The 288,358-nt window shown below is 41.8% G+C and overlaps 3 protein-coding genes and 1 long non-coding RNA gene across 9 annotated transcripts in view; 3 read left to right on the forward strand and 1 right to left on the reverse strand.

The window, feature by feature from the left end:
• The first annotated feature begins 30,193 nt into the window (after positions 1-30,193).
• Positions 30,194-194,275, forward strand: FAM135A (family with sequence similarity 135 member A). Of its 5 annotated transcripts, none has more exons than XM_089681334.1 (23): positions 30,194-30,317; positions 80,292-80,359; positions 87,154-87,295; positions 103,684-103,797; positions 120,321-120,400; positions 126,453-126,592; positions 126,675-126,745; positions 129,941-130,114; positions 132,360-132,486; positions 136,551-136,704; positions 138,098-138,175; positions 151,225-151,274; positions 151,785-151,940; positions 152,423-152,496; positions 160,068-160,222; positions 161,383-163,720; positions 167,015-167,175; positions 168,157-168,248; positions 170,220-170,317; positions 172,613-172,764; positions 173,426-173,536; positions 177,344-177,457; positions 188,785-194,275. In XM_089681334.1, the coding sequence occupies exons 4-23, from the start codon at positions 103,721-103,723 to the stop codon at positions 188,988-188,990; spliced, it is 4,608 nt and encodes a 1,535-aa protein (XP_089537460.1). In that variant the 5' UTR covers positions 30,194-30,317; positions 80,292-80,359; positions 87,154-87,295; positions 103,684-103,720; the 3' UTR covers positions 188,991-194,275. The 5 variants fall into 5 exon arrangements, with proteins under 5 accessions (XP_089537460.1, XP_089537459.1, XP_089537458.1 ...); XM_089681332.1 differs by having other exon boundaries at positions 30,196-30,317; positions 80,286-80,359; XM_089681333.1 differs by lacking the exon at positions 87,154-87,295.
• A 25,904-nt stretch (positions 194,276-220,179) lies between these two features.
• On the forward strand, positions 220,180-244,786 carry SDHAF4 (succinate dehydrogenase complex assembly factor 4). The gene is made up of 3 exons (XM_089681339.1): positions 220,180-220,334; positions 227,624-227,776; positions 243,678-244,786. The coding sequence occupies exons 1-3, from the start codon at positions 220,256-220,258 to the stop codon at positions 243,785-243,787; spliced, it is 342 nt and encodes a 113-aa protein (XP_089537465.1). The 5' UTR covers positions 220,180-220,255; the 3' UTR covers positions 243,788-244,786.
• Positions 222,492-250,020, reverse strand: LOC149459284 (uncharacterized). The gene is made up of 2 exons (XR_016313306.1): positions 249,595-250,020; positions 222,492-222,928 (listed from the first exon to the last, which is right to left on the reverse strand). It is a non-coding gene; the product is annotated as an uncharacterized LOC149459284 (long non-coding RNA).
• The window catches only part of SMAP1 (small ArfGAP 1), a 369,562-nt gene continuing 330,856 nt past the window's right edge, over positions 249,653-288,358 (forward strand). The window contains exon 1 of one of the 2 annotated variants that reach the window (XM_089681336.1): positions 249,653-250,024. In XM_089681336.1, the coding sequence (XP_089537462.1) occupies positions 249,907-250,024 (118 nt within the window). In that variant the 5' untranslated portion in view covers positions 249,653-249,906. The remainder of the gene's footprint in view (positions 250,025-288,358) is intronic. The other variant, XM_089681337.1, reaches the window with a different exon arrangement.

Consider the following 288,358-nt stretch of genomic DNA (forward strand, 5'->3'; position numbering starts at 1 on the left):
AGGCGTCGGGCCCCCAGGCGGGGCGACAGGCGTCGGGCCCCCAGGAGGGGCGACAGGCATTGGGCCCCCAGGCGGAGCGACAGGTCTCGGGCCCTCAGGCGGAGCGACAGGTCTCGGGCCCTCAGGCGGAGCGGCGGGCGCTGGACCCCCAGATGGAGCGACAGGTCTCGGGCCCCCAGGCGGAGCGGCGGGCGCCGGACCCCCAAGTGGAGCGACAGGTCTCGGGCCCTCAGGCGGAGCGGCGGGCGCCGGACCCCCAGGCGGAGCGGCGGGCGCCGGACCCCCAGATGGAGCGACAGGTCTCGGGCCCTCAGGCGGAGCGACGGGCACCGGACCCCCAGGTGGAGCGACAGGTCTCGGGCCCTCAGGCGGAGCGGCGGGCGCCGGACCCCCAGGTGGAGCGACAGGTCTCGGGCCCCCAGGCGGAGCGACAGGTCTCGGGCCCCCAGGCGGAGCGACAGGTCTCGGGCCCCCAGGCGGAGCGACAGGTCTCGGGCCCTCAGGCGGAGCGGTGGGCGCCGGACCCCCAGGTGGAGCGACAGGTCTCGGGCCCCCAGACGAAGCGGCGGGCACCGAGTCGTCTGGCAAGACTGCGGGCACCGAGTCGTCTGGCAAGACTGCGGGCACCGAGTCGTCTGGCAAGACTGCGGGCACCGAGTCGTCTGGCAAGACTGCGGGCACCGAGTCGTCTGGCAAGACTGCGGGCATCGAGTCGTCTGGCAAGACTGCGGGCACCGAGTCGTCTGGCAAGACTGCGGGCACCGAGTCGTCTGGCAAGACTGCGGGCACCGAGTCGTCTGGCAAGACAGTGGGCACCGAGTCGTCTGGCAAGACTGCGGGCACCGAGTCAACTGGCGGAACAGCGGGCATCGAGTCAACTGGCGGAACAGCGGGCATCGAGTCGTCTGGCAAGACTGCGGGCACCGAGTCGTCTGGCAAGACTGCGGGCACCGAGTCAACTGGCGGAACAGCGGGCATCGAGTCAACTGGCGGAACAGCGGGCATCGAGTCAACTGGCGGGACTGCGGGCACCGAGTCGTCTGGCAAGACTGCGGGCACCGAGTCGTCTGGCAAGACTGCGGGCACCGAGTCGTCTGGCAAGACTGCGGGCACCGAGTCGTCTGGCAAGACTGCGGGCACCGAGTCAACTGGCGGAACAGCGGGCATCGAGTCAACTGGCGGAACAGCGGGCATCGAGTCAACTGGCGGGACTGCGGGCACCGAGTCGTCTGGCAAGACTGCGGGCACCGAGTCGTCTGGCAAGACTGCGGGCACCGAGTCGTCTGGCAAGACTGCGGGCACCGAGTCGTCTGGCAAGACTGCGGGCACCGAGTCGTCTGGCAAGACAGTGGGCTCCGAGTCAACAGGCACGACAGTGGGCACCGGGTCATCAGGTATCGGATTGTCTGGCTCGACAGCGGGCATCGGGTCACCAGGTATGACAGCGGGCACTGGGTCACCAGGCATCAGGTCATTTGGCTTGCCAGCGGGCACCGCGTCATCTGGCAAGGCAGTGGGCACCGGGTCACCAGGTATGACAGCGGGCTCTGAGTCAATTGGCACGACAGCGGGCACTGGATCAGGTACCGGATCATCTGGATCAACAGCGGGCATCGAGTCAACTGGCCTAATAGGATCGTCGGGCTGGATCAGTTCATCATGCTGAGTAGCGGCATCAGGCTGAATGCAGGCATCAGGCCGAGTAGAGGCTTCAGGCTGAGGAGAGGCTTCAGGCCGAGGAGAGGCTTCAGGCCGAGGAGAGGCTTCAGGCCGAGTAGAGGCTTCAGGCCGAGGAGAGGCTTCCGGCCGAGGAGAGGCTTCCGGCCGAAGAGAGGCATCCGGCCGAAGAGAGGCATCCGGCCGAAGAGAGGCATCCGGCTGAGTAGAGGCTTCAGGCTGAGTCACGGAAGGCAGGTTCACCGGTTTGGATACTGGCAGGATGGTATTGGTTGGAAAGAATTTTCGCTTTTTTCTGGTTTTAACTACTGGAGCACTGCAAGTAAACGCAGGTCTGCAAACGAATGGAGCAGCTGGAGACAGAGAAGAGCTGGAGGATGGAACAGGAGAGGGAGCAGTTGCTACAGAGGGCTTTTTTACAGGGTTAAAGGCAGGATAGGTGCAGCGAGTGGGAACAGGGTACTGACATGCGGTAGATAGCCAAGTATACTGGGCTGTAACTGGAGGAGCTGGTGGGAATACAGGAGTAGAGTTAGAAGCAGGACTGGGTCTTTGTAAGCTGACTGAGGCTGGGTGCAACAAGTCTGTCCATGTCTGCAGTATGGGTTGAACAAAGCTGAGCTTACACAAAGCCTGTCTGGTCAATGACTGCACTGCGTTTATACAATCTCTTAGTGTCTGTGGTGAACATGTGGAATAACGCTCCAGAAAGTAACCCACATCATCCTCTAATAACCACACCAGGGACTCTACCTGGTCGGCACTAAATGGTGGCAAAAATTCATCCCTGCATTCGGGGGAACCAGATGAAACCAACTCCGCACAAATCTGAATCAATGGCTGCACCTCAGAGAATTCTGTGCCCTGATCTACTAGAACATGAGCGAGCCGTATACATTCTAGTAGTTGATCCCTGGGATACTCCTTCAGAGTTTGATAAGCATACTCCCTGTCATCAAACACTAGCAGATATAAATACACAACCTCATCCAGATCCATCCTTCCCAGCAACAAGCCAAGATGGCTTCCCTGTGCAGCCACTTCTGGTCAGGATTGGCCTTGGTGTAATGTCAGGGCTCCCAGGTGTGACCAGAGGTGTGTGACTGACGCAGGGAAACGCAGACTTCAGATATGTGATAAACAATATAGTTTATTAACACTAACAATACAAACATAAACGCAGTGCAATACTAAACATAACACAGTGCAAACAAACCAAACCAACCACCCACAGATAACAGTACATACAAGCAAGCGTCGTCAGGCAGGCCGGGTCAATATCAATTGGGCAGGTAGGTACAGGGGGAGCAAGCGGAGATTGGTAGGGGTCACAGGCCAGGTTCAGCAGGTAGCTAGCAGCGTAGTACAGAGGGTCAGGCAGAGGGATGGTCAGGGTCACAAGCCAGGGATCAGAACAGGTAGCAGGCAGCGTAGTACAGAGGGTCAGGCAGAGGGATGGTCAGACAAGCCAGGGATCAGAACAGGTAGCAGAGAATCAGACAGGAACAGAGAGCAGGAACAGGATACAGGGCCCAAGAGAAACACAACACCAAGGCAGAGTCTGCAAGTCTGGCCATCCCTTAAATACCCCAGCATAATCAGTTCCAGGTGTTAGCTGGCTGCAAAGTTGAGTCTCTGATTGCTGGGAGCATCCGCTGGCCAGCCCTGGTACTGCAGATCAAAAGGCAGGTGAGTCCCACCATTGCTGGCTAGTCCATTCCTGACAATACCTGTCAGGAATGGACTGGCCAGCAATGGTGGGACTCGCCTGCCTTATGGGCTGCAGTACCAGGGCTGGCCAGCGGGTGCTCCCAGCAATCAGAGACTCAACCTAGCAGTCAGCTAAACACCTGAAACTGCTTATGCTGGTGTATTTAAGGGATGGCCAGACCTGCAGACTCTGCCTTGGTGTGTGTTTTCCTGGGCCCTGCATCCTGTTCCTGCATCCTGTTCCTGTTCCTGTCTTGTTGCTGACCCTGCCTGATCTGACCTCTGCTGACTTCTCCTGCTCTGACCCCGGCTCGTTCCTGACCATCCCTCTGCCTGACCCTCTGTACCACGCTGCCCGCTACCTGCTGAACCTGGCTTGTGACCCCGACCATTCTCCGCTTGCTCCCCCTGTACCTACCTGCCCGATTGATATTGACCCGGCCTGCCTGACGACGCTTGCATTGTATGTACGGTTATCTGTGGGTGGTTTGGTTTGTTTGCACTGTTATGTTTTAGTATTGCACTGCGTTTATGTTTGTATTGTTAGTGTTAATAAATTATATTGTTTATAATATATCTGAAGTCTGCGTTTCCCTGCATCAGTCACACATCACTGGTCATACCCGGGAGCCCTGACAATACCACCATTTGTAAACTCTAGAACTTTCACGTAAACCAATTAAGTTACATGTATTGGGATTTTTGTTAGCAAAGACATATAGCAGAATACATTTTCCCTAACTTTATGACAAAATTAGATTTTTTAAATTTTTTTATTGGACATGTTTAATAGCAAAAGGTCAAAAGTATTGTTTTTTTTCTCAAAATTGTTGGTCTTTTTTTGTTTATAACGCAAAAAATAAATACACAGGCGATTAAATACCACCGAAAGAAAGCTCTATTTGTGGGAAAAAAGGAATGTCAATTTAAGTTGGGTGCAGTGTTGCGCTGCAACGTAAAAAATGGCCTGGTGTCACGTACCTGATTGCAGACTGAAATGACGAGGTCGGCCTCACTTGTCACTAACCCTGACCCCACTGGAGGTGGAACAGATGGTGTCTAGGGTCCAGGGGGACAAGAGTGCCAGCAGATTTTTGCAGCACTTGCAGCTGGAGTCTTTAAAAGACAGATGAACCTCCGATTCAGGAACAGTAGTGATATGCAGAGCTGGTATCATAGATCGCCAGGTGTGCACCAGAGCAAGGCAGGAAACTGGGATGAAAGACAGGAGCAATGTCATAGGAATAGCGGGGGTCGTTAACGGGGGGACAGCAAGGTACCAAATCATTAGCAAGCCAAAGTCAGGAGCAGAGCCGAAGTCAGGAACAAGTATCAAGCAGGAGAGTAATCAGAGTCAGGTCAGGAACAAGCCGGGTCAGCAACAAGGAAATCACACAGGAACGAGCAGGAAATGGGGAACAGCTGAAGACCAGTCAGCACTTAGCATAAGCCGAGGCACCCTTTAAATATTCCGTCTGGCACCAATCTTTGCCATTCGTGTGCACTTGCGTGTGTGCGATCGCGCATGCATTTGCGCATGCGCACGACCGATCACTCTGGTCTGGACATTTCTATGCGCATGCGCATTTCTCGTGACTTCGTGACTTCATCAGGAGTCCTGATGAAGTCACAAAGGTCACGTGACGCAACGCGTCGACGGCTCAGCGTGGTGACGTACCTCCTGCGTGACGCCATCTTGGAACACCTTGTTCCTATGCCTACACCCAGCATATGGGGGAATGCTTTGATTACAGCTGCATATATGTGAATTTGCATTTCACTTACTTCCCTTAAACAACAAAGTGGATTACACTATGGAGGATGTTCTCTTCTCTTGTTTTATGGGGATTTGAGTTATGATTCATCCTGCTCACTGGTCCCCAAGGAGAATTTGGAAAGGTGGATACTGATTACTGGAGAGCCTTTTTCAAGTTACCAGTTCCTGAGGAGTGCTGCTTGCTGAGAGGCCCAGTGGTGATAATAGTATAGCTCTGTGGCCCTGCAGGGTCACAGGGTGGAGGTGAGAGGCCATTACAGCCATTATTGGATCACATCCAGGGTGTGTTGGTTCATATACATTCCTTTCTATTTGCATGATCAGAAGGAATGCTACACAGATCACTGGACTGTTTTTTGATTGATTTGCAGTGCTGTTTTTCACTCACACTGAAGCATTTGATCCCGGTATAGGGACTCACTTAACACCTGTTTATGTCCCTGATTGTGGATTAAGGGGTCACGTATTTATTATCCCCATGTGGATTGGGGGACACCCCCCTTATCTAAATCATCTACCATCTGTGACGTGTGTATTTTTCACTGTGTGGTCATCATTATTTAATATTTGTATTTACATGAGCGCTACATCATTTATTGCTTCTATACTGTATATGCTTATCATACCAAATAGTATACATTAGAATGAAGTGTGACAAACAAGACAGGGTGTCTCATTGCGTAGATAATTATTCCCCATTGTAGTAATCCTTTCCTTTGAGATTAGAAAGACAAATGACTGTAAATGATTCTACGATCTCATTACTTTGTTTACATGTTTTTCTCTGATTATGTCAAGTGATTATCTTGTACTCTTTTCAGATACTGACTCTCCTTCGGTTGCAGGTACTGTAAGATTATTAAACTTGATTAACCTGCTTCACAATAAAACATTAAGTGGCTAAGAAAAATGACAGCTCAAAACCACATTCATATAATAAGGCAAAGCAAAGAGCAGTGATTTTCTTCAAAGTCAGTAGCCTATCAGAAATCATATGTTGCTGATTTGACTGCAGTTAAATTAGATCTAATGAGTTTCTATGTGCTAAGTCCTCCTTGTATGTCTCTAATGTACTTTGTATGGCCTTGATGAGTAATCCCAACATAGCACATCTGTATTTTACAATTACCCATGCTGCATGAAGACTGCTGACAGGAGCTCCCAACACCCGGAGTATAACCAACAACTGCCAAAGTGACAGCAGGCCTCCTCTGATTATAGAAGGAGAGCTGTTCCCTCTTTGTAACCTGCAAGGCCGAGCTGTCAGGAGTATAGCCCAGTACAGATCTTCATCAATTTGCAAATGAGGGCTACAGACGTAGCCTTCATTCATACATAAGTGATTTGTATGAATTGGAACAGCAAAACAGTTCCTTTTTTGTACATAAATATTAGTTTGACTTGAGTACCTTGGTAGTTTTAGTTTTTTAGGTAAAACACTATTAAAGTGGTAGAAAAGTAATTTTTCATGTTTTATTGCAGCCCTGGGAACCAGGAAAGAAGACCGGGTGAAGATGGAAACCCTGGGGAGCTGTGACAGCGCACCGATGGAGGGCTTCGTTTTCAGGTAAGTCTTTCATAAAGTGCTAGTATGGAATGCATACTAGCACATTATGCTCTTAACTTGCAGAGAGAAGTTTTTTTTAGATGTATTTTTTTGCAGTTTACTACCGCTTTAACCACTTTAGCGTCTGAGGGTTTTAGCCCCAACATGACCAGGTCATTTTTTGCTATTCGGCACTGCATTATTTTAACCCCTTTGTGCCAGCGCCTCCTGGCCCTTTAAGCGTTTCAGAAGCCGGGAGGCAGATGGGGTGTTAGAGTCATGTGACCGCCGTGATTCGCCTTCACGGCGGTCACATGATCGGAAAAGGTCCCGATCGCAAGGGACCTTTCTGTGAGTCACAGATATATGTGCTGAGAGTGCATGCCCTGTGAGTATTTTCTAATGGCATGCAAATATGCGGCCGCTAGGCGTCAAGGCCCAGATGCCGAGAGGCAGCATATTTGTGTGCGCTCTGCGTCTAGGGGTTAACTGGTAATTGCGCTGTCATGCAATTCTGTACCAAAATGAGATTTATATATTTGTTTTTCACACAAACAGAGCTTTCTTTTGGTGGTATTTGATCACCACTGAGTTTTTATTAACTTTTATTATATAAATGAAAAAAGACCAAAACTTTTTAAATAAAAACAGTATTTCTTACTTTCTCCTATAAAACATATCACAACACAATAAAAACAATTTTAAAATCAGTTTTTTTCATAAATATAGGCCAAAATGTATTCTGCCATTTTGTGGATCACCAGATGAAAATATAGGGAAAATGCTTAAAAAAAGAAAACTAATGTAGATATCCCATCTAAGTATTGGTAAACTGCAATTGAGTACATTTGTGTGTTTTGGTTTATTCCTGCTTTAAAAGTTACTTTTCATATGCTAACATTCAACTTGCATTGGTCTGTTTCTATACAGCCACAATAGAGAATGCTTTGTAAAAGAAATATAATTTTAGAGCTTTTAAAGGGACAAATTGCAGAAGAGAATTGGTATTTTGGTTGCGTTATAAGCTTTCGCAGTTACCAGACAGAAGAAAAGATTTTGGTTACCATAATGTTAACGAAAACCTGGTTTTATTTCACTGTGCACATTATGAATATTATCCCAGCTGTTTCTGCATTGACCAAAAGGAGGTAATCCTAGGGCCAGTGGACAGTGGCTGTCTCTTCTGCATTTTGCACATAGCTGACCAGTGTTTGTACAAGCTACTTGATCTCAGCTTAGGCAGGGGAAAGGATCTGTTTTGTCATCTTTTCTTTGGGTGTTAAATGCTATGTTCAGACACTGTGCACAGGAACTTAAAGCAATAACCCCAAACCAAAAATGTAATATACTGCAGCTTATCAATCATTAAATGTGGTAGCTGCATTAGTTTTATTTTTGTAGGCTTTTTTCCCTAGTTTTTTTTTTTCACTTGGTGAGCTGGCAAGTAACACGCCTCTTGTATCAGAGTGTCCCCACTCTGGATGAAGGAGCAAAGGAGACACCTTTGCACAGAAGCATTGTTAATCTGGGGGGAGGGGAGTGTGAGATGTACTAGCAGATTTAAATACACTAACAAATTGAAGCCAAACCATTTTTTTCCTTGTGGGATGAAAGTCTTCCATAAATAAATAAAAGCTGACCAATGTAAGCACCCCTGTCAGTGTTAAATGCTTTGCCTCAACTTATTAACTGCTACATCTGCAGGACAGCGTTGTTCTGTTAAAAAAAACAATGGACTTTCTGGCAGGATCACCACATGAAAATAACAAAAAGCCTAAAAAAACAAATGCAGCCATCACATCTAAGAATTGGTAAGCTGCATATAGGTCGTGGGGCAGCGAGGGTAGAAGATAAAAATAAATAAATACAATCTCCTGTGCTTGAATGGAAAAACCCTACCACTAAGCTGCTAACACCCCCCTTCAACCATAAAGTGTAAATAAACAATAAATAATGGTGCAGCGCTGAATAAATACTAAATAAATACAAAAATCTAAATAATTATAAATAAACATACTTAAGTGAAAAAAAAGAGGTGTACCAATAATTAGTGCACACACATATAATCAATATAAAAGAATAACCCCAACACTAGGATCATTTTAAGTGAATGACATAATTTGTGCATGTGTATAAAACACTCTGTGAAGTAATTCAATCTATATATATATATATATATATATATATATACACTACAAACAAAGTCCACACACTGTCCCAGTAATATAAATATAAATATAAATCCGTACTCCACAGCAATGACTCGCATGTACATATTGTGAATCCAGTGCCCACAACTCGTGAATCCAAAACCATCCAAAGTGGCCCCTCACCTCCCAACAGTGACCACAAGGGCCAGCTCGCTTTAGGGTAAGAAACTCTTTCCCAGGAATAATCTCGTCACCACCAGATGGACCCTCCTGGATATTCCACAGGCCTTTATCCTCCTGAGTACTCCAATCCCCTGCTACTTGTATCAGTAGTTCACCCACACAGGATCATGATAAAAACAGATAGAGATCCTCCATAGTGTAAATCAGTATTTATTAGATAGATAAATCAAAGAAATCCTACTCACATGTCCCACAGCAACATCAAGCATTTCCCCATATTATGGGTGCATGTGCATGGTTCCGGGTGTATAAAGGTTGCCCCCACGCCGGAAATGACGTCACCACATACCGGAAGTCCTGTCACCACGTACCGACGCGTTGCGTTACGATAAACACGTGACTTCTTCAGGGTATCCATGTTTATTTATGGATTATAATGAGGGTAGAAGATAGCGGATGGGTAGCAACATCTGTCTTAAAATGCAGAAAAAACACTCACATTGAAAGTGAAGAGACTGCAGATGATGGTGTACAGGTGTATGTTTATAAAGCAGTGGTAAATGACCGCTGCTATGTTCTCTGGCATTCTTAGAGGAGACAGCTCTCTTCTTTTTGCCTGTTTATTAAGCGATGTAGATCGCTTCTCCTGATGAGGAAAGAAGCGATCTGCAAACGCTTTGAAATCTGGAAAATGGCTGTTGTTGCTGTAATCCCACGAGATATAGCGAGATTACAGTAACAAGAGATCAGCTATCAGTTTATTAAGCAGTGATAAATTACAGTATCTCTGCTGAGGTGTCGGCTCTCCGCTGTACACACATACACAATAATAAAAAAAGAAAGAAAGATATACACACACACACACACACGTATATATTTATGTTCTCTGCTTATCTTCTCTGTTTCATAAACCCCTAATGTACTGAAATCAGCAACGATCCCCAGGATCGCTGTGATCTCAGTTTCATAAAGGACACAACAGTGGTGTAAAACTGAGCAGCAGGAAGATAATTGTAATGAGGGAAAATGGGTAGAAATGTAGTAAAGAGTACAGGCAGGGATTTTACTACAAGAATAAAGAGACTTAGAAGGCTACAACAGTGTAAAACCGTTCAGAAGCAGGACAGTTTTATTTAGGCTTCACCTGTGTATGTTTAACTTTAATTTTATCTAGAAGGAAACTTTATGAAAAGGCACTATTGACATAAAATAAAAATCAAGAAACCCAAAAGTCCACTTTTATTTAGAAAGACAAGCTTTGCCAAAAAATAACTAAAAAAAACCTTTACAACAAAAAACAATATAGCCTCAAATAAAATGAAAACCCCAAAATAATACCACCTGAAACAAAAGTCCATTTGTTTTTTTCTAAAGGGAATTTTGATATGGATGAGAAAGCAGCTAAAAATGACTACTGATCTAAAATCAATCACAAAAATAAATTACAGATAAAAAAGCCATCTATAGTAGGAACAGAAAAGGAAGACAAATCGGCAAAGGGGTTGATTGCCAAAGAGATAGTAATCAGAATTAAAGTACAGTTTTCAAACTTACTATAATCTCTCTCTATACAGTTTGTCATCTTTATACTATAGCTACTCTGTGGCCCCCTTTTTAGAATATGGGGAATGATTTATCCAAAAGCCCCCTTATTGGTCCTTCCAAACCTGCAGGTTATAGTTTGAAGGTCATATAGTGTAAAAAACAGTGTTTAAAAAACATTTTTGAGTTCGAATCTGTACATGAATTCACCAGGACTATCAATTTCGAACCTGCTGGATCTGGAACCCATGTTAGTGGCATACTGGAACCTTATCCCCAGTTAGCACTAAGCAAATATACATCTTTGTGAAGGCATTAATGAATTCCGACTCAGGTTAGCAACTCTTTTCAGAATCCCAGTGACAAAATCATTACTGCTGCCAGTAGCCCTTTTTTCCAATAAAAAAAGTTTAATTAGATAAAACAATACTATAAGCACAAAAAAAGAAGTTACAGGTACAAATGTCAAACACTGTAAACTATGTTGTTTTGTTAAAAAAATGTACAGGTCTTGTGTGTTGTGATTAGCAGTTACCTGTAAACAGGGCTTTTTCCTAAAGAAAAGGTGAAAGAACTCCCCCTTTCAAGTCACCCCTTGTCTCTGCTCCACCTCTGAGCACTGTCCCTTGGTACCCCCTACCCACCTCCCAGTACCGCTCCTTTTAGTGAATACAGAACCAAGTATTGTTTTGTGGTGCTAAGTAATTTGCATGGAATTTGTTAAAAAATTAAATATATCCCTTGCAGCCAACAACAATACACCCCCCTTTCAACAACAGGTCCCCCCAGCAACAATAAATCCTCCAGCAACAATAGACCTCCCCTCAACAAAATGCCCTACAACAACAATAGATCCACCTAAGCAACAATAGACACCCACCAGCATCACTCTACCCTCCAGCACCCCTTGCCATTACATACACTCAGTGCTGGAGGTTCCAGAACTGCGTTCCTGCTGAAAAAAAACCCTTTCTGTAAAAATAGAATACAACATTTAACACTCCATTCACATACAGATGTATTGAATCGTGGTCGGAATTGCCATGATTCTTCCAGTGATATCAAAACGTGGTATTAAAATTTCAAACTGAACATCTAAATAACTTTTAGGCCCAAAATCGCACATCGCACATCAGCGTGTTCAAGTGCCTTTCATGTCAAATCGCACATCAGTGTGTTCAGGTGCCATTCATTTTAATGGCACCTAAAAATGCGGGGCGAATCTGCTGTGATTGTTGCGCAACAAATCCTGCTGCAATCGCGCACGCCAAACTGATGCGTGTCGCCCCAGAGAAGTTTCTTTTTTTGGCCAACATGCATCATGCGATTTGGTTTGTGTGATTGCAGCATGATTTGTCTTTTTTAGGTGCCATTGAAATGAACGGCACTTGAACACGCTGATGTGCAATTTGACATCAATGGCACCTGAACATGCTGATGTGCGATGTGCGATTTTTAGAGCCTAAAAGTTATTAAGGTAAGAAAGATGGGGTAATGGTTAGGTGCAATTAAAAAAAAGACAGGCGGTCATAAGAAGAAGAGGATTGAAACTTTAAGCCCTGGTTCACACTGACGCGGTGCGGAATTCACAGCGTTTTCAGTGTGAATTCCACAATGCATCAGAATCGCACCCCGTTCATGCAAACCACTGCAGGTGTGTATGTTAAGCTAACAACACCCCAAAAGCTGTCCGTAAAACGTAGTGCCTTGTGCAGAATCGGATCGCATAGGTGTGAATAACTATGCGATTCGATTCTAGTGTGGATCCAAAAAAAGGTCCTGCACATTTTTGGTTCAGGTGCTGTGCGAATAGAGCCATACAAAATATATGGCTCCAATCGCACTGCACACAAATCGCATGTGATTTGCACAGGAATGCGGTCCCCTCCCTCCTAGATTGTAAGCTCAAAAGAGCAGGGCCCTCGAACCCCTCGTGTATTGTATTGTTACTGTCTTGTCTCTTGTTCTGTCCCCCTGCTATTGTACAGCACTGAGCAAACCCTTTGGCGCTATATAAATACTGTATAATATAATAATATAATAATATGTTAAACAGGGCACAGCCTCTACTTTATCTCTAGGAGATGAAAACCCCATGTTGGGAGAAGGTCCCAATCAAATATGGGATTTCTATTGTTTTGGAATATTTATTTAAAATAAATAAAGGTTACTATTGCTGAAAAAGCCAGTTGCAGGTACCAACCATCAGGCTACAATATTTTGAGTTAGTGAGGTTAGTAAAGGCAAATAGAATGTTGATTTTGCGAGGAAAATTTCTCTTTGCAAGGAATTTTCCCTAGAGTGTAGTGAACGAGGTGAAGCTCTGTTAACGTTCACCATCCAATCGCATGGAAGAAAAAAAGCTTTATTTTTTAAATTGTCCCTGCATGTATTCTTTGCAAAGTTAAATTGTACCGCATTCACTAAGACTCGGGGGAAATTGCCCTTACAAAATACCCTATTGCACTAAATGATAGCACAAGTAATAACAAAATCATGACAACACGTGCAGCACTAGCAGAGCTGCCTAACAGTGATGACTGGCTAGTCTAAAAACTAGCCGAACAGAATTACTATTTTTTTTTCTGGTAAGAAAGTTCACACATATTTCATTTGTGAATTTAGTTGCCTTCATATCCACCTTAAACTTCCCCTTCATTAGTTTTTTATTTGTTAGGAGCTCTTTGTTAAAAATACAATTATATATGCATTAAAAGTTTTCCTTTAGGAAGTTTGAATTACCTTATAAAATATGTTGAAAATTCAAGGTGTACTTTCTAATTTTTTCCTGAACCTGTTAGCAAATAGAAGTGCAAAAGTACATCTTTCAAGATACACATAGCCTAGAGACAGTTCAGGACTGGAATAAATCATACAGAGAAAACAGTACTCATTTGAATACATTCTGCATAACAATCAGACTAACTACAAGAAAAACAGCATCTTCTGATAGCTTTCAAATAAAATTGGAGGTGAATAACATTCTGGGAACATGACATTAATTTCTAGACATAGTCGTATTTGACCTGCAGCTACTAAAGGCTCAGACGTTTGATAAATTGATGGCAAAATACCCTTGTGTATGTCCAATGCTATGCTTTTTGCAAAGGCTAAAACAGATACAAGCTTGAATTGCCATTAGCCGAACACTCAAGCAATAAGCAGCATCAATTACCTAAAATCATTGCAGTCTGTTGTACGGTTTCTATTAAAATAAAAATTGTCAGTTGTCTGAGCCAATAATGCATTCAGAACATAAAGATTTTAGAATCTCTGGATTGATGCTGTTGGTGCTTAGTAAATGTTGTAAAAAATATGCAGTTGCTGGATCATGTTTTTATCAGATGGAACATCACTTCATCGTCAATCAACCTACTGAGATATTTATGGACAGTAGACATAAGAACTAAGATAAGGATCAGTTATACAGTTTTCACTAGTGAACCCATCAATCTCAGTACTGTTAACAGTGACAAGTGTGTGGGTTAAAAAGCAAGCAATAAGTAGTGTTTTTGCACAATAAAAGCAAATCAATGGAGTTGAATAAGAATGTTTGGCTCTGGAGAATATAGATTACATTTATTTGTAGATCTTCCATTGTATGATTGAGCCTAAAGCTGTCATATGATAACTGAGAACTCCAGCCAACATCTTTCTAGTTTTGGATAGAGTGGGGAAGCCTTCTTGATTTTATTGCTGCCCCCATTGATGAGATCTGTCAATTTTTTAAAGCAGTGCCAGATTAAACTCCGTGGAGGCCCCTAGAAAGTCAAAACCTCAGGTTTCTGGAGGTTTCTCATACACATGCTCTAAAACAGGGGTAGGCAACCTTAAAGAGGTGGAAATCTACCTGAACGACATGGAAGAAGTCAAATATTATTAGGCACAGTGTCGTCCAATGTCACCTCCTCACACGTGATTTAAACTTCTAATTACTACGGCAACCATGGGTTTAAATCAGGTGGTGAGGAGGCAACTTATCACCTCTTCACCACCTGTCAAACGCACTCAGATTGCTTTGCAGAGGAGCAGCATTGCCTGCTGCACTTGTGAATGAGCCCTTAGTTGCATCCGCTAGCAGCACTCTTAGAGCTTGTTCACTTATAAAGTGGAGGGGTGGTTGAGTCACGGTTTTACCACCCCCAGTCCCTGCCCCCTTTAGCTGCTGAGGCATCAACTAAAGGTGTACACATGATGCAGCCAGAATTACACCCCCTGTTGCTTTTGGTGGGTGCTATTGCCTGTCAACCGAGACCCATTCATGTAAATGGGGCCTCTCTGCAAGTGCCCCGCAACTGCATGCTTTTGTGGGGTCCAAGGGGTTAAAGCAGGTGGTGAGAAAGCAACACACCGATGCCTGTTTAACCCCTTGTTTGCTGTACTGCACAAGGTTGCAGGGCACTTGCAGAGCCACGTGCTACACCCACCAACCATGACAGGGTGCAGGAGCCAGCACTACAAGGGAGCAGTGGCGGACTGACCATTTGGAAACTCAGGCACTGCCCGAGGGCCCAGGGTCAGTAGGGGGCCCCATGAGATGCCCCTGGTACCTTTTTCATAGGCTTTTTTGAGTTTGGGCAAGGACACAGGGGCCTTATGATCCCCTATTGCCCCATGAGTTGTCAGTCCGCCCCTGCAAGGGAGGCATAAGCTTATGCAGTTCTTGCACCCTACTACAACTCCAACTTTACAAGTAGTCCTTCAGCATTGCAATCTGATACTCTGGGATAGTCAGTCAGCAAGCCCTGACTGTGATCTACCAGCCACCTGGCCGAGATCTGCTGGTAGATCACAATCTGCTGGTTGCTGACCCCTGATCTAGTGAAATAACATTGAACTAAGTAGTGTGCACATTAGCTGCTAGATGGAGATGGCCATCACTATTGTACATTACACATAAGAAGGTTGCATCACATTTTTTACAAACTGACTGCTGAAAGAAGATGAGCTTTTAAGAGACAAACTGTAATGTGAACCTGATGTCTATGGTTTATGGACTTTAAGTCAGCGGTCCCCAACCTCTTTGGTACCAGGGACTGGCTGCGCAGAACTCAACCCTTCCACAGACTGGGGGGGGGGGTGTTTATGGAGGTCAAAGCCTGTAAATATATTAGTAGTAGATATATGAAGTATATCTCTATCTTTAAAAGTTTACCTTTAGATAGTCCCAGTACAGCAGCTGATCTGTCCAGAAACAATCAGCAGAATCCAGCAGGAAACTGTTGTAATCAAATGCAAAGAACAGAATTAACAGAGTATAAAATGAACACAAAAAAGAGTGATAATCAGCAGAATCCAGCAGAAAACTGTTGTACTCAAACGCATAGATCAAAATTAACAGAGTATAAAAAGATACACAAAAAAGAGTGATATCAAAGTACCTAGAGGTGTGAAATAAACAGTTAAAAATATACTCACAAGAGCTCTGTGAACAAAATCATGTCACTTTAGAGAAGATGTGCAGGATCCATACCCTGGAATGCAGGATAGATGGGAGTCTTGGTGAACCGCTGCAACTGGGATTCCTACACTGGAACTGATGTAAAGACTGCTGGAGCTGCCGCAGATTTCCCTTTGTGGCACTGCCAAGAAGAACTGTCAGGTGCATGGAGGTCAGAGGGTGGCAGTGTAGGTTGTACTGGCATGCTCTGCCTGCCGTTAACCACCCCCACCCTGCCCCAGCAGGCCACGGACCAACACTGGTCTGTGGCCTGAAGGTTGGGAACCCTTGTTTTAAGTTGTTATTGGTTGCATTACATTAATACAGTCTTTAATGCAAAGTTTTAATTTCTTTGAACTGATTCCTTTTTTCTATCTTGTAAAATATTTTAGAAAGCTTCATTGTAATTTTCTTTCAAGATCAAATAAATATGTATTATGATCCGTTGTTGCAGGGCCCTTAAACAACATGGGGCCCAAAAGCCATTGCCTACTTTGCCTATCTGGTCATCCAACACTGTTTTAAAGTATTATACTGAGAGGAGATGCTAAACACTATGGTTGATACCAAAACAGGAGCAGAAGGCAATATCATCCAATAGGCTCACCTAGTAAACTGAAAACTGTTAATGCTTGGACTTCCCCTTATTTTTGGAGAGATTTCCAGTCATTTCTTGTAACATCTCTGGGACAGAAGGCAAAGAGAAATCTCCCTGTTGGGGACACAAAAAGTGACTAAAACCCTATAAATAGTTTCTAACCCTCCCACACTGTATCCAAAATAAAAAAATAAAGCTTTTTAACTTTTAGGCAACCTACATATATTCTTAGTCTATTTAGTTACCAGATGTTCAAAATTAAATCCAGGGACACCCCACCGATCATGCTCAAGAAATCACTCCCTCATTTGCAGACATACCCATAAATTCAGGCTCCCAATTTTTTAACACTCTTTTAAACAATCTGTCACAGATTTTAGAACAATAGGCCGGATCTGTAGGTATAAAGACAAAATACCATAGGATGTCATCAGAATGACCAACTGTGGGTGTGACCAGGGGCACACTGACCATTTGGAAACTCGGGCACTGCCCTAGGGCCCTAGGTCAGTAGGGGGCCCCATGAGATGCCACTGGTACCTTTTTCATAGGCTTTTTTGAGTTTGGGCAAGGACACAGGGGCCCCATGATCCCCTATTGCCCGGGGGCCCCATGAGTTGTCAGTCTGCCCCTGGGTGTGATCATATTGCAGTAACAGTGGACGGGGCTTGAAAAGGTATGGATAAAAAAAAAATATGAACCGGAGTATCGTTTCAGTAGACTGTAAACTTTGCAGTGCCCAGGCTCCAAATCATCACACTGTGTAAGTATCAGTCCAAAACTGCATGTCTGGAGCAGTGTGCAGCATGAATGGCCACACCATTTTTGAACTGATGCTTGTGCAGTTTGATCAGCACTGTGCAGTTTACAGTTTCAGCTTCTGGACACAAATCCTGGGTGCCTGTTTTCCTTTTTAATATATTTATAAATGATATAGTCTTTGCCGACCTCAATGCTCTGTTTAATTGGGCAACTATGTGGCAAATGAGGTTTAATGTTGATAAATGTAAGGTTATGCACTTGGGGGCTAAAGAATATGCATGCATCATACATACTAGGGGGGCACAACTGGGGGGAATCAATGGTGGAGAAGGATCTTGGAGTTCTGGTAGATCACAAGCTTAATAATGGCATGCAATGCCAAGGTGCGGTTTCTAAAGAGAGCAAAATCCTTTCTTGTATTAAAAGAGGTATAGACTCCAGAGAGAGCGATATCACTTTACCCCTGTACAAATCATTAGTAACACCTCATCTGGAATATGCAGTTCAGTTTTGGGCACCAATTCACAAAAAGAACATTGGGAAACTGGAGAAAGTACAGAGATGGGCAACCAAACTGATAAGAGGCATGGAGGAGATCAGCTATGAGAAAGATTAAAGGAATTTAATTTAGTCTCTCTTGGGAAGAGGAGATTAAGGGGGGATATGATCAACATGTATAATACATCAGTGGTTCATATAGTGAATTCGGTGTAGAGTTATTCACCCTGAGGTCATCACAGAGGACAAGGGGGCACTCTTTACGTCTGGAGGAAAAGAGATTTAATCTCCAAATATGGAAAGGTTTCTTCACAGTAAGAGCTGTGAAAATGTGGAATAGACTCCCTCAAGAGTTGGTTCCGACCAGCTCAGTGGATTGCTTTAAAAAAGGCCTGGATTCCTTCTTGGATGCACACAACTAGACACTAACATTTATAGGTAAAGTTGATCCAGGGAATATCCGATTGCCTCTCGGGGGATCAGGAAGGATTTTTTTCCCCTGCAGGACCAAATTGGATCATGCTTTGCTGGCGTTTTTTTGCCTTCCTCTGGATCAATGGTGGGTATAGGATTATAACTTTTTTTTTTGTTGAACTGGATGGTCTTTTGTCTTTTTTCAGCCAGACTAACTATGTAACTATATGTAACTATGACAGACCCCTCACGAAAGGTACTGCCCCTGGGAAGTGGGATGGATGGTAACTTTATCATAATCCTGCTGCCAAACATCAATCTCTCTAATAAAAAAAATTGGGGGTATTTACTAAAACTGGAGCACAAAGAATCTGTGAAAAGTAACCAATCAGCTTTTAGGTTTTATTGTAAAAGCTTAATTGAAAAAGCTGAAGTTAGAAGCTGATTTGGTTACTATGCAGAGCTAGTTTTAGTAAATCTTCCACCCAAATTGTCTTTGCACTCTTTGGCAACTGTGTGTGCTTGCACCTATTTAGACCTCATGCATATGTGCATAAAAAATACCGCTTAGAGACTATTTACAGGTGTACAGAATATGTTTTTATGCCTCTAAACTCAGTTCTGTGTTAGCCTATGGGGCCATGTTCATCAGGCGTTTAGATCAGCAGCATTTAGAGCCATAAAAATCTCAAAACACCAAAGCTGTGTTCAGAAAGAAGCTTACGATCAAAATTTACTCATTTATGTGCATAAACACGTACATATGAACATAAATTTATTCCAATGGCCAATATAAATTAATATTCTAACCAACAAAATGCATTCACACTCAACTCCATACATGCATAACCGTGTACATAAGTGATATCAGAAGCATTTTTTTCTGCCAAGTTCTGACAGAAAAAAATCAAGCATATTTGGAACAAAATTTGATATGTCCATGTGCATGAGGCATTATTGCATAGATATCCCTAATATCAGCCTTGTATTTCCTTATTATCTTACTCTAGGCAAAACAACTTAAAGCAGAACTATACTCACCTAAACTCCAGCATAGTTGCATCCCGGATCTCCCTGCGTGGCTACTGACATATTCAGGCGGCCGGCTTCCAGATTCCAAGCACCGGCTGCTATCATTGGCCAGACAGGCATGATGTCACTCCCATGCATGCATGGGACTTCAGTCAGATTTGGCATTGCTGAATTTGTACAGTGAGCTGCGCATGTGAGGCTCACTGTACAGGGGCAGACAGGCAGGTAAATAGCTTTAATGCAGAAGAGACAAAGTATGTCTCTTCTGCATTCACAATTCTGCCTGTCTGCCCAATTTTGTTATATATCCTAAAGTTCCACTTTAAGGTGACGCAAGAGAGCAATAAAGTGGATGCTCAGTGATACCTCAATACCAGACCCGACATACACATATGTATACAAAACAATATTTTTTATATTCCTAAGACCACAAAATAATTCAAAATGATGAAACAAAAGGAGCAATTCAATCTAAGGAAATATCTGCCTGATAAAGTACAATAGCCTTTTTTTACCTGGTCTGTTTTTATGTACATATATCTTTATCTAGGCAGTGATCCAGAACACCTGCACATTCTCCTGAAACTCTCCCCATATTTTAAATGTCCAACCAGAGTAAAAGTGGAATTCCCTGCCTATCTGATGTAACTGATATGAGTGTATCAAGCGGATCTCCCATAATACATGGCCACTTACGTTTAGTAGATGCTACTTTGTTATTAGAAAAAGCCATTCAGTAGTGGTGTATTTATTTATAAGAAAGGTCCCCTTTAAATAGTTCAATAGTAGGTTGCTATGTGCCATTATTTAATTTTATATTTAGGTGCTCCATGAAAATTTTTCTCTTCAGAGAAGCCTATCCTGCCTCCACCAAAAAAACTGTACGTGTATTTTCTCCATCGGCTCATCCCCCACAGTTATTACCTTTTGTATAGCTTGACCCTCCCCTTAGATTGTAAGCAGGGCCCTTTGATTTCTCCTGTATTCAATTGTATTGTAACTGTACTGTTTGCCCTCATGTTGTAAAGTGCTATGCAAACTGTTGGCGCTATGTAAAAAATCCATAATAATAATGATAATAATAAAATAATCAGTTTTCATACATACATTATAACTATGGCATGCTTAGGGAACATTCAATAATTCACTAAGTCAAAGCATATGATATTTAGCTATGTGTGAGTATTTAACTGATTATTTTTTTCTAGCAAGTGCAGTGCAAAGTTTACCTATGGTAGGAGTTTAATTTAATGAAAGGTACAATATTTATGTAGTACCCTCCTACTTAGGTGCTAATAGGTAGGTAGGATTTAGGTACATTTAGTTATTTTGGGCTCTGCTGTATTTAGCGGAGTTGGGTTTGATTAGTGTAGGCTGTTCTTGGTTCCGCAGCTGCAAGCTTGCCTGTCTCCCCCCGTCTTTCCAGAAAGTGATGAAACATAGTGGGTGAAGAAGGTAGAACCTGAGCTATTCATGTATACAGCCTTAGCCAATCCCTAGTCAGAAGAATGACCAGCAGGGGCTGAGATGTGTATATAAGGTCTGGAGCATGGAACATCAGGGTCCTTTGCCTGCTGCAGAGTGACCCAATCTGGAAGTGCTGTTAAACTTTACAAAGTCTTTCAGAAGCTGTAGGCAAAATCTGAGGGGTTCTGGCTCTGAGAAGAACTGAAGAACATACTACAAGCTGCAAGAACAGCTGGAGCAGTCAAGGAAGGATTTGGCCTGGAGGCTCACGGTACAGTGTTGCCTGACACTGGAAAGAGGCATCCATGTATGCAATGACACAGTACATAGAGGCTTGAGAGAAATCCTGGAGAGAGACTGTTGCTGTTGTGCTCTTTTGCTGGAGTGACTGTTCCTGATCTGCCAGTCAGGGTTGTTTCCACAGTGGGATTCCCCTGTGCAGATGCAGAATCATTCACATTTTCTAAATTGAAAGCCTTTTCTGCATAAATTAACTGTTTGCAAGGTAGTATCCTCAACCAAGTTAGCCTATCTTAGTTTTGGGTATCCCGAGGCTCACCCCTGTCTACGAACCCCATCCCTAGTCTACAAATAATTAAAAAAAAAACACAAAAAGACACTATTTGCCTTCTCACTGTGTGAAAGACTTAGAGGAATACTGTGTACCTGGCTGAAAAAACATGTGACTGGCTACTCTGCATAATTTGGGATTAGGATATGGGTTAATCAGCATGACCAATTACAGCGTTTGCACTACATGTAAGATTTAAAGCAGTAGTATGGTATATTGTATTAGTATTTAAAAAAAAAAAAGAAAAAGGGTCCCTGCAGGATAATGTCATAAGGTGCTAGTATGCCCTATATACAGTATTATCATATTATGATAGACTTAGCTTAAAACTAAACCCTCCAGCAGTGCATTGTCACTGCTGACAGGGCTTCCATCTTCACCAGGTCTTCCTTCCGGGTTCATGGGCTTCAGCCATTTAAATGGTCGAGCTGCAATGATGTCACTCCTACATATGTGCTTGGGACTCATGGCCACAGAACAAGTCTCTCAATGGACAGCATGGCGTCCACTGAGAGTGCAGTACACATGGGCTGGTGATGTGGCACTAAAGTAAATATCTCCTAAACGGAGATATTTACTGAACCTACAGGTAAGCCTTCTTATAGGCTTACCTGTAGGTATAAATAAAAAATGGACTTTACTACCTCTTTAACAAATTGCAAATGGATAAAACAAGATCCCTCAGTCAGTAAGGGTACAAATCTCACTTGAGTCACATCTTGGACTTTTCTTCAGCTTCAGTCACCAGTAGAACCCCCTTCAGATGCTTCTGGTAATCTTCCCAGTGGCCCTGGTCTGATCTTGTTTGGTGGTACAAGCAAATGGCCCTCATTGGCTTGGCTGGGTAACAACATCTGCTGTTTCTAGAGGATTATATCCATTTCTTTTTCCAATCAGCTGGTGATTTTTGCCCAATTGTTCTTAGTCATGGTTTCTTCTGCAAGGCTTCTTAAATCGGGTGGCAAATTTGGGGTAACTCAACTCAAGAAGTCTCCACTTTATTGATAAACCCCAAATCCACTGGTAAATTTGGAGTACAGTACCCAGGGACTCTCTGCATCATATATTTCTGACTGCCACTTGTGAAACCTTTTATCTAATTTTATAAGCCTTTGATGAGGCAAACACTTCTCACAACTAATATGAACAGAGAAGAAACATAAACACTTAGCAGAATCAAGAGTTGCACACTTTTCAGAAAGGTTGTAATAAATTTCATGGAACAAGGAGTTGGGCATTAATGCGCATCTGCTGAATAGAATGAATTATGCTAATAAGAGCCTTCGTTTCTCAGGGCTTTCACTTTGGGTTTTTAAGTTTAGCTTCTCATCAGTGCTTTGTTTTGGCACAGAGAATGGTTGACCTCAGGGAAGAAATGTCCCATACTATCAGTGGGGAAAAAAAAGTATGGATTAGACATTGAATCAGTGTTAAAGGTTGTTATCAAAATACGCAGGCGAGCGCTAATGAGCAGAAATATAAGAGCAGCTAGCACTTATGGTATAGGTACCCGGATGATACAGCAGGATTAACTCCTTGACTGCCGCTGCACCCCCAGATGTGACATGATATGATACATGCCTTATATTATATACCTTCTGGTGAGTGTACATCCATTCCAGGTGGTGGATTCCATATGTGAATATTACACATTCACGCTCTGCACTTTGCGATTTTTCACATTACCATCATAAGGACGTTTTTATGAATGATGTATGTTGGGTGAATAATATTTATCATTTTGATATATACAGTCACAAACATTGTTTATTCACTATTTTGCACTTTATTGCACTGATCAGCACTTTCTACTTGCGGACGTTATTTATTGTTGCTATTTGTTTTTTTATATATGCATAGCTATATATCCATATATTTATATATGCTGCACTTTATTGCTCCACCTCATATGTATTTTGTGTGATTTTAGCGCTGCACTTCTATATACATATATTCATATTTTTGTTGGGAGTGTTAAAGGTTGAGCTGCAGTTTTACAGTCAGGTTTAAGGTTAGGTTTTGCGACAATGGGGTCAATTCACTAAGAGATAAATACCCTATGAATTTATGAGTTAAAATAACTAATTCAATATTAATCTCAAATGTAGTCAATTCACTAAAAACATGCATTATTTCCTGAATATGTTAAATATTTTTGTTTTGCAATATTTATGACAAGGCCTCATGCACACTGGACATGATAAGTAGAGTTAGCTGTAGAATGCTGCAATAAAAATGTGAGTTTTTTGCTTTTTTCTTAGCTTTTTTAGATTAGCTTTTTTTCAGCATTTTTTAGTCCTCATGCACACTGGCTGATTTGATAATTCTGGTAACATTAGCTGTGTAAAGTCACGTTAAAACCTAAGTTTTTCAGCATTTTTTTAGCGTTTTTGCATTAGTGTTTAGTGGCATTTTGCTGTGATTAGCGGCATTTTCCCGCTTTTTTCTGCTTGTGTTTCTTAGCGTTTTTTACCGAACTTTGTTTTGGTCATAAAAAGTCCAAAAACACTGGTTTGCAGCAGTTTACCACGTTTTGCCGCATTTTCAGCATTAGAGCGTGTTTACAGCTAAAAAACTCCTCTAGAAACCCATTAGTCCTGGGTTTTTTTTCCACCCAAAAAAACATCCCTGCCAAAAAACGCTGATTACAGTTTATGTGTGCATGGATACATAGGATAACATGCTGGGGAGTTTACTGGCTGTAGAAAAAAACACCAGAAGCCAAAAACAGCAGCTGTAAAATTTATGGTGTTTTTTCACAATTTTTTTAATATGCTAACACTGCAGCAGAGGAAGAAATAAATGCACATAGAAATGTTATGAAACTATGAAAACATTCTAGTGTGGTTTAATTCACAGAAGGATCTCCCTCTGATGAAATGTTACAATGTATTTTCATTCCCGAGCTCAGGGCACATCATTTCTACACTGATACATTGTATACTTTAAACTTACTGGCCAATGCAGAGTTCCCCTCATTGTTATTTTGTACATTGCTAAAATACCGACTGCCTGCTGCCAGGTGGTAAATGATGTATGTGTTCTTCAGTGAATTGACTTTAGTTCAGGGGTGGACTGACAACTCATGGGGCCCCCGGGCAATAGGGGATCATGGGGCCCCTGTGTCCTTGCCCAAACTCAAAAAAGCCTATGAAAAAGGTACCAGGGGCATCTCATGGGGCCCCCTACTGACCCAGGGCCCTCGTGCAGTGCCCGAGTTTCCAAATGGTCAGTCTGCCCCTGCTTTAGTTTATAGATTTTTTTTTCTCTGTGGTATTTGCCTCACTTTTTTAACAAATGTGTGGTATTTGCCATTCGATATTTTAATTTGATAAATTGACTCTTTTATTATCTCATGCAATAGTTTCTGAAAAATGGGTCACATGACCTCCATATCACATAAGAAATCCTTCAGTGAAGCGACCATGTGTGACTTCAAAGCGACTTTAAAGCAATTTCCGGTTGGGGGAGGGATAAGGCCTACTCAATATACTTAATCAGTAATTAGGGGAAAAGTTAGGCTGTGCCTAACTTTTCTGGCTGTGCCTCTCCCAGGAATGAAGAGACAGAAATATAAATTCTCTAACAGGTAAAACATCTATAATACCTGTATTTAATTTGTGTATTTAGCTGCTTTCCTGAAATTCACATTTAATGATCCCCTGCCAAGCTATACATCTTTATCTTTCCTTTGCTGTACCTGGTCCATTCATCCACTAGAAGCAAAGAAAGACAACACTGTATAACCTCTGAGTTGGTTTCACAAGAACTTACAAAGGACTTATGACTCTTCCAGCACCCATGTGACACCAGTCGATCACCATCAAATGCAGTAAGTACCAAGTTAATACTTAGAAGTACATGGCATTTTATTCACTCCTGGCAACTGAAAAGTAGGGTGAGAATGCAGAAAGGATATGCTGCTAGAGAAGGCAGAACTACCATAAGGGGCTGTCCTGGCCCCAGCATAATAGGTGGCCCCAGCCCCATCATATATCATGGTGGCCCACTTCACTCTGTGTTTCCCACCCCTGCACACTGTGCTTCCCACCCCTGACCCCTTCACTCTGTGTTATTCACCCCTGACCCCTTCACTCTAATTTACCCACCCCTGAGCCCTTCACTCTGTGTTATCCACCCCTAACCCCATCACTCTGTTTCCCACCCTTGCACTCTGTGTTACTCAGCCCTGACCCCTTCACTCTGTGTTTCCCACCCCTGCAAACTGTGTTTTCCACATCTGTCCTCTGCACTCTGTGTTACCCCACCCTGACCCCTTTACTTTGTGTTACTCACCCCTGACTCTTTTACTCTGTGTTACCCCTCCCTGCCCCTTTACTCTGTGTTACTCAACCCTGACCCCTTCACTCTGTGTTACCCACCCCTGATCCCTTCACTCTATGTTACACGCCCCTGATCCCTTCACTCTGTGTTTCTCACCCTGGCACACTGTGCTTCCCACACCTGACTCCTTCACTCTGTGTTATCCACCCCTGATCCCTTCACTCTGTGTTACCCACCCCTGATACCTTCACTCTGTGTTACTCACCCCTGACCCCTTCACTTTGTGTTACCCACCCCTGATCCCTTCACTCTGTGTTACTCACCCCTGACCCCTTCACTTTGTGTTACCCACCTCTGATCCCTTCACTCTGTGTTACCCACCCCTGATCCCTTCACTTTGTGTTACACACCCCTGACCCCTTCACTTTGTGTTACCCACCCCTGATCCCTTCACTCTGTGTTACACATCCCTGATCCCTTCACTTTGTGTTTCTCACCCTGGCACACTGTGCTTCCCACCCCTAATCCCTTCACTCTGTGTTATCCACCCCTGATCCCTTCACTCTGTGTTACCCACCCCTGCACTCTGTGTTACCCACCCGTGACCTCTATACTTTACACACTCCTGACCCCTCCTGTGCAATACCCACTCCTGACACCTGTACATTGCATATGCTTTACCCCTGCACTCGCACATAGACTGAAGTTTTCAGCACCTCCCATTTTTACCACAGTTTTGCCATAACCACAATTTGCTGCAGTGCCCTGCATGCGCTGCCTTCGTTTTCTTCTCTGCTTGCCCAGGGTTGCCTCCAAATGTTTATGCCCCTGTGAGGGAGGGGGATGGGCAGAGCCCCTGTCATCTAATCTGTATTTTTATTGGCACCACAGACAGAGGGGGGGACACAAAATCTGTAGGCCCCTTTCACACGGGCAGTTAGATTTCAGCTTTTAGCTGTGATTAGAGGAACTCAGTTACCGCAGCTAAATGCAGACAGTGCATCCCTATGGCTCCATTCACACACTGTGTTTAGCAACGTTTTCATAACATAAGGTTTTATGTGTTAGAGGAAAAATAAAGTTGACAGCGTCCAGAAGCGATGTACCGCAGCTATCTGTACATAAACACAGTTAATCGCAGTACAAAGAAAAAATAAGTAAACAGTTGCTATAGAAGAGGCAAGAATTTAATACTTGAATATCAAAATCGGTAAAGCCACAAAATTTCTAACAAAGTGAAATATAATACAGTAAATGAGATGAATCCCCTAGACCAGTGATGGCGAACCCGTGGCACGCCGAGCCTTATCTGTGGGCACGCCAGGAGAATCCAGCGGCGCGCTGTCTTCCCGGCTGTAGTGTGCGTGACAGCCGGGTCCCAAGTGCGCATGCACAAGAAGCAGTGCTCTTTGTGAATGGTAAGGCGGTACCTGGGACACATGACAGATCCCAGAAGCCGCCGGACCAATCACAAAGCGCAGCGCTTCTCGCGCATGCGCACTGGGCATCCGGCTGTCCGACGAGCGCCCACACTACAGAAGCCAGGAAGACAGCGCGCGGCTGGATAAAGGAACAGGTAAGATAAAAAAAAACTCTGCGGAAGTAAGAGCGGGTACCTGTCAAATTCAGGTACCCGCTCCCCCTCCCTCCCCAAAGGTCAGCAGTCATCTCTGTACTGTCCGCAGTCTCTGGTCATCCCTGTGCTGTCCGCAGTCTCTGGTCATCCCTGTGCTGTCCGCAGTCTCTGGTCATCCCTGTGCTGTCCGCAGTCTCTGGTCATCCCTGTGCTGTCCGCAGTCTCTGGTCATCCCTGTGCTGTCCGCAGTCTCTGGTCATCCCCTGTGCTGTCCGCAGTCTCTGGTCATCTCCTGTGCTGTCCGCAGTCTCTGGTCATCCCTGTGCTGTCCGCAGTCTCTGGTCATCCCTGTACTGTGTCCGCAGTCTCTGGTCATCTCCTGTACTGTGTCCGCAGTCTCTGGTCATCCCTGTGCTGTCCGCAGTCTCTGGTCATCTCCTGTACTGTGTCCGCAGTCTCTGGTCATCCCTGTACTGTGTCCGCAGTCTCTGGTCATCTCCTGTACTGTGTCCGCAGTCTCTGGTCATCCCTGTACTGTGTCCGCAGTCTCTGGTCATCCCTGTACTGTGTCCGCAGTCTCTGGTCATCCCTGTACTGTCCGCAGTCTCTGGTCATCCCTGTACTGTGTCCGCAGTCTCTGGTCATCCCTGTACTGTCCGCAGTCTCTGGTCATCCCTGTACTGTCCGCAGTCTCTGGTCATCTCCTGTACTGTTCGCAGTCTCTGGTCATCTCCTGTACTGTGTCCGCAGTCTCTGGTCATCTCCTGTACTGTGTCCGCAGTCTCTGGTCATCTCCTGTACTGTGTCCGCAGTCTCTGGTCATCTCCTGTACTGTGTCCGCAGTCTCTGGTCATCCCTGTACTGTGTCCGCAGTCTCTGGTCATCCCTGTACTGTGTCCGCAGTCTCTGGTCATCCCTGTACTGTCCGCAGTCTCTGGTCATCCCTGTACTGTCCGCAGTCTCTGGTCATCCCTGTACTGTGTCCGCAGTCTCTGGTCATCCCTGTACTGTGTCCGCAGTCTCTGGTCATCCCTGTACTGTGTCCGCAGTCTCTGGTCATCCCTGTACTGTTAATTAGTTTGCACTACTGTACGAGTTGTTTTTTCTAAACCAAAAGCTCGATATTCAGGTTTCATTGCAGTGTTGGCACTTTGAAAGAAATAAGTTGGTTTTGGGTTGCAGTTTGGGCACTCGGGCTCAAAAAGGTTCGCCATCACTGCCCTAGACGCACAAAAAGTCACACATTCTCCCCAGAAAGTCCAAAGTCAAAAACCTCCTCAGCGTCTGGGAGTCTTCAAAATATCATACATAAACTTGATCCATCTCCAAAAAACAATTCTTTTGTGTCCACATGTACCTCAAAAAGATCAAATGGCTACATATAGTGCATTATCCGCAAAAATATAGCAAAATCAATCAGCAATGTGCACTTGTGTTCAAAATGTATTTATAAGAGATAACCCAGTGTCCACTGAATATAGCTGAATTGAATACTTTTACCCTAAAAAACACTTTATATAGCTTTACATCTCATTCCCCATAAGGATCCACTCACGGCTGATACTGCGGACGCATCATCATCCTTATAAGGGATACCTCTGAAAAAAACGCATCGTAATGTATCATCCTTTACCACTTGCCTACAGTTTATGTATGATATTGTGAAGACTCACAGATGCTGAGGAGGTTTTTGACGAAGAATTTACTACCGCAGCTAAACGCAGCCGCATGTAAATGCACGTAATCGCAGATAAATGCATTGTACAAACACAAGTGATCTCTGTGCCAAGAGTGTTGGAATGTCAAAATAGAAAACATGCAATTACAAGCAGCAGAACAACCGCCTGTGTGAAAGAGGCCTTAAAGTGGCATTTAGGCCTGGTTCACACAGTGCATCTGGTTCTACAAGCCACATTTTGTGTGGGCACAGCAGCCTATCCATTTGAATGGGTTACTGTGGCTTGTGAAACACAGGGAAATGGTGCCTGCTCCATTTGTGGAATCGCAGCCCATACAGGAACCACAAAGTTCATCTCCTAGTGTGGGAGCCACGTTTAGGTGTTCCATGGGGATTAATAGCACCCGCACACATCTCCTGTGTTTTTCTGTGAGAGTGCTTGTGACTGCGGGAACAGGTTTGGTCCCGCAGCAACAGTCGCCCACACCTATGTGAATCTAGCTTAATGTTTGAATACGTCCCACTGCTCCCTAGCCAATATCTCCTCCTTAGTGTCCTCCAGTTGGTGGTCTTTGGCCATCTTGTTTGGCCTGTGTGGGATGACAACACCCCTGCACATGTGCAGCACTTCAGTCCTCCTCATATAGGCATGGTGTTAGGAGGTAAACCAAGCCAGGGGCGGACTGACCATTTGGAAACTCGGGCACTGCCCGAGGGCCAGGGTCAGTAGGGGGCCCCGTAAGATGCCCCTGGTACCTTTTTCATAGACTTTTTTGAGTTTGGGCAAGGACACAGGGGCCCCATGATCCCCTATTGCCCGGGGCCCCATGAGTTGTCAGTCCGCCCCTGAACCAAGCCATACATGTGTAGCTCAGTGTACACAGGAGGCTGTAGGTTTCTTTTATTCCAGAAAGGTTCTTCTTCATTAGAGATTTAAAATGTCACCCTCTATTTTTACTTTGAATGAGAGTGACGGTGCCTTTTCCGCAATGCTTTCCCTCCCCAACACACTTCTTGAATATACTGCCTCATACAGCGTTACCCTGTGGCTAGTTCTGGGAAGGCTGATGTATACAATTCTCCATAGCCACAGGTCAGCTCCTGTGTGGAAGAGACGTAGTGCGTGTCTATGGAGGACAGGACACTATTCATATATAGTACGAAGGGATGACATACACCCTACTACACACTGTAGTAAGGTGACACCACCATGTGACACCACCCTTCCCAGTACGGCGGTGTGTCTCCTTGGCTGGGAGTCCCCTCCTTCCCAGGCTGTCATTCGGGGGGCGGGGCTCCAGGCGGCTTTCCTCATCGCTGTGTGTCCGAGGCCGGCCGGATGGCTGTCTTACTAAAGGCCGGGGCTTTGGCCGCCTCTCCGTGCCTCGTCTCCTTCCTCTGCCCGGCCGCCGGTAAGAGGGGGGAAATGTAAGGGGGCGGGGGTGCATACAGATGGGAGGACGGGGGTTGTGTGCAGGGTGTGACAGTGAGACGTGTGTGTGTCTGCACAGGCTGGAGCTGGGATATGGAGGGGGACTTACCGCTCAGGTCTATGGAGAATGGACCTATGGACCAGGTGTATGGAGGGAGAGAGAGAGAGGCACTTACAGCTCAGGTATATGGAGGGACCTATGGCTCAGGTGTGCAGACGGGGGACTAAGACTTACAGCTCAGGTGTATGGAGAAACCCATGTCTCAGGTGTATGGTGAGGGGGCACTTACAGCTCAGGTATATGAGGAGTGGGGACCTATGATTAGGTGTATAAAGAGACTTATGGTTCAGGTGTATGGAAGGACCTATAGAATCAGCGACCCATGGCTCAGGCGTATGGAGAGGCGACCCGTGGCTGGGTGCGTATGGAGAGGAGACCCGTGGCTGGGTGTGTATGGAGAGGCGACCCGTGGCTGGGTGCGTATGGAGAGGCGACCCGTGGCTGGGTGCGTATGGAGAGGCGACCCGTGGCTGGGTGCGTATGGAGAGGCGACCCGTGGCTGGGTGCGTATGGAGAGGCGACCCGTGGCTGGGTGCGTATGGAGAGGCGACCCGTGGCTGGGTGCGTATGGAGAGGCGACCCGTGGCTGGGTGCGTATGGAGAGGCGACCCGTGGCTGGGTGCGTATGGAGAGGCGACCCGTGGCTGGGTGCGTATGGAGAGGCGACCCGTGGCTGGGTGCGTATGGAGAGGCGACCCGTGGCTGGGTGCGTATGGAGAGGCGACCCGTGGCTGGGTGCATATGGAGAGGAGACCCGTGGCTCAGGTGGATGAAGAGGGACACTTACGGCTCAGGTGTATGGAGATCAGTGTACATTACAGGAATTTTAACAAACTTGGTTGCAGATTTCAACCTGTTTCTGCTCTGCAGAAAAAGCTGTTGATTCTTCTATGTGTTTTGCATACTGAATCTGAATAGGAGTGACCTGTTTATTATTGATCAGCTGCTGAATTTGCAGTGTTCTAAAGAGGAAAGCTGCAAGGTCTGCAACCCTTTAGACATGATTTCCCTTTAGGAGTATCTCCTCACAAATGTCACAGAGGATGTCCAAAATCTGACTTGTATCTTAATGCAGACTTCTGAGAAAATCAGTCAGCCAGTCTCAAGTGGGAAATGACATTTCTGTAGTTGTTCTGTACACAAAACTGTGTACAGAACGCCTCCAGGCAGCCATATTGCATTTCATTTTACAGAAAACTACAGCCTTGCAGATTGAGAAGGAAAGGTAATTGTTAATAGCCAATTACAATGTGGCTTGTGTCACAATTTTATATGTTTTATATTTAAATTTGTGTATTTTTTCCCAGAAAGTGGAGTTACCCTTTAATAGTATAAAGTGCAATGGCTTGTGTGGGAAGTACATTATCATTGTACAGATACAACTACAGGAAATGTTGATCTTCAGATGGTTTACAGTATTTTGCACTGTTGTGCTGAATGTGGCACGTGGCTATCGGGTAAACCAATCCCATTATTTAGTGTCCTTTTAAAGCAGGCACTTGTGTAAACTGATCAGTTCATCCTGGTTTCTATGTATCTTCAACACATGGAAACCTCATTGTGTTAGTTCACTCTATAGCATATGGTGCCACTCACCTCTGCAATGATCTTTGACAACATAATGACACTAAGCTTTTTTTAAATTGGCTTTGACTGTCGCAACCTAGAAAATTTGTGCTCTCATTTCAGAATTTGAATGGACCTGTTGGTACTCACAATACAAATCTTTCTAAACCTTAGTAGCTCAAGAAAAATGGAGTAGAGGCCTTTGCTTTTGTGATGGAATATATATACACATATTTGTGCTAACTTCCTAACTTTGTCACATTAAAATCTGTAATACATTTTGCTGAAGAAAGACGGTGATTTATTGTAAGCTCTTCATATGACCAGACACAGAATCATTAGTTGCAGACACTGCAGTCCAGTCCAGTTTAGATCAGTGTGTGTGTGTCTGTATGCAGAATGTACATAATGAACATGTGCTGAACTATTATTTGTTGGTAGTTGAATTAACTATATAGCATGTTTCTACTGTTAATATGTACCTTACATTATATCAGTAGTAAACAGCCCGAACCCCCCCCCCCCAAAAAAAATAAAATAATGGACACCCTGCAGGTTTAGGTCATAATGTAGTAGTATGCAATGCATGCTAGTACATCATGACAGACTTACCTGTACATGAAGCCCTCCATGGCCGCTCTGTCAAGGGTCCTCCTTCTTGGTTCGTGGGCTCTGGCAGTATGAATGGTTGGAATCGTGATGACATCACTCCCATGCATGCGTGCGGGAGCCAACGGCTGCAGCACAGAGCTCTGAAGGTCCAGCCGTCCCCTCAGAACACATGCACCAGCTGCATGCTTTGTGAATATTTTCTAAAAGGTGCAACTTACAAAGTGGACTTTACTTACACTTAAAAGAGGTAGTAAACTTAACCCCCCCCCCACAAAACAATAACATAAATAAAATTGGGCCCTTGCATGATAATGTCATAATGTGATCGTATGCATTGCATGCTAGCACATTATGACAGACTTGCCTTCAGCGGTATGCTGTCACCACTACTGGGGCTTCCATTTCATCCAGTCTTCCTTGTGGGTTCTGGCTGTTTGAATGGCCGAGCCGCAGTGACATCACGGTCACCCCATCACACAGAGTTCTTAATGGATGTCGCTGTCTATTCAGTGCACATGCTACTAAAGTAAATATCTCCTAAAAAGTGCACATTTAGGAAATGTTTACTGTGCCTACAGGTACGCCTTAATAAAAGGCTTATCTGTAGGTATAAATCCAACAGGTGACTTTACTACCACTTTAAACTAATAATTATAAAGTGGGATTAAAGGAAAAGCTTTTTTTCATTTTGTATATTTGAGATTTTCTTTTATTTTCACCTTTGATGGTACCGGTAAACAGAACAGAGAGGGTGAATCTTCCTAATGGGGACACAGAAGCAATAAAAACTGACAGGTGTTCTAATCCATCTCCACTCTATTCAAAACTGGAAAAATGGCTTTAGTTATACATTAAAGCTTTTTTTCACTCTATTTGAAAAAAAAAAAAAAAAGTCGGTAGCTACCAATACTGTAACTGCTGACTTTTAATAAAAGGACACTTACCTGTCCAGGGATCCAGTGCTGTCTTCACCTGTGCTGGTTCTTTGCTGGTGTTTGGGTCCCCGATGCAGGGATGTCTACTGTGGGCAGCTGGCTGTGAATCCTTGCAGCTTCACAACCCGCTTCCCACTGTGCATGCATGAGCAGCTCTGTGTGAATGGTCTCAGACTTCTGGGACCTGTGATGTGTCCCAGAAGGTTAAGGGCAGAGATGGAAGAGGAGAACTTCGGTGGATCCTCCATAGTCATCCAACCGGAAGTGGGAGCAGGTACCTGTCAAAACCAGCTACCCCCCCCAAAAAAAAAGTGCTAAATGGTGAAGTTAGGGTTTAGGGAGAAGTTCTGCTGTAAATGAGGTTCTTGCTTAGAGTTGAAAAAGCTACTATGAATGAAGGACTTCAGGCAAAACACAAATGCACAAAGCAAATAGTTCTATACAGTAGCTGTGTTTGCTTTGTCCACTGCATAGACCTCCTTCTAAGAGGAAAATGTTCCATACACATTCGAGTCTTAGGCAGGAAATGAACAAAAAAAAATACTCTATTCAATATGTATTCGTAACTCAAGAAAGTCCCTTATATTGCTCTCAGACTCCTCAGAATCTCCAAATTCCTTTTTTTTTTTTTTTTTTTTTTTTTGCTGCTGTGACTTGATTTCCTTGGGTGGCTACTTTCATTCTCCATGGACCCACTGTAAGTAAGAGCATAGCCACACTCTTGCTCGCTTCTGAGATGGAGAACGGACTATGGGATTTGTAGCATACACAGAGCAGTGCATATGCCTGACTAATGTGCATTGCTTGTTTCAAACCGACAGAAGTGAGAAGGAAAAGGAAAGGTTTGGGAGCTCTCAGAGGATGTCACAAGGAGGCAGAAAAACAAAGTAAGAAACCATTTAATGAAAAATACATTACAGTGCCAGTAAGGAGTGGATGTGTATGAATTATTTTTGAAAAAAAAAAGGATATTGTTTAGTGTCACTTTAAGAGAAGGGCTTGCTTCTGTTGGTTCTGGATAACAAACTAGCCACTGGACAAAATATAACTCAATGCAGAATAAATAGCCTCACCTTCACATTATTTAGTTGGTAAGATCATTCATAATGGCACATTCATAAGGGCAATTGAGCCCATCTTGCATGCATAGCCACTGGCAGATGTATGCGCATTCACCTCAGAGCACAGTGCAGACAACCCATTGAAGTGGATGCATAAGCAGCGGCATTTGACAAACTGGCAGGAGGGGTGCACAAATCCAATTGCAGAGCCCCAGTTGCATAGACACAGTCACATTGCAAAGTTTGACAAGCGGGCAGAAGGGGGTGCACAGATCCAGATGCCGAGCCCCAACTGCATAGACACAGTTGCATTGCAAAGTTTGACAAGCAGGAAGGAGGGGGTGCACAGATCCAGATGCTGAGCCCCAGCTGCATAGACACAGTCGCTTTGCAAAGTTTGACAAGCGGGCAGAAGGGGGTGCACAGATCCAGATGCCGAGCCCCAACTGCATAGACACAGTCGCATTGCAAAGTTTGACAAGCGGGAAGGAGGGTGTGCACAGATCCAGATGCTGAGCCCCAGCTGCATAGACACAGTTGCATTGCAAAGTTTGACAAGCGGGCAGAAGGGGGTGCACAGATCCAGATGCCGAGCCCCAGCTGCATAGACACAGTCGCATTGCAAAGTTTGACAAGCAGGAAGGAGGGGTGCACAGATCCAGATGCCGAGCCCCAGCTGCATAGACACAGTCACTTTGCAAAGTTTGACAAGCGGGCAGAAGGGGGTGCACAGATCCAGATGCTGAGCCCCAGCTGCATAGACACAGTCGCTTTGCAAAGTTTGACAAGCGGGCAGAAGGGGGTGCACAGATCCAGATGCCGAGCCCCAACTGCATAGACACAGTCGCATTGCAAAGTTTGACAAGCGGGCAGAAGGGGGTGCACAGATCCAGATGCCGAGCCCCAACTGCATAGACACAGTCGCATTGCAAAGTTTGACAAGCGGGAAGGAGGATGTGCACAGATCCAGATACTGAGCCCCAGCTGCATAGACACAGTCGCATTGCAAAGTTTGACAAGCGGGGGCAGAAGGGGGTGCACAGATCCAGATGCCAAGCCCCAGCTGCATAGACACAGTCGCATTGCAAAGTTTGACAAGCGGGCAGACGGGGGTGCACAGATCCAGATGCTGAGCCCCAGCTGCATAGACAGTCACATTGCAAAGTTTGACAAGCGGGCAGAAGGGGGTGCACAGATCCAGATGCCGAGCCCCAACTGCATAGACACAGTTGCATTGCAAAGTTTGACAAGCAGGAAGGAGGGTGTGCACAGATCCAGATGCTGAGCCCCAGCTGCATAGACAGTCACATTGCAAAATTTGACAAGCGGGCAGAAGGGGGTGCACAGATCCAGATGCTGAGCCCCAGCTGCATAGACACAGTCGCATTGCAAAGTTTGACAAGCGGGAAGGAGGGTGTGCACAGATCCAGATGCTGAGCCCCAGCTGCATAGACACAGTCGCATTGCAAAGTTTGACAAGCGGGCAGAAGGGGGTGCACAGATCCAGATGCCGAGCCCCAACTGCATAGACACAGTCGCATTGCAAAGTTTGACAAGCGGGAAGGAGGGTGTGCACAGATCCAGATGCCAAGCCCCAGCTGCATAGACACAGTCGCATTGCAAAGTTTGACAAGCGGGCAGAAGGGGGTGCACAGATCCAGATGCCGAGCCCCAACTGCATAGACACAGTCGCATTGCAAAGTTTGACAAGCAGGAAGGAGGGGGTGCACAGATCCAGATGCTGAGCCCCAGCTGCATAGACACAGTCGCTTTGCAAAGTTTGACAAGCGGACAGAAGGGGGTGCACAGATCCAGATGCCAAGCCCCAACTGCATAGACACAGTCGCATTGCAAAGTTTGACAAGCGGGAAGGAGGGTGTGCACAGATCCAGATGCTGAGCCCCAGCTGCATAGACACAGTTGCATTGCAAAGTTTGACAAGCGGGCAGAAGGGGGTGCACAGATCCAGATGCCGAGCCCCAACTGCATAGACACAGTCGCATTGCAAAGTTTGACAAGCGGGCAGAAGGGGGTGCACAGATCCAGATGCCGAGCCCCAACTGCATAGACAGTCGCATTGCAAAGTTTGACAAGCGGGAAGGAGGGTGTGCACAGATCCAGATACTGAGCCCCAGCTGCATAGACAGTCACATTGCAAAGTTTGACAAGCGGGGGCAGAAGGGGGTGCACAGATCCAGATGCCAAGCCCCAGCTGCATAGACACAGTCGCATTGCAAAGTTTGACAAGCGGGCAGACGGGGGTGCACAGATCCAGATGCTGAGCCCCAGCTGCATAGACAGTCACATTGCAAAGTTTGACAAGCGGGCAGAAGGGGGTGCACAGATCCAGATGCCGAGCCCCAACTGCATAGACACAGTTGCATTGCAAAGTTTGACAAGCAGGAAGGAGGGGGTGCACAGATCCAGATGCTGAGCCCCAGCTGCATAGACACAGTCACTTTGCAAAGTTTGACAAGCGGGCAGAAGGGGGTGCACAGATCTAGATGCTGAGCCCCAGCTGCATAGACACAGTCGCATTGCAAAGTTTGACAAGCGGGCAGAAGGGGGTGCACAGATCCAGATGCTGAGCCCCAACTGCATAGACACAGTCGCATTGCAAAGTTTGACAAGCGGGCAGAAGGGGGTGCACAGATCCAGATGCTGAGCCCCAGCTGCATAGACACAGTCGCATTGCAAAGTTTGACAAGCGGGCAGAAGGGGGTGCACAGATCCAGATGCCGAGCCCCAACTGCATAGACACAGTCGCATTGCAAAGTTTGACAAGCGGGCAGAAGGGGGTGCACAGATCCAGATGCCGAGCCCCAACTGCATAGACACAGTCGCATTGCAAAGTTTGACAAGCGGGAAGGAGGGTGTGCACAGATCCAGATGCTGAGCCCCAGCTGCATAGACACAGTCGCATTGCAAAGTTTGACAAGTGGGCAGAAGGGGGTGAACAGATCCAGATGCCGAGCCCCAGCTATGACGTGGATGCACACACATCTGCCAGTGGCTCTGCATGGAAGATAGGCTTAATTGCCTCTGTGATCTAAATGTTAACTTTCTGTGTGTGGCTGCTGTTGCAACTTGCAAAAAAAAAAAAAGACTTGTCCATGACATTATGACATAATATTTTTCCTGCTAATTATCCAGACTAAAGGTCAGTTGCGATAGTGTATATTCCATGTCTACAAGGAAATGCACGCAGCAAAATTCAATGTTTTCCAGTGTAACAAGTGCCATTTAAATATTGCACCCTTCAATATCCTCAGTGGTGGGAAATTGTCACAAGCACAGTGTTGCACACATATGAACTGTTCACATATCTTTGTGCATTCTTGAATTTCAGCATTTGCTTGCATGATTAAGCTAGCCATACATATTTGCTGGTTCAGCACAGACCGGACGAATTTCAACCCATGTATGGGTAGGGAGGTTGTACAGAAGTCAATCTACTGATCAACTTCGGTATAACCACCCTGTCATATTTTCCCCTCTCAATTAGCACTGCAGGCTATAGCCAGCAGTGCTGATCAGTGTATTCTGACTGTGTATTTTGCTATCAATACAATAGCTCAGTGAGCAGCATTCCCTCATCCACGTAAGTGTGTGGATGGGGAAATCAAGTTTTTTATTTTGTATTTTTTTTTCCCAGCCCACTAATTGAATTAAAAAGACTCATATATGGGCTGTCTTAGGCAAAATTGGTCATCTTTTGGCACAAAATTGACAACTTACTGTACATCTTAAGATGAACAGAGCACGTGATGCAGCTGTGTGTTCTGCTTTAGAGCTCATTCACACGGGCAGTAAAAACGCTGTTGGATGTGTGCAGTAGATATGTATGCATCTAAAGGCAGCACTATAGTAATCAATGAGCCCAGCTGTGTCTACATATGAAGATGCGCACTGCGTTTAGCCACACGCACAAAATAAAGTAGGACACAGCTGCAGAGTTTTTGTTTATAAACGTGAGTACTTTAGGTGCATTCTTTACAGGATCTTCTCTGCCAGTAAACACTTTTCTTTCATGCAGAAAATGTGCATGCCCATGTGAATAAGCCCTTAGGTTTTATGTATAGTTTTGACTGAATGCAGTCATCAAAATGAGTGTTTTAGGGGATACAAGCTGTACCTGCTGGGGTGTGCTATATGGATCACATTTACTTGTAAACACCATGTAGGTCAGTGCACTCACACAGTATAAAAGCACACACTTGTCTGCAGTTTACACCATGGAATTACATTGGAGCACTGATCTGCATTGTGTGAACATATCCATGTTCATTGAAGAGTCCATTGGAGGTTGTTCCCCATGTGCATCAGTGCACTGCTTATTTAGCTATAGAGGTTTGATTTACTAAAGGGATATAGGCTGTTCACTTTGCAAGGGAGTTTTCCTATTAGCTTAGCGAATAAGGTGAAGTTCTGCTGACGTCATCATCTCATCCAATCTTGTGCAATCAACCTTTATTTATTTATTTTTATTTTCCTTGCATGGATGTGGGTGTTCTTTTGCAAATAAGTTTTTCACTACAGTAAGCTAGGGGAAAATTCTCCTAAAAAGTAAACCGCATATTTACCTTTATTAAATCAACCCTAATGTGTGATGGGGTGAGTTAGCTCCTCTATTGGAAAAGTAAATATATACACTAAAGAATGATTGAATAGCTAGCCTGAAGAAATGTTTATATTGTATCTTAAAAATGCAATACCGGTAATTTGTATTTTTTGTTTACAGTGTTACTAAACCCAGGACCCTGCATTTACTATATCGGGTCTCCCACAGTACACACTACATGGAAATACAATTGTAGTAAATATAAACTGTTAAATACCTTTTCTCATCAGCAGTTAGACCAGTCTTGCTCCTTCTATCAGTGTCCAGCAAAGTAGTGACTTGTAGGAGGAGTTTTCATTCTCCCCTGACTGTCCTATGAGGCTACATAACCCTTGATCCTCTGTCTGGAAAGTGCTGATCACATGCATCCTCCCAAAGAAATAAAAAACTCTCTAGGAATACACACTAAACTGAGCATATGCAGAGTGCCTCATAGGGCTCTGTACAATGACCAGATGGATTGGGGACAGTAGAAGGGGAGGAGCAAAGAAGACAGGATCAAACAGCGTTCTTACACAATGTGGAGAATTAATTCCTTAGGTTCCATAGTGAGTATAGCAAGCATTTTTACTGCATATATAGACTGATTTTACTGTTGTGGGTTTAGTAACACTTTCATTTTTCTTTTTCTCCAAATTTGCTGCTGGGAAATTCCTGCCAGTTGACCTGCTTATTTATTGCAGCTTTAGAAAGTGTGTTGCTGCTTGTTTTAGCTATCTACCTTTCTGTATAAAGGTGCCAGTTTTCAAAGTGTGGGTGTTTAGATTATGGGGACTTACTGTTACAGCATCTGAATGAAGAGTTGCACAAAAATTCACTGATGAACTTTGCACAAGATTTCACCACTCCCCAGCCTAGTTGTAATAGAAGCCTTCTGCCCTAGGGACAAGCCACGTGGTTTGTCAGGCCCACCAGAGTCTCATAGTGGAAAGAAAATGTTCTGTGTCACTAGGAGCAAAAAAAAAAATTATCAGTATTGTATTAGTAAGGGACAAAACAAACACACTTTCTTCAGGCTAGCAATGCAACCATGTTGTAGTACATATTTACTTTTCCAATAGATGACCTGTTGTGTATTGATGACCTCCACACTAAAGGGAGATGCCACTTTGGGGCTGGCTCGCTTGCCATAGGTAAGGACTTCTGGTTTGTGGATGACATTTTTTCCTATCCTAGTGGGTTGTTGACCTTGGTCACAGTAATATTACTTCTCAATGGCACACAAGGAATGCTGTATTTAGTGATTGTTTTTTTACTATGTTTTACCAGCGATGTCAGCCCATTTGGTAATGGTTAGTGCAGAAGGTGCTATTTTATAACATACTTTTGGATCAGGTTAGGCCAGGGGTTCTCAAACTTTCTAAACAAAGCGCCAGTTCACTGTACTCCAGACCATAGAGGGGGGTAGACTGTGGCCAGTGGGATTACAACATACCCCAGACTCTGTGGTTAGTGGGAATAAAATATGTGCTAGTATTGGTGGGAAGCAGGAGAAGGCATAATGCCTGTTAGTATTAGTGAGCGGATAATAATGCCCCATCGTTAGGGTCAGGGGGCAGAAAAGTGCTTGAAGAGCCGATTGAAGGCAAACAAGGGGCTGCAGTTTGGGGACCACTTGGCTGGACCTTCTTGTTCTTCCTGTAAAGATAAAGAATATCTGTTAGAGTATGCCAAAGTGTAACTTAACTAGACCGGTTTACACTTTTGCTGTAACCCTAGCAGTTTGTAGCTAGATAGAGCTTAATTATAGCAAGCTATGGACGTGTTTTAATTGCTAAATAAACATCACATTGACATACAGGAATATAATTTTTTTTTAGTTTAGGTTTTAGAAGTAGGGCATCATCAGTATGTCATTTGTGCTGTATGCTGACAATAGTACATATGATAGAAAAACTAATCATGACATTATCTTCAAAAAGTTATCTACCATAGTCATAGTGGCTTTATGTTAATTGGGTTGTACATTCTAGTTTTATATCATCTGATTGTAAATAAAACTGAAATTGCGTTTTGCTTGTGGTTTTGAAATGATAGCCTAATACTACAAATGCAAATATTGTTGGAAGTCAGCCAGATATGTTGTGTTTGCTTGTAACCACTAAAGTAATAATTATACAGTTCTTACATTGTAAATAACGGAAAGCAATATTAATTTCCAAACTAAAAATGGAATATATCGCAGCTTAGAATTCTTAGATGTGGTGGCTGCATAAATGTTCCTGTTTTTATTTATTTTTGTTTTTTTATCCTCTGTTTTGCCAGTATTACACCTCCTGTATTAGAGTGCCCCCACTCTGGATGAAGGAAAAACAGACACCTTTGGGCAGCAGCATTATCAGTCTGAGGAGGGAGGAGAGTGTTAGATCTAGAAAATTTAGATACAGTTAACACTTTATAAGCAGTTGAAGAAACAGTTTTTTTTTTCCTTTTGGGATAAAGGTTTTACATAAATAAAGGCTAATCATTGTTGGCACCCCTGACAGTAATAAATGGTTTGTTTCAACTTTCCAATTGCTGCATCTGTAAGATAGCATGTCCTGTTTCACCAGGTGAAAATGCAAGAGCCTTAAAAAGAAAGCTAATGCAGCTGTAACATCTAAGAAATGGTAAGCTGCAATATAATAAATGTTTGCTTTTTGATTTAAAACTGCTTTAACATTGGGCAGGCTTAAGCTGGCCATACTCCAGTGTAAAATATTCCTCTCAGGAACAGTCATCTGCTTTTTTGTTTTTAATGGATAATGGGGTTAAACCGACATTTGTTTTTGACCGTAGTGACGAGAAAATTTGAAGGAGTAGAATGGAACAAAATTCTAACTGTGCATGTGATTTTTATTTTAGTTTATTATGAACATGTAAAAATAAAAAAACATAAAAAATGTAAGAAGTAATAATACAGTAGTATACAGTCAGAAAACAACTAGTTACAAGAGAAGATGAACAGCTAAAGAACATTTTTTATTTTACATATCCTAAAAGGAGTGGATAGAAGTACAAACCTATTTAATCCCACCTCTTCTCCATAATGAATAATAAATTATTCAGAGTCACATCACTATAAAGTTGTTTTCTTTTGGTAAAAATTTTGCATATTGTAATGTACATGTTTTAGGCCCAAAAGAAACCTGAAGTTTTAGGGGCTTTTAACCACTTGCCGACCAGCCACTGTAGAAATACGGTGGCAGGTTGGCACGGCTGGGCAAAAGCATGATTTAAAACATGTGTTTGCAAAACAGGTAGGAGGCGTGCCGCTGCCCTACCTGCACCGCTTATCCTGGCCATGGGTGTCAGTCGCCGGCCCACGGCTGGTCATTACCGGCCGTGTCCCGCCGATTAGCGGCAATCACTGACAGAGAGCAGGGCTGCAGTAGCTCTGCTTTCTGTCAGTTCCCTGACAGCTCCTGACACGCTGATCAGGAGAGAAGAGTTTATCTCTCCCGATCAGCGTGTCCCCATGCAGTACACACCCCCGCCCCCTAGTAAAACACTCCCCTCACACAGTTAACCCTTTCAGTGAATAAAAAAGTTAACCCCTTCCTCCCAGTGCCATTAGTACAGTGTCAGTGTTTTTTTTTTTTTTTTGCACTGATCACTGTATTGCTGTCACTGGGGATGCCAGTGACCCCAAGTCCGTTCCCCCCAGTGTCAGAATGTCCGCCGCAGTCCTGCCATAAGTCGCTGATCGCCGCCATAAGTCACGGATTGCCGTCATAAGTCGCGGATCGCCGCCATTATTAGTATAAAAAAAAATTAAAAATCCCAGTATCTTTCCCGCCATTTGTAAACACTATAACTTTCACGTAAACCAATTAATTTACACATATTGGTTTTTTTTTAGCAAAGAAAGAATGCATTTTGGCCGAAATTTGATTTTTAAATTTTTTTTTACTGGACATATTTTATAGCAAAAAGTCCAAAATATCGTTTTTTTTCCCGCAAACTTGTCAGCTTTTTTTTTTTTTATAGCGCAAAAAATAAAAAACGCACAGGCGATCAAATACCACCGAAAGAAAGCTCTATTTGTGTGAAAAAAAGGATATAAATTTCATTTATGTACCATCTTGCATGACCGCGCTGTATAGCAAAAAAAGGCGTAAATTGCAGTATCTATACCATAGTTTGTAGACGCTATAACTTTCACACAAAGCAATCAATATACACTTATTGGGATTTTTTTACCAAAAACATGTAGCAGAGTACATTTTTTCCTACATTTATAACTAACTTTGAGTTTACTATATATTTTTTTCAATTCAAAGCCACACTCCTGGATTTACGACAGCGTATTAAAGCTCATTTAAAAACGTGCAAAAATATTTGCGTTTGTAAAATGCAGAAATATGAATGGTCGCTGAGACGAAACCTTTTTGTTATATATAAAGAAAAAAAAATACTTAAAGTATAGAGGTAAAGCACATTGCTTAACTATTAGCTATGTTGTTAATGAAACCTTGACTGCAGAATTTTGTGCTGTAAGTATCTTTGTCAATGTTTTGTTTAAAACACATCAAGGCTAAAATGCAATGTATCTTAAGCAGATACTTAATGGAATATTTTGATCAGATCAAGCTGTTTGCACAAGTTGAAAGGAAAATGTATTTGTGTGTTTCTGTTGGTTTCTTTGCACTTATTAGATTTGACTTTTTGGGTTGTGGTTTGCTGCCACTTTTGAACCTGAGGAAAACTAGTTGTAAACCTTGATTTACAGCCTTTTACCAACTCTTGACATACCTTACTGAAACTCCACATTTCTTTTTTATATAAAGATATATCGGTGCTAAGTGATCCATCACTGGTAAAGTGTACTGTAGACTGTGTCAAACTTGCAGAACCTATGCGATATTATTGTTAACATTGGAAAGCCTTCTGCCTTCATTATGCTTATTAGTGAAAACTTTATCCAGTTTAATTAATTTAGTCTTTTATATGGTCCTGACATTCTGCAGCAGTTTGCAGAATGTTTTTTTTTCAGCCCACCCCCCTCCTTTTAGAGGAATGTACACTATAATGGGGAAGATTTACTAAAACTGGAGAGTGCAAAATCTGGTGAAACTCTGCATAGAAGCCAATCAGCTTTCAGGTCTTCTTGTCAAGGCTTAATTGAACAAGCTGATGTTAGAAGCCAATGGGCTACCATGCACAGCTGCACCAGATTCTGAGTGCACCAGTTTTCATAAATCGCTCCCCAATGTCTCTACTACAGGCATACAGGTGTATGCCCATTAACGTAGCAGTATAGTTTGGGGACCTCCTAGAAACAGACTTGTGAAGAACATGCACACTTATTGAGAATAATATCAATGGTGGTAATTGAACCTTGGACTCCTGTGCTGTGTTGTAAATACATAATTGCCAGATTGTCCATTATGCACACCCAATCATTAAATAATTTTCATATCAATGGCCGTAGTATCTCTGTGCCTGGATGATAATATTCCTCAAAGCCTTAATCAACATGCTCAGATCAGCACCACACTGAATAGCAAGTAAGTTCTGAGTTAGAAGTTGTAGCTAGGTTTTTAGCTCAAGGTTCTAAGTTGTTTCATTGGTAATTTTACAGAGCTGTCAGGATCTCTAAATTTTGGCAATTTTTTAACTTTCATCCAAAAGTGTTTACGTCCACTCAGCATTCATGTCTTTCAGAATATTCATAAACTGATCATTTGTTTTATGCTTGTAGAAATAAATCACAGGTTTCCTGTTCTGCCCTGGAATGATATCTACACGTGCAGGAAGTCTGGTAATTTCATGAATATCAAGAGAAAATATGTATGGGTCAGGACAACCTATAAGTGAATAAAATTAAGTACACTCACATCCCTGAATTACATTTATACACTGCTCAAAAAAATTAAACAAACACATCAGATCTCAACTGGGGAAAAATATCATGCTGGGTATTTATATTGATATGGACTGGGTAATATATTAGTAATGTATGGATGCCCCATCGTTTGATGGAAATGAAAATTAGCAACTTACAGAGGACTGAATTCAAAGACCCCGAAAAGCAAAGTGCAGCAGGCTAGTCCATTTGCTGAAATTGCATTGCAGCAACTCGAATGGTACTCAGTAATTTGTATGGCCCCTACGTGCTTGTATGTACAGTTGTGTCCAAAATTATTCAACCCCCACTGAAATTGAGTGTTTTGGCCAGTTTGACATTGCTTTTGATCATTCAGTCATCTTGCTTACATTTACATTAAAGAGGCACTTGTAGGTCAGACAAATATAACATAACAGTTATAATGAAATAACCACAAATGTCTTTTCTGTGCTCACAGCATTATCAGTTTTATTCAACCCCCAAGTGACATTCAATCTTAGTACTTAGTACAGCATCCTTTTACAGTTATAACAGCTTTTAAACGTGAAGCATAGCTTGACACAAGTGTCTTGCAGCGATCTACGGGTATCTTCGCCCATTCTTCATGGGCAAAGGCCTCCAGTTCAGTCACATTCTTAGGCTTGCGCACTGCAACTGCTTTCTTTAAGTCCCACCAGAGGTTCTCAATCGGATTTAAGTCTGGTGACTGCGATGGCCACTCCAAAATGTTCCAGCCTTTCCTCTGCAACCATGCTCTAGTGGACTTGGAGGTATGCTTGGGATCATTGTCCTGTTGAAAGGTCCAACGTCTCCCAAGCCTCAGGTGTGTGACGGACTGCATCACGTTTCCATCCAATATCTCCTGGTACTGAAGAGAATTCATGGTACCTTGCACACGCTGAAGCTTCCCTGTACCTGCAGAAGCAAAACAGCCCCAAAGCATGATTGACCCTCCACCATGCTTCACAGTAGGCAAGGTGTTCTTTTCATCATAGGCCTTGTTCTTCCTCCTCCAAACATAGCGTTGATCCATGGGCCCAAACAGTTCTAATTTTGTTTCATCAGTCCACAGAACACTATCCCACAACTTTTGTGGTTTGTCCACATGGCTTTTGGCATACTGCAGTCGACTCTTCTTATTCTTTGGAGACAGCAAGGGGGTACGCCTGGGAGTTCTGGCACGGAGGCCTTCATTACGCAGTGTGCGTCTTATTGTCTGGGCTGAAACTTCTGTACCCACATCTGACAAATCTTTTCTCAGTTCCTCAGCAGTCACACGGGGACTTCTCTCCACTCTACGCTTCAGGTAGCGCACAGCAGTCGAAGTCAGCATCTTCTTTCTGCCACGACCAGGTAGCGTTTCAACAGTGCCCTTTGCCTTGAATTTGCGAATGATGCTTCCTAAGGTGTCTCTTGGTATGTTTAACATCTTTGCAATCTTCTTATAGCCATTGCCCTTCCTGTGAAGAGAAATCACCTCTTCTCTTGTCTTCCTGGACCATTCTCTTGCCTTCACCATGTTTGTAACCACACCAGTAAATGTCTAGAAGGAGCTGAGTATCACAGTCATTTTAAAGCTGCCTAATTGGTGCTTATTATGCTTGATTGCTGCTCGGTGACATCCACAGGTGTTTTCAATACCTGATGGAAAGCACCTGTATGAACCTCTGTTCTTCAGAGTGGTAGTCTTTAAGGGGTTGAATAATTGTGGCAATGAAGAAACCACATAAGAACCATTTACTACTGTATTACATAAACAATTGATGTCATTTTAGTTGCATTTGGGTAGTTACAACGTCCTTGTAGGATTTGATTCTGAATACAATTCCAAATGTACACTATAGTCCCTAAACCCCTTTACAGCATTGGGGGTTGAATAATTTTGGACACAACTGTATGCCTGACAATGTCGGGGCATGCTCCTAATGAGACAACAGATGGTGTCCTGGGGTATTTCTTCCTAGATCTGGACTAGGGCATCACTGTGCTCCTGGGTAGTCTGAGGTGCAACTTGGCAGCATCAGATGAACTGAAACATGATATCCCATGATATGATAGGTCAGGCGAGCATGGGGGTCATTCAGTGGTATCAATTCCTTCATCCTCCAGGAACTGCATGCTCTCGCCATATGAGGCCAGGCATTGTTGTGCACCAGGAGGAACCCTGGACCCACTGCACCAGCGCAGGGTCTGACAATGGGTCCAAGGATTTCATCCTGATACCAAATGGCAGTAAGTGTGCCATTGTCTAGCCTGTAGAGGTCTGTGCGTCTCTCCATGGATATGCCTCCCTAGACCATCACTGACCCACCACCAAAACGGTAATGCTGAATGATGTTACAGGAAGCATAATGCTCTCCACGGCTTATCCAGACCCTTTAAAATCTGTCACATGTGCTTAGGGTGAACCTGCTCTCATCTGAAAAGCACAGGGTGTCAGTGGCGGAGCTGCCAATTCTGGTGTTCAATAGCAAATGCCAATCGAGCTCTATGGTGCTGGGCAGTGAGCACAGGCCCACTAGAGGACGTCTGGCCCTCAGGCCACCCTCATGAAGTCTGTTTCTGATTGTTTGGTCAGAGACATTCGCACCAGTGGCCTGCTGGAGGTAATTTTGTAGGGCTCTGGCAGACTCATCTTGTGCCTCCTTGCACAAAGGACCAGGTACCGGTCCTACTGATGGGCTAAGGACCTTCTACGGCCCTGTCCAGCTCTCCTAGAGTAACTGCGTATCTCCTGGAATCTCTTCTATGCTCTTGAGACTGTGCTGGGAGACACAGCAAACCTTCTGGCAATGGCACATATTGATGTACCATCCTGGAGGAGTTGGACTGCCTCTGCAACCTCTGTAGGGTCCAGGTATCGCCTCATGCTACCAGTAGTGACACTGACCCTTGCCAAATGCAAAACTAGTGAAAAACAGTCAGTAAACATGAGTAGGGAAAAAAATGTCAGTGGCCTCCACTTGTAAACCATTTCTGTTTTGGGGGTCGTTTCATTGTTGCCTATCTAGTGCACCTCTTATTTCATTAACACCAAAGCAGCTGAAACTGATTAACAACCCTCTGCTACTTAACTGACCAGATCAATATCCCAAGAATTAACTTGACTTGATGCTATACTCTGATTAGAAAGTATTCCTTTAATTTTTTTGAGTAGTGTAATTATGGAGACCACAACATTTGTTGCTCTAATTGAAGCACTAGCAAATGTTAATAGGAACACCTTTAATTATTTATTGGTCTCAAATCATTAAAGTATGATACCTAAATCTTGCATTTTTTGTTATCCTTCTGTAATACCGAGTATAGTAATAGTTCTACCTAGGAGGGGGGCAGCACTTTGAGCTTAGCAAGGACCTATGCTGGCCATAGATGGATAGAATTTTTTTTTTGTTTACAAACGATTTTATTGAATATAAGTAGACTGTAAAACAACAGCACACTTTCAAGTGTTATTTTCAACGAAAACAAGGCACTTTTGAAATGTACAATACAGAAAAGTATATTAACATAAGAAAGAGAGAAAAAAAAAAAAAAGGAAAAGAGTAAATTACGAGTGCATGAAATACGTGAACAATAAGATAAGCTAAGAGATACATCCGTCAACAGTACATGTCAGGCAACTTTTACTGAGAATATTGTTAAACATGCAATAAGTGTCTACAATCTCTCCATGACTCCCATTTTTTATCATATAAGTGCATCTTATCCAGTAGGGTATAACGAATGCAGTCCATAAGCATTACAGTATCAATTCTGTGTAAAACGGAGTCCAAGGGTACAGCATTGGACCTCCAATGTAAGGCAATAGACCATAAAGTGGCAATACATAATGTATGTATCAATCTCAGATTGGCATCAGAGACCCCTGGGATATTGGCCCCCAATAAACAGGTCTGTATAGACAATCGTATCGGGGTACCCGACAGTGAGGTAGCCACCTCAGATATCTTACACCAAATCAAAGATATGGTCGGGCAATCCCAGAATATATGATCCAAAGTACCTGTGAGGCCACAGCCCCGGAAACATAAAGGGGACGTTTGTGGAAACAATACATGTAGTCTTGATGGGGTATAATACCATCTGGTTAAAACCTTAAGGGCCGTCTCACGAACCGAAAGAGATCTAGAACTCTTGCATATATTATCCACCATGGAATCCCAATCCTCATCTGAAAAAGTGATACCACTATCCTCCTCCCATTTTTGTCGATAAGAGGGGGGTGTATGAAAAAGGCAGATCAAAAATTGGTGATAAAGATCTGAGATAAGACCCCTACCCCTAGGAGAGTCACGGCTGATACGTTCAAAAAAAGAAATCGGGGAAGATGGCATAAGGCCAAAGTGTGAATTAAAAAAATGTCTAATCTGTCGGTAGCAAAGGTACTCGCGAAGAGGAACATCAAACAACACACGTAGCATATCAAATGTAATATAAGATCCTCCTCTTTGAAAATCCGATAATCTGATAAAGGATCGATCATACCACCAACGAAACTGTTGAGGGGAAGAAAAAGCTACAACAAAAGTGGGGTCACCAAAAAATGAAACACCTGGGGGGGTAAGAGAGACTAGATTCAATTTAGATTTGTATTTGGACCAGAGAGTCAGCGAATGAGTCACTATGGAGTTATGAAAAGTAAGCAATCGGGGGGAAATTTTAGACCATAGAATTCCCGGTAAATAAAATGGGCGTATCGATTGAGACTCAAACTTGATCCATGGGATTTGAGAGTTAATAGTAGCCCATTGTGATAATTGCGCAAAACGAGCAGAGAGGTAATATAGCCAAAAGTTGGGGAGGCCAAGATCTCCCGTCCGTTGTGAGCGGTACAAAATGGATGAAGCAAAACGTGGATGCTTATTTCCCCAAATAAAATGATTAACAGTCCGCTGAAAGTGATCCAAAAACGTTTTTGAAACTGGAACTGGCAGTGATCTAAAAAGATAAAGCAGTTTGGGCAAAATATTCATTTTAACCGCCGTGACTCTACCCAGAAAGGAAATATGATAACCATGCCAAATCTTCAATAGAGTAGAGAGACGTGATACACATGATGGATAATTAGCAGTAAACATATCCGAGTATCTGGGGGTGAGATTAATCCCCAGATAGGAGATCCTGTCCTTGACCCAACGAAATGGGAAAGAGCTACGGAGAGATGCACTTAGGGAGTCAGGAACATTAACCGGCATAATCACCGATTTGGTAAAATTAACGGTGAGACCTGACACTAAGGCAAAATCGTTCAATACAGCACATAAATTAGGCAATGAAGTCAATGGGTTAGTAAGAAAAAGCATAACATCATCGGCATACATGCTCATTTTAAAATGTGAAACTAATAATGAGTAACCAGAAATATCCGAATGTGATCTGATCGCCAATGTTAAAGGTTCCAACACCAGCGCAAATAGAAGGGGTGAAAGAGGACAACCCTGGCGGGTGCCTCTACCCAATGTAAAAAAGTCAGAGTTACAACCAGGAAGCCTTATTCTTGTTTTAGGAGAGTTGTATAGGGCGTGCACGCCTGCCAAAAACCCGTCACTAAAGCCCATTTTCCCTAGCAGGGAGAATAAATATGGCCAAAGAACACTGTCAAAGGCCTTGTTTATATCTAAACTCATCAACAGAACCTCTTTGGAATGTAAATTAGCATCTTGAATAACATTTAGAGTGAGACGAATGTTATCAGTAATAAATCTGTCGGGAATAAAACCCGACTGGTCTGGAGAAACCAAAGAGGAGATGATAGGGGCCAACCTGTTCGCCAAAATACGGCTAAATATCTTCAGATCGTTATTCATTACTGAGATTGGTCTATAGTTTTGTGGCAAACAGTGGTCTTTCTGTGGTTTAGGTATTAGGGACATGTTAGCCAATAGCATCTCCTCAGGGAACCTACCCCCCTGCAAAACATCATTGAATAAAGTTATCAAATAGGGAGCCAGCGTGGGGGCAAAATGCTTATAATAACTAGCGGTAAATCCATCTGGACCCGGTGCAGTAGAGCGTTTTAGCGCACTAATCGCACAAGTTATTTCCTCCAAAGTGCAAGGGGCATTAAGGGAGGCAATCTGAGAAGGTGTAAGAGCAGGGAGGGATATAGAATCCAGCCATGAGTCTGATGGAGGAACAGAATTTGACTGCGGAGAAGCTAGTAGATTAGAATAAAAGTTTTCAAAAATACCTAAGATTTCCTGAGGTAGAGATGAGATAGTGCCCGAATTAGTGCGTAGTTTATACACGTGTGGGGGGCGCAGAGAGTGGTTCAATTTCCTTGCAAACATGGTAGATGCTGAGTTGCTATGTAATAGGAACGAGGCCTTCGACCAGCGGAGGGCCTTTTCAGTCTTTTGGGAAAGCAGGGTATTCAGTTCTAAGCGTTTTTGGGACAATAACTGTTTATTGAGGAGAGATGGATTAGCAACATGACTTCTATAGTGTGCTTCTAATTCTCGGGTAAGAAGTAGTATTTGCTGCCAATGTTTTCTATTTCTGGATGAAGCCATGGAGATAAGTCGGCCTCGTAGGACCGCCTTATGGGCTACCCATAGTGTGGCCGAGGATATATCAGGGGTTGAATTAGATTGAAAATATTCCTGGATAGATGTAACCACCTCTTGACGAGAGTCAATATCAGTTAGCATAGAGTCATTAAGTCTCCAAGAGAAGGGAGTAGGTGCCAATCCTATAAATGTGATAGATAAAGCCAAGATATCGTGATCCGACCAGGGGCTCAAGTGAATACAAGCTGTCCTGGAATTAGCTAGTAAAATCGGGGTACAATAGATATAGTCTAATCTGGCATAAGAATCATGTGGGTGAGAATAAAATGTGTAATCCCTGGCTCCCATGTTGTGCGCTCTCCAGGCATCCACCAACTGGAGGGCATCTAGTTTCTTGGTAAGGGATTTTGGGAAAGCTTGGGAAGAGTGTGAGGAGGAGCTACGATCCAAAAGAGGGTTTGCCACTAGATTAAAATCACCACCCACCAATAGATGAGGGGACAAAAACCTATCCAGAGCGCCAAAAAATTTAGAAAAGAAGGAAGATTGTGCCGAGTTCGGTGCATAGAGATTAGCAATCGTAAGTTCTCGACCGGAAAGGGTGCCTTTAAGAATGATAAACCTACTGTCCGGATCACGATACACATGTTGAACCTCAAAGGGGAATGAGTTATGTAGAAAGATGGCTACTCCCCTACTCTTGGAGGAATGTAGGGTATAATACCCCTGCCTATAGGATTTATGAAAATATGTCGGGTGTTTTGCGGCTGCAAAATGTGTTTCCTGTAATAATATAATTTTAGCTCCCAGACGCTTATATTGAAGAAAGGCTGTTTTGCGCTTATTTGGCGAATTGAAACCCTGGACATTATGCGAGATACATTGAATCACCATAGTAAACAAAGTTTGACACTATCAGCGTAAAAATACACACTGGAGAGATATCTCCTAAAATTATTTGGCTAGACATGATGACCCGCAGGTCCACATCAGACAGATCTACCTGCAGCAGTACCAGCCTAGGGGACCCCCAGACCCCAACATGGGGGTCGTGACGTCCACAGACCGGCACAATACCAACGTCATACACTAAAGTTTTGTGAAGAGAATGAGCAAAAAACAATAGAAACGAAGCTTTAATAGCTCCTACAGTTGAGAGGGTAACTAAAGAACATGGATCAGGCAGGAAATTTACCATACCTGATAAAACAAAAAATTCAGACATTAACGGGCCAAATGGGCCCAGACCCTGTCTCCGTAAAACATGGAAAACGGAGCTGTCACCCCTCAATCGGGCGGCAACACCTCCGGCCATGTCAGGAGGCAGGGTGGGGAGACATGTCGAAGAGTTGTGAGACCATGGTTTAATGGGCGTAATTAAGAGGGCCCGCAGACCCTTGTAAAACTTAACTCGTCCAGCTATTAATACAAGGCACACATAGTTCTCAGAACCACAAAGATATCAGAGCAGCGACCACAAAAATGCATATCCTGACAGTGTAAGAGATAAAGAGCAAAATCCCTGTGTCCCAGTTCCTGTTAAAGTCATAATATACAATAGGCAGGACTAAGGACCGTCAAAACAATGGGTATCAGGCATGTGAAAATGGTCCTGTCAGCCCGGTGCTTGTCTGACTCTCCTTCTATCCCTTCGTGGAGATGGAGTATGCCAAATGGGAGAAATACGAGGGGTGGAGGGTGGACGTTGAGGTGATGGGGCATCCGCCAGGCCTAATTTTGCCAAAATTTCCCTACCTTCAAGAAGGGATGTGGCTATATATGTGCTCCCATTATGTGGAACTATCAGCTTAAAAGGGAAGCCCCATTTGTAGTGGATACGAGCTGAGAACAGGGCAGTTGTAACTTCTTTCATTTTTCTACGCTTCTCCAACGTGGCCGGGGAAACATCTGGAAAGATTTGTAGAACTGAGCCATCAAAGGAGATCGTTGGGGTATTACGAGCAGCTCTAAGTATGTCTTCTTTGGTCAGGAAATCCTTCATACACAGGACAATATCCCTAGGCGGCTTGTCATTAGGAGGTTTAGGGCGCAGGGCTCTATGGATGCGGTCACAGGCAAGAGACCCAGGGTCGCGATCCGGAAGGAGTGACTTGAATAACCTGGTTGTGGTTAATGAGAGGTCAGACATAGACTCCGGAATTCCCCTGATTCGCAGATTATTCCTGCGGTTGCGATTATCTAGGTCCTCGACCTGCGCCTGCAATTGTAAAAAAGCCGTTTGTAGATGGTCATGTTCTCTGGAAAGTTCACCATAGGCTAAGCTAAGTTCATCGTGTTTGGTTTCTAAGCGGTCGGTCCTGGAGCCCAATGTGGCTATTTCCTGAGAGAGAACATTAGTGCTTTTATACAATTCTGATTGGAATTTGGTGGCCAACTTGGTGTACATAGATTCCAGACAAGACTCCAGATCCCCCTTTGTGAGTTGCTGTGTATTTTCACTGACGAGGGCTAAGGAAGGAGCTATGGTATCCTGCGTGGGATCGGACAGGGATGCTCGTTCTGTAGTGACTGGAGACATGCTGCAAAGCTCTTGTGCCTTAAGTAGGTATGTCGTGAGGGACTTTTGAGCTTGTCCCCTTTTTTTCTTGGTAGACGGCATACAGGGAGTCTCCTGGGGGTGATCAGCTGAAAATTGGATAAGAAATGGAGAAAATAACCCCAGGAGACCTATAACTCCCAAAATAGATTAAAGGTTGTAGTTACATGAATGCTGTCAGGGTCATCCGCGAAGACGTTATATTGTAAAAATATTTAGCAGGCCGTGAAAAGGCAGAGAGGACACAGGCCGCAGTAACCACTTTATATCTTGCAGGAGCAGGGTCACAGCACCAGGTCCCACCCCAGGGCCTGAGAGGGATGCAGAGCGTGGAGCAGAGGGCCTCCAATATCAAGCACAGGGCCCTCCTCGGCAAATCCAAGAAGACACCCCTCGGAGCAGTATCAGGGCTCCAGTAGGCCACAGAGCCCGACAGGGGCCGCTGCAACGGAGGTAGATGGCGTCTGGGGCCGCAGCCGCGAAACCCAGTCCCCAAATCACAATGGGGGGACCTGAGGACTGTCAGCCCGTCCCCCCTTACTCACTGTGACCGGATGAGAGGAAGGCCCCGTCAGATGGTGCAGGCCACAGCTGCCCGCAGCAGTGGGGAGTGGCAACACTTAGCGGCGACCCTCTCACAGATCCAGCTGATGCAAAGGGCGCCTCGGATGTCCAGATGGATAGAATTTTGAACAAAAATTCTTTGGAAAATTTGTACAAAAATTCTCAGAACATTCAAATGTTGTTTGAAAGATTTCATTTACTTTGAAAATCTGATTTTGAAATGAATGATCTTTACTGAACAAAAACCACATACAGTTGCAAGAAAAAGTATGTGAACCCCTTGGGATTACGTGGAGTTTTGCATGAATTGGGCATAAAATGTGCTCTGAACGTCATCTAAGTCACAACAATAGAAGAACACAGTCTGCTGAACATAATACTACACAAACATTAGATGTTGCCATGGTTTAATTGCACATAACATGTAAACATTCACAGTGCAGGGAGGAAAAAGTATGTGAACCTTTGGACTTAATAACTGGTTGACCCTCCTTTGGCAGCAATAACCTCAACCAAACGTTTCCTGTAGTTGCAGATCAGACCTGCACAATGATCTGGAGTAATTTTGGACCACTCCTCTTCACAAAACTGTTTCAGTGTAGCAATATTCTTGGGATGTCTGGTGTGAATCGCTCTCTTAAGGTCATGCCAAAGCATTTCAAGGTTGAGGTCAGGACTCTGACTGGGCCACTCCAGAAAGCGTATTCTGTGCTGTTGCAGCCATTGTTTTGTTGAATTACCTGTATGCTTTGGGTCATTGTCCTGTTGCATCACCCATCCTCTGCGGAGCTTCAGTTGGCAGACAGATGGTCGTACGTTTTCCTGCAAAATGTCTTGATAAACTCTGGAATTCATTTTCCCATCAATGACAACAATCTGTCCAGGCCCTGAGGCAGCAAAGCAGTCCCAAACCATGATGCTCCCTCCGCCATGTTTTACAGCGGGGATGAGGTTTTGATGTTGGTGTGCTGTGCCTTTTTTTCTCCACACATAGTGTTGTGTGTTCTTCCCAAACAACTCAATCTTGGTTTCATCTGTCCACAGTATATTTTGCCAGTAGTGCTGTGGAACATCCAGGTGCTCTTTTGCAAACTTCAAACGTGCTGCAATATTCTTTTTGGACAGCAATGGCTTCCTTCGTGGTGTCCTCCCATGTACCCCATTCTTGTTTAATGTTTTCCTTATTGTAGATGTGTCAACAAAAATATTAGCATGTGCCAGAGATTTCTGTAGGTCTTTAGCTGACACTCTGGGATTCTTCTTTACCTCATGCAGCATTCTGCGCTGTGCTCTTGCAGTCATTTTTACAGGACGACCACGCTTAGGGAGAGTATCAACAGTGCTAAACTTTCTCGATTTGTAGACAGTCTGTCTTACCGTGGACACATGAACATCAAGGCTTTTGGAGATACTTTTGTAACCCTTTCCAGCTTCATGCAAGTCAACAATTCTTGATCGTAGGTCTTCTGAGAGCTCTTTTCTGAGAGGCATGGTTCACATCAGACAGTGCTTCTTGAAACCAGTAAACCCAAAACAGGTGTGTGTTTTTTAAGGGCAAGACAGCTATCAGCAACACATCCAATATCATCACACTGATTGGAGTCAAGGTTGGCTCACTCCTGGCTCCAATTAGCTCTGGGAGAAGTCATTAAGCTAGGGCCTCACATACTTTTTCCTCCCTGCACTGTGAATGTTTACATGTTATGTGCAATTAAACCATGGCAACATCTAATGTTTGTGTAGTATTATGTTCAGCAGACTGTGTTCTTCTATTGTTGTGACTTAGATGACGTTCAGAGCACATTTTATGCCCAATTCATGCAAAACTCCACGTAATCCCAAGGGGTTCACATACTTTTTCTTGCAACTGTACACTGTTAAAAACTTGTTAGTTACAGAAAAATTCCCCATCCTGCTCCGTTTTGATTTACTGCGGTCAAAAAGAATGTCGATTTGACTCACTAATGTTTATAAAACTGAACAACCTTTCTTAGAACATTATTTTCCTAAGAATTTTCTTTAGAAATGTTACTCATCTATGGCCAGCTTTATTTTTTTGATACTGTCAGTTTAACAACGTGAACATGCTTACAAGTAGGGAACGTGCTCAGTGTGCTCATCAGTGTGCTGCTGCCTCATAATTTTTCATTCAGCAGGCTGATAGGGGAGAATTGGCTAAAGAAGCAAAACTTTTATGGACTAGTCCATTCATACCTATTAATGATAGAAAAGTTATTTCCCTTCCCTATACTTTTTCTTATTGGCAAGTTTGCTTGCATAGAACAGGATAACGGAGATACTTGGCATCCTGGAATCTGGGTTTTTTTTTCCCACTTTTATTTCCTCCATTTATAGCAGCTTAGGGCCAAAGAGAGATGTTAGCTTTTTAGTTATCTATTTATTTTTTATTCATAGTCATAAGAAAGGTCTTCCTTGTGCAAATGTTGTGACGTTAAAGGCTGGGATAGAAACACTGTGTACAATATAGTAGTGCAGTTCGCTTTTATTTAACTTGTACTGCATGACTTGCCCACCACCCCTTAATTTAGTCTACTGATTAAACAACTGCCTTGCTTCCTGTTCCAGGGAACTTCACTGCGCCGCCCTGTCCTGCGCATCCTTTATTTTAAAAAGTTTCCCGCCAGCCTGTTTTCGCAGCTGTCCAGAAAAAGGTATCATAGGCTTTAAACAAACCATGTATCTTTACAGGAATGCTTAAAATAGTTGGCTAAGTTTTATTTACGTAGAATCTTTATCCCAAAAGAAAAAAGGTTGCTGTCTCTGCATAAAGTGTTACTAGGAGATAGCCTTAATTTATTAGTCAAGTTCAACTAAATCTTCTAGTGCATCAAAAATGATCCTCTCCCCAGATCAACAGTGCTGCTGTCCCTAAGACGAGAAGTGTATCACTGGCCAGATCACCAGGTTAAAGTACTAAAGACAAAACTTTTTTCTGGTGTTGGGTAGAGTGGAGAGGTATTAGAACACCTGACAGTTTTTATTACTGTCTGTACCTGTTAGGGAGATTCACTTCCTGTTTACCATTATCTTTGAAAGTAAAAGAAAATCCCAAATTTTGAGTTGTCCCCAGAAAAATGGTAGAGAAGAAATCTTCCAATAAGGACATCCATGGGTCCCCAAAGGAATTTTCTTAATATGCAGGGATTTACTCTCACTTCCTGTTTGGCACAGGAAGTGAAGGGAAATCTCCACAATCTCCAGCGGGTTATAACTTTCCCTTATCAAATCCAAAATGGAAAAAAAAAGTTTTGCCTATAGTTCTACTGTAAAAGAAAACTAATGCAGCCACCACATTAAGGACCCATTCCAACACGTGGTGACCTGTATTTTTCTGCACTGGATTAACACAGGTCACCACTAGAGCACATAGAAAACAACTGTTTTCTATGTTTCCTGTTCACTGCAACTCAGGTGGGAGGTGCCATGAGCTACAGTAAAATGTAGACACATAGCATTTTAAAGCAGTGCACTTAAAGACACTGCATGTCACTGCAGCAAACCACCCTGCTGCGTGAAGACATGAATAAAATAAAGTTTAAGAAACAAAGAAAAAGTAAACTGTTGTGCACTGAAGTTCCCCAGAACTGATAATAGCCTGCAAGTTTAAATGGAGAAGTTCAGCATGTAGTGCTATGTGAACATGCCATTAAAGAACTATCAGCAGAAGAAAATAGTACTTAAAAAATCTACCTGCTAAACATTTTCAAATAAGCTATACTATGATCAGAGAATAGTTGACAAGTCTACTGATAAAAGCTCCGACACTAAAATCACAAACCAAATGAAATCTATTATCCACCTTACGGGCCGGTTCACACCATAGACACGCAGTCCGGATGAGCTCCAGATGCATTTCTGTATGCGTGTTTTTGATGTGTTGCAGTTCATTTTTTCCTTTTTTTCTTCAACTGAGAAAAGGACATGTGCATTCCAATGCGTTTTTGGTGTGTTTGGGTGTGTTTTTGACGCGTCTCTGTACAGTTCAGTGCAGGAAAAAATGTAGCATGTTCTACTTTTTTTTTTTTCTGGAACTGGATTACACTGGCACTGACCGCACTGATATCAACTATGCCATTAGAAACCATATAACCTACTATCAATGCGTTTTTAATGCAGAAAAAAAAAACTCACTGGACTGCATGTGCTGTGATCTGGCTCGAAGTGTCTGTTTTCTGAGGCACATGATGGATTCCATATTTCAAAAAATCTTCCTTCTAGAAGACAAAATAGGGAAGCTGCAGTCTGCAATGTTCTCTTTACTGTCTGGTCAAGAGACAACATTCGGGTTAGTCATGAGAACTTTGGATGTAATTACATCTTTAATCCTGAGTTTAGTGGGTACAACCTCGCTCCAGGCCACTTTAGTTTTTTTCTCCTACATATTGGAATGGATCTAAAGCAATGCTGGATAATTCAGTGTTTTTACTGCAACTAGTCAGAACAAAAATGCAATGGTGGAAAGACAACCCCATCTTGTTGCATGGTCAGGTATGATTCTCAATCAACCAAATGCTTATCACAACAAATGTAAGTGTGTGAGGACAAGGAGCAGAGTCCAACCAGTTAGCTACCCAAGGAAAATGGTGCCTGAACTGGACAAAGATCTTCCAATCACAGAGAATCGAAAGCGATGGGGAAAGCACTTGAAGCATTTCTCCTCGAATCTTTCAGAAGCATGTTCAGATATTCCCAGAAAATGCCACAACGGTGGAGTATAAAATTGGACCAACCACCCAACCTATGGCACTAGCAGAGAATATTTCTTTCTATGTAGGGAGCAGACTCCTCCCACATTCAGCAGTACACCTGAAGGAGAAACTCAACTTACCTGCTGATTTCTTTAGCAGAAAAGAACTGAAACAATTTGAGCAGCAGTTGAATGGAGAGGTTTTCCAGACAATAACTGCCAAATGGTGAGTACTAAACATCTACTTATTTGAAACCAAGTAAAAAAAATAGCCAAATTCTGTTTACTGGGGGAGGTAGATGGTAGTTAGAAACTTTGGACATTCCAGTTAGGATTTTCTTTTCTTCTCTTCCTTTGATTTCCAAGGCAATTAAAAAAAATGTGGGTTCTTACTTGCACATCAAATGTAATTCCTTGAACGTGATCACTACTCTGTGGCACTTTCTGAAAACATTTTAAAACCTACAACCTATCTAAAAACTGAGAGAGCTTCTGTTCATAGGTTGCTTCAGTATTAGATATTTTTCAAGTTGGAGCAGATAAAAATCTTGGTTACTACATGAAGTATAAGTATCCACTTTCTATTTTATGGGTGAAAAACTTAGCCAACCAGCAGCATCAAGAGATTCTTTACATTCTTGGCCAGGAGGAGACCTCTGATGGCTAAACTGTTTAGCAGTGGTACTGGAAATGCACCAAGAAACTCTGAATCTTTGAACAATAGCATATAGAACAATATTCACCCAGTTTGAATATCTTAAAAGCGGTTCTATTAGTAACACTTGCTACCACTAGAAGAGTAAGTGATGTACAGACTTTCTATATTGTGGACACATTTTGTACCATATTTGTAGGCAGGATTATTCTCAGAGGATTCAGGCATTCTTCTTATGATTTCTTGTGTTCAATGAAACGCCATAGAAACTTTAATTCCATCTTCCTTTGACAAGCCATATAATAGAAAAAAAAAGCAGCTTTGCACTGTCTAGATGTGAAGACCACCATCCTTACCTATGTGGCAATTACCAAAAAGTAAAAATCCAACAGTCACTTCTGTATGGGGAAAAAGGGAACAAGGACATCCTGAAGTACTATACAAAGTGGTTGAGGCATAGATGAGACTTTTCATCATCAAGGTCTTAATACACCAGGGGATTTCTAGCCTATCCTATCATGTGTTGTCCTAGTAGATGATTGGGGAAAACCGTCAGTTACCTGGTTGCTTCATTTCCTAGAATCTTTCAGGACAGCGTATTTCTGCCCTATGTGTATATTTTAGTGTATATGACCTCTTTCAGATGTGTGTTCTAGTTAGTAAATAATAAAATATAAATACATTTGTCCTTCAGTACTTTATTACTGAAGCTGACAGGGCAGTGACACTTTGTGTGCACCTTTTTGTTTCCTGTTTTAGGTAGGTGGAACTGCTCTCTCAAGTGCTGTCCTGGAAGATTTATGGATATGAAGTTACTAGGTAACTAGTGTGCTTTTTTGCAATAGTGTAAGCCACTGAATTTGGCTTGGTATCAGCCTTTTGCAGGTCTCAGACTAGGAGATGGAGAAGCAGCACAGAAGGAGCTAATTGGTTGTACTGTACAATGATCATGCTGATAGGAGGAAGCAGAGTGACTGGAAGATGAGGTCAGTGTGCTGCTTTTCCTTTCATCGTCCAGTTACAGGGTGGTGTTTGGGGAGGAGACCTGTTTGTGTTACAGAACTTAAGAAGGGAGATATTGTGTTTCCTTCTCTGTCAGGCAGAACTGTGTAAATCTCTGAACTGGATGGACAGAAATACAAATCCTTTGGCAAGTAAAACCTTTCCCTTATATGTATTTCTACTGTGCATTTTGCGGTTTGCCTGAGATTTAGCTTTAAGCATTTTAAATTGGTTATAACATTTATGTCAATAAGGAAGAAGTTGATGGGTGTCCAAATTCTTTTTCTATAGTGTTGGCTTTGTGAGGCAACTGTGTACAGGATATGCATTCCCTTTCATAGTCAGGCTACTCATATGCTTCCATCCTCTTCCTTCCAGTTCTTATTCTGTATGTGTGTCAGCTGACATGGGCATGGATATTACATTTACAGATGTTTTCAAATCTTACTATACATGTGTTTTTCTTATCCTGTTATTTTCTGATTTGAACTGGATTCAATTTCTGAAACAAAATGCAATATCCTGGTTAAAAGAGCAATCTGTATGTATCTGTCTTGTGTTATTGTATGTATATTTTTTTTTTATGAAGCGGTTTTTACTTATAGGCCAGCGTTTTCAGCATCCATAAAGATGTGCAGAACCAGCTGTGAGTTAATCAAGGGAGCATGTACTAGAAGAGATGCTAAGACTTGTGCATATAATGCTATATACAGGGAACCTTGTTTGCTGGTGCATTTATCAGGATAGTAAAAGAAATTTGAAAAAATTGTACCTTTTCAGCAACATAATACAACTCCTAAAAGATAAGTTCACCTTTTAGACAAAAATAATAAATGCACATTTTTTTTGCAGGTAAAAAAAAAAAAGTGCATTTATTATTTATGTCTGCAGGAGCCTGGAAAGCATTCACCAGCAATCAGTAGATCACTGATGCCATGCAGGTCTCCTGTAGACTTGTCAGAATATCTGCTTGCCATACGGGATGTTTGAGCAAGCAGATATTCTGACAGGAAGCTTCAATGAGCTACCACAGTGCTCCATTGAAAACTACAAGCCCACAGCCGCTAAGGCTGCTCGGACTTGAAGTTCATTCATTCATGGGAGTCTGTGCATGAATGATGTGGCTGTGTGGGCAAAACCCCGCACTACCGCGCTGGTTTCAAATTTGACAGATCATACGGGTAGACTTCTGGCTCCCCGTACTAGCTTTTGGCTGCAGCTATGGGAACATGCTACATGTTCCACCCTAAAAATGGGCAGAACATGTAACATGTTCCCAAAGGTGAAGTTATCCTTTAAAGGACAACAAGAAAAAGCATAATAAGTTATGTTTTCAGGCTTGATTTGCCCAAATTCTGTCAGGTAATGTATTTTAAAGTGCACTAGACTTCTGTTGAGCAAAAGAGCCCACACACCGATCAAAATTTGTTCAAGTGTATGGTTCGGATAGATGCCTGAAATCTGTATAGCTAGCATTTTTAGGAAGAGTTTAGGAATGGCAGTTATGTTTTTATCTTTGAAGTAGATCTCCAGCTCTCAAGTCCGCAGTCCTCTTCCCCTGAACGTCCCTCCCTCTGCACCTATTTTTAAAAATTCTTTACACATCTTAACCACTTGAAGACCGCCCTATAGCAGTTTTACTGCTACAGGGTGGCCTTCCGTGCAAAATCACATGTGTGTATGTGTAATAAATATATACACACACAGTATACACCCGTCACATTTTTGTAATTCTTTTATATCTTTTCATGTGACAACACTGAAGAAATGACACTTTGCTACAATGTAAAGTAGTGAGTGTACAGCTTGCATAACAGTGTAAATGTGCTGTCCCCTCAAAATAACTCAACACAGCCATTAATGTCTAAACTGCTGGCAACAAAAGTGAGTACACCCCTAAGTGAAAATGTCCAAATTGAGCCCAAAGTGTCAATATTTTTTATGGCCACCATTACTTTCCAGAACTGCCTTAACCCTCTTGGGCATGGAGTTCACCAGAACTTCAGAGGTTGCCACTGGAGTCCTCTTCCACTCCTCCATGATGACATCACGGAGTTGGTGGATGTTAGAGACCTTGTGCTCCTCCACCTTCTGTTTGAGGATGCCCCACAGATGCCTAATAGGGTTTAGGTCTGGAGACATGCTTGGCCAGTCCATCACCTTTACCCTCAGCTCCTTTAGCAAGGCAGTGGTCATCTTGGAGGTGTGTTTGGGGTCGTTATCATGTTGGAATACTGCCTTGCGGCCCAGTCTCCGAAGGGAGGGGTTCATGCACTGCTTCAGTGTGTCACAGTACATGTTGGCATTCATGGTTCCCTCAATGAACTGTAGTCCCCAGTGCCGGCAGCACTCATGCAGCCCCAGACCATGACACTCCCACCACCATGCTTGACTGTAGGCAAGACACACTTGTCTTTGTACTCCCTCACCTGGTTGCCGCCACACACGCTTGACACCATCTGAACCAAATAAGTTTATCTTGGTCTCATCAGACCACAGGACATGGTTCCAGTAATCCATGTCCTTAGTCTGCTTGTCTTCAGCAAACTGTTTGCAGGATTTCTTGTGCATCATCTTTTAGAAGAGGCTTCTTTTTGGGACGATAGCCATGCAGACCAATTTGATGCAGTGTGCGGCGTATGGTCTGAGCACTGACAGGCTGACCCCCCACCCCTTCAACCTCTGCAGCAATGCTGGCAGCACTCAAAAGTCTATTTCCCAAAGACAACCTCTGGATATGACGCTAAGCACGTGCACTCAACTCCTTTGGTCGACCATGGGGAGGCCTGTTCTGAGTGGAACCTGTCCTGTTAAACTGCCGTATGGTCTTGGCCACCATGCTGCAGCTCACTTTAAGGGTCTTCGCAATCTTCTAGGTTATCTTTATGTACAGCAACAATTCTTTTTTTCAGATCCTCAGAGTTCTTTGCCATGAGGTGCCATGTAGAAATTCCAGTGACCAGTATGAGAGAGTGATAACACCAAATTTAACACACCTTCTCCCCATTCACAACTGAGACCTTGTGACACCGAGTCACATGACATCAGGGAGGGAAAATGGCTATTTGGACCCAATTTGGACATTTTCACTTAGGGGTGTACTCACTTTTGTTGCCAGCGGTTTAGACATTAATGGCTGTGTGTTGACTTATTTGGAGGGGACAGCAAATTTGCACTGTTATACAAGCTGTACACTTACTACTTTACATTGTAGCAAAGTGTCATTTCTTCAGTGTTGTCACATGAAGAGATGTAATAAAATATTTACAAAAATGTGAGGGGTGTACTCACTTCTGTGAGAAACTGTATGTATGTGTGTGATTTTGCACTTCTGCCATAGGGGGTGTGCACGCTTCTGGCAGCTCGTTTCTGCTGTGAACACTCACAACAGAAGCCAATCTGCGAGTACCGTTGGACGGATGTTCGCTGGCACCTGCTGATCGTTGGGCAGGAGATAAAACAGAGCTCTGTCTATGTAAACCAGCAGAGCTCTGTTCTGACAGGTGGGGAAGTGAAGGACCATGTGTCCCTGCAAAGCTGGGAACAGGATCCTTCACTTCTCCTAGTACAATCACCACCTAGTGTATACCAAACAAATAGCTAGGCATACATTTAACCATTTGATTGCCCTAGATTAGGGGTGTCAAACTGGTAGCCCTCCAGCTACCTCCAAACTACAATTCCCATGAGGCATTGCAAGGCTGACAGATACAAGCATGACTCCCAAAGGTAGAGGCATGATGGGACTTGTAGTTTTGCAACAACTGGAGGGGCACCAGTTTGACACCCTTGCCCTAGATGTTAACCCCTTCCCTAACCAGTGTTATTAGTACAGTGATCAGTTCATATACTGATCACTGTATTTATGTCACTGGTTCCCACAAACTGTCAGTGTAAAAATGTCCACCGCAATATCACAGTCCCGCTATAGGGTGCTGATTGCTGCCATTACTAGTATGAAAAAAAAAAAATTCCAGTATATGTTCCATAGTTGTTAGACGCTATAAACTAATCAATATACACTTAATGGGATTTTTTTTTTACCAAAAATATGTAGCAGAATACATTTTGGCCTAAATTTATGAATAAATTTGATCTTTAACATTTTTTTTTTATTGGATATGTTTTATAGTAGAAAATAATATATATTTTTTTTTCAAAATTGTCGGTCTTTTTTTGTTTATAACGCAAAAAGTAAAAAACGCAGAGGTGATCAAATACCACAAGGTCTATTTATGGGGAAAAAAGGACATAAACCATTTTTGTACAACGTTGCATGACTGTGCAATTGTAAAAGTATGCAGCACCATATCGCAAAAAAATGGCCTGGACAGGAAGGGGGTACATTTTCCCAGAGGGAAAGTGGTTGAAGCAGAATTTTATCCTTAACAACTGGATAGCAAAAGTGTTTTCGCAAGGAATGCAAATTCCATATTAATAATTCTGTCAGCAAAATGAGTGTGCTGTAAATTGCCTCCAGCATTGTTCTTGTTTCTTCTTGCTGGAGGCTGCCATTTTGTACCATTGTTTATGAAGCAGCAGTAAATCTTTAGGCTGTCAGCAGATCACCACTACATTATAGGCACAGTGCTGAATAATGAGCTTGTGACTGAACATGTGCAGAGCAGGGTGAGACAGTGTATTATTAGATTTTAAACTGTATAGGCACTTATTTTTATTTTACATAGCTATACCTGCAAAAGGGGCCAGCCTGAAGTGATCAGCCTAGACTCACAGGGAAGTGTTGAGTTATCCTGGCCATCACTGAGTGAACAGGGACCTGTCAGCATTGCAAGGCAAAACTAATTTCAAATGGTTGAATCCTCCAGTGGTAAAATGAGAAATTGACAATTTCTCTTTATAACATTGGGAGAAACTCCCCTGTCCTGTAAGTAGGATGACCAGGACCGTGAATCCTGTTAAAAGTAGCTGGTTAGGTCTGATTACTGAGATCTAGGCTCTGCACTCACAAGAACTGTGGCAGCTTTTGAACTAAATCCCTTTGAAATGCAGACATGCTGCATTTTATCGCAGCACATTGTGCTGAATAACATGGCACTGTACAGAACCACAGTGCATTGCACTGCTGTACTTTTCCATGAAGGAAGTCTACATTTTGTTTACTTTACATAAAGTTTGTACAAAACAAAATAAAAAGAAGGAAATTGTGTGATGGGCTGAATCACACAGCCAGGAATGGAGAGGTGCAAGAGAGGTAAAGCAGCTCTCTGTTCCAGTGTGATTTTACGATTACAGAAACATTCCAGTATTTTTGAGGTCAGCACACATGTGCAGGAGCACATCTGATTAGTCCCTAGTGCTGCCTCACCCTCTGTGTTTTTTTTCTTTCTTTTTTTTTTGTGTGTGTGTGTGCAAGGCCAGCCATATGTTGTACAATTTTCTTTGACAATTTTCCTTTAGATTTACCAAAATCATATAATATGATGTCAAAACCAAACACTTTCAATTTGTATGCAATCAGGTAGGCCCTTACACTACATAGCTGAAGTTAAATCTAAAGTAAATTGAACAAGAAAGTTGTACAATGTATGGCCAGCTTTAATTGGTTGTACTTTTATATCTGCCTGCAGCTTAGCTTTTAAGGCACATTCACACGGGTGATTAGCATGAAGAACTGCGGTCACTCGGTCCATGCAATGCAATGACAGGCTGACATTGACTTCAGCTATCAGTGACTACTTGCACAGCCATCAATTACCTGTATTTAAGGACAAGATCATGGCTGGATGTAGTCTGCTTGCATACACACCTGTCATTCTACCTGTAGGAATCAACAGATTCTTGCCGCTGTAAATAGCTTATGTGAATGCCCAATAAGTCATATTCAATATTAACTACTTTAGCTCTCACACCTGTATGCTTCTTATGGACCAGAGCGATTTTTGCTATGATCCTGTTTGTTTAGCAGTAATTTTGCAGTAATTTTGTTATTGCTTAGAATAACAAAGTAATACATATATTTTTTTGCAAACAAGGCTTTATTTTGATGGAATTGTCTTACATTTATTTTATTTTTCTGTGTAACCTTTAGACAAAAAGACAAAGAATCTTTATAATTTGTGTCTGCTATAATGAACTTTAAAATTACAATTCTACAATAAAGTAATTTTTTCAATTTTGTACAATGCAACGCTAAAAAAAAAATAATGAAAAAAGAATAAAATTGAAAGTTTTTCTCTATGGTTGAAAAAAACTAAATACATAAAGAAAAAATTTCTAAGGGGGAAAGTGGGAGGGGATTTAATTAGGACTGGTTAAGGCTATATAAACGTTTAAACGTGCTTAAATAGGAACAGATTTTATTTTAAATGTTTTCTACTTGTTAGGTTGCTTTAACTGGTGTCATATGTAGATCAAAGGTCTTTAACTGGTGACCTATGCAGAATTTCTTATGAATTTAACAAATTAAATGCAATATAACATTATTAATTCTATACTGTTTAGAAGCCCTTGTATTTAACAGCAGCTCCTGTAGCGCCTGCTGTAACACTTCAAAAAGTCCCAGCTGTCATTTTGACAGTTTGGCATAGCCAGTAAGAGGCCGGGGGATCAGTAATAGGAGGATGATGGTGTACTTTGATAAAGTGTTTTAGTTTTTTTTTCATACATAGCATGCCTGGTACAAGACTGGTTAAAGTGTTACATTGTGTTATTAGCACTTCTGTTTCCTTGACAGATTTTCCACTTGTTTGTTTTTGCGAGATTCTCTCATTTTTGAGAGTTTTGTCAGAAATATAAAGTATTAAGTTGTTTGACTAGACCAGGGGTCACCAAACTTACAAAACAAAGGGCTAGTTTACTGCCCTACAAACTTTAGTGGGGCCAGACTGTAGCCAGTCAGAGTAGAAAATGACCTGTCATCAGTGGGAGTAAACAATGCAATAGGCCTGGGGGTCAGTGGGAGGAATAGTGCCCCATCACCGATGTCAATGGGAAAAATAATTCCCCATCTCTGGTGTCAGTGGAAGAAATAGTGTCCAATCATTGGTGTTAGTTGGAGGTATAGTACCCCCTATTGATGGAAGGAAAAGTGGCCCAAGGGCCACATGCAGATTGTGGGCTGCAGTTGGGAGACTTCTGGTCTAGATGTTAGAACATTAGATGCAAATTCCAGCAAGCAGCGGCTGGTGAATCCTCTGCACCTGTCCTGGGTGATGTTTTAATGATGTCTTTTAGACTCCATGCACACTATCTTTTTTTTTTTTTTTTTTTTTTAGCTTCTAGAAGCTGTCATTAGCATTTCTTTCTTCTGGAAGCTAAATAGTGTTATCCATGTGTCTATGCATACTACTTTAGGCTATTTTGTGTTTTTTTTTTTTTCAGCTTGTAGGAGCTGGAATAAATTGTCCCATACTGTGCATTATGCTTTCCAGCAATAACAACCTGCTTGCCTTCGTCTCATTCTCTTTTGTTTTTGTTTTGTGTTCTACTAGTAGCTGATGACTAATACAAGTCCGTTTTAGTGGTTGCCTATTTGTAAGCTGTAGTGAATTTGTTGGTCACGTTGTGTAATCTGGTCGCTGTGCAGAAGATTGTATTTGGTGGCATTGGTAAGCGGTAAGATTAGACCATTAGCAATTTAGTGTATTTAAAGTGTAATTTATTCCAAAATTTAACAAAAGAATATAATGTTGCTTACCTTTTTCAATGTTCATATACCTCAATGATGAACCTCACTCTTCAGTATTCCTAAGCATGGAGTAATATCCTAAAGTGCAGCCTCTCACTTCTGTATTGAGGGCGGCTGTATTCAGGAGTGCTCAACCTTTGACGAGCGAGAGCCACTTAAGTGATTTGGTGACCTGTCATGGGCCACAATGAAATGAAATGGTTCAGAATGTGAAATTTTTAACTTTGAATAGCAAAATGAAAATTTTCCTTCTAAATGCTGGTGGAAGGGAGAGGAAGAGAAGCCAGCTTTCAGCAGTTCCAGGAGGAAAGTGGAGAGGATTAGGTCCTGCATATGCCACTCCTCATGTCCAAATGTAAAACAGAATGTGACAGGGAGTCCGAAAGGGCCCCCTGAAGCATGGGACGGGGTCACCATTGTGAACCCTGACACTATACCAACGTAAACAAGCCCTTACTGTAAAACAAAAATCAATATTTACTGCTTATATACTTTAAAGTGATTCTAAAGGTTTAAATTTAAACCCCGCCGGCACTCTTGGCCCCTCCCTTCGGCCAGCTGCCCCCATAGCAAGCTGTTTCGCACTCCCTAGCCACTGCTCCGTGTGTTCATTCACGCACTGAGCCACAGCTTGGCTCCACTCCCTCTCTCTTCTCATTGTCTCACTGGCTGTGATTGACAGCAGCTGGAGCCAATGGCTCCCACTGCTGTCTCAGCCAATGAGGAGAGGGACTCCCGGGATAGCTGAGACACCAGTGCATATCTTTGGATTGAGAGGGGGCTTAATTGAGTATTAGGGGGGCTGGGGGGGATGCTGCTCACAGAAGGTTTTTTTTTTTTTTTACCTTCATGCATAGAATGCATGAAAGTAAATAACCTTCAGCCTTTACAACCACTTTAAAATTGTTCTATCATATTATGAGATCCATAAATGTGCCCATCAATCATATGACTGCATCATACAAGATTATGCTCCTATCTTAATCTGAGACAAACTTTCTGTGTTATTTTGAAACTGTAAATAAATATATAATTAAAGTCCAAATTAACAAACCGAGTAACATGATTCTTCTTTTAATATCTTGTGTCATTAGCACCAATACGTGCTCCTTTGCTTCAAATCACTATGATCACCCTTCACCGGATGTGCTCTCACCTGGATTAATTTGACCTTACTATAATAGTAGGATCAGTAAGTGCTTGTGCCCCTCTGGGACCACATTTATTACTTCAGATGGATAAATGACTCCATTACCTCTCCAATTACTCCTCTACTCCATTAGTTATTTCAATCCTTTTCTCCACTCCATGTATAGGCCAGCCACACACAAGAAAAACGGGAAAACAAAAATTGCCAAGAATAGTGCTTATATCATATACATTTACTCACATTAAAAAGATTGATACGCACCACACATATCTAGCAAATAGACATATAAAATAACATGAAAGTGCACCACACCCACAAGTTATAATAGAAGTCTATGGCTCACTGCAGCTAACGTGCAGGAAACTCGCAGATGCACTGCGCTGCATCTGCAGATCAGTGTGAAAGCAACCTAATGGTTGTTAACCCTTGTATAGGTGCTAATATGCCCATTGCAAAACCATGTATGTGTTTAATACACTGACCTTCTCTCCTTCTTCCAGCCTTGGCTGGCATCTCTTTTCCTTCTCCAGGCTGCTAGAATGTTCCCGGCATGAAGCGCATTTGGTATTACTTCATCTCAGTTGGCCAGCACTACAGAGGAAGCATTGGCTTATGCGGCTCCTGCTTCCTCCGCTGCCGACTGTGGTTCCCGCTTCCTCTGCTGCAAGCACTGGCTCAATGCTCTGGGATGGCGAGTCGGCAAGCTTACATTATGATCAACAGGTTGCCGACCCTGGGCATGCATTTCCCTGGTTTTAGATTGAGGGCCACAGGTTACGCACTCCTGCTGTAGATGGTGTCAAGCCATGAGTAATGTACTCACCCACCACCCCGCATTCACTATTATAACTATAAAGTTACTTGCCAAACACATTTGTCACTGGCACCTACAAACTATTACAGTATTTAAAACTGCCTAAATCCATAAAGCCCCACTTCCCCTAAGGACCAGGTAACTGACAGCGGCACTCATGTGCAGTACTTCAAGTTGGATTACAAAATGTAGTCTGAATGGAGCTGTACATGTGGCAGTGATTATATGTGCACTGCTCACTGCCACAACTGGAAGTTTAGAAGCAATGCAAATAAGATTGACTGGTGTGGGATAAACTCGCACATAAAGAAAAATAAAAAATATTGCTTGTTTATTCATTTATTTATTTTATAACGACAAAACAGGTGAATTTTTTATTTTTAATTATTTAATTTTTTTAGGCATTGTGTACAACTGAAATGTTAGGTTCTATAAGGAGGGCTAAGTGACACTTTATATTTAGTGTCAGGAGCATGCAGCACAGCAAGAGCTTCTGCTGGAGGCACCCTAATTCATAGGCAGGGATGGTGTCCACCAGCAGGTGCCTCCCAGAGGCTAGCTGAGTTTCCACCACCTGAGGCTGACTGCTGGGAGAGGATTTAATCTCACATGCTGTATGTTCTTGGCCTGTGTATTGTACCTGTGGCCTGCAAAACCTGGACTTGTGATTTCCTGATACTTCTACCTGTTCCTGTGTGTCCTGAAACCTGCCTGGCATCGTAATGCCTTTACCTTCCCAGACATGCACGTTTTCCATCCTTATGCCTAACCCTGCTTGCACTTCCCACCTTTTGCCTGCTCCCCTGCTAATATTGCTATAAAGTATTTGAGTTGCTTGTTTTCCACTTTGCAAGTTTGTTACACAGGTTTAGTTTTTGGTTTTGCTTTAGAGATTTTGTTTTCCATATGTTCACAATAATTGGTCTTGTATTCACTTCAGTGGTGGTTTGGGTTCTTTTTTGAAGTTATATAAATGTGGTAATGCTAAACAGATTACCAATGTTGGTCTCCTGACATACTATATACTGTAGCTTATAAAAGATCGGTTGCCATTGTCTATGGCAGTCTGCTGCATTACATCATTCACTGTTTTCATTGTTTTTCATCCTGGTGTATTTTTTCCTTTTCCCAGTGCCCATGCTACATGATTTGGAAGATTTGAGTGGATTGGCCGCACAACCTGGACCCTATAACTATTAACTGTAATAACCTAATCTAACAGTGCAGCTTCCTAAATGATCCATGCAGCCCTTGCCATAGAATTTGGGAAGCTTATAAAACCGCTATTAAAATCAGTCAGTGGTAATTAACAGCAATAATTAATAGGGAACTCTTACAATTTTATATGTCTTTGCAAAAGTGACACAAAATGTAAACAATGTTATTAATCCTATTAAGATTAAGGGTTTATTCATACCACATGTTGCATTGCTATGCCACCCCAGTTCACCTCCAATACAATGTAATGCACCACAGCACAAAGCAAGGTGGCCTGTGCATGGTACTGAGAAAAATTGCACACAGCACCTATTGTTTCATTCTGTTCATTTTGAATGGGCTGCTTAGGGCAGTGCATCATATTGCGTGACATCTGTGGTGTGAATGGGTTCTAAAGCTAAGTATTGCTTTTCACATGGAGGGCTCTGCTTCCAGTACATTGAAATTTCATCCCCAGAACACCCTCTATTTTTTCCTCCAGCACACACCTCACTCTCCAGATCCTTTCAGAGTTAGACATTTCCTCCAATACAGGGAGTTATTCTTCTCTGTATAAAAAGAGAATTGCAATGGAGGCTTCCTTCACCCATTTAGTTTTACACCCTCAATAAGTATACTTCTGTCTCAGTATCTGTTCTTCTGCTAGGTGTTCATGCCCCATCCCAAGAGCACATTGGTGTCATACAGCTCCTTCCTGAATGCTCTCTTGCACATAATGTCTAGCGTCATGCTGTGCATCTCTTCTGGTACACTTTTGCTGGTATAAAAAATATCATATAGTTAAGCTCATTGTTCACATGTTGGATGTATCACACACTCTTGTGTCAGCATTCTATTCGTTACTGGGGCGTTTTTTGGGATGCTGCTCCCTTCTTTCCCTTTACAGGCAGGGTGACTCCTCCTGACATCCAGCTTCAGAGCGGTGCCATAAGTCTTCTACTGTCCAGCATTCCACCTTTGCAGCAATGCGAAGCAAAACGGGCACCCATAGGCACACATCACATATATAGTTTTCAGGCTCTACTTCATGCTCCAATCATTACATTACAGACCCGTCATTTGGGGACACATGGAATGCGTAAAAAAATCTTCCTACCCAGTGCATTTTGCTGAGGTCTGAGAAAATATTGCTTCTTTGTATAGTATGCAGTTTATTTTTGAACACGAGGAAGCCTTATAATCCTTCTGGCTTTTCTGCAATTGTTATTTATTGCTAGAGACCATGTAGTCTTGGCTGGGTATTGGAGGGAAAAGCTTTTGCTTATCCATGGTAAGAAGGCGGTTCTTTTTGTAGTCAAAATAATGTAATTTGGTAATTATTATACAGGATTTATTATTATGCTTACATGTTCTCTATTGATTCGTGTGATTTTTAATGTTGGCTCAATTTTAAATTGTATCTGTTGCTTTTACTAATTGGTTGTGGTATATGCTAGCATAGAATGAATGTGTTGAAGCAAAATCTGACAGCAGGCTTTACAGGGATCCTATACTTGCCTTCCCAGTGCTGTCCTGCTGCCCAGTCTGTCACTGCAGCAAAAATGTGCAGTTTTCTTCTTTCATTTCAAAATGACAACACTTGGACCTGGTGTTTTGGTCACATAAGCTTTGAGAATTGCACCATTGGAAGCACAGGAAATTTTATGTAGCTGCTTATGCCTAAGGGACCATTAACACCAGAAACTGCAAATGAAGGCTCGTTCACACTTGACTGTTTTACCAACGCTTTCCAAACGCCCCTATAGCGTTTGGCAAGCATTGGTCTGGGTTTTTTAACGCTTGCCAAACCCTCCGCAAACGCCGCATGCGCGGTTTAGCGGCCGTTGCTAGGCATTTGCTGAGTGTTAAAAACGCCCCACAAACACCTATAATGAAGTTTAAATGGTGTTACCGCTCCGCAAACACCCCGCAACTGCGTTGCAACCATAGACTAGAATAGAAGGCTTCAACTCCTCCCAACTCAACCAGAGGCATCCGTTTTGCCGCAACACGACGCTAACGCTCCCGTTAGAACAGCACCATGTGCTGCAATGTGCAGAATTGTCCGAGGCGTTTGGGAAGCGGTAAAAACGCTTCCCAAATGCCTCTCTGCCACCTGCACACAACGCTAGTGTGAACGTAGCCTAACTGTGCATTTTTTCCTTGTACTTATGCATGCAGTTGACGCATATTTGACATTCAGTTGATGCTCGTTTTTCTAAGTGCATTTGTCCTGTTAGGTCACTTCCTTCTTCTTTCTTTCCTTGGGCTTCTATGTGCACTGTGATGCATTGCAGTGCATTTGAATGCATTTTTGTGTGTTTGCGTGTGGAAATAAGCAGCATGCTGTACTGCAATGGTATGAACTGTGCCCATAAGATAGCCTGGATTTTGGAATGCAGTCCAAAATGCGTCCAACTGCATTCCACTGCGTTCAGTGTGAAAGGGCCCTAAAAGTTCAAGATTTTGGTGAGCTCTGGCAGTGGATCAGGGTGTCGTGGGGAACAACAGATAAATGTCTTGGTGGACTGTTCCTTTACACAGTCCATGTGAAATGCAGGTTTTCTTTAAAACATGTCTTCTGAAGAATCTTAAATGTACCTTTTGCTATATCCTTTAAAATTGAATGTAATTAATTTGTACTTTAGCAATGCTTTTATGTTCATATAAATAGTGCTTATCCAGCTCATAAAAATAAAGCTGCGTTTTTCAGATTGCCCTAATTAGCAGTCATTTTATAGTTACACGAAAGCCAGACTTCAGTTAAACAGCTAAATGCACAGTTAAAATACATATACAAAAAAATTTTTATCTGCCACCATATCTTTTAATCTGTTCAGTCATTTTTATGATTCTTACACCCTAGCATTGCTGCACAGCCAGGAGGGTAATGCCAATTTCTCTGTTTCCATGAAATTAAATTTATGGTGGTTTTAAATATAGTGCCTCTATTGTATTGAGGATAAAAATATCTATTATATTTTAGTCCGGTAATATGAAATCCACATTTTCATGGACTTACCAGGCAGACTTAAAGTGTCACTAAACCCACAACATAAAAAAAACTATCAAATGCTGTATTACATGCTGTTCATACTCACGCAGTACAGTATGGGATTTGTGTTCTGTATACTGCAAAAAACCTGGTTGATCCTTCTGTTCTCTGTCTCCCCCTCTTGTCCATGTCCCCTATGCAGTTTGGGATTCTGCAGAGCAGAGGTGACAGCTACTGCACATGCTCAGTTTTCAGTTTCTATGCTGAGCATTTCCTCCCTATCACATCTGAGCAGCCCATGCAACTATCCATATCCCAAGGCACACCTGGCTGCTTTGCCTGAAAAATTGCAGCTTCTGCCTCCATTTTTACCCTCTTTTTAGCTTCCAACAGTATTCCAAATATATTCTCTGTCCCTCTTTTCTTCTGTTTCCTCTTTTTCATCCAATTTAATGACCTGATGCATGGACTTCTACAATATAATGTACTGTTTAAACCTCAAAAGTATTGTGTTGCATTTATTTTTAACACAATACATGAAAAGTAGTGTTAAATAAAGCATCTAGCAGATTAATATAATTTCAGCAATTCTATAGCTAGTTCCTTGTATACTCTGTATCTGAGGGTAGGTCTGTAGCCTTTGCTACATTTCTGAGTTTTCAGGTATGTTTCTATTCATGTCAGGATGTTTTAGGTGGGATTAGGGGATGCCGTGGAAAGGAAGTATCAGCCTCCCAAGATGCATCTGGCAAGGCTGGAGGTTGCCTAGGCTGCTTGTGACCTGGAAGTGCCTGGGAATTTGTCTTTGTTTTTCTTCACAATGTAAGATTTAGGGCTTGTTTACACCTGACTAAATTTCTAACTCTTCATAAACGCCCATATAGTGTTGGTATAGGCATTAATGAGCTTTAGTATGGGCATTTTACAAGCATTAAAAATGCTCCCCAAATGCCCTATGCGTGGTTTTGAGGCGTTTTACAAGCGTTAAAACTGCACCACAAACTCTAATGGTATTAATGCCCCGCAAACACTTGCAATGGCATTTGAGGAGCATCATCATAGACTTGAATGAGAGGCGTTGAAAGGCTTCAACTCTTCCTGACTCGACATGAGGCTTCAATTTTGAAGCAACGCAGCGCTAACGCTTCATGTTTGGATAATGTGACCAGCACTGTGTTCTGCTCATAGTATCACTTCCATGGGCATTTGAGGAGCATTAAAAACGCCCCACAAATGCCTACTTTCAAAGCTAGTGTGAACTAGGACTTATTGTCTACATGGTCTTTTATCTTTGGCTATGTTTCAGACCCCACATGGAGCTGTGCATTATTTTTAGATTATAGGTCTGCTTTGAGGAAACCCTTTCACCAACATACTTGTACATACAATTGCAGGTAAAAGCAAAGACATATCAAGTATTTTAAATGAATAATTGCAGTATCTGTTTTTTCCATGATTTACTATTCTTTAACAAATGTGCCTCACTAGCAAATTGCTAGCTCTCAGAGGAGTCAGAGATTTAGGATGCCTACACAAAGGAGTAAATCCCATGCTTAAAATATGTTATGTGCACATATAAACAGTCTGGTGAAAGGGTCTCTTAAGTTATCCTCACCCAACGTTACAGTGGTGCAGAAGGACAGGTACCATGTGGTGTTTGCACACACGTTTTCATCTGAGAATTGATACCTGTATCCCTATGGATCTGCTTGGATCCTAGGCCTAAGGTCTACGCAGGGCAATTTCTTCTCTTTGTGTTCAGCTCAGTTGCTGTAGAGGCTCTGGCATTTGGCAGCGAAATAACAGATGGTGGAGTTTTGGTGCCAGGAGTGGGTAGGGCTTAATTTGGACATGTAGGGTGTTGTTCACTTGTAAGTTACTAATGAATGCAGCTGTGCCCATATCTGGTAACCCAGAAAAGATTCTCTGCTAGAGGCAGTTGACAATCCTAGAGGAAACTCTGGCTCAGTAATGATATTTTTTTTTTTTATGTCTGTAAAGCATTGGTGCAAATATAATTATAATTAGTGGTGTTAAATCAACTGCAATTTTAGCAGAAAACTGCACTGTCTTTATTTGTCAATTATTTACTCCATAAATTTGATACTTGTTGAAGTGTAGTTGCATAGCAAAATGTTTGTTTCATCTGTTTGGTCAGTGTGATCTTTATTTTACAACTCTTCTAGTTTACATTATAATGAACTCATGCACTGGGGCATACCACAGATCATAAAGGAAGGAAAAATAAAATGAGGAAACTACCACTAAATGCTGTTAGTCAGTTTTGAACCAAGATTCAGTGTGTGGATTTTCCTGCTTTAAAAACCATGCTTTTAGCATGTGCAGCAAATGAGATAATATAGCTTACATAATTAGCCCGTTAAAGGTGTCTGCTTTTTAATTTTGCATCGCTACCTCACATTTATCAGTATCATCTGTTAACACTAGCTTTTTTCTGATGATTAGCACAAGGCCTCATTTACACGGATGTTTTGAGGGCACGTGCAGGGTTCAGTGTAAAAGTCCTGGCATTTTTCCTGCACATACGTGAGTACAAGTGCATACAGCTATTCATGTCTGAGCAGCTACACATGTCACATGTGGATCCCTGGCTGTGAAAGTGCTGGGATCTTTATGCTAGATCTTCCTTGCCTCCAAACATCCATGTGAATGATGCCCAAAAACAATTCTGTTTATAAGTTCTTGAACACCTGACATTAACACAGACCTCATCACTTTGTTGGACAAAGTAAAATCATTCAAGCAACTTAGTTTAACAGATTCTCGGCTGTTGTGATATGCATACATTGTTTGTTTTTTTTTTGAACAGCATTGTTTAGCCAAATTGCAAGCATAGCCTTAAAGTTTTAAAAGTGGCGTTCTTTCAAAACTTGTTATGTAACTATACAGAGTCTGTGGTACATGTGACAGTATGTATATGTAGAACATCTACAATACACGCATGTGAGCATAACTACTAATGGATTTTGGAAGGGGCCATCTCCAAACTGTTCCCAAAAAGATGGGAGCATGAAATTGTCCAAAATGTCTTGGTATGCTGACACCTTAAGAGTTCCCTTCACTGGAAATAAGGGACCAAGCCCAACCCCTGAAAAATAGCCCCGCACCATAATCCCCCCTCCACCAAACTTTGCACTTGGCACAATGCAATCAGGCAAGTACCGTTCTCCTGGCAACTGCCAAACCCAGGCACAGCCATCAGATTGCTAAACAGAAAAGTGCCATTCGTCACTCCAGAGAACACATCTCCACTGCTCTAGAGTCCAGTGGCGGCGTGCTTTACACCACTGCATCCAATGCTTTGCATTGCACTTGGTGATGTAAGGCTTAGATGCAGCTGCTTGGTCATGGACATCCATTCCATGAAGCTCTGTATGCACTGTTGTGCTAATCTGAAGGCCACATGAAGTTTGTAGGTCTTTAGCTATTGACTCTGCAGTTGGCGACTTCTATGGACTGTGCGCTTCAGCATGTGCTGACCCCGCTCTGTCATTTTACATGACCTACCACTTTGTGTCTGAGTTGCTGTTGTTCCCAGTTGCTTCCACTTTGTTACAATATCACTAACAGTTGACCGTGGAATATTTAGTAGCAAGGAAAGTTCATGGATGGACTTATTGGACAGGTGGCAACCTATCACGGTACCACGCTTGAATTCATTGAGCTCCTGAGAGCGACCCATTCTTTCACAAATGTCTGTAGAAGCAGTCTGCATGCCTAGGTACTTGATTTTATACACCTGTGGCCATGGAGGTGATTGGAACACCTGGATCCAATGACTTGGAGGGGTATCTGAATACTTTTCGCAATATAGTGTATGTCCAGAAAAGCTGATGCTCAAACATCAGTACCATGTGCAAGAGGGCTTAGGACTTGGACACTTGGCAGATTCCGCGTGCTGAGATGGTGCTTTCTGTACCCGGGAAGCTGCATGTGTCACGGCAGCCAATACAAGTGATTTGCTGTATGCAGCTTCCGCATCAGTTTTTGCCTAGGCATGCGTGTATGGCGCTTCCCTCTGAACGTGAGAGTGCTGCCGTGTATTTTTGTAGGTTGCTATATTACCATTGATCCCAAAATCTGTAGAAAGAGGAGACGACCTAATGAAATCACAACATTTTTTTAATAAAAATTAACAATTTTTATTAAACTTTTTTGCATTACAAAGTGTGATAACGCAAAAATATTATAAAGAAAAAAGCTCAGCAGAAGCAAACGCATAAGAACAGCATCGTAATCAGTGTATAGGAGAACATGAGGCTTCCGTACTAGAGTTTGATGGCATCCACAACATTTTTATTTACGGTTTCACTCTTGATGGAAAATACAAGCATAGTTCTGCTTGTGTCCATTGTTGTTTCAAGTGAATGTCTTAAATCACTCCTTTCAAAACTTTATTGTAGAGAGGTGATAGCACGGCTAGACAAAAGCATGTTCAAATAATATTGAATGGGAGATTCATTTAATAGCCCCTGTTAAGAGAGATTTTGATGAGACTAGCGTCTCCTGTATTTGTGGGTGGGGGAGATTGAATCAATATTGATCAGTATAATGGCCTGTTAATTGAATTTCTGAGTACACAATTGAAGTGTGGTTGGACTTAATTTGGAAATTGGCCAAAATCTGGTTTTAAATGGGCTTATTAATTGCAAGCCCTCTCTGAATCAATAAGCCAGTATGAGGGTTTTCTTTGTGTAATGAAAGAGAGCTTGCATTACATGTAAGCTTATTAACTATATTTTAGACTAATATATAGAACTCCGTGTTTTGTTCAAATCACAGACAGGGTAATGGAGGGGGAATATATTTAAAAAATTGAATGCATTTGCCTAGTGTATAGAAGTATATTGACTATCTGACTTCTTTAACAGTGTGAGGTGTATTACCCATAGCGACCGTTCTGATTTTTCCTCAGCTTTTTCATGGTTGTAGGATGAACTGTAAGCTGGTTGTTTTGTGATACAATAATGTGCACATAGGTATTACAGTGTACATAGCCTCATTAAATAAGACCATAGTGGTTACGGTATTGCTCATTGTGTATATTTTTCCTGCAAAGATCCACATTGTACATCTAAAACTGCATTAAGGTATATATTAAAAATTCAACATTGCATACTCAAAAGTCATGTTAGACAGTGACATCATGAATGTAACCATGCATCTGAGCCAGAGAATGAGTGAGTAGATTTTTAATGACCTGAGATTAAGTTGACTGTCACATGGGTAAACATGTCACAGGATGCTGTTTGAAGCAGAGAAAATAGAGGCATCCTTTAATGTAGCCTAATACTAAAGAGCTGCAGGCAACCGGGAGGGAAAGACAGGAAGCAAATGCTTTTAGTGTTCATTGATCAGTGTGTGTGCATGCGTTCTCAGAAGAATGGAAAGGGAATGAAATATTAATAGTAAGGAATTCCTGTTTTGCTTTCTGAGGTTCAGACAATGTGCTTATGGCAGCAAGCATGGATAACTGGAAATGAGCTGCAATGGAAACTCCTTCGTCAGAGGTAAGAACTGCATTTTTTTCCTTTTTCTGATTTGAATAATTTAGTGTATATGTTTTGAATCAACAAACATTCAAAGATGTTAATCTGGTAATGCCATTGGTGATGTTTAGAACACACACTTGCTAGTGTAGTTTTATGCAGCTGCACATACCAGTGAAATCAATTGTGATTAAATTGCTGTTAAACTCAAAACTAAAAATGTAATATATTGCCAGCTACCAATCCTTAGATGTGGTGGCTGCTTTAGTTTTTCTTTTTAGGCTTTTTCCCTTCTGTTTTCTCCTGTATTAGTGTGCCCCCACTCTGGATGAAGGGGCACCTTTGGACAGCACTGTCAGAATGGGGGAAGGGGAGTGTTCGATGTACTAGCAAATACACTAACAAATCGAAGCCAAACTTCAGTTAACATTGCAGTTCTTTTGGGATAAAGGTTTTACATAAATAACTTCTGATCATTGTAAGCACCACTGTCCATGGTGAATGGTTTGCCTCAGTACTATAAACTGCTACATTTACAGGAGAGCTTGTTCTGTTGAAAAATAACAGACTTACTGACCAGATCATGAGCTGAAAATAAAATAAAGAAAGCCTAAAGAAAAAAATAATATAGCCATCACATTTAGGAATTGGTAAGCAATACATCATAAATGTTTGCTTTTGGGCTTAATGCCATTTTGATGCAAGAGCAATTCAGTGTTGAATTAAAAAGGAATCTATCAGAACCCATACCTGATTGGAGAGCCTCGGAATGCTGTGGCATGTTAGACATCTGGAACACTCAGTTTTTAAGGTAGTCATGTTGGTTGCTGTTAATGTGATCAGAAATTTACCTGACCTGGAAATAGAAAGAGGCAAGGCTGGGAGGAAGTCTGTTTACAGGAGAGACTTCTTAAGCAGCCCATAGATTGTGGTTTTCTTTCCTTCCACCACAGGTGGAAGGAAAGAAATTTTTTTTTTTCCATCAATACAGTGAGTGCTGATGGGGGAATCCCTCCTGCAGCTTGAATGTGTTCTGACAGTGGGGAAACTTGCCTGTCAGCAGAATACAATGATCACTGCTGGTGGGTATAGATACTGGCAGTGATTGCATGAGAAAAATCCGACAGGCTGGCTGTACTAAAGTCGATAGACCGATTTTCAGTACAACCAGCCTATCCATAGATGGATTAAATCTTGGCCAGTCCCTGCTGAACCAGCCAAGATTAAATCCCTCTATGGCTGGCTTTAGTCAGGTATATGTCAGTGAGGGAGGTTATCCTAACGGGTATATTTAAAGTTAATGGGAATCTAACATTTTTCAGTTGTTACTGGCATAGGTGAATAGAGGAATTTCTTTGCTGCTGTTCTCTGCAACAGGAAGTGAAGGAAAATCTCCACAGGGGCATTAGACAGTGCATGTTTTATCCAAAATTAATCCAAAATGGCTTGAGATATAAAATCTGATTGTTCATTGTCTTACTAATTTTCCCCATCACCTTTCAAGTCAGTACATGGAGAGAGCACAGCTCCACCCACAATCACAGGAAACTGCAGCTTTTAAAAGTCCTCCTCTTTCACCATGCCCTCAGTTATAGTGTTTCCTCTGCCATGGTGGAAGCGCTGCAGGAAACCTTTGATAGAGGGGGGCTGCCCTCTCTCCAGGTGGGGAGGGGTGGTAGCCTTACCGGTGGTGTGGCTTTCTCATGGACCACCCCAGCACCTTTCTCCAGCAGACAAGGGGGGAGTTCCGTTGCCTTCTTTCCCCCTCCAGCTCAGGGGAGTTGTGGACAGCCATGAAGTCTTTGCTCGGGTGTCCTGTAAGTGGGGAGTGGGTCTCCTTCATTCGGGCTGGCTTGCAGGAGGCTGTCAGTGAGGGCGGTTTCCCACTGGTGTGTTGTGGGTCTGGGTCAGCGGACCTCCTGCGAGGGTGTGGCGGCAGTGGTTCTGGCCGCTGGAACGCAGGGGTTAGAGGTGGGTTGGCTGGCGCCAGCGGAGATTTAGAAGGACTGCAAGTCCCAGCATAGCTGTGCGCTCTGCAGGATGGAAGAGGCAGAGGGTGTGGCAGTGGCGGCAGAAGCAGGTGCCTCTTGCACCAACCTAGCCCAGGTATGATGGGTTCATTGGTGTCTTTTTATCCTTGCTGTGGGGCATTTTGTAGTGTTTGTGTTTCTTTGCCCATCGCCGGTGGGTCTTTAAAAGGGAAGCCTGCTGCTATGGCACAGAGGTGGCATCGCTCTGTTCCATGGCTTGGCATGGGGTTGCTCTGCGGTACTGGGGGCTGAAACTCCCTTCTCCTGTTGTTCTCTCTTTCTTTCTCGCACTTACAAGATAGTGGCTTGTTAGTAGCACAGGGGGGTAAGGTCAGGGTCCTGGTGGACAGGAGCCTGATGCGGCTATATTGCTGTTCCCTTTCTGTATTGCAGGCCAAAGCAGCAGTCAAGTTGAAGGGAGTTGCCCCAGTTAAAAGGAAGTGTCCTTCCTGCAAGAATCCCCTCAGGAATTTGTGGCCAAAGCCGCTATGTAGAGCTTGTGTGGCAGACTTTGTCAAGGAATAATATTCGCAGCAGTGCAAGTACATGTTTGCTTTGCTCAAGAAGGAGTTAACAGAGACTCTGGGATTGTTTCGTTCCTTGCTGGATAAAATTCCGGAGCTACAGCCAGGTCTTCAGCAGAGTACCCTATCCAGTCCTCTGCCATCCGCCTCCAGTCAGATTGGGTTAGTGATTCAAAGGAAGAGAGAGAGAACGTCTTACTCTTAAGGATTCAGAGGAGGATGAGGGAGAAGAGGAGGTTGCAAGATCGTCCAGATATAACCTATCCATGTAAGAAGTGGATGATTTGCTAAAGGTGATTTTACACGACTCTGGAAATTCAGGAGGAAAAGGTCCAGCTGTCCATTCACGACAAGATGTACCAAGACCTGGGACAGGCAGAACACAGGGTCTTTCTGGTCCATCAAGTTTTGTTGGATGCTGTAAAAAAAGAATGGAAGGATCCAGAGAGAGGCCCTTTCTTCAAATCCCTCAGAAGGAGGTTCCCCTTTGAGGAAGATCAGTCTTTGGTCTGAAACAACAGACTGAAATTGGAGGCTGCCTTCTTGCAGGTTTCCAGGAGCAAATATTTGGCTTTTGAGGACGTGGACATCCTAAAGGAACATGTGGAAGCAGGGACCTCTAAAGGAGAGCTTTTGGAGTCTTTCCCTATCCACTTAAAAGCAGTAAGATATATGGGAGATGCATCAGCAGAGTCCATCAGGATATCGGCCAGGTCCTCTGCTGTGGTTAACATCTGGCTCAAAACCTGGTCGGGAGATTCAGCATCTAAGATCAGATTATGCAAGATCCCTTTTTCGGGAGACTTGTTGTTTGGGCCACATCTGGAGACTGTTTTGAATAAGAAGAAGTGGATAAGAAGAAAGTCTTCCCATCCAAAAAGAAGAAACAGCCAGTCAGGAAGAGTTTTCGTTCTTTTTTGCAGACCCAGAGAGGTAAAGCATAAGACCTGAAAAGAAGTTGGCGTTTTCAGAAAAACAGGGGGAAAAGGTGAGTGTTCTTTTGACCCCCAGAGTGGCCTGCCAAGAGCCAATCACAATTCTCTTCCTGGGGAAGAAAGACTTTGAGATTTCTTTACACAGTGGAAAAAGGCAACAACAAGTGCCTTTTATCCAGAACATCATTGTCCAAGGGTACGGCTTAGAGTTTGCCAGGACCCCAGCGACCAGGTTTTTTGTAACCAATCTCCCAAGGGATGAAGAGATGGCTTTAGCGATGATGTTCCTCTTGAAGGAACTGATACAGCTGAAAGTCATTACCCAGGTTCTAAAGAAACAAGAAGGTTGGGTGTTCTACATTTTTCTAATCAATAAACCCTCAGAAGTTTTGGTTTTAATTTGGAATCTGAAGACACTAAACAAGTCCATTCGGTACAAGCACTTCAGGATGGACGCTATTTTTTTCAATGAGGAAGCTACTATATCCAAAGAACAAAAGGTATACCGCTCAGGCAAACAATCCAGATCAATCCACAACAGGTGCAGGCTCTGGCTCACCACCACACACGATGCAATAGGAAGAAGGGCCAGCTGCACACCGGAGGATAGATGAATCTAGTGTGTATTTATTGATCCATAGAACACACAAAACACCAGGACATGAATACAGGACTTGTTAACGCGTTTCACACGATCTCGTGCTTAATCGAAGCTACTGTGGGGTGCTTCATGGCAATCATTGATCTTCACGATGCGTATCTTTCGATATCTCAATCTTCTCAAAAATTCCTCCGCCTGGCTGTCAATCTGAGAACGTCTATCTGGCACCTGCAATTCAAAGCACTACCATTTGGCCTGTCATCTTCCCTAAGGGTGTTTACCAAGCTGATGGCAGAAGCTCTGGAGCTACTGAGGCTAAGGGGGATTTCAGTTGTGCCATATTTAGATGACCTGCTCCTATTCGCAGAGTCCAGGGCTCAAGCGCTGGCAAAATCTGCAGGTAACTCAGACTCTGGGATAGCTTTTGAACCTAGGGAATTCCAACTTGATCCCAGCCCAGAGTATAAGATTTTTTTGGGGGTATACTGTAGACGCCATGCAGCAAAAGATCTTCCTCCCAGAGGAGAAGATAGAAAAAATTCAGGCGGCTCCAAATCGGATTCAATCCAATATGTCAGTGTCACTCTGGATGGCCATGTTGGTGCTTGGATTGCATACCACTTCCATTCTTCAAAAATGGGCATATCAGGATCCTCTAAAGATTGCTTCAAAAGTGAAAAGAGCACTGTGATGGTGGCAGGATCTTACCAACCTGTCAGGGGGTCTGCCATGGTCTTTTCCTCTGTCCAAATGCCTAACGACGAATGCAAGTGCGTTGGCGTGGGGATCTCACATCGAAGATCAGACAACACAGGGTTCTTAGTCCAAAGCAGAAGCCAGAATATCTTCAAACTGGAGGGAGTTAAAGGCCATCCAACTGGGCCTTCTCGTTTTTCAGCAGTCAGTAAGAGGGGGCACCATGTTCAGGTCCTATGGACAATATAATGGTGGTGACCTACATTTCAAGACTGGGGCAGAAAGAGCAGGGGGCTGCTGAAGTTGGCACTAGAGATCCTGTCTTTGGTGGAACAGAATGTAGCCTCCCTTTTGGCCATGCACCTAAAGGACTCGCAGAATCAGCTGGCAGACTTTCTGAGCAGGAAAAAGGTAGTAGAGTCCGAGTGGAGCCTGAATCAGGAAGTGTTCCAGTTAATCACAGAAGCTTGGGGAGTTCCTCAGGTCGACTTGTTTGCTAGTCACCTAAATGCAAGGTCACCAGTATTCTTTTCCCTACACAGGGAAGATCAGGCACTAGGCTTGGACGCACCAGCCAGCCCTTAAAATTACTGCTTGTCCTACGCATTCCCTCTCTTTCAGCTCATTCCTCTGGTGCTTCAAAAATTCAAGCAGGAGGCAACATACTAATAGCTCCCTACTGGTCAAAAATGCCATGGTTCTCGACTCTACTGAATCTTTCCTCCAGGCCCCCCTGGAGACTGCTGGACAAGAAGCATCTGCTAGTTCAGGGACCGGTATGGCATCCAGAGGTGTAAAGTTTCCAATTAACAGCATGGTTCTTGAAAAAGATCTTCTAAGAAGAAAGGGTCTGCCATATAAGCTTATTTGTACCCTACTTTCAAGTAGAAAGAGGTAACCAGAGCAATATATCTGAAGGTGTGGAAACAGTATAATTCCTGGTGTTCGGACAAGGATTACAGGTGAAGAAGATTGTGTTAGTCTTAAAGTTTCTCCATGAAGGAATGGAGAAAGGGTTAGCGACAAGTACCCTTAAATTGCCAGTGGCAGCATTATTGGTGTTCCTGGAGAGAATGTTATCCCAGGAACTACTAATTGTTAGATTATTTTAAGGCCTTGGCCAGGGCCAGGCCGGCTTTGCTTAAAATTGTTTCCAAGTGGAACTAATCTTTACTTTTACATGGCCTTACGAAGAAACTGTTTGAGCCCTGGTAGAGGCATTGATACAGGATTAAGTTTTAAAAACCATTTTCTTGTGGCAATCACTACAACTCAAAGGATAAGTGAAATGCAGGCGCTGTCGATGTCTGAACCTTTTTTAGTTATTTTTCCGGACCTGGTGATCCTTAGGACGGACCCCGGGTTTCTTCCAAAGATTTTTTTCTACTTTTCATCATACTCAGGAAATAGTATTACCTACCTTTTGTACAGCTCCAGCCAATCCAGGAGAAGAAGTGTTCCATATTTTGGATGTGAAAAGATGTCTCTTGCAACTTTTGAAGGCCTCGAAGGGGTTCGGGAAGTCAAGGTTTGTACTCTATTCGGGAAGTCGCAAAGGGGAGAGAGTCTCCAAAAGTACTCTGGGTAGATGGCTCAGGCAAGCAATCAAGGAAGTCTATGTAGCAATAGGCAAAGACCTGCAGTAGGGATTGCAGCACACTCTACAAGGTCAGTGGTGGCCTCCTGGTCTGAAAGGGCTGGTGCATTTCCAGAACAGATTTGCAAGGCAGCTATGTGGTCCAGCTTTTCCACGTTTATACGCCATTATAGGGTGGAATTGGTGGTGGCTGCTGACCAGTCTTTCATCAGGAAGGTCATGTAAGCGGTAGTCCCTCCCTGGGGTAAGTTACTCAGTTATCTCCAGGTCCTGTCCTGAAAGGCGATGGGGGAAAACCTTAGTTAGACACACCGGTGATGGTACTTCTAAGAACCTTTCAGGACAGCAGCAGCTACCGCCCCTATTTTTTATGAGCAATATATCACTGATTCTGTTGTTGGCATGGTGTTTGTTTATGCTTACTTTTTCCAGCATGTCGTGGGCTACTCAGCAATAACTGAAGGCATGGTGGAAGAGGCTGACTTTTAAAAGCTTCAGTGTTTCCTGTGATTGTGTGTAGAGCTGCACTCTCTCCAGGTGCTGTCCTGAAAGGCTCTTAGAAATACCAGCAGTGGTAAGTCTGAGTTTTTTTTTTCCCTAACCTATTTTAACAGTCTTGCCATTTTGCATTAAGTCCTCCTCCCCCCTCCTCTGCCACATTTGGCATGTCATTTTTTTCTAGAGGGAGGAGAGTGGGTTCCTAATTTTGACAGGTGCACCCCCCCATATCCTCTTGGATTTCCTACTTAATCCGAGTGGAAGTTTTGCCCCCCCCTCTCTTCACCTGCAGCTTTCTGGGACATGTTGCTGGCTACGGGACCATTCACAATGTGCAGTGTGGCTTGCGTATGCTCAGTAGGAAGCCAGCTCAAGATGCCAGCACTGGGAACCCAGAAACTAGTGAAAAACTAGTCCGGGTGAAGACAGTAAGTGTCCTTTTATTATCAGTCAACAGCTACAAGATTTGTAATTTTTTGTGTGAGTGAAGAACCTCTTTAATGCTAAATAGGGTTTTGAATCGCTTAAACTATCCTCAAGAAAAAAGGACTCTGGGTTTAGCTGTCAGGTTTGAGGGTGGTCAGGTCTAAGGTGGTCATGTTAAAGGGAGATGGTCATTGTTCAGGCAGAGCCACTGATTGGCCGGCTTTGTCTGAATGCTGGTCCCTCTGCCCCTTCAGCATCAGCCAATTTTTCTGCCTAGGGGAATACAGAGTTCCTGTTTATTTCATGAATAGAGAAGTACTTAAAGTTGATGTTTAATTTTCATTTTGCTGTGCAGCACCAGGGACATAAATTTTTTCTCTAATAAATTTTGTCCCATGTTCTGTTCGCTCCTGCTTAGTGAAGAAATCTTCCTTGAAGTAACTTCACAGTGGTAATCTTCTAGCACTATGGAGGTTAAGATCAGAAGATGTGAGTGAAAAACATTGGCGCCATTTATCCACACCCCTTCATCCTCTGCCCATTTTCAAATCTCATACTAGTGTAAAAAGCCTGAAAAAAAGACTAACGCAACTACTAAATCTAAGAACTAGTAAATAAATAAAATATTGCAGCTTTTTTTTTTTTTGAGAGGGTGTAGATATGCTATAATCATTTTGCTTCTTCTGGCCTAAGGGTGGCAGCGCCAGCATGTAAATAAACTCTTGGCCACTACATGTAAACAAACTGGGAGTTTGTTTACATGTAGCGCTTGCAGAAGCATATACCTCAAGTGCTTGTTGTAGAAGTTTCAAGTCAGAAAAATCACTTCAGCAAGAGAGCTCTTGCATAGATTCCTTTCAATAGCACAACAGGGGAGGGGCCTATCAAGTGGTCAGGGACTCTGGTAGTATCGTTTGATGTTGTAAAAGCTCTAATCAGCCTGTTTCCTTCTTTCAAGGTGCTCAAAGTGATGATTCTGATGACATATTCATTTGCCTCTTTGGGTTGTCAAATGAGGCTTTTATTAAAAGCCCAGGACAGGGTAGGGGGTGCTCCATTCGCGGCCTCGGCTGTCAATCACCGGCTCCCGGCTGGTGATTACTCTTGGGCACCCAGAGATTGGCGAGTATCTCTGACGAGGGAGAGACCTGTGTATACACAACACAGATCTCTCCCCTGTCAACTCCTGCACACTGCTTTGTATGGCTTTGCATAGCAGAGCCATGCAAAGCAGTGTAGTTACAGTGAAGCACACACACAAAGCCCCGATAGTGAAACCGCACACAGTTAACCCTTTGATCACTGTGAGGAAGAACAACAAAAAGAAGCTCTGAGGAAGAAGGCTTGTCCTTCGAAACGCGTCAGCTGTACTGAGTGGCTTCCTCCATGATGGGATTCGCATTTGCATCTTGCCTTTAAAGTCCCTTTGAGGACTTACATGCCTGTTTTTATTCGCTGTTTGTGAGTACCATTCTTTTATTCAATAAATTTTGGTTACTGAGGTAATGCGCAAGGTTGGTGCGCTTCTTTTTGTTGTTCTTCCTCACAGTTTCGTTTGGGCTTCCCCAGCCTTGGTGTGGAGCTGCACGACCTTGTCTATTTCGGTGGTTCCTTCCTTTTTTGGAGTTTGTTCCATCTACTCACCACCGGTCTGGGTCCTGGAGCACAGGAGATATCGCATTTTGTTCATTAACCCTTTGATCACCCCAGATGTTAACCCTTTTTTTCCCAGTGTCATTAGTACAGTGTCAGTCCCTTTTTATTACCACTGATCATTGTATTGGTGTCACTGGGGATGTCAGTGACACAAAGTCAGTTCCCCCCGTGTCAGAATGCCCACCGCAGTCCCACTATAAGTCGCTGATCGCCACCATTACTAGTACAAAAAAAAAAGTCCAGTATATATACTGCCACTTGTAAATGCTATAATTTTCAAGTAAACCAATTAATTTACACGTATTTGGATTTGTTTTAGCAAAGACGTAGCAGAATACATATTTTTGCCTAAATTTATGAATTTTGTTTTTACATTTTTTTTACTGGGCATGTTTAATAGCAAAAAGTCAAAAATATTGTTTTTTTTTTCTCTAAATTGTCTTTTTTTTTTTGTTGTTTATAGCACAAAAAATAAAAACCGCACAGGCAATCTAATACCACCGAAACAAAGCTATTTGTGGGAAAAAAGGATATAAATTACATTTGGGTGCAGTGTTGCATGACTGCGCAATTGTCAGTAATGCAGTGCCGTATTGAAAAAAATGGCCTGGTCAAGAACGGGGGTAAATCAACTGGAGAGCAAGTGGATAAACAAAGGAGAACCAACTTTTAAAAAAAAAATTCTTTTTTTTCTTTGTTCAAATGGTAATTGCCTAATCTGTTGGTGATTTGTATTGGATAGATTGAGAATCACATTTATCATTCACTTAAAGCAGGGTTTATCTAACTGGCATAGTTCGCTGTGGTTTGCTTGGCCTTTTCCACTTTTTACTTTTGTTATTTCTGTGGTAACCTCCACTGCACTAGCCACCCTGACTCTGGCTGTCAATCTTGTCTTCAGGCTGACCATGACTCTTGGCTTCAAATATGGCTTTCTCACTACCTTACTGAGTTCAGTTTTCAGCTTGATCAAGACCTGGTCACAATGTAAGGCACCTCTTACCTTTTACATGGCAAGGTAATTGTAATACAAGTCTTCTGAATGAATTTCAGATTTCTGATGTCTCTTCTGAGCTTTCGGCACATCCAATTATTCCAAAGCCTGCATGGCCTCTTCTATCCAGGTTTCATACTCTTCTTCCCCAGCAGACATCGGATGTGTCCCATAGAAGATTTGTAGCTTTTTGTAGCTTGCTCCTGAATGGATAGCACTGACTTGATTACACTTGGTCATGAAGTCTCCAAGAGCGGTGAAGAATTTGGCCCCTCTGGTGACTGAGGTTGCTGATGCAGAAGCCCCTTCTGTTGCTGTTACTCAACTTGAGCTCTCTGGGTTAGTGTTTGGCTGAACTGAATGAGCCTTGACATTAGTCAGCTGTAGACTAGCCCCTTGAAAAACATCTGGTATTCCTTTCCTTCACTTTATCGGTGTGGGGGCTTGCATGGTCCACTTCAAATTCCAACACATTCACCTTTTGTTCTGGAACTGAGGCCATTATTGCCTGAGGAATCTGTCCTTCCTAGGTGACTCCAGGGACATCAAGAAATATGCTGAAACCTGGTTGGTCATTTTTCTTTCTGCTCCATTGGGTAGCTGTGGTGAGGTCCACAGTAGCTTCTGAGCGTATGGTAGCAGTCGAGTTCCACTCACAGAACAGGAAATCCCGGACAAGCCCCCACATATATCTTACTGCCAAATGAGCCGCTGCTGTTTGGGCCCCCCGATTACAGTTGTCAATGACCTTCCACACCCTCTGACACACCAAGGTTGGAGGGAATAGTTATTGTACACAATACACAATAATTCAAAGACCAAAAGAATAGAAAGCAGCAATAACTATCTTAACAAGTATATGGAAGCAGTTACCATGACCTTGGTAATTAACAAGCAGACCAATGACTGACCTCTAATCCCTATACTTATGGGGTCCTGGCTATGATGGCAAGGCAAAATTAGGGGTCTGATAGTCTCTGGCAAACTCATTCCCACTGGCCAGTACATTGGGCCCAAATCCAATATTGCACAGATGAAAGTCCATCTGAACTAGGATGTAAGTGCCTAAGTGGTGTCACAGGTGAGCAGTATTGTTCATTTAATTAGGGTGTAGAAGAGTATGGCCGGTGGCCTATCACTGACACACAGGATGAGGGGTTGTCTCCTCTGGCTCTCAGTCCAGGGCTCAACACTGCCAGCTGCTCTGATGTCCTCCCCATAACTAGGTGGCGACATCAGACTTGACAGTGGCGTTCACACAGACCAGATCATGGCAGTGACTCTCTGCATCAAATTATTCTGTTAGCCTGCTGTATGGCTTGAGCTGTACATTTTGTTTTCTTCTCCTTCTCTACAGAGCTCTGGTAATGCTGGGATCTGCATTTCAAGAGCAAGAACTGCAGCACAGTGTCGGGCTCTTTGGTGACCACATTTCCCACAAGCCTTTGCTCTTCCCAGGCTTTCCTCTTCCAGGATGCACAGCATTTTTAAATAACAAGCATGTCATACCTTCCTGCTGTGTATAATGGTTTTGCACAGAGCAGCCCCGATCCTCCTTTTCTGGGGCCCTCTGCCAGCGCTCCTGGTCCCTCCCCCCCAGCTGTGTTCCCAGAGCAAGCTGCTTGCTCTGAAGGTACTCGTGTTTGCTCACTCCTGAGCCCCACTCTGTGTGTCTCTCCATGATGGTAAAAAGCCTTTTCATGTTTAGCTTCCCCTACCACCTTATTTACCTAAGCCCGACTCAATCCAGCACTGTGCTTGAGAGCAGCAGCAGTCTCAGCATGCCTTGTCTTTCAGGCCCTCAATGACCGGCTTGAAACTTCCTGATTTGTTCATTTCTAGGCCGAGGTATGTGTAGCTGTGGGATTCATCAAGAGTGCATTTGTTGAATGTAAAATACGGGCTCTTAGTTTGTTTTGTGTTCTTCCTTTGGAACACCATGATTTTTTTTTTTTTTTTTTTTTTATTAATAGGTAGTGCCCATGTAACATTGTATTTCTCCAGCACTTCTAGGCTGTCTTGTAGGCCTTTCTCTGTTGGTGAGAGTAGTAGGAGGTCATCCACATACAGCCGGAATTTCACCTTGGTGTCATGTAGAGTCAGTCTAGGTGCTGGGGAGGATTCTAGAGCTGCAGCCAGTTCATTGATGTAGATGTTGAAGAGGGTTGGACTTAGGCTGCAGCCCTGCCTGACCCCACGGGCCTTCCGGAAGTGCTATGTTCTTTTCCCATTCACCTTTACGCTGAAGCTGTTTTCGGTATATGAACTCATATGTTTTTCCTCCTATTACACTCTACAATAGTTTTAGGAACAGGCCTGGGTGCCACACTAAGTCAAAGGTCTTCTTAAAGTCCACAAAACAGATGAATATCTTTCCATGTTTTGTATTGTGGACATGGTTCTTGATGAGACTGTGCAGGGTGTAGATGTTGTATGTAGTGTGGTGGTTTGGCATGAACCCCGTCTGACTTCTACTGAGGATGTTGTGTTGCGTCAGGAAGCTGAGGATCCTTTTGAATAGTTTCCCCAGTGTGCTACTGACACATATCCCTCTGTAGTTGGCTGGATCATACTGGTATCCACTCTTATGGATGGGTGTTATGAGGCCTTGGTTCTAAATTTGAGGGTAGTAACCAGCACTCAGATCCAGATTGAACACTTTACATATTGCAGCCTTTATATCTGTGGAGCTGTGTTTAATCATCTCTGGCAGGATTTCTTCCATTCCCGTTCCGCTGGCTTTTTTAGTTCACAGGTGTTGAATTCTGTCCATTATTTCATGTAGTGTAATTGACACATCCAGGGGGTTTTGAAAGTCCTTGATCTTTTCCTCCATATCCTTTAGTCTTTTGATGATGTCTTTTTGTTCCACAGTTAGTGCCTCTTCTGGAATATCTTTGTAGAGGTTCTTAAAGTGGCTGAGCCAGATGTTGCCATTTTGGATGTGGAGGTTATGTTTCCTGGATGCCAATATTCTTCCATCTCTCTCAAAAAAGTGTTTATCTGAAGTGCCTCTTCTAACTGTTGGAGTTTGTTGGAGATGAAGTTTTGTTTTTTCTTTTTAAGGGTTTGTTTGTATTTTTCCTGTTGGGTGCCATGGGCTATCCTTAGGTCAGCATTGTCGGGGGTCTCTGTGTTTGTTATTTGAGTGTCCGTAAGGTGTTCCTGCACTCTTTGCATTCTTTGTCAAACCATTTATTGGATTGTTTGTTGGATGGTTTCTTGTGATTGACTCTTCTCAGCTGGACTTCCTCTGCAATGGTGTGTAATATTTTTTGGAAGTCCTTTGCTGCCTGGTTCACACCTAGTGGGCTTACCTCATAGGCATTGTCTTGGAAGGTTTCAAGCTGTTTTTTGATGTCAGGTCTGTCAGTTACCTCTCTGTATTTTGTGGTAGACTCTTTGGACTGAAAATAAATACACATATTTTTTAAAATAATCTACTGATTGCTGGTGCAATGTCAATGCTGGTGCAGACCCTGCCTCCAGCTTTCTTGCCCATGCATCTGTACTGGCTGTCAGTTTGAAAGCTGAAGGAAATGTCAATGAACTATGAGGGCACTCATCAGCACCCTTGAGAACTACAAACCATCTGCCATGGTGGCAGACGGGACTCGTAGTTTATTCATTCACAGATTCCTGTAAATGAATGACATGGCAGTGTGAGGTTTTAAAATGTGACAGCAAATGCGGGAGGAGAACCCCTGCCCGCTGTCACGGGGGGAGTGGAATCAGGGGATTAGGAGGTGCAGGGGGCAGGAGCTGGAGCATGTTATATCCTAAATATGAATGTAACATTTAATATGCTCCAAAAGGTGAACTTAGCCTTTAATATCTATCTCTTGATATGACTATACATCTCTGCCATGCATGGTGGAGTGGGTCATCTGAGGGGCTAGATGAGCAAATTGGGCCCTCATTTTAAAAAGGTCAACATTTTAGTGTAAAGTAGATGTTTTGCCATTGGCCACTGCTCTTACAAATACAGTATGTGGTTATTTTACCAAATTATTGTCTTCTTAATGATTAAGTATTTTTAAATAAATAGTACTTGGTTGTATTTTCCTCAAATGAAAAATATATTTTAGATATAGGCTTTTCATTATTATTATTTTTTTTTTCATTTGCAACACATATGCCCATCTGTTCTATTGTTTTTCCCAGGGATTGTAGCTTGATGGGTATTCCTGTTGATTAATGTTTAGGACACTATTGTTAGCTTGACAGAGAGATCAAGTCCTGATTTATTCTATTGTGTGTGTACGTGTGGTTGCAGAACATCTTGAGCTTCAGAGAAGCTGGTCACTTGTTTCATTGTATATGATCAACATTATTCATATATTACAAAACTCCTGGCCAGTTTAAGTGTTTTCCATCTGTGAAATGATATGCTATTATACAGCCTGAAAACAGATGGTATGTTTTCTGTTGTTTTAATGTTTTGTATAAAAATTGATTTGCATTGCCTGGATGCTAAAAATAATGCAGTAGGGCAGTGTAATTGTAACATAACAACATAGTATTACCATGTAGTGAGACTTTCCTGAAAGCATTCACACCATGTGATACTGACAGACTGTTTAATGCTTCGCTACAGTAGGTAAGGAAAGATCCTTCTTTCTGATGTTGCCTTCATACTTCCAACTTGGCAGTGTGACAGGTTCAGGTATATTTAATTCTAAACAGATCAAAAGCTGACCACTAGCATTTGCAAGAAATTGATCTTGTAATCTTTACCAAAATACCACCAAATAAATTCAGTAGAGAAAATGGTCACACATCAGATTTCACAGATGCTTTGATAGATGAAGATAGGCTTGTTTGCATGCTTTTTTTTTTTTTTTTTTTTTGGGGGGGGGTGAAATCTCTTAAATTGTAAGTTCTAACAAATGGCCCTCTGATTCCTCTTGTATTAAAATTGTACTGTAACTGTACTGTCTGCCTTTAATTTTGTTAAGCGCTGTGAAAAATGTTGGCACTATGTAAATCTTGTATAATAATAATCCTTCAGATGTGCTTGTACAGGTGAAACTCGAAAAATTAGAATATCGTGCAAAAGTTCATTTATTTCAGTAATGCAACTTAAAAGGTGAAACCAATATATGAGACTTTATTACATGCAAAGCAAGATAGTTCAAGCCGTGATTTGTCATAAGTGTGATTATTATGGCTTACAGCTCATGAAAACCCCAAATCCACAATCTCAGAAAATTAGAATATTACATGCAATCAATAAAAAAAGGATTGCACATAGAACAATATCGGACCTCTGAAAAGTATAAGCATGCATATGTACTCAGTACTTGGTTTGGGCCCCTTTTGCAGCAATTACTGCCTCAATGTGGCGTGGCATGGAAGCTATCAGCCTGTGGCACTGCTGAGGTGTTATGGAAGACCAGGATGCTTCAATAGCGGCCTTCAGCTCTTCTGCATTGTTCGGTCTCATGTCTCTCATCTTTCTCTTGGCAATGCTCCATAGATTCTCTATGGGGTGCAGGTCAGGCGAGTTTGCTGGCCAATCAAGCACAGTAATCCCATGGTCATTGAACCAGGTTTTGGTGCTTTTGGCAGTGTGGGCAGGTGCCAAGTCCTGCTGGCAAATGAAGTCCGCATCCCCATAAAGCCCGTCTGCGGAAGGAAGCATGAAGTGCTCCAAAATCTTCTGGTAGATGGCTGCGTAGACCCTGGACTTAATGAAGCACAGTGGACCAACACCAGCAGATGACATGGCTTCCCAAATCAACACAGACTGTAGAAACTTCGCACTGGACTTCAAGCATCTTGCAGTGTGTGCCTCTCCATTCTTCCTCCATACTCTGGGTCCTTGGTTTCCAAATGACATGCAAAAGTTGCTCTCATCAGAAAAGAGGACTTTGGACCACTGAGCAACAGACCAGGTCTGTTTTTCTTTAGCCCAGGTAAGACGCTTCTGACGTTGTTTGTTGTTCAGGAGCAGCTTGACAAGAGGAATACGACATTTGAAGCCCATGTTCAGGATCCGCCTGTGTGTGGTGGCTCTTGATGCACTGACTCCAGCCTCAGTCCACTCCTTGTGAAAGTCCCCAACACCTTTGAATGTTTTTTTCCTGACAATCCTCTCCAGGCTGCGGTCCCCCCTGCTGTTTGTGCACCTTTTTCTTCCACACTGTTCCCTGCCACATACCTTTCTATTAATGTGCTTTGATACAGCACTTTGGGAACATCCAACTTCTTTTGCAAGTACCTTTTTGAGGCTTTCCCTCCTTATGGAGGGTGTCAATGATGGTTTTCTGCACAACTGTCAGGTCAGCAGTCTTTCCCATGATTGTGATTCCTACTGAACCAGACTGAGAGACCATTTAAAGGCTCAGGAACCCTTTGCAGGTGTTATGGCTTAATTAGCTGATTAGAGTGGGACACTTTGAGCCTAGAATATTGCACCTTTTCACAATATTCTCATTTTCTGAGATTGTGGATTTGGGGTTTTCATGAGCTGTAAACCATAATCATCACAATTATGACAAATCACGGCTTGAACTATCTTGCTTTGCATGTAATGAGTTTATCTCATATATTCGTTTCACATATTACTGAAATAAATGAACTTTTGCGCGATATTCTAATTTTTCGAGTTTCACCTGTATGTGTGTTTGACTAAAAGTGGCAAAGGTGGTGTTTTATATTTTGCTATTTAAACCAGTGTGAACAAAAACACCAGTACTCAGTATAATTTGTTAAAGTATGTCTAAATCCATACTTTTTTTTTTTTTTTGGCCTAGAGTGTGAATATGTTGGAAGCCTTATCAGGGCTTTGATCCTGTCTCTGTCTAGGCTGGGGAGATTTATCCTCTTTCTTTCTCCCAGCACCATTGTCACATGGACAGAAAGTGAGGAGAAACCTAAAATTGTGATGTAACCAAAACAGGAAGTGAGGGGAAATCTTCCAATGGTGACACCTGTTCTATGACAGCTGCCTTAGAAGGGATTTCCCCTCAGTAAGTTCAAGCCGGCTACTCTGTGAAATGCACTGTACTACTTGTGGGGGTGATGAAGATTTTTTTTTTTTTTTTACACTGATTGCTTTTACACCCATATAGGATGTAAAAGCAATCATTTCTCTTTCTCTCTGTCTGCATTCTTGCAGTCATTGAGAAGTACTGAGTGAGCTGTGATTGGTCACAGCTTGTCACATGGTACAAGGCTGTTGTGAATAGCCTTGTACCATGTGACCTCTGTGATCATTCACAGATTTCACACGTAGTAAGCGATGATGTCACAAGTGATATCTTGCTTACTACTTTGCATGTGATCACTGATTGGCCAATCAGTGATCACATGATCGGGACCTCGTACAGAGGTCCCGTCCGACGATCGGTGTTTCACTGTGTCCGGAGGACGCAGCGGGCACCGGATCGTGGTGGTGCACGCACAGCTAGAAAAGGCGGGTGCCGTTTAGGAACGGCAACCCGCCCCTGGACTGCCACCGCCCTGCCGTTTATAAACAGCAGGCGGACGGCAAGAGGTTAACAAACTGTATGACAAAATGACATATACGATGCAATCTGTCACTAGCCCGGTTGTGCCTGCAAGTACAAGCAGCAGCCTCCCAAACCTTCCTGCCACTTTTCAGACAGATGCATCAGGCTGATATGATCCTGATGCTACCTGTTAAGCAAAAGATGAGTAAAAATTAGAATGTTACTGGTTGGAATATCTTTGATTCACATTCTAACTTGCTGGGACAAGCTAACTTGGACATTATCCAAAAGCAGCTTTGCACACCTGGGGAATAAAACAAATGTCATCTACTCTGTGGGGTTGGTTTACTAAAATTGTAGAGTGCAAAATTTGGTGCAGTTGTACATGGTAGCCAATCGGCTTCTTACTTCAGCTTGTTCAGTTAAGCTTTGACACTAAAACCTGGAAGCTGATTGGTTTCTATGCAAAGCTGCACCAGATTTTGCATTCTCCAGCTTTAATAAATCAACCCCTGTGTATTGTAAGGGAAGTAGGTTTAAAGTGACATTAAAGGCTTGGGTTAAAAAAAAAAAAAGTCACTTACCTGCCCCATGTAATGGTTTTGCACAGAGCAACCCCAATCTTCCTCTTCTCGGGTCCCCCATTGATGCTTCTGGTCCCTCTACCCTGCTGAGTGTCCTTGTGCACTCATGCATGCTCATTCCCGAACAACTCTGTGTGTGCCTATAAGACATAGAGCATGGCTCAGCCCCATCCCCTGCTAGCTCCTCACTGCCTGTGGTTGACAGCAGTGGGACCCAATGGCTCCTGCTGCTGTGTCTCAGCCAATGAAGAGAGAGAGAGAGACCCGGGAGAGCCACTGTTCCTGTACACTGCTGGATTCAGATCAGGCTCAGGTACGTGCTAGGGGGAGCTATGGTGGGAGCAGCACACAGAAGATTGTTTTGCCTTCATTTATTGAATGCATGAAGGTTAAATAAAAATCCTTCAACTTTTTGAACAATTTTATCTGGTATTGGCAGCTATAAAGCATGCACTAACGAGACTCCCAGGAACAGTCCAAGCAGCGCCAAACGGCGTGCTCTGAAGCCGAGCACCACACACCTCCAGCAACACCGAGTCCTGTATCGTTGGGGGTTTCCCTTCAAGCTGGTTGTCTCTAAGGATAATACCCAAGTTGTTCTCCGGGATCTTCATGAGGCGGACTTTTTTCTAAAACAGCTGGGTCTTCCTCCTCTGTCGGATGATGTGTCCTCATTACCTCCTACTCCTTCTCGTCCCTCCATCACTCCCAACAAGATCTGGACACCGGTCCGCAGAGATCGGAAGAGACTCTTGCGCACCCCGCAACGTCCACGTTCCTCTCGACCAGGAGATCCGCCTGCCTGATGATTCTCTGGGGTGATCATCTGTGGTGAATATGGTGTTGATCCCTCTCCCCTGCTCTATACATGGGTTCTATACCAGTTTTGTTCTCCTGACTGGCCAAACCCTTGCTGGGTGCTCTTTTTGCTTTTGTTTCTTCTGGCCGGGTTGGGTGACCCCCCTGTTGAGTCGGATGTCGTGCTGCCCCCGATTTTGTCTAGCCACTGGCCTAGACGACTTGGGCTTAGTTGACGTTCCCAAGTTTATATCCTTGTGGATATCTGTTTTTTATTATGTTTTTCTTTTTTTTGTGTTATTTGATTGTTTTATGATTTTTGTGTTTTATTCTTCTACATCGATGGTATTTCAATCATTTTTCATTCTACTACAAGTACTTCAATCGTTGTTATTTTATAATGGCTTTGAGGTTTTTGTCATACAATGTCAAGGGCCTTAACTCCATTCAAAAACGGTGGATGGCTTTGAGGGAATTTCGATCCTCAGGAGCAGACATTATTTTTGTACAAGAGACCCATTTCAAATTAACTGGCTCTTTTCGTTTTGCCTCGAGATTTTTTTCCCAAGCTTATTCAGCCTTTAATCCCTCCGGGAAGGCCGGGGTGGCAATTTTGATTGGGTCACACTGCTCCCTTCGGGTTGTTTCCTCCAAGGTTGACCACCAGGGTCGCTTCATTATTTTGAACTGTATGCTTGGTGACACTCCCCTTGTTTTGTTGAATTTATACGCCCCAAATACGGGTCAATTGCAATTCCTTTCCCAAACACTCGCTAACCTAGATTCCATCTCCACTTCGCAGGTGATTGTTGGAGGGGATTTCAATTTGATTTTTTTCCCCCCATAAAGACAGGAAGTCCTTTTTTGAGTCCACCCCCTCGAAGCGGCAATGCTCCTCTTCAAAATCTTTTCGTAGATTGATAAGGGAACATCGTCTCTTTGACGCTTGGCGGATTAAACATCCCCTCCATAAACAATTCACTTTCTACTCCACCCCTCACCGTAGTTTCTCCCGCCTAGATCACTTTTTTATCTCTGCCCCACTGCTTCCGCTCCTGGTTTCTTCCGAAATCAATCCCATCACTTGGTCTGACCATGCCTCTCTGACTTTAAACCTTTTATTTCCTCCTGTCATACTCAAACCATGTCATTGGCGCCTTAATGAGACTTTTCTTTCCACAGATCATCTTAGAGATGAGTTGTCCCAGGGACTTGACACCTATTTTGCCCACAATGTTGGCTCCGTAGGCTCTTCCTCAACTCTGTGGGAGGCCCACAAGGCAGTCTTTCGAGGATTCTGTATTTCTATGGGTTCTCGTTTAAAAAAGTCTTCGGCGAGTGCTAGAGCCTCTCTCGTACATCAACTGGTTTTGGCGGAGCGACGGTTGTTGGCCAGGCCGTCCATTTCTGGACTCCGGAGGGTAACATCTCTACGGGACCAAATTAAAGTTCTCGACTCCAATAAGACTGCACAATCCCTCTTGTGGATTAAGCAGAAATTTTACGAATTTTCTAACAAGCCCCATCGTATGTTGGTCAATCGACTCAAAGCTCAGTCGTGTTCTGCGTTACCTGATCTTTTAATGCAACCAAATGGAAACCCTACCTATGACCCCGGGTCATGGCAACCCTTTTTGGCTCATTTTATGAGAAACTGTATAATTGTCTGTCCCCAGATCTTCATCCACCCCTCACACAGTCATCGTTTGATCGTTTTTTTGACCCCCTGTCACTTCCGAGACTATCATCCTCAGACATTGCTACCCTTAATGCTGATATTACGCTAGAGGAATTATTGGACACAATTAAACATCTCCCCTCTCGTAAAGCCCCGGGTCCGGACGGACTGCCTTACTCCTACTATAAATCCTTTATTGGTATCCTGGCCCCTCATCTCCTCTCTTTTTATCGAGATCTTTTCAAGGGGATCACACCCCAGACTGATTTCTCCCGGGCATATATCTCGGTTATCCCTAAACCCGATAAAGATCATTCTATTGTGGACAACTACCGCCCCATTGCCCTACTCAATTCCGACTACAAGATTTTCACTAAAATTTTGGCCAATCGATTGTCCGGAATTATTTCCAAACTCATACATAGGGACCAAGTGGGCTTTGTACCTGCCAGACATGCTGCAGATAACACCAGGAGATCCATTGATCTGATTGAGTTGGTTAATCGATCCTCCACCCCTACTGTGTTATTGAGCTTGGATGCTCAAAATGCTTTCGACCGTTTAAGTTGGCCTTACATGTTCAGGGTCTTGGAGAAATTTGGTTTTAGGGGCCCATTTGTAGCAGCCTTGAAGGCCCTTTATTCGTCCCCCTTTTCGCAGGTCAGATTAGCTTCTTTTCTTTCACTCCCCTTTCGGATGTCAAATGGCACACGTCCGGGTTGCCCACTCTCTCCTTTGCTGTTCATTCTTTGTCTGGAACCACTAGCTATCGCCATCAGGTCGAATCCAGATATTCGCGGGATACAATCCCATTCCCATGAGTACAAATTATCGCTGTTTGCTGATGACATCCTCCTTACACTTACGTGTCCCCATACCTCCTTACCAATTTTGCATAAGACCCTGCAACAATTTGGGGCTATATCAGGCTACAAAGTCAACAGGTCCAAAACTGAGGCACTCCCAATACATGTCCCACCTGCCATTTTATCTTCACTTCAGGAAGCCTTTCCCTACCGGTGGTGCACCCATTCTTTAAAATATTTAAGTACTAATCTTACTTCCTCTTACCAATCCATATATGAAGCCAATTTCCCTCCACTATTTATAGCAATTTCTCGCTCTCTGAAACACTGGGATGCCCTGCCCATCTCTTTTCTCGGACGCATTAACGTATTAAAAATGACCGTGTTACCAAAACTATTTATATTTATTTATATTTGTTTGCAACCCTCCCCATCCCAGTTCCTATGTCCAAACTGCACTCCCTTCAAAAATCTTTCTTGCATTTCATTTGGCATAACAAGCGGCACAGGATTGCACGTTCTGTTTTGCTCTGTCCGCGCACTAGGGGGGGGATTGGGGGTGCCGGATATAATAACATACTATTATGCAACTCGCCTTCGTTTTCTCTTGTCATGGTCTACCCATCATCCTCCCAACACTTGGACTGAGATCGAATCTTTGCAACTGTCCCCAACTCATCCATGCTCCCTCCTTTGGTCGACCTCCTCAGCAGTGGATGTCTCATCCTTCCGCCACCTATTCCTTGGTCCCATGCACTTTTCTATGACTGTTTGGCAGAAATGTAAGGCTAAATTTTCACTGGCCTCTGACTGCTCCCCACTGACAAATATCCTCTATAATCCTAACCTTCCAGACAATATGGCCATATCCCGGATGTCCCTCTGGGTAGTAGCTGACCTTTTTCAACTGCGTCACTTGATTCACCCGGTGACTCGTAAGTTATACTCATTCCCGGATCTTCAGAAAAAAGCTCTTTTACCTCCCCAACATTTTTATATTTACCTTCAAATACGCCACTTTTTTTTCTACCTTATCACCCTTATTGATTCTGGGGAAGCCTACTCCCTTCGAACGTTTATGTATGCAGGGTCCCCATCAAAGGGGTATTATCTCTAATACTCATAAGCTTCTTATGGATGCCCCCCCTTTAGCCAATGACACTCACCTCTACATGCGTAGGTGGTCTCAATTTGTACAATGTGATATTGATTTATTAACGTGGAAGAAAATTTGGGAAAATGCATCTAGATCTTCTGTCTGTGTGGTTTTTAAGGAAAATATATACAAGATCATGATGTTATGGTACAAAACACCTGAAGTTCTCCATGCTTATAATCCGAGTGCTTCTCCTGCCTGCTGGCGCTGTAGTAGAGACCTGGGTTCTCTCTATCATATTTTTTGGACATGCAGCTCCATTATTCCTTTTTGGGAAGAGGTCCGCTCCTTGTTGCAATCGTTGTTACATATCTCTCTCCCACTTGACCCATTACATTTTTTGCTGGGTTTACCATTCCCGGGTCTACCTAAACCATCCAGAAAACTTGCTGTACATGTTCTGACCGCAGCCAGGAGAAGCATTCCTATGTGTTGGTTATCTTCTACTCCCCCTTCATTGCAGACTTTGTACAAAATTATTGCTGATGTAAGACAGATGGAATATTTGACTGCATTACATGGTTGTTCGTTTGCTGTGTTTGAGATGATTTGGTGCCCGTGGGATACCTTCACTTCCTCTATGCCGACCTAAAATAAAAGGCCCTGATAATTTCCACACTGTTATTATATGATTCAACTGATCCTGACCCTTTGTAGTTTTGCCATCGATGTATATCTCTGTTATGTTTATTTTCTTTCCATATACTCTTTTACTGTACTGTTTGTACTTGCATGAAAACCAATAAAAATTGTTATTAGTAAAAAAAAAAGACAAAAAAAGGCTTCTGATTTGATTCCTGTAGGTATAGACCACTGCTGTGTGCGCTAATTCATAAAGTCCTTAAAGTTCCTTGTTTGATGTCTTTGAGCCTTTAGGTAGTTGGTTAATCTGATGTTTTTCTTTTTTAGTAACTAGTGTATTTTGGTGTCTGAATCTGCAATCAAAATGAGTGATATTCAGGCCACGGTGGAATTTTCAGTGGAGCTGCAGAAATTTTACAATGTGGATTTATTTCAAAGAGGGTGAGTTTTCTTATGTTCTTGTTTGAAAATACCACCTGTGCCTCCATTTCACATTGTACATTCCAATCCAAGGAACACTGCTGCTTCTCAATATGTATTCAAGTATTAACAGATTCTCACAATTAGTCATCTTTTCACAAACCTCCAGTACTGCACACTGCTGCATTTTAGGTGTGATTCTATTAAAGGAAACCTTTCCTGAGAGAGAAATGGAGTCAGCAATTGTTGGATTCTTAAGGCTAGTACACACAGATTCAACAGAAACAGGCTGACATTTGTACACTGTGTACAGCAGCCTTTTTATTAAACAGGCATGCTGGAAAACCAGCATCTGATCAGTGCTGGCAGCAACCTCTCAGTTTTTTTTCCATTCAGCCCACTGGGTTGAACGAAAAAAAAAAAACTCCCTGTGTATACCTAGGATTGGTCTGCAAATGCTGCTTGGCTTGTTATGCTGGCCTCAGTGGCCCACTAACCCAGAGCAATTATGTAGATAAGGACTTCTGACTTTATTATGCATGCTTATTTAGGTAAGTATTTTTATTTTATTTATTTCAGGTACTTATATAGTGCCTCAATTTACGCAGTGCTTTACATATATATTGTACATTCACATCAGTCCCTAACCCTCAAGGGGCATACAATCTATGGTCCCTTCTTACATTCATTTAGACAGGATCCAATTAACCTACCAGCATGTCTTTGGTGTGTGGAGGGAAACCGGAGTAACCAGAGGAAACCCATGCAGGTATAGGTAGAACATGCAAACTCCAGGCAGGTGGTGTTGTGGTTGGGATTCGAACCAACGACCTTAGTACTGCCAGGTAAAGTGCCAACCATTTAGCCACTGGGCTGCCCAAGTATCTTAGTGTTGAAACCAGAAGGTCAACATAAAAGCCAGAAAACTAGAATTTTCATAATGTGACAGAAACGGCAGCCCCACTTCTCTTGGGTTAGGATTACTGTAAGGGCCATTGTTTCAGAATGTGCCATACTTGAGGCCACCATTACACTTCGCGATTTTGAATTGTGGGTGATTCCCCCTTAATCTTGGCAAGTCCCACTGCAATCATGGCAAGATGCACCACGTGAGTTTGGGTTCCAATCGTTTTTAACAGCACCTCACCTGTGATACAGTTTTGCCATGTGATAGAATTGTGCTGCAATTGTGGCAAAATGCAAGCGAAGCTTGTTGACCAAAAAGGAGCAGAAGACAATTGCGGCAAAATCGCACCGGGTTTGAGGTGCCATTAAGAATGAATGGCACCCAAGCCCAAGTGGTGTGTTTTACCACGATTGCAGTGCAGTTTGGAATTGCGGGCAGAATCACAGTGATCTGAAACTTTACTGGCCTGATGAAGGAGTTATTAAACTGCAGCTCCAATTTTAGCCTGAGACAAAATTGGGAAATCGACTCCCTTGCCTTTGTTGAGCTTTGGCAACTGGAACTACTACATTGGCATCTAATAGCTCTTGTACATATTCCTTCAGAGCAAGCCTTCTTTCCCTTGAATACGATACATGAGTCTGGATGAAATGGGGTAAGGGGGGCATCTAACAACTTCAACTGGTATCCTCTCTTCACTACTGAAATCACCCAAGAATCATGAATGTGCTCCACCCAGACCCCGGAAAAGAGGGATTGCCTTGCTTCCGCCTGCAGTCTGGGCAGGCAGACCTTCAGAAAGATCTGACTGTTGGCTTGGACCCCTAGCTGGGCTTAGATTTTTTATCCTTAATAGAAATCTGAGCCCCCTTCCAGGGCTGCCAAAGGTATTCTCTTCCAGGTCTGTAGGTTTGAGACTCCCATATACGATCTGTAGACCTTGCTGTTGGACGAAAGTGCTGTTGTTTTCTCTTCCTTTCCTATGCAATGAGGTCCGACTTGCCACCAGTAGCGTGATAAATAGTCTCATCCAGGGTCTTGCCAAAAAAAAAAAAAATCTTTCCCAAATAGGTTACCGAGCAGAGACCCTGTTTAGAAATAGAATCCGCCATCCAATGTTTCATCCACAAGGCCCTTTTGAGTTCCACCAACTGCGCCATTATCCAAGCAGACAACCGGACCAGAACCACCGCTGCCTTGGCCACAAAATCAGCTGCCTACTTCAGCTCCTCCAGTGACAAGTCTGCTCCCTGACCAGCTGACGAACCGCTGGAGACTACCCAAGCTCTCATGGCTCTGGCTACCAAGGTCAAGGCTACTGCTGGTCTACATGCTCCAGATAGATCCTCTTTAACTCCATATCTAGCCTATCTACAACATCCCTAAAGGCTATGAAGCCATCTAGGGGCAAGGCTACGTGACAAGCAAGTCTCTGCAATGTGGCATCAACTCTGGACGCATTATCCCATGCAGCTGATTAGTCCGGGAAAAGGACAAAGTTTAGCTAGCCGATTCTGCAGACTAACCTTGTATGGTTTCACCCATTCCTCTTCAATCAACTCCTTTGATCTCAAACATAATTGGAAAAATTGGTACAACTTTTTTCGGATTGGGAAAATACTTCCTAACCTTTTGAGGAGGCCATTATGGCTTCTCCTCCCAATCAATCCCCTGTTTGACAGCAGTGACAAATTGTGACATAGCAGTGAATTCAAAAGATCCCCAGAATTGAAAGAGGAATTTGCTTGCTCTAACTCGGAAAAGGGCGCAGGGTCCTGGACTGCTCGTGAAGTGCTGGGTCTTGCATTTGAAATCTCTTGAACACTCTCTTCCACAGCAGGCAGATATATTCCTTGACCCTCAGCGACTCTGCCTGCCTGTCTCTAACAGCCTCTATAAACTGTCTTCACAGACAAGTTTAGAAGGCATGGTGGGAAAACCACAAGCCCAACAATTACACTCGTAGAAGAATGCCTTGAAGCCCTGTGAGTATAAAGAGAAGGTGTAGGAGATTTCTCCCTGCTAGGTTGAGTTGACTTGCGGCTTCTGTGATGGGATGAGAAGCCATAGGCTGGAAAGCCTTGCAAGGTCTTTGTGGACCTTGCGCTATCCTCCATTCGGGTCAATCCCCTTGCAAGCAAAGTCCAATAGCACTCTTTTAAATTCCTCCATAGCCTTGAAGCGAAACCTTCCACAGTTCCATACCTGGATCCACTTGCTCTTCCTGCCTCAGGTTCCGGTGTGGGCACACTTGTAGTACCTATAAGGAGCTCAGGGTAGGATGAGCCTGCCTGCCACAATGTCCTAAGCATCCCCAGATTTGCCCTCACCTTATAGTAGAACACTAGGTCTGTCCCAAACTGCAAAAACAGTATTTCTACCTGCTTCTGACTGTCTCTTTAAGGCCCTGAAGGCAGGACTAACAGGAGGATGACTTCCAGTTTTCAGCTATGTTCCCTCCAGTTCCATAAGACAGGGAAAGTAATGTCAGATACCCATACACATACAACCACCGCCTTTACAGTTCTGGGCAGAGCCAGGGTTGCCATTTAGGCTGCAATAATATCACACCCAGGCACCAAGGGCCCTTCCAAATGCAGGATTTACCTCTGGCTGGGGAATATACTGAATATGGTGGAGTAGAACCAGGATGGGCACAGGAGCTATTTCTGATAGATGAATCTGCTAGGCACTGTCCTGGAGTGAGGACAAAACAGTAGTGCTATGTTTTATCTCTTTGCAGGGGGTTGTCCTGTGAGGTTGTGTGGCAGAGTTGACCCATGAGTAGGTTGACATGATGTTCTCCAGGAAAGAAGGTTTTAAATTTGCTTGAAAACCATGACATATTGCTAAATGGTTTCAACGGCATTGGATCCTCAGCCTTCATTCTTCAACTGTTGCACATTTATCAGATGAGTGGTCTCTAGCTCCAACTAGTGGAAGTAAACCTTAACACAGAAATGAGAGATTTTAAATTCGAATTAATTTGCTTACATGGAAAAAGAATGGAGAAAAGTTAGAACCTCTGGTAGGTTTCCCTATGCTTCTTATATTGGGGACAACCTTTTTACAAGACAGAAAGTGAAGGAATCCCCATTCACGTTATTGCATTGTAGGAATGCACATTCCCGTGCACATTACCAGAACGGGTGCACTGCACACTGCTTGCAATGGTGCAGTGCGGGGCTTTTCATTCTAAAAGGCACCGCAACACACCTTGCCATCAGAGGAGCCTGGTAACTGTAATGCTGTTAGGGGTTAGTTACATTACTTGCTGGAGTAAGACAATACAATATCTTGCATGATTTAAATGGCAACTCTGTCTTTTTAGACACGAGGAGAAGATTACTACAGTAGTACACAATGTAACACTTTACAATTATATAAGCTATGAAGCTGGCCATAGAGGTGTAGGATTTTGAACAAAAATTCTTAGGAAAATGTTTACGAAAATTTTCAGAACATTTAAATGTCATTTGAAAGGTTTTGTTTGCTTTTAACATTTAATATTAGAATTAATGGACATTACCAGATGAAAGCCAACAACAATGTTAGAAATTCGACTATTTGTGAAACCTCTTCTATCCTGCTCCTTCATATTGTCACCGAAGTTGAAAATGAACATCAATTTGATCCACTAGGGGTTAGAAAATTAACAATTTTTCCTAGAACATTTTTTTCCTAAGATTTTTGTTAGACATTCTACCCATCCATGGCCAGCTTCAGCATGCTGCTGCACTCTGTGTGGGAATGTCTGAGTTTACCAAGCCTGAGCCATTGTATGTTGTAATAGGGGCATGCACATTCCTCACTGCCAGGAATTGTTCTGAAAATGCTACTTTCCTGACAGTGTTTAGTAGCAGTGCTTCTGAGTCACAGGCCCATGGTATGCCATATAAAAAACACTGACATTCTTTTCAGGGAGAGCCATACATTTAACCCCACATTTAAGTATGCTCTCTTAAAGCTGAGCTTCAGGCAGATAAAAAGGCACAATGTACCTCTGTAATCATTCCTTCATAAATGTACTTTTCTAAATGCAAGCATTGTAAGCACTTGAATTTGGCTTAGTGGCAGTCTCTTGCAGATTACTGCACAGCAGAGCTAACTAGAAAAGCTACAATTTTTGGGGAAATTGTGTGAAGTGTTCTTGCCTCCACTAGTAGTCTACAACTGGAGTGGGCAGAGTAACTGGGTGGAGTGGCTTAGCCGTGGACATTTTTAGTGGCAGCAGGGATAGCTGAACGTTATGATATAAGATTTGTGTAGGTGGGCTTGAAAATGAGGGAATGATGGCAGTTTAGAAATCATGTCCTGATTTTTCAGCTCACACTCTAGCTTTTGTCAGATCCCACTCTAGTTTTGAACATTCCGCCATTCATTCCTATGGGACCAATTTCACCACAAAAATGCCGATATTTCGTGAACCATTTGGCGAAACGTTCCACAAAATAATAGCACACCAATCGGAAACAATCCGCACGTTTCGGTATATTACTGTCTATGTAGTATAAAAACTGTGGGAGGAGTTAGGGTGGTAAATTTGGCTATAATAATAAGACTATATATGTGAGATAACAGTAAGTGGTCTTGCCATGTTGCACAAGGAGTCAATCAGGTGTGCTGCAAAGAGGGACCTGTAATTGAAAGTGTAAAAAAAGTAGAATCTGGTCCCCTCCCCTACCAGACATAGCTCTTCCACAAAGCAAAGCAATGTAAAATTTCTTTGGCAGGTAAAATGGCTTTACTATTTTTATTTTATCTGTATGATTTCCCCTATAAAAGATACAAAAATAGACAACAGTACTGCAGATTGCAGTACTAGAGTATGTGTATTTATCTGACTTGCTTAATTATTCATATACAGAATGTTTCCTCATCTGCTACTACAGACTGTCTTTTTAAATTATAGAACAACTGTTAAATGTCACTAAAGGTGTTAAGTTGCAAAAACAAACACAAGACTGTACAGTCTATTAAGTAAAATCATGTTTATGTTGAGGTTAGACTAGAAGTGGTAGATATTACAAATTCCCATTCCCTAATCAGACTGGATGTGACTTGTCTGGATCCAAACAATCTCTATCATGGTACACCCTAACCTACTCTAACTTGCCTTTCCTGTCATGTAGCTTTTTGATGTCAGCAATAGAGGAGATTGCTTGTGTGTGTTTTGGAGGGGTGTTAAACTGCCAGTACAGAAAATATTCATTGCATGTAATAGATTTTAGAGCCAATTTATATTGCTACTGAGAGATTTAACCACTGGTTGGTAGTCATCTGATTGTAGCACACTAACATCTATGTCCTGTTAATGAGTAAGTTAAATTGCTTAGCAAGACCTTAAAATCACCCACTTCCACCTTAGAACCTTAACTGTATCTGAGTACCACAAACTGAAAACACTTTTAATTCACCCATCCATTCGTGTCTCTATGCTTTATTGTGTTGAGAATCACTTTGAAAAAAAAACACCCCCTAGCATTTCTAGCCGTGGCTATCTTGTGTAAGGGCTGATGACTCATGTAGTATTTAATTCCTGGAATCCATCTGCCCTTAGCTTAAACATGCCAGCAGGAGGTAAGAAAGCTTAGAAAGCATCCTGCTCCCCTCCTGATGAAAGAAAAAAAATGCCATGAAGACTCCTGCGATGGAAACCATCATTTTGGCCAAGGCTAGAAATCAGAAAGCAATTGAAGGAAAGCGAAAAAAAAAAAAAAGATTAAAACAACTAAATATAATATACCTTCTAATCTAATGTTGGCAGCATAAGGATTAAAATAGTTACTGTTAATTGAGAGAGTTTACTTCCACCTTTGAAACCTCCTCAAGTCCCAGTCAGAACTGTGCGGATTTGTGCCTTGTACTGTATAGTTAGTAACAGGTCAAGTTCAAATTCTCATACCTCCTGCAGAGAAAAGCAAAACAAAACCCATGTTCCAATGTTTCTACACAGGAAGACAAGAAAAACAGAACTCCAATTTTAATATTTTTGATTAGAATTTTTTTCTACCTACCTGCATTAGTGGAATACATCTAGTCCTTAAAGTGGTGGTAAACTCCAAAATGATAAATTTACTGCCTTAAAATCCTTAATCTATGTTTTTTCTGTTCCCTTGCTGGAGCAGTTTCTTGAAGTCACAGACGCATACGCTTATCTGTGGCTTTTTACGGCATGTTCTGTGTGTCGTCAGTCTGTTCCGTGTCTCCATTGTCTACTCTGATTGTGACATTGAAATCCTGCAAAAGTACAGCCCATGCACAGCAAATCATAGACATGCCGGGCTTCATTGCCATAGTAATCCCGAAACGAAAATGAGGCTTGCATAGCACTCAGCGCACATGCAATCGTTTCTTGCCATTACTGCAGGAAAGGGCGGATGTATTAGACTGAGAAGATGCAGGAGAGAACAGTAGCAATGACAGGGAAACTTGTAAATAGAAATAGGCAATAAAACAGTAAGAAGGAAATGAGGGGGTTTATTTAAATGGCAGAATGAAATAAATAGGTATTGTGCAATGGATATATTCTTTTTCACTATCGGTTTGCCTAAGTTTACAATGGCTTTACCTTTCCAGCAGTATGCCTTCCTGTCCTTGTAAAGTCTGCCTCCGTACTAGTGTTACGCAGTTGTCTCCTATTGGTCCCCCACACCCTCTAGTCCTCTGAAATATATTGCTGATAACACAATGGCATCAGTGCTGCCAGTGGACATTACTTGTTGTGCAGTTCTGGTCTGCACACCTTTCCTACTAATGCCCACATCTGTCACTCACTTCAGTGAGTATTGGGATATGTGGCCCACGGGTGAGACTTTTTGGATTGTTAAATAGAAGATAAGAATGCCCCAAGGTCAAAATTTTAGATGGAACATGGTTCTGCATAAATAATTTAAAGTAGAAAGAAAGTCTACACGATACCCCACACATTTAAATGTTCCTTCCAACATTTCCTAATAAATTGCTTTGTAAATACCTGTTAAGTTTTTTGTGCAGTTACATGATTGCAAAGCTGTGGCTATTCAGTCTCTTATGAAGAGTCCTACTAATGCTAAATTCCATAGAACAGGGATGTCCTCTTGCCGCTGACCATAGCTCCAAGGTGTTGTTGGCATCTAGAGTTCAAGTTCACCAGCCACAAAGAAAGACGAATAAGTTGGAGTTTGGGGTCACGTGACTACACTAGAACAACTTTTAAAGCAGAACTCCAGGAATGAAAGTACTCTTAAAAATATTCTGCTTTATAAGGGGTTAAGTCCAGTAAGGTGTATGCCACCTTATGAACCTCTCTCTTATTTACAACTGACAGTTTTACTGAGCAACTGGATTACAGTTATTGCTATACCCCTTATAAGCCAGAATGTTTGTTTTAAAAGTGCTGTAATTCCTAGAGTTCTTTAATAAAAAGGTATTCAGAAAGTGATTTATTAGAAACTGTATGCAGGGAGAATCAGAGAAATGGAGAAGCAACATTAAACCAGTCGGTTATTGTGCAGCCTTTCCTTCTACTTTTTTAAACATGAATGGAGCTCTCAGGTTTAAGCAGTTTTCATTTGGTGATTTTAGTGTGTTTTTTTTTTTTTTTATGCAATACCACACAAGGGTGTATTTGCCTGATCCATCACAGATTTTTAAGATTGACTTACCTGTGGTAGAAGGGTAAAAAGGAAAGGGGTTTGCAGAAGATTTCAGCTATAATTAAGAGCAGGTGTATCCATAAGCAGTTACCATGTTTTATCACATGCTGATTAACACAAAATTGAATAAAAGCAGAAACTCAAATCCTATTTTGTCTTTTTGGCGTTCTGAATATGTAGTTGCATAAAGACAACCCATAAAATATAGCAGTTTATTAGTTATTGAGCTTATTTCTTTTACCTAAATGAGATAAATGCCATGTGAACCACCTTGGTTAGCTTAATTTTTTTTTTTTTTTTAGGATAGTAAAATTACATTGGGAGCATTGGCCATTTCTGGGTTTACAAAATGAAGCATAGTGAAGGGACTAAAACCTGATGTCAGAGTTTGAAAGTGTTTTGTTAGGAGAATTTCACCTGTATACATGCAGGGAGGAAAGGATCTGTCTGAATTTATAGTGTAATATTAATGGTCACGTGTGCTTTTACTACAAAATAACCCACCCCCTTAACTAAACTATATGAGAAACCCCCTACCCTAGCTGCTTATCTCAGTAAGACAACCAAGGCCCCCTCTCTCTACGTCATGGCTTTGTTTTAATCCTCCCTGATCACAAAACGAAATCAGAACTGAGCTGCATGCTTGTTACGCGTTAGCGACTCAGAAAGTATTAAAGCCAGAGGATCAGCATAACAAGTAGGCAACATTTACAGAAGGAGGTCAGCAATGGGAGTGTAGATTTTCTTTGATGAAAGATTTCCTATTAGGAGGGGAAGCCAGATTTGTTTCCTACGTATAATGTATGTGAAAGTGCTAGAAATGGAAAATAGCTTTGTATCAAATGTAGGTGAAATGGGGTCAACATGTATCTTTTAGCGATTCATATTTTACATTTCATGGTAAAATGAAAACACAAGGATACTGGGGTGCTTTGTCAAACATGTAGCTTGTAAATCTAAAAAGGCTGGAATCTATGTGTGATGAGAAGTGCCCGTCTTAGTTTCAGATATGTTTTTTACAAGGTAACAAATCCCTATATACAAACCCCATTTTGAAGACATTTAATTGTTTTTGTAAAGCCCTAGTATGAATACATTATTTTTCCCATGAAATTTCAATTTTATTTTCCTCTTTGCTGCTCGCAGTCTTTGTTTCCTGCAGAGAGACTGTGAATCTACTAATTACATGTTCTATACATGAGTGCCTCTTTAGTGCTTGGTTTCTGTCAGATTATGTAGCTGGCAGAAGGCGCAATATCAATAGAAGGTAAAGCTAGTAATGCTTGATAGAGCCAGTAGTGCCTTCTCTGATGCGAATGCTGACTTTCAACCAGACAAGCAGTAATTAAAGAGAACCTGTAATGAAATATTGCTAAAAATGTGCTGGTAATATTGTGTAGCTACCGTAGTAGTTAAATTGCAGTTTCTAGCCAATACTAGAGGGCTTTATATCTCTGTTATCTCTGCCATTAAGTCAGATCGATCTGCTCTCGCCTCTGAGTTGCAGACCAATGTGATAGATGCTAATACTCAATACTCTTCCTCTCCCACTACCAATAATTTTGATTCCCTCTCCTGGGCTCACCGAAATTTGCATTTACACGTCTGAAATTATTAGGCTGGAAGTGCATGATTGCAAGCAGGAAATTTTAAATACGGGGATAAAACTAGTAGGTTATTGGCAATGCTGGTTCATCATGACAAACTTATAACTACCATCCCCAAATTTTGTACTGTAGATGGGGTGGAGATGTCTTCTCAGGAAGCTATCCTAGGTGAATTTAAAAGTTACTATACCTTCCTTTTATACTTGCTTTTTTCCATTTGACTTTGGTCCCTCTGGTATGTCCGCTTTGTTAGATCCCTTAGCCCTAGGCTGGCCCTCTGACTCTGAGTGTGCTCTGTTAGTTTCAGAAATTACTCCAGAGGAAGTTACCATGGCTATCGTCTCCTTTCCTAATGGCAAGGCTCTGGGACTTGACTGCCTACCGATAGAATTCTATAAGTCTCATGTGGAGCTTCTGGCTCCTATATTGTCATCCATATACAAGGAGTACCTGCACTCAGGCTCCTTACCCCCTTCTATGCAGGAGGCCAATATCATATTGTTACAAAAATCAGGCACAGACCCCAAACTCTGTGCTTCATACAGGCCCATAATTCTTCTAAACTGTGACCTCAAAATACTCATTAAACTTCTGGGCACCAGACTCAACAAGGTGATCAGGTCTCTCATAGTTTCAGACCAGACAGGCTTTATGCCTAGCAGATCCATGGATATCAACATCTGCCATCTGTTCTCTAATATACAAACATCACACCTAAACGAGGGCTCCAGAACCATAGCCACAGTGGACATAGAAAAAGCTTTTGATACGGTGGAGTGATCTCATCTATGGGAGGTGTTATGAAGCATGGGTTTCCCGTTCTGTTTCTTAGAATGTTTCATAGACTGACTGCGGACCTTCTACTTGAGTCCTCTGGCTGGATATGGGTGGATGGCCTTCTTTCTACCCCTTTTCAACTGCAGTGGGGTACCAAACGGGGTTGCCCACTCTCTCCAGCCCTCTTTACTATTGCAATGGAGCCTATAGCTGACGTTCTTTGAGTTTCTTCAGAGATCGGTGGCCTTGGGTGAGATGGATGGAAGACAGGGTGGCTCTCTATGCAGATGATTTACTATTGTTTCTAAATGATGCTGGGCTTTCCCTCCAGGGAGCCTTTTATATTATGAATTCCTTCTCCAGATTCATAGGTCTAAGGGTTAACTAAGTCATTTTTATTTCCAGTGGATGAGGAGGTGCAGGCTTCCTCCTCCACTACCCTCCCCTTGCAATAGGTTGATAAATTTACTTATCTTGGTATTGTGGTTTCCAACAAGGCTTCTGCTAATATGGAACTGAATCTTCACCCAGTATTATCTGAGGTTAAGGCCAAACTAAATGCATGTAGCAACCTGCCAGTTTCTCTAATTGGCCACATCAACCTTCTAAAAATTAAAATCCTCCTTAAATTTACATACTGTTTCTGAAACTCCCCACAGTGGCGCCTCAAATCAGTCTCTTAAACTAAACAGATTATTCCTCTTTTCTTTGGGGGACTACCCCGCCCCCCCCCCAGGTACAAGCCCACTACCCTCACTAGAGCAAAAGATAGAGGTGGACTGGCCTTGCCAGATTGTTTCAAATATTTCCTTGCTGCCCAACTAGTGACAGCGCACTGACTTGACTAATACTTCTGTGATTCTGGAGGCAGCAATTTTGCAATCCCTAGGGGCTCTTTAGTCCCTAGTGTTCACAGGATTCAAATCACCCCATAATCTCACTTCATCTATGTGTACCACACTTCCGACCTGGAAAGGTTGTCTTCGTTTGGAGTCTCTCCCCTCCAATACCTTATCCCCAAATACTCTTCTCTGGTTGAACTCTTCCTTCTCCTACTTTGCTACAATTCCCAACCCCTAGGCCTGGACTAAATATAAAATAAAATTATTAGAGCACATCATTGGGCATAATTGCTTACTCCCTTTCCCAATTCTCCAATCTAAATTTAATTTGCCCCCACATTATTACTATAGATACCTTCAGGTTTCCAATGCTTTCAGAAGTCAATTTCCAGGTCAACCCGTATCCCTTTCTTATTCAGAATTAGAGACTATCCTTCATGTGCCAGATCTGGAGAAACCTACAGCGGCACTGTACCGATACCTCTTAGTCGCGGCGAACTCAGTTATCCTCCCTCTACAACAGAAATGGTGGGTGGATATCCCTAGTCTGGATGATGAAGACTGGTCCAAGATTTGGGATTCTCCCTTTTCTCCACTAGTCTCTGCCAGAGATAAATTAATACAAATTAAAATTTTGCATGAGGCTTACCGCCTTCACAAGATTAACCCCTCACTCCCTTCAGCCTGCTGGCGCTGATCATATAACACTGGAGAATTCTTTCATATGTCTTGTTCTGCCCTGCTATTGTGCCATATTGGTGGGGGGTGCTACAAATTATTGGAAATAAGCGAATTATAGTACACCTTGACCGAAAATATTGTCTGTTGGGGCTGGTGGCTCACACAGTGGCTTAAGCGTACCCTCCTGAATCGACTTATTTTATGCCCGTAAAGCAATTACAATGTGCTCTGGAAGCAAGCCTCTCCTCCCACAACACTTTTCTGGAAGTAAGTAAATTCCAACCTGTCTCTATACCAAACCACCTATGCTAATAGAGAGTGCCCCGTAAATTTCAAAAAGTATGGTCTTGCTGGTTAGACAACACCTCTACTTCCACAGTGGTGGACGATAGAGTGGCTTAGAAGTGTATGTATTCAGTTGCTGTGTCTTCTATCACTTATAAATGGTCCCTTCATTTTCTCTGAATCTAATTGTGACTGCATAGGCCTTGCATGGTAAGTGATCCTCCCCTCTCCTGGGGTTTAGTTTTAGTTTGTATTTACATTGTTCTGTTGGGCCAAGGCCTTGCTCCTGTGGGGGCATTATTTGCACCTTTTTTGTGTGTATTATTTGTCATTACAAAAAACACATTTTTCAAAAAAAAAAAAAAAGTTTCTAAAGTCAACTCACTTTTTCTCCATATCCTTCTCTGTGTACCTACAGCCTAAGCTTGTGTTCTATAACACTAAATGCAAAAAATATTTGTAGATTTCCAGTGCTAGCATACAACTTGTTGGTCCTGCAAGGCAGGCTGGTAGCCACATTAAAGTGATTGTAAACCTTACTGTTTTTTAAATAACTACCTGCTCTGTAATGGTTTTGCACCCAATTCTCCTCTTCTTGGATTCCCTGCCAGAGCTCCTAGCTCCTATTCTTCTTGGTGTGCCACCATAGGAAGTTGCTTCCTTTTAGTGGCACACCTGCATGCTCACTTCTGAGTTGGATTTGGGTATTTATAAGACACACAGAGTCCAGCTTAGCACCACCTCTACTTCCTCCTCACTGGCTGTGATTGATAGCAGCGGGAGCCAATGGCTGCTGTGTCTGAGCCAAGGAGGAGCGAGAGACACAGGAGAGCCTCTGCTCTCATGCAAATTACCAGATTGAGATCGGGCTCAGGTAAGTATAAGGGGGGGCGGGGGTGAACTGCATGCAGATAGTTTTTTACCTTAATGCATAGGCTGCATGAAGGTTAAAAAACAAAAAACGTCTGCCTTTACAATCACTTAAGTGCACTGCAAAGCTATATTTGGTAAAAACTAAAACTGGACTAAAATACAGGCTAATAAATTATTTAACAAACATATGCAAGCTTTTGTGTCTGTTGAGACCCACGCTGTCTGTACACCCATACTGGAGAGTTATATCACTTAATAGCTTTAAGGACTTTGGTGGTCATATTTCTGTCCCTGACTTCCCGTTTTGACCCTTAAAAGAGCTTCTGCTCTTCCATTTTTTTTCCCTCTAAACATTGGCAGAGCTACTGACACCTTTTGATCTCATATGTATGGAAAGATTTGTTCTTTTTTTCTTCTTCTTCTTTTAATATGAGGAAAACGGAACGATTGGTGCACATATTTTCCAGTGTTCTAAAAGAGTTTTATATCATTTACACTGAAGTCTTCTGCTTCCAAAATGTTAATTTGTACCAGCAATTCTTAGATTAGTCATATTGGCACACAATCATTGGACCCAGAGTTGCTGTTTTGATATGCTGGTAAATATTGAGAGTTGGTGGCATTGCTATGTGGACATTTTAAAACGCTAATGTCTAACCTAAAATAAGGCATGGGGAGGATCTCATCACAGTTGTTATAAATGCAAGTGAGAGGAATCGGGTTCCAGATTAATATGGGTGCATTAGATATAATTGCAATGATATTGTGCACTAATCAACCTCCATGTAAGCAATTTTCGGAGAAATGTCATCATAGCTCTGCATGTCTACATCATTGTAAATTAGACCTTTACTCTTTAAAGTGTTACTAAACCCATGACCCTGAATTCACTATATCTGGTCTCCCACATTACACAGAACATGGAAGTGCAATTATTTTAGTAAATATAAACTGCTCAATACCTTTTCTCAGCAGCAGTATATAGCAGTCTTGTGACTTCTATCAGTGTTTAGCATACCACATGTTAAAGCTTGTAGGAGGAGTTTTCTTTCTGCTCTAGGAGGATGCAAAACCCCTGACCTCTGTCTGAACAGTTCTGATTGGCCCTGTGCTGATCGCATGCACTCTCCCAAGAATAAAAAAAACAAAACAAAAACCCCTCTAGCAATATACACTAAACTGAGCATGTGCAGAATGGCTACGGTTCAGTCTGTCTTATCAGGAGATAAGGTATGGACATTTGAACAAGAGGAGGAGCAGAGAAGACAGGATCATTTGGCCTTTTTACACAATGCAGAGGATTAACAAACATGCTTTACTGCATATACAGAGTGATTTTACTGTTGTTTTTAACACTTTAACTGCAGCAGGATCACATTAATTCCTTCTCCTGGGAATTCTTCTATAGGGAGAGCAGTCACTTGATGGCGTCACCGGGTGGCTCCGCCCCCTGTGGCTACACATTCCGCCCCATGACATCATAGGGGACGAGGGTCACCTGGCCGCTCAAATAAGGGTCTGGAATGGATTTTGTGGGGAAGAGGCCCTTATCCCCCCCTGGCAAAGTACCCTCACATGTTGAGGGCATGTGGCCTGGTATAATTCGGGGAGAGGAGACGAGTGAGTGGCCTGCAGGGGCTGCATGCTTGGATAAGGGTCTGGCAATGGGGTTCCCCTTAAAATCCATATCAGACTGAAGGCCCTGGTATGAATAAGAGAACCCCCATGCTCTGTTTTTTTTGTGGAGGGGGTCATATGCTGGCTGTTATGTTTACATTGTAACATCAGTGGGGATGACTCTTCGCTGCTGACCGAGACCCAGGAAAGTTTCACAAAAAAAATATAAACACAAGGGGGGAAAATGCATTAGAACGCATCAAAAATGCATCAGAACAGTGCCTGCAGAAGCACATATGGATTGCAAAAGTGTGGTGTGAACAACCCTAAAAACAAACCAAAAAAAATCATCTCTCATAACACATCATACACATACATCTCTGGGTACAGGCAAATTCAGTTCAGATTACATACACAGCGAACCAAAAGATCTGCAAAATCTAGCTAATCTGCATTTCTTAATGCGATTTTGAATTTAGAAGAAAGTAGTGGACAAAGTACAGTTTTTCAGAATTACAAGTACTGTTTTACCTTTTAAAATAGTTGAAAAGGCTGAAGGTTTTTTTTCCTTCATCTGTTTTATGCATGAAGGTTAAAAAAAAATACACCTTCTTTGTGTTGCTCCCCCAGCCCTCCTAATACTCACATGAGCCCCCTCTCAATCCAGAAATGTGCACGGGAGCCTCGGCTGTGCCAGATCTCTCCCTCATTGGCTGAGACACAGCAGCGGGAGCCATTTGCTCCCACTGTTGCCAATCACTGCCAGTGAGGAGAGAGCGGGGTGAGCCCCAGTCCTTTGTCTTATAGACAGTTGTGCTCTGGGGCAAGCACGCACCAGTGCCCCCATTGCAACTTGCTTGCTTGTTATTGGAGGCACTGGTCAAGGGGGAGGAGCCAGGAGCGGCGGTGGGGGACCCGAGAAGATTAGGATTGTGGCTGCTCTGTGCAAAACCATTACAGAGAGCTGGTACATAGGACATGTTTGTTATTAAAAAAAAAAACTTTAAAAGCAGAATGTGCTGTGTTTTATATTGTTAGTTGCTTAGTTACAGCGCTGAGCAAACCTTTTAGCGCTATATAAATACTGTGTAATAATAATAGTTGGTGTGTATTTTAATACTTTGCATGTATTGAAATAATCTATTTACCGTAACTACACAGCTTCATAGCTCTTTGTAGAAATTCATAGTACTTCACTAGCCATAGAGCTGTGCCGTGCACTGATGCTGACCAGAAGAACATCAGACCATGTGCTTCCCTATTAGGGAAATGAGAATTCTGTTGATTTTTACAGTTTCCTTTTTTTGTCCCTGTTTAGATTTTATCAGCTTCGAGCTTCCATGAAAATTCCTCCCCGTATTCCACACAAAATTGAAGCAAGCCTTTTGCGTGTCACAGGTACGTGATTCACAAGGTCAGCATTATTAAATGGTGTGTTAATGTTAGATGCAGTTTTTATCCTGGCAGTAATTCAGAAGGGGGAAGTATTAAAACATATGACATTACTTCTTTAAAGGCTACTTTCACCTATTTTGTTCACTTTTTTTTTTTTTCTAAATTCCAGTTCCCCTATGTACCAATATAGCATTAATGTACTTCTTTTGCAGGAATACAAAAGCTTTCCATTTATTCTACACACCCTTACCTCCAGTGTCCACATGGCTGTATAAAAACTTCTCCATTACTTGTCTGCTGCTTCCTGGACAGATTTTAGGTCATGACACAGGAAGGAGTTGACCAGCTGACCTCATTAGCACACCCCCTGCATCATCTACCCTACCTACCACCCACTTTCAGGTGCTATCAATCAGTGATCACTGTTCTCACTAAATACACAGGCATCACTTTTTTTTTTCTACCTTAACTTTCATCTTGCATAGATCATTCATTTGACAGAGTGTGTTGTCGATCAGATAACAGCTTCTGTGGATAACTGTAGTATTGAAAACAGGAGAAGTGGGTTCTGTAAGGTTCACCATACACTATATAATCTGATTGTACAATTTTCTTTAGATCTACCATCAACTATGTAGTGCAAGGGTCTCCCTGATTGGATACAGAGTGAATGGGTAGATCATATTGCATAGTCTGTTGCCATCTTCATACAAGTACATAGGAGGGAGATGGAGCCACTCAGCTGTCAAGCCCCGTTCACATCTCTGCATAGCGGGAACTCACGTTCCTGCATGCGCTTTTTTTTTTTTTTTTTTTTGGATGGGCTGCCCTACATGCAACAATCACTTCCCTTTGATTACAATGGGCTGCAGTACATATGGCACATGGGACATTTTGGCATGTTGTGGATTTGTGCATTTTGTACTGTGCTACATTTGCCATTCCTTTTTTCACATGGCAAAATGTTTGTTTGCTTCTGTGTTTAGTGTGCCATTTACTGTTAATAGCACCAAAAGCTTAACTAGTTAATTTTAGGTGGCCATACATATACGGGCAGGCCCTTGACCTACATAGTTGATGGTAGATCTAAAGGAGATTGTACAATCAGATTGTACATTGTATGGTGACCGTTACAGAACACACTTCTCCTGTTTTCAGTACTACAGCTTCATCCACATACTCTGCCAAATGAATGTTCTATGTAAGATGAAAGTTGAGGTAGAAAAAAAAAAAAAATCAATGCCTGAGTATTTAGCGAAAACAGTGATCACTGATTGATGGCATTTCATTTAAAAACAGAAGTGGGTGGTAGGTAGGAGTGTAGATGATGCAGAGTGTGTGCTAATGAGGTCAGCTGGTCAACTCTTACTGTGTCATAACCTAAAATCTCTGCAGGAAATAAGGCAGAAGTAATGGAGAAGTTTTTTTATACAGCCATGTAGACCCTGGAGGTATGAGTGTGTAGAATAAATGGAAAGCTAATTTATTTATGCAAAAGAAGTACATTAATGCTATATTGGTACACAGGGGAGCTGGAATTCGGAAAAAAAATGGAGAACAAAGCCTTTAAGTATCTGTCAGACCACTTAATGTACCAGCAAATTGTGAATGATCTTCTAAAATATTTTTTTTTTTAGTCCGTGAAAGTAATTTCCCATGGTAGCTGTGCTCCTTGTCAAGCTTTTGATCTGTTTTGATCTTGTAAGGATTATGCAAACAAAACAAAAAAAAAGCATAATGGAAAAACAAATATGCCAGATGATCAGTTCAGTTTAATTATTTTTTTTAAGTGCCTATAGTATTTAGGGGAAATATACTATATTATCGTGTGTGCGATGTGATTTGCTGTCCATCTGTACTGAAAACTCGATGCTTTCTTTGCATACAGTCAGGGGAATTCAAAACGCTAACATGTTGGTAACATAACTGAATCGTGTGGCAAATTCAAGTCATTCCAAAGAACTTGTAGCTGTGGAAAACCGCTATCGGACTAAATAGAGGCTACGTATCTGCCCCCTGCCATACGCTGTCAATCAAAAGTAAATGGACCTCATGAGGGACTAGTCTCTCAGGTTCTCTATTAGGGTGTGCCCACCCCTGTTCAAAACTCCTCAGCCTTGAATTTGTCAATGTGACAGGAGTGAGTGCACTGAGTAAGGAGTCCAGTCCAGTGTCCAGTGTGAACACTCTGACCTCCGTGCAGATGCGGACAGTCTCATGTACCTGTCTGTGACAATTACATGAATCAGGAGTAAACACCAACACTTTCAATGCTGTACACTTACAGAATTCTAAAGGGTATCTATGAATTTCCTTGTCTCCTCCTAAGCCTGGTGGAAAGCGTAACAGCATCCGCAACTGCAAGCTGAGTGCTGAGATCATCCTAACAAATAAGTCATCACGATCTGCAGTGAGGATACAATATGTCAGTAGTAGTATTGCCTTGTAAAAGTAAGGTGTGGAAGGCGTAGCTCAGCTCATTTGTCAAAAAGACAGTAAAACAGGGATCTTGATCAATTAATTTTAGCTGTCTGACCTGTTGCTTCTGCTGCAATGCTATTTTCTCTCTGGCATATAATCTGTTTGTTGTTAACAAAAAGTCTTCTCCTGTTTTCATGCCAGTGGCCCTAAGGGTAGGCCTCAATCAGTAATAGCACAGCTGTCACTGCATGGGATAACCGAGAGAGTTGTACACACAGAGACCCCACCACTATCCATACAGAAAGTAATATAAGCCTCTGGCAACTGCCTTTTCTATGTTTCGACAAGTAGCAATGCTTTTATATTTAATTGAAGAGAGGTCGACCAGTACATGATCCTACACACAATACTCTAATTTTAGAACTTGCACTTGCTGTAAAAGAGTAGGCATGTGAAGCAGTAAATCCCAGAAATAGTATGGACATCAGTAACATATGGCAGACATTCATGGTTTGGCCATTGTTGAGGGTGAATGATGCTGGCCTTGTTCAGGATTTCTCAGAGCCTGAGGCACATATCTTGTAAAAGTATGAATGCTAAACATCCAGCTAACCCTAGGCAGCTGCATTCTTTGGACTTCCAACTCAATGAAGCATGAAAATGATATTCAAGATGATGTCTGCATTCTGTTCTTTAATGAAAACACAACCTATCGTTTGTCTGTTGAATTCTGCACTTTGCATATGCTGATTTAATCTATCCTAACAGTTTCTACTTGGACTATGGAAGATGATATAAAGATTAGGTTTTAATTACAGAACATTTTATAGGCATTGTGAACATCAGCTTCCCATCTATCCATCAATTGTCTTTATCCAATCATCTTTTGAGCATCTTTATGTTTATAGGAAATATGTTTGTTTTTTGTTTTTTTTAAATATAAGTAAAAGAGATCAGTTTGCTCTTTTACAAGCATACATTGTATGTTTGTTTTTTTTAATGCTTTATGTGTGTGTTTGTTTATATAGTACATATACATTTTTATTTTTTTTTATAGCTGTGTATTTTCAAGATTTTGCATTGTGCGGTGCTACACTATCTTTGTACCTTACTGCATCAGCTGACTCCAATTCACACCAATTGACACCAACTCCTCCCTTTTTTAAAGGACTATTTTATCTCAAATTTGTGCTGTTGCTCTTATCGATCTTCCTTTGGAAATGCTGGTTACCTGGCTGTTTGTGGTTAATCCCATGGCTTCTATAATTTTTTCCTGGCTGTTTCTGGCCTCAATACTTTGTCACTAACCTGGAATAAGTATGCACATCAGGAGTTCTGGCTTTAGTAGTTCCAGGTCAATAACTCCTCATAAACTATTTGGGTCAAAGACAGCCAGATACAGTATTTTCAGAAGAAGACCTGTAAAGCATTCTTCATATTTTCTTAGTACAGATAACAAAATACCGAAACAGTAAGCATTTAAAAAGTGATAGTTATCAAAAATTGGCATAGGATAAATGCTGCAATGACAACTCAAAATATGTACATTCTACAATATACATTATACTTTCTCTAAAATATGAGATTGATTTCATACAGTTGCCCAGTGTTTCAAATTCTCTAATATGCAGAATGATTAGGGCTACATGTATTTGTCCAGTGAACACTGTAAAAGTCAGATTGTTTGGTTTTTTTTGTTTTTGTTTTTTTGATCATTTCTAACTAGCAAATTAAAAAAAAATCACCACCTAAACATTTGTAGTGTTTAGATCTAAACGCTCTGATTATAAATTGTGTATATTTTACATACCGTATATGCTGAATGTGAGCTCAGTTCATTCTGGGATCGTTGTAGAGAACTAATGTCATTTGCATAATATGAATTTGTCCTCTTTTTACAGGTACATAATGCTTCTGTTTCCTCCCTATTTAACTTGTCACAGACTGCCTTTAATGTACATTAAAACTGTATTCAAAATAAATGTCTTGCTTTAGTATAAGTGGAATATTTTCCTGAACAAAATCTGTAATATGGCTCTTAGCAACCAATCTGATTTTTGATCCAACATTTACACTGGCAAAATTAGTGTGTGTGTTTATGGGAGAAGGTACATTGACAGACATCCATATTTACACATATAGACTTGCTTAGTAGTGCCGTACAATAACTGTTACTTTGTGAGATTATCAACATTAATAAGTGGCCAACCATGATTGCAAGAAAAATGTAAAGAACGTGTGCAGCTTACTTTAGGCTACGTGATGGTATAAAACCCTGAGTCTTTTAGGAATTGTCACCTCTACCTTTTCACTATAAAGGTGTTCATAGGAAGAATCAGGCAATGTAGAAAATTGTGCCTAAAGCGCTGAGAAAGCATTAAAGAGCAGGTGGTGTGTCTGCATGTGATATGTAACGAGCATATATGGCAATAAAACCACTCAAATACAAATATCTAATATAATAATCTGTGCTAATACATCATGAACAAAATGAGAATAAAGTGACCTAATTAGTGCATATAAATTAATTCATGTAAACACATACTCAGTGAGAGTGCAAATATTGGTGCTAAAAAAAAACAAATACATTAAGTGATATTTATTGTGGCATTTATATATAGGGATTGCCAAGAAATTCCCTAAACATCTCTGTGGTGCTTGAAAGGTGCATCAAATCCAAATGGAGATGAATAACAACTGCACACATGCCACTCCCCTGTGATTATAAATCTGCTTACTGGAGGATTATGACCCCCTGCAAACAGTGATCTTAAAAGCTGTTAGCTTTTAAGAGCTCCAGAAATGTCATAGATGGCATGGAAACTCCTCCAGGTATTTCCGATTAGTAGCTGTGCCCTGGAGGGGAGCTCTTCCCTTCTTTTGCTTTGTATGTGCTACTGTTGTTGCATCTGAGTGAGAAGTCTTTGGAGGCTGGTGGAGGAGCTTGTGTAACTGCTCTGGATTTGGAGAGCAGGACTCTCTACGGAGAAGCTGGCTTTACTAATCTGGAGTACCTGTATATATTGTGTGTATTGATCATAAACTTGTTTTACAGTTTAGAATTAACCCTCTTCTGCACTCACCCTTTGACCCTCTGATGAAATTGATGTCTTCACTTCATTTAAAGCAGTTCTTCAGTCACCTTTTGAAAAATTAAGTCAGCAGCTGCAAAAACTATAGCTGCTGATGCTTAGACACTCGCCTGTCTCAGGATCCAGTGCTGTCATCACCTAGCAGGTTTCTTCACCGGGCTTTGGTCCCCGGTGCAAGCATATTAAGTGTGGTCAGCCGGCTGTGACTGCTTGCAGCTTCACAGCTGGCTGCTCACTGCACTTGCACAAGCCACACTGCACTATTTGGGTGGCCTGGAGGTGAAGGAGGGGGGAAGAATTTTTGTTTGGAATGACGTGGTAATCCAACCTGTCAAAACCAGGTACCCACTCCTCCCCCATAAAAAAAATATGTGCCAAATGTGAAGGAGAAGGGGAGGGGATGAGGAGGGGGGTTATGAGGAAGAAATGAACTGCTCCTTTTGGGTGAAGTTCAGCTTTAAGTCTCCTCTATTCGCAGTGATTTTTTTTTTTTTTAAGTGAAATTTTTGTCTTGTGATTTTTTTTTTTTTTCCCCCTTTTAGGTGATGATCTAGCCTTTCCAGCTTCGGTGCAAGATACTGTAGTCTGCAGTAAAATATTTCAAATATTATACAAAAATGAGGAGGTTGCAGTTAATGATGTAATGAATTTTAAAATCAAGATGCTCCTGGATGAAAGGAAGGTAATGGTATTACACATTAACAATTCCATTAGTCATTCAATGTAACTACCAATATTTATGTCATTATTTTCTTTATTTACAGATTGAGGAAACATTAAATGAGATGGTGTTTCAACTTTCCATTGACCTGCATTTTACAGACACTGATTATTCGTAAGTAAAAGAAAATGCCAAATTTGCATGCAATATATTTACCAGACCACACTGTAGGATAATCTACATGCATGTACATGTAAATTGCCCATTTTTCCTTATGTTTTCAGCAGGAACAAATTTCTGTCTTTGAGATGTTAATAACTAAACTTGACACCACAGGTCCACTTACATTGGTTACCTATCCTCATCTTTCCTTAATTATTTTAAGGCTTTTGTTCCACTGTCCCTTTTTAATTTGTCACTGAGGGTTTATGCCTCCAGTCTTAAATGTAGCTGAACAGGGCATCCTCTAGCAGTGAGACTCCACCAGGAGTACCCACATTGTTTTTTCCCATAGAGATTCCACCCTGAGCACACATTGGTCCTCCGGTAGTCATCTCATGGCACAGTCTCCAGTTTCTCTCCAGAGACTCTTCACTGTGTATTACCTATACCCCTATTACACAAATTACATAACCACTTCACCTCTGACACCTGTTTACCCCTATGGACCAGAGCCATTTTTAAATTTCTGATTTGGACCTGTTTGTTCTTTGATAAATTTGTTATTACTTAAGATAGCAAGGTAATACATACATACACAGCTCAAAAAAATTAAAGGGACACTTTTTAATCAGAGTATAGCATAAAGTCAATGAAACTCCTGGGATATAGATCTGGTCAGTTAAATAGCAGAGGGGGTTGTTAATCAATTTCGGCTGGTTTGGCGTTAATGAAATTAACAATAGCTGCACTAGATGGGCAACAATGAGACGGCCCCCAAAACCGGAATGGTTTTACAGGTGGAGGCCACTGACATTTTTTCCCTACTCACCTTTTCTAACTGTTTTTCACTAGTTTTGCATTTGGCTAGGGCCAGTGTCACTACTGATAGCATGAGGCGATACCTGGACCCTTCAGAGGTTGCAGAGGCAGTCCAACTCCTCCAGAATGGCACATCAATACATGCCATTGCCAGAAGTTTTGCTGTGTCTCCCAGCATAGTCTCAAGAGCATGGAGGAGATTCCAGGAGACAGGAAGCTACACTAGGAGAGCTGGACAGAGCCATAGAAGGTCCTTAACTTATCAGCAGGACCGGTATCTGCTCCATTGTGCAGGGAGGAACAGGATGAGCACTGCCAGAGCCCCACAAAATGACATTCAGCAGGCCACTGGTGTGAATGTCTCTGACCAGACAATCAGAAACAGACTTCATGAGGGTGGCCTGAGGGCCCGACATCCTCTAGTGGGCCCTGTGCTCACTGCCCGGCAGCATAGAGCTCCATTGGCATTTGCCATTGAACACCAGAATTGACAGGTCCGCCACTGCTGCCCTGTGCTTTTCACAGATGAGAGCAGGTTCACCTTGAGCACATGTGACAGATATGAAAGAGTCTGGAGAAGCCATGGAGAACATTATGCTGCCTGTAACATTGTTCAGCATGACCGTGTTAGTGGTGCGTCAGTGATGGTCTGGGGAGGCATTTCCATGGAGGGATGAACAGACCTCTACAGACTAGACAATGACACCCTGACTGCCATTAGGTATTGGGATAAAATCCTTGGACCCACTGTCAGACCCTACACTGGTGCAGTAGGTCCTGGGTTCCTCCTGGTGCCGACAATGCCCGACCTCATGTGGCAAGGGTATGCAGGCACTCCTGAAGGATGAATGGCCCCCAAGTTCGCCTGACCTAAATCCAATAAAACACCTCTGGGATATCCTGTTTTGATCCATCTGACGCCTCAAGGTTGCACCTCAGACTGTCCAGGAGCTCAGTGATGCCCTGGTCCAGATCTGGGAGGAAATACCCAAGGACACCACCCGTCATCTCAGCAGCATGCCCCAACATTGTCAGGCATGCATACAAGCACGTGGGGGCCCTGCAAATTACTGAGTACCATTTTGAGTTGCTGCAATGAAGTTTCAGCAAAATGGACTAGCCTGCTGCATCATTTTTTTCACTTTGATTTTCAAGGTGTCTTTGAATTCAGTCCTCTATAGGTTGATCATTTTCATTTCCATCAAACGATGGGGCATCCTTAGGTTCCTAACACATTACCCAGTCCATATCAGTAGAGATATCCAGCATGATATTTTTCCTCATTGAGATGTGATGTGTTTTCAAAGTATTCCTTTAATTTTTGGGAGACAAACAAAGTTTTCATTTTGTGATATTGTCTTGCAACAATGATTTTTTTTCAAGCACTGTTAGTTTAGTGGTACTGCAGATAAGTGCACATTTTATTTTGTAATTTTGTCCTGTTTTAAATTACACAAAAATGATTATTCTGGTACATATTACAAAGTTATTTACAAATGAAAGTTTTTTTTTTTTTATTTTGTGCTTTTTAAAATGTGAAATGTATAAATATATATGTGAAAGGTGTAAAAATATTAACAAACAAACAAAATTTAAATATTAAAGGTTAATAAAATAGAAAATAACGATGATTAGGGTAAACTAAGTTTTAATAAAGGGTTAAACAGTTTTTATTTATCTTTTAAACTTTTTTTTTTTTAAAACTTGTCAGGTTGCTTTACTGACAGCTGCAGATTGAAGTTTATCCCTATGATCTGCAGATGAATAAACAGAATAACTTACAAATAACAATATGTTACATTGTATTTTTCTGTAGCATCTGAGCAAGTGTTCTTTATAAATACTGTTGGGCTGCTTTTTTTTCTTGACAGCTGATGCTAGCGATCTTTTCTGTGTACAGTCATGCTGACTTTGATTAATTAAAGCTTACATAGTTGTTTATTGGGGGAAGGGGGGTCCTGGGGTCCTGTCAAACAGGCAGAGAGACTGGATGTGCTACACACATCCTATGTACAATGATGACCTACACATACCAAAAGTCTGCAAGCACGGTCTGTGTCCTCCCAACAAACCCAGACACAATTTGGGGACTTATCACTCAGGAAACAGTCTTAGCCGCACCCCTCTTCAGAATGAATGTTTCTCTAATTGTGATAGAGGGCAGGATGATTGACTGCATGTAAAAGTCTGTGGTGCAGTTGTACAGTGGATATAAAAAGGTTTTACAGCCCAGCAAGCCAACTTGTTGGTTTATGTGGTCATCTAAGTTTGAAGTTTTTTCCTTTCTCTATTGCCTTCAAGTCATGGAATTACATTTCTCCTACAGTACCCTTTACAATGTATTCATTCGATTTGTGACTTTTTTTTAATTCCCCTTCTCTTTTTCAGACCAAATGACCTGAACGCCTTGCAACTAATTAGTAGTCGAAATTTAAAGTTGCACTTTAACCTACATAGAGGCCTTCATCACCACATTAATTTAATGTTTGATTACTTTCACCTCTCAGTCATATCTGTTGTAGTTCATGGTTCTTTGGTTGCTTTGCATCAACCGCTCATCAGGTAATTTTTTTTTCTTGTTAATCGGAGAAATACATTTGTTGGAATTTTTAGCTTGTCGTGTTCCTATGATCTAAAGCCCTGAAACAAAGATGGTTAGGGCTTGCACTAGAGAAAATGAATGATTTTCAGTTGTGTTTACATACTCCCAAAGAATAAATCACTTCTAAAGGGATGCAGACCCTGTCACTCTCATTAGAACCCTGCAGCAGCCAATCGATAAGGAAAAAAAATTGCTCACATTCACTTTGCACATGGACACAAACAAACAACTATTTGTTCAGAATAACAAAAGGTAAGAATCTGCAACAAAGTTATAGTCCCTTCAATGTACATAGATCACTCAGGGGGATTGTTTTTTTCTTAAAGTGGAGTTACTCATTAAGTTATTAAAAATTACCTTTCCTTTTCAATCTGAAGCGTAGTCGTTTTCTGTAAAACTCAATGCAGTATGGCAACCTGGAGGCCTTCTCTATACAGTTGGTGTACAGATGCTTTCAAATATCATTTCCTTCTTGTGTGATTTGCTCACCGATAAAAGTCAGATTTTAGGACTCCCAACAATAAAAATGTAAGTTTTGGTAAGATACTCCCCAAGGGTTAATCACTTCTAAAGGGATGCCAACACTGCAGCTTTCCTCATTAGAACACAAAGAGCATCAACTGAATAATATTAAATCAGTCACTCCTAGGTCAGGCATGATATGTGCAAGATATGAGTGCCAGAGGGTATGGTGGGTGTACATTATATAAAGAAGAGTGTGAAGAAAGCAGCAGTATGTTAGAATGTTCCTGTTGAAATTTCAAACACAATTATATAACAATATCAGAAAGTTCTATCTAAAGTTCTACACCGTTCTATCTGTTGTAAATGTGACTCTGTTTAAAATAAATGTTTCCAAATATATATTTGGAGTCAGGTTATCATCTAGCCCTTTTTCTCCTTGAAAAATGTTGTTCTTTCAAAGTTGAGCACAGTATGATAAATATTCTACAGCGGGGGTCAGCAACCTGTAGATCACGATCAGGTAACTGGTGGATCACGGTCAGGGCCTGCTGTTCCACCATCCCTGAGCATCAGACAGAGTGCAATGCAGAGGGACTACTTGTAAAGTCAGAACTGTAATAGGGAGCAAGAACCACATAAGCTGATGCCTCCTCGATATTGCTGGCTCCTGTCCCTTTCGAAGTGATACCAACTGCACTCTTTTATCCCAGCTAGTGGTCTCCAGAGTGGTGCCAGCAGCAGGAAAGAAGAGGCCTTCAGTTTAGTGTGAAGCAATACACTGGGTATAATAACATAGGGCTGTTTCCACACTGATGCGCTGAGGTTTACTCACACCACAGGTGCAGTGCAATGTACCTGCAGCATTCCTGCGAGTTTACTGTGCTTAGCCATAGACGTCTATTATATCCTGAGGGTTTGGTGCACTTTCTGAAGGTACACGAAAACTCCTAAATGAAGGGGATAAAACAGGCAGTGTTGCTTTCTCATCACCTGCTTTATCCCCTTGGACTCTGCATAAGCATGCAGTTGCAGGGCTCTTACAGAGTGTCTCCTTTTACTTGTGCAAGTTGCAATTTGCAGGTGGTAGCGCCCACCAAAAACAGGGGGTTTAATTCCAGCCATGTGTACACCTTTGGCTGCTGCCTTAGCAGCTAAAGGGGATATGGATTTGGGGCAGTAAAACTGCGACTCAACTGCAGGGTTTTAACACCCCCAACTTTACTTGTGAACGAGCCCTAAGGGTGCCGCTGCCGAATTCAGCTCATTCACAAGTACAGCAGGCACTGCTGCTCCTCTAAAAAGAGATCTGAGCCTGACAGGTGGTGAGGAGGCAATATGTTGCCTACTCTCCACCTGATGTAACCCATGGTTGCCGCACTATGCACGCAATTGCGACATGGTAGTTGGCAATTAGAGGTTTAAATCAGGTGTGAAGAGGCGACACAGCACTACACTGTACTCGGTGATCTTTGACTTCTGCCATATTGTTCACGTAGATCTCCACCTCTTTAAGGTTGCCTACCCCTGTTCCTACAGGTTGTGAGTTGGTCATTGGTTCTGGCCATCTAAATATTATCAACTTAATAATCTTGTTGTTAGGATAGGCAGTTGCATTGTTAAAGATGTTCATGGATTGCTTCAGCTTACTTTAGCAGGTAATTAGTTTCTCTAAGTTCTTTCATGTTGTGACCTTACTGTTCTAAACATGATATTAAATTCTTACTGTTTTGCTTCTATCAGCTTTCACCGTGCAATGAAGAATACCTGGTTGAACAGAAATGCTCCCACCCAGAATAAAGAATCTTCAATCCCCACCCTGGAAAGTGTAGTGTTTGGCAGTAACTACACTAAGCAGCTGTCTGCAGATGTAAGAACCAGATAAAACTTATTACTTTGTGCAACTGATCACAGCATTTGTAAAGCAGCTCATAGACGAGTCATTTTTTTTTTCATTTAACCAGTAGGTTTGAATGAAAAAAAAAAAGACTGCCCTCCCAAAAAGACTAAATTCCCCCCATCCCCACACTCAATGTCTTTCTACCCTAGAGTGACAACACTAACCATATTTTATCTATGGCGGAGTAGTGTTGTCACCTTAGGTTGCGCTCCCTATTTAAACAAACACCTTTTCGTTTCCTTATTTCTATAACACAGGAGCAGGTTTCTGTAGTTCACAGAAAAGAACTGAGAAGGCTGAAAATATTGTTTAATATTTCCGTTCAGTACACAGGACTGTATTTCTGTATTTGACAAAACTATATTTGTCCTGAAAAAAAGTAAATTCATGCAGCCACCAAGATCTAAGGACTAGTAAGCTGCAATATACTATATTTTTGTTCATGGGTTTAGATATACTTTAACAACTTCAATACCAGGCACTTTTACCCCCTTCCTGCCCAGGTCAATTTTCAGCTTTCAGCACTGTCACACTTTGACAATTGCGCGGTCATATAACATTGTATCCATAAAAACATTTTATAATTTTTTTTAGCACATAGAGCTTTCTTTTGGTGGTATTTAATCACCTCTGGGTTTTTTATTTTTTGCTAAATAAACAAAAAGAAAAACCTGCATTTTTCTTTGTTTCTATTTTAAAATTTTGCAAAAAAAATAACCTTTCTTCATAAATTTAGGTCAAAATGTATTCTACTACATTTCTGATGCACTGACGGCCAATCTCATTTCTTGAAGCCTGAAAATGCCAAGATAGTACAAATATCCCCCAAATGACCCATTTTTTGGAAAATAGACAGTCCAAAGTATTTAGTGCATGGTGAGTTTTTTGAAGTTGTAATTTTTTGCAAAATGAAGAAATTTATAAAAAAAATTATTCACAATTTTGTTACATATTTTTTTTTTTTCAACACACTGTGACTAGAGCAATACAATGCTACCATAGTAACATTGTACTACTCTGGGCAAGTGATCAGGATTTTTCTTTTACACATTATGATTGCTAATACCAGTGTTATTTCATTGATATTAGCAACCACCATTGATATTAGCAACCGCTTCCCGACCACCCTATAGCAGATATACTGCTACAGGGCGGCACGAGTGCGCAGAATCGTATGTGTTTATATACGTGATTTTGCATTTCTGGGTAGGGAAGCGTGCACCCTACCCACGCCATCATTCACGGCCATTGTTGTCAGTCACCCGCTCTTGGTTGTTGATTACTCGCCGGCGCCCAGTGATTGCAGAGCGGGAGGAGAACTGTATGTAAATAATACAGTTCTTCTCGCTGTCAGCTCCTGTACACTGCTTTGAATGAGAAGTGTGATTACAGTGAAGCACACACACACAGAGCTTACAGTGAAATGGCACACAGTTAACCCTTTGATTGCCCCACATGTTAACCCCTTCCTGCCCAGTGGCTTAGTACAGTGTCAGTGCTTCTTTTTTTTTCAGCACTAATCACTATTGGTGTCACTGGGGATGTCAGAATGCCTGTCGCAGTCCCGATATTAGTTGCTGATCGCCACCATTACTAGTAAAAATAAAAATTGCAGCATCTATACCGCCATTTGCAAACACTATAACTTTCACATAAACCAATTAATTTATATGGATTTGGATTTTTTTAGCAAAAACATGTAGCAGAATACATTTTGGCCTAACTTTATTAAAGTTTTTTCACTGGACAGGTTTAGAAGCAAAACGTCAAAAATATTGTTTTTTTCTCAAAATTGTCTGTCTTTATTTTTTTTATAGCACAAACAATAAAAAACGCACAGGCGATCAAATACCACCGAAAGAGAGCTCAATTTGTGTGGAAAAAAGGACATAAACGTCATTTGGGTGCAGCATTCCATGACCGCGCAATTGTCAGATAAAGTAATGCAGCGCCGTAACGCAAAAATGGCCTGGCCAGGAAGGGGGGGTAAATCCTCAGGAGGGCAAGTGGTTAATGAAACTGATTAATTCTGTCTTTTGTTGTGATTAGCTGTGATTGAGCAAAGCTCATCACATGGTACAGATGAGCTGTGATTGGCTCTGTCTGTACCATGTGACCGGAGTAACTAATCACAGCTAACAACACAATTGTATACAATGGACGGCATGAAAGGAAGCCATCCATTGTATGCAATTGTCATGTGATCTGCTGTGATTGGTCACAGCGGTCACATGACACTGGTAGCGAGCCAGTGTAGTGATCTGTCATCAGCTGTGTCCCGTGGACACAGCCGGTGACAGATTGCACGGCCACATGAGCGGCACTTTCTGACAGGATGTCTTAAGACGTCCACTCAGAAGGAAGTGTGTCCCGCCCGGCTTTCAATCTGCTGTAGCCACCCACTGCTATCTGCTTCCCATTGTCTACATTACATTCTTTGGCAGCTTTTCCCAGCTTTCCTCATAACTTTCTCTGGAAGCTCTCACCACAATGTCTACAGTAGGTTGGCACCAGAACCCATCAAATCTGAGCGTGTTCACATAAATCTCCCCCCCCTCTCAGTATTTGAGCACTAAACTCTCTTCAATGCCTTGTGTTTTCACTTTCTTAAATCTGAGCCCTCTGGCTGGGGCATGGGCATCGCTTTTGTGTTTCAGTATGGCATCCCCCATTCTCCACAATATTTTCCTGCATATGGTTTTCTCTGAACACTGCACCACTGTCTCCTGGTTGTCATAGTAAAGACAAACTGTCATATAGATATTGCTCCTTTCTTCCCTCCACACTTAACATAATCAGCTAACTCTCCTGGAATAAGCAAGTATCCAGTGAAGTATCAAGACACCTGTGCTGTGTGCATGGTCCAAATGATTGTCTAACAAGATAGTGAAGCAATGTTAAAAAGACACTGTTAACTGTGTCCAATCAGGTTAGAGTGAAAGTGTCTGTTCAAAGGTGCCCCCCCCCCCCCTTTCCTTCCCAACCTACTGATACTTGCCTTGTCAGAGCGCCTCTCCCACCCCTTCCTATGTCGCAGCCAGCACTAAATTCCCCAATGTCAGCTGGTGTTAAACACCAGAGGGAGCGGTGACATCCCACCTTTGGGTCTTGTGACAGTGCTTAGGCTTAGGATTTGGCTGCTAGATCTGAACACTGTCACATCAGAGGTCGTCACATGCTGCCTCATACAGGGAGCATCAGATATTTTCACCAGCTGAAGCAGTGCAAAGAGAAGCAGGGCAGGAGTGATGGAAAGGTGAGTATCAGGAGGGTTGCAGACACTGTCACTTTGTCCTGGATAGAGTGATGGTATGTTTTTAAGGATAACAGCTCAGTGAGGAAGGCAGTGCAAGAGCTTGCACTTATGAAAATAAGTATGTAATGGCACCATGCGTATTTCTCGACAACAGATTTTGTTTAACATTAAAATGCCCCATCTTCCATGCCTTTGATAGGATGCTTCAGTGTTTCAGTTTATTTTTCATGGATAAGCATGCATCATTGGTGTAACCAAAGTTGGCTTTGCTAGAGAACCATGTACTGCTATGGAGATATTGGGTAATGCCCTGAGAAAACAACCCCCAGGTAATTGAGGAGCCCTCTGCTGTACCAGAACATCAACATGTTGAGAGTACTTAGATGTTTCACATGATGCTCCAGGCAAGATCAGGCTCTACAGTCACATCTGTGCTGGCTCAGATCATTTCCACTGAAGCAATCAATTGTATCAATAACAGCAAGGCCGCACACTGAGATGCAAAATATTCTTCCTTTACTAAAATTGCCAGCAGGAACAAATTACATTCTGACATGATTCGTGCTAGGCACAGCCATTTTCATCATCCTGGACATCATTGGAACAGGACTGGTGTTTCTAGTCAGAATGTGAAGTACCACAGGTGTGATTTCACTGGAGTATGAATTACTGTTTGGTAAATTTTAGTTGATAAATACATATATAAAGCCTCTAAATTTTACCAGGTTTGTATCATTTGCATTTGCTGCAAGCTGCTGATGTCTGCCTTTCTTTTTAGGGTAACAGCTTTGTGGTTCAAGAATGTTTCCTACAACATGCCTACAACTTTCATTATACACTGTGTGCCTGTTTGCTGGTATCATTTAAGGGATTATACAGCTATTTCATGACTGTAACAAAAGAGTTACCTTCCTCCCTTAAATTGGAGCTGGGTAAGTATGAAATGGCCAAACACATCTACACTACACTTTTGCGATCAACTTTTTTTATTACTTTCCTTTTCTTCTGGTTTCTTGGACCAATAAGTATCTCTATCATAAACCTAGAACACTTTCCCTTTTTTATCTTTCCAGTCTGTAAAATGTAGAATCTTATTTAACGGATTTAAAGTGGAACTAGACCCTCTTATGCTTTTCTCTCAAGGAAGCTGCCATCTTAGCCTCTGTTTGATTTGCACTGCCATGGTGCTGCACATGTGATCAGTTATGACACCAGCCGTTTGATAGTTTGGTTGACAGCACAAGCAAATGTGACAGTTGGCATGCTGGGAATGTAACTGTTTTTTAAAACCGTTAAATTAATGGTTTTAGTTCCACTTTAAAGCGGAACTAAACCCATTAATTTAATGGTTTCCCAAAACGTTTACATTCAAGACATGCTGTGGATGATGACCGTAACAGTTCTCAAGCCATCAGGTGGTTGATGTCATAAACTGTTCACATGTGCAGCTTTATGGCAGCTGCAGATCAAACAGGCTAAGATTGCAGCTTTCTTGGCTGTAAAGAATAGGAGGGTGTAGTTCTGCTTTATGTTACTTGCACCAGAGCTAAGTAATTAATATTATAGGTGTTTTGCATACCACACCAAGGGTTATAGTCAGTAATTTTTTTTCAGTGTGTGTATGAAGCTACGCTTGCTATATGTATATATGTGATGTTGTAGTAGTTACTTTCTTATAATGTTACTTGAATATTTTTTAGGCTAGAGCTGAAAATAATCAGTGGTTTTGGAACATTGGTGCTGATCATTTATACTAATTACTAACAATGTGCTATAGTTGCTGAGCATTTTTTCAAGATAACTGTCTACAGTGTCCCTGTATGCTTTTAACAAGCACTACTGATCAATTTTTTTTACACATCATGGAATGTTAGTATAGTGCATATAAGTACTTTCTTCTTTTTTTCTGTAGTTACTAGTTTATCAGTATCTTTTTTTTTATCCTTCTTTTCCCTTGCTTTGTTATATGATGTACATTTGTCTTGCTGTGTCTAATAACCATAACTTCACAATACTGCATAAAAAGAAATAACTGATCTTCATCTGATGAGTTTCATAATTTTGGCATGTTAACCTTCTAGAAAGGTCTTGTGTTGATTGACAATGTAATATCCTGTCTAGTCTGACTGGAGTGCACTAAATCCAAAAGTCTCAATGTACATCATAGAAAAATCTTCTGTCTACTAGCTCTACTAGCTGTCTGTGCTTTACTTGACTGATCTCCTCTTACTTGCTGTCTGACTTTTCACTAACACAAGTTAAGTCGTAAAGCACAGATATAAAAGGTGTGTAATTAGTACATATGTGTGCCATCCTTACAATCAGCCAAGCCCCGCATGCAGGTCCTTTATGAACGTCTGCTCAGAAGAAAGCATCCGTGGCCTGAGAAAGAAGTCCCTTCGGGTATGTTTCAGAAAGTGATGTTTTACGATTGTACTTGATCAGAATGTTTCTCATTATTGCATGTTTGTTTTTTGAGCCTTATACAATTAGGAATTATTTAGTCATAACTTGTTAATGCTAGCCTAAAGAGCATCAGCTTCATGAAGCATTTAACAAGTTTCAGGCAGCTTTCTTTAAGCCCTTTTTCATTCTTCAGCTCCAGTTTGAGAGTGTGGATTACAAATCCTAAAGGAAACCTGTACTGAGAAAAATATTGAGGCTGCCATTATGCAATTCCTTCTGAAAATACTAATTTCCTGTCTCATCCTGAATTCAATTTTGACCCACTAACCTGGTACAAGCTTGCTGTTTAGGGAAAATCGAGTCAATTAAACAATGGCAGCTCTCATAATGTACTTAAAAAGGATTATCGCCTTCCTGCACTCCCAATCTGGAGTTAAAAAAATGTTTTAAAAAGAACAGCCATAGGAAACTGGATAAAGGGTATTTATAGTTTGTAAATTCTTTTATACTCTAGTCAACAATAAAATTGAATATATATAGCACTACCCCCCTAGGAGCTGCTGCAGATGTGCACAGGTTTTTTCTCTAATCAGTGCAGGGCAGCCAGGCACACAGCAGCATTTCATTCACTCAGGCTCAATAAAAAATCCAGGTGTGTCTTTTTGAATTTTATTTGCTAAGTAACCAGTAACTTGGGAGGACAGTGTGGTATGCGATACTCCAACGCTTGATGCACAAACTGCATTGGAGCCTTCCCTATCTATAGGCAGCACCAATACAGTCATTCACTCCCAGCTGAGGACCAGGATATTTGCTGAGCTCATGTAGCAGAAATAGAGTAAAGTAGTCTAGATTCCTGCAGCTGGGGAGCATAAGATGCGGCAACACCAGGTTTGACACAGATTCTGGAAATGATCAGTCCAGTGATGCAACCGCCAGCAGAGTAGTCCAGCTTCCAGTCGAAGAAGGGGGAGGGTGGGGTCTAGGAACAGCACCCCCTACCCTACAGCATGTAGATCTATTGGAAAAAAAGAGACAAAAATCCTTCTGCCATAAACTCTAGAACAGGGGAATCCAGCTTGCTGCTCAGGACTGCATGAATGCAGCAAACTACATAATCATAAACTTTAAAATGTTTTTTGTTTAGGGATTTTTTTGTAAAAATGCATTTACAATTAGTAGACACTTGTGGCTGAAGAAAATTTGACTGTCTCTTTTCTGGACTTTTGAAAGGTTTATCTTCCCAAAGAAAAATCTCCCACCCTTCACAATCACGCCTTATTCATGTCATCAGTTTTCATCAGCACCTATATTTGTGAACAACTATTTTCAATGATGAAGCACACAAAGGGCAAAATTAGAACCAAAATATCTGCTGAGTACCTTGAGAATTATTTGTTCTACTACATCTATTGAACCAGATATTGATGCATTAGTTTATCAAAAACAATGTCCAATATCACACTAGTTTTATGTTGCCTTCTTTTTCTTTTATAATTTAAAAAAAAAAAAACGTTTTCTTACTCAGTGATCATTAACTTGTGATCTGCTCGACTTATTCTGCTCATCAGCTATGCCTATTGTTAGTGCATTTTATGTGTGGCCCAAGACAATTCCTCTTCTTCCAATGTGGCCCAGCCAAAGTCAAAAGGTTGGACACCACTGATCTACACATTCAGGCCATTGGCTCTGCAGGTCCGAAGTCCAATGAGCCTAATGTACTTTTGAAAGCAAACAATAAATATGCAATGGCACGTGAAAAACAGAATGTCACTCACAATCTCTTCTTGGAAAATCCAGCAAACTAAGAAAAGGGCAGAGGATGTCCCTTCATATGCTTCGACAAAGCAGCAGCAATTTCCAGAGGTGGGTTGCCCCCTACTTTAGGCAACAGTTCAGTTGAACTAATGGCAAGAGAAACAACTGAACAATTCTGGCAGACCAGGAACAAGGGCAAATGACTCCTTCCCCCTGCTAGATGCAACAGAAAGCTGTCAAAAGGATTTTAAGATGGCGCATTGTCCCCTGTTTCGGGCAGCAGTTCATTTCGGCTTGGAGGTGTTAAAGCCAGCAGTCTCAGGAGCAATGGCAGAGAAGAATCTCTACAAGAACAAACAGACCTTTTTCCTTTAGCAGATCCAAAAGCAGTGCGGCAAGTCAAGTTCCACTTCAGTGAATCTGTGGGCCGCACAAAAACCATTTATAGGTTGCAACAACATATAGGCAGAGTAGTAGAGCACATGAATGATCATGGCAATACAACTCTGGGTCTGGGACCTGTATCATCTTTCCATCAGGGCTCCAGAGATTGATGGACCATTCTTGGTCCTTCCATTCTGGCCATTACTTTGTACCTGAAGCAGTGCCCCTTCCCTTGAGCATGCAGATCCAACTACCAGAGGAAAAGACAAGAACTCCCAGGGTTCCAGACTATTTAACAGTGGCTCAGCCACCATCTAGGCACACCTTCCCAGGAATTGGCTAGGCCCTACTAAATATTCAGGCTGGGCATTTGAATCTTCCCTAAGCTCTAGAAGTTTCTTCTAGAGGCAGGGGGACGTAAAGAAACTCCCAGCCTGTAAAAAATTGGACAGACTATACTGAACAATTGCTGCTCTTTGACTAAAGCAGAAGCTAAAACACTACATTTGCCTAACAGCATCATGACTAACATACCTATTGTGCATTAATATTATGTAGTCTTTTGTGCAGCCAACATATGGAGCTTTAGTATCCTTTTTAAATAATAATGATCTTGATATAGTGCCTTTGACATGTTTTAGTAAAACTACATATCTTTGCAAGTACTTTTTCCAGGTGGATTATACCTCGTTTCTTTTTCCAAGACCGATTGGGTTTTCATTTGGTGGTTATTGTAATGGATATCTCCTGATTGTGTTTTATTATCAATGGAAAACTGTCTTGAGATGGTAAAAATTACTTTTTTTCTATCTGTAGCAGGGCCATGAAACAATAATAAGCAACTTTTTTTTGTCCTACCTAAACACACTAGTATGATTTCAGTCTTGTCACAGTTTAGTTGAAGGAAATTTTGGGTAATCCTATGTTTTTATGTTACGGATATGTTTGGTTGGATAGGATACCATCAGCAAAGAAGTGATAACTGAGGCCATGTGACCTTAACAGCTGACCGAGTGGAAACGTGTAAATGCTAAAAAGTAAGGCACTCAAGATAGAGCCTCAAGGGACACCAGACCTAAAGTGGTTGTAAAGGCTGAACGTTATTTACCTTAATGCATTCTCTTGTATTTTCAGCTCCCCTACTCCACACCCCCCAGGCTCCTCAAATAATTACCAGAGTCTTATCTCGATCCAGCACTGTGCATGAGAGCAGCGGCGTTGCTCTCTCTCTTCTTCTTCACTGGACTCAGTGAGAGCAGCGTGGTTATTGGCTGCTGCTGCTGTCAATCAAATCCTGTGGTGGGGAGCAGGACTGAGCCTCACTGTGTTGCTCATGGACACACACACAACATGGCTTTGGGATCAGGCCTGCACATGTTCAAACATAGGAAGAAGCTTCCTATGGTGACACACAGATAAGAGGAGGATCCCAGAGTGTTGGCGGGGGGCTCGAGTAAAGGAGGATTGGGTCTGTTTTGTGCAAAACAATTGCACAGAGCAGGCAAGTATGATATGTTTGTTAAAAAAACCCAAAACTTTACAGTCATGTTAACTGGACCAATTTCAGACTGGAATCCACCAAGAGAGACAAAGTGATAGTAATCAGTAAGATAAGACTGGAACCATTTCAAGGCAATTTCTGAAACTCCAAATATGGTTTCATGGCTCGAGAGTTATGCTGACAATAGATGGATTGAAATTAAGTAGTACCATTATGATTATTACTGTTATTGTATGACCACAGAGTGCCAAGATAAGAAAAAACAATCATTCTCCGTGCACAGAAAATTAACTAAATATACATAAACTGGCTGATAAGGTAGATGCTGTCGAGACTGGCAACAATTGTGCACTTATTCTCAAGTAGGTACAGCGGCCTTCACCTTATAAGCTAGATGTCATTTAGTAAAGATTAGGCCCAGTGGGGGAACTCGACAGAAGACACACCTGAATCAATCACTTTAACAGTATGGATGCACACCTGGTTTTCAAAAAAAATTTTTTTTTTTTTGTTTAGGGGGGAGGGAAAGAATAAAGAGACTACAGGAGAGGGAAAGGGACAGGGAAAAAAAATGAAAAAGGGGGGAGGGAGGAAAGATCCAGGGGGATGTAAGAGTCCCAGGGGGAGGAATCAGGGAAGGGTTCCGTCCTGTCATCCAACAGGAAAAAAAACAATATAAGTTTAGACATGAATATAAAAATGTTTTTACTTGTGAGCCAATAAGGTGTATAATAAACGGCTTCTATCAATAAGATCACAGGCTATCTTGCTCACCCTCATCAATGTGAGTTATCAGTGCATACAAATGAAGAAAATATAGATGCCGCACTCTATTAAGACCTATTACCTGTATATAGTATAAAAACTGTCTTTGCATTAAATCTCTAATAGCTGCATAATCTCTTATGTGTAACCATACATGATTGTGATGCCAATCAATACCCAAACATGTGTTGGTAATAATGAATAAATGAATTTGAAAAATATATAACAAAGTTGGTGATTAAAAAAAAAAATTAAAGTCTGTGCAAAATTATTCAAATTTGTGTCCTTCGATGATTAAATAAATAATCCAATTAATAAATAAATACATAAATTAAATAGAAAATTGAGAAATATGGAAAATAAATAAAAGGTAAAAATTCAATGAATTTTGTGCAAAAACGCAAAACAAACTTGGTGCAGAGTTCAGCAGGGATGAAATATCTGTGTGCTCTCCTTCCAATCAGCCTGAGGTGATGCAGGTGAAGGTTGGAGATAGAGGGCTACTGTGTAAGCCTGAATGGTCATATGGATCTCTCCCTCCTCAGATCTTTCCTTGATCCAGCCCTTTAAGTATTCCTCATACGGATCATGTAAATAGAGAAAAGTGCATAGTGCTTTATCGTTGATAAATATAAACACTTTAATATGCGCTCAATATGCACTCGCATTGATTAAAAACAATCTGCACTTTGTATAATAGCCGCTTAAATCGGTGAAGACCAGCCTCTCGGGTGTGCTAGCATACACTACCAGTACTCGCCGTGTAAGGATGTGTGGTGATGTCACTGCCCCTCCCCAACGTGTATCTCCACAAGGATTCGTGGCTTCGTCCGGGGTATGTAGTATTCATTATTACTAACACATGTTTGGGTATTGATTGGCATCACAATCATGTATGGTTACACATAAGAGATTATGCAGCTATTAGAGATTTAATGCAAATACAGTTTTTATACTATATACAGGTAATAGGTCTTGATAGAGCACGGCATCTATATTTTCTTCATAAGTTTAGACATACTGAAGGTATTTGTCAAAGAAGTGAAATAGATTCCAATAAAACCATCAGGATTGATGTTCCTTGGACTTGTCTTGAAGGGCAGAGGTCATGTATAACATGCTTTGTATGCTGCTTACAAGCAAATGTTTGCTTTGGGATTTATGATCTCTTTTTCAATAAAGGTGTTGCATTTATAAGAGCTGCCATGGGGTTATCAGAAAGCTCATTGAATTTGTGAATAAGTCTGAGAACTTGTTGCCAGAAAGGGCATAGGCCAGGACATTCACAAAAGTCATATAAAAGTATGCCTTCATGGGATTTGCAGCACCAGCACAGGTTGCTTTGGTGTGGAAAAGTTTTGTCCTATACCAACGAGTCAAGATCTTGTGACCGTTTACCCCCGCCTACCTCCAAACCTATCCCCTAAAAAGAAAAAAAAAGGGGGAATTCTGTTTCCCTCCATCTAGGCAGATTTCATCAGAGGGCAGTTGGGTGTAAACAGACAGCTGATCTGTTTATGCCTGACCGCCCATAGAGCAGAGCGGGCTGTGTCTGTGTCCTCTCTGCATGAACTTAGCAGACATGGACCTCTCATTCCCCTGCTTGCTCAGCAGGGAATCTCAGCGGATAGATCACCTGCTGAGTAAAGTGGATTCCACCCCCTGTGAAAGGGGCCTTACATTCAGCACCTTCCAACCTTATAGTGCTTGTGTAACTTTTTTTTGTGCTTTCCAATTTCCAGAGGAGAGACCCAATATAAACATTGCTGTTAAGACAGTAGGGGAAGTTCTTTTGCACCACAATATTGAATAACATCAGACAGATGGTATTTATGTTTAGTCTAAGAAAAGACTTGTAAGTTGTACACAAAAAGGGTACTCTAAATACCCTCCTCCATTATAAAAATTGCTTCACTAAATTCTAAAAACCATTAGAATATTTAATTTATAGAGTACACGAGTCGGCCACAGGCAAGGATTTTGGATCAGTATAGACAATTGAGATGTCATAGGTTAAAGTGTGTATTTACACCAATTAAGGCCTGGTTGTCTGTAAAATATTTGTAATTCTCTTCAGGCTGTCAGTTGAGGTGATAGAATCTTCCTTCCTGCAGCCTTCTCCACTGGCTTATGAATGAGCATTGCCACCCAGGTTTAGTCTACCTTGTGCTCTCCCCTCCTGTAAGTTGCGTATATACCCATATACAAATGACAGCTCAGAAAAATGCAGTATACAGGGTGTTCCTAAAGTCTGGACACATAGGCAGAATGCATATTTTCAATACATTTCCATACTTTTTTCAACAACATTTTATTTAATTGGAATATTAATCTGTAACACCTTCAATGTGATTTCCACCATTTGTGATGCAAAGTTCCATGCGCTTTGCAAGATTCACATGAACCCGTTGCAGTAACTCCACATCTCCATCAATTTGAGCACATTTGTTCATGATGTACTAATTCACGTGATTCATATCTGTGACTTTCATTGAGTAAATCTTCTTCTTTAGCATACCCCCCCCAAAAAAATCAAGGGGGGTAAGGTCTGGTGAGCTTATATAGTGATATATTATAAACACACATATACACACACACACACACACACACACACACACACACACTGATATTTCCTATGTGTCCAGACTTTAGGGACGACACCCTGTACACATAAAAGAGAAGTTCACCTTTGGAAACATGTTACACCTGTTTTTAGGGTAAAACATGTAACATGTTCCCGCTCCTGCAGCAGCTCTCCTATCCCCACACTTCCTGTGTCAGCAGGTAGGGAATCTTCTCCCCATACCTGCTGTCACTATTTGAAAAAAGAATGGCCAAGGGGGGGGGGGCTACCCACATGGTCACGTCATTCACTCAGAGTTCCGTGAATTAATGAACTACAAGTACAGACTGCCTGTATGGCTGTTGGCTTGTAGTTCTCAATAAACTACCAGGGTGCTTCCTGTCGGTGTGTAACTGCGTACTCATAAGCGATACGAGCAGACAGCTTACAGTTGACTGTCTGCAAGAGCCCTGTGTTGCACCCGCGATCTGCTGATTGTGAGTGCATTGCTTTACAGACTCCTAATAAAATAAATAAATGCACTTTTTTTTTACCTGCATAATATTTTTTTTAAAGTTGGATTTATCCTTTAACTCTTATCTGAAACTTCACTTTGCAGTATTTAACAGTTACACGGTCACTTACTGCAGTTCTAGGTGACTGGTGGAAAGGTATTTTAATTATTAGCAATTTTGGGGTAAACCGATATCGGTAAATTATGCTGTTATTGTTTTTCATTTTTTTTTTTTTTTAAACGTTACTAGATTAGAGGTATTTTCATATGCTTTCAGTTTTTCTTTAAAGTGGAATTCCAGTCTAACATTTAAATATTCTTAAAACGTCCCCTTCTCTCTCTCCTGTTACCCTGCCTAAGCTGTGTAAAAAAACAAAAAAAAACAAAAAGATGTGTATACTCACCTAAACTATATTGCAAATAGTATTGGGACACCCCTCCAAATCATTGGATTCAGGTGTTCCAATCACCTCCATGGCCACAGGTGTAAAAAATCAAGCACCTAGGCATGCAGGCTGCTTCTAGAAAACATTTGTGAAAGAATGGGTCACTCTTAGGAGCTCAGTGAATTCAAGCATGGTACAATGATAGGTTGCCACCTGTGCAATAAATCCATCTGTGAACTTTCCTTGCTACTAAATATTCTACGGTCAACTGTTAGTGGTATTATAACAAAATGGAAGCAACTGGGAACAACAGCAACTCAGCCACCAAGTGGTAGGCCATGTAAAATGACAGAGCAGGGTCAGCGCATGCTGGAGCGCATAGTGCAAAGAAGTCACCAACTGTCTGCAGAGTCAATAGCTAAAGACCTCCAAACTTTGTGTGGCCTTCAGATTAGCACAACAACAGTGCGTAGAGAGCTTCATGGAATGGGTTTCCATGACCGAGCAGCTGCATCCAAGCCTTACATCACCAAGTGCAATGCAGAGCGTTGAATGCAGTGGTGTAAAGCAGGCCACCACTGGATTCTAAAGCAGTGGAGACGTGTTCTCTGGAGTGATGAATGGACGTGTCTGGGTTTGGTGGTTGCCAGGAGGAACGGTACTTGCCTGACTGCATTGTGCCAAGTGTAAATTTTGGTGAAGGGGGGGTTATGTTGTGGGGTTGTTTTTCCGGGCTTGGGCATAGCCCCTTAGTTCCAGTGAAGGGAACTCTTAAGGTGTTTGCATACCAAGACATTTTGGACAATTTCATGTTCCCAACTTTGTATAAACAATTTGGGGATGGCCCCTTCTTGTTCCAACATGACTGCGCATCAGTGCACAAAGCGAGGTCTGTAAAGACATGGATGACGAAGGTGAGGTGGAGGAACTTGACTCACCTGCACAAAGTCCTGACGATAAACCGAGAGGACACTTTTGGGATAAATACGGCAGAGACTGCGTACCAGGCTTTCTTGTCCAACATCAGTGCTTGACCTCACAAATGCGCTCCTGGAAGAATGGTCAAACATTCCCATAGACACACTCCTAAACCTTGTGGATAGCCTTCCCAGAAGAGTTGAAGCTCTTATATCTGTAAACGGTGGGCCAACTCAATATTGAACCCCACGGACTAAGACTGGGATAACATTAAAGTTCATGTGCGTATAAAGGCAGGCATCCCAATATTTTGGCAATATAGTGTATTTTTAGTCCACTACGCTCTGGTTACATGATCCTCTGTGAATGAGTGGTGGTGCAGGGGAGAGAGCCACAAAAGCTGGGGATTTCGGGAGCCGTGACGTCACTCATAGTCTCCTATGTCCCTGCCATTGTCAGCACTCCCACCTGTCCCCTGCAACTGCCGCTCACTTTAGCTGTGGGATCACGTGACCAGAGAAGAGAGAGGACTGAACATTGGTAGGTGTACAGATCTTTTGTTTACACAGGGTAGGCAGGATTGGTAGCAGGAGGGGGATAGGGGACATTTTTAAGCATAGCTAGTGTTAGGCTGGGACCTTTAATTTGTGGTAATCAGTCAATTCATGGAAGAATAAGTTGGGATAGGACCTTGTTGGACACTTTCCTACTGTCCTTGCCTTCATTGAGGAGATTTCACCTCAATTTCTGTTGCAGATAAAACAGAGGAAGTGCAAGTAAAGCTTGCCCAACAGGTGAAATCCCTTCTCTGATACCTCTCATCACTGTTTGGGTGTCCCCATTTGGAAATTTCCCTTTACTTCTTGCTCCCTTCATAAAGGCCAAATTTAACTTTTTCTTTCATGTTTTCTCTCATTAACCATCATTACCACTTCCAGTCCAGAGGCTGTTCATATATGGCCTTAGGAGCAAGTAGTTATATAAGGATTATAGCTGCAGCCATAATCCAGGTATCATTTTTTTAGCCAGTGGTCAGCTTTACTGTAAAATTGATCCAAGTGGCTTTACAGCACTTGGAAGGGGCCCTCCCACCTGCCACTTTTCCTGGGTTCTCCATGTAAGCGGTCTGGTCTGATACCCATAGAGGAGAAGGAGGAACATCCTTTTACCATTCTCCTCTGTGACTAATGAAGCTGGAAGTGATGAGGATTTTGTCACTTCTAGTTTTAGTGCTGTGTTTCCCTGGCCAGTACAGCCAGGGAAGCATTTGATCAAACCGATCTGTGTTTGATCAAATGCTTTGAAGAGCAGAGGAGGGATCATGGATCTACTAGATCACTGATCTCTTCATAAAGAGTACCTGTTACCACCCAAAGCTGTTACAAGGGGTGTGTTCACCTCTTGTGATAACAATAAATTTAAAGTAAAAAAAAAAAATTCAACCCCAATGTTCATATAGGTCTGGCACAGTGATTGCAGCACACATTGGAGGCATAGCTGTAAATGTCCAAGTGAGAGCAATAATTCTAGCACCAGAGCCTACATTTAACTCTAAACTGCTAATCTGTAAAAGCTTTTAAAGTGTCACCTATGGACCATTTAAGGTATCGTAGTTGCCAGTTTACCGGTGTTTGCAATTTTAAATCTTCACAGGTTTGGTATCTGTTTACTATTCACAACGTCATCATTTTATATTTGACCACAAATTGGATATTATATTGTGTTTGCGTGCTCTAAAATTCATTTAGTTGTATTTTTTACTGAAATGTTGTGCTTGATAGATGGCTACATAGGTATTGCTTGAGAAAAAAGTGCAACAGCCACATATTACCCAGGGCCTCTGCTTCAGAAAATATGTTTAGGGGTTCTAAGTAATTATCTAGCAAAAAAAAAAAAAATACAGTTTTTTTTACATATATGTGAAAATTTTCAAAATTTCCCAGTAGGCAAGCAGTTAATTTGGAAGTATGCATACTTCTTTAGCATATATTATTATAGTGAACTCCAGAAAAAGTGTAAAATGCCCTTTTAATTTAATATAGGCAACAAGTCAGTTTATGTCCAGTTACTGTAGCTGTATAGTTTTGCAAGATGTCAAACTGTCATGTTTTTTTGCAGATAAGAAAATACAATATGTAAAATACATTTTTGTAAATAAAAGATTTTAGACAAGTGATTAAAAAAAAATTGGTATGTAAACCTAAAAGAAACATTAAAACAAAAATTGATGAGAAACCATTATAGCTGCCCTTCCGAACTATCCATTGGCAAAAATCACTGTTTGGTATCTCCAGAAAAATAAGAATCATCCATTGCATGCTCATGACTAGTTGACTTTACCTTCTCAATATTGATTCATCAGCACTTGTCTTGCAAAGTTGCATTGTATCCATACAGTGCACTCTTGACTGTTGCCTTTAGTCCAACTTGATTACACTAGATGGCACATGGCAGTCACCTCCTGCCTGAGCACTTTTATGGCTTCCTCTCCAATACTGCTAAGAGGGTTTTTTTGGTCATTTGGCATTTAGTGTTCAAAGCTTTCTGGACCCTAATGTAAAACATTTTTGTTGTGCATCCACATAAACAAGAAAAACACTGCATGAAATTGGCAGAAACCTCTTGCAGTTGTCAATAAGCCACTATTCATGCCCTCTTTTAAACATTTGAATTAAACTCTTTCATGCATTGAATTAAAAAACTAACCTGTTTTTGACGGTTGCAAGTTGCTTTTGTAGCAGATTTTGTTTTGTTGGTGTACCCAAAAGTAGCAAGTCTGGTAAACCACTGCACAGGACTTTGTGCATAGCGGGTGTGTAACTATCTATTTAAATGATCCCACATTAAAATAGTAGCACAAATTCTAATAATGCTTAACTAAGGATGAAAAACAAAGCCATTGTTTTTCCCAACATAGTCTACCATGTTTCCATTAGTATATCTATAGTTCCTTCCTGTCATTTTCTCTAGAAAATGATTGATCCTTGCATGTTTTCTGCTTCCCTGTTCCCCAGGAACTTGTCTTATGCAGGCCATAGACGGGTCGAAAACCGGCCGTTTTTTTTATATATATAAAAAACCCCAAAAATCGGTTGTTCGATCGGCTGACGTTACCACCAACGGTAAAAAAATCGGCCGATTTTCGTCCCGTCTACAGCCGGCATTTAATTACTTCTGCCCCTTGCAGAGAGCTCCGCTATTATCTTTGACATGAAAAAGAATTGCGGTTGCAACAATGTATCCATTTGTATCCATTTCGGATACAGATGTTTTTATTTGGATACAAATAGATAAATTGTTGCAACCGCAATACTTTTTCATGTCAAATATAATAACAGACTGGAATTCTTTTTCTTCCTCCTGCAGGTCACGGCTCATGCGCAGATTTTTTATCTTTAAAACGATCGGCCGATCTTTCCCATCACTGCCGTTAAAAAAAAAAAAAAAAAAAAAAAAAAAAAAGTGCCAAAACCCCAAAAAACGGCCAACCAATTAACCCACTAACAGTGCAAAAATCTGCCGATTTTTTTTTTTTTTTTTTTTTTTTTTTTCTTTTCGGACGATTTTCGACCTGTCTATGGCCTGCATTAGTTCTGAAATGAAAACTGTACTGAGAAAGTGGGTAGTTTGTCTTTGGCATAACCCCCCCCCCCCCTTCCTTACTGAACACCCCTGTTGTGTTTTCTTTAAGTATAAGACAATTATTTTAATAATTTTGTTTATTTGCTACCTACAGTGTGGGAGCACATTTGTTACATGTGGCCTACAGTTGCCTATAATTGGTTAGATGTCTCATTGAGGATTGTTGGCATGTGTGTGAGCTTGTACTAAACACAAGGCTCTTTCAAGACTTTTTAGCCAGGTTGAGGGGCTAGATTAGAGTGCACGTGCTGCTTTCAGCAAACAGTAAAAAACACCTTCAGGACCTGTGAATCTTAGTAATTGATTGCAAGAGTGTATTAGACCATCTACATTTTTAGCAGCTTGATATTGCAGGCAAACAGATAAATTACATAGTGTTGCATTCAGTTTTCCCATCTTATTTTTTCTGCTCATTTTACTAAACAAAGTTTAAAGCATTTATTGTACAATATTCTGCAAATTTCTTTCTGTTGGAATTATAAAATATTCACACTGGTTCATGAAATGTTACATTGTAGGGCTGTTTAACAAATGTTTAGCATTTTTGAGCAATTTCTAATACATCTTATGTGACCTAATTCATGTTCAATTCACAAATCTTGGTGTTTTTCTTAGAAAAAATTGATGTTGATGCCCGTCTATCAGAACTATGTGAAGATGTTAAGGTATGTGTATAAAAAGTATTTTTCCTTCGTGTATAGGGAGGATGTTTTTTTATTAGGGATAAATGTTTTATTGGGGATTTATGATTTATTTGATTAAAAGTGGATAAAAATCCTAACACTAAAATTCTTAAAAAGTACCCTCCTCCTTCCTTTCCTGCATACACTTTATTAAGAAAAAAAAAATTTCTTGCCTATTTTTAATCCACTTTGGTCCAGTCACATGATTCTGCAGCTCCGGCTTCTCTGCGTCACTGAGCAGCTGCTGCAGGGAAGAGGAGGGAGTGCTGACAACGGTTGGAAAGCATTGGAACTGGAGCTGCAGGATCACATGACTGGACCAGACTATATTAAAAAAGAACAGTTAGTACTATAGTTAGCACACACTTTAAGTGTGAATTTGGAATGTTCATATAAAACAAGGTTTACTTGATTTGTCCTGATAAACTACCTTTCTGCTAAACATTTAATTGTATTTGTAGCTTCACAAATATTTTTTTTTTGTTTCACTAGAAAATGGATAATCCTGATGAACTGGCTGAGCTGATTAACATGAACCTTGCTCAGCTTTGTTCCCTGCTAATGGCTCTTTGGGGACAGTTTCTTGAAGTTATTGTCCTGCAAGATGAAATTACAGCAATTGTAGCTCAAGAACATCATATACTAAGAGTAAGTAAAAGATAGTCTTTCGATTAAAAGAACTGAATATCAGTGGCCAGTACTGATTTTACTGAACACTACAGGTTGTTTAGTCCAGCTTTTAATGTACAGAGCAGGTTATTTGTCTCAGCTTTAAATGAACACCGCAGGTTATGCGGCCCAGCATTTGAGTGCCCGGCTCTCTAATAGTCCTGGCCTTTCATGATTTTTCAGTTTCACTGACTAACCTGGGGTTGTTACTTGATCAATGGCTTGCCTGACCATCTTGATGATGAATTGTGGAGCAACCTTTTAGATGTAATATTGTTTTTTTTTTTTTTATTTCTCTGGGAAAAACAAGAATGTCATTTTTACTAAAGGCTCAGGATCTTACTGTTCATTATACAGTACTGATAATTTAAGTTTATTAATGGGAGGAATAGTGATACTAGTGTTAACAATCTATATTTATGCTGTGCAGAGTTTTAGTTCTTTCCTGCTGTATTTTTTAGGTGCGCAGATTTGCAGAAGCGTTCTTTTGCCTTGAGCATCCCAGACAAGCAGCCCTGGCATACCAAGAATTGCAGTAAGCATGAAAACCTGCGTGTGATAACTTGAAAAACATTGTTAAGCATGCCAACCTTAAATCAGGTTTATAAATGTTCAAAAGGTGTACAGCAATTTTCACAGGAATGCTATGTTTAACATACATTCATGAAATTGCATCTCTGCATTGCAGTATTTTAATCCATTCTCTTTTAAAAAACAAAACAAAAAAAAAACAAGTGGTTGTTTATACTCTACCTTCATTCACTAATGATATCTCCCTCCTGGCCTCATCAGCAAAACCATTACAAGTCCTCATACGTACTTTTGATTCTATTTAGCTGCACAGACTGGCAGAGCCTTTTCAGCCTGTTTTTTTGAAATTCCAGAAAGATATATGTGGAGTGAGATTAGGACCTGTCAAAAATATTTTGCCTGTCCCTGCCTGCAGTTTGGTACATGTACCAAAGGACTGTTTTTAACGTATGCATATTTTTTGTATAGCAGGACCTCCTGTCCTCTTTGATTGAAATTCAAACTGAATGGTTTATGGGCTGTAGTGGGCATACTATGCAGCTTCAAGCTGAGCAGTATCAGCAGTGATATTTTTTTTTTCAGATTTGAATAGAGCTGGGAAAAGGTTGAATATTATGTTAAGTTTTTATTGCTTTCTTTGTCCCTGCTTATGAGGTTCACCCCTATTTCTTTATCGTACATCAAAGGACACAGAGCAGGCCATAAAATTGACTATGTGGGTTATATGCAACCTATAGGTGAATGGACATTGGCCGACCAATCAGAGAGGAAGTCCTCCCCTATATAACCCCTCCTCCACAGGAAGTACTTCAGTTTTTTTGCGCCAGTGTCTGTAAGGTGGTTGGTCACTGAAGTGTTTTATGTGCTTTTGTAATGCTCTTCCAATGTAGAATCAAGGACTTTAATTGGATCCATTCGAAAAGTTGTTAGCCAAAATGGATGGTACCCGAGCTTGGCTGGATAAGGCAAAGAGTCCTTGGGGTTTTGCCTGTAATGCCGCCTTACGGCACTGTACCCTGCATAACTGAACCCTGAGCAGTATAATACTGACCAAGGCAGTTTCCGATGGGGTACTGTACAGGTCTGAGGCAGTGGCCCCAAATTATGTGGATAGAGTCCTTAAAGGTCTGCATGACAAAGCCCCCCGTGATGGGTGAAGTTTGGACTCCTGTTATGATTCAGGGTCCTGCGTTGGGAATGGTAAGTTTACATTTGCAGTATTTCTTTGAAAAATCTGACCGTTCGGTCATTCCCCTGGTGGCCACTGGGTGCAGTGTGCTGTTCTGGCCAGGCCATGCTGTGTGCATCTCTGAAGGAGTATTGGGCTGCAGTCTCTCCTCCAGCCACTAGAGATCTCTATAGCCTGCACTGGCGCAGTGAGGCAGGAAGTAGATGGGTGGCCATTTTAGCTTATATTTGTTATCTCATGTGGTTTGTGAGGCACCTGAGAGGTAGCAGAGCAGTCTATGGCTGGATGATGGTGTGTGTGTGTGTCTTTCCTTTGGGGGAGTTGCATGACCAGAAAGGACATGATTATACACTGCATTAACCTGCATAATCCCAGGGGGGCTTGTACAACTATTTTTTGATACCCCCCCCCCCCCCCGAAGGGTATTAGTGCACTTAAAGGAGTTGAGTCTCCAGATTTTATCTGCAGGAGCATATATTTTAGCTGCACTTAAGCAGCATGTAGGCTGCATTCAGGCTGTGTTCACACATTCATGTGTTTGCCTAGCATGGAACCAAGTGCATTTAATTTTGATGCAATTCTTTGAAACCATATGCTTCTAGAAAGTGGGACAGTTGCAGCATTGTATTACATTATTGCATGCATACCTGATGCCTTGGCCGCATCCGTACATGCGTACCTGATGCCTGGGTTGCATCCTTACATGTGTATCTGATGCTTGGGTGACATCCGTACATGCATACCTGATGCCGGTGTGGCATCCGTACATGCGTAACTGATGCCTGGGCTGCATCTGTACATGGGTGCCTGGGCTGCATCTGTACATGCGTACCTGATGCCTGGGCCGCATCTGTACATGCGTACCTGATGCCTGGGCCGCATCTGTACATGCGTACCTGATGCCTGGGCCGCATCTGTACATGCGTACCTGATGCCTGGGCCGCATCTGTACATGCGTACCTGATGCCTGGGCCGCATCTGTACATGCGTACCTGATGCCTGTACATGCGTACCTGATGCCTATACATGCGTACCTGATGCCTGGGCCGCGTTCGGACATGCGTACCTGATGCCTGGGCCGCGTTCGGACATGCGTACCTGATGCCTGGGCCGCTATCGGACAAGCGTACTTAAATGCATACTAACATAGACTGCTTACCTACACTTGCATGAACTGCATAAATTGCATACTTACATGCCTAAGTACCTAGCTGCATAGCTGCATGTTTGCTTGCCTGTGCGATCACATAACTGTAGACCAAGATGGACATATATCCCTGTGGAACTGCAAAGTTAAGTGACAATATAGTTGCTGCCTTTTTTTTTACTTAAAGGATCCCAAAAGAGGTAGCCAGCAGAAAGGCAGATGTACCGCCCTTGGGATTTGTGGGGGGGGGAGTAAATCAAGCGGTGTCCGCATTTCATGATAAACCAGTGGTGTCAGGGGTATCTGGGCCACTGTGGTTGTTTGATATTGCAGCTATTCCTGGTGGCGGAGCTGCAGTGGACTACAGCAGCATTACCCTGTATGCTCCTGATCACGTCGGAACTCGGAATTTAATCAGGGTCAAACCCTGGTTACTACTTGGAGGGGAGACTGCCTGTGGTATACCAGTTGTTGTAAGCTTTTCCCCTACAGAGTCTGTGATGGCTGTGTTTTGAGAATTATCTCAGGAAGAGGATGCTAGGGCAGTCTGAGGTGATTTGAGACACTCAACAGATTTGCAGGCCCTAAACCAAACGGGTGTGAGGTCTATCCTAGATCTTAAGGCACTAGACATAAGTCTAGGCCTCCTTCTGTTTTGGATGGGATCGGTCTGATCAATGGTGGCTGCTCTGCAAGAGATAGATTTCGGGTGTTGATAGTTCTTAATGACGCATATCTTCCTGTGCCAATATTTTAGGCTTATCAGGGGTTCTGTGGTTGCTATAGAGAATCACCATTTTGTTGTTGTGGGTCACTGCTCTTTTGGACTGGCCATAGCTCTCCGAGTGTTTGCAATGCTCCTAGCCCTGGTGATGGGCTTTCTGAGGACAATGAGTGGTATCAGTCTCATAATACCTTTAATATTCCTTTGCTTGGGGAGTAGTCTGTTTCAAGTTCAAAGCAAAATATAAGAAGCAATAAGTATCCATTGGTACATCTCTGCATCAGGAAATATCTACGGTGTCGCCCTCCCCTCAGATTTCAATATTGCTTTGGGAAATCCCACATAGTCATGAATAATAGCCTGTTCTGTGTCCCGTGATGTACAATAAATAAAAGTAGATTTTTTTTCTACATACTTACCTGTAAAATCCATTTCTTGGAGTACATCAGAGGTCCCACCCCTCTTTCTGGAATATCATTGCTTGCTACAAAAACTGAAGTACTTCCTGTGTAGGAGGGGTTATGTAGAGGAGGACTTCCTCTCTGATTGGTCGGCCAGTGTCCATTCACCTATAGCTGACATATAACCCACATACAGTCAGGTCCATAAATATTGGGACATCGACACAATTCTAACATTTTTGGCTCTATACACCACCACAATGGATTTGAAATGAAACGAACAAGATGTGCTTTAACTGCAGACTGTCAGCTTTAATTTGAGGGTATTTACATCCAAATCAGGTGAACGGTGTAGGAATTACAACAGTTTGCATATGTGCCTCCCACTTGTTAAGGGACCAAAAGTAATGGGACAGAATAATAATCATAAATCAAACTTTCACTTTTTAATACTTGGTTGCAAATCCTTTGCAGTCAATTTCAGCCTGAAGTCTGGAACGCATAGACATCACCAGACACTGGGTTTCATCCCTGGTGATGCTCTGCCAGGCCTCTACTGCAACTGTCTTCAGTTCCTGCTTGTTCTTGGGGCATTTTCCCTTCAGTTTTGTATTCAGCAAGTGAAATGCATGCTCAATCGGATTCAGGTCAGGTGATTGACTTGGCCATTGCATAACATTCCACTTCTTTCCCTTAAAAAAAAATCATTGGTTGCTTTTGCAGTATGCTTTGGGTCATTGTCCATCTGCACTGTGAAGCGGCGTCCAATGAGTTCTGAAGCATTTGGCTGAATATGAGCAGATAATATTGCCCGAAACACTTCAGAATTAATCCTGCTGCTTTTGTCAGCAGTCACATCATCAATAAATACAAGAGAACCAGTTCCATTGGCAGCCATACATGCCCACGCCATGACACTACCACCACCATGCTTCACTGATGAGGTGGTATGCTTAGGATCATGAGCAGTTCCTTTCCTTCTCCATACTCTTCTCTTCCCATCACTCTGGTACAAGTTGATCTTGGTCTCATCTGTCCATAGGATGTTGTTTCAGAACTGTGAAGGCTTTTTTAGATGTCATTTGGCAAACTCTAATCTGGCCTTCCTGTTTTTGAGGCTCACCAATAGTTTACATCTTGTGGTGAACCCTCTGTATTCACTCTGGTGAAGTCTTCTCTTGATTGTTGTCTTTGACACACATACACCTACCTCCTGGAGAGTGTTCTTGATCTGGCCAACTGTTGTGAAGGGTGTTTTCTTCACCAGGGAAAGAATTCTTCGGTCATCCACCACAGTTGTTTTCCGTGGTCCTCCGGGTCTTTTGGTATTGCTGAGCTCACCGGTGCGTTCCTTCTTTTTAAGAATGTTCCAAATAGTTGTTTTGGCCACGCCTAATGTTTTTTCTATCTCTCTGATGGGTTTGTTTTGTTTTTTTCAGCCTAATGATGGCATGCTTCACTAATAGTGACAGCTCTTTGGATCTCATTTTGAGAGTTGACAGCAACAGATTCCAAATGCAAATAGCACACTTGAAATTAACTCTGGACCTTTTATCTGCTCATTGTAATTGGGATAATGAGGGAATACACACACCTGGCCATGGAACAGCTGAGAAGCCAATTGTCCCATTACTTTTGGTCCCTTAACAAGTGGGAGGCACATATGCAAACTGTTGTAATTCCTACACCGTTCACCTGATTTGGATGTAAATACCCTCAAATTAAAGCTGACAGTCTGCAGTTAAAGCACATCTTGTTCTTTTCATTTCAAATCCATTGTGGTGGTGTATAGAGCCAAAAATGTTAGAATTGTGTCGATGTCCCAATATTTATGGACCTGACTGTAGTCATGAATAGCCTGCTCTGTGTCTTATGATGTACTCCAAGAAATGGATTTTACAGGTAAGTATGTAGAAAAAAAAAAATCCCGTTTTTGTCCTGGCGACCACTGTAATTGAGGCAGGAAGTGAAGGAAGTCTAGATATTTAGAGTTAATACCAGAACAAACATCAAAATATAACCTTCTAACAGGGCATACGTTCTGATGACAACTGTCTAAGATGGAATACATATTATTTTTGAGAGATTTTCTGTCTAGGAAAGGAAGCGAATGGAAATAAGGAAAATCAACCCAGCAACACACACACTAACACACACACACTAACACACACACACACACACACTAACACAATCGGGATTTAAAGGATAAGTACACCTTTGTACATTTTTAAAAGCAGTAAGCTGCAGCACATATATATGAGCTAGTCACATAGGGAATGCATGGGACTGCTAGTTGAAATTGATTTTACTGTAGAAAAAACAGACAAGTGAATATGGCTCTAATTTGTTTCAGAGCTGCTCCTTCATGAGAACTAAACCAGGCTGCACACTACATGCTGCTTTGCTAGTAAAGGCTACTTTGCGGTAAAGCAAGGTGTTGGAGAACCTTGTAGTAATGCACGTGTAATAAATAAATGTTACATATACAAACTACTTAACAGTTGTATGAAAATAGTACAGGGTATAGAGTGTCACAAACATGCATACAACACATGTGCACACGCTATCTAGCCTTCCTAGAAAAAAAAAATCACTTGGCTTAGGTTATAGCTGGTCCACCATTTCTGTAGCAAACAGGACTCAAGGCATTATTATTATTATACAGTATTTATAAAGTGCCAATGCTTCGCTCAGCACTGTACATTACAAAGGGGGACAGAACAATAACAATACAATACAATGCAAAACATGAGGGGATCGAGGGCCCTGCTCTTTCGAGCTTACAATCTAGGAGGGAGGGGATGGTGGCACAGGAGGAGATAGCTGTGGGGGATGGAGTGGTAGGAAGAGTGGAGGAGGTCGGCAAGTTAGCAGGGGGTGGGGTAGGCTTCCCTGAAGAGATGGGTTTTCAGGGTGCGCCTAAAGGAGAGGAGAGTAGGTGATAATCTGATGGGTTGGGGCAGGGAGTTCCAGAGGATGGGTGACACCCTGGAGAAGTCCTGGAGGCGGGCATGGGAGGAGGAGACCAGGGAACTAGAGAGAAGGAGGTTTAGTGAGGAGCGGAGTGTGCGTGCTGGGTGGTACTTGGATATTAGGTCAGTGATGTAGTACGGGGCAGTATGGTGGACAGCTTTGTACGTCAGTGTTAGGGTTTTGAATTTGATCCGTTGCGCAATCGGAAGCCAGTGGAGGGATTGGCAGAGGGGGGTGGTGGAAATAGAGCGGTTGGAAAGGTGAATGAGTCTGGCAGCCGTATTCAGGATCGACTGAAGCGGGGATAGCCAGCGGCAAGGCAGGCCAGTAAGGAGGGAGTTGCAGTAGTCGACTCGTGAGATTTGCAGGAAAATGGATTCTTGATTTTTATCTCTTGTAATGTGGCTTCTGGTGTTATCCCCTCTGGCAGAGTCTTCCTTGGTCTTGTGCAGTCCCCTCTGGAAGAGCCCTTTTTTTCTCTTTTTTTATTTAGAATGGTTTGGTAGCCAATTCCACATGGGTTTATCACTTTGTACCTTTTCATTTCTAATTCATTTTCTATGAGAGAAGCATTTTCCAACACCAAATTCCAGATGTACATACCATGGGTCCAATATGTTAAAATATCAAGCAATTGTTAATACTTATTGACATGGCTTTGGGTCCAGAAAAAGCTCCTCTAGAACAGTATCTAAAACCATGTGCATTGCCCAGATGTACAACAAAAGTATCTACTGTATTTCCCCCATTGTATTTGAAAACAACAAAACTAGTCATGTGCAAACCTTGTTTATGTAAGTCTGAAACATAAAATCACATAACCTATAACGCACATGCTAATATTAGTTGAAGTCAAATTATGACCCTGACTTGCGCATTGCTGCATGCGTTGCATTGTGGTGTGTAAGGGGTGCTGTACCTCTCGTCTTGCTATTGGGTTTATCAGTGTTTATCACCCAGGTTTGAAGGTCTGTGGGGCATTTTTTTTTCTCTGAATCCCTGTTGTTCCATGACTCACCCAAGGTTGTTGCATGATACATGATGTTCAAGATTGAATGTTTATTCCCACATCGGTACTGGTGTAGGTGCCCAGATTTTGTTTCTTATTGTTAATTGGTCCTATTGTTTTTGCTCCCCACAGTGCCCAAAGCCACCTTCAGATGTCAACAGCGATAAAGAATTCCTCCTACTTCAGTTCTCTTCCTCCTCTCCCTCTAGAGTGCAGTGAGCTGGATGGGGACTTTAACTCATTACCTATTATTTTTGAAGATAGGTATTTAGATTACATTACGGAAGGTAAGTACAGATTAAAACCGTTTAGTCAGTTTTTCTTTATATATATATATATATATATATATATATATATATATATAAATATTTTTGGGTTGGTTAAACAAAATATTATAACTAAAATGGTGCATTTACTATAAAAGGGATTTCAGTTTTTGCTAGACACTGGAGACTAAAACCGCTTATAAACTTCAGAAGGCAGTCTAATACACAGGAACAATTTTCTGCCCTTAGACACATTTGTCTTAAAGCAGCTTTGTTTATGCCTGTGGATGCAGGTGTATGGGGCTTCCATATGCATTTTATAGGCGGTTCAAGTGCAAGGCTAGATTATCTCAGGGATAACTGTAGCAATTGTACAAGGTTTTCTATCAGTCCCAGTCTGTCTGCAGCTGTTTATTGATATATAAATTTGCTGGACATGAACAGTATACAGATGCCTATTGAGCACCTAACTACTAGTTATAGCTTTCTTGGATTTACTGCACTAGGGTGTTTTTCTAGACTACTGATCAATTTATTTCAGTCATAAACTAGAGTGACTGGCGATACCAGACAAATGACATACAGTATATCCTTTAGTTATACAAAATAGAGCTACTTGTTTTCTCCATTTTAGAGGGAGACGATAAATGAAAATTGAAATAAATTGAAAATCGTGATTGCCATATATTTCTTTTTTTTTTTATCATAGGTATGCATAGATTATGTGGGTTAATTTATGCCAGGGTTCCATGGAACCCTATGGTTCTGCGAGAGGTTACCAGTGGTTCCTTGAGCAATGAGCAATTTCTGCCTCTCAGATAAGTTCCCACTGACACCATTGATCTTTTTGGCTATTAAGGGGGTAATTCTTCCGAATGACCACAAGTGTAATGAGCATTCTTCCCACTGACCATCACACTAATGGATCATGAGTTGTAGATATAGTAATTTTTTAGGAGGGGTTGTCTGAGACTGGAAAGTTATTTCTAGGGTTCCTCCGTGTTGAAGAGGTTGGAAGTGGCTGATTTTTGCAGTAAATATAATAGTATTACCAATTGTAATACTTTATTTCTCCTTAGTGTGTTTTGTACTTTTATGCCAAAAGGACTGGACTATGTTGTTTTTTTTTTTGTTTTTTTTTTGTGCTATTAAAAGCCTTTCTTTTGCATTTGACATTGCAGATTTGGATGGACCTTGGTTGGGAATTCAGAACTTGCAAAGATCAGAATCTAGCAAACCTGAGAAACTTGACAATGAGGAGGGATACGTTTGTGCACCTGGTAGCCCAGAACTAAAAGTCAGAGCAGAAAGTGTATCTGCTTCATCTTGGTGTACTGAAAGTGAAAAGCCTCTTACAAAGACCAAAAAAAATGACGATGATAATAAATCTAAAACAAAAGTAAATAAACTTATGCGGACAATGAAAACTGATAACCCAAAAAAGATAGTAAAGCAAAATTCTAAGGACTCTGTGGTTTTAGTAAGCTACAAATGTTTAAAAGCTGCTACAGCAGAGGCTATGTCTAAATCATTTGAAGGCAGGCCTTCACATAGCCACAAAGATGGACATAACCTTCATCCAGGGTTTCTAGCAAGTGAGACAAAGTCATCTGGATTGCAAGCTTGGCAGAAGCGACATAACTCTCTCCCATCTACTACAGTGACAACAAAGCCACCATCTACAAGTAGTGACAGTACTGACAGAAGCCATGGCAGTACTTGGGATTCTGGCAATTTAGCATCTTTTTCTGCTTCCACCAATTCAGGTACACTTGGCACACAACAAGCGGGTACTGGATGTACATATGTGGAAAATGTGTTACCAGGAGTAGAGAAGTGCCGCTCTGGTCACTCCACAGTACCCTCAGGTCTGAGGACAATAGAGGTTAAGCCAAGTAACAAAAACTCATATGAAGGGGAAAAAGTAACTGTTATTTTTAGCTCTAAGTCAGAGGGTGCTAAAAATATGGCTTTTAAGGACAGCATACAGGGGCAGGACTTATCTGCTTTAACTGGGCCTCCAACCCCATCACAAGAGACAGATTCTGTATTTGATAAAGAGGTTGCTCTGGAAAGTAATCTAAAACTGCCTGGAAATGAGGATCCTCTGACCAGACCCAAAAACAACCAGCTACATAGTGGCAGTAAAGAGGTCCACATTATAGTAAGTGGAGACACAATAAAGCTGCCTGATCTCAGCATCACCTGTGCATCTTCAAGATTTTCCGACTCTGGTGTGGAAAGTGAACCCAGTTCTTTCGCAACCCATCCAAATCCAGAACTCTGCTTGGAAAATGTGACTGAGCATGATCCTGTGTCAAATGACAAGGTATTTTCTCCTCTTTTGCTGAAACCAGAATCTAACTTAAAAGCCACCATTGAAAGCCACTGCACAGAAAGCACAAGTGCACTCAGTGAAATCCAGTCATCTTTGACATCCATAAATTCTTTACCATCTGATGATGATGAACTTTCCCCAGATGAAAGTTCCAAGATTTCTGTTGTCCCCGAGGGCCAGATGAAAGACAGTAAAACTGTCCTGGACTTGGGTGCGGTTGAATTGCCAAAGTTTGATTCCGCAAAATCTAACATTCTCTTACAGCCTCAAAGTGTTGTGTTTTCTGATAAAGAAAATATTCCTGTCCATTCCTCCCTTTCAAATATCAGAGACCTTTTTCAGTTTGCTATTTCTGATGAGGAAACTCCAAATGAATTTAAGAGTATTCCTTTACCCCCTACTGGCTCCATAACCACTTTTAGAGAACCCCTAATTCCAGAAACATTTCATCATGCCTCACAAATTGCACTTGATCCTGAAGTTATTGTTGTGGGAGAACAGTCAGTGGTATCTGGCTCAGTTGTTATGGATGAGAAAGGTATGTTGCAAAAGGTCGACGAGAAATGCAGTGATGAGGAACCAAAACTATCAAATCAAGACATGTCTAAAGCTGAAAGTAAAAGTCCTTCTGCTGCTATACCTTCTTCCACTAACAGCACTGACATTGTCAAGCAAGGTTTAGTAGAAAATTATTTTGGCTCTCAAAGTAGCACTGATATTTCTGACATTAGCCCTGCAGAGGATTGCAAGTATGCCAGTTCTGCCAAGGAGACTGTAAAGTTGCAGCCAGTTGGCCCATTGCTTCAGGAGGATGAGGAGGATGATGATGAGGAACAAGATGAAGAGATGATTGAGAATGGCTACTATGAAGAGACAGATGGCCCATTATACAAATCTGATGATCCTGAATGTGAAGTTATCCATGATTCTGCACATGACAAGTATTTGAGGTCTGAGAGGATTGGTTCTGAATATTTAAAAGATTCACTGAACATGCCTGGTGTTTGTTCAACCAGTTGTCTATCCTTTTCATATACATTGAAAGACTCCCCTCATGGAACTGTTTTTACTGCGAGGCACACACTTGACACTATAACAAAGCAACCAGGGGGTGCAATGTTTGGATCATACTCATCGTCTCTTGCTTGGTATGAAAGCTGTCCAAAGCCTTTAATGCTAGCGTGAGTAACATTTTATTTATCAAAATATTTTTTTTAATTTTTACAATGCAGTTTAAGGGCTAAAAACCGAAATGCTACATTTCAAAAAGAAATACAAGACTGCCAAAATATATGCTTGAAATGGGCACAAACTGATTCTTTTAGGTAAACCTGTAGTGATAAAAATATAGTAAACCTGACACCCCTTTAATCCCTGGTCTACCTCAAACTTCCTATCCAAAAAGTCAAAGCATGGCACACCTCTACTACATGGTGCCAAGGTCTCAGTTGACTTATGAGTTTCTGTTATTGCTGCATGGGATGTGATGAGAATGTGACTATGCTCTAGTTCTGGGGTGTTCCTGCGAGCTGATCAAAAAGAAGAGAGGCATGTAATGGTACTTTATAGTTCCTACATTTTAACTGAAGTCCTGATTCATACTATATTTTTTTAACAATACAGGTTCACCTAAAACATCAGTTCTGGGTAAAAAACTGGTAAGTTGAATTTCTATCTGGATTCTTTTAACTCTCTCAAACTCCTGCAGTCGGATATCTGAACCTTAGCTGTACTCACTGGTCTTGTTGCATTAACTTTATTTTACTGAATGTTGTTGCCCTGAATTATTGTCATTGAAATATTGCAGCAGGTTTGGTTGGCCACAAGACATGGCTTAGTTATGGTCAGGATATATAATCTTTTCTGCAATCAAAGTGGAATTTAACTGCATCTGAGCACCACAAACTAAAAACACGAATTTACTTTTTAATACTCAAAACAAACTTGGCCATCCATGTCTCCATGCTTTATTTTGTTGAGAAATCACTTTCAATCCCCCCCCCAGCATTTCTAGTTGTGGCCATCTTGAGTAAAGGCAGGTGATTCATGTAGCATTTACCGTATTTTCTGGCGTATAAGACAACCCCCTACTTTTCCTGCTAAAATATAGTGTTTGGGCTATACTCGCCATATAAGACTACCCCTCTTCCAATGTACACCAGTGGGAAGAATCGTGCCCCATCATTGGTGTCAGTGGGAGGAATAGTGTCCCATCATTGGTATTAGTGGGAGGAATAGTGTCCCATCATTGGTATTAGTGGGAGGAATAGTGCCCCATCATTGGTATTAGTGGGAGGAATAGTGCCCCATCATTGGTATTAGTGGGAGGAATAGTGCCCCATCATTGGTATTAGTGGGAGGAATAGTGTCCCATCATTGGTATTAGTGGGAGGAATAGTGCCCCATCATTGGTATTAGTGGGAGGAATAGTGCCCCATCATTGGTATTAGTGGGAGGAATAGTGCCCCATCGTTGGTGTCAGCGGGAGGAATAGTGCCCCATAATTGGTATTAGTGGGAGGAATAGTGCCCCATCATTGGTATTAGTGGGAGGAATAGTGCCCCATCATTGGTGTCAGTGGGAGGAATAGTGTCCCATCATTGGTGTCAGAGCGACGAATCGTGCCCCATCATTGGTATTAGTGGGAGGAATAGTGCCCCATCATTGGTGTCAGAGCGACGAATCGTGCCCCATCATTGGTGTCAGTGGGAGGAATAGCACCCCATCATTGGTGTCAGTGGGAGGAATCGTGCCCCATCATTGGTATCAGTGGGAGGAATAGTGCCCCATCATTCGTATCAGTGGGGGGAATAGTGCCCCATCTTTGGTGTCAGTGGGAGGAATCGTGCCCTGTCATTGGTGTCAGTGGGAGGAATCGTGCCCTGTCATTGGTGTCAGTGGGAGGAATCGTGCCCTGTCATTGGTGTCAGTGGGAGGAATAGTGCCCCATCATTGGTGTCAGTGGGAGGAATAGTGCCCCATCATTGGTGTCAGTGGGAGGAATAGTGCCCCATCATTGGTGTCAGTGGGAGGAATAGTGCCCCATCATTGGTGTCAGTGGGAGGAATAGTGCCCCATCATTGGTATTAGTGGGAGGAATAGTGCCCCATCATTGGTGTCAGTGGGAGGAATAGTGCCCCATCATTAGTATCATTGGGAATAGTGCCCCATCATTGGTGTCAGAGCGACGAATCGTGCCCCATCATTGGTGTCAGTGGGAGGAATAGCACCCCATCATTGGTGTCAGTGGGAGGAATAGCACCCCATCATTGGTGTCAGTGGGAGGAATAGCGCCCCATCATTGGTGTCAGTGGGAGGAATCGTGCCCCATCATTGGTATCAGTGGCAGGAATAGTGCCCCATCATTAGTATCAGTGGGGGGAATAGTGCCCCATCTTTGGTGTCAGTGGGAGGAATCGTGCCCCGTCATTGGTGTCAGTGGGAGGAATAGTGTCCCAACATTGGTGTCAGTGGGAGGAATAGTGTCCCATCATTGGTGTCAGTGGGGGAAGGAATAGTGTTCCATCATTGGTGTCAGTGGGGGGTGGAATAGTGCCCCATCGTTGTTGTCAGTGGGGGGGAGGGGGCAGGAATAGTGCCCCATCGTTGGTGTCAGTGAGAGGAATAATGCCCCATCATTGGTATCAGTGACACCAATGATGGGGCACTATTCCTCCCACTGACACCAATGACACTTGCTGACCCCTGTTCCAGTATGGTACTGCTGCAGCCAGCATATGTGGTTGCAGCAGCACCTCTGCATGGCACACTTACCGGCAGCTCCTTCACTCGATTTTTGCAGGGCCGCTCGGCTCCGCCTCCTCGCCGGTGATTGGCCGCCTGTGTGCCTTACCTGAGCTACAGTTCTGGTGGCCAATCACCGGAGAGGACTCGAGCAGCCGCGCGAACATCCAGTGGCCGAACTGAATGAAGGAGCAGCCGCGCTTCCTGGACTGGATCGTCGTGGGACCGGAGCCAGGTAAGAAACAGCAGCCCCTGCCCACCCCGGTACTTAGTGTCCCTTCCGTTGGAAGGGGGGGGGCGGCGGCGGCACCGCACCGCCCCCCTAAAAAGTGTCAGCATGCCGTATACCGGCGTATAAGACGACCCCCGATTTTTTGAGAAGATTTTCAAGGGGTAAAAAGTCGTCTTATACGCCGGAAAATACGGTACTTCTGGAATCCATCTGCTCTTAGGTCAGGCATGCGGGCAGGAGGGTGTACTTATCTGAGAAAGCCCCTCCTCCAGATAAAAGGGGAAAAAATGCCCATGAAGACTTTTGGGATTTATGAAATCATTTCAGCCAGAAACCTGAAAGCAACTGCAAAAATGTAAAAAGTTTAAAACAAGTAAATATAATATACCTTTCTATCTACAGTATTTACTAAATGTTTATTCCAGTTTCTTAGTTTGGAGAAATTGCATCTTTCCTTTATATTTTTTCCATATTTCTAATATATATTTTTTTTGTGTAGGTTCCTTCAGGCCAAAGAAGAATTAAAGCAATTAAAACTCCCTGGGTTTTTGTATAGTGATGTACCTCAGTTGGCTTCCACAGTTCCATACTTCAGTGTGGAGGAAGACGACTGTTCTGATGAGGGAATCCATTTGATTGTGTGTGTTCATGGGCTAGATGGTAAATATTGCATATTGTGAGAAGGATGTGTTAAAGTGGAATTAAATCTCTGCCACAAATGTTTCTTTGTTGGGCCCCAGGAGCTTTTTGTCATATTGTGCTAGTGACCCCCCAGTGCTGCACTGTGTTCTCGTCAGTCTTAGGCGCTGCCTCCTTCTCCTCTTTTTTTTTTTTCTTTTTTTTTTTTTTTTTTTTTTTCTTTTACTTTATGTGAAAAGATGGATAAATTGATACTTGAATATCAGTCACTGGTATCTAAAGAAAAATGTTTCATGATTTTTAAGGATGATCATGAAGTAAGTATGAGGAATGTTAAGTTTATTTTTAACTTGTATAGCACCATAATCATTGTGCAGAATTAGGATGCCACTACCCAGTCTGGTTCCACATGATTTGATGGCCAGAAGAAACTATTTGGAGAAGATCAAGTAATATAGGAATAACAAGCACTTTTGACTGTCTCATAAAATGAACATTACACTTTTAGTACAGTTATTCTTAAACTTTTGTCCACGATCCACATAGATCTTGGATGTGGGTTTGCTGGGTGCTGCACAGCCAGTTCAAGAACAGGACAAAAGGTTACATTAGATGAATTACATTTAAATGTCAATTACATTTCTTTCCTATATGACTTTTTGGTATGTATGTTTAACTTGCATATTCCTAGTAACTGACACACATTCTGTAGTAGTTATGCAAAAGGTACCTAGCCTGTGAAAAACCTTGAGGTCTCAGTTGCATGTAATTGGAGGTTTCCCTATTACTCGCAAAAAAGTATTGGACCTCATAGGAGGACTATAACCAGGCCTCTGAAAGTTTAATATCAAAGTCTACAGAGAGAAAAAGTGTAAGGCAGCTCATCAAATTATAAAAAGCAAAAGGCACCCAGTTTTACACTATTGCTGTGCAAGCATTGTCACAACACAGCAAACACTTATTTTTTAAAACTTCTTTTTTTAATGTCTTTTCTCTGTGTAGGCAATAGTGCTGACCTCCGCTTGGTAAGAACATACATAGAACTTGGACTACCTGGAGGGCGAAAGGATTTCCTTATGTCGGAGAGGAATCAGGTATGAAAGAAGCATACATTTAACATATCAGTAAATACTACCACTACCCCTTTTAAAGGGACTATTTTCTCTACAGGTTGCAATTTTTTAGGTTTGCGGTATAACATAAAGTGCATGCTAGTATAAGGCACGCAAGCCATAATGTAGGGCATTCATTGTTTTCTTGCTGCTGTTCTTATAAATTACAGAGTTGTATTTTAGCACAAAGTATTCATCAAAATGATATTTCATCAACCAAGAATTGCTGTTCTCAACCAGCCCTTAGATATTGTTTATTGCTCTTACAATGTATGTTGTGTGGCAATTCTGTGTAACCTTTTAATTGTGGTATACCTGAAATATGTGAGCAGATTTTAATAAGCAATTAAAGGTACTGATAATACAATAATATAGTAAATGTAGTTATATTACATGTGCCAGTAGCATACAATATGAATCTGCAATAAAGAAACAAAATATATGTTTTGTTTTTTTTTTCAGAAAAACCGTTAGTGTTACTAAACCCATAACCCTGCATTCACTATATTGGGTCTTCCACAGTACACAGAACATGGAAATGCAATTATTTTAGTAAATATAAACTGCTAAATACCTTTTCTCATCAGCATTTGGAGCAGTCATGTGACTTCTATCAGTGTCCAGCAGAGCACTGGTTCAAGCTTGTAGGAGGAGTTTTCATTCTCCCCTGATTGTCCTATGTGGCTTCAGGACCCCTGACGCTCTGTCTGAACAGTGCTGATTGGCCTTGTGCTGATCACATGCACTCTCCTAAGAAGAAAAAAACTCTGTAGCAATACATACCAAACTGAGCATGTGCAGCTTGCCCCCAAGGCTCTGCTCCATCAGGAGATGGATTGGAGCCATCAGAAGCACACTGGGTGTTTTAATAACGCTGGTAATGTTAGCTGTGTAAAGTCACGTTAAAAACGTGAGTTTTTTAGCCGTTTTGTATTAGCATTTTGCCAGGTTTTTTTCGCGTTTTTGTGGTTTTTAGAGTTTTTTTGTGGGTCAAAAAAACATCCAAAATGCTGGTTTACTGCGTTGTTCAGCGTTAGAGCGTTTTTACAGCTGATAAACTCCTCTAGAAACCCACTAGTTCTGGGGGGGTTTCCAGCCTAAAAACACCCCTCCAAAAAACATTGATTACAGTCTATGTGTGCATGGACACATAGGATAACATGCTGGGGAGTTTACTGGCTGTAGAAAAAAACATCAAAAGCCAAAAACAGCAGCTGTAAAAACGTCTAGTGTGCATGAGGACAAAGAAGCAGAGGATCAGAGAAGACAGGATCAAATATCCTTTTGACACAATGCAGAGGATTAACCCCTTAGGTTCCACAGTGAGTATAACAAGCATGCTTTACTACATATATAGAATAACAACAGGGGAGCATGAGGCCATATAACTTTATCAATATTGCTGGACGTATTTTTTCTGCCAAGTAACCAAAAACAGACCGCAAAAAAAGAGGGGTGTGAAAAAGAATTCACAAGAAAAAGCGGTTACATTATGGATAGAAAGTGATACCCAACGATTTATCAAAATATTATGCTTTTTTGCAAATTCTGCACATATTTAAAACATTTTCGGTAAATACCACAGTTAGCCATCACCACAAGATGAGACAATGCCAAAAAGCTAAAACAAAAATTTATAAAAGGACATCATGACTGGCCATGTATATGATTGTGCTGTAAAGACAACAACACAAGGTCTTGTGTATATACAGCCCAGGCACATTGGAAATACCACCATATAGGGGATGTACACAAATAATCTGAATACATAAGACTGTGCATCAGAATTGCAATGCAAAACATTGGTACCAATGGAATATATGAACCGAGGAGCCCTTATATAACCTGATTTTACTATTGTGGGTATAGTAACACTTTAACAGATTTCTGCAGTGATCCCATATACAGAAATCATCAGAAGATGGCATAATATCTTCTGATTTTATTCCCCAGAATGATACATTTGCTGACTTTGATTCAATGACAGATCGTCTTCTGGATGAAATTATACAGTATATTCAGATCTACAATCTGACTATTTCAAGGATCAGGTAAGAGTCATGTCATTGTGGATTTGTAAACACAATATTTGTAACATAATTGCTGTGGCATATTTTAGTAGCTGAAAGATGCATATTTTCAAAATGTTACATAAATGTTTTGAAAGGTTAGCTACACTTTTAGAAAATTAGCTCTTTTAACATATCCTGGGATCTCAAGCAGTTCTACAAGCCTAACCGGTTACTTCTGACTTTGCTTTCCTTGTGTTTTATCTGTTGTCCCAAGTGTAGGGTAGAGTAAATATTGTATCCTAATCCTACAGTACAGGTTACAGGACTGGTATTAATAGAGCAGTGTTTCTCATAATTTTTTTCAGTCATTGCAACCCTTACAATTATGCACAATCTCAGGGTACACCAGTCAAAAATGTAAAAAGTTACTTACCATCAATGAAAAACCTGAGCCTGGGATAATACACACAACCACTCTGTTCTGGCAGGAATGGATGAGAGGCAGACACGGAGCTCCTGGTCCACAACCCTTAGGCTCATCCCATACAGATTACAATCTGATCATACAATCTCTGTACAAGCAACTTTAGGCCTTCCAAAAGTATGAAATATGAGGACCTACCTAATCTGTCTGATCAATCTGTATTCAGTCACACAGGCCCTTGCTTTATATACTTGTTGGTAGATCTAAAGGGGATTCTATTCTCAGATTGTAATGTGTGTAGTGTGAATTTAAGTCACAGAGTTCAGTGGTCAGCAGTTTGTAATACAGGATTTAGTGGTCAGTTTGTGACACAAAATTCATAGGACAGTAGTTTGTGTGACAACCTACTGTCCCTAGAACTCTGCATCACAATACTCTTCTCACTTGTATTTTGGGCTTTCTTCAATTTGGTCTTCACCAGCATCAGGCTCCCAGTACCCCCAAGAGAGAGGTTTCTGCCTTACATATTCTTTTCCAGAGACTCCTTGGTTCTTAATCCCTTTGCAGAGAGTTGCTGATGTGATTCACTCAATTCAACCTTCTTTGTCATCTTGGGATCCTCCACCTGGTGCTCTCTGCTTTTCAGAGACCCCTGATAGAACTAATTAGGGACATTCCATTGGAAGACTTCACCATTAAGGGTGCCGTCTTGGTTTGCATCACATCTGTTAAGCATGTTTCAGAGTTAGCAGCTCTATCCTAACTGCTTTCCTGCCGCCCTATAGCAGATATACTGCAACAGGGCGGCAGGGGTGCGCAAAATCACGTGTATATATACGTGATTTTGCATTTCCGGGATTTTGCTATTTGCGGCCTCGGCTGTCAATCACTGGGTCCCAGCAGGTGATTACTTATAGGAAGGGGTTAACGTGGGGCAATCAAAGGGTTAACTGTGTGCTGTTTTACTGTAAGCTGTGTGTGTGTTTTCAACTGTAAGCACACTGCTTTGTATGGCTCGGTTATGCAGAGCCATACAAAGCAGTGTGTAGGAGCCGACAGGGGAGAGAACTGTATTGTTTACACTCAGTTCTCTCCCCCTGTCGGTAATGCTTGGCGATCACTGGATGCCGGCGAGCAGTCACTGGCCGGGACCCGGTGATTGACAACTGAGGCCTTGAATAGCGGCGTGGGTAGGGCACGTGCACCCCCTACCCGGAAAGGCAAAATCCCATATATATACATGATTTTGCGCACCCCTGCCGCCCTGTAGCAGTATATCTGCTATAGGGCGACGGGAAAGCGATTAACCTTTTCTGTATATATACTATTCCTGCAAGCAAGGAGTTTGAATAAAGAAGGCATCTCCTGCACATACATGTTTGATTTTATGCCTTAACGATGTCGAGCTATAAATGATTATTTTCTTGCAGCATTTGAATATATTTTTATATTAACCTCCCGTAATCTTCTGTACAGAAGCATCCAGTCAGGCTCTGCTACACTTGTACTGACAAAAAAAAAAAGAGTAGAATGAACAATGGCTATTCATCGCCATGCTGCCTTTTCTTGATTTTTAAGTCAGAAGGTTCTTGACCAAAATGCTTCTGCAGTTGGAGTCAAGGATCTGGCTAAGCTTTCTTGCAGGGATGCCTGAATCACAAGACTATCTGCACAGGATTACTGATCTTTTGGCTGATAAAAGGGTTTTATATCTTATTTAAACTGTGTGTTTTTGCTTTTTACATGAAGTGCAGCTTAAAGTTGATCTGCTGACATTATTCAGTGTTGTGTTTCTAAAATGTTGTTTTATTTTCTAAATTGTGAAAGTGTACAAGATTTTAGATTTGGTTGTAGCTGTATGCCAGAACCACTGGCAGCATATACATTTTAACATACATGTTTCCTTTTAGCTTTATAGGACACTCCTTGGGGAATTTAATTATACGATCAGTTATTTCACGGCCAAGGTTCAAATGTTATCTTAGCAAGCTGCACACTTTTCTTTCCCTATCTGGTCCACATCTGGGTACACTCTACAACAGCAGTGCTCTTGTCAACACAGGTAAGAAAAAAAAGTTGTGTACACACAAGAAGCACCTGTTTCTTTCTCTTTTCATGCTATGCTATGCTGGGATGGTAGGAGAAATTCAAGAAATGGGAATTCCACCTCACCTCGTGGCTATCATTATATGAAGCCAGTACTTTACATTGATTCACTGGGCTCATTTAATCATTCCATGCTGATATTTCTATGGCTATTCGCACCGGTAGACCTCCACTGATGCCTCCAGAGTCTCAAGAGTAAGCAACTTGAAAAGATAAACCAGTCCCTGGAAATCATCAGGCTGTCTTTCCTTCTTTTTATAGCTATAAATGTACACATCTGAGTGAACCTAGTGAAAATCTTTAAGGAAAGATCTTTGTGTTTGGATTGTAACTGCATGTCTGTCTCCTCAAGTATGCATAACAAGCTGTAGAAGCAGTGTTGTTACTTTCATGTTAGATTGTGGAAAAACCAATAGAAAGAGAGGTTATATATAGTATATCTGGTTACTTTCCTTTACATCATTTAAATCTTTTGTGATTTTAAACAGACCTGTGGTTACTGGACTATTTGGTAATCTGAAAGTTCACTTCTGTAAGAAAAAGAAATCACAATTTATGAATAAGCCTTGCAACTGGTATGACGTTTTTGGCACTAATGTATATTGTTTGTATTGCAGGCTTGTGGTTCATGCAGAAATGGAAAAAATCTGGCTCATTATTACAGCTGACTTGTCGTGACAATTCAGATCCCCGACAAACCTTCCTGTACAAACTTAGCAAGAAACCAGGTACTTTTTGGTTTAAAAGAAACTTCCAAGCCATTTTTAAATGTGCAAAATGTGCCTTTTTGAAACTAGTTTAATCTGTTGTCACCGATGTAACACAACTGCAACAGCAAAAGGGTGGCCTTTAACTCCCACTGTCTGCGCATATGCATCTGCGCTGAGAGTGCACTCACTGCATGCTCCCAGCACTAAGACTGAGCTGAACCAAAGTTCAGTTGGAATTTAAGCCCATATTATTTTTGTATTATTATTGCTAGGGTTCTGACATCAGCACTATGCCCTACCAACTCCCTTTTTCATATAAAAACACAAAACAGAAGTGTGCAAAGGCCTAGTGCATTATGGTCAACACTTTATTAGAAAATAAACAGGTGAGTACTTACACACAAGAACCAAAGGTAAAACCAGCATAGGGCATAAATCCACTAAACAGAATGGTCTTCCAGAGGATTAAACTAACATGGTCCTAACATGAGTCAAACTGTCAGATGATGTGTTTTGAGGGACTTGCCTCTTTAGAGATTTTTTTGTTCTGAAGAAGAGGACGTGTCCCTCAAAACATGTCTGATGATAATTTGACTCATGTTAGGTCCATGTTAATTTCAGCCTCTGGAAGACCATTCTGTTTCCTGGGTATATGTACTACGCTGGTTTTACCTATGTTTTTATTTTCTAATAAAGTGTTGACCAAAATGTACTATGCCTTTACGCCCTTCTGTTTTGTTTGTGTTGTTTCAAGATTCCCAAAACTTAAAAGGGCAGCACTGGTGGATCACTTCTGTCTTGTTTGAGAACTGATGGTCACCACCCACTACAGTCTGTATGGTTTTTCAAGAATCTTTGTGCTACTATGTCAAGGTTTTGTTCTTTGATGTGTGAAGCCCCATTTCCCTGTATAGTGAGTGAACCCATAATGGCCACTGAATATCCCTTTCTGAAGAGAGAGAAGTCAATTGTTGTGGCTTACCACTAAAGGTGGGAAAGTACAGCTCAAGTAATAAAGGTAAACTTGTTCAGTAGAGGGTCTCTTGCATGTTTGGCAACGAGCGATTGATTGAATTAATTTTTTATCATATTCCCAACTGGTTCTCCCTAAATCTAAAGGAGGGATTGGGCTCCCTGACCTACAGCGTTATCACTGGGCTTGCCATTTTTCCAGAATTATAGATTGGCATGCTCATTCGACCACCAAAGCTTGGGTGCATTTAGAGAACTAATTTTTCCCCTTCCCCATAGCATCTGGCAAAGCATACACCTCAGGCCCTCCTCACACATCCATTGTTGGGACCTACTCTGAAAATCTTCCGTCTGACCTGCAAGTTGGCCTCCATTTTGTACGCTCCTAACCCCCTAACCTCTCTCCGCCTAAACCCCGACTTCCCTCCAGGCATGCACAAGGCCTTTCTGTCCAAACATTGGCCACATAGCCAGATGTAAGCAGAACACTTTTTCCAAAAAGGCCAATTGAAACCCTACTCTTCGTTGGTGGGCAGCATGAGAGATCATACTTTCCCCTTTTGGGCTTACCTCCAAATTAGGCATTTTCTGCAAACGCATGAACACCATCACAAATGGACTCGTCCTCTTACCCCTTTGAATCTATTTACTCTAAAGCTGAACCCCAGAGGCATCTGATTTCATTAGTTTTCCCCCTCCTAGTTGGCGGTGGGAACCATGACTCTTTCCCCCCCCCCCCCTTCCTCATGGAGCAGGGACCTGGAAACAGATTTCTCCCCTTCGGACTGGGACCAAATGTTTACATACTCCCACAAATGCTCGTTGAATGTATCCACGCAAGAAGACGGCTACAAACTGGCCTCCCGTTGGTACCGTACCCCCTCAAGAATCCATTGCTACAATCCCTCTCTCCTCAACAAATGTTGGAGGTGTGGGGCACCTGATGGGTCTCTTCTCCATATCTGGTGGTCTTGCCCAATTATCCAGCCCTTCTGGCAGGAGGTTCACAAGATAACCTCGTCAGTATCTACTTTACCCCTCAATTTCTCTCCGGCCCAATTCCTCCTTCACTATTCCTCCCTTCCCAGATGCCTTTATTTTAAATCACTTGCTATGCATATGCTCAACGCGGCTAGACTCTGTTTCCCTGTTCTATGGGGATCCACCCACCCTCCTTCAATACGAGACTGGCTCACACATTTGGGAAAAGTTGCCGAGATGGAAGAGCTGATTGCCTCATCACAAGATAACCCAACCTAATTCTCCCATATCTGGTCTTGCTGGATTCACTTTCAAACGACCCCTGAATTTCGTTCCCTTATGGGTCTCCCGACTGTCTGATACATGTTTCTACCCTCTTCGGGGTTGCTTTTAGTTGTCATGTCCTTGGAACCTTCACACCGGCATTATGCCTGCCTATACCGCCCCCTCCCCCTCTGATCTTCAGTGCCTTCGCCCTTGACGTGACTGTCGCCTCTTCTAATTGTCTATCACGAACATCAGTGATATTATGTATGACATGCGATCTTTGTCTTTGTTTGTTTACCTAACCATCTCTTTTATATATGGCTTTTGTTCATTGTTTTACAATGCTTTTTCCTTTTTTTATTTTTACCACACTTTATCGCTTTGTACTAAGTGTATATTTTTTATGCTATGTACTTTAGTAATAAACTTTATGGGAAAAAAAAAAGAAATAAGTTTTAAGCAGATGCTATATTTTGTGTTTCAAAATGTGTGAAGAATGCAGTGATCACAGCACACTATGTGTATCATTGTTGCTTGTTAACTTTTGGGTGAATCTTTGTGCAGATATGATTTCTTAGAACAGTATTTTTCAACAGCTATGTAGTGTGAGGGCCTACCAGAGATATCTATTAACTGGGTGCGCAAAATAGTGTATATACGAGATTTTGCATTTCCGGGTAGGGGGCATGTGCCCTACCTGCGCCGCTATTTGCAGCCTTGGCTGTCAATCACCGGGCCCTGGCCAGTGATTACTCGCCAGCACCAGGTGATCAAGGAGCATTACCGACGGAGGGAGAGAACTGTAAGTAAACAATACAGTTCTCTCCCCTGTCAGCTCCAGCACACTGTTTTGCATGGCTCTGCATAGCAGAACCATGCAAAGCAGTGTGCTTACAGTTGAAAGCGCACACACAGCACACAGTTAACCCTTTGATCGCCCCACATGTTAACCCCTTCCTGCCCAGTGCCATTAGTACAGTGTCAGTGCTTTTTATTAGCACTGATTACTGTATTGGTGTCACTGGGGATGTCAGTGACACCAAGTCAGTTCCCCCCAGTGTCAGAATGCCCACAGCAGTCCCGATATAAGTCGCTGATCGCCGCCATTACTAGTAAAAAAAAAAAAATCCCAGTATATATACTGCCATTTGTAAATGCTAGAACTTTCACGTAAACCAATTAATTTACACATATTGGGATTTTTTTTTAGCAAAGACATGTAGCAGAATACTTTTTTTTTTTTATAGCGCAAAAAAAAAACACACAGGTGATCAAATACCACGGAAAGAAAGATCTATTCGTGGGAAAAAAAGGACGTAAATTTAATTTGGGTGCAGCGTTGCATGACTGCGCAATTGTCAGTTAAAGTAACAGTGCCATACCGCAAAAAATGGCCTGGGAAGGAAGGGGTGTGTAAATCCTCTGAAGGGCAAGTGGTTAAAAAATATCTAAATAGGTAGTCAATCACACCACCGACTATGCTTGAAATGAACACATTATTGTGGCCAGCATTAGAGTGCTCCTTTTTCAGCCCATGCAGTATTTTAAATATGATTTTGTTTTAAAAAAAAAAAAAAAAACTTGTTAATGTTTTATTTTTCTCAGGTCTGGAACACTTCAGAAATGTGGTACTGGTCAGTTCCCTACAGGATCGATACGTCCCCTATCACTCTGCTCGTATTGAAATGTGCAAAACTGCTCTTAAGGACAAACAATCAGGTGGGGTAGCTAACATTGGAGCAGCTCAGTATCTATATTACAGTAAATCTTTTAAAACTCTATAGATATATACTGAATACTCATTCTAGTTAATGCTTGCTACTTTCTAATGCCTATATTTTTCAACTTGCATCTTCCCAAAACCATTATTCAGTTACAGAAATAAGGAAGAAGTATCTGTAAAGTTAAACATACCTTTTGCAGCTCTAGTGCTGAAAGCTTCATAGTAAAGTTTACACAGTAACCTTTTACCCATGCAGCTGCCTGTCTATCTACTTGCCTGAGTCCTCCAGTTAGTGGGGTACTGCTCTGCTAAGAAGCTCCATCACAGCAAGCAGAGATGGTTAAGGAATTTCACTTTGTAGTATTGTACATCTGGACTGCAAAATAAGGAAATATGTAAAAGGCTCAGCTCTTCACCCTCTATCCGAAGCAAACACAGATGCCCTTGTTTTGTGCAAAGGTGTGAGTGGGGAATTACTTTGCGCATGTTTTGCATTTGTGGTTTAAGGGTGTTTAATGTAAGCCTATACTTAGAGGTTCACTTAAAGCTGCACTCCAGGAAGTGTGTGTGTGCACGCGCAGCAGCAGCTCTACCTGCCCCTCTGTTGTTCATTTGCAGAAGGTTTGGTATTTTGTGAATGGGTTTACATAATGCTCTATGATTGGTTAGGAAGAGGGGATGGGCTGGGCAGAGTAACTGCATGTCCCTGCAGCAGCTGGACCTGAGACCAGAAGGTTTAACTCCAGAAGCATAACGATAGCTATGCTGCCAGCATTCAAAAAAAGTGTAAGCTGTAAATCAAAGAGATAAGTCCACAAAGTGGCATGCACGTTTTTGACTTGGACTTTGGACCCATAGTAATCTGACAAAAATTTAGAAAGTGGCTGAATTCCTGGAGTACAGATTTCACTGATACTTGTGCTTTGTAGCAGGCACCCCAAGGTGCCTACTTTTAAAACACTCTTGCATACAGGCTTTCTGAAAGTTGACAGTCACTACTTTGATGGTTAACTAAATAGGCAACTTTCAACACAGCTGAGAGAGAGACTGCTTTAAAAAGCATATCACCCGTCCCCTACACCCAGCTGGCTCTATAGAGAACTTTAACATGCTATATTTTATACTTATCAGAAATTAGACATTTTCCTTTTAATGATTTTTATTTCTATATTTGACCATAATAATTAAATAAAATAGTTTTCCTTTTAAAGCCCAACTCGGTGCTGGACACCCCTCCCCCCTTGGACCACCCTACCCAATTAAAAAAAAAAAATGTTTATGTGTACAGTGTTTTTCAGCTGTTCTCAGTGCTCTTCCTCCTCCAACAGTAGGTGGGCTTGAATATTGCATAGAACTGTGTCACATAATGATGTGGTTCTGTTCTGTGAGTACAGGGGAGCTTGATCACACTCCCTAGGAGATGGGTCTTTGACAACTTGGGCTCACAGGAGAGGGTTAAATGGCATCATTAAACTCAGAAGAGGACTGCTGCTGGATCACAGGGAGGGGGACAGCACCAAAGATGTTATAACTACAAAAACTGTTTTTCTTAATCACTGAGGGACACAGGAGTTTTGTAACAGCCAAGTTTTACTACTGCCTACAAGAGGACACAAACCGAAAAGACTACTGTAAGCCAGCTCCTGTAAAATCCCATCTAGCAGTGTTTTTGCTAGTGTTTTGAAGTTGGATGCCTTATCAGCTCTGCTGAACAAAGGTTTATTTGTTTGCTAGCCTTCTATATTTGTGATATTGTTTTCCTGTAATGACTTCAAGTTTCTTGATTTATCGCTGATAATTTTTTCCACAGGAACTTTACTATATAGAGACTAGCTAAAGCAGTGATGTGGAAATCTAAAGTGGCTACCCAGATCAGCTTACCTTTGGTAATAGCTTTGGAGGCTGTAACTGGACCCTGCTGGATTGAAAGATTGCGAGGCTAGCCTGAAATATGACTACTGGGCTCTGTATTATGATGCTTCACAGATCTTTGTTTACTATTAGCTGCAGAATGCTTTGCAGTCTAAAGCCATGGCACAGTCCATGATACAACCCTTTCTCTGAAGGCTAACAGAGTCAGTAAGGCTGGTCACAGTTGGAATCGCTAGATGCATTTTTCTTTTTCTGCCACTGCAGGTTTTACCATGTTTGAGGGAGCAAAATAGTGATGTCATCTGCTATGCGGATAGTCCCAATCCAACTGGTGACCTTAGTCCATATTCACCTATTGTTTCTGGAGGCATTTAATTGGTATCTCTGGAGGAAACCAAGACTTATAATGTAGAACCTGGTTTCCTTTTTCAATATAAGGTCATCCTGATGGGAGTTGTTTTCAGCTCAACCAGCAAGGATGAGGTCTCCCCTTGGTCCACAGGGACCTCTGTGGTCTCTGTGCCCAGCTACTACTGCAATCATCACACAGAGGCTCTAAGCATGTTCAGGCACCATCCTTGCCAGAGTCTAGCTTTGACCTATCTGAGCCTTCAACCCAAAGGGTATACTAGGCCCCTATTACCATCTCTTGCTCTGAGTCCTCAGTCTTCTCCTATAAACGCTGTTTTTGAGCCATCTGCAAATTATTAAAATTTTCAGGATGTTGTTTTTATATTTCAATGTTTTTTTATTAATTTTAAACCGTATAAAACAGAGGCAACAAAATACGCAAGATGTTGTTTTTAACCTGATTGATGTAGTAGGTGCTACTCTGTATTTCGATCGACTTTCTGTTTTGGGCTTGTGGTCTTTGATAGTGCTCGCAGCTTCAAAGACCTTTTAGTTACACCCACAAGTCATTCCTGTATGGGGACTAGAAACACCCTGTAGTATCCTGGGCCCCTCCAGAGAATGTAGTGTTTCTTTTTCGTTTTGAGAGGTAATTTATTGCTCCTTGATCTCTCCCCACTGTAGATGCTCCGGTAATTCACGATAAAAGGTATACTACCAAAGAAATTAATGGTGGTTTCACCTTTCGGGATTTCATGACAGTTGGGTTCGCCCACTTAGATTCCAGTTTGAATTAAATGAAATGACTCTCCCACTTTGTATTGATGGTGACCTTGATTTGTAAAACTGTCAATCTGGGGTAAATCCTGTAATAATTACTGCAATTCTAAGGTAGGCCCTTGTTTCATTCAGCGCTTGGTGCAAATTTCTGAAGCTTTGCACTTCAGCTGCGATAGCCTGTTGTAAGCATCTAAGCTTTTCTCTCACATGTAGCTGATGTCCTTTCACAAGCATAGTGCACTTTGGCTACATGCCCAGGATACCTATGGAATGTCTCACTCAATTGTTCTCTGATTGAAGTCGCCTTTTCGGGCTTACACTTGACATCATCAATAGCAATGCTCTTGGTGTTTGAAGTACTGTATATTCCTGCCTGAATGCAGGAGATCAGTGGAAGGAGTTGTATAGCAGTAGTAGCACAATAGACAGAACCTTCCTCCCAGTTAAAGTGGAACTGAAGTCTTTTTTACAACAGCAGGCAGGCAATTTTCAGGGAAGAGAAATGCAATGTCTCTTCTGCGATAAAATATACATGCCTGATGTATACTGAGCTGCACATGCACAGCTCCACTTTCATCGCTGGCATGAGTCCCTGTGTGCCTGGAAGATGTGACTCCTGCATGTGTACAGAAGTTGCATCATCCTGCACCGGCCAATGAAGAGGCCAACGCCAGCTAGTGATCCAGATCATTAGAGAGGAATTGAGTATAATGTGTATTTACTTCCACTTTAAGCTTGAGAGCTCAAATCCAGAGGTGCTCTAACCCCCTCTGCTCAGCCTCATGCAACAAGGTTGCATCTCAACTTCTAGGGTCTTCAGTTAATTGCTTCTCTAACACTTGGTTGCTCTGGTCACCCCTGGTGTCTTTCAGTCTAGTACCTGGAAATGGGCATTTCCTTCAGTTGTCCCTCTTCACTGTTCTGCCTTTCCTGCATCCCATTTGCTTCTTCCCTAATCTGTCTGTGTTCCTCGCATCCTGAGACCTTACATTCCTACTTCAGTAGGAACCAATCCTTGAGAACGATATCAAACTATAACTCTTCACTACTTTCCACAGGGAACTCATTCCCTCAGAGCTGGTTTTGTCCTGTCCTGTGGTACCATTAATGTGAAAACGAAAGCCATTCAGTTTTAGTCCTCTAAACCTCTTCACTGTGTGTAGATGACTTTTCCCCATCTTCCCCTTTCCATGCTTTTGTGATTGCAGGGGGATGCTTGTCTAATATGGTCTGTGTTCCTGTTGAACTCTTCCTCTGTGTTTATTGAGTCTGCTCTCCGGATAGCACATTATGACCTTTTTTTGGACTTAGAATTTGTGGGTGCTGCATGCCAGTTTCTAAGTGGGTGGTTGGGATGCTTTCACCCCCCTGCTCTGGATAAACCCCTCTGATGTGCAAATTCTGTTTGCTGGCCCTGCAGTATGGTTCCCGGGAAACACGGTTCCTTAATTGCTGGGGCGGGGGTGTGTATTTGGGTTGGTGTTATGACTTGTCAATCACTGTATATCACCTAGAATGCTGTAGGAACTTCACCTCCAAAAGGTTTGGAAATTCTTCCTCTGACAGGTTTCATGACCTACTCCCCACACTAAGTAGTGTTGAGGTGTTAGTCTAGAGCCAAGGTGTGGCCTTCTGGATCCTCTATATGGATGATCTCTGTTAAACAGCGAGGGTTCAGCACTTGGGCGCTGTCTGTTCTTGCTTGTAGGAAAGTATCTATCTTGCGCGTTCATTTCTTCTCTGGACAGTCTGCAGACAGAGCTCACTGAGACCCTGCTGCAGATTTTCTGGGGGAATAGCATAAGTCTTCAGTTAAGTCTACAGGCATTCATGGGACCTGATTATCGAGAGATAAGTCCTCCTTCTGCAGCTGTGCTGTAGATGCTTTCCTTTCTGCTGTGCTTAATCAGGCAGAAGTTTCTGCTAGCAGCAGTAGGTTTCCTACTACCCTCAGATGCAAGTTTTATTCATTTTTAGAATCCTGTAATTGCAACTAGTTTGGCAGGTTACAATGTGGCCTATCACATCCAAGGAACATCTCTGGATGTTTTGGTTGGAAGAAATTCACAAGGGTTCAGATTTATTAGGGTCCAGATTTAGTAACTTTCAGTTTCTATTAACCTTGTGGACCATAACCGCCCAACCATCTGAAGGTTATGCTATGAGGAATCTCACACCCGTGGTTATCCCATTGCAAACTGAGTATCTGATCAGGCAACTTCTTTCATTGTTATGGTCCTTCCTCTCTGAAGTCAAGGGTTAGGAATGGTAGGCTTGATCTTTCTCCAGTGACTGAATGGTGCCTCTTTTAGAAGAAACGGTCTATACTATTTCCTGTTGTGGATTTTCTTCAGGTATAGGTCTACCCTTAGAGGTGATTATCTCTCCTGGTCTGAAACACCATGTAGATCCTCTTATCTGCTTGGACATGGCAGTTTCACTCTTTGGTATTGCCCTTTCTTCATCTAGCCTTGATTGAGGTGTTGATTCTTTTAGAATCCTTGTTTGATGGTTTTTACACCTCTTGGACCTCCAAGTGACAGTTGCCTATCCCTTCTTTTGGATCTCCTCTTTCTAAATTCCTGTATCCTGAAATAAGGATGATAAAATAAAATTTACCGTAACATCTTTTAAACTGTCCATTGAGGAACACCAGCACCATCCCCTCTCTGTTACTGGCCACATGCACTGCTTGTTCACAAAACAGGGGCATGTTTGGTAGAGGTGAGGTTACAGTATTTTTTCTTTTTGCAAGTGTCTCAAGCTCCTGTAGATAACCCAAATAATTCAGAATTTGCAAATTCCTATGTCAGGCACTGTACAACAATCTTATTTTTAAAATAAATCCTGCAAAGCATTTTTTTTTAATTTTTTGAAGTTGGCGTTGTGTTTTAGGTAAATCCTGATTTATTGATTCCCATGCTAGTTAAGCCTCATATTTTAGAAAAGCAGGTGGTGAAGATGCATTAACAGGAGCCAATGGTCTCTCCCTGTCTTGATTGATCCAAATATGTGCAATATCTCTGCTTTTAATACACTAGACTTGTACTAGACATATTTTAAATGGAATTTGACCTTGCAACAGATGAACTGTGCAACAGTCTTCTCTACCAGCAGATTGGGTTTTATGACATAGCATGGTTCAAAGAGCAGGCCCCAATAAAGATCCTTAAGGGCACGTTCACATGTGTGTAAATACCATGTGTTTATGTGGCCATTATTCAGCATTGTTAAAGCCTCATAACTGCTCTACAACAACTGCCATGAATATCACAATGCCACCACACAGTGCTGTTCACACAGGAGTGGTAGCGTTGTGATGTGTCATGTTAAAAATTAAGCAGCATGTTGCTTTCATTAAGCATTAACGCTTGTCAGCAACCTGTATTGTTTTCAATGGTAATGCTCTGTAACCACACCTTAACAGAACCTAGAGCAATTTATGACATGTTACTGAAGCATTTATGTTTCAGGGTTTAGTGAAGCATTAATGACATGTTAGCTGGCCATTGGGAGAGACAGTGGAGGTTTCCTGTATCCAAGAATGCACTAGGAAAAAATGGAGAACTAGGACAGTGCAGCTCCAGTCACTTTTTACAGAGCAGCTGTGTGGTAACATAATTTACAGTGCCTTGAAAAAGTATTCACACCCCTTGAAATTTTCCACATTTTGTCGTATTACAACCAAAAACGTAAATGTATTTTATTGCTATTTTATCTAATAGACCAACACAAAGTGGTACAAAATTCTGAAATGGAAGAAAAAAGATAAATGTTTTTCAATTTTTTTTACAAATAAAAATCTGAAACGTGTGGCATGCATTTGTATTCTGCCCCCTTTACTCTGATACCCCTAACTAAAATCTAGTGGAACCAATTGCCTTCAGCAGTAACCTAAATAGTAAATAGAGTCCACTTGTGTGTAACTTAATCTCAGTATAAATACAACTGTTCTGTGAAGCCCTCAGTGGTTTGTTAGAGAACATTAGTGAACAAACCACATAATGAAGGCCAAAGAACACACCAGACAGGTCAGGGATAAAGTTGTGGATAAATTTAATGCAGGTTTAGGTTATAAAAAAAATGCTTTGAATATCTCACGGAGCACTGTCCAATCCATCATCCGAAAATGCAAAGAGTATGGTATAACTGCAAACCTACCAAGACATGGCCGTTTCTCCTAAACTGACAGGCCAGTTAAGGAGAGCATTAATCAGAGAAGCAGCCAAGAGGCCCATGGTAACTCTGGAGGAGCTGCAGAGATCCACAGCTCAGGTGGGAGAATCTGTCCACAGGACAGCTATTAGTCGTGCACTCCACAAATCTGGCCTTTATGGAAGAGTGGCAAGAAGAAATTGAAAGCAAGCCATAGGAAGTCCCATTTGCAGTTTGCAAGAAGCCATGTGGGGGCACAGCAAACATGTGGGTGCTCTAGTCAGATATGACCAAAATTTGAACTTTTTGGCTTAAAAACAAAACTCTATGCATGGCGGAAGACTAACACTGCACATCACCCTGAACAAACCATCCCCACCGTGAAACATGGTGGTGACAGCATCATGTTGTGGGGATGCTTTTCTTCAGCAGGGACAGGGAAGCTGGTCAGAATTGATGGGAAGATGGATGGAGTCAAATACAGGGCAATCTTAAAAGAAAACCTGTTAGAGTCTGCAAAAGACTTGAGACTGGGGCGGAGGTTCACTTTACAGCAGGACAACAACCCTAAACATACAGCCAGAGCTACAATGGAATGGTTTAGATCAAAGCATATTCATGTGTTAGAATGGCCCAGTCAGAGTTCAGACCTAAATCCAGTTGAGAATTATGTGGCAAGACTTAAAAAATTGCTGTTTACAGATGTTCTCTATCCTTTTGCAATAAAGCTCAAACTTTGTCAGAATGAAGAATGGACAAAAACTTTCACTCTCTAGATGTGCAAAGCTGGTAGAGACATACCCAAAAAGACTTCCAGCTGTAATTGCAGTGAAAGGTGGTTCTACAAAGTAATGACTCTGAGGGGCTGAATACAAATGCACGCCACACTTATCAGATATTTATTTGTAAAATAATTCCTTCCACTTCACAATTATGTACCACTTTGTGTTGGTCTATCACATAAAATCCCAATAAAATACATTTAAGTTTTCAGTTGTAACATGACAAAACGTATAAAATGTCAAGGGTATGAATACTTTAAGTAAGCACTGTAGTTCTGTGTGCAGGCAAAAGCATCAAGCCAGTCAACAATACTAACCGTGCCAGGTAGGATCAGAGCCATTGATCATTATTGCAAGTGGTAAAGCTTTTTGTGTCGGCAAAGCTTAGCTGGACCAAGCAAAGTGTCAGAGAGATAAAAGTATACAAATCCATCTTGCACAAAAATGCCTGCTATCACACCATAACCTAACCAAACCACCTCAAATTAGATCATTTCCTCTACATCACTTCCCCTTTAAGCACTGCACGCTAAAAAAGCAACACCATGAGCACATTGGTATTTGTCAAGCATTCTGGAAGTGATTTTTTTTTTTTTTTTAACATTACTTCGTTCTTCATAATCAACACACATGCAAACTAGCCCTAAGAGGTGGCCTTTTAGTAGACTGATTGCACTATAAATGCGTATCTTGATGCATATTTATCTTAAATACATAGACCATTTGTATTCAATATTTTGAAATGTGTATATATGTGTGTGTGTAATATATATTACTGTACAAAAGTCTTAGGTGTGAAAAAATGCTGTAAATTAAGAATGTTTTCAGAAATGAAAGTGTTCATAGTTTATTTTTATAAATTAGCAAAATGGAAAGTAAATGAACATAAGAGAAATCCAAATCAAATCAATATTTGGTGTAATCACATTTTACTTTCAAACCAGCATCAATTCAATTATTTCTTCTAGGTACACTTGCACACAGTTTTTGCAGAAACTAGGCAGGTAGTCTGTCCCAAACATCTTGGAAAACTAACCATGGATCGTCTATGGATGTAGGATGCCTCATATTCTTCTGTCTCTTCATGTAATCCCAGACAGACTCTATGATGTTGAGATCAGGGCTCTTTGAGGGCCAAACCATCACGTCCAGGACTCCTTGTTCTTCGTTACACTGAAGATAGTTCTTAATGACATTGGCTGTATGTGTAGGGTTGTTGTCCTGCTGCAGAATAAATTTGGACCCAATCACACGCCTCCCTGATGACGTGGCATGATGAATAATTATGTGGCTGTATTTCTCCTGATTCTGACCAAATCTCCACCTTCATTTGCAGAAGGCAGCCCAAAACTTGCTACAGCCAAATATTTAAAAATTTGTCCAGTCAGTCCGGAGCACCTGCTGCCATTTTTCTGCACCCCACTTCCTATGTTTTTTTGTGCATAATTGAGTCACTTTGACTTGTTCCATGTCCTATGCATGAAAACCTAGAACTGGGGTGCAGAAAAATGGCAGCAGGCGCTCTGGACTTATGAGTCAAACTTTTAAATATTTGGCAGTTGCAGGAAGTAGTTTGTTCGTGAAGCACTGTAGAGCTTTACAATAATGAGTGTCTGCAGGCAACAGTGAAGCATGGTGGAGGGTCCTTGCAAGTTTGGGGCTGCATTTCTGCAAATGGAGTTGGAGATTTAATCAGGACCACAGGTGATCAAACAACAGGGGTTGTTTTCAGTGCTGTGAAATACAGGCAGCTAACTTATCCATCATGCTATACCATCAAGGAGGTGTGTAATTGGCCCCAAATTTATTTTGCAGCAGGACAACGGCCCCAAACATACAGTCAATGTCATAAAGAACTATCTTCAGTGTAAAGCAGAACAAGGAGTCCTGGAAGTGATGTTTGGCCCCCACAGAGCCCTGATCTTAACATCATGGAATCTGTCTGGGGTTACATGAAGAGACAGAAAGATTTGAGGCAGCATACATCTAAGAAGATCTGTGCTTAGTTCTGCAAGATGTTTGGATCAACCTACCTTCTGAGTTTCTTCAAAAACTGTGTGCAAGTGTACCTTGGAGAATTGAAGAATTGATGCTGTTTTGAAGGCATAGGGTGGTCACATCAAGTATTTGATCTGGAGTTCTCTTCTGTTCATTTACTTTCCATTTGTTAATTGATAAAAATTATTATTATTATTATTATACAGTATTTATATAGCGCCAAAAGGTTTGCTCAGCGCTGTACATTATAGTGGGGGACAGTACATGAGACAATACAGTAACAAAACAATACACGAGGGGTTCGAGGGCCAACTATTAACACTCCTATATCTGAAAGCATTCTTCATTTTCACACCTGCATAAGACTTTTGCACAGTACTGTGTGTATGTATTTATGTGTGTGGAAAATATATATATATATATATATATATATATATATATATATATATATATATATATATATAAAATACATACACACACACACATATTGTCATGCACCAGAAGGAACCCAGGACCTACTACACCAGCGTAGGGTCTGACAATGGGTCCAAGGATTTCATCCCGATACCTCAGGCCACCCTCATGAAGTCTGTTTCTGATTGTCTGGTCAGAGACATTCACACCAGTGACTTGCTGGAGGTCATTTTGCAGGGTTCTGGCAGTTCTCACCCTGTTCCTCCTTGCACAAAGGAGCAGATACCGGTCCTGCTGATGGGTTTTATAGCCCTGTCCAGCTCCTCTAGAGTAACAACCTGTCTCCTGGAATCTCCTCCATGCTCTTGAGAATGTGCTGGGAGACACAGCAAACCTTCTGGCAATGCTACGTATTGATGTGCCATCCTGGAAGAGTTGGACTTGCCTGTGCAACCTCTGTAGGGTCCAGGTATTGCCTCATACTACTAATAGTGACATTGATCCTAGCCAAATGCAAAACTAGTCAAAACTGTCAGAAAAGATGAGTATGGAAAACAATGTCAGCGGCCTCCAGCTGAAAAACAATTACAGTTTTGGGGGTTGTTTCATTGTTGCCCAACTAGTACACCTGTTTTAATTTGATTAATACCAAAGCAGCTGAAACTGATTAACAACCCCCTCTGCTACTTAATTGATCAGATCAATATCCCAGGAGTTTAATTAACTTGATGATATACTCTGATTAAAAAGGGTTCCTTTAATTTTTTTGAGCAGTGTGTGTATATGTATTTTATAGATTTTATAATACCAATAATAATATTATAACAATTATAATAACTTCAGTAAGTATAAAAGCAATGTTGATAAACAAGTGCTTTTTGTTGGGTTTTCTTTGATGTGCAAAGGAAACCAAAGTACAGATAGCAAGTGTCCTTTTATTTTACAGTGAATTAATGTATGGTGTTTTGCAGGGCCGGTGTATGCTGAGATGATCCAGAATATCCTTCTGCCAGTTCTACAGAACAAAGACTGTAATCTAGTGCGATATGACGTCATTCATGCTTTGCCCAATACAGCCAATTCTCTCATTGGACGTGCAGCACACATTGCAGTTCTTGACTCTGAAGTATTTTTGGAAAAATTCTTTCTGGTTGCTGGCCTCCGATATTTCCAGTAGAAGGAAGGACTTTGCCAGATGCTTATGTAATACCTCATTAACAATAAATCTCAAATTATGTGGTATTAAAGTGTTAGCTGCCATTGTATTTTGAGCTATATTTATATATTGTTCACTTTTTTTTCTCTCCTTTACTCTTCTTTACTGGAAGATCATTTATATCATCCAAATTGAAATACATTAGTGGTTTATTAATTTATATTTATGGAAGTCAACACCACCTCTACAAATCTGAATGGATATCAGTTTACCATGACAGAATAGATTACAATACATTTGTAAAGGCCTGGCTCAATTGTTTTCACACAGTTTAGAAATGTCATTTTTATGCAGGCTGCTCTGTATCATGAATCTGGTGGAGTTTTTACCCATCAGCACAAAACTGACCTGGCTATCGATGTTATGTCTGACAAAGCAAGCTGATGCGTGAGGTCAGCTGGACTGACCATATGGTAACTCTCAGTATGCTTCTTCCATCCATTTGTCTCACAATAGCTGTGAGGGCCTGGTGTGTGATGTTCCTTCCTTTACAATATGCATTCTATCTTTGTATACACTGAAACATGTTACTTTGATCACTGTAGATGACAAGAACCAGGCCATGATGTCAAAGACCTTTTTCAAAGCCACGGTTTATATTGTTTAGTGGAGATGCTCAACAAGCAGGACAGTACAGAGTGGCTTTCATTTACCAAAGTTACCTAAATGCTTTCACTGGCAGTGGGTTAAGGGTTTAATGACTGCTGAGCGTTAAGCCGACATGGCCTCTTTCAGGCAGCTTTTGTTCTTTAGTGATGGAGAATCTCACTCATTTCATTGTATGGACATAAATGATTGGCAGCATATGATACATTAGTGAAATGGACAACAGTTACATATATAGACCTTTATGTTTTCTTCTATAGTGAATTATTTTATGACAGTGTTGCAGAACAGATTGCAGCAATGAAGAAATCTTTTACTTAATTAATTCTGTAGGGAATTCCAGCAGTTGGGCACATTCTGTTTAAATATCCAGATGTATAGCAGAAAGCTAGTGATGTCTTCACACAACGTGCCTGGACTGTCCATAAAATTGTTCAGTGTGCTGCAGAGTAAATTTAATACTATATTGTAATATTAGTCTGTACACTGACATGCTTGGTGAAAATGTGCTTCTTTATCTAACGTGATCTAAGTGAACTGCCGCATGTCCAAGCATGCTTTTCTTGGGGACAGAATAAGGCAGGGTTTTATATTACAGATGTTAATCTGATCATTTTAAAAAAACAATGAAGAAATGAAACCGACATCAAGGTCAAGAGCATGCTAACAATATTCATAATTTATTATGATGCTGTAATACCTTTTTGTAGCAAAACACTGCTTTTTACCAAATAGCCCTGCATCATTGAAAAAAATATTACATATTTCCTTTCCACAAATTAGTGTTTTTTTCTTTTCTTTTTTTTTTACCTTAGATTCCTGTTGTGCTCTGTACAGTTCACAAACCATATTGGACAAAGAATGGTACATAATTATTTGCATCACAGGCAAAACTCCGTGGATCTTGGTAAATCACAAAACGTTGTTGGTTGGGCCAAGTGGTGATATTTTTTTTTTTGACAAACTGGTATGTAAAGCCAGCTTAATGGGAGTCTGACAATGCAGAAATATGGGAGCTGTCATTGCCAACCTCTTTTGGAAACGCTGTCCTCCTGATCTTGAGATTTTGCTGCTTAGTGATTTACTGACCCGAAGCAAGAATTCACCTGATGTGCAGATGCTTGTTGCGGTGCAGTAATTAATTATATAGTGAAGTCAAATCAACATCAGAGCAACAGTTCTGGAGTCTGAACCTTCACAAAGACATCAGCCATGGCAGTTCCTTGTTTTTATTTTGATTTGTTTATTTCAAATTCTGAAAGGTCTGGAGATTTAGAATAGTATGTTATAAAGATAATTTACAATTTACATGGGTTGCGTAGTGACAGAAGTACTGCCAAGCTGTGTATTCATTACATGTAGTCCTGCTAATACTGCTTGTCTCTGCTATTAAGAATTACAGGTGTATGTGCCAAAGGTACACGGGTTCCATCAGTTGTATCCATGAAGTAGATTAAGACAGCATTGCCTAAATATCTTTTGTGGTTCGTGCATTTCCCATAGGTTTGGGGTTTCTTGGAATATATAATAAATTTAGTTGTTTTATTCACTTAAAAAACGCAGCGAACATGACCTGCCCCAAAAGGTTACATAGGCCACTGTATTACTGAAATACCATGTTGCACTTCAAATACCTTTTGTTAGTCTTTAAATAGATCCCAGGAAGCCCGTTGGATGCTAGGCCTGGGCAAGTTGTGATAATTCCAGATGCTAAAGTCTCTGCTTCTGTCATTTGGTTATCAAATACTAGTGCCTCTACCGCCTACTGGGCAGAATAACAGGGGATAGGCTTAGTGACAAGTTGGGGTCATAGAGAGCCCATTTATAATTTTTGCCCAAGAGGACTCCACAGGGATACAAGAATCAGACTAACACTGGTATTTGCAGACACAGCAAGGTGCTTCCACTTAAAGTGTTACTAAACCCAGGACCCCTGCATTCACTCTGCCTGGTCTCCCACAGTACACAGAACATGGAAATGCAATTATTGTAGCACTGAGCATTTGCAGAGTGACTCCTAGAGCTCTGTAGTATCAGCAGATGGATTGGGGACAGTAGAAGGGGAGCCAAGATGAAACAGCCTTTTTACACAATACAGAGGATTAACACCTTAGGTTCCACAGTGAGTATAACAAGCATGCTTTACTGCATATACAGACTGATTTTACTGTTGTGGGTTTAGTAACATTTTAAGCTCTGTTACCACTGAAGCATTGTAGATGTCAGTACAGTTTTCATAACTTGACCTTAGATAGAGTTACAGTTACAGATTTCTAAATCAAATGCTTGAATTCATTTATTAAAAGACATATTATTGATATAGCGCTTGAATGACTCCTAACATAATGTATATGAGGGGATCCCACTTCAACAAATTTCAGTTGCAAGTTTCTTGTTTATATAAAGAATGAGCTATTGAGCATAAACCTGTATTTTTTAATGATTGGATCACTTTAGAATAAAGCTTACCCACAGTACTTTCTAGCCAGTGCACACCTTGGGTGAGAGAGTAGAAGCACAGGTGGCACTCTGTAAATATTACCTGGCTACGAGTAAATCATGGAACTAAAGACCCTCATATATCTTCATAGACTGCTTGCTTAAAGTGCACCTATCCTGTACGTTTTCACAGCTGTTTTTGAACATGTATTTTATTTTCCTTTGGCAACATCCAAGGCAATATCAGCTTCATATTTGTCCTACATGATTTGAACTTCATCAGCCTAATAAACTTGTAGGTACTTTTTGTCATCACAAGATACCTTTCTGTAATGGTACCATATTACTGCACCTTTTCTGAAAATGAAAGCAAACACAACTTATTTTTAACTCCACACTAATGGCTGCAAATAATTTGTATGGACAAACTATTTTTCCTTTGGGTAATGTTTTGGGACCTGAAACTGGAAAAACTTAGCTGCTAAATTTGTCAGTGATGCTGAGCAATCTGAGAATATCATTGTCATATCCTTATTTTGTTTGGTCATGTAACTGTGGAGATTTTATTTATTCATGACCTTACTTTAATGTGAACCTGTTGCCAGCCTCAGTAAATGCAGACATTATGGGAGCTGATCCAGCATTTTGGTATATCAGTAGGAACTACTGACATCGCTTATGCATGTGGCACATTGTACCTTGGTGATATTTGTAGTTTCTATTGAATTGTTAGGCAAAGTATTGGTTAAAGTTCACAAAATGGCTTAGTTTCGTGATGGTTGGCAAGTACTGTAAGTACGTGAATGACAGAAATTACTGGTGGTTTTTGCATTTCTTATATATGTTGCCTTTCAAACCATCTTCCCTAAAACCCTCCACGTAGTATCTTCCTATCTATCCTCCAGAACATCCAACATTATTGCAATACTCCCTCATGTTTGTCATAGAGAAGTTATATAAATCATTGTAAATATTCAGAATGTGCGTGGAACAATGATATCCTGTTTGGTGAGTGAATATAATGTATTTTTTCATATTGAAGAATGTTCAAGGTCTGTAGACTCTCTCACTATTGGTGCTTAATAGCTCTGAAGAACAATATTTTCATGCTAATGTTTTGGGATTTATGCACTGACGATAAAAGCTGTGTACTTTGAATTGTAATTATTGGACTTTTTTTGTCTAAATATAAATATGTGTAAAATGAATGCATGTTTATAAGTATCAGTCTGTTACTGCTTTTGGGTTTTAATGAATGCCTAAATAAAAATTAGATATATTTTCTTTTCCAACCCTTGATCATTTTCAAGATTCCACTTATTGGGAATAAAATGGAGAACCTGCCATTGATATAGTTTTACATTTCTTGTATGTTTTCATGTATTTTTGCTTGTAAGGAAGATGAAAATTGTGAACTGAACACATAATCAGTAATAGGTAAAGTCCATCAATTCATAGAAATAGCGACCAACTCACTGAGTCAAATGTTTCTTACTTCAGAAATGTTTAGTGTCTAGTGACCTATTGCATAGGGAACAACTTGCCTGCCTCTGTTGAGAGGACAGATACACTTATTCTTTCCTGATTTTGAGTGGAAGCTGTAAGCCCACGCTTCATCTATTAACAAAACTGGGGTTTAAAGCATGACCATTAAAATGCTTGTCTCTGAAAATCATTGTATATTTTAATCTATCAAGCATTCTAAAAGTGGCCACAGTACTTTTAATATGGGGCTATGGGAGACAGAGACCCCACTGGTGTAACATGGAGAAAAACAGAAACTGGGGATCCACTTTGTGTCATTCTCATTATCCATATTGCCAAAATCAGCTGCAGAGAAATATAGAAAGGAGCTGGCTTCTGAAAACTCCTGCTGCATTGGAAATATTGAGAATTGACTCATTTACTTGTGTGTCTCAGCTGTCTCCCACTTCTGATTTGTTTTAAATACAAAGTGCAAAACCTTAGCACACCTTTTGTCCTGTGGAGTTAATGGATAGGTTTTAATTGTCCTGTTTGTGTTTAACATTGTTTTGTAATTATTTAAATGCATTTGTATGTTTTCTAACATTTTGGAGATGATTTTTGAAGTTGAGCATAGCGGTATAATCCTCTTATGGTTTACTGTGATCGAAGAAGTGAAATCATTAGTTTCAGTCTCATAGAGATTCAATCATCCCAATAAAATATTTCACTTTTTACCTGTGGTTGTTTATTTAATTAAGAATCAATCCTATCCTATTTCTTGCATTTAATTCTGTCTCAACCTGTGGCCCTCAGAGCACCCTTATGTAGCCCACAACCATGCTTGGGGATGGCGGGTCGGCAAGCCCAGATCATGATTGCAGAGTTGCTGACCTGCCATCCCAGAGCATCAGTGTGCATGGAGCCGCATAAGCTGATGCTTCCTCTGTAGCACTGGCTCCTGCCTCAGGTGGAGTGATACCGTGTGCACTTCGCCTGGGACCTTTCTAGCATCCTGGAGAGCAATGCCAACAGACGCTGGAAGAGGAAAATGTCAGTGTAATAAACAATCACATACACCATGCTTTTACAATGGGCATGTTCGCACTTATAAAAGGTTTGTTAGGCTGCTTTCACACTGGTCCGTGGGTGCAGTGCACCTTCGGCTTTGCTGCACTGAGCCATAGGCGTCTATTATACTGTGTCCTGCAGGTTTGGACCGCTTTATGAAAATTCACCACTCCCGCAAGATATAATAGAATTCTATGGCTCAGCCTATGCCTCGGTGCAACTCTTGTAGTGCGTCAGTGTGAAAGCAGCCTTATATGTGGCTCAGTGCTCCATAGTTCATTGTGGCCCGTGAGCAGTTACTAAATCACTTAGATGGCCCTCACTCTTCAAAAGGTTGAGCACTTTTCGGTCTAAACCATGGTGCAGTTCTACTCCATTAATTGCTGCAGCTACATCAAGAGTTCTTTGCTGGGAGGTTGACCAGGATCTTTCCTGAGTGATGCCCATCCAAAGTGAAAGAAGTAGTTCCAATTATTTTCTAACATATTTTATATGGAAATATGCCTGTTCTAGAAGCAAATGAAGTGGGTCCTGTTTGACAGTCCAACGTATAGGTACCATATCCCGGATTGTACACAAAACTAATATGCATTTGTAATAGGTCTGTTCTACTCTAAAATTACCTTACTTTTAAACTATAACAAGAATTTCTTACCAACATGCTCTTTTTATTATCAAAAAGTTAAAATAGAAAGTGCATCTATATTTCCAAGAATGTATTGCTACAAGGTCCTCAGAGGTATTATCAATATTGATGGGTTTGTAACAGGCTGGGTAAGCACACATTGGAGATTTTAAATTGTTGTAAATATAATTCCTTTTAAATATTAAAAATATTTTACAAGTAAGATATCCATATATAACCCCCCCTCCCCCCCATAGATCTACAAAACCCATGCCACATGGTTCCACTTTTGTAAATGTTATTATAATTTACATGGACACATATATTTAATTACATACTTAAAAAAAAAAAAACCTGCACAGAGCGCTGTTTGCATCTATATTAAAAACATAAATGAATCCAAATGCGACTTCAGTAAAATAGCAGTCCTGTCTATGAGAAAAAAACACGCTTTGTCCGTGATCAATGAAAATGCAATGCACACTAACTTACTGGTTAGCAATCAAATCAGTCTATTGAAACCAGATTAGTACAAGATGCATTTTGACTGATTGCCATGTTTATAACAACTTGATCTATGGGGTATATTTTTGAATATGCTTGCTACTGTTATGAGGTCATGTATGTGTACCTGCTGAGGAGATTTGCCTTATTTGAACTTTTTAATAATTGTCACAGGGACAGAAAGTGACAAGAAATCCAAAATTTTTACAGTTTGTCACCTAAACAAGAGGTGAGTGAAAATCATTCGATGTGGACACCTGTTCCTTTAGGAACTGTATTAGAGAGGAATTTCTTTCACTTCTTATTTCATCTTTTGGACAGCAATAAAGTGAAGTGGGGCTAAGATAGATGCAAAAAAATGACAGGGTTTAAAGTGGAGCTTATATAGGAGCTCTATCTGTGCACCACAAACTGAAAACACGATTTCATTCATTTATAATATTCAAAGCAAACATATCCATCCATGTTTTAATGCTTTCTTTTGTTGAGAAATCACTTTGAATCCCCCCTAGCATTTCTGACTGCAGCCATCTTGATTTACTTTCTGGAATCCATCTGCCCTTTGAAAAAAATCTCCTACAGATGAAAGAAAAAAAATGTCCATGATAATTTCTGTGATGTATAAAAATATTTTGGCCTAAGCAAGAAAGCAAATAAAGAAAAAACAAAAAAAAGGAAGTATAATATATCTTCCAATCCATTTACTAATACTAGCTGCATAAGGATTAAAAATTGTTAATGTTGATTGAGAGGGTAAAGTTCCTTTTTTACCTTAGTTTTGGCATTACAATATGTACACTTTTAACATTAATTCCTACCAATTTGAAGATTTTAAGCAGAATCTGTGTGTGGTTTTGAGGGGTTAAGTTGGGTGTTCATCTTACATTTAATATGTGACTGGGAAAAAAGGGCATTACTTTACAACAGCAGTAGTGTAAAGTTGTCACTGAGCACAGAGAAGTGTAGGATTTAGTGTAGAGAACTCGCATTTGCTGGATAATTATATGTTATGGTGGTGGAAATATGTGGCTGCCATCATTCCTTAAAACAGTACACAAAGGTTCCCCTGGAAAATGGGACTATGGAGCAGCACTAGTCAATGAGCCAAGATATCAGAGACAAAACATATTTTTAAAATTGCAATAGTTTTATTTTTACATAGATCTTAAAAACAATTCTGCAGACATGTTAGCGGTTATAGTTACATGAGATTACATCCACAGTACTTTATATAATCAAAGTCAAGCACCAATGCGTTTCGAAATTGAAGCTTCTCTTCTTCAGGGATGCAGAGTAGCACAGTACTTGGGCTGTAGAAAGAAATGTCATCCTAAGAGCTGTGCATGCGAAATCTTTCTGTGTGTTACACAATCATTGTTCCTATCAAGGGCCATTTTGCTCTAGTAAGATTCAAGCTGTTAAGGCTCGGGCCCTAATTATGGAATTTACAATTGCAAGCAGAGCATGCAAGGTTTTCTCAATAATTTGTGAATCTATTTATTATGAGGCACTCTCCAGCATGTTATAGTAATTGATGGTGGAGATGGGGCTTAGACACAGCAAAGATTTTACTGACTCCTCTCTTCCTTCAAGCAGTGAGGCTTTACACAGATCAGATATAACATTATAACCATTGACAGGTAAAGTGAATGACATTACTTATCTTGTAACTAGGACACCTGAAAGTGGGTGGGATATATTAAGCAGCAAGTGCAAATGTTGTCCTTGAAGTTGATGTGTTGAAAGCAGAAAAAATGGGCAAGTGTAAGGATTTGAGTGACTTTGACAAGGACCAAATTGTAATGGCTAGACAACTAGGTCAGAGTATCTCCAACCTTCACGGTTTCTTGGCTTTACAAAGTGTCCTTGATATTCCAATTGATGCAGTACATTCTATTCTGCAATCGGCAGATCAGCATAAGCTTTTTTTTTAGACTGTTCCTCCACAGACCTTTCCAATACACTCGGTATGTAAAACTTTCCTTTGTGAGGACTAGAAACAACCTGTGGAATCATGGCTTCCTCCAATGTAAAGAAACTGTCATGTGGTCTCTGCCCACTGCAGATGCTCAAGTTATTCACTTAGCAAACATAGCACCAAACAAGTTGATGATGTTCTTACCTTTTATAGATTTCAATGAATAACAGTTGAATCTCATTTTAAAGTGTGGTTCCCCCCCCCCGGCCCCACAAAACAAAATTAAAAAACGGCAGCTACAACTACTGTATCTGCTGACTTTTAATATTAGGGCACTTACCTGTCCAGGAATCCAGCGGTATGCTTACTCCAAGCTGATTCTTCAATCTGCTGTCAGGTGCAGCTTCACAGCCGTTTCCTGCTGTGCATGCACAAAGCGTGCTACGCTTTGTGAATGGGCCGCAGTACTCTGGGACCTGCTGTTTCCCAGAGGGCTACGGGGGGGGGGGTGAGTACCTGACAAATCAGGTACCCACTCGCCCCCACCCCCCAAAATGTGCCAAATGTGGCAGCGGGGGGGGCAGATAAGCCGTTTTCAGTTACATATGTGGGTTTAAAAACACTTTAGGACTATAATGTCTTTGGCAAGCACTGATATGCAACCCATGGTTGTGTATATGGCAGTCTGTCAGAATACTGCTGTCTAGACTAAGCATATGCTATATTGCCAAACGTATTGGTGAAAAAAGTCTTTAAAATTACAGAACAAATCTAATTGAATGTGACGAACTGCAACTCTACAGTCTCTGAAGAATGAGGTCTCATGGGTTGTTTATTTCTCTTACCCGATGGTCAAAACATATACTATATTGCCAAAAGTATTGGGATGCCTGCCTTTACATGCACATGAACTTTAATGGCATCCCAGTCTTAGTCCGTAGGGTTTAAAATATGAGTTGGCACACCCTTTGCAGCTATAACAGCTTCAACTCTTCTGGGAAGGCTGTCCACAAGGTTTAGGAGGGTGTCTATGGGAATGTTTGACCATTCTTCCAGAAGCGCATTTGTGAGGTCAGGCACTGGTGTCGGATGACAATGTCTGGCTCTAATTCATCCCAAAGGTGTTCTATCAGGTTGAGGTCAGAACTCTGTGCAGGCCAGTCAAGTTCCTCCACCCCAAACTTGCTCATCCATGTCTTTATAGACCATGCTTTGTGCACTGTTGCACAGTCATGTTGGAACAAGAAGGGGCCATCCCCAAACTGTTCCCACAAAGTTGGGAGCATAAAATTGTCCAAAATGTCTTGGTATGCTGACGCCTTAGGAGTTACTGTCACTGTAATTAAGGAGCCAAGCCCAACTCCTGAAAAGCAACCCCACACCATAACCCCCCCTCAACCAAACATTACACTTGGCACAATGCAGTCAGGCAAGTACCGTTCTCCTAGAAATCACCAAACCCAGACAGGTTCATCGGATTGCCAGATAGAGAAGTTTGATTCATCACTCCAGAGGACGCATCTCCACTGCTCTAGAGTCCAGTGGTGGCATGCTTTACACCACTGTATCCCACACTGCATTGTACTTGGTAGTGTACGGCTTGTATGCAGCTGCTCAGCCATGAAAACTCATTCCATGAAGCTCTCTATGCACTGTTGTGCCAATCTGAAAGCCACATGAAGTTTGGAGGTCTTTAGCTATTGACTCCGCAGACAGTTGGTGACTTCTGTGCACTGTGTGCTTCAGCATGCGCTGACCCCGCTTTGTCATTTTACATTGCCTACCATTTGGTGGCTGAGTTGCTGTTGTTCCCAGTTACTTCCACTTTATGCTATCACTAACAGTTGACCGTGGAATATTTAGTAGTAAGGAAGTTTCACGGATAGACTTATTGCACAGGTGGCAACCTATCACAGTACCATGCTTGAATTCACTGAGCTCCCCAGAGCAACCTTTTCTTTCACAAATGTTTGTAGAAGCAGTCTGCATACCTAGGTGCTTGATTTTTTTACACCTGTGGCCATGGAAGTGATTGGAACACCTGAAACCAATAATTTGGAAGGGTGTCCCAATACTTTTGGCAATATAGTGTATGTGGAATCTCAGTTACATCCTTACTGATGCTTCCATCCACAGTCAGCTGGATCGTTTACCCACAGTCTGACACTGCTCTGTGAATGGCTTTACAGTTTCACCTTGCATATTTCCAGGATAAGTCTATTCATTATTCACATACCTAGGATTCTTTGGCTCAAATGCTTGTCAGCTGAACTCCCTTGCAAAAAATGCTTTGTAAATTTGAGGGTGGATGCCTATTGGTCCTCTCTTGGATAAGAATTTCAAAGTGATCATGGAGATAAGAATATTCTTCTCTCCCAGAAGAAAAAGATTGTGTCACGACCAGTAGGTCTTCTACATACAGGTTAGGCAGGGTTACTTTTGTCAATCCCAGTCTTACAATACGAAGTCTAAGACAGAAACATAATTGTATAATACATGGCCTTCCAAGCCAAGTAAGACTGGCACCAAGACTTCTTCACAGTGATAGATGACTTTCAGCCTTCTAGATCTCAGATGTCTAGGTTGCCTTTTCCAGGGGCTACACACTAGAGTTTCGTACTCTGCCTCATCCTCTGCAGAAAGTTATGCTTGCTGCTGTCCAGCATTTCTTGTCTTAAGGGGTCATTATCTATGTTCGGCCAGTAGAATGCTTTATGGGTTTCTTTTCTCGGTTCCCAAATAGAATTAAGGAATGTGGCCCTTTCTGAATCTGAAGACCCTCAATATGTTCCTATAGGTTCAAAAGTTGTTCATGGAAAAGACCAAGTTGGTCATTAACTCATTCCTTTCAGGGACATCGTTGGCATCAGTTGACATCTGGGATGCACATTTTGATCCTTCTGTCTCACTAACGCTATCTGGATTTTACAGTAGGCGATCACTTTTAGCAGTTTGTTGCCCCCAGGTCTTCACTAAGGTTCTTTCCCTAGTTCTGGCAATGATCCCTTCTTAGTAAATACATTTAATGGGGGTATGTGTTCGATCTCCTGTTAAAAGACCAGTCCAGGTCCCTGTCAGCCAACATTCAACAGAGTACAGGTTCTGCAGAGTTTGGATACTCAACCTGAAGAAGTCATCGCTGGACCATCTCACAGATCGAAGGAGCTGGGTATGACATTGCATATAGTCCTGTCAAGAACCTTTCTGTCTCAGGAAAATATTGCTTTTGTTGTTTTATTTTCATGCCATGCCTTCCAGGTCCAGAGGAAACCTTTGATTTGTGTTTGCACAAGGTTCTTGAGTTTTGTGGCTGCCTCTTTTGAAGCTGTACCATACACTGAGTTGCACACCCGACTGTTATTACTCAATATTCTGTCCTTGGTGGTGGATTGCCAACCAGGTGCTGAAGTTAGTGAAGCCCTTTCCTTCCAAGACATGGAAGGTTCTCAATACTGGGCTGGGTAGCAGTCCAGAACACTCTATCTGTGCAAAGAACTTGACCATCAGAGAAAGCCTGCCTTCTGATCAACACTCTGGAACTCAAGGTAATTTGGTTGTTCCTTCAACACTGGACTCTTCTACTTTGAGGTCACTTGATGATAATCCATTCCGACAATGGCACATCCATGACCTACATAAATCATCAAGGAAGCACCAGAACTTGCCCTACTTGAAGGGAAGCAGACGTGATCCTCTTTTGGGCATAACTTTACATTCCGGTTCTACCTGCCGTTCACTTCCAGGTGTGAAAAATTGGTCGTCATCAGCATCTGGATCCATGGGAATAGAATCTCCACTGAAGATCTTTCAAGCCCTTTGACACAGGCAGGGGATATGGAATGTGAATTTCCTGGTGTCCAGATTCAAAACCAAATTGAACAGGTTTGTCTCCAGGTGTAAGGACCCTCAGCCCTTTGCAGTGAATACTCTTTGTATATATTGTACATTCACATCAGTCCCTAGCCCTCAAGGTGCTTACAATCCAAGGTCTCTAACGTACATTCATACATACAGATACTAGAGCCACTTTATACAGGAGACAATTAACCTACCTGCATGTCTTTGTAGTGTGGGAGGAAACCGGAGTACCCGGAGGAAGCCCGTGCGGGCACAGGGAGAACACACAAACTTCGTGCAAGTAGCGCCGTGCTTGGGATTCAAACCAAGGACCCTAGTGCTACTAGGCAAAAGTGCTAACCACCAGGAGCAGAGGACTTTTGCATTTAGTCATCCCTACAGGAACTTTTAACCTAGGAACTACTCCGTGGGATGTATTCTGTCCTTCCTCCAGTCTGGTCTGAAACAATATTTGGCCTTGAGTACTGTTAAGGGACAAATCTCAGTCTTGGCTGTTCTGTCTGTCCTTTTGGGATCTCAGTCTGGTTCTCTCTGCTCTGCAGAAGCCATCCTTAGAACTTATTAGGAACATTGCCTTGTCTCACCTTAAGGTGCTATTTCTTGTGGTTCTGACCTCTGCAAGGTGAGTTTTTGCGTTGGCAGCCTGTAAAGAGTTGGTTTTATACAATGACAAAGTTGTATTGAGGCCTATGGCCACCTTCCTGCCGAAGATGGTCTCTTCCTTCCAATTTAGTCAAAATATTGTCCATCCTTCCTTGTGTCCAACTCTTAAAACAACTTGGAGAAATTTCACTCTGCTGTCTTGGTATAAGGTGCTCTGTGAGAGTTTACACAGCTACTACAGCCTTTAGGAAATTGGATCCCTCTTTCTGCTTCCTGAAAGTTCTTGCAATTGTCTTAACCATTTCAATACCGTGCAATTTTACACCTTCCTGCCCAGGCCATTTTTCAGGTTTCAGCGCTCTCACACTTTGAATGACAATTGCGCGGTCATACAACACTGTACCCAAACTAAAATTTTATCATTTTCTTCACACAACTAGAGCTTTCTTTTGGTGGTATTTAATCACCACTGGGGTTTTTATTTTTTGCTAAATTTTCAAAAAAAGACCAAAAATTTTGAAAAAAAAACAAATTTTTCTTTGTTTCTGTTATAAAAGTTTACAAATAAATAATTGTTCTTCATAAATTTAGGCCGAGATGTATTCTGCTACATGTCTGGTGAAAATAACCCAAATTAGGATGTATTTTTTAGTTTTTAGGAAAGTTATAGAGTTCACAAACTATGGTATAGATCTGAAAATTGATCAATCCTGAAGTACTGACAGCCAATCTAATTTCTTGAGGTCCAAGAATGTCAGAACAGTACAGATATTCCCCAAATTACCCCTTTTTGCAGAGTAGACAGTCCGACGTACTTCATAAGAGGCATGGCGAGTTTTTTGAAGTTGTATTTTTTTGTCATAATTTTTCGGAAAATGAAAAAATGAAAAAAATTATTTTCACTATTTTTTTTTTACATACTGTCAACCAGTGCAGTACAGCGTCATCATATAACTGGCATGGCGGTGAACAGGGACACTGACTGGTGACAGTATGAAAAAAAAATATATATATATATATTTTTTTTTTTATTATATTTAATTTTTTATTACATTTTTTTTATTTTTTTTTTTCATATTTTACTATGACCAAAATAGTACAATGTTACCATAGTAACATTGTACTACTTTGGGGAAGTGACCATTCACAGCTAGGCACTAGTATACAATGGATGGCATCATGAATGAAGCCATCCATTGTATACAACTGTCATGTGACCTGCTGTGATTGGTCACAGCAGGTCACATGGTACCAGCAACGGGAGCCGGTACTCGGATCTGTCATCGGCCGTGTCCGAGGTGCACGGCTGATGACAGATCGCACTGCTGCGCCGCTCTGCACTAGCGCAAACGGCGCATGTGCGGGAGCACGCCAAATGGCGTGCACCCGGAATGCAGATACACATCTGAAGCCGCCAAACGGCCATTGGCCAGGCGGCTAATGGTTAAAGCCTCTAACTGCACCATTGATAGGTGGATCAGACAAGTTAACAATAAAGTGTTACTAAACCCAGAACCAATATATCTGGTCTCCAACAGTACACATAACAAGGAAATGCAATTATTTTAGTAAATATAAACTGCTAAATACCTTTTCTAATCAGCAGTTAGAGCAGTCTTGTGACTTCTATTAGTGTCCAGCCGAGTACTGATTAAAGCTTGTAGGAGGAGTTTTCTCTAGGAGGATGCAGAACCCCTGATCTCTGGGCAGTGCTGATTGGCCCTGTGCTGATCACATGCACTCTCCCAAGAAAAAAAAAAACCTCTCTAGCAATACACACCAAACTGAGCATGTGCAGTGTCTCCACACGATATCTCTTGTCAGGAGATAAGAGAGGAACACTGGAAGAAGGGGAGGATCAGAGAAGTCAGGATCAAACCTCCTTTTTACACAATGTAGAGGATTAACCCCTTAGGTTCCACAGTGAGTATAATAAGCATGATTTACTGCATATACAGACTGATATTACTGTTGTGGGTTTAATAATACTTTAAAGCCAACCGGGTAAGGCACACTACCAAATGTAATAGTACTTATCGGGAAATTTTGCATCAAGCTTATGTTTCTGAGATTTGTAAAGCTACTACCTTGGCTTCTCTTCACACTTTAGTTAAGTTCTACCAGGTGGATGCTTAAGCTCCTAGTTTTGGGTGTATATTGCAGAGGCAATTTGCAAGAATCTGCAATACTGCTGCCTCCTGAATGTCTTTTTCCCAGCCAAATGGGAAATTTAAATTGAAGAAGTGTGTCATAACCACGAGCGTTTGGTTTGTGGCTATAGTGCAGTCCCATTGCATCACCTGTGAAACTGGACATGTGTAAAATTGCTGCACCATGAAGCCAAGCATCAAGATCATGGCAATGAGTACTCACTCAAGCAGCTGCTTTGTGACCAGGGGGTGGTTCTGTTTAATAATTTTCTTTTAAACCACTACTGCTATAAGTAATCTGGTCATTCCCATTGCTCATGCATAACAGAACCTGTGTTTCAACTGTATGCAGGGGCGGACTGACCATTTGAAAACTCGGGCACTGCCCGAGGGTCCCGGGTCAATAGGGGGCCCCATGAGATGCCCCTGGTACCTTTTTCATAGGCTTTTTTGAGTTTGGGCAAGGACACAGGGGCCCCATGATCACCTATTGCCCGGGGGCCCCATGAGTTGTCAGTCCGCCCCTGACTGTATCCCATGTTGACTGGTATTTTGTCACACTGTATTGACTTGTTAGGTGTACACCAAGCATATTACTTGGTGCCCAGACTGTTATTATTATTATACCAGATTTCTATAGCACCAGCAGTTTGCGTAGCGCTTTAAAAAATGAAGGTAGACATTACAGTTATGATACAATTTGGTACAAGAGGAAACAGAGGGCCCTGCTCATTACAGCTTACAATCTAAGAGAAAGGGTTGAATGATACAAAAGGTAATAGCCGTGGGGGGGTGAGCTGATGGAGGAAATAAAAGAGGGTTTACTAGTTAGAAGCAGGATAGGCTTCTTTAAAGAGAGAGGTTTTCAGGGATCGTCTAAAGATGGATAGATTAGAAAACAGTCAGACAAATTGGGGAAGGGAGTTCCTTAGGATAGGAGAAGCTCAGGAGAAGTCCTGGAGGTGAGCATGGGAGGAGGTGACATGGGAACTAGAGAGCAGAAGGTCTTGGGAGGATCGAAGAGAGCAGTTTGGTTGATATTTTGAGACCAGATTGGTGATGTGGCCAGAGTTGTGGATGGCTTTGTAAGTTGCTAGTATTTTTGAATTTTATTCATTGGGCAAAAGGAAGCCAGTGGAGGGACTGGCAGAGAGGGGTAGCAGATACTGAATAGTTGGTAAGGTGGATGAGACTGGCAACAGCATTCATGATGGACTGGAGGGGGGATAGCCTATGTAAAGATAAGCCAATGAGGAGGGAGTTGCAGTAGTCAAAGCAAGAGATAACCAGGGAGTGAATTAGAAATTGTGGTATCATTGGTTAAAAATGTTCATATTGTGGAGATGTTGCGGAGACTGAGGTGGCATGATTTGGACAGGGATTGGATGTGGGCCTGAAAGGATAGTTCAGAATCCAGGGTTACCCCTAGCAACCTGGAATGCGGGGATGAGTTGATATTTGTGCTATTGATTTTGACCGAGAAATCAGGGGAAGAGGCACATGGGGGAGGAAATATGAGTTCAGTTTTGGATAGATTGAGTTTTAGGAAGTAATGTGACATCCAGTCTGATATCTCTGTTAGCAAATCGGTGATATGTAAGGAAACCGATGGGGTGAGCTGAGGAGTAGAGAGATACATTTATGTGTCATCAGCATAGAAACGGTATTGGAAACCATGGGAAGCTATCAGCTGACCCAAGGAAGAAGTGTAGATTGAGAATAGGAGAGGTCTAAGAACAGAACCTTGGGGGACCCCAACAGTAAGAGAAGTAGGAGAGGAGGAAGTAGAGTTGTAAGTGGCACTGAATGTGTGGTGAGATAGGTAAGATTTGAACCAACAGAGTACAGTCATGGAGGCCAAGTAAATAGAGTTTTTTGAGGAGGAGAAGGGGGTGGTCAACTGTCAAAGGCAGCGGAGAGGTCCAAGAATAAGAGTACGGAATAGTGACTGTAGGTTTTAGCTGTTAGTAAGTCGTTTGTGAGTTTTAGGAGAGCAGTTTGTGTGGACTCTTGTGGGTGAAATCCAGACTGAAGGGGATTGAGAAAGTTATTCTCAATAAGGTGGCAGCTCAACTGGCTGTAGACTAGATGTTCAAGGAGTTTGGAGGCAAAAGGGAGTAAGGAGATGGTTCTTAGGTTGCTAAGATTGGTGGGGTCCAGTGAGGCCTTTTTAAGTATGGGGGTGACTAGCACATGTTTTAGAGAGTTGGGGAAGATGCCAGTAGAAAGGAAAAGAGTGAAAATATGAGTTAAAGAGTGAAAGATAGAGCCAGAGGGTGACCGTAGTATTTGCGAGGGAACAGGGTCCAAAGGACAGGTGTTTAGGTGGGCTTTAGAAAAAAGTTTACCAATTTCCTCTAGAGTACCTGGTTTAAACAAGGGAAGTATTGATTGTGCAGGTGGACAAGGAGTGTAGAGTGAGGGAGATATCTGTACAGTGGAGATCTTGTCATGATTTGTATCAATCTTATTTTTGAAGTGAATATTGATCTCAGGGCAGTGAATGAGTTAGTGGGTGGAGGTAATGAAGGATGAAGTAGAGAGTTAAAGGTAGAAAAGAGTTGATGGGGACTGCATCAGAGGGTGTTAATGGGAGTGATGAAATAGGTTTGTTTGGCAGAGTGGAGACAGGAATTGTATTTTGGAAGGGCAGATTTATATTGGTCAAAGTCTTGCTGGGTCTTAGTCTCATGCCATAAATGCTCAAGAGCATGGCTATGTTTTTTGAGGAATCTGGTATTGTCTGTTTGCCAGGGCTGTAGTGGTTGGGGCCTAATGTGTCCAGGGTGGATGCCAGTGAACTGTTGTAGACAGAAGTGACCAGGTTGGGGCAGGACAGGGCTGAGATTTTGTCATAGAGGCAATCTGTTGCAGAAAAAAGGAGAGTGGTTAAGATTGTGAAGGCTTCTACGGGTAACTGTTCGGTAGTTGGAAGACAAAGAGAGAGTGAAGCTAATAAGGGAGTGATCAGAGAGAGGTAAAGGAAAGTTGGTGAGGTTGCAAGGAGTCCATAGGTAGGAGAATACAAGGTCGAGGCAGTTACCATTAGTGTGTAGAAGCATACGTCCATTGTTTTAGATCAAAAGAAGTGGTTAGGCTTAGAAGTTTAGAGGTAGCAGGGGTGTTAAGATTAACAGGGATGTTGAAGTCACCAAGAATGATAGTGGGAATTTCAAAAAAGAGAAAGTAAGGTAGCCAGGCAGAGAAGTAATCAAGGAAGCTTGATATCAGTCCAGGAGGCCGATAGATGATAGTTGGTTGTTAAGTTATTTTCATATATATACTTAGTAAGCACTAATGCCTTGTTTACATGGGCGGCTAAGGAATAGTAAAAACAGGCTGTTCAGCTACAATTTTACCACTCTCCAACCCCCAAGTTAACATGATATTTGGCCATGTTAGTACATTTGCTGTGGAAGTCATGGTGCAGAATAAAAAATATACAACTTGTAGCGTTTGGAAGATAGAACCACCTCCAAGATTGAACCGTTCAAGTGCACAGGATTGGTCTGCAACAGCTCTGCAATCATACGTATTGCAAGAGGTTGCAGTGCCGCAGGATTTCAATGGTTAAAGCATACTGCTTCCAAGCTTGCCAGCTGGATCAGCTTGAGAGGGGTGACAAAATAACTGCACATGTAAACAAGGACTAAATGAGCTTTACAAGTCATTCCTGATCTCTCTAGCTGCTTGTACTCTGAAGTAATTCATTCTCAAAGATCACAAAAAACTCTGAAATCTGGTTAGGGTCCATTTAGAGCCCAGAATGCGGTGTGGGAAACTCAAGTTCTGTGCCTGCCCTTGAGATCTACAGCGGCTGTCAGTGCAATACTAATGACACATTTGCCAGCACCAAATCGCATGGTATACAAGTACCATGCAATCAAGTTGCAGTGTATTTTTTAAAGTAGTGCATGCATTACTTTTGGTGCGATGCAGTGTGATGTCAGCCCATTTAAATGAATAGGCTGAAAATTCACTGCACTTAAATCACACAGGAACATATGCACATTCCTGGTGTGAACCATCCAGTTTCTAACAGCTTTGAAGATGAAATTCTTCACCATGCCTATAGCTAGAGATCTGAATGAATGTTTTTTTTTAAAGTGGAACTTTAATCAGAAACGTAAGTCCTACTAGATCACTTCAAGCTGGCCCCTTTTGCAGGTATAACTATGTAAAACATGAAACATAAGTGCCTATACTGTTTAAAATGCAGTAATACACAGTCGACCGTGTGTCTACCCTCCGAGCAGCCAATGTGACACAAAGGTCCTTTCCGGAACTGAAAGTTCCTCTGAGGAGGTGTAGCAGAGCCAATTTGACACTGACATCAACAGAGTTCTAGCGCAGCTCACGGTGTATGACAAGGGGGTACACTCCTCTGTAGCGGGGAGGGCAGAAAACCCTGGCAAGGAGCTTGACACACATCCCACCCAGAGAGGGGAGACTCCTGACAATCCCAGGGACATTAGAGAGCAATATGGGGGGCAGAGGAAGAAGAGAGAGGTAGGAAGGACCCCCACACCTGGGCACACCATACACAATGGCCCAGCAGCTTCTAAGCACACACTGTCAGCGGCTTGGACTTCCCCATGTATGCTATTCAGAATTTTTGGAGAAGTATCTTTGATTGCTCTGGAAGTCATTTCTATTGAGGACCAGTTGCAGTATCAGTTGGATATATCACACTGCTTATGCTGGCCGACCCTTCGGGCAGTCGGAACTTCTGGTAAGAGGCCAGGGTAGAAGGTGACGGTCTTCATTCTGGATTGGAACTCTCTTTCCTATGCACCAGTTTCTATCTATATATGGGAATCCTACACAAACTTTATTGTCATCTGTGTATAATTATTGTCAATCCTTTTGGATTTTCAAGTTATATGTCCAATTAGCACTGCAATTGTTTTATGAATAATATACAGTCTCTACCTGCTCTGCACATGCTCACTTGCTCTCTACGTTTTGGCACTGGGCGGAAAATCAGAGCCACTAGAGGCCGATCTGCTGAAAGCCTAAAGATTTACTGGTGCTCAGGGGCTCTGGGCTTCAGCAAAATGGCAGCCTCCGGCAAGAAGAAACAGGACCATTGCTGGAGGGACACACAAATTTTGGTAGCATAATTATAATTCCACATTAATAATTATTAATGTGGAATGTATGTTCCTTGCTAAAGAACAATATTTTTTTATCAAGTTGTTATGAGTAAAGTTCTGCTTTATGGTGCTTTTACTGCTTGTTTGCCTTATGAAAATAGTTGAATGTTCATAGTATGGGCATAGGCTCACCTAAAGGTACCATAAACATTGGCATATAAAATATGTGACCCTGTTCATAGCAGCTCTGTGTCATACAAGAAATGTATGTATGTTCTGTCCCACTTTTATGTATTTTTTCTGTGTTGTTGAAATTCACAAGGTTACTATTGTTCAGTAGTATACCGATGTCTACTGATAATTTTGGGCCACTACAACTTGTTTACTTATGTAATTTGGAATCTCCCCCATTCTCCCTTTCTGTTTAGTTAGTTCCTATTAAATCAGTCTTAGTCAGACCTTCCCTGTTAGTAGTTTGCTGAGACAAGTTTTAGGCAAATGGTAAGTAAAAAGTAATGTAAAAAAAAATTATAAGTAAAAAAGGAGTCTGCAAAAATGATTTTTACCTGTCGGTGAACTGATCAGCGGAGACACCTGAAGTTATAGGTCCAACAATGGGTCAGAGTTGTTTATATTTATATCATATTTCTTTATTTCACCAAATGTATAGCTTACCACGTCCTCTGTTCACGGGTGATAACATTCCTGTCTGTGGGTAAATGTTCCATAGGGTACATTAGGTATTAAGAATAGTCAAATGCATAGACAATGTACCCTATACAAAATAACCAATGCACCCTATTGAACTTTTACACACAGAGATCAATGTTATCACCTGTGCACTGAGGAAGTGGCAAGTTATAGCCATGAAATGCATTTTATTTGGGGAAAAAAAATCTGATGTTCATTAAAGTAAATGAGTTAGACCTATAACTTTGCGTGCCTCTGCCAACTGGACCACTGACAGATTGTCTTTGCAAACACCCACCTGAGAACCTCGCACAGGACCCATGATGGGATCCTCTAAGGCAGGGGTGGGCAACCTGCGGCTCTCCAGCTGTTGCAGAACTACAAGTTCCATCATACCTCTGCAAGTCATACCTTTAACTGTCAGTTTTGCAATGTCTCATGGGACCTGTAGAGCCATGCTTGTAACTTCTGGTCTTTGCAATGCCTCATGGGAAATGTAGTTCCACAACAGCTGGAAAGCCACAGGTTGCCCACCCCTGCTCTAAGGCATAGAGAGCAATCACCTTGATCTTGAATGGAGGCAGTTTTTCTCCACCTGCGCACTTAGAAGGTTGCACGTTCTTAGCCCTTGGGGTGACTGCAGCCTTGACTGATGCAAGTCATATTTTATTGTATCTTTTTCTACTGTGAAACCACTCTTGGAGTCATTTATCCTTCTTTTCCCCAACAGGACTTAGACTACTCTGCTGAGCACTTGCTTCATGTGTTTTGGCCCTTAGGCTCCACGTAGGTTAAAAAACGTCTATTTAGCCGCGTTTGCATACCGCGTTTATGCGTGTTTATGAGCGGTTGCGTTTAGAAGCGATTTTTAAAGATAACAGGATACCTTCCAAAATGCCCAGAATGCACTGAAAAACAGTAAAAAATTAACTATTTCAGACATTTTGAGAGAAATAGAGAGAGCAGAAGCGGAGATAGCAGTATGTGTTGAGGTTACCTGTTTTTTCTGGTTGTATTCACTATGGATCCCATCATGAGCATAATGCAGCACGTTCTATAATTTTTTCCTTCACGCAAAACCTGGAACTGACTGCACTGGTGTGCTAGGTCCATTTGAATACTTGGAAAATGCTTTGCATGCATTTCTGATGATGCAAAACAGCATTTGGATATGGAACAGTTAAAAAACGCTTCTAAACACAAACGCTTATAAACGCGGTTAGCCGCATTTACACACGTTTACAAGCGTTTGAAATGCTGATAAAATCTACTTCTGAACACGTTTGGTGCGTTCAAAAAAACGACTGTAAACTCAACTACCTGTAAATGACATTGTGTACATGGACACATAGGAAAACATTAGGGTGAGTTCAGGGGCTGCTGAAAAAAACACAGAAAAGCTCCTGAACGTCAGTTTATCAGCTGCAGTTTACATGATCCCTTAGGGGTTGCAGCATGGAGGTGAGCGGGCATGCTAGCTGGTGGTGGATACACTTGTAAAGTTGATCACCGTATCTGTCACCTATCAAAGTTGTGCACGGAATCATATCATTGGAGCTTAAACGGAGATATTTTGGACTCATCACTTTTATATTAGTTTTTGTGCCAGATTTTGTCACTTCTTTATATGCCGGTATATGTCATTTTTGCACTTTTTTCTTTTGTCATGATTCACGCACTCTATTGTTCATCATGGTTGTTTTTTTTCCTCTGTGTTTTTTTATGCATTAGTGATCACGTTTTTATGTTATGTTTTCACGCTGTTATGTTTTCACGTTTATGGTTTTATGTTCTTTCACATTTATTTGTTCACTTGTGCTATATTCTTTCTTCTTTGGTTGCATCATATACAGTGGGGCAAAAAAGTATTTAGTCAGCCACCAATTGTGCAAGTTCTCCCACTTAAAAAGCTGAGAGAGGCCTGTAATTGGCATCATAGGTAGACCTCAACTATGAGAGACAAAATGAGAAAAAAAATCCAGACAATCACATTGGCTGACTTGGAAAGAATTTATTTGCAAATTATGGCGAAAAATAAGTATTTGGTCAATATCAAAAGTTCATCTCAATACTTTGTTATATATCCTTTGTTGGCAATGACAGAGGTCAAACATTTCCTGTAAGTCTTCACAAGGTTGGCACACACTGTTGCTGGTATGTTGGCCCATTCCTCCATGCAGATCTCCTCTAGAGCAGTGATGTTTTGGGGCTGCCTCTGGGCAACACGGACTTTTAACTCCCTCCAAAGGTTTTCTATGGAGTTGAGATCTGCAGACTGGCTAGGCCACTCCAGGACCTTGAAATGCTTCTTACGAAGCCACTTCTTTGTTGCCCGGGCGGTATGTTTGGGATAATTGTCATGTTGGAAGACCCAGCCACGTTTCATCTTCAATTCCCTTGCTGATGGAAGGAGGTTTGCACTCAAAATCTCACGATACACGGCCCCCATTCATTCTGTCCTGTACATGGATCAGTCGTCCTGGTCCCTTTGCGGAGAAACAGCCCCAAAGCATGATGTTGCCACCCCCATGCTTCACAGTAGGTATGGTGTTCTTTGGATGCAACTCAGCATTCTCTCTCCTCCAAAAAAGACGAGTTGTGTTTCTACCAAACAGTTATATTTTGGTTTCATCTGACCATATGACATTCTCCCAATCCTCTTCTGGATCATCCAAATGCTCTCTAGTAAACTTCAGACGGGCCCGGACATGTACTGGCTTAAGCAGGGGGACACGTCTGGCACTGCAGGATCTGAGTCCCTGGCGGCGTAGTGTGTTACTGATGGTAGCCTTTGTTACGTTGGTCCCAGCTCTCTGCAGGTCATTCACTAGGTCCCCCTGTGTGGTCCTGGGATTTTTGCTCACCAATCTTATGATCATTTTGACCCCACGGGGTGAGATCTTGCGTGGAGCCCCAGATCGAGGGAGAATATCAGTGGTCTTGTATGTCTTCCATTTTCTAAGTATTGCTCCCACAGTTGATTTTTTCACACCAAGCTACTTGCCTATTGAAGATTCAGTGTTCCCAGCCTGGTGCAGGTCTACAATTTTGTTTCTGGTGTCCTTCGACAGCTCTTTGGTCTTCACCATAGTGGAGTTTGGAGTGTGACTGTTTGAGGTTGTGAACATGTGTCTTTTATACTGATAACAAGTTCAAACAGGTGCCATTGATACAGGTAATGAGTGCAGGACAGAGGAGCCTCTTAAAGAAGAAGGTACAGGTCTGTGAGAGCCAGAAATCTTGCTTGTTTGTAGGTGACCAAATACTTATTTTCCACCATAATTTGCAAATACATTCTTTCCAAATCAGCCAATGTGATTGTCTGGATTTTTTTTCTCATTTTGTCTCTCACAGTTGAGGTCTACCTATGATGCCAATTACAGGCCTCTCTCAGCTTTTTAAGTGGGAGAACTTGCACAATTGGTGGCTGACTAAATACTTTTTTGCTGCACTGTACATATGAATAGTGCAGCACTTTCACGGATTTAGGTTTTCACTATTGCCCAGTTGGGAGTTTCCCCTTTTTCTTTCCATCCCACTTTGGAGTCTAACTATATATGATATGTCCTTGGTTTGTGTGGATTGATATTATTTGGTTGTTTTCAGTATATAGGATTAGCACAGCACATTTTTTGTCATCTTTTCACTATCTGGTTATATAGTTAGCTGCTAGCAGCCATTCCTGGGTGTTGTGTTTTTTATTCTCCTGGGGGGGGGGGTTAGTGGCAGCGCAGGAGGCTCTTTCTGTTTAGTATCCTTCTTTTCAGGCTCCTTTGGACAAAAATAATAAATGCACTTTTTTTTTACCTGCAAAAAAATGTGCATTTATTATTTTTGTCCAAAAGGTGAACTTATCCTTTAACACAAATGCTAATCAGCCAATCACATAGCAGCAACTCAATGCATTTAGTCATCTAGACATGGTGCAGACAACTTGCTGAAGTTCAAACCGAGCATCAGAATGGAGAAGAAAGGGAATCTAAGTGACTCTGAGCGTGGCATGGTTGTTGGTGCCAGACAGGCTGGTCTGAGTATTTCAAAAACTGCTGATCTGCAGCGATTTTCATGCACAACCATCTCTAGGATTTACAGAGAATGGTCTGAAAAAGAGAAAATATCCAGTGAGCGGCAATTGTGTGGACAAAAATGCCTTGTTGATGTCAGAGGAGAATGGGCAGACTGGTTCCAGATGATAGAAAGGCAACAGTGACTCAAATAGTCCAAAAAATGGCCACTGCCCCAGTCTATAACTGGTCTTCACAGCAAGGAGCACATGAAAGGGAGACGCATGTCAAACAAAAAGAGAAACATTCCCAGCTCAGCTTGCCAACCAGCTTGCAAACAAACCAAATTAACCTGTCTAACAGTATGCATTAAAAACGCTAGTGCAGAGCGGCGCAGCAGTGCGATCTGTCATCGGCCATGCACCTCGGACACGGCCGATGACAGATCCGAGTACCGGCTCCCGTTGCTGGTACCATGTGACCTGCTGTGACCAATCACAGCAGGTCACATGACAGTTGTATACAATGGATGGCTTCATTCATGATGCCATCCATTCTATACTAGTGCCTAGCTGTGAATGGTCACAGCTAATCACATGCACATGTCATGTGATTAGCTGTGACCAAATCACAGCTAAGCACAAAAAAAAAAAAAAAACTGAATGAATCGATTTCATTCAGGTAAATGCTTCCTTATAGCAAAGTAATTCTTTGCTATAAGCAAATCGTGTGAAAAAAAAAATACTGATCACTTCCCCAAAGTAGTACAATGTTACTATGGTAACATTGTACTATTTTGGTCATAGTAAAATATGAAAAAAAATCTTAAAAAAAATAAAACAAAATGTAATAAAAAATTAAATATAATAAAAAAATAAAAAAAAAATAAAAAAAATATATATTTTTTTTTTTCATACTGTCACCAGTCAGTGTCCCTGTTAACCGCCATGCCAGTTATATGATGACGCTGTACTGCACTGGTGACAGTATGTAAAAAAAAAAATAGTGAAAATAATTTTTTTCATTTTTTCATTTTCCGAAAAATTATGACAAAAAAATACAACTTCAAAAAACTCGCCATGCCTCTTATGAAGTACGTCGGACTGTCTACTCTGCAAAAAGGGGTCATTTGGGGATATCTGTACTGTTCTGACATTCTTGGACCTCAAGAAATTAGATTGGCTGTCAGTACTTCAGGATTGATCAATATTCAGATCTATACCATAGTTTGTAAACTCTATAACTTTCCTACAAACTAAAAAATACATCCTAATTTGGGTTATTTTCACCAAAAACATGTAGCAGAATACATCTTGGCCTAAATTTATGAAGAACAATTATTTATTTGTAAACTTTTATAACAGAAACAAAGAAAAATGTGTTTTTTTTTCAAAATTTTTGGTCTTTTTTTGTTAATTTAGCAAAAAATAAAAACCCCAGCGGTGATTAAATACCACCAAAAGAAAGCTCTAGTTGTGTGAAGAAAGTGATAAAATTTTAGTTTGGGTACAGTGTTGTATGACCGCGCAATTGTCATTCAAAGTGTGAGAGCGCTGAAACCTGAAAAATGGCCTGGGCAGGAAGGTGTAAAATTGCACGGTATTGAAACGGTTAAAGGTATAGGAGTGCACCGGACACCCAGCATGTAGTACAATGGCAGCTAAGGTATCCAGTGCGTCCCCTCACCAACAAACAGTACAAAAAATGCCACTGCCCTAGTCTATAACTGGCCTTCACAACAGTGACTCAACTAACTACTCATTACAGCTGAGGTATGTAAAATGCCATCTCTGAATGTATAACACGTCAACAAAAGCAGATGGGCTACAGCAGCAGAAGACTACACTGGCTGCCACTCCTGTCAGCTAAGAACAGGAAATGGAGGCTACAATTCGCACAGGCTCACCAAAATTGGACAATAGAAGACTGTAAAAATGTTGCCTGGTCTTATGAGTCTTGATTTCAGCTGTGACATTCAGATGGTAGAGTCAGAATTTAGCACATACAGCATGAAAGCATGGATCTATCCTGCCTTGTATCAACGGTCCAGGCTGATGGTGGGGGTGTAATGGTGTGGGGGATATGTTCTTGGCACACTTTTGGCCCCTTAGTACCAATTAAGCATCATACTCCAATGGCTTCCACAGTCACCAGATCTCAATCCAATAGAGCACCTTTGGGATGTGGTGGAATGGGAGATTTGCATCATGGATGTGCAGCCAACAAATCTGCAGCAACTGGGTGATGCTATCATGTCAATATGGATCAAAATCCCTGAGGAATGTTTCCAACACCATGTTGAATCTATGCCAAGAAGAATTAGGGCAGTTCAGAAGGTAAAAGGGAGTGCAACCTGGTACTAGCAAGGTACCTAATAAAGTGTCCGGTGAGTGTATATTAGGTGAAATAATGAATTACGGCAGATTAAACCCTAGCTGGATGTTTTTCTTTGCTATAACATTATGTACCATTAGCAGTCGCCATTTTTTTCTCTTAAATACTTCACCTTTGTTTCCTACCTCAGTACTGCTAAACTCCTCCACCCTTTTTCAGTCACTGTGGTCTACTGGCAGGTTTTCTGTTACAAAGGTGGACCATGCCTGTGTAAACGTGCATTGGCTCTGCTACTTGTAGTCTTCTTCTAGGGAGCATGTGACAGGGTGACAACACAGGAACACAACTGGAAGACCGGGCTGAATGTTGTCACCCCATTACAGGAAGTGTCTGAACAAGGTGGGCTCATCAAGTATTATAATGAAAGCTGCAGCTATGAACTCTTATAATGACGTTTTCTAATTCCAGGTACATGTAAGAGCTCATATCAGTGTTCAGAAGGCATGACACAATGAACGATGTAGTTGTCTGTCTAGTAGACATTATTGGATGTCACTCCCTCCTCACTGGCCTACCCCTACACAGGCTATCCCCCCTTCAGTCTACTATGAATGCTGCTGCTAGACTTGTACACCTTACCAACCGATCTGTGACTGCTGCCCCTCTCTGCCAATCCCTTCACTGGCTTCCACTAACCCAACATATAAAGAACAAAATACTAACCACAACATACAAAGCCATTCACAACACTGCCCCCAGCTATATCACCAACCTCATCCACAGATATATTCCAAATCGCCCGTTCCACTCCTCCCAAGACCTCCTGCTCTCTAGCTCCCTTGTCACCTCCTCTGCTTGCCTGCAGGACTTCTCCAGACCCTCTCCCACCCTCTGGAACTCCCTAGTCCAATATGTCAGTTCAGCCCCCTCCTTGTCTTCCTTTAGACAATCTTTGAAAACTCACTCAGTATAGGTTCACACCTATGCATTATCTGTTGCGTTTTGCAGAAACGCAAGGCAGTCCATTTAACATGATTTCCTATGGGACACGTTTGCATCTCCGTGGGTTGACACTGATGCAATGTGACACACCATGTGTGATTCGCATAGGAACCGCACAGCATTCCTGTGCAAATCATATGCAATTTCGGTGTGGTGCAATTTGAACCATAAATTTTGTATGGCTAAAATCGCAATGCATCCACACCAGAAAAGTGCAGGACTCTTTTGTTTGTCCGTGCTACAATCGGATAACAGGAGTGTTCACACCCATGTGATCTGATTCTGCACATTGCGACGTATTTGCGAACTGCTTTTGGGGTGTCGTTAACCTAAAATAAATACCCGCAGCGGTTTGTATGAACAGGGTGCGATTATGTGATGTGGAAATTGCACAGAAACGTGGGAATTCCACACCACATCAGTGTGAACCTGGGCTCAGGGACTTTTTTAAATGCAAAACCTTGTGTTATTGGTTCAATAGACTTCAATGGAGATGCTGCAGAAATGCATGTAGTGTGTTTTTGATGCATGTTAATCTGCCCAGCAACAAGTTGGAAAACAAACGCAAAACGTATGTGTAAAAAAGCAAAAAGCAGTGCAGAAATGGATCAAACACAAACTGCATAGATGTGAATCAGGCCTTATTCGGGGAAGCCTACCCCACCTCCACCTCAAAACTGTACTTGAGTCACCTCCATCAGAACACCCCTGCAGCTTTCACCTTTTGTACCACCTCCACTTAGATCAGGGGCTCCAAACCTTCTAAACATAGGGCCAGTTTACTGTTCATTAGACTTTCGGGGGGCCGGACTGTGGACATTGGGAGTAGAAATTGTCCCGACATCAGTGGGAGTAAACAACGCATCTTTGGTATTAGGGGGAGGAATAGCGCTCCTTCATTGGTGTAAGTGGGATGAATAGTGTACTATTGGTGTCAGTGGGGGGAAATAGTGCCCCATCGTTGGTGTCAGTGGGGGGAGGAATAGTGCCCCATCGTTGGTGTCGGTAGGAGGAATAGTGCCCCATCATTGAGGTCAGTGGGAGGAATAGTGTCCTATTGTTGGTGTCAGTGGGGGGAAATAGTGCCCCATTGTTGGTGTCAGTTTGAGGAATAGTGTCCTATTGTTGGTGTCATTTAGGGGAAATAGTGCCCCATCATTGGTGTCAGTGGGAGGAATAGCGCCCCATCGTTGGTATCAGTGTGAGGAATAGCGCCACATCATTGCTATCAGTGTGAGGAATAGTGCCCCATCATTGGTGTCAGTGGGAGGAATAGTGCCCCATCGTTGGTATCAGTGGGAGGAATAGTGCCCCATCATTGGTGTCAGTGGGAGGAATAGCGCCCCATCGTTGGTATCAGTGTGAGGAATAGTGCCCCATCGTTGCTATCAGTGGGAGGAATATCAGTGGGAGGAATAGCGCCCCATCGTTGGTATCAGTGTGAGGAATAGTGCCCCATCGTTGCTATCAGTGGGAGGAATATCAGTGGGAGGAATAGTGCCCCATCGTTGGTGTCAGTGGGAGGAATAGCGCCCCATCGTTGGTATCAGTGGAAGGAATAGTACCCCAATTGTTGGTGTCAGTGGGAAGAATAGCGCCCCATCGTTGGTATCAGTGGAAGGAATAGTACCCCAATTGTTGGTGTCAGTGGGAAGAATAGCGCCCCATCGTTGGTATCAGTGGGAGGAATATCAGTGGGAGGAATAGTGCCCCATCGTTGGTGTCAGTGGGAGGAATATCAGTGGGAGGAATAGTGCCCCATCGTTGGTGTCAGTGGGAAGAATAGCGCCCCATCGTTGGTATCAGTGGAAGGAATAGTACCCCAATTGTTGGTGTCAGTGGGAAGAATAGCGCCCCATCGTTGGTATCAGTGGGAGGAATATCAGTGGGAGGAATAGTGCCCCATCGTTGGTGTCAGTGGGAGGAATATCAGTGGGAGGAATAGTGCCCCATCGTTGGTGTCAGTGGGAAGAATAGCGCCCCATCGTTGGTATCAGTGGAAGGAATAGTACCCCAATTGTTGGTGTCAGTGGGAAGAATAGCGCCCCATCGTTGATATCAGTGGGAGGAATAGCGCCCCGTCGTTGGTGTTAGTGGGAGGAATAGCGCCCCGTCGTTGGTGTCAGTGGAATAGCGCCCCATCGTTGGTGTCAGTGGCAGGAATAGCGCCCCATCGTTGGTGTCAGTGGCAGGAATAGCGCCCCATCGTTGGTGTCAGTGGGAGTAGCGCCCCATTGTTGGTGGGAGACAAGAATAACGTATCAGTGAGAGAAAAAGTGCCCTGAGGGCCAGATAAAGGCAAGCAAAGGGCCACATCAGGCCCCCAGTTTGGATACCACTGCTGTAGATTGTAAACTCCACGAGCAGGGCCCTCGGATTCCTTCTGTATTGGAATTGTACAGCACCGTATAACCTGTTGGCACTATGTAACTCCTGTTTTCAACTAATAATAATTACATGTGGCTGGCATTAGTCACAGTCCAGGAGTCAATACATGCCTGGTTTTCAGCGACCCCTGTTGGTATGATATGATCATTTATAAACAAAGCCGACCCTCAATACTTTAGCCGCCCTCAGAGACCCAGCTATGAGGAGGCAGAGATCGACAACCAATGAGATGACAGCAAACATCATCTAGTCTGCAGGTACAGGCGCGCAGGAAAGAGGAGAGGCGGAACACAAACCAACATGACAGCACTCCTCATCCAATCAAATTCGGGGACGTCATAAACTAGCCGCGGATGCACGGAGGCAGGGTAAGCCGACCACTGAGATGGCAGTAATCCCTATCCAATCAGCGGGAAGCGTGGGCTGGCCCCAGAAGCAGGAAGTAGCGGTGGTAGAGGTCAGTGAGGGAGAAGGATGAGTGCTGTGAGGGGAGCTACGTGTCGGTGGGTCCGGGTTGTAATAAACCAGCATTTGGCTGCACGGCCCTGGCAGTGTGAGTTCAAGCTGTGGGCGCACACCACACGACAGTCTTCTTTTATTGTGCTGCTCTCCGGGTGTATTCTGTCTGTATCCGTGTATTAGATCCCACGTGCCTGGAAGGAGAAGGGGTGACGTTATACTGAAGCCTGTGTAGGGTGTCTGCTCCTCCTACACGCTGCACTGTATCATTGTTGTGGATGGGAGCTGGGGGCTGGCTGCACTGTATCATCAGCGTTGTGGATGGGGGCTGGCTGCACTGTATCATCAGTGTTGTGGATGGGGGCTGGCTGCACTGTATCATCAGTGTTGTGGATGGGGGCTGGCTGCACTGTATCATCAGCGTTGTGGATGGGGGCTGGCTGCACTGTATCATCAGCGTTGTGGATGGGGGCTGGCTGCACTGTATCATCAGCGTTGTGGATGGGGGCTGGCTGCACTGTATCATCAGTGTTGTGGATGGGGGCTGGCTGCACTGTATCATCAGCGTTGTGGATGGGGGCTGGCTGCACTGTATCATCAGCGTTGTGGATGGGGGCTGGCTGCACTGTATCATCAGCGTTGTGGATGGGGGCTGGCTGCACTGTATCATCAGCGTTGTGGATGGGGGCTGGCTGCACTGTATCATCAGCGTTGTGGATGGGGGCTGGCTGCACTGTATCATCAGCGTTGTGGATGGGGGCTGGCTGCACTGTATCATCAGCGTTGTGGATGGGGGCTGGCTGCACTGTATCATCAGTGTTGTGGATGGGGGCTGATTATCAGTGTAGATGTCTCCTTTCATAATTGCTGGTTATCAGCTGTACTTTCCTCACACTGTGACAGCATGAGGAAATTGCTGCCGATCACTGGCAAGTGTGTTTACATCATGACCAGCTGTGATTGGACACAGCTGATCACGTGGTAAATGGCCGTTGTGATTGGCCCTTTACTGTGAAATGTGATTAGCTGTGTCTAAAGGACACAGCAGTCAGAGAGAGCACAGCAGCAGGCTTGTCAGATGACACCCTCCCAGAGCTGGGCGACCACACTGTAGCCATCATTCAGCTATAGCACAGTCAGCAAGTGGTTAAGTTATAAACATGTAGCTAGTGTTATTAGCAATGTGTTTAACCACTAGCCTACAGGGCACTTATACCCCCTTCCTGCCCAGGCCAATTTCCAGCTTTCAGCGCTGTCGCACTTTGAATGAAAATTGTGCAGTCATGCAACATTGTACCCATATGAAATTTTTATCATTTTTTTTTTGTGACGAGTTTTATTTTGGTGGTATTTATTCATCTCTGGATTTTTTCTTAAATAAACCAAAAACCATTGAAAATTTTGTAAATAAAATAAGTTTCTTAGTTTTTGTTATAAAATTTTGTAACTAAGTGATTTTTCTCCTTCACTGATATGCACTAATGAGGCTGCAGTGATGGGCAGTGATAGGCTGCACTGATGGACACTGATAGGTGGCACTGGTAGGTGGCACTGATGGGCACTGATAGGCAGCACTGACTGGCACTGATGGGTGACACTGAAAGGCAGCTCAGATGGGCACTGATATGTGGCATTGATGGGTACTGACACGAGGCACTGATGAGCATGGACACTGACATGTGGCGCTGCTGGGGCTACACTGATCATCAGGGCACACTGATCATCAGTGCCCTGATGATCAGTGTACATGTCCCCTCCGCGGAAAGCTGATTACCAACTCTCTCTCGAGCGGTCAGTGTGACCGCTCGAGAGGAGAGAAATGCCAATAAGCGGCATTTCCCGGTTTACATGTGATCAGCAGTGATTGGACACAGCTGATCACATGACCAAGCCGACATCTTCGGCTGTTTCCGTGATCGGTGATCCGCTGTGTCCGAGGGACACAGCGCACCGCCGATCGCTGCACGCTCCCTGAGCCGCGCATGCGCGGTGAGAATGGGAGGACGTCATATGAGAATGAGAGAACCACCTTGTGCCCGTCCTATTACTATATGGCGGGCGGGACTTCGTTAATAGGTAAGAAAAGGCAAAGACCATATTTCTCTGTTTACAGGAAGGTGGCGTTAATATAACCCAGCACAGAGTTCCCCCTGCAGTGCAAGGGGGAGGAACACTGTGGACTGTAATGTAAATCTGTGGAGCTCAGTTGCATAGAGCTGGCATTTCTACAGGGTGATTGAAAAGTAACTCCTTATTTTAAAAATCTTCTAATTTATTTTTTAATCATTTTTACAAAAAAACTAAGATAAGAACACACATAACATGGAGTTTTATTTAAAATTCTTCTTGAGCACAGTTCGTACACAGTGAAAAGAGGCCACTTTCCTTTGCTGCTTGTCGAATGCATTTCTTGAATTGTTCTCACTACCTCCGGGTCACTGGCATTGGAAGGGTGACCGCTTCTTTGAGCATCCATTGCAAAACCTGTCGCCATGAGTTTTGCATGACAGTTCTTGATGGTCTTTGTATCGATCTAAGTATGTTTTCCTTTGATGGTCCTCCGCCATCTTTGCACTTGAACAACTGATTTCCAAACTTCGTAGTGTGCCACTAACTGGGCACGCTCTTGTACATTTAAACATCTGGACATCTTTATGGGGCTTCGAATTTTAAAACAAAATAATCAATCTGAAAAGAAAAACAATACAGATTTAATTGTCATAGATTAAGAAACATACATTAAAAAAATGAGAAAAAAATAACTTCATATAAAAAATGTATACAGTAAATAGTTTAAAATAGGTAGTTACTTTTCAATCTACCGCAGCATAGCCTGTAAGGAAATTCCTGGCTTCTTTCCCTAGAAGCTGCTGGGCACTTCCAGATTTAAAGTTGGCAGCTGTGAAGGAGCCGTCTTTATGATTCAATTAGGGGTGTTTTACAAAAGCAGTGGGCTTGTGTGCAAGATCATAATTTGGACCCTAACACCCCGGTCACATCAAAGCCAAATTTCAAATCGTGAGACTTACAGTGAAGTCACACGATTTCAAAGATGGGTGACTTACAGATTTCAGGTGCGATTTGTAAGACATTGTCGCAGATGTGTATGCAAATCACACCAAAAGTAGTACATGTACTACTTTAGAAATCGGTGCAGCTCGGATCAAGTCAGAACTGTACCGATGTGACCGCTCTAATAGCGGACAATAGGGTGCAACTTGGCATACGATTTGCAAATTGCATGCCATGTTGCACCTGATGTGATCGGGATGTAATGCCACAGAGAAGTGCTGCCTATGCAGCACACCATGGCAAGGATTGGGTGTGGTCATCGGGGACTGTAGCTAGCACCTGCTGGTTACATAGTACAGTAAAGATGAGGTATAATTGGCTCATGCAGCCATTTGGCTCCCACTCAGCTTCTTCCTGACAGGGTTGCTAATTCCCCACCCCCACTTTCTTTCTTTTTTTTTTTTTTTTTTTTACACTGAGAAGACATGGAACATCTATTGATAGAGCACATTTTTCACTGAGAATCTGAAATATGCCAAAAACTTCTATTAGAAACTAAGGTATGGATGGAGGGGTAGAGACAGAAGGGGGTAGAGGGAGGAGGGACAGATGGGAAAGTAGTGGTCTCTCACTCTGGTTCTCAGCTTTTCAGTCACACACAACTCTGCCCCCTTCTGTTGTAACACCCCGAGTTCTCTCACGTGTCTGGGAAGTGTCCTCTTTCCCGAGCTCTCAGTCTCTCTCCAGGACCAGAACCCGCTTAATCTATCCATCCCGTTCCGTCCATCTTGCCTTGGAAGGAGCCTCTCATGGGGCCCCCAGGCAGTCAACCCCTGCCCTCTAGTCTTGGGTGGCTGATGTTCATAAAAGGCACCAAGTGTCAGCGCCATGACGTCACTGCACAGATTTCTGAAACTGTTAACTCGAAGGGTTTAGTTCCACCTCAAAACATTCTCTGCAATAAGGTAAAAAAAAACACCCTTCTATGACCAGTTCTCTCCCAGTCCCCCTTATACTCCCCTGAGCCAAATTTTGATCCAGTGCTGTAACTGCCTTCTCTCCCAGGAGGCTTGGCAGCAGTGGTAGCTATTGGCTTCTGTTGTTGTAAAGCACAGCCAGTGAGGAGAGAGTGGGGGTGGGGCTGAGCTGCATTGTGTGGCTTGGGAGCAAGCACACGAGTGCCCATATAATAAGAGACTTAGCAGAAACTGCAAGAACAGGATTGGGGCTGCTCTTTGCAAAACCACTGCGCACAGCAGGTAAGTATAACATGATTGTTATCTTAAAAGCAAAAAGGGGCAAGTGATACAAAAGGTAATACCTGTGGGATGAGCTGATGGAGAAAGTAAAAGTGAGCTAGGCTTCCCTGAAGAGATGAGTTTTCAGAGATCACCTAAAGGCAGACAGAGTAGGAGATACCTGGGAGATGGGAGTAAGGAGTTCCAGAGGATAGAGAAGTCCTGATGATGAGCAGAGGAAGAGGTGATGAGGGAACCTAGAGAGCAGGAAGTATTGGCAGGACTGAAGAAGATGGTTTGGGTAATCTTTTGAGGGGAGGTTGGCGATGTAGCTGGAGGCGGTTCTGTGGATGGCTTTGTATGTTATTAGCATTTTGAATTTATCATTGGGTGATGTCAAGCCAGTGGAGGGATCTGCAGAGAGGGGTGGCAGGTACTGAGCAGCTGGAAAAGTGGATGAGTCTAGCAGCAGCAGTCATAGACTGAAGAGGAGATACACTGTGTAATTGTATGCCAATGAGATGGGAGTTGAAACGGTCAATGTGATAGACAACCAGGAAGTGAATTCATAGCTTTGTAGTGTCATTTCAGATGAGCGGCATCTGTTCCCATCAGCAGGAGATTCATGAACAGATCTTCTGCTGAAACGGAGTAGAACTGAACCAAGGTCTGTTTTGTAACATCCACAGCCATTCTGGTTTTTCCTATATCTTGTAATGGACCTATATTAGGTCTGTGATGCAAATGGACATACATCCCTTTACCTCCAATCCATCATGCTTGTGTACAAAAAAAAAAAAAAAGCCCCCCCCCCTTTTTTTTTTTTTTTGAACCTAGACAGTCTCAGAGGTAGTCGGATGTAAACAGTTGGGGTGCACTGAAATTTTGGTGGCCGAAAACACCCCTATCGGCCGATACAGGTGCCGAAAAAAACCCGCCCCTTGCCGTCGTGGTAGTTCTCAGCATTACCTGACAAACCATCAAAGGATCCCGGCGCTGAGCATAGAGATTAGTGAAGGAAAGATGGCCTCCACTCATCTCTGTGCCCTTGGAGGACTGGAGTGATGTCACTTCTGGTTCCGGAGGCCTTTTTTTTTTTTTTTTAAGCACTAGATCACTGCTTTTTTTTATCTAATGCTTTACATTGTAGAGGAGAAATGAGGGGTCTTATGGACCCCATATCTCTCCATAAAGAGGACCTGTCACTACACATTTTAACGAATGCCATGCAACACTCATTTATTCAGCCTATAGAACAATAAATAGGTGTGCATATAGAAATTTGCCCTTTTTTCTCAGTGTTTCAAGATTTGTCAACACCCCCCCCCCCCCCCCCCCCAGTATGTGCCTTGATGACCACAGCTGTATAGTGCGTCGGTCTGGCTCCCATGTTGATTCTGAGCAATTGGTAGATAAAAGTAGAAACAGGTGTGCAATTATAGAGCATCTGCCTTTAGTGGCTTTAAATTTGATTACCAATTTTGATGATCAGTTGCTAATCAACAGAAATGTTTCCCAGCCTATACAAACTATTAATATGATCTCAGAAAAGAGTTCCGGTAGGCTGGTATTTAAAAACAGAAAATCACCATTAGCCTTATTCAATAAAGAGGTTTTATTCTTAAAGCCCAACTCCAGACACATTACTTTGTATTACTTCAGATGCCTTAATATTTTTTGCCTCTGTACCTTATGCGGTAACTACTTGCTTTCATTGAAACTCTTCTGAAGGCTGTATTTACCTGCCCTCAGAAAGTCCAGGAAAGCTGTGTGTTTTGACAGCTATCTTCAGTGTCAGCCCAAGAGACTCCAGACATCTAGTGGCAGAAAAGTAGTACTGGGGGAACTACTTTGAATTAAAGGTGAGTATTGCAGCTGCAGCAGCTTTATTTATTTCTTTTTGTGATGTACAGCTCTCATTTAATTCCTGGTGCAGTTCTTGGCTGTGTTCATAAATGTATGACAAAAATCAGCCCTCTGCCACTGTCTTATGCCTCACAGTTCCAATATTTATATGTGATCACTGGGGGGAGGGGAGACTGAGGAAATGCTTCTGAGAAAGATAGTCTGAAGCTGAATGATTGATTTATTTTTTTTCAATTGATAAAGGATATAGCTTAAAAAAACTCGATATTTATGTGTGTGTGTGTGTATATATATATATATGTATGTGTGTATATATATATATATATATATATATATATATATAATTCATGCAAATTTGTAAATTTCCTGCAAGGCTAAATTTTATATGCAGTAACACACAACAGCTTCAGAAAATCAGTTCTGATTGTTATAGGTTGCTGAATTCAAAAATAGGAACTGATTCATAAATATGTATCTACCAATGATGAGCTGCATAAACTGAACATAGTTTTCAGTGAGAACTGCTTTTTCAGAGTCAGGAAACTTTTCCATAAGAATTTGAATGTCCTAATAAAAGCTTTGCAAATCATACAATTGCCATCTGATTTTTATTTGGGCTTAGTAGTAATCCAAAGTGGCATGTTAGTACTAACATGACCATAGTGTTGGTAATCTGGTGTTCTAAAAAAAAAAACACTAGCTCTTCATCATGTAAAGGTACAGGCCATGTATTTTAAAGAAGGGCTCAGTATCCTTAGTTTCTAGGATTTAGGCAGCTCCTGCTGCTCAAAATTTTTGGTTGTTAGGACAGTGGAGTCATGTCTCAACCACGCTTTCTCACAAAACTTGGGTTTTGGCAGAAACTGTGGGTTTTCTGATTCAGGTAGGAATGTCTACAAACATTCTGCTCAACGTAACGCAGCCAAGGTGTGTATACCCCCCCCCCCATGGAATAACTTCTTTCCTTCAACAGTTGCACAGTGGTTTGTGAGAATTAACAATATAAGGACAATACAGCACCTTACAACTTCTATGAAGGATGGGGGTAAACAATTCATGCATAAGCAGTACTACTGGATCAAATAAACCACTACTGAATAAAATCTTCATTTAACCTTCTCCACATCCTCTATTTGAACATTGAATGCACTCTAACTTCATTAGAGTATAATACTACACTAGATGAACTAAAACCGTTTTTGGCTATATATATTTGAACAAACCAATGAATGAAAATTTTAATCAGTTTTGTCTTTTTCCTTTGCAGCTTACACTGCAGTCTGGAGTTTTGTCAGAGCTACTAGCAGTGTCTCACAAGAAAGTAACAACTCTAAAAAAACACCTTTAAAAAAACCAAAAACACCCCAGGGGCGGTTTGACGAAGTTGAGAAATCTAACATGGAGAAAGAACCATTGGAAAGTGAGTGAATGGAGGTCCATAAAAAAAAAAATGAGCAAACGCTAAACACAGTTTGAATAATATTAAGCCGTACAGTGAGTGCACGAAGCTTTCAAACATGTTTCAGAATAAAGCCTGAAAAACACGATGTTTTCAGAGCGATTGTCTGATAATCTATTCGTTCTACAGCTTTTGAGAGCCGATCACGACAGTTCATGCAAAATTATCCAAAGGGACAAGCACGAAAACCTTTCCTGTAAGATAACAGAAGGAAATATTTTCGTGTGATCAGTATAGTATTTGTATGAAAAACATTGAGTGACTCAAGACTGCACATGCTTGGAAATGAAAGAATACATTACAATACAATGCAATACATTACATCACTTCCGAAGTTGTATTCTGTCTTACGAGAATTTTTAGTAACCTCTTAATTTTCGGCTAGTATGCAAAAAAAAAAAAACCCAAACCAAAACAAAGAAATGAATTATCGTTCATCCAATGTTGTCATCGTGTGTATCAGGCTGAAATATAGGTCCTCCCATTGTTGACTTTTTTTGCGGTCATCCTGGTGCATCAATTTAACTTTTTAACAAGCATGCAGCCAGCTAAGGCTGGCCATACATTATACAATTTTCTTGAGATTTTTGGTTTAGATTTACCAAAAACTATATAATAGGAGATCAAACCTAACAACACTTGCAACTGGATCCAATTAGGCAGGATCTTGCACTACATAGTTGAAGGTAAATCTAAAAGAAGTTGGGCAGAAATTGGACAGAAAATTGCATAGTGTATGGCCAGCCTGAAAACTGCAGACATCCTGTTTGCTTTTGCCTGCCACTTTAAGGCCTGTTTCTCCAATTCAGTGTGCTTTTTGTCCTTTTTCTGCAGTGCATTTTTCCCACGTTTTTTTTTTTTTATCTTTTTGTTTTTTTTGTTAAAGTGGAATTTTTTTGTTGCTGGGCAGAACAAAAATGCATAACATGCGTTTCTGTAGCTTCTCCATTGAACTCTATTGTAACAAAAATGCTGCTTTTTGCTTTAAAAAGTCCCTGACCCTTTCCAAAAATAAAGCAGCTCAAAAAGCATATTTGTGAACATGTCCCATAGGAAACCATGTTAAATGGACTGTAGTGCGTTTCTGCAAAAACCCATTATTGTGAACCAGGACTAAAAGCATAACCGCAGTTTCAGCTCCCTTTAACAATATTTTTTAAAATTTCAATAAATCAAATCTAAAAGGAAACTACTTAAAAAAGTTCTTGATTAAAATCTCAGACATGGCATTTCATTGAACATGGTTTCTCCATTTCTGAGTGGTGTGCCACATTTTGTTCCGCATCAGTTTTTATGTTTCTGCTCTATGTATACTGTGATATTTGTATTTAAAGTGTAAAAGAAAACCAGTTGTTAGCCAAAGTTTTTACAAGCAAAACAAAAAAAAATTGTGTATACACCAACCATAAAAAAAATGTGTGTTGTTTACAGGAATCGTAAGCAAAAAAACTGGTGCTCATGATGCTCAGAGTTAAAGAAATCCTATAGTAAGATAAATATGTAGGCTGCTCTTACTAACCTCTTCTTTTGAAAATGCTAGCTGCCTGGATTGTGCTGATCCTATTACTTTAACGTGGACACAGATCTGCAACAAGTATGTGGATCCAGAATTCTGAAATCAGAAACAGCGGGGCATTTGGTATTTTCTAATCCCTCATCACTCTGTCCAAAACTAAAAATAACTTTTGCCTTTAGTTATACTTTAACAGAAGATGGCTGATAAAGTTGGTAAACTTTTCAGTTTAGTCCACAGGAAGGTACAAGAACACTGGAATTCTGACATGACCAGCAGGTTATTTTTTGTGTACCTGCAGAAAGTGCACTTGACCTTAAACATATCACATCTAATGGCTGGCAAGCTGTAATATATTACACTTTTGTTCTTGTAGATACTGAAGGTCTAGATAAATTTGGAAGCATCAGAACTTCTGTTAAAGTGTTACTAAACCCAGGATCCTGCATTCACTACTTCTGGTCTCCCACAGTACACAGAACATGAAAGTGCAATTATTTTAGTAAATATAAACCGCTAAATACCTTTTCTCATCAGCAGTTAGAGCAGTCTTGTGACTTCAACAGAGCACTGGTTAAAGCTTGTAGGAGTTTTCTTTTTGCTCTAGGAGGATGTGAAACCTCTTTTCCTCTGTCTGGACAGTGCTGATTGGCCTTGTGCTGATCACATGCACTCTCCCAAGAAAAAAACACTCTAGCAATACACACAAAGCTGAGCATGTGCAGCTTGCCTCCAAGCATCTGTGCTATCAGGAGATATATTGGGGACAGCAGAAGAAGGGGATAATCAGAGCAGAGAGGATCAAATATCCTTTTTACGAAATGGGAAAGATTAACCCCTTAGGTTCCACAGTGAGTATAACAAGCATGCTTTACTGCATATACAGACTGATTTTACTGTTTTGGGTTTGGTAATACTTTAACTCTTTATTACTGTCTGTGTTCTGAGGATTTTACTTCCTGTCTGACTGAACAGGGAAAATGTCCTTGCTTCTTGTCTATTTTACAGTTGGCAGGCAGTGCTGGAAGTGAAATGTATTCCCTCAACAGGGACACACAGTAATAAAAACATTTTAGAACAAGAAGTGTTTAGAACAATCCAGGATTTATTACAGTCCACATCGCAATTAGGCAGATTTCCCTTCATGTTTTATCCTGGTGGCTGGTGTCAGACCAGAAGAAAAATATCCTCCATGAATAGCAGTTAAAATCTGAGAAACAAAACTTTCCTCAGTAGGGACAAAGAAATCAAACCAAGATTATAGCCTTTTCTCATTTTATCTTAATCTTGGGGGGAGGGAGCTGGCTGGTGTGCAGGCAAAGGCAGGTGGATAGTAATTATCAAAAAGTAAGCACTGGAATGTGTGCTTTATTTGTTTATTTTTTCATTTCCTGCACATGCACTTTTACTGTAGGGTGAGGTAACTGTGCAATAAATATTCTAGTACATCTATTTTTAACAGCATTGAGACCAAGGTCAAATCAGGCTATTTTATGCAAACTTGTTTGGTGCAGTCTCTGATTAGATTTTCTATACTGTACATGGTGAAATGTAAACTGCAAATGTTTGTGTGAATTTCGCTACTTGTGCACATTCATCACACAATGATTGGCCATGCGGTCAATAATCAAGCATTAATTCTCCCACATGGGAGGTAGAAGAGTAATTTACATGCTCCCTATACCTGAAAGTACTGCGATTTTTACTTTGCTTTTGCTGGTGGGGGGCAAACAAGATTTCTATTTGAACAGGAGTATCTTAAATATGGTGTTTTTCCACAGTTCACATTAGATTTTGTTAAGGTGAAGGCTCACAGCCTGATAAGTAATTTAACCCTTTGTCTACAAAGAGACAATTGTAAATGATAAACACGCTATATTGTGGTGCAAGTTGTCAAACAGTAACTCCTCTAAAATGGATGCTTAACAAAGAGTTCATAAAGGTCATGTGTGGCACATCTGGAAGAATCTCTAAAACGACAAAAAGGAACAGCAGAGGGTGCATCGAAGTGCAGTAGAAAAAAAAACCCCTCACATTTATTGGTTAAACAACATTTGATAAGGAGTTAAAGTGCTTGTCATATGCACCTTATCCACTGTGGGCTGTCATCCAGCCCACAATGGCACATAACAGAAGTAATCCAGTCAAGAGACTCTGCTTTCAAAGGCCAAGACATATTCAGGGAGTAATGCGAGCCAGTCAAACACCTAGAAAAAAGTCCTGTGTGATGAACTGAAAAGGGTTTGAAGCGTTGTTTCTGTTAAAGCAATGCAACCCCATTTTTTAATATGTTATGAAAAAAATAATTTTAGTACACACAAACACAACAAAATATTCCATTTTTAGTGTGCTTTTTTTCATGAAAATATAGATTTGATAAACACTTGGGCAGATAACTTGCAAAATAAAAAATGCAGTTTTAAGTAATTTTGCAGCAAAAAATTTAGCTTTTAATGTGTATGAAAATTAATAGATTTATAAAGTGGTTATGGTTCGTAAAGGCTCAGGGTTTTTACCTTAATGCATTCCACAGTGCCTTGAAAAAGTATTCATACTCCTTTTAAAATGTGCACATTTTTAATGTTACAAACAAAAACGTAAATGTATTTTATTGTGATTGACCAACACAAAATGGCACATAAGTGGAAGGAAAATTTATAAATGGTTTTCAAAATTTTTTACAAATATCTGAAAAGCGTGGTGTGCATTTGTATCCAGCCCCCTTTATTGTGATACCCCTGACTAAAATCTAATGGAACCAATTGCCTTCAGAAGTCGCCTAATTCGTAAATGGAGTCCACCTATGTGTTATGTAATGTAATCTCAGTATAAATACAGCTGTTCTGTGAAGCCCTCATTAGTGAACAAACAGCATCGTGAATGCCAAGGAAAACACCAGACAGGCCAGGGATAAAGTTGCGGAGAAGTTTAAAGCAGGGTTAGGTTATTGAAAAAAAAAATCCCAAGCTTTGAACATCTCATGGAGCACTGCTCAATCCATCATCCGAAAATGGAAAGAGTAAGGCACAGCTGCAAATCTACCAAGACATGGCCGTCCACCTAAACTGACAGGCTGGGCAAGGAGAGCATTAATCAGAGAAGCAGCCAAGAGGCCCATGGTAACTCTGGAGGAGCTGCAGAGATCCACAGCTCAGGTGGGACAATCTGTCCACAGGACAACTATTAGTTGTGCACTCCACAAATCTGGCCTTTATGGAAGAGTGGCAAGAAGAGAGCCATTGTAGAAAGAAAGCCATAAGAAGTCCCGTTTGCAAGAAGCCATGTGAGGGACACAGCAAACAAGTGGAAAACACTATGTGTGGTGGAAAATGAACACTGCACATCACCCTGAGCACACCAGCCCACCGTGAAGCATGGTGGTGGCAGCATCATGTTGTGGGGATGATTTTCTTCAGCAGGGACAGGGAAGCTGATCAGAGTTGATGGGAAGATGGATGGAGCCAAATACAGGGCAATCTTAGAAGGAAACGTATAGAGTCTGCCAAAGGCTTGAGACTGGTGTGGAGGTTCACCTTCCAGCAGGATAACAACCCTAAAACATACAGTCAGAGCTACAGTGGAATGGTTTAGATCAAAGCATATTCATGTGTTAGAATGGTCCAGACCGAAATCCAATTGAGAATCTGTGGCAAGATTTGAAAATTGCTGATCACAGACGCTCTCCATCCAGTCTGACAGAGCTTGAGCTATTTTGCAAACAAGAATCTGCAAACGTTTCACTCTCTAGGTGTGCAATGCTGATAGAGACACACCCAGAAAGACTTGCAGCGAAAGGTGGTTCTACAAAGTATTGACTCGGGGGGGCTGAATGCAAATGCACGCAACACTTTTCAGATATTTATTTGTAAAAAATTTTGACCGTTTATCATTTTCCTTTCACTTCACAATTATGTGCCACTTTGTGTTTGTCTATCACATAAAATCCCAATAAAATATATTTACGTTTTTGGTTGTAACGTCACAAATTGTGGAAAAATTTTAAGGGGCATGAATACTTCTTCAAGGCACTGTATGCATTAAGTTGAAAAAAACCTGGGTGCATTCCTGCTCAAGTGCCACCATAGCAAAAGGCTTTCTATTGGGGGCACTTGGCAGGGGGATAGGAGCCAGGACCACCGACGGGGACCCAAAAATAAGAGGAGCAGGGATGCTCTGTGCAAAACCATTGCACAGAGCAGGTAAGTATACTGTGTGGTGGTTTTTTTTTTTTTTTTTTTCCATGTCACACTAAGTGGTTTCCTCACTGGTGACAACTTGACAATGACAGAATTGTTAGGGCAATACTTATTCATAAACCCTTATCAGCGAGATGTACTTTTTTCACTGCTGTTCATCAGATAAAGCGATAACTGCACCTCTGATTCTGCCAATGGAAACCCCTCTTCATAACCAGAATTGCTAGTGTGACATGGGCCATAGTAAATGATATTCAGAAACATCTGTTGGCTACGTTTGTCCATGTTCTTATCTGAGACATAAAATTGTGAGACCATATGTAAACCACATGGAAATGCTGATTTCTCTTTGGGGAGACAAGCATTCTTGTATCTTCCGGACGGGAAGTGAGGACAAATCTCTTCAATGAGAAATAGACAGCAAAAAAAAAAAAAAACCCAAACCAAAAAAGGATGGTTTCAAGCATCCCGTACTGTATCCTAAACTATAAATAAAGGCTTTGTCTATAGAGAGAGACACACTGATCATTTGTAGATATTGCTAGCAAATGGGTTACACAAACTCTGACTAGATAGGCACATGTAGCTAGTTTGTACATTATGAAACATGAATACATATAGCGCTGCTTATCCTGGCATTTCTGGACAACTAGACAATTTTTTTTATGCATACTCCTTTTTATTTAAGTTTTAAAAACTGCAGTCATGTTTTATAATATTTCCTGAAAAGCTAGATAGATGGATAGGATTATCTTCTAGCGTTGAGAAACTGACTTTGCAGGTATTGAGATATGACGATGCAAGGTCATGGGTGGTATGACACTGGTACAGCGAATAGGGATCTGTTTACAGACTGAGCATGCTCAGAAATAACCTTGTATCTAGAGAGAAGCTTGCAGGGCAACACAGTGAATAATAATAAGGGACAGCCTTATGGTGGGTTTTTTTTTTTTTTTTTTTTTAAAGTACAGAATTTTTTAATTGAATTAGTTTAATAAGCATTAATCCATAGGAGCATTTATCCATAGGAGCAACAGTGTTCTGTAGGTACATGTAGAAATCAAAACCTCTATGCTTAGGTTTCTGTTATCACCCATTTTACTAAACCCCTTTTTTTTTTTTTTTTTTTTTTTTTTTAAATAACTGGTCTGCTTTAAGCAATAGGTTTTAATGTTTTCATCTGTTTCACAGAAAGATTTATTATTTGTTATCTTGACCTTTCTTAAATATTTATCTTGCATTTCAAGAATGGCATTGCCTCAAGTAGCTAACTAGGCACTTTTGTGCTTGGCTGAAGCTGGTAGCGGTTCACTTCATATCACAAGGTCTGCCCAAGAGCCATTCATCTATTTGCATGACAGAGAGAAACATTAGGCAGAAATGATCTTGAAATCAGCACACATTGGGGAAAAAAAGGTTAAAATAATTTTTGCAGAAGGTGTGGCTGAATATCCTTTTGTAGATTGTGTTTCTCTTTGGTATTTTTTCCCTGAACTGCTGGCAGATATGCAGATTCCCTCAAGGTTATATCCTCTCCTTAGGCTTTCATGTACCATGATAAGCACAAAGTATTATAGGATATAAATAGCAAGACATGCCTTCTCTCTTAGGTCTCTGTTCTTCATTTTTACTTGCCTTGGCCAATTAATATTTTATAGGCATGTGAATGTAAATATGCTGCCTTTTTATTTAGCAGTTTAGACAATATATTATGCATACAGATTAGTAAATTATTTTTCTTGCTTGAATACTTGAATAAATAAGTTTATATAATGAAATCAGGAGTGTATGAAACTGCTAAGCACAGATTAACATTTCCATTTTTTTCTCAAAGTGTAGTTTACCTTTGGCGTCTCAACGAGACCTTTCTCACTACTGCCTATCTCCGTGAAGAACTGTCCCGGGGATTGAATATGTACTTCCAACACAATGTTGGCTCGGTGACTTCTTCCTCGACTCTTTTGGAGGCCAAAGCCGTTTTTCGGGGACTATGTATCTCTATAGGCTCCCGTTTGAAAAAATCCTCATCCGCCAATTATCCTCAGCCGAGCGTCAACTGCTAATCAAATTGTCCATAACCCGTCTTCGTAGGGTTACTTCTCTACGCGACCAAATCAAAGCTCTTGACTCACATAGATCTGTGCAATTTCTTCTTTGGGTCAAACAGAAATTTTATGAATTTTCCAATAAGCCCCACCGCATGTTAGTCAACAGGCTTAAAACGCAATCCTCTCCCTCGCTGCCAGACCATCTTCTTCAATCAGATGGTACACCTACATATGACCCTCATGTAATGGCCTCACTTTTCGGATCATATTATGAGACTCTCTACAACTGTTGAACCCCAGATCTCCATCCTCCTCTTCGTAAAACGTCATTCGATGCCTTCTTTGAGTCATTCTCTTTGCCGCAGATATCACCTTCTGATCTTTTGGCCCTTAATGCCGATATCTCATCTGAGGAGCTGTATGATACGATTAAGCAGCTCCCTTCTCACAAATCACCGGGACCTGATGGCTTACCTTATTCTTAATACAAGATGTTCATAGGCATTTTGGCCTCCCATCTTCTCCTTTTTGTTTCATGATTTCTTAAGAGGTGTCCCCCCCTCAGGCTGATTTTTCACGTGCATATATTTCCGTTCTTCCCAAGCCTGATAAGGATCATTCTATTCTGGACAATTACCGCCCCATTGCCCTGCTAAACTCTGATTACAAAATATTTACTAAGATTTTGGCCAATAGGCTCTCCGGATTCATCTCCAAGCTCATACACAGGGACCAAGTGGGCTTTGTGCCAGCCAGACACGCTGTGGACAATACCAGGAGGTCTATTGACCTGATCGACCTGATTAACAGAACTTCATCCCCTGCTATGTTGCTGAGTTTGGATGCTCAAAAAGATTTTGATCGCCTTAGCTGGCCCTACATGTTTATGGTATTGGAGCGATATGGTTTCCGTGGCCCATTTGTGGCGGCCTTGCAGGTCCTTTACTCCTCCCTGTCCTCAGAGGTCAGATTGTCTTCATTTCTTTCACCTTCTTTCAGGATGTCAAATGGTACGAGGCAGGGGTGCCCACTTTCCCCTTTACTGTTTATCCTCTGCCTAGAGTCACTGGCCATTGCCATTCGATCTAACCCTGACATACAAGGGATACATTCCCATGGGCGTGAATACAAATTGTCCCTATTTGCAGACGATATCCTTCTAACTAGCCCTTGCACCTCTCTCCCGGTTCTTCATAAAACTTTACAATTATTTGGGACCCTGTCAGGCTACAAGGTAAATACATCCAAACCCGAAGCACTCTCACTTCATATCCCACCCAACATGTTAACCTCTCTCCAAGTGTTTTACCAATATCGTTGGTGTACCCACTCGCTGAAGTATTTGGGTACTAAGCCTTACTTCCTCCTACCATTCCAAATATGAGGCTAATTTTCCCCCCCTATTTGTTGCTATTTCCCGTTCCTTAAAAGTATGGGACACCTTACCTATTTCCTTTTCTTGGACGTATAAATGTTATAAAAATGACCGTACTGCCCAAGCTTTTGTATCTATTTGCAACTCTCTCCATCCCTATGTCCAAGCTACATTCCATCCAAAAATCTCTATTGCGTTTTATTTGGCATAAGAAACCACATAGAATTGCACGTACTGTACTCCTTTCTTTACGCTCTGGGGGAGGCTTAGGAGTGCCGGATATTGTGACCTATTACTATGCCACCCACCTTAGTTTTTTAATCTCCTGGTCCACCAGATGCCCCCCTAACAAATGGACTGAGATTGAAACCTTACAACTTACTCCAACCCATTTTATGCTCTCTGCTCTGGGATATGTCAGCGGCGGCCATCACTTCTCACCGACACCTTTTACTTGGACCCATGCAAGTCTCCTTGTCTATCTGGAGGAGATGCAGGGCTAAATTCGCTTTGTCCTCCAAGTGCTCCCCTCTGACTAATGTTCTGTTTAATCCCTCCCTTCCGGATAGTTTGCCCTTTACACCGAATGCTCCCATGGGCCTCAGCTGATCTTTTCCAACTGCGTCATCTGGTCTATCCCGTAACTCGGAAATTTAAATCATTTTCCGACATCCAAAAAAATACCCAAATACCTCCCCAGCACTTCTATGTTTATTTGCAGATACGCCATTTTTTCTCCACCCTGTCACCCTCATTGACTCTGGAAAAGCCTACACCCTTTGAGCGCCTGTGTATTCAGGGCCCACATCAAAAGGGCACAGTTCCCAATACATATAAGCTCCTGCTGGATGTTCTTCCCTTAACTATTGATACCCATCGCTATATGCGTAAGTGGTCCCAGTTTCTCCGCTGTGACATTGACCTGTTGCAGTGGAAGAAAATATGGGAGTACGCATCGAGATTGTGTGTGTAGTTTATAAAGAAAATGCTTACAAAATCATAATGTTGTGGTATCGAACCCCTGATGTGCTCCATTCTCGTAACCCAAGTGCTTCTCCTGCCTGCTGGCGCTGCGGGAGGGAAAACTGCTCCCTTTTTCACATTTTTTGGGATTGTAGGCTTATCACTCCCTTTTGAGAAGAGGTTTTGGCCTTGCTACAACTGGTTTTACATACCTCTCTCCCTTTTGAGCCTCTTTATTTTTTATTGGGCCTGCCCTTTTCCAGGTCTCTCTAGACTGTTGAGGAGACTCTCCGTGCATATTTTGACGGCGGCCAGCAGAAGCATTCCAATGAGCTGGCTCTCCCTTACACCCCCCCCCCCTCAATGTTGACATTATTTAAGATTATTGTAGATATCAGAAAAATGGAATATCTAACCGCTTCACACGCCGATTCTATAATCTCATTTGAAGCTGTATGGAACCCCTTGGGATGTTTATACCTCTGGTCAACCTGCTTGACTTGTGCGGACTTGATCATTCTTCCACTGTTTCCCTGTTGTCATTGTATACTATTCTTTCTACCCATGTTATTATCATCGATGATGCCTTTTTGTTTTTCTTTACCTTTTTTCTTTTTCTTTAAAATGTCATGTATGTATATACATGTGAAAAATGTAATAAAAATGTTAATCACAAAAGTGTAGTTTACCTAAAAATGTAACACTAAGTCACATCAAAAATATAGGCAAACCTATATCTGCACATCCATCACTCTCCTAGTTAAGGCTAGGTTCACATCTATGCGGGTGGTGCCGCCGCTGCGGATCTGCACAAAAATCCGTGCAGCCGCACAGAAGAATGCGGACCCGCAGGCGGGTGGCATTAATTCTAATGGCATGCCGCCCGCACTGGAAATCGCAACTGTACTGGGAACCGAGGTTCCAATGTGGGCTGCGGTTTCCAAATAAGTGCAGGGACTTCTTCCCTGTGTGTCACGGGGCATGGAAGTCCATTCAAATGAATGGGCTCTCGTGCCCGCACAAAACGCGGCCCGCACAGCCGCATATATGTGAACCTAGTCTAAAGGCTTTCCCTTTTCTGTGATGTGCAATATACCAGTAAAAGTGCCATGGTGGCACTTCCTGAAATCTGGCTTCTAGGTATTCCCCCAGCACTGTTGCCCACTTATCATGTACTTTGGTTACATGATAATTAAAGGTCAGCTACACTAACTAAACTCAGACAGGATATGCCAGCATTATCACCTTTTCAAAAATTGTCCCACTTACCTTTACATTGAGTAATGTCAGTAGGAAGCGGAATAAGGAGGATCCTCCTGCACTACAAGCAGCCAAAAGGGCACTCCTAATGACCACCCACCGAGGCAACAGCTGCCTTGTTTTCCTTAGACAATTTCTTTAATCTTCATTCTCTGAATCTGTATATCTATTATATTACACTGACTGTTACCTAACCCTACGGGTAATCCGCAAGTAGATGCATCCGGAAAGTAAACCTGTTACAATCCTGGTCAATTTAAGCAAAATATTTACTGCAAAAAAAATACATAATCAAACATTGTCATCGAACATTACATGTGCAAATAATTGGAAGCTTGATGCTACCAACTTTTACTTCTTGAGCCTTTGTAGGGGGAGGGGCTATGCTTGACTTTTGTAAGAAGTCAAGATTTTCTAATAACTTTGGCTTTGCTCTATCTCTTGATCTATTGATTTTGATGTGCTGATTTTTAAAGAATTCCAGGCATGGTATACAGTATTTTTACATAGTTACATTGCTCCAGGCTGGACCAGTGTATGTATGCAAAACAATGCCTGGCCTATGAACCTGGAAGTTAGAAATCACTGAAATAAATACTGCTAGTCCAGTGATCTCTTGGTTCTGGGTCCCCTGCTGAGCAGCTTTGTGAACAAAGGAAGTCGGCTGCTCAGCACAGGTATCATTCAGAGAATGTTTTGCATTTTCTTAATTCAAAGCATTCTCTGGGTGAGGTGGAGTGGCAAGGTGGTGAAGTCAGGCTCTCCACATTGTCCAATCAGAGAATGCTTTTGCATGCATTCAGAAAATGCTAAGCATTATTTGAAAGATCGGGAAAAACCTAAAGTGAAATACCAAAATATAACAATAAGTGTAGCGCTCTGGTGAAAACTAACTAAATCTCAACATATATACAGTGTGACATAATAGTGAAACAAACCGTGAATCCTTAATGAAAATATATGAAAAAAACAGTGCAACATCACACAATATTGTGCATATGGTGGAAATGACTGATATAAAGCCCCCTACTACAGGGGATATACCCAATACAACAAGTGCTCAGTGTCAACACACTCTATTCATACCATAAATAAACCGCTAAAATAATAATAAAAAAAAAAAATATATATATATATATATATATATATATATATATATATATGCAGCAAGTGAATAAACATGAACACATCACATAAAGTTGTATCTTATATAACAAAACGTGCCACCAGTGTCCACAACAATAAATGTAATCATGCAGGTTAATCTCGTGAGTTTGTAGGCTCTGTTGATGACTCCACACGCAGCTAGATTGGCTCCTCCCCTCCTTGCTGCAACCCTAAAAGGGCCTTAATGGCTTATGGATCACTCCTGGATCCCCTTTGGACTAAAGCGTATCCTCTAGGACTATCCTAAATGGCTCTTATCCAGAAACATCAGCTCCCACGTGGTCCACAAAGAGAAAAGCCTCCATAGTGTATTATCATTTATTAGCAGAGTAATAAAAATAATATGCACAGGACACTCGCATGGTACATCTTCTTGTACACAGAATTTAGAACCTCATGTATGGGTGTACTTGCATGGGTTCTTTAGGGAGTCCAAAGATGGCGTCCGCGCCGGAAATGACTTCACCTACGTGTTGGAAGTCGTGAACAGTGACGCAACACGTAGGTGACATTTCTGGCACGGACGCCATCTTTGGACTCCCTAAAGAACCCATGCAGGTACACCCATACATGAGGTTCTAAATGCTGTGTACAAGAAGATGTACCATACGAGTGTCCTGTGCATGTTATTTTTATTACTGTGCTAATAAATGATAATACACTATGGAGGCTTTTCTCTTTGTGGACCACGTGGGAGCTGATGTTTCTGGATAAGAGCCATTTAGGATAGTCCTTTAATCCAAAGAGGATCCAGGAGTGATCCATAAGGCATTAAGGCCTTTTTAGGGTCGCAGCAAGGAGGTGAGGAGCCAATCTAGCTGCGTGTGGAGTCATCAACAGAGCCTACAAACTCACGAGATTCACCTGCATGATTACATTTATTGTTGTGGACACTGGTGGCACGTTTTGTTATATAAGATACAACTTTAAGTGATGTGTTCATGTTTATTCACTTTCTGCATATATATATATATTTTTTTATTTCAGCGGTTTATTTATGGTATGAATAGAGTGTGTTGACACTGAGCACTACTTGTATTAGGTATATCCCCTGTAGTAGGGGGCTTTATATCAGTCATTTCCACCATATGCACAATATTGTGTGATGTTGCACTGTTTTTTTCATATATTTTCATTAAGGATTCACTGTTTGTTTCACTATTATGTCACATTGTATATATGTTGAGATTTAGTTAGTTTTCACCAGAGCGCTACACTTATTGTTATATTATTTGAAAGATGCCTGTACCAGGTGGCTGGCCTCCTGTATTTGCAATGCATCAGGCTGACTGCTGAGTACGGAAATGGGAAGTGAGTGGAGATCACTGGAATACCCATGTCTAATTCAGTGATTCCTAGTTTCCAGCTGCATCGGCTAGGCATGGTATACACATCAGTTACATTTGTCCAAGCTGGACCAATTTATCTACGTAAAAAATATACTGTGCGTGAAATTCATATTGAAATGGGTGACCTCTGCTTATGTATTTATCATATTCTCAGTTTGAATTGTCCAGGTGTGTAGCTATCTTTAATATTTTTATTTATTAGGTTCAGACCTCTAAGTAAAATTGTGCAAAGTGAAGGCGAGTATATGAGACTGGGGAGTGACTGTTTAAGGAACTCTGTTGCTTTTCCATGCATAGACAGACAGGTTTACTTTAGGCATGTAGAAGGCCCCAAACACCATCCTTAACCGCATGCCGCCCACCCACTGTACATATACGGTGGCAGGGCGGCACTCACAGGCAAAACCACGATTTAAGACGTGTGTTTTGTAAACAAATAGGGGGCGTGTGTGAGGTGCGCCGCCGCCCTATTTGTCCCGCGGATCACCGCCGCAGATGTCAGTCGCCGAGTCACAGCCGCTCCTTAGCGGCTATGTCCCGGCGATCGGCGGCAAACAGTGACAGACAGCACAGCTGCAGTAGCTGTGCTGTCTGTCACTTCCCTGTCAGCTCGAGGATGAGCTGATCGAGAGAACAGTTTCTCTTTCTCGATCAGCCTTGTCCTGTCCAGTACACATCCCCGCCCCCTAGTAAAACACTCCCCTCACACCTATAACCCTTCCCTGCAAAATAAAGTTAACCCCTTCCTCCCAATTGCCATTAGTACAGTGCCAGTTTTTTTTTTTTTTTTTTTTGCACTGATCACTGTACTAGTATTTTTGGGGATGTCGGTGACCCCAAGTCAGTACCCCCCAATGTCAAAATGTCCGTTGCAGTCCTGCCATAAGTCGCTGGTCGCTGCCATAAGTCCCTGATCGCCGTCATAATTAGCTGATTGCCGCCATTATTAGTATAAAAAATCCCCTAAAAATCCCAGTATCTTTCCCGCCATTTGTAAACGCTATAACTTTCACGTAAACCAATTAATTTACACGTATTGGGTTTTTTTTTAGCAAAGACATGTTGCAGAATGCATTTTGGCAGAAATTTATGACTAAATTTGATTTTTGCATTTTTTTTTTACTGGACATGTTTTATAGCAAAAAGTCCAAAATATTGTTTTTTTTTTCCTCAAAATTGTCAGCCTTTTTTTTTTTTTATAGCGCAAAAAATAAAAACCGCACAGGCAATCAAATACCAAGAAAGAAAGCTCAATTTGTGGGGGGAAAAAAGGATGGAAATTTCATTTATGTACCATATTGCATGACCGCGCAATTGTCCGTTAAACTAGTGCAGCGCTGTATAGCAGAAAAATGGCGTAAATTGCAGTATTTATACAATAGTTTGTAGACGCTATAACTTTCACACAAAGCAATCAATATACACTTATTGGGATTTTTTTTTACCAAAAACATGGAGCAGAATACATTTTGGCCTAAATTTATAACTAACTTTGAGTTTACTATATATTTTTTATAGCTTTACTATATATTTTTTATAGCTGAAAATAAAAAATATTGTTTTTCTTCAAAATTTTTGGCCTTTTTTTGTTTATAGCGTGAAAAATAAAAAGCGCACAGGTGATCAAATTACACCGAAAGAAAGCTCTATTTGTGTGAAAAAAGGACATAAATTTTGTTTGGGTGCAGCATTGCATGACCGCGCAATTATCAGATGAATTAGTGCAGGGCCGAGTAGCAAAAAGAGGCCTGATCATTAAGGGGGGGTAAATCCTCTGGAGCTCAAGTGGTTAATAAAAAATATAATGGCTATCTGCCTGCTTATGGTTGGCTAACCTGCTGCTGATTCCTCCATTGAGAAAAAATGTGCATAGATATTTGACTTCAATATTTATTTGAAATCATTAACATCTGATAATGCTTGTGATTTAAAGAGGAAATGTAGACCATTACCTTATGCCCTTTTTCTTTTTTTCTTGCTGCTGTCTTTAGGATTCCCTGATGATATAAATCCTATTACTAAGGAGAAAGGTGGGCCCAGAGGACCAGAACCTACTCGCTATGGAGACTGGGAGAGAAAGGGTCGATGCATTGACTTTTAATAATTCAAACCGTTTAAGTAACATGTAGCCATTCATAGGTAAAGTCCAGTTTGGATCAATATAACTCTGCATAAACCATACCATACCTGGTTGATACTCCTGAAAGCTGAAAATCACTGAAGTAGTCACAGTTAATTTAGTGATCTCCACTTGCTTTCAAGCCCTGCGCCAAGTGGCTGCCCTGCTGCATTCTGACCACAGGAGGCCCGTAATACCTGGATTTCCTCTTTAAGGTTTAACTTCAACAATAAAGAAGTATTAAACTGTAAATAAAAGTCTTCAATAAGATGGTACTTTGGAAATCTATACAATTCGTGCTGTTTCCCGGAGAAATGATACATAACATTTGAGCTACAGTAACATTCCTGCACTTAGGGCTTGTTGACACTGGAACATGGTGTGGGAAACCTGTGTTCCGTGCCTGTTTCCAGTACGGTGTTCAAAACTATCTAGGTGAGCAATCTGCTGTGAGTGTCAATATAATCCTAACAACATCCCAAATGCAGATTGAAAATGCAGTGCGTTTGCCTGCATTGAATGGCATGGTACTGCAGTACCATGCGATCCGGTCAGCTTTATTTTGTCAGCTTTATTTTGAAGTGACATTTGATTCATGTCACTGCACATCAGCTTGGTATATCGCATTGTGCTGCTGTACAAATGACCTGTGATCCTTCCTGTACGCTGTGATAAAATGTAGCAGGTCTGCCACACTACACCTCTTGGCTGTCTTGTAGTGTGAACAGGATGCAGTTCCATGCTCAGGTGACATATGTGAACAGGGTTTAAATGTTCTAGATGTGAGGCACCTTTTGTCACATTCTGAAACAACTGGTGTATGGTAAGCCATAACTGCTTGCATTAAGCTGCTATAAAGTGAATTTGAACTGGTTGCCATGGGCGACTGCTCAGTGCTGTTTGGGTGTTTGATACTGTAGAAGGAAATTAATTGCACTAAATATCACAACATTTAGTAATAAATATGTAAGCTGAAAATCATCTTATTCTTGTCTGTTTGGTGTCCTTTTTTTTTTTTTTCTTTTCTTTTTCTTTTGTAATACACTAATTGGGAAAATAATCCAAAAGGCTTTGAGTATGTAGTAAAAAATGGATTCTGAATAGCACCTCAACATACTAAAACAGTAGAGGGCAATTTGCCCAGAGTGCAGCACACTGCAATGCTGTGCTAAAAAAAAATTAAGGTAATTAAAAATGAGTGGGACAACCTTCACACAACAAATGTTCATTTGTGACATAATGCACATTAATACATGTTTGTTAATGTGTCAAAATGCATTTCTAAGGGCTTGTGGGTGTAGACTTTGTGTATTTACAATAAAGGTTCTTTTTGTTTTAACTTTTGGAGGGAAATGCCCCTGCTGGGAAGATTCACCCTCTGTTTCTGTCCTGAAGCCATTGTCACTGGTACAAAAAGAGAGGGGAAGTCTAACATTGTGTGGCTGTCACTGTAACCGAGGGTAAAGAGAAATCTTTAAATAAGGATACCTGCTGCAGTGACAATGTTAAGAAAAAAAAGATGTCCTGGACCATAGATTATTTTTTTTTCTACCTGCGATGCTGTCAGGATAAGAAGTGAAGATCAATCTCTCAGTTTAAACTGGCAGATGATAAAGGTCTGAAGCATTTAATACAGTGAGGGTTCAGTTCAAAAGTGTAGAACCTTCAAGGACTTAGTCCAGTTACCACATTTTTAAAAGCTTTTTGCTCATGTTTATGAAAAATAAATGTTCCTTTAAATCAGGGTTTCATGCACAGGGGGGTTCCACTATCACACAAAATAATCTCTTGTATCCTCCTTGCTATTTGGGTTTTTGCAGACCCTCGGTTTCTCTTCTGACCCAAATGCACAAGCATCAGTCTGGTCAGTACAAAGATCCACACACTTCCTGCTCTCTCAAGGTACCATAGTCTCCTGGGGAGGGTGGAGGCTTGAGCCTAAGTTGGCATCCAAATAAAAGCAGTGCATAGCTGCTCCATTATGGAAGCCGAACTAATGTCTAAGATGTGGACCTATGAATGGAGACTTCATCCCATTCTAACTTTTCTACAGGTCAGAACCTCACAATACTCTATACAAAAGTAAACAAAAAACCTGACATTTTGGAGCAGGGATACATTATAAAACAACTCCAGGAAAAGTAGAAATTCTCTCTTGTGGTTGGGCTTCATACCCACTGCAAGATTTAAATGCTCATTTCTGTTTATTGGACAATTTTTCTTACCTGATTCTCAACTACTCCAGCAGGCTCCTCTGCACTGCTAGACTAGTCCTCAGTCTTTTTCCCTAAACTTTGTCAGCCAAGTGCCCTCTGATGTCATCAAGACTGCTGCAGGGATCACTGCCAGAGCACTGTCTGCTGGGAGAGTGGAAGATTGGAGAAGTAAAACTTCTAAAAATTTGCGGCCACAGCCCCACAGCCTGGGAGGGTTTTTACTTTTCAAAGATTTGGGTTTTAAAGTCCCTTTCACTTGGGGTTGAGATGCATTTTTAATGCTCCTCAATCACCTGTCAAAACCTGACAATGCCTTAACATAACCCAAAATCTGTGCTCAGAGAAAACAAACACCAATATACAGCAGCTGGACACTATACCTTGATACCTCATACATAAGAGCTCAAAATACATTACATACAGAAATCATGGTTGTGTGAATAATATGTGAAAGAAATATAAACACAAAGTGTTTGTAAACTAAATAATCGTATGGTGAAATCAGATTAGATCAGTCCCCACATGCTGTGATGAGATCAGAAGACTTCCAAGGATAGCCAATGTGACACCATCCACTCCCATGTAAAGCTTACCAGAAGGTTTGTGACCCCTTGCTAAGAGTGGTCAATCTGTGCTCTATAAGATATTGTTGGTGACATCAAGGATAATGGATGATTATACTCCTCCACAGGCCACCCAAGGTGACGACCAATAATCCTCACCAGAACGATCTCACTAGATATATTGGCTCCAACCACTCCAAGAAGAGTTTATTAAAATCGGAGCTCATAGTATTATGCATGTAATGAAAAATTACTCCACTTAGTTTAAAACCATCAAAGATAAATTTATCCAAGTAAAGTTGGACTCACATGATAAAAGGCACAAGTCAACACGTACAAATTCCAAAGCAGGCCTTTTCAGCATCCATGACGTGTTTTGTCACAGATGATGTCAGTGGTGCCCCTGATGATGTCATCTGTGATACAACGCATGACGACTGGCCGGCAGACATCTTGGATGCTGGAAAGACTCACTTTGTGGATTTTACTATGTGGACTAATTTTTCATTATATGCATAATACTACTACTAATGAACTCGTCTTGGAGTAGTTGGAGCCAATATATCTAGTGGGATCTAGTGCCACAGTCAAACATTAACTGTCATTTTTCAACCGTTATAAAATAGCTGTCATTTTTAAACTCATAATTATCTGGCAAAAAATGAGTTAATTTTTGACAGTGGGAAAAAATACCAGGTGGAAAATGACAATTGAAAAAAATTGTCAGTTTTCAACAGTCAAAAACAGCTGTCATTTGTTGCCACAGTCAAACAGTAACTGTCATTTTTTGCCACTGTCATTTTTTAACTGTCATAAAACAGCTGTTATTTTTAACTGGCAAAAAAAGTTAATTTTAGACAGTGGCAACAAATGACAGCTGTTTTTGACTGTTGAAAACTGACAATTTTTTTCAATTGTCATTTTCCACCTGGTATTTTTTCCCACTGTCAAAAATTAACTCTCATTTTTTGCCAGATAATTATGAGTTTAAAAATGACAGCTATTTTATAACAGTTGAAAAATGACAGTTAAAAAAATGACAGCTATTTTTGAGTTGAAAAATGTAAAACAATAGCATCCTTTTTTGCCAGTCAAAAAATAACTGTCATTTTTCAACACTGTCAGAAATTAACTGTCATTTTTCAATTGTCATAAAATAGCTCTCATTTTTAACTGGCAAAAATATGAAAGTTTTGACAGTTAAAAAAGACAGCTATTTGTGACAGCTGAAAAATGAGTTTTTTTTTTCAAATGTCATTTTTCAAGTGTCAAAAAATAACTGTCATTTTTTGCCAGTGCCAAAAATGACCTGTAATTTTTTGCCAGTTATTTTTTTGACAGTTAAAAATGACAGCTATTTTATGACAGTTGAAAAATGATAGTTATTTTTTGACAGTGGCAAAAAATGACAGTTGAAAAATGACAATTGAAAATGACAGTTGAAAAAAATCATTTTTAACTGTCAAAAATTAACTCTTTTTTGCCAGTTAATTTTTATCATTTAAAAATGACAGTTGATTTTTGACAGTGGCAAAAAATTACAGTTCATTTTTGACAGTGGAAAAATTACAGTTAATGTTTGCCACTGTCAAAAATTAACTCAGTTTTTTTTCCACTGTCAAAAATTAACTGTCATTTTTTGCCAGTTAAAAATGACAGCTATTTTATAACAGTTAATTCCTGACAGTGGCCAAAAATGACAATTGAAAAATTACAGTTCATTTTTGGCACTGTCAAAATTTTACTTTTTTGCCAGTTAAAAATGACAGTTATTTTATGACAGATGAAAAATTACAGTTAATTTTTTTAAATGGCCAAAAATGACAGTTAATTTGTGACAGTGGCCAAAAATTACAATTGAAAAATTACAGTTAGTTTTTGGCACTGTCAAAAATTAACTAACCGATTTTTTTGCTACTGTCAAAAATAACCTATCATTTTTTTTGCCAATTTATTTTTGACAGTTAAAAATTACAGCCATTTTATGACAGTGGCAAAAAAAATTAAAGTTAAAAAAAAATGACAGTTCTGTTTTGACAGTTTAAAAATGACATCTGATACAGATTTGTCTGCAAATACATTCATATTTTGCTTTTCATTACATTCTAGTGACATTCCCTTCTGTCATCTTCCTTTTTCATTCCATTCCATTTCAATTTTAAAAATCACCACTGAATGTGGAGAGTATGTCTGCTAATATATTTTTCTTATATACCTGATGGCTCAGACTCCAGGTCACATCTTGGTTCCATTATAATCTAGGCATTCTCTCTTGTCATTCCATAGAAAACAGCTATAATCCTAAATGATTTCAATGTTACAATCTGCTACTCTACTTAGGGAACAGCTGTAATAAAGGTGACATTGCCATGTTTCTCAGATTTGTCTGTAAATGAGTTTATATTTTGCTTCCCATTGTATTCCATGGGCCTTGCATTCTATCATTTGTCATTCCATAGAAAACAATGACAACAATCCCACGTCATCTCCATGTTTCCCATCACTGATGCACTTGGATAGTATGTCTGCTAAGAATTTGCTGTATGTGATATGTCTAATGCTTCTGACTCCATTATTCTCTATGGGTATTCCATGCTGTCATTCCATTTTAGTATGCCCCGGCCATGGCAGCCAATCAGCTTCGTCAGTTAAACTTTGACAATAAAACCTGGAAGCTGATTGGTTTCTATGAGGAGCCGCACCAGACTGTGCTCTCTCCAGTTGTAGTAACCATCCCCAGTGTCACGGTGACTATGCAGAGCCGACTATCCTTCAATACACGTGGAGTGCCAGGTGTGTGTAGATATACACTGGGTTTCAAAGCAGCGCCCTTTACATGAACGGAAAACCGGGTGTGAACAGACACATTGCTCAACTTCCCTAATAAGGTGACGTCACATCACCACTGGCCACGAACACCGATTCTTCTCCTGTTTACGTCAAACAGGTGTGACCTCTCGCCACGCCCTCCACATAACCAGCGTAAAGCCATAGGACCCGCCCACGATACCTGTCATGCTTCTGCATCGCCCGGCGACAGTATTGGGCGTGCACTTCACGGGAAGAGGCGTGACGAGGAGAACGAGGAAGCCGGACGGGCAGTGATTGGTGGACTGTGGAGGAAAGTGTCGTCACGGTGTGAGGTTCCCGGAAGTGTCGTGTGTAAGTGAGAGCAGTGAGACAGAAGAGTGAGCGGAGGAGGCTGAGCTCAGCTGACTGGCAGCGGATAGAGCGCTCTCTTCTCAGTGTATGACTGCTGTGTGATCGGGACGTCTTCCTCTAGAGCCGCCGTCACACCTACACCGCTTCCCTGCCCGCAGACATGACCACCCGCTCAGAGAGGGAGAAGGCCCTGAAGCTGAATGAGCAGCACCAGGCCATCCTGGCTCGTATGCTGAGGGAGGACGACAACAAGTACTGTGCCGACTGCGAGGCCAAGGGTAAGGTGGTGAGGGGGGTGTGCTGTCATTGTGTTCAGTGACTGACAGGAGCTGCACCCACACCCTTCCATTCATTATCCATGACACTTCGGGTATGGCTGCTTGTTAGACAGCACTGTCACTCCTTTCACACACTCTTCTAGGCCTGCGATTCTCTGCTATACTGGACGTTTCCTTATGGTCAGCACACGTTACAATCTGACCATACAATCTCTGTGTAATCAGCTTTAGATTTACCCGAACTGTGTGATATGAGGACCTACCTGAATGACCCAAGCATTGTGTATCCAATCAGGTAGGCCCTTGTGCTATACCTGTGGTCTTCAAACTGTGACTGGGGGAGCCAGATGTGTCCTTTTGCCTGCTTTTATCTGGCCCTTGGGGCATTATTACCCTCCCACTGACAGCAACAGTGGGGCATAGTTCCTGCCATTGAAAATGGGCCACCGCTGCTCCCACTGGCGCCAGCGACTGGGCCACCGCTGCTCCCACTGGCGCCAGCGACTGGGCCACCGCTGCTCCCACTGGCGCCAGCGACTGGGCCACCGCTGCTCCCACTGGCGCCAGCGACTGGGCCACCGCTGCACCCACTGGCGCCAGCGACTGGGCCACCGCTGCACCCACTGGCGCCAGCGACTGGGCCACCGCTGCTCCCACTGGCGCCAGCGACGCGGCCACCGCTGCTCCCACTGGCGCCAGCGACGCGGCCACCGCTGCTCCCACTGGCGCCAGCGACGCGGCCACCGCTGCTCCCACTGGCGCCAGCGACGCGGCCACCGCTGCCCCGGCCACCGCTGCTCCCGCTGGCGCCAGCGACTGGGGGACCGTTCCTCCCGCTGGCGCCAGCGACTGGGGGACCGTTCCTCCCGCTGGCGCCAGCGACGCGGCCACGGCTGCTCCCGCTGGCGCCAGCGACTGGGGGATTGTTCCTCCCACTGGCACCAGGACATTTTCTACTCCCACTGGCCACAGTCCGGCCCCCTAAAGTCTGATGGACCGTAAACTGTCAATTTGTTTAGAATGTTTGGAGACCCCTGCCCTACACAGTTGTTGCTAGATCTAAAACAAGATTGTACCATCAGATCGTAAGGTGTGTGGTGGCCTTATAAGGTGTGCTTAAAATGGAGCGATCCATGTACAATTCAACAATATGACTGAATCAACATCGATAGAATGAGACAAAAATAGCATGGCTGAGTAATGAGTGACAGATAGTAATGGGTTTGATTGGCCCAAGACAACGGGACGTGACAGGAGAATAAATCGTCAATCAATGGAGTTTTTTTTTTGTGCCCTTGTGAATCATGATAGTGTTTATATGTGAGCATGTAGGGGGGCCAAAAACGTAATTGATTTACCCTGTATGACTGTTTATTTTTAATTTCCACCACATCCAATCGACTTGGGTCGAGTGACACCATCACTGTGGGGGGGGTTGACTAAAACTGGAGCACTCAGAATCTGGTGCAGCTGTGCATGGCAGCCAATCAGTTGCTATCATCAGCTTGTTCAGTTAAGCTTTGGCAATAAAAACTGGAAGTTGATTGGTTTCTAAGCAGAGCTGCCCCAGATTTTCCACTCTCTAGCTTTAGGAAATCAGGCCCTATCTGTTGCTCGGTCTTTCCATTTTTGTCTTCCATCAATGTCCAATCTGATTGTTTTGTTGAATCAGACTTCTTTGGTTCAGTCTTAACACAGTGTATGGCCACCATTAGAGATTCCCCATAGCTGCCTGATCAACAAGAAAGGTATGCACCGCTATGACACATCTAATTGGCTACTGTGTACATGGCATGTTTTGGTTTGGTCAGCCTGCTATTAGCCATAGTAATTAATGCTGGGATTACTCATAACACTTCTCATTATTATTTCCTCTTCAGTAATAAACAACCTATTGTTTTATGTATGTCATATAAATGGAAGGTAATCCTATAACATTTAATTGCAACAAACATATTTTGTATGATACAGATACCTGAATTTAACCCTTACACTGCTGAAATGATTACATTTTTAAGGGGATCTCTAATACACTGGTCACTGTGGTGCCCACTCCGTGTAGGGTGACTGATCTTGTCTATGCTCCCTCCTGTAGTTGTCTGCAGACATCCTAGAGTGGGTGGGCCTGCTAGGCTCCGCCCACAACTCTGCCCTGTACACAAGCTATATACAGTACAGTGATGGTGTCAGTACTACATTTAAAAGGTGATAACTAGGTTTGCAAAGACATTTGGTGCACACAAAGTAGCTGTTGAGGAATATATTTAAGTGGAGGGTTTGTGCCCAGGGTTCAGCTTTAAAGCTGATCTCTGGGCATTAACCAAAATATAAATACCCCCACACTGAAATGGTTAAATGCTTCTTAAAGCTGTATTAAACCCAAGAATTAAAACTTAATATGTTGCAGCTTGCCAGTCCTTGGATGTGGTGGCTACATTCAGTTTTTCTTTTTACATTCAGTTTTTCTTTTTAGGCTTTTCCCCCTTATTTTTCACCTGGTGATCTGGCCAGTAATACACTTCATGTCTTAGTGTTGCTCCTCCATCTATGGAAGAGCAAGAGAAACCCCAACCTCCAACCCCCCCGATAGCAGCACTGTCTGCAGAGAATAATGGCAGATGGACAAGTAGCTTTAAATGGACTTTACATATTTTGCTAACAAATTGAAGCTGAACTCCAGCTAACACTTATCAAGCAATTACAGCAAACCGTTTTTTTCCTTTTAGGATAAAGGTTTTATGTAAATGAATAAAAGCTGTTCATTGTAAGCACCCCTGTCAGTGTTAAATAATTTGTTTCAGTCATCTAAAGTGGAACTAAACCCATCATTTGAACTATTTCCCATAGCAGTTCCTTTCAGAGCATGCTGTGAATGAGAACAGTCACAGTTGCTGTTGCTGTCAGCCAAATAGTCATGCTGTCAAATGGCTGGTGTCATAACTGATGACATGTGCAGCACTGTGGCAAATGTAGATCAAATGGAGAATAAGATTGCAGCTTCCTTGGCTGTAAAAGATAGAAGGGTTTCGTTCCACTTTTAAGGGTTAGTTCACCTTTACCAAAAAAGGGTGTCTGTAGATAAAAACTAGCTGTGCAGCTTTGACTAAACTTAAGTAATAAGTTATATCTCACCTTGACTATTGTAACTCCCTCCTTATTGGCCTACCTCATCGCAGGCTATCCCCTTCTTCAGTCTGTCATGAATGCTGCTGCCAGACTCATCCACCTTACTAACCGTTCTGTATCTGCCACCCCTCTCTGCCAATTCCTCCACTGGCTTCCCGTTGCCCAACGGATAAAATTCAAAACATTAACAATAACATATAAAGCCGTTTACAACTCTGCCCTCAATTACATCACCGATCCTGTCTCCAAATACCACCCAAACTGTACTTTCCGCTCCTCGCAAGACCTCCTGCTCTCTAGCTCCCTTGTCTCCTCCTTCCATGCTCGTCTCCAGAACTTCTCCAGAGCTTCCCCCATCCTCTGGAACTCTCTACCCCAATTTATCAGACTATCGCCTACTCTGCTCACTTTTAGATGATCTCTGAAAACCTATCTCTTCAGGGAAGCCTATCCTGCCCTCAGCTAATAATGAAATTTTCTACTCTTCCAACCAGTCCATCCCCCACAGTTACTACCTTTTTGTACCAATAGCCCCTCCCTCCTAGATTGTAAGCTCCAAGGAGCAGGGCCATCCTAACCCTCTTGTATTGAACTGTATTGTTGCTGTATTGTCTCCCTTTATATTGTAAAGCGCTGAGCAAACTGTTGGCGCTATGTACATCCTCTATAATAATAATAAGTAATGCACTTGCAGTAGATGTAGGCCATTTATATATCTCATGAGGTCTGACCTAAATACTCCCAATATGTTGCTAATGTGGCCCAGCTTTTACTGTTCACAAGCACAGGAGCTAGCTCTCAAACTCTGAGCTCAGGGTTACTGCATCAAGGAAGAGAGCACACAAGGCTTGAATCAAAGTGCTCACATTTGTGATGGTGAACAGTAATTGCTGGGCCTCTCTTACCAACGTCCTAGGAGTTTTCAGGTCAGCCTTCATGAACTACGTAAATGGCCTACATCTATAACAAGGGAATTATTTAACTTTTGTCAAAGCTGAACAGTTTGTTTTTATCTACATTTACACGTTTTTTGGTAAAGGTGAACTATTTTAAGAAAGTTGATAGACAGCAGAATCAACAGGTAGAAAAAGTTACAGGAGGACTGCTGTGTTAACGCTGGTTACAGATTGTGGCATATATCCTTTTTATTTTACCCTTAGTACTGCTTTGGACGGAGATGAAGATGTATTACTTACCTTCCATTTGCTCCACTTGACTCTAGCGCTCTCCTTTTCCTGTAGCTAAGACCAGTGGGCAGTTCTATGGTGGAATTGCATACAATGCAGAGCTATTAACCCTGAATTGTGTGTGAAGAGGGTAGGCGTGCAACTATGGCTGGAGCACCTTGGAGGGTAGGCAGCACTGGATTGGCTACATGGACTGTGGGAACCTGCTGGAGCAGGTGGCCTCCCTGGCAGTTTTCCTGAGTGTAGCTCGGGGTAAAGTTTCAGTTCCACAAGCAGTAACCCCGAGCTACACTCGGGCTTACCATGCGGCACTGCTCCGGGATCTGTTCTTCACTTACCTTGCCCTTCGCTCCCGCGATGTCCCTCCTGGAGTGTCCCCTGTAATGTCCTCCGGTGGATGCTGGCATCTGTCTTCTGGGTTCCATCCCCTGCGATGTCGGGACGTACGGGGAAAGAACTGGCGAGAAAAGTAAAAATGACAAAAAGTGACGTTCAATAAAATCACATAGTAAAACATTAGTGTATCAAAGCTTTTCACATACATTTTGTCCCGAGTGCTTTGTCCTGTGCCGTGCCTGCATTTTTACTGTTCTTTCTGCCTGGAAACTGAGAAATGTCCATGGCGTCCAAAAAGCTAGAGAACAGCGATAGTAAATCAGAACCACTTGCAGAATTGAGTGATAATGATTTGTGGGGAAATTCGTCATCAGACACTGAAAACGTTTTTGCGACTTTGCACAGCGATGTGCGAACTTGGAGCTATATCTCAAATTTCAGTGTTTTTGGTTTGATTATATTATTGAATTACATTTATTATTATTATATTTTTTTTATGATTATTAAATTATAATTTATGATTTCGTGTTTCAAATTTTAACATACCCAGGATGTTTACTGGACTCTTGTTCGGACAGATTTCAGTGAGTTATTCCTAAGAATTACAGGCCTACAATAAAAAAAATACATATTTCCATGCAAAAAAATTTACCACTTTGAGCACAGAAATATGGACATAATCAGACTGCTAGGGAGGTTAAAGCTGAAGTAAACCCAACAATTTAATGGTTTCCCAAAACATTCAGGGCTCGTTCACACCATGGTGCAGAGACATCAGGTTTTCTGCATAAGTTCTGAAAGTTCCCAACAAAATCAATTGTTCTCTATGTGCCCTGTTCACACCACAACACTAGTATCACATGCAGATTTTTTTCTGCGCTGGACTTTGCAACGTTTATGAAACTCATTGCGGTGCGTATGAAAACTGATGTCTCTGTAAGTGACATCTGTGTGCCAATTTCCATCAGTTTTTCTGCATGGTGTAAAGGAGGCCTCAAGGCATACTGTGAATGGTAACTGTCTCAACCAAATGGTCAAGCCATCAAATAGCTGCTGCACAGTTGGCTGTGCGGGGCTCCAACCACACAGCTACGTCACTCATTCACAGAGTGCCTACAAGTCTCTTGGCGGCTGTCAGCTTGTAGTTTTCAATGAACTTCATTGAAGCTTCCTGTTAGTATATTTGCTTGATCGTACATCCCGTACAGCAAGCAGTTATTCTGACAGGTCTGCAGGAGACCTACATGGCATCAGTGATCTACTGATCTCTGGTGCAATGCTTTCCAGGCTCCTTTGGACAAAAATAATAAATGCACATTTTTTGCCTGCATTATTATATTTGTCCAAAAGGTGAACTTATCTTTTGTATGATCAGTTAACCTTTGCAATGTGGAGGGCTCCACTGCAAGGGTAGGTTTAGATAAGTCATGCAGTTCAGTTTTAACAGTTAGTAGCATCAATCAGATGCCCTCTTCATTTCTCTGGGGGCATCCAATTCAGTTTGTATTCTGATGGAGCTTGGAGTATAAACTCTCCTTAAGGTTGAATGCATAGCAGACAGAACATGGGGCCTTGCTCAGATGATTTTGACAAGCCGCTTTGAAGATTTGTTGGTGATATCTTGCAAATTGAGGACAAGTGTGCACTTCACGTAAATCTAAAATGTCGCTTTCACATTTTAGACATATTGTGAAAGGAAACTTTTACTGAGAAAATATTCAGGATGACCTTGCTAACCTTTTGTATAGGGAATGATAACTACCTGGCTGCTATGCTGATCAAAGGGATTCATATTTTGAGTCACTTAAGGTTTCTAATCTAGAGTTTTTAAATCTGACTTCACTTTTGGCATGCTTGGTCTAGGTCAGCAACTCAAAATGTGTTGTGGCAGTTTCTATATTATCTTAGTACAGGTTCCCCTTAAACCACCTGCATGGCTTCCTCCATGCTGATAGAGTTCATGTGATGCGTTGCGTGCATGCTGCTGGGTCTGTTATCTTACAGCTGATGTCTTTTGATATATCTGACTTGGATTTCCCATATAGCTGCTGGAGCAAGGTACATGATCTCATATAGGAGAGATTGGAGGTAGGGGGGTGACTGGATCTGCTATACCCCCCCCCCCCCAAATAAAAAAAATAAAGTTGGTGCTTTTGGGGGAGTAAAGGGTTAATGTGCTTTAATTCCGTCTTTATATGGTAACTCGATTTGTCTTAATGCTGTTTATTTGTAAACCTTTGTACAGCAGAATAAAGACTGGAAGAGGTAGGCGCAGCAATTACAAGCTAGTGACATTCTATTACGTTCAGTGCTGTCAGTCTTGCACAGAGTTGACTGGTACCAGTGTTCTGCTACTCTTTCATTCTAGGGGCTGCACCAGGTCCTTGTCCAAGCTGTATTGGTTTTGTTGCAGTGGAGAAAAGTGAGGTTAGAGCAGTGTTTCTCAACTCCAGTCCCCATGCCCCCAACAGGTCATGTTTTCAGGATTTCCATTATTTTGCACAGGTGATTTGATCAGTTTCACTGCCTTAGTAATTACCACAGCTGTTTCATCTGAGGGAAATCCTGAAAACATGACCTGTTGGGGGTCCATGAGAACTGGAGTTGAGAAACACTGGGTTAGAGATAGTGGTGCACTGAAATGAAAATTCTGATGCTGAAACAGATTCTGAATGCATGTGGCCGAAAACCAAACCGAAATGTCTGCGTATGTGGGGGTGGGAAGGCTCCAATTTTTTTTTCCACTTTTCATTATATTTTTTGTAACTTATTATTTTAGTCCCCTATGTGATGGCATATGAGTGACAAGTCCTCATTGTAGGGTGGAGGGGGCAGGAGAGGAGCAATATACAGTGAGTGAGCAGTGTATACAGAGAGGCTCCCTCACTGGCTGTCACTATATATTGGTGCCCATTTTTAAATGCAATTGCTGGCTTTTTTTTTTTCTTTACTGTAGCTCACAGAATTAGCTGTTCCTTTCTCCAGAGCTAAAGGAAACAGTTTCTTTTATCTTGGGAAATAGACTAAAAGGAAACTTTGGTTTTTTTGTGTTTTTTTTTTTTTTTTTTTAGTTCAGGGAAAGTGACAGCTAATTCTGAGAGCTATTGTGAAGAGAAAAAAAAGTCGTAAATTGCATTTAAAAACCGGCACTGACATATAGTAACGGCCAGTCACTGTATACACTGCTCCTCTCCTGCCTCTCAGCTGTCTCCCCCGCCCCACTCAACATCTACAGTACACACAGTCTCCTGTATCAGCACCTGTATCAGATACATTTTTCCTATCTGCAAAATGCCAATAAGGCTATTTTCAGCCGATATGTTTAGGTGGCCAAAATTTCAGTACATCCCTAGATAGAGACCTGGCTATGGTGTACGGCATTACAGAGTAAATCTCAAGAGGGGCTGAACAGAATACAAATCCTTTGAATGGTATTGTGGCTCCCACATATCTGTTACAACACAGTATTTAGTTGCATGCTAAGTAGGTCACCAGTTTCTACTGTCATCAAGAAATGTATACCGTACAGAAGTTATTGTACCTTATTTTCCTGGTCTACACTTGCGTTAGACTTCTGAGATGTGGCATTGTACATCTCTGAAGTTTGTAGTATACTTCTGGATAGAAAATGTGCGCTTTTTTTTTTTTTTTTTTTAATTAATATAATACTCAAGTTCTGTGTGAATGGAGTTTATTTTGTGCAATTTGAAAAGTTTTTGTGAATACTTCCCAAGATTGTTGAGGACAGGGGGATCTTGTATAGAAAGCAATTGGTTCTTTTGCTCATTCCAGTCATTGAGATGTTTCTAGTTATTGTATAACCTGCACTGTCACACCAAGTGACAACCTCTCTAACTTGATCATTTTGTTATCTGTGTGTATGATAAGCTTCTGTTTTGTATATATTCTAGTACTACACAGTTTATACATGGAAGTAGCTTCCCTATCGCATTGCGCATCGTCAAACCATTGTGGCTCAGTAGTTAGCGTATCTGCCATGCAGCACTGGGGTCCTTGGTTTAAATACTTGTCACTAAACTGTCTGCTTTGAGTTTGCATGTTGTCCCTGTAGTTGCCTGGGTTTCATTCAGGGTTACCTGGGTTTCCTCCCACACTCTATAGGCAGTCTGGTAGGTTAACTGGCTCCTGTCTAAACTGACCCTAGTATGTGCATGTGAGTTAGGGACCTTAGACTGCTGGAGTGTCACAAGTTGGCCTGCAGTTTCTTGTTTGTGTTCTTACCTTCTTGCTGCAGTCCTGTTCCTGATCCCTTCTCATGTTTGTGCTCACCTATGGGTGTTGTCTGCTGTCCTCTGGGTTTTATTTCCTTCCCTTCCATCACTTCCTGTCTATATAAGATGTGCTCAGACTAGGCCACTTTGCCTGAGCAACTTCTTAGTTGTTGGAGTTCTCATGTGGTTCTCCTGGCCGTATCCTATATTGTCTACTCGTGTACCGACCCCGGCTTCGTTCTCTGACCTTGCTTGGTTTCCGCCTGTCCTGACCTCAGCTTGCCTATTGGATTCCCTTTGTCTTCTCTCGTTATACTCTGCTCCCGTGAGCGGTATCCTCCACCTCAGCTGGGTGTACCTGGGGGCCGTGACCTGATCCCAGCTTGCTGCAAGTTCATCCCTATCATCAGGGGCTCTGGTGAACAAGCAGGCTGGGGCTTAGACTCTGCGCCCTGGGGAACCCCAAGTTGAGGATCCATAGAGCTCACTACCACAGGTACTGACATGGAGAGTAGGGACTGATGTGAATGAATAGCCCGTAAAGTGCATAAATTGAAAGCTTGATATAAACTCCTTTTAATAATAATTAAAAAAAAAATAAGGGGTAGGTGATGGGGACCCTATAGACAAAATGTCAGAAATTGTGATCTGATTACATTAGAAACCTCATTCACAGAAGCGTCGGGGTGTCCTGATCGCTTTTAAACGCAATCTCCCTTTTGTCTGTGCTAGGAATATAGCGGACAGGTATCTGCAGGTATCTGCTTCTGCAAGGCACCCTCTGGGACCAGGAGGTTACTTTTGTCTCTTACTACGCACCTAATCGTTTTCAGGATAAATTCTTTTTACATCTTTGCACCATTGTTTCCCGACACTCCAAGGGTCTTCTTGTTGTTTTGGGGGATTCAAATGTTACTTTGGATTCCGCATTGGATAGGCGCTGCGCACGGGGGGCGGCCCCTTCTCATGACTTGGTGCTGGAGGAACGTATGCGCTCTCTCCTGCGGACAGCGGGGCTGGCGGACGTCTGGAGGGAGCTTCACCCAACAGAACGCGACTTTACATTCTATTCCAGTCCTCATGATAGTTTTTGTAAAATTGATCATATATTTATGCAGGTTCAGCAGCTTCCCTTGGTCAGTCGGATAACTATTCCCTCCTCGCCTTGGTCGGATCACGATCCCTTGGTACTTCTCCTTGCCCTCTCTGGGTCAGAACGGCGCCCTTTTCATTGGCGCATCAATGATTCTTTACTGACCACTCAGGCTACCTGCCAACAAATAGAATTTTTTTTACGAACATAGTTCACGGAAAATGCGGGATCGGTCTCCTCGGCAGTGCCCCTATGGGAGGCGCAGAAGGCCACGGTGCGGGGTCATGTTATACAGCTGGCGGCGGTCCAGAAGCGGGAGTGCCGACTTTTGGAGCTTCATTCTCTCCTGGCCTCTGCGGATGCGCGTTAGAAGTCATCTCCATCTGCGGCCCATAAACGCGCTCGGGACGCTCTGGCGGCAGAGTTGGACCTACTTGCCTCTTCGAAGGCGGAATGGGCCTTGCGTTGGACCAAACACAAATTTTATTCCTGTGCTAATAAGCCAGGCCCGATGCTGGCTAGGAAACTCAATTCTGTGGGGAAACCCCATAAACCGATTCGACTGCGACTTCCTACAGGTGGCTGTACTTCTAATCCCCAGCAGATTGTTTCCCGTTTCTCAGACTTCCTTTCACGCCTCTACGCTAAACCAGATCCCTTCCCCGTGGCTCAAGCAGAGGCATTCTTTCAAGATCTCCGACTTCCTGGGTTATCCGAGGCAGCACAGGTGGCACTCAACGCCGGTGTACCAGAAGTGCTCCAAGCTATCAAATCTTTACGGTCCACCGTGGCCCCAGGTCCCGACGGCTTTTCTGGTCTTTATTATAAGAAATTCTCAGCCTTGTTGGCGCCATTTTTGGCTGAGTATTTTAATGCGTTACGACAGGGCTCCTCGCCCTCCCCAGATGCGCTTAGAGTGCATATCGCCATGATTCCTAAGACGACCGATGATGTACAGGAACCGCAAGCCTTCCGGCCTATTTCTCTTCTTAATGAAGACCTGAAGATATTGGGCAAGATCCTTAGTTTCCGCATTAATAAATATTTGCGTAGCCTGGTCCACAGGGACCAAGTAGGGTTCGTCCCCGGGAGGCAGGCGGGTGATAACGTTCGTAAGGTGGTCCATCTTATACATTTTCTGCAACAGCGGAAAATCCTGGGATTCTTACTGTCCTTGGACATATATAAAGCCTTTGATTCTCTATCCTGGGAATATCTGCGGTTTGTGCTGTCTCGTTGGGGTTTTGGGGATTCTATTCTTTCTTGGATTAAGGCCTTGTATTCTTCTCCTTCGGCCTCCGTCAAATACGCTGGGTATTTTTCAGATCCCTTTCCTATTGGGCGAGGGACGAGACAGGGTTGCCACCTGTCCCCAGCGCTCTTTGTCCTGGCGCTTGAGCCGCTGGCTCTGGCGCTTCGGACCGATTGCAATGCATCGGGGGTTCCTTACGCGGGACAGGAATTCAAACTGAACCTTTTTGCGGATGATGCCCTCCTAACTCTTACTAACCCCCTGACGACGCTTCCTAATTTGCAACAGGTTCTTGAGCGCTTCTCCTTGATTTCGGGTCTCCGTATCAACTTGGATAAGACTGTCGCCCTCAATATTACTTTGGCTTCAGATTTGGTTTCGCGCCTACAATCCCACTTCCCTTACAAATGGGCTTCCTCTTCTCTTGAATACTTAGGCATTCGCTTGACCCCCACTTATGACTCCTTGTTTGCTGCAAATTATTATCCATTGCTTAGCTCTCTATCCTCTCTTATGCATTTTTGGCAATTTCCGCACCTGTCTTGGATAAGACGGGTTCATTCAGTGAAAATGACCATCTTGCCGAAATTGTTGTATTATTTTCGCACACTCCCGGTGCGGGTTCCCCCTCATTTTCTTCGGTTGCTTCAGGCGAAGTTAATGCGTTTTATCTGGGCCGATAAGCACCCCAGAGTATCCAAAAGTACGCTTTTTGCCCATAGACTTCAGGGTGGTCTTGCCTTGCTTCATTGCCCCATACCGGGCCTCTTAGCTCACCAGCAGAAGTTGGCTTCCTATCTGTTTTTATCCTCCACTAGAACAATTGCTCAGGCCTGGAAGAGTCCGTTTGTCCCTCTTCAGGGGGTGCGGGATCGTATGACCACTATGATGCTCAACGAACAGATGTCGAGTATCCGCAACGACTCCCAATGTAAATTTTTGAAAATATGGGAGCCGTGGTTGCAATATGCCCTTCCCTCACTGCCCCCGGCTAGTCTGGGGATGTAATGGCGTTCTGTATTGGCGCTCTTGAATCCCTGCTCCTTCTTTTTTTTTTTTTTTTCTTCTTTTTTCTCTCTCTCTCTGTTTTTGGTGTGACTGGACAGCTGCATTTAGTTGTTATAATCAGTTACATTAATGTTTTGTAACTTATGTGCCATTGATAGCCCCTGCGTGGGTGTACCTTTTGCCCTGTTGGCATTAGAGCATTGTTTTTCCCTTTTTTTTTTTTTTTTTTTTTTTTTTTTTTTTTTTTTGCATTTTGTTTATCTGTGCAATTGATAGCCCCTGCGTGGGCGTGTTTTATTGCCTCTGTTTATACTGTTTAAAAAATTTAATAGAAACCTCATTCACTGTTAGCGGATCATTTCTGACATCGAATAACCAGGAAGATTGCAGACTTCCATTGACAGTTTTTAGGCTTTAGAAAACAAAAAACAAAAAAAAAAACAATTCACTATTAAGCTGGCCGACAACTGAGTGAATTTGGGACAGTTTTTGATGAAGCGGCCAAACTTTGCTTCATACATGGCCCTGTCGGCACTGTTCTTCACAATATCTTTCTGATGAAAAACGAAGTACCCAGGTGGGAAATTTCTGGCTGAACTGTGGCTTCATCCAACCAGATGCAGCCTTTGTCAGGTACTCTAACAATGTTGGCTGTCAGAATGCAATGGCCAAAGTAGTAAATTCATCCATCCATGCAGTGTAGCTTTGATGGAGGAATTTTTTTTTTTTCTTTTTGAGTCGGCCCGCAGGCTGAGCAAAACCATCTGTGGCTTTGGCTGGCCTCAGGTTTGCTTCTTTTATATCTACTACTGTGTAACTCCTTTTCAAGTGTTTAGCATGAGGTGTATCATTTTATATTCTTTACCCTAACACTAGAGTATGGTATGTTGAAATGACAATGTCTCACAGTTGTCATATTTTTGTACATAGATATTATCCAATATACTACACATTATAAGACTTGTGTGACTTGTCATGCGACTTTGGGGTCCAAATGAGTCTAAATGAACTATGAGTACCATTCATATATGTGCGACTTCACGTTGTTCCTGCGTTACTTTGGTGTGACTTTCAAATATTACATTTCCATATTGAGCTACATACAGTGATTCCAATGTCGGGCGTACTTGTGATCAAGCAGTTTTCACATAACCTATACACTGGCAAAGGCTAAGGCTGTCAGTGGTGTGTGTGTGTGTGTGTGTGTGTTTGTAAATATTCTCTCTTCAGCCACTTGTTTAGTAATAGGTTTCCTCCTCTTTCTCTGCTTTCCTTTTTCTTCTTTTTTTTTTTTCCTATTCCGTGGAATTAATCATTTTTAATGACAACTAATATCCAGGATATCTGAAGTAGATAGACTGTTGGCAGCCCTGGAAGGCGCCTTTAGGGTATCTTTTGGAAATTGCCACTACCTTTGTAAAAGAATCCATATGATTATGATATGGATCAGTACTCTTTAGCCCTGTGATTTGGCATACTGTGCGTTTCACTGTTTTAACAGTATTTTAAATTCTAAAGTAAAATGTATTTGGTGCATTAAACCGGTTAGAATTCACTTGACAAATATGTTGTGTTGACTGCACCATCCTATGCTTATTGGCTCATGGAGCAACTGTAGTAGACCAAAGTTGTAGTAGTGGACTGAATTCTGTTTTCTTTCAGGATTTTGAATGGTGAATTATACTTGGGGTTAGACATTCATCTTAATATTGACCAGATGAAAAACAGAAATGAATAAAAAGGAGAATGATTATAGTGATGGATGCAGGAATAAACTGAATATGATTCCCAAGGACTGAGGGTCCACTCTGTAGCAGTCAAAGAAATCAATGGGAAAAACCTGCATTTTTCAGCTCTGTCCTGTGAACAGTACACCTTTAAAGTAAAACTATAGGCAAAACTTTTTTTTCTATTTCTTACTATCTGTGTCTCATTGGGGAGATTGCCAAAACAGAGAGTGAAAGGCAATCCCTTGGAGCACCCCCCGTGTCCCCATTGGAAGATTTCCTCTTGCTTTTACTTTCAATGATAATGATAAACATGACAAATAGTGAGGGTGAATCTTCCTAACGGGGGTACAGTTAATAATGAAAAACTTATAGGTGCTGTGATCCATCTCAACCCTATCCAGAGCTAAAACTTTAACTGTAACAAAATTATGTAACCATTCAGCTTCTCTTTTGTGTAAAATAAATAATTTGTCCTCAAACGACAAAAGATTTCTGTGTATCTGCAAGACAATATATTCATATTTTGTTTAACCTACTACAGGTATATAGAAAGTAGAAAAGAGGAATCTAAAAAAAACAAACCCATGCAGGCAAATCCAAAGGACTGAAGTAAGCAAAAAATAAGGCATGAGATCTATCCTATATATGTAGTGCTTTAAAAGCATGAATACTATAGTGCACATTTAGTATCTACTGTATACTTTATTTCTAATGGCTACCGGAAAGTTATTTTTGTGGAAGTGCAGTCAAACACTAACGATACTTTAAAGCTGCTCCCACCCCCATTCTCAGCCTATTCTATCTACCTTGTGAATGGAAAGATCTGTATACTTGCCTATTCTGAGGGCGCTCTGGGTTGGTCACGTGATCAGGTCTCCACTCCGGCTTCAGTGTAGAGGAGGAACAGCCAACAGTGGATACCCTGTTGTCTATGGGTGACATCATCGTCTATGCTCTGCAGCCATTGTCAATATTTCCTCTACACTGAAGCCGGCACTGGGACCCGATCGTGTGAAGGGGTTGGGCTGCCCTCATTATAGGCAAATATACAGATGTTTCCTTTACAAGACAGATCGAATGGAGGAGTGAGTTTAGTTAGTGTTTTAATAAACTTCCATGTTAATTACATTCTTGCTGTCTGATATTTTATGATTGTATTGTAGTTCTTATACAGATTTTAGGTTTTTCCCTCTTGTAGATATCTGCATATTGGTAAACTTAAGCAGGCCATAGACAGGGATGTTAAATTCATATGGCCCGACGCCCGGGACATGTAGTTCCAGGCAAGTAGTTTTTTTTTTTTTCCCAACTGTAGCCCTGCTGCGGGTAGGCAGCAGGGCTCACCTGTCAGGTGGAAGCATTCGGGCGGCCCATCTGCAGGCCTGGGACTGGTTCACCGCCGTCGGCTAGCGGGGAGGGAGGAGAGCTGTTACGTCCACTCCCTTCCCATTCTTGTCCTGATCTGGAAGTGACGTTATGATGTCACTTCTGGGTCCCCGTTGACAGATTCCCGGCCATGGAGGCCGAGAGAGAATGTAATGCAGTGCAATGTGCACTGTATTACATTCAGAGGAGTACAGGGGAGGCATCCAGTGTCTTTTATACCATGGATGTCACAATAAAGGGAACCTGTCCTCAAAAATCATTGCTTTGTCCCCTACGTGAGGAAAAAAAAAATTAAGTAAAAAAAAAACAAAACAAAATTGAGGCGCCCCCCCCCCCCCAATCCCACATATACACGCATACAAATGTAAAAGCACAGCGGGGGTGCCTACACATGAAAACGTTGATTGCAATACACATGTTACATATCACTGCGCACACCAAAATGAGCGCGATAACTCTAGCACTAGACCTCCTCTGTACCGCTAAACTGATGAACCTATAAGTGGCTTTAAAAGTGTCGCCTGTAGAGATTATAGGGTACTGAAGTTCGTCGCCATTTCACGAGCGCACGCAAATTTAAGGTTTGACATGTTGGATATCTATTTACTTGGTGCAACTTCGTCTTTTATATTTTACAAAAAAATTGGAGCATTTTTATTCTCTAGGGTCTCTGCTTTCAGAAAATATAAAGTTTGGTTTTTTTTTGTAATCTTCAGACCTAAAATTATTTTTTAAACTTGTGCAAAAAAATGCAAAAATGGATCTGGCAGCGAAAGGGATAAAGGAGAAGCTGGACACTCCCCTTTCCTGACGAGCAGCCAAACGGTCCTGATTACACTGCAAGGTCTCTCCCCTCCCTGCTAGTCCCCGGGTGTGGTGCTGGAGACAGGCGAGGGGAGGAGGAGATGAACAGCGCAATTTTAAAATGATTACACGTTTAAGTCGCCATAAAGCCCCTTTTTGTTTTTAAAAGCCCCAGAAATTCCTAAAATCACCTCCAATTTAAATACGGTTTTAGTTAAAAATTTTTATTTTTTTTTATCTGTATAAGTAGATTGTCATGAGGGGCAAGTAGATTGGGACACTGATTTAGTCCCTGGACAAGTAGTTTTTTTTTTTTTAAATTTCCACACATAGATGTTATGGCCTTGGGTGGAAGGAAAGAAAATCACTAGATTTCCCCATCAACATAGTCAGTGTTAATGGGGAATCCCTCCCGCAGAGCTATTGTGTTCTGCTGGTGGGGAGCCTTCCTGGCCGGCAAAACACATTGATAATTAGTGGTGTCTGCTATAGCCGCCGTCAGTAATCGCATACAAAAACTCCACCAGTCTGGTTGTGCTGAAATCTATCAATGGATCAACTTCCATAAAGCCGCCTGCCCATAGATGGACAGAATCTTGACCAGTCCCTGGCGAACCAGCTGAGATTCGATCCATCTATGGCCAGCTTTAGTCAACGCTGTTGAGCAGCCATTGAAGCCCAAGAGAACTTTCAGTTTAATCAGCCAAACAAATTCTCGGTACATCAAAACAAAAGCTATACAAAGTCCTACAGCTTTGTTTTTTCTTTAGAGGGTAGAAAAGCCTGTTTCATACCAGCATTGTGAAGAGAAGGACTCTTGTTCTGGGTGTTGACGCAGTGGTTCCTGCTGAGTAAGACCGACCGCTTTCTAATCGGCAGAGCTCATGATTTGTGCTGATTGGAAAGCTGTAGCTCTGACTCAGTAGGGGGTTTGTTAGACCTCTGCAGAGAGACCACTGCTTCCACACAGAGGGCTAGTGGGATGCACTACATGGAGAGTCTGTCTGAGCATATTGTTAAATCTGCATTATGCTAAGTGGGAATGATGGCATGCATAGGTATATCTGCTCTGTGCTTAAATAATTACAAACTATTGGATAAAACAATGCTGTTAACACATTGATGTTGGTAATAAAAGCAACCTGGCAAGCGGCAACTAACAATATGATATGAAAATATTCTAAGTGTAGGTTCCCATTTAAAAAAGCACATGACTTATTAAACAGTAGTAAGCAGTAATGAGGCTGGTTTATTTTTTTCTGTAAACGTAAGACTCCATATTTTATATATTGTATTTGTATGTTTTGTCAGGCTTTGTAAAAAGTGGATAGCTATCCTTCTACTTTACATACAGTGCATGTTTAGTCCTCATACACACTGGATGTTTTTACAGCTGCTGTTTTTGGCTTTTGGATGTCCACCTTTTTTTTTTTTTTTCCCTACAGCCAGTAAACTCCTCAGCATGTTATCCAATGTGTCCATGCACACACAGGCTGTAATCAGCGTGTTTTTTGGCTGTAAAAACTCCCCAGAACTAGAGTGTTTCTAGAGGAGTCTTTTTTAGCTGTAAAAACGCTTTAACGCGGCAAACCAGCGTTTTTGTACTTTTTTGAACAAAAAAACATTTTTGTTTAAAAAAAAAAAAAAGTGGCTAAATGCTAATGCAAAAACTCTGAGAAACTCATGTTTTTTTAACTTGACTTTACACAGCTAATGCTACCACCGTTATTAAAAAGTATCAATTTTTGATTCTGAACATCCCAGTTTTGTTCCTGGTAATGACAAAGTCTCTGATTTTAATTTTTATAGGTTATTTTACTTGTAAATTACACTAATTTAGGGTATTTTTAGTATGTAAATAGATGTTTGAGATGCTTTTAGCATGCATTCACAAACCTGAAACTTGCATGAACTTATCTGACTTGTACAATTGTACTAACCCTAGATCAGGCCAGTACAAATATCACCCTAAGCTAGGAGCCAGCATTACATAGCCTACATATGACGGTATAGCTGAAAAAGAGGCATTAGTTAAAGTGACACTACCGGTAAATGATATTCTTCATCAAAAAGAATCCACTACTCAATTGTCCTGTAATCTATTCTTCATGAAGTAATTTTGTACTGTTTTTTTTTTTTTTTTTTTATTGCCTCCTTGTAACATCTTCCATAAGCTCTTGAACCTCGGTTTCCCCCTCACTTCCAGTTGTTTGCAACTGATGTTCACAAGGTGTTCCAGTCATGTGCCCTGCTTTATGCCCTTTACAAATTGCATAGTCAATAGTCCCTAGTTCCTCTCTGGAACAAGTAAGAGAGGGTGGCTACATTTCCACATGCAGTCATACCGTGGAGATTGAACATAGAGCCACCTTCTGACAAGAAGTCAGATCACGGCAACAAAAAATAAATAAAAATGAAAACTTGGAGGCTGAGAGCAATAGAAATTCTTTTTTTGTCCTCCTGCACACTGGACGTTTTTTTTTTTACAGCTGCTGTTTTTGGCTTTTGACATTTTTTTTTTCTACAGCCAGTAAACCCCCCAGCATGTTATCCTATGTGTTTATGCACACATAGGCTGTAAGCAATGTTTTTTGGCTGGCAAAAAACCCCAGGACTAGTGGGTTTCTAGAGGACTTTTTAACTGTAAAAACGCTCCAAGGCTGAAAAACGTGGCAAACCGGCGTTTTTGGCCTTTTTTTGAGCAAGAAAAAAAACTGCTATAAAACGCAAAAAAAAAATGAAAATGCCGCTAAACGCTAATGCAAAAAACGCTGAAAAACTCACGTTTTTAACGTGACTTTGCATAGCTACCATTACCAGTGTTATTAAAACGCCCAGTGTGCATGGAGCCTTTGAGTTAGGAATACATACTTGGGGGAGGGGAATATATAGATATACTGTCAGAGTCTTTGTGTCGCAATAAATGGAAAATATTTGTTCTGTTAAAGCCCAGCTGCAGGTTTGATTTTGGGGCCAGTTCACACTACATGCTTTTCAGTGTGCTTTTTTTTCTGCATCCAAAAACGCACAAAGTAGGTTATATGGTTGTCCGTGTCATAGTTCACATCAGTGCTTGCAGTTCCAGTGCGTTCCAGTTGTAGAAAAAAAAAAAAGAAAAGTAGAACAGGTTGCATTTTTCCTGCACAGAACTGTACTGGAACACGGTAAAACGCACTGGAACACACATGTCCCTAATTTAAACTGAAGAAAAAAATGAACTGGAACGCATCAAAAACTCACATGCAGAAATGCATCTGGACTGTGTTTCTATAGTTTGAACCGGCCCTTAAAGAATTTGTTTTGACCAAGCTGGTCCAAACGGTTTCCTTTAAAAATTCATACACCCGCTGGTAGCACTGTAACTACTCTATGTAGTATCAGCTATATACAGTAAACAACGCGGTGTTACGGCAGTTTGTAACAGGATTTCCAGTCCCATTACTTAACGAAATCGAGTTAGGATGAGCGTTACTTAACCTTTCACAGGAATCCTTGTATTTTATGAATGAATGGAAGCTAAGCTTTTACTAAGGGGGAGATTGTGACATCATACGCCTGCCTCTCCACTTCAGCCAATTTTCAGTCTACCTGGTTACCAGGAATCAGCGCTGCTGTAGAGTTGTATGACAGGTTGAGGTGGCAGTCCCTGACAGAATATAGGCAGTAGGCTCGTATGACATTACAAAGTGGCAGTCCTGACAGGACATAGCCAGTAGACGTCAGTGACAGGAAAGTTAATGAGGAAACCCCCATCCTCTTCCCACCCATCTCCCTTCAAGGACTATAGGTCTGCAAGTAGCGCCAGTACATTGGGGTTGATTTATTAAAACTAGAGTGCAAAATCTGGTGCAGCTCTGCATTGTAGCCAATCGGCTTCTAAATCCAGCTTGTTTAATTAAGCTTTTACAAAAAAAACCTGACAGCTGATTGGTTACTATGCAGAGCTGGACCAGTGTTTTTTTGCATGACAAAAGCGCCTCAATTGCACAAACATAGTTGCAGGACATGTGACGCCCATAAACCTTTTTAGGCATTGCGTGATCACGGTGCATTTTGTCGCGTGGAAAAAACGTGCCACGTTCGCAGCAAAAATGCCCTGCATTTTCAGGTGCCATTGAAATAAAGTGCACCTGAACATGAAATCGCGTGTTTTTTACATTTTCACAGCACGTTTTCAAACCGTTGGCAGAATTGTGGCGATTCCGCCCATAATTTGAAACGTCCTAATATGAATGGAGCCATTGCTGGAACTGATAGCACTGAGTGGGCACTTTTGTCGGTATAACCAGGATTTCTGTTGCCTGCCTCACCTTTTGAGGGGAAAAGATGGCATGCACTGTAAAGTTGGGCTGATACTTTCATATATCGCCTTTTTTTGCAGATTCAAATATCGGACTCATTTCTAAATAAAGGAGTCATCCTGATGCAGTCTTGAGGCATATAATCACCACTGGGTTTCTTTCTTTTTTTTTTTTTTTTTTTTTTTGCTACATTAACAAAAAGATACCAAAACTTTTGGAAAAATCCCAACATTTTTTCATAGTTTGGCTCCTCCTGCTGTCAATCACAGCCAGTGGGGAGGGAGCAGGGGACGTGGCCAAGTCTTGCTCTGTGTGTCAATGGACACACACTGAGGCAGCTTGGGAGAAGCTTGCTATGGAGGCACTTGGCATGGGGAGGGTCCAGGAGCACTGGCAGGGACCCAAGCAGAGGATCAGGCCTCTTCTGAGAAAGTATAACATGTTATTTAAAAAAAAAAAACAACCTTCGAATCACTTTAAATAACATTTGTGTGACAGTATGGGCTGGAGGATGAGTATTCCTCACAATCTGGAATGGAGATACTGGGAGAGGGCTCCTGATGATGCTGGAGTGATTCTTATGTTCTATGTACAGCTGTTATTTTTATAAACATTTTCTTCAGCACTACAAAATCATGCTGATAGGTAAACCTTTTTTTCTCATAGATTTGCTTTAATGTTACCACTTTTACAGAATTATCTTTTAGAGTAAAAATGTTTTCCTATTTAAACATAACCAAGCATAGCCTTGGACTATGTATGTGTCCCAGGAAAGGAACAGGGTTGCGTACTGTAGGCTATTTGACCCGTACTATGCATTTACGTCATGAACTGAGTGTACGTTTACTGCTTGGGCAGCCTGGAAACCAGTTATCCACCAAACTGGTTTGGCCAGATACATCTTAGAAAATCTAAATCATGTAATGTAGTGGAGGCACCTGCCCTTTGGTATTAAACACAGCATTTCATAGTCTAGAGAAACTGCTAGTGTTGTGTCCTCTAGAAAATGGTGATTTGGGTTTTCTGTGCTTGTTAAAGAATGGTGATGTCCCACAGGTTTCATATACTGATTTGTTTGGTTTCAGAGCAGTTATGTGGCTAGTTCTGTGAAGGGAATCCTTGCCTGATTTAGAAGACCGCATGTACCTTCACAGAAATAGTGTGTGTTACCAGAGTACAAATGTACCTATTGTGGTCCTATGATGGCATCTAAAGTGGCAATTGTCCCTTTCTGTGTTTGCCCCTTAATACGTTTCATTTAAAGTAATTGAAAAAAAAAAAAACTTTTACATTTAAATAATACACGTCATATTTACCTAATCTGTGAACAGAACAGCCCCTATCTTCCTCTTCTGGGGCCCCCCACTGGCGCTTCTGTCACCCCTGTACCCGTATAGGAAGCTATTCTGTCTCCTATAACTTTTTCCTATGGGGGCACTAGTGCATGCTTGATCCCAAGCTGGGCTGTTTGCAGCTGTTCAAAGCCTGCAGCTAAGCCTGTGAGGGTGGGGAGAAAAAGAGATGAGCTGCTCCAGACATGCATGATGCTTGATCGAGATTGGGCTCAGGATAGGTGACTATTTAGGGGGTGGGGGGAAGAGCTACTGTTAATTTTTTTTATTTTTATATTTAGTGCAGAGAATGCATTAAAGGATACGTTCACCTTTTTAACCAAAAATAATAAATTTATATTTTTTTCGCAGGTAAAATAAATGTACATTTATTATTTTTTTTTGTTGCGGGAGCCTGGGAACCATTGCACTGGATCAGCAGATCGCTGGTGCCATGCAGGTCTTCTGCAGATCTGACATTAGATCAGCTTGCCCATACCACAGCACTGTGGTAGTTCATTGAGAACTACAAGCCGACAGCTGTTAAGGCTGTCAGGACTTGTAGTTTCTCATTCACAGAATACAGTGAATGAGCGATGCGGGGAGAGAAGAACCCCCGATGGCTGTTAAAGTGGGGGAGCGGCGGCCGTTGTATTCATAACATTTTACACCCTGAATATTGGTGTAACGTTATGAAAGGTGAACTTATCCTTTAATATAAAAACCTTTTGCAATTACTTTATAGAGCATGTGCTGATTTATGCAGTTTTCTAATTGTTATAGAAGTGTTCCAGTTCTTCATCTGAGTCTGTTGCACCCAGTTTGATGTTTTTCTTGTACTCTATTGCCTTGCTAATTCTGAAAGATGCAGCTTATTTCAGCCAGTTCACTGCATATCTATAGATATTGCTTTTAACTGTTTGAAATGATATAGGCACTGCAGATGATGAGTATGGGTTGTGCTGTGTGTGACGGCTGCATAATGCTTGTTTTAATGCCCTTGGATTTACTAGCTCAAGTAGAGGAAAAGGTTTTGATCTAGTAGTCTAAAACCTTGTCAGAACCTTCCAGCAGGACAGTGACCCTAATCATACAGCCAGAGCTACAATGGAATGGTTTAGATCAAAGCATATTCACGTGTTAGACTGGCCCAGTCAAAGCCCAGACCTAAATCCAATTGAGAATCTGTGGCAAGACTTGAAAATTGCTGTTAACAGACTCTCTCCATCCAGTCTGACAGAGCGTGAGCTATTTTGCAAAGAAGAATGGGCAAAAATTTCACTCTAGATGTGCAAAGCTGGTAGAGACATCCCAAAAAGACTTGCAGCTGTAATTGCAGCGAAAGGTGGATCTACAAAGTATTGATTGGGGAGCTGAATACAAATGCGCGTCACAGTTTTCAGATATATATTTGTAAAAAATTTTGTAAACCATTTATCATTTTCCTTCCACTAAATTTGCGTTTTTGGTTGTAACATGACAAAATGTGGCACAAGGCACTGTATATTCACTATATTATCAAAAGTATTAGGACGCCTGCCTTTACATACACATGAACGTTTAATGTCATCCCAGTCTTAGTCCGTAGGGTTCAATATTGAGTTGGCCCACCCTTTGGAGCTATAACAGCTTTAACTCTTCTGGGAAGGCTGTCCACAAGATTTAGGAGTGTATCTATGGGAATGTTTGACCATTCTTCCAGAAATGCATTTGTGAGGTCAGACGAGAAGGCCTGGCTCGCAGTCTCCGCTCTAATTCATCCCAAAGGTGTTCTGTCGGGTTGAGGTCAGGACTCTGTGCAGGCCAGTCAAGTTCCTCCACCCCAAACCCCCAAACTTGTTCATCCATGTCTTTATGGACCTTGCTTTGTGCACTGATGCGCAGTCATGTTGGAATAGGAAGGAGCCATCCCCAAACTGTTCCCACAAAGTTGGGACCATGAAATTGTCCAAAATGCCTTGTATGCTGACAGAGTTCCCTTCACTGGAACTAAGGGACCAAGCTCTACCCCTGAAAATAAAAAACTCCACAATAATCCCCGCTCCACCAAACTTTACACTTAGCACAATGCAGTCAGGCAAGTACCATTCTCTGGTCAACTGCCAAACCCAGACATGTCTATAGAACGCTAGAAACCGAACTGTGATTCGTCACTCCAGAGAACACGTTTCCACTGCTCTAGACTCCGGTGGAGGCGTGCTTTACCCCACTGCATCCGACGCTTTGCATTGCACTTGGTGATGTAAGACTTGGATGCAGCTGCTCGGCCATGGAAACTCATTCCATGAAACTCTCTACGCACTGTTGTTGTGCTAATCTGAAGGCCACACCAAGTTTGGAGGTCTTTAACTATTGACTCTGCAGTCAGTTGACGACTGCATGTGCTGACCCTGCTCTGTCATTTTACATGGCCTGCCACTTCGGGGCTGAGTTGCTGTTGTTCCCAGTTGCTTCCATTTTGTTATAATACCACTAACAGTTGACCGTGGAATATTTAGTAGCAAGGAAAGTTCATGGATGGACTTATTGCACAGGTGGAAACCTATCACGGTACCACGCTTGAATTCACTGAGCTCCTGAGAGCGACCCGTTTTTTCGCAAATGTCCGTAGAAGCAGTCTGCATGCCTAGGTGATGAATTTATACACCTGTAGCCTTGGAGGTGATTGGAACACCTGAATCCAATGATTTGGAGGGGTGTCTCTATACTTTTGGCAATATAGTATATATTGAAGACAGTGTTTTATCCTACATTTTTATGCTCAATTGTTACACTGCAATTTAATGTCCTGAATATAATTACTTTCTTACCAAATTCTGATTACTGGTTATCTGTGTACTTGGAGCATGAGGCAGTTTGCTTTGCTTACACTTTTTTGCAAGGGAACTGTCTTAAAGGATTCTCAGAGGTGACATTCACACTAAATATATTTGTCTTTAAAATAACTGTAGGCAAGCACAAATTAAAGCTGAACTGTGGGATGCATGTTAAAAATCACCTAATGGAGGCGTCAGCTACTGTATGCAAATATAAAACCTGCTAATCTGAACCAAATAACCTCCCTTTTGCTGTCAAATTGATGAAGAACCTGTGATCTAATCGCTGCCATTCATATAAACTAACTTCGGCAGGGTCCCTGGAGGAGGTGTTGTGAGGTCACTATGAGAAACTATACTTTTCAATGATGCCATGGGAATTGTAGTTAATGGGCGTTCATTTGCATAGCCTGTCAGGTGTGGAGGGTTCCAAGGACAGTGGCTGGAGGATACAGGGCACCTGTCTTATAAACTGAATGTGACAGGGACTGAGGCCTGGAATTCAGCAAAAGACATATATGTTTCTCACTCCCACTATACCTTTGATTGGATAGAAGAAATATTTTTTGTTAAAGTGGAATTCCACGGTAACCATAACTACTCCTAAAACTGTTCACTTCTTTCTCTGAACACCTCTGCTTGCTAACCTGTGTAAGAAAGATCTATATGTACTTGCCTATTTTTATGTTGCTCCGGTCCAGTCTGTGATCCAGCTCCCCTGATTCAGCCACCAGTGGCTGTAGGGGAAAGTAGGGAGCACTGAGAATGGATGAGCTATAGAAGCCTATGGGTGATGTCACTGGCATTTCTAGCAGGCTGACAGTGAGAGATCCTGCGACTAGATGGGAGTGGATTGAAAATGGGTAGATCTACTTGGCATTTATTTTCGTTGGCATCTCAAAGTGGTGTGGTTTTGCCATGCAATAAGACACAGTTTGTCCCCCTAAAAGCTGGAGTTTTTTTTGGTGACCAGCTTCGCACTGCATTTAGGTGCCATTGAAAATGAATGCCACCCAAACAGTATGGTGCATTTTGTCATTAGTGCGATTTGGGATTGTGGATAGAATCGCAGGGACTCTGCCTGAGATCACAAAATGTCAGATGTGAACAGGACCTTAGTGTTCGTTCAGTAGCAGGAAATGAATCCTGTTTCACCCAACATCCTGATTCTGGACAGCTACATGTGCATGTACACAGTACAGTCCCATCTAGTGGAATTCCTTCCATCTGCAAACATGCTTTGACAAGTATCCTGCGATCAGCTGCTGCAAAGTGATTTTCAGTACAGGTACTTTTGCCACTAACATGCTATGCTAGTGAAGGGATGGACGCTGCTCAGCCTACCCTTGGAGTCCAATGTTGAGGAATGACCTCAGCCACCGTTCTGGCCACAATTTCACACTTCGCCCACCCTCTGGGGCTTGGTGAAATGCATCAAAGGGTGTGGCCAGAACGGCTGCTGAGGCCATTCTTCAACATTGGACTCCAAGGGTCGGCTGAGCAGCATCCATCCCTTCCCTTGTATTAGCTGACACTGGGATCACTCAAACTCATGCTACCCTCTTCTCACTTGTGGTGGGGTGATCTTTTTCCTTTCATCCGCAGCTTGGAGCGGTGCCGTAAGTTATACTTTTCTCTCTTGCTATGCTGTTACTGAATTTCAGGTGATGGTCACTAATACATATTTTGTTTGAGGTTGGTGTGTGTATCAGATGGTTTGTTTCTGAATGATCATTTGAGTTGGTTTGTCAGTTCATGGCTTTCCACATGAAAATGTGGGAAATGGGAGTTCTCTGTGATGAACATATAATGGTTGATGCTGATTAGAAAATAGACATATTACTGTACCTTTCCAGCACATAAAACTGAGTATTACTAAACCCAGGACCCTGCATTCACTATATCTGGTCTCCCACAATACACACAACATGGAAATGCAATTACTTTAGTAAACATAAACTGCCAAATACCTTTTCTGATCAGCAGTATATAGCAGTCTTGTGACTTCTATCAGTGTCCAGCCGAGCACGGATTAAAGATTAAAGACCCCTGACCTCTGAGTGGATAGTGCTGATTGGTTCTGTGCTGATCACATGCACTCTCCTAAGAAAAAAAAACCCTCTTTAGCAGTACACACCAAACTGAGCATGCACAGAGGGACTCCACACAATGTTTTATCATGAGATAAGAGGGGGACACTGCAAAGGGAGGATCATAGAAGTCAGGATCAATCAGCCTTTATACACCGCGCAGAGGATTAACCCCTTAGATTCCACAGTGAGTATATCAAGCATGCTTTACTGAATAAACAGACTGATTTTACTGTTGTGGGTTTAGTAATACTTTAAATTCTAATGCAGTCTTTTTCTGGAAATAGTCCTGAGGTACAGATTTGCCCATTCTGAAGGTGACCTCGTGAGGACAGTGCAATTATGAGCTGAAACTTAAGCAACATGCATAGCCGAGGCCACAATTCCAGGAATATAAAAATGTTACCAGAACCCTTGGGAATTAATTATGTAAGAGCTGTCTGCTGCTTGAATGCCTATCCATGGTCTGTGGTTTCTTTAGACTTCATTAAGGATTCGAAGAAAACACAGGAACTGTATGATTTGACTTCAGGCAAGGACACTGTGTGTTGCAGTGGTATAGTTTTATTTACGGCTCCTTTCCAATAGATGCGATATACCACGTTTGTAAGCGCAGTACAAACGCATATCCAAGAAACACAAATGTATTTCAAGGAGCCTAGTTTACATAATTGCATTGCTTTCATGTGTGGGGGGAAAAAACTAAAAACCTAACTGCCAAAAAACAATGCAGATGTGTCCCAAACGTACTAGAATTGTGTCATATACACAATATGAATGCATGTAAACAGGAGTGCAGAGCTGCACTCCCGGCACGGGGACTGTGGTGTAAGCAAGCCCACGCTAAATTAGAATCCCAGGTCTCCATTTATTTTTGCTGCTGTGGCTGTCTTTGGCTAAATGTCTTTTTCCATTGATCTCACATAAGGTGGCTACTGCTTATGGTGGGTTGTGGGAAGAGAGTGCTAGAATTGGGCTTTGGAAGTGCATAGACTACACTGTAATTGCATGTCCTGTTTTTAGTAGGCCTGACCCCTGCAAATTAGAATTGTGGATCCATTATTTTATACAGGTAAAGTGAGACACTTATTTTATTTTATAGGAGGCAACCAAAATGCTTGAATATTGTCACAGTAGCAGTGAAACCTGTATATTTTCTGATAACATAAAGAGAAATATGACTGTGTGTCCCTGAGGCACTGATCTACAGTTTGCAGTGTGTTTTTTTTTTTTTTTTTTTTGGTTTTTTTTTGTTTCGTTTTAACTAGTGTGATGCTTTACAAACAGTAAAGGAGTTTTAATACCAATAACTACATTGTTTATAGACTGATGCTTTAGTTTTAATCATTAGCCTGCTTCATACATCTCATAATTCCAGTAGTGGGATCTCCTTGTTAAATGTTTGGCTTTGTAGGGCTTATTCACACCAGATGTGCTTGGATGTGTTCAGAAACACTTTCCAAATGCAATAACAATCAAAATGTTTCTCAATGAGTGTAGTTCACACCATTGAATTGCAGTTACTTACATATGAAAGAAATAGAGCAGGCTGCATTTTTTTTTTTTTCACAATGAGCTTGAATGCTTGTAAATGCAAGGCATGTGAATATAGATAAAAAGCAAAAAAAAAAACACCTCCTTGCATGCAAAAAACGCAGGACATTGGAAAATGTGTGAACACGATGACTTTATCTGTGCATTTTTATATTTCATTTTGGTGTGAACCGGGTCTGAATTGTTCAGTGTGAAGACAAGTAAGGAAATCTGCTGTATGTTCTGGATTTAAATGAATGAACACGTTTATCAGTGTCTGATGGCATTAGGGCTCATTCACACAGGCTAAGAGTTGTACCCCTGAAACATGAGGGTATCTGTAGTGACAGCTGTTTGCATACAGTAGCCTGTACAAATCAAAGACAGGCTGCAGTTGTGCGCTGGTAATCACATCCGAGCATTTACTTGCCTTTAGGGACAAAACAGTCCCTATATGAAGACACAGATTGCATCCAGGGGCACACATCCGTCCCTGTATGCACGTAAATGCTCAGATGTACAGTTACCAGCGTACACCAGTAGCCTTTGATTTGTACCGACTTGTGTATGCAAACAACTGGCACGCTTGGGCTCAGTGATGCGCTTGTTTTACGCTTTTGGAAGAGCAGGAAACATGGATGGGTGTATTTCAGCAACAAATCCAGTAGAGGGAGTTGTGTTACAACATTTACGTAACATTTCTTCAGGTGGCATGTTACCACATTTCTGTTATTCCTGGTGTTTGCTGTTTATTGGAGCTGGATGGTGGTTCATCTGAAAGTAGATTTAGTTGGTTTTGGTAGAATATCTTCAGTCATCTATAGTCCCCCAACTCCCAGCTGCATTGTTTGTTTTCTCTTCCTTGTATTCTAACCATGTACTATGTTAGCAGGTTGTAGTTACGAAGTATAGGTGAACCCTCACCGTGTAAAGTAACCCGTTCAGTTTAAAATAAAAATGAAAGGCAAAAAATTTGTGTATAGATAAAAAAAAAACAACAGAAAAATGTTTTCCACCTTTTTTTATAAGTGATCACAGTGAGCCTCTGTCCTCAGCTGCATAAGGAGCTGAGAGAGCTGGGGGAGGAGAAACAGCAGTCTTCCAGGTGAATGGCTGTGCAGGGGGGGGGGGGAGCCTGTCAGCACAAACACAGCTAGAGAACTGACCACACCGTGCCTAGTGTGGTCAGTTTTTATTAGGAAAGCAGAGAGACTGACAGAAATATCAGGGATTGCACAGAAAGAAGGTAATACAAAGAGAACCGGATACTTTTCCATACAGGTACATGCTACAGCAGGTACATATCAGAAATATGAGATGTTTGATTTACATATTCTGCAACCTGTTCTATCTTGGTTGCTGAATTAACAGCATTGTGTCAAATGGCCAAAAATGGGTAGTAGGCCAACAAGTTGTCATGGTCATATGACACAGAAAAGCCCTTTTGCTTATGAAAGGAAAGGGAAACTTTTTCTTTGAAATTTCATATGTAAATATTACAAAGATCATGTTAATTTTTCATATTTCCCTTTCAGTCTATAACCAGCCATGCTTTTCTCTTCCTGTTCTGTTGTAAGCTGGAGTTTTCCTTTAAATTGTGATAGCGTGAATGGGTAGGAGGGATTATAAAGCATAATGGGCCTTCATTATTATCTATTTTTAAATAGGAGCTTTATGGTTTGCTTTTTCTCCAGTGATTAGTTGGGAGAACTGTAGTTCATGTAGATGTAATAAAAGGCCAAACCTAATTTAGAAACACTGTGCAGCCTATGCGTAGGATAAACATGTATTTATCTGAACTCTGCCTACATTTCTTTTTCTGTGTGTCTTTCATGTGCTGCTGTTAGTGGTAAGCTTTAACCTTGTGTTTAGTCTGCAGCTTTCCTCTATATTAAGCTTCTAATTAGAAGTTCCCAGTAGGCGTACTAGTCATGACTTACATGTAGTGGCTTCACATTTTGGCACACTAAAAAGTGTATGCATCTCATTCAATGGCAGTTTTTATTTGGAAGTTTACAAACAACCCTAGCCTTTGATAGTTCTCATCTGTAAAAACAAAATGTTTGAAAATATAATTGGCACTTGCCTTCAGGAAAAAGAAATAAGAATTCGCACCTGCATACATACACTTTTGCATATTGCTAATTTGTTATCATTGGGTCCACAGGCCAAAACCATACCTCCCAGCCATCCTGTGGGAATGTCCAGAGGTTTGACCATAATCCCAGGGTCCCACTGATCCAGGCAGTGTCTCGGTACCTGGCACTTTCAGCAATCTGTGTTTTATATTACACACCCAGCTTTTCTCATTGCTATAGTCTGGCAGATAAAGGTATCATTGCTGTAATTAGTCACATCTCTCTGTACTTGGGTGATGTTTGGAAACTGTCTCCTTAGGGCACAGAGTTGGCTCCTGTTCTTTTGCTGAAGTCAGTCGAGTGCTTGGTAGAGAAGGAAATCTGGTGAGGAGGAGTGGGGAGGCAGACAGTGGACTGCAGACACTGGGCTCCCTGAAGGCACGGATTACCTGGCTTTAGAAACATGGAATGGAGATTTGCATGGACTGTGAGAGAGAACAAACCTTCAGCTTTTCGAAGCTTTTTAAGGCCCCTTTCATATTCGTCGGGTCCACCTGTCTGTTTCAGGCATACCTGATTGGACCCTCCAGACTCCTCTATTAAGTCGTGAATGTAAACGTACATGTCTGTTTTACATCCGATCCTATCTTTTTACAGACGAATGGGTATCCATTCCCCATCCATGTAGCAGAGTGGATTGGTTGGCATTCTGATGTAATCAGGCAGTTTGTTTACATTCGACCACCCATTGAGGAGGGCAGGCTGTGTCTACTGTGCATAAGTGGTCTCTGGAGCTGACACAACAGCCATCTGCTTACTAAGTGGGGATCAGCAGACAGATTCACTCTTAACGGAGTCTGCCCAGTCTGGGAGGAGCCTACAATGCAAAGTATGCTTCGCTTATACAACTAAAAAAGTAGTAGATAGCAGTAAAAGGCCCCTTTCACACAGGTATTCTGTCTGTCCATTTTTTCATCTGTCTGTTGACAGATGAAAAATGGACAGCAATGCATTCCTATGGGCAAATGGATGTCATTTGCTTACATCCATTTTTTGGCTGCTCACATTCAGGTCTGTTCTTTTTAACAGAAAAAGTCTGCATTTTTGTTCCTTTTTTTAAAAGATGGAAGCAGACAAAAAAAAAATGTAAATGTAAATGGATGCAAACGGAGCAGAACTAAACGGAAGATGAGTGTTAACTGCTGTAAACGGAATCCCTTTTTCTTGGCAAAAACATGACTGAACAGAAGATACCCGTGTGAAAGGGGCCAAGGCCAGACATATTCCTAACCTCTGCACCCTGTACATCATTTTGTGTTCCTAACCTCTGCACTCTATATGCTGTCTTGTCATGTGCAGAATTCAGTGCAGTGCACCCGTGCCCACAGTGTCATTTCTGTGATAGCTGCATGTCATCCTCTGGGTTCCTCTTTTTCTAGTTCCAGTTTTGGGAGGTTTGCAGAAAACATACCTAGACCAGAAGATGCAGGTATTTTTTATTACATGTGTTGCAGTGCATTAAGGGGCAAGTGTGTATGCACTGAGGTGCCACTGAAAATAAATCCCTTTTTGTATGAATTTGGCATAAGGGCCTACTTGCACATAAATGTACATTTAAAATGCATAGAAATGCTTGAAAAATAAATGTGCATTAGCTTCCAGTGCTTTCTCATGTGTGCTATAATGTGTGTTGATATGTGTTTTTATGTGCACTAAATTGCTATGGGTCCTTGTAAAGGACAAGATGATAACTTTTTTTTCTCAATGGATTTACATTGCGGTGATGTGCATTTTCATGCATTAGGTGCATTGGGTTGAAAAGGAGTGCATTTAGCATTTTAACTCCATCCACTGCACTGCACATGACACCAGCGTTCTAGTGTCAACAGGATACATAGAAAACAATTTCTTTTGTGGTCTTGTAGTGACCTGCATTTTTCCCGTGCTGTAAAAACACAAGTCACTACAGTATGTGTGAGCAGGACAAGAGAAGCTAGAAAATAGGCTTTGGTAAAACCCTGTTTAGGTACTGATGTGTTTAAAGGACAACTGTCCTAAAAATGGGCCACAAGCATATCGAAACACAATTTTTGTTTTAATATGGAATTATGAAAATGTAGAAAACTATTTAATTTTCTTTCTCCAAAAATGAAAATAAGAGTTCTGATTGCCTACAAGGTGCTTAGTCCATCAATGGAATGCCCTTGATTTACATATTAACACCTGCCTGGGTCTTAAGTCATTCATCAAAATAAAAGTTCAATGGTCATGCAGATATTTCAAGCAGCGCAAACAGTGTTGATGGGGCTGAAATTTACAGCTACACTTCTGCAATGCTATGGTTTCAGCTAAATTGCCATAAGCCTTCAACTATGAGCCACTGATACAAAATGATTCTGAACTATTTATGAATGTGTTGAAATTGTCCATGTTAGAACTATGACGGATGTCAATGCTGGCATTCCCCTAAAACGCCGGCTTTTTCTTTGTGTCTGGCCTCAATACCTCACAGTCACGGACTCAGAAGAAGCATACAAAGTAAAGTCCAAGGTATAATGCTAAAGCTAAGCATTTACAGTACATGGTGGTCTGGTAACTGTTATTTCAGGAGAGATCAGCAGTGGCCAATCACATATTTCTATCATGACCGCTTTCTTTTTAGTGGAATATTTGTTGTCTTTGGAATTACAAGCATGCATTGTTTGATGCTGATAGACCTGTGTGTTTTATAAGGTATTTGACAAAGAATACTATCAACATCGGTTGTCATTGTATATAAATTGTTTGACTGTATTGAAAGACGAGTACAGTCAAAGGTTTTGCTTTCCTTCATTTGTGTATTAACTTTTTATATACTGTGTTCTGCTTGGTGGTCCTACTTGATATTGCAGTATTTCCTCACATTCCTATTTTCCATTAAAGCAGCCCCTGATAGGTGCATTTACTTTAGAACTGCTAGTGTGTGTGTGTGTGTGTGTGTGTGTGTGTGTGTGTCCATCTCAAAAAAATTAAAGGAACCCTTTTTAATCGGAGTATAGCATCAAGTCAATTAACTGACCAGATCAACATCACAGGAGTTTAAGTAGCAGAGGGGGTTGTTAATCAGTTTCAGCTGCTTTGGTGTTCATGAAATTAACAGGTGTACTAGATGGGCAACAATGAGATGACCCCCAAAACAGGAATTTACAGGAGGAGGCCATTTTTTTCCCTTATCTTTTCTGACTGTTTTTCACTAGTTTTGCATTTGGCTAGGGTCCGTGTCACTACTGGTAGCATGAGGCGATACCTGGACCCTACAGAGGTTGCATAGGCAGTCCAACTCCCCAGGACGGCACATCAATACGTGCCATTGCCAGAAGGTTTGTTGTCTCCCAGCACAGTCTAAGGAGCATGGAGGAGATTCCAAGAGACAGGCAGTTATTCTAGGAGAGCTGGACAGGGCCGTAGAAGGTCCTTAACCCATCAGCAGGACCGGTATCTGCTCCTTTGTGCAAGGAGTCACAGGATGAGCACTGTCAGAGCCCTACAAGGTCACCGGTGGGAATGTCTCTGACCAAACAATCAGAAACAGACTTCATGAGCGTGGCCTGAGGGCCTGACGTCCTCTAGTAGGTCCTGTGCTCACTGCTCAGGACCATAGAGTTCGATTGACATTTGCCATTGATTGCCAGAATTGGCAGGTTCACCACTGGCGCCCTGTGCTTTTCAGATGAGAGCAGCTTCACCCTGAGCACATGTGACAGACATGAAAGGGTCTGGAGAAGCCGTGGAGAACGTTATGCTACCTGTAACATCGTTCAGCATGACCGATTTGGTGGTGGGTCAGTGATGGTCTGGGTAGGCATATTCATGGAGGGACAAACAGACCTCTATAGGCTAGACAATGGAACCCTGACTGCCATTAGGTATTGGGATGAAATCTTTGGACCCGTTGTCAGATCCTACGCTGGTGCAATGGGTCCTGGGTTCCTCCTGGTGCACAACAATGCCCAGCCTCATGTGGTGAGTGTATGCAGGCAGTTCCTAGAGGATGAAGGAATTCATACCATTGAATGGCCCCCATGCTCGCCTGACCAAATCCAATAGAACACCTCTGGGATATCATGTTTCGGTCCATCCGACGCCGCCAGGTTTCACCTCAGACTGTCCAGGAGCACAGTGATGCCCTGGTCCATATCTGGAAGGAAATACCCCGGACACCATCCATCATCTCATTAGGAGCATGCCCCAACGTTGTCAGGCCTGCATACAAGCACGTGGGGGCCATACAGACTGAGTACCATTTTGAGTTACTGCAATGACATTTTAGCAAAATGGACTCTCCTGCTGCATCACTTTTTTACTTTGATTTTCGGGGTTTCTTTTGAATTCAGTCATCTGCAGGTTTATAATTTTCATTTCCATCAATTGATGGGGCACACGTTCCTAACACATTACATCAGTATAGATATCTAGCATGATATTTTTCCCAGTTGAGATCTGATGTGTTTTCAAAGTTTTCGTGTGTGTGTGTGTGTGTGTTATGATTTTTTTGATTTTTCTTTAATATCCATTGTGTCTAAACTTTTTTTTTTTTTTTTTTATATAAATCCCACTTATGATGTGCACTTCTGGCTTTTGCCACATATTTCTGTGCAACTTGGGAACACTTGGCCTACATTTCACAGACTGAGATTTAGGCAATAAATGTACTTTTTACTGAGAGCAATAGGGATTTAGGGAGGTGGACAGTCAGTTCAAGGTCCATTTCACGATGACATTTTAAAGGTAATTTTCCTTGTATAATTTTGGAAGTGTAAAAATTCTGAATGACCAATACATGATTTATTGTTTCTAGCATGAAGGAACTACATACACAATAAATTTTTCAGAATATATAAGGGCTGCACTGACATTTGCCTAAATTGATGATTATTTATTAAATTCTAAGTAATCTCTAAAGTTCTTAGAAAAAGGATACATTTGGTTCAAATTATATCAGATTAATCTATTTTTTAATATGGTATACTAAGTTTCTTTGATTACATTCTTGGTACATAAGAACATGACTCTTGAGCAGGAGTCCTCAAACTGTGGCCTGCGGATCACATATGGCCTGCCAAAGCCTTTTACCCAGCCCGCCGGGACATCAGGGGTAAAAAAAAAAATAAACAGCTTGCTGGCAACAGGAGAGGAGGAGCAGAGAACACCAGGCACAACACATTGTGGTGTCCAGTGCGTTACAGTGTATTGCGGTGTATAGTGCATTTTAAATATTGTATTGTTTTTCCCTGTTGTGTTTTTTTTTCTTTTCTTTTTTTTTTTGCACTACAAATAAGATGTGTGGTGTGCATAGGAATTTGTTTATATATAACAGTGTGAAGGTCAGTGAAATGGCTCCCTGTTTAAAAAGTTTGCGGACCCCTGCCCTTGAGAGTTTAAACCAGCAATGGGCAAACTACGGCCCGCGGGCCATATACGGCCCGGCGGACCTTTTAATCCGTCCCGCAGCCAGGGCAGGCAAACATTGGCTGTCAGGATGTGCATAGGCGGGGCAGCGTGACGAACGTGAGGGGAGCTTGGCTCCTCTCACAGTCCGCCCTGAAGACCGGAACGGCGCGGGAACTCGGCGAGAGGAATGCGCGGAGCAAAGGTAAGCAAATTGACACAGAGGGGACTACTTGGGGGCGAATAGTACTGTGAGGGATGAAATACTATATGAGGGATGAATTAATATGGGGAATGAATTACTATAGGGGGGATGAATTACTATAGGGGGGATGAATTACTATAGGGGGGATGAATTCCTATAGGGGGGATGAATTACTATAGGGGGGATGAATTACTATGGGGGATGAATTACTATATGGGGGATGAATTACTGTATGGGGGATGAATTACTGTATGGGGGATGAATTACTGTATGGGGGATGAATTACTATGGGGGGGATGAATTACTGTATGGGGGATGAATTACTATGGGGGATGAATTACTATATGGGGGATGAATTACTATGCTTACTATGGGGGAATATTACTATACTTACTATGGATGACACATACACATCATTCATCTACTCTTGGTCCGGCCCCCGGGTCCAATATATGAACCCATTGCGGCCATCAAGTCAAAAAGTTTGCCCACCCCTGGTTTAAACCATCCTTTCATTCAATTTGTAGCTATGTAATAAGGCAGATTGTACATGCCCTCTAGTGGAAAGTTGACACCTTACATTTTCCTTTCCAGCGTTCAAATCCAGTATCTCTTGGAGTATTGAAAGATGGACAAATAATTGAATTTTCTCTCTGTGTGCAGTTATATTGTAAAAAAGCAGTTTGTGGGGTTCTACAGCCTGTTTATAAAATGTGTGGAACATTGTTAAAGCTTATCTTGCTTTTTATGAAGGGAAGGGAAATAGATATGACTCAGTTGGCAAAAAAAATTACAGGATGGGGTTTTAAAGCCCAATTCCGGGTACAAAGGAAAAAAACCCTTGCAGTTGGGCCCTCCCACAATGTAAAGGTGCAGAAGAGGCTGTATTGCTTACCTGGCTCCTCATTGCAGTGCAGTCCTCTTCTCACTGAAGCTCCAGTCTGTGGGCAGTGCCTTGGCATCATCACATACAGTGCAAGGGTATTAACCCTGCATTGTACGTGGACACAGGTGTGCAACTGGTAATGGCTTCTCCTGCGACCTCCTAGATTTAATGAGCATTTACCCTTGCATTGTGTTTGTGTGTTGGAAATTTTACAGTACTCCTATTCCTATTTTTTTTTTTTTTTTTTTTCCGTCCATTTACTACTGATTTAAAAAAAAAAATCTCTTTTCATACTGCAGGTTCTTTGTTTGCTGGCCATCTCTTTACACAGCTTCCTGGATCCCTGCATGCTTTATGGCATCTCCTGAGCTTTTTTGGCTTGCTTTCAATTTCTAAGAACTACATATCCCATGGTACCTTGCTGTCTGCATGATTCCTCCACTGACTCTGCCTCCTGTAGTTCAGAAGGCAGGCTGTGTGAATGAACAGTGCATATTCAGAGTATAGTGAACATGTCACATAATTCAAACTTCAAGAGCATTCCGGTTCATAGGTATTTGCTAAACATGGGAAAACTTGGAGGATATGCACAGAAAAGAACATGATGAAGTACAACTCCCTAGTGAAAAATCTCTTGTTGAAATTTTCCAATGACTATCTAGATTCCTCAGTAAGCAATATAAAGCATTGCAGATTTGCAATAACCCATAGCAACCAATCAGTTTATTTTTTGCTGGATAGATCACAGAAAAGGTACTGCTGCTACTATTGCTCTGTTTCACTACTCTTGGTGCTAAATTATCCCATTTTGTGCTTATTACTCCTTTTGGATTGCCTATTTTTTCTTGGGTGAGCAGGGAGAGCAAGGTTACATCTGTTATTCATTTTTTTCTGAGGTTACAAATGCACACAAATATACCTCAATACTAAGCTTGGCTACAAAGCCTCTACATTGAAATGTAACAATGTAAAATGTCTAGGTGGTTCACTTTGTATAAAAAGTGAATGTTTCTTCTTTGTAGATTGTTTCTGCTCATCCTGTTCTCATTTTTGTGCTATTGCTATGCTTAGGTTTCACACAATACATCAACCTATGAAATGAAACCTGTTTGTTCCTAAATCGTGCATTGTGTAAAATGTGAACACAGTACTGGTATAGTATGTATAAAATGGAGAATTGTTTCACATGTTTTAGTATTGTGTGCATTCTATAGCAGTGCTGTTCTCAGACTTCGTACAGTATGATGCCTCTCAAGAACATAGGAAACCTTTCAGTTTTAAGAGTGTCTTTTGTTACATCTGTATGCTGTAGAATCTCACATCTGTTTTGTGAAAAACACATCTTCTTTCAGTATTTTTTTAGATATATGTATATATAACTAAATTATCTATAATTATTTAAAATAACTAAATCATTTTTTTTTTATTTTGGATAGCGTGTGGGGGGGTTTATATCACCTGTTTTTTTCCCATTGGGGAAATTTTACCTTCACTTCCTGTCTCACAGCTAAAA

This window comes from Staurois parvus, unplaced genomic scaffold, assembly GCF_062004578.1.
Source record: "Staurois parvus isolate SC_StPar_1 unplaced genomic scaffold, SC_StPar_1.0 ptg000264l, whole genome shotgun sequence".
Taxonomy (NCBI): Eukaryota; Metazoa; Chordata; class Amphibia; order Anura; family Ranidae; genus Staurois; species Staurois parvus.

Excerpts from the sequence above, each read along its gene's own strand:
- SDHAF4 (XM_089681339.1), top strand. The coding sequence starts at position 220,256 with ATGAGTGCTGTGAGGGGAGCTACGTGTCGGTGGGTCCGGGTTGTAATA. Across the intron at positions 220,335-227,623 it reads GGCTGCACGGCCCTGGCAGT|CTTACACTGCAGTCTGGAGT; the intron begins GTGAGTTCAAGC and ends TTTCCTTTGCAG. Across the intron at positions 227,777-243,677 it reads GGAGAAAGAACCATTGGAAA|GATTCCCTGATGATATAAAT; the intron begins GTGAGTGAATGG and ends TGCTGTCTTTAG.
- FAM135A (XM_089681334.1), top strand. The coding sequence starts at position 103,721 with ATGAGTGATATTCAGGCCACGGTGGAATTTTCAGTGGAGCTGCAGAAA. Across the intron at positions 136,705-138,097 it reads CTCCCTTAAATTGGAGCTGG|CCAAGCCCCGCATGCAGGTC; the intron begins GTAAGTATGAAA and ends CCTTACAATCAG. Across the intron at positions 173,537-177,343 it reads CAAACTTAGCAAGAAACCAG|GTCTGGAACACTTCAGAAAT; the intron begins GTACTTTTTGGT and ends TATTTTTCTCAG.